This window comes from Helicoverpa zea, chromosome 17 (assembly GCF_022581195.2).
Source record: "Helicoverpa zea isolate HzStark_Cry1AcR chromosome 17, ilHelZeax1.1, whole genome shotgun sequence".
Taxonomy (NCBI): Eukaryota; Metazoa; Arthropoda; class Insecta; order Lepidoptera; family Noctuidae; genus Helicoverpa; species Helicoverpa zea.
Window position 1 is genome coordinate 235,970 of NC_061468.1, and position 259,894 is coordinate 495,863.

At 37.7% G+C, this 259,894-nt stretch overlaps 9 protein-coding genes and 1 long non-coding RNA gene across 15 annotated transcripts; 6 read left to right on the forward strand and 4 right to left on the reverse strand.

The window, feature by feature from the left end:
* Positions 1-3,540: 3,540 nt before the first annotated feature.
* LOC124638461 lies at positions 3,541-9,280 on the forward strand. The gene is made up of 6 exons (XM_047175432.1): positions 3,541-4,029; positions 4,317-4,497; positions 5,699-5,875; positions 7,668-7,846; positions 8,107-8,287; positions 8,699-9,280. Exons 1-6 carry the CDS (start codon positions 3,901-3,903, stop codon positions 8,881-8,883), a joined length of 1,032 nt encoding a protein of 343 aa, XP_047031388.1. The 5' UTR covers positions 3,541-3,900; the 3' UTR covers positions 8,884-9,280.
* A 539-nt stretch (positions 9,281-9,819) lies between these two features.
* On the forward strand, positions 9,820-11,031 carry LOC124637995 (pheromone-binding protein-like). Its single transcript, XM_047174763.1, has 3 exons — positions 9,820-9,939; positions 10,394-10,577; positions 10,721-11,031. The coding sequence occupies exons 1-3, from the start codon at positions 9,820-9,822 to the stop codon at positions 11,029-11,031; spliced, it is 615 nt and encodes a 204-aa protein (XP_047030719.1).
* A 284-nt stretch (positions 11,032-11,315) lies between these two features.
* LOC124637994 (general odorant-binding protein 1-like) lies at positions 11,316-12,121 on the forward strand. The gene is made up of 3 exons (XM_047174762.1): positions 11,316-11,459; positions 11,550-11,730; positions 11,940-12,121. Exons 1-3 carry the CDS (start codon positions 11,328-11,330, stop codon positions 12,119-12,121), a joined length of 495 nt encoding a protein of 164 aa, XP_047030718.1. The 5' UTR covers positions 11,316-11,327.
* Positions 12,122-15,407: 3,286 nt separating this feature from the next.
* LOC124637993 (general odorant-binding protein 1-like) lies at positions 15,408-16,758 on the reverse strand. Its single transcript, XM_047174761.1, has 3 exons — positions 16,612-16,758; positions 16,331-16,511; positions 15,408-16,097 (listed from the first exon to the last, which is right to left on the reverse strand). The coding sequence occupies exons 1-3, from the start codon at positions 16,744-16,746 to the stop codon at positions 15,916-15,918; spliced, it is 498 nt and encodes a 165-aa protein (XP_047030717.1). The 5' UTR covers positions 16,747-16,758; the 3' UTR covers positions 15,408-15,915.
* A 17,389-nt stretch (positions 16,759-34,147) lies between these two features.
* On the forward strand, positions 34,148-35,112 carry LOC124637992. Its single transcript, XM_047174759.1, has one exon. It carries the CDS (start codon positions 34,210-34,212, stop codon positions 34,723-34,725), a length of 516 nt encoding a protein of 171 aa, XP_047030715.1. The 5' UTR covers positions 34,148-34,209; the 3' UTR covers positions 34,726-35,112.
* A 3,421-nt stretch (positions 35,113-38,533) lies between these two features.
* LOC124637996 lies at positions 38,534-39,215 on the reverse strand. Its single transcript, XR_006985317.1, has 2 exons — positions 39,024-39,215; positions 38,534-38,761 (listed from the first exon to the last, which is right to left on the reverse strand). It is a non-coding gene; the product is annotated as an uncharacterized LOC124637996 (long non-coding RNA).
* Positions 39,216-61,009: 21,794 nt separating this feature from the next.
* On the forward strand, positions 61,010-67,354 carry LOC124638462 (glucose dehydrogenase [FAD, quinone]-like). The gene is made up of 5 exons (XM_047175433.1): positions 61,010-61,067; positions 62,642-63,527; positions 64,053-64,236; positions 64,615-64,927; positions 66,005-67,354. Exons 1-5 carry the CDS (start codon positions 61,010-61,012, stop codon positions 67,309-67,311), a joined length of 2,748 nt encoding a protein of 915 aa, XP_047031389.1. The 3' UTR covers positions 67,312-67,354.
* On the reverse strand, positions 67,341-70,112 carry LOC124637990 (glucose dehydrogenase [FAD, quinone]-like). Its single transcript, XM_047174757.1, has 3 exons — positions 69,351-70,112; positions 69,003-69,118; positions 67,341-68,777 (listed from the first exon to the last, which is right to left on the reverse strand). Exons 1-3 carry the CDS (start codon positions 69,699-69,701, stop codon positions 67,349-67,351), a joined length of 1,896 nt encoding a protein of 631 aa, XP_047030713.1. The 5' UTR covers positions 69,702-70,112; the 3' UTR covers positions 67,341-67,348.
* Positions 70,113-105,613: 35,501 nt separating this feature from the next.
* On the forward strand, positions 105,614-230,174 carry LOC124637988 (protein prickle-like). Of its 6 annotated transcripts, none has more exons than XM_047174749.1 (7): positions 105,614-105,972; positions 116,375-117,190; positions 166,268-166,772; positions 169,830-169,970; positions 170,442-170,570; positions 222,446-222,649; positions 227,841-230,174. In XM_047174749.1, the coding sequence occupies exons 1-7, from the start codon at positions 105,944-105,946 to the stop codon at positions 228,876-228,878; spliced, it is 2,862 nt and encodes a 953-aa protein (XP_047030705.1). In that variant the 5' UTR covers positions 105,614-105,943; the 3' UTR covers positions 228,879-230,174. The 6 variants fall into 6 exon arrangements, with proteins under 6 accessions (XP_047030705.1, XP_047030706.1, XP_047030708.1 ...); XM_047174750.1 differs by having other exon boundaries at positions 169,830-169,943; XM_047174752.1 differs by having other exon boundaries at positions 105,614-105,848.
* LOC124637989 lies at positions 207,155-210,182 on the reverse strand. The gene is made up of 2 exons (XM_047174756.1): positions 207,482-210,182; positions 207,155-207,335 (listed from the first exon to the last, which is right to left on the reverse strand). The coding sequence occupies exons 1-2, from the start codon at positions 209,944-209,946 to the stop codon at positions 207,155-207,157; spliced, it is 2,646 nt and encodes an 881-aa protein (XP_047030712.1). The 5' UTR covers positions 209,947-210,182.
* Positions 230,175-259,894: the final 29,720 nt, after the last annotated feature.

A 259,894-nucleotide genomic window follows, 5' to 3' on the forward strand; every position in this document is an offset into this window, starting at 1 on the left:
TGGCCTCCCCCTTTAGTTTATAGGCTGAATACTGTGATTGTTTTGTGTCTTTGTGGAGAAAGAAAACAATGTTTATCTTTTCTCCAATAAAAAAAGTTAAATAAAACAGATGTCTACAAAACAAACCTGGTTTGAAGTCATTCTACCCAAAACTATGTATGCTTTTCATTCATGTTATTGACTGAAATATTTTCATGCATGTTTACAATAATTTACTTTTACCCTCTTATCAAAACTTGCATCAATACCATTAATTTTCCAAATTACCATAAATAACGCAAGAAAAATCACCAGGTACGCAGCTTAACACCATTAGTGAAAGAAACACGAACATATTCTATCAGCGCGGCGGCCATTTTGCTTCTCCCCTTCAGAAGAGCTGTCAAAGTATACTCATTACTGCTGACAGATCGTTGCCTTGCTTACCTCGACACCTATGATGAATGGGTGGCCGTCAAGGTCTGCAGGGAAATTACTGGGATTAATGATACGAAACAATAATATTGTTTATTGTACCTATCATTACTGTCATCAAATAATGCGGGATTTTAAAGGTTAACGTGATCGATAAGGATTTAGACCCAGACCAATAAAACCAGAAAAATTAAAAGGAAAATCGTAGTTTACTAAACGAGGAGCTTAATTGTCTTATTCAAGGTATGTTCATTAAAACAAAGTAGCTACTAGCCATACCTTATCTTCACTTTTATTTGACGTTGGAATGCCTTTCTTCGTAGCAACAATCTTCAGCTCCTGAACATTTCAGTAAAACAGTGCTCCATGATTCACTCACAGTAGTTTCTAAGATAGTAAGTTTAGCGGTTCATGATAGGTACATGCTATATTCAATTGAGTTCAGTTGTCAGTAAAACGCACTAAAAGTGCAACCATATAATTTGATTTTAAACCTTACTCGGTGGAAAATTAAGGTAGGTTTGTACTGCTAAATGAAGATTAAGATTTATTTACATTCTTCTGCGTAAGAAACTTAGTTTAAGACTACTGTCGACATTTCAACTTATTTATTGTAAAACCTTACTCTTAATTATCAACTTCTGCATTTCTACACTGCACTAACTTAAGTTAATTATTGTCTACTGCGAAAATAAAATAATGTTTCTTACACTCCCCCATCGCAGAAAGAGTATTTTTAGGGTTCGATATTTGAGTTCAAAAATCATTTTTATCTTCTAGACTAGAGGGATAAAGTAAATTGAATTTAAACGCGGTTCTAAATAAACTTTGCACTCTTAATTAACAAAAAACCCAATGATGTAAATTACCTGTACATCACCAAAATCTTAAACCTGTATTAAACTTACCGATTCCATTTACCAAATTTTCCCTTAAATCGCGTATTACCGTCACCCGCTGCAATGCATCACGCTAGCACGTGAGAGGGTAGGCAGGCGTCACGTATGTACCCCGCAGCCAGTGGCGAGCAATGGCCCGTGCTATGGGAAACGTGGCCCGAATCCTGAACTAACGTGGAAACTGGCCAAACGCTATTGTAGAGGTGGTGAAAAATATACGTCTTTCTAAAAGGATTAATGGAGTTTTTTTGTAAGGGAAATAATGGTGCTTTTCGTATTTTGATTTTGGGTGCCCAGCTGGTTTATTTCACGGAAAGGAAAATTTTTAACCGACTTCCCAAAAAGATGTGCATTCTCAATTTAGCTGTCTGTAGGTTTTGTATGTTTGCTCGCTTTTACCAATTTTATTTTGTGACATTAAGTCATTATCGCTTCATTTTATGTTGATAATTTTTGATGAAATATGAAAATCTATAAGTATAATGTACTTTTATTTCAACTCTTAACCAAAGTCAGGTGTTATATATAATAGGGCACGCCACCATCGTGGCGGTAAGTCCCCTCTTTGAGGAGTGGCTCGGGAGGAGTCACGGCGCCCTCACGTACCGCATGACGCAGGTCCTCACCGGACACGGTTGTTTCGGGAGGTACCTGCACCGCATCGGTCGTGAGGAGGCGCCCGGGTGTCACCATTGTGCGGACAGCCCCGAGGACACGGTGGACCACACAGTCCAGGTGTGCCCCGCATGGGAGGGGCACCGCCGGGTCCTCGTCGAGGCTTTGGGCGGCGGCGACCTCTCGCGTCCGGCCCTGGTTCAGGCCATGGTCCGGGGCGAGAGGGAATGGGATGCCGTCGCCTCCTTCTGCGAAGCGGTCATGCTCGAGAAGGAGGAGGCGGAACGCCAGAGAGTTCGCACCTCTCATCCCGGCCGCCGCGCTGGACCAGGTAGACACCATGGGCGCCGGGTGTCGCGAGATGACTCCCGGCCACCGTAGGCGTGGGTCTGTGGGCGGTGAGTTCGGGTGGCTCATCGTCCCTCTGTCTTTCTAGACGACAGACCCGTGTCGACGGCGCGCGTTGTTCCACGCGCTCCTCAAAGAGATGTCAGCAACCCCAGCGTTAGGCCTTGGCCCTGCTGGGCCCCGGCAGGCCTTGGCCTGCCGGGGCTGCGGGTTGTTCGAAAGAGATACCGCGGCCCTGGTACATAAAAGGCCTATGACGGAACACGACGATTTTAGTCAGTAAGAGTCTGACACTCCCTCACCGCTGCTAACCCACAGCGGGAGGGGTCATTTGATGATTTTACGTCGCTAAAAAAAAAAAAAAAAAAAGGTGTTATATAATACATTTACTTGTGTTTGATGGTTCTCACCTGCTTTACTTTTAAGACTAACCTCCACAGGTGCAATATACGGGCTCGTACTAACAACAGATATCGTAAAATTGTATTGCGAGTTGAGGCTGTTATTTTGCACCTGTGAAGGGTTTGTATAACCCTCGAAATGTACAGACGATCGTTCGTGATTTGATAGCGTCTACGTGACTGATTTAATACATAAGTTTGAACGATTTCCTTACTGTAAGAAAATTGTCTTGATTGACAACAAGTTGACAAATATGGTAGGTAATTTTATGGTAGGTAGGTGATCTCTAATGGCGTCCACGGCCGATTTCGGCCACGGCGGCTGTTCTCATTTAAGGAGAACAGCCAGCTGCGCAGGACATATTATAGTGCACAAGCATTTGCGCAGACATAGGTGCACTCCCTATTCCTTCACTCTCATAACCCGATGGGACGGCAATCCGACACGACCGGAAAGAGATCAGGCGCAGGGCCGACATTTACGTGCTCTCCGATGCACGGGTGAATCAATCTCCAACTTCCAGACTACGGGCTGCTTTGTGAAAGTTTAAGAAAACCCACAAAGCGATTTCGGCCCGACCCGGGAATCGAACCCGAGACCTCGAGCACAGCAGTCGCGCTTGCGACCACTAGACCAACGAGGCAGTCATCTCTACGAAAGTACTATACAATAACTCTTCGTCGCAGTCGGGTGGAAAAGATTCACGTGAATAATTTACTACAGTTTCCTATACAGTGTTTATGCAAAATCGTTTAAGCAGGTAATCCACTTGACAGGCGAGACGCACCTAGGTGGTCCAAACGCGCCTGATCACAATTTATGATCCATCACTTATGCTGTATTGATTCTATTTAAACATACACTTGATTAATCGCTGTAGGATCGTACCTGCGGACCTAGCCTGTGGTGAATGATACGTGAGCAGTAACTACCAGTCATTAGGTAAACCACCAGGTTCGCTATGACTGGCAACATGCCATCACACCATCATTACACGTAGCATGCGTATTACCTATGTCTTTGGACAAAATCATCAGCTTGAGACCGACTTAGGTAACACTGTAGCTAAGCTAAACCAATCTAGACTTTATGCCTTTGAGATAGGGGTTGTTGAACCCGCAGATGTGTTTGTTTGATTAATAGTATACAATTGATAGAAGTAAAAAAAGTTAAGCTATGATATAAATGTGGTGTCCTGTGTGTGAGACTCACTCGATACAAGATGACGTCGAAGAGTTGTTTGTTGCTGGTTGCCATGGCGACGCTCACCGCCTCGGTGATGGGCACTGCCGAGGTGATGAGCCATGTCACTGCCCATTTTGGAAAGGCGCTTGAGGAGTGCAGGGAAGAGGTAAGATTAATTATTTACTACAGATAATTAATCGATTGGTTAAAAACTACCTTTAATGTTTTGCTATGTAAGCTAAAACGAAACGAAATAAAGTTAAAAGTTAAGTGCCGAGGACTGACCAACACGGCACAAGTTGACCATTAGTGTAACAATTTACGAGTGACCTATTTGAAGATTATCATGATACCTATATGGGCATCTACGTATGTATGTAACATTTTAAATGCTTAAATTAAATAAATGATTTGACTTTGACTTTGAAACTACTTATCCCCTTGCGCTTTCAGTCAGGGTTATCAGCGGAGGTGTTGGAGGAGTTCCAGCACTTCTGGCGCGAGGACTTCGAGGTGGTGCACCGGGAGCTGGGCTGCGCCATCATCTGCATGTCCAACAAGTTCTCGCTGCTGCAGGACGACTCCAGGATGCACCATGTCAACATGCATGACTACGTCAAGAGCTTCCCTAATGGTACGTTGCAGTTCATAAGATGAGAGACTCTTGGGTATTCAGTCAGGTGGAAATAGTGCCGCACCTTCAAATATGTGACTGGGTCCCGCCTGCGGTTTCGACCACGTGTCCTAGGAAGTACTTCGAGTGCATGGGGATAAACAGTAGCTTATAATATTGCTCGATAAATGGGCAATCGACATAGAAATAATTTTTCAAATAGGTCCAGTATTTGAGAGATTAGCTCTTTAAAACAAACAAACTTCAGCTTTATAATATTAGTACCTTACGACAATTCTGACAGTAGGAACCAGTCGGAATGTCAACAACTTCATTTCATAATTAATTATAGGTTCCAAGAATTAAGAAATTAGGACGAAACTACTACCGCGGACTGGTCTGCTTGTTACGAATAAGTAGACTGTAGCAGTTGTAGACTCTCAATTGCAAATTATTCTTTCTAGTTTCGAAAATGGCTATTTCCTTTATTCTGTCAGTGTATTTATTGTGCACTCGTGATTTACGGCTGTTCACATAATTCCTTCGGTTGCACATGCAACTGAAACAAAGGTCACGCGAGCGTTGCAATCTGTCAGCCATATTGTTTTACCTGGATTTAGTACTGCGACGACTGCAGAAGACCGTGTTCTGCAGTTACCTGCACGTTACGGGTTAAAGTAGTTAACTTGGGAATTTCTATATTCCTTGTCTTTGTTTTGATAGTACTGTTTGATATCGAAGTAAGTCTTTTTGTATCAAGAGAACATGATTAATTTGTAAAATCAAATAAGTGAATACTTACATAATATTAAGGATCATTAATAGACTTGTAGAATTGAATTGCATTCGCTATGCAGCGTACAAAATAAGTAGGTCTATCATTAGCCGCTACGAAAGGATTTAGCAATATCGTTGTGTAACACGATTGCAATAGACGTTTATTTATGTACCTACTTATGAATGTTGAATTCAGTCATATAATGTTAATGATACATTAGAAGTGTTTCTTAGAAACTGAATATGAATTAAGACATCCTCTACCTACATATATGTTTAACTTTGACATGACAGATTATATGATTCATCCATCCTGCAGCATAAGTCCTAATTTCATCTATTAGTGGTCGGCGCAGCATGATTTTTTTTATTGACCTTTAGGTATCTGACGTATTCTTATGTGTAGTACTTTATATTCATTCTATCCATATCGTCTTTCCCACAGGTCATGTCCTCTCCGAAAAGCTGGTGGAACTGATCCACAACTGTGAGAAGAAGTACGACACGATGACGGACGACTGTGACCGCGTGGTGAAGGTAGCTGCGTGCTTCAAGGTGGACGCCAAGGCGGCCGGTATCGCGCCCGAAGTCGCCATGATAGAAGCCGTCATGGAGAAGTACTGATGATGGAGAGGAACCTGATGATAATGGACCACTCACCGCTTTGAAACTGTTAGGTTAAATGCAATGGAAAAATGTAAAAAAAAGATTTGTTGTTATTATTATAATGTTTGTGATAAGTGAATGTTTGAAGTTTTTTTTATCTTAAATTCCTAAAGTCCTTATTAAAAAGTCACTATTCGTATCAACGGACCCGAAGTTATAATTTATACATATTTGCATTTTCAAATGTCTCTCTTAGAATTATAACTATTAATTAAAATTATTTATGTCTTCTTAAAATGTCCTTAATTATACACTGAACATCTGGAAAACGCTTCACAAATGACGAATTAGTTACGAACTGTTACAATGTTACGCAACTTGCACTGGCATTAGACAAATTATGTCTTGAAATCCTATTAAGTACTATCTTGAATGGAAATAATCAATTACGCACACGAGTCTTAGCAATGCAGATTTGTCACCCATCTCGGTTTTTTATCCATACATTCGTGATACCATCTGTTATAAAGGTCGTGGTGGACTAGTGAAAAAAATCATGGTAGCCAGTGGGTAGATAACCAACCTCTCGAGTATGAGGATGTAGGTTCGATTCCAGGTCAGTACCAATGCTGGCCAGTGGCCAGTGCATCTTTTCTAAGTTTGTACATACTTTTTATCTTGGACACCAATGACAGTGTTTCGGAGGGCACTTTATACTGTAGGTCTCGGCTATCATTGAACAGCTTTGGTTGTCGTGACGGGTAGTCAGACGGTGACACCCAGTCTTATCTAGGGATATTGGGTTGCTAGGGTAACTGGTTTGAGGAGGTCGGATAGTCAGTCGCTCCTTGTAAATCACTAACATATTTTAGAAAAGGCTCGGGAGGTGATGCGATTCGTAGTTACTGTAATATAAATCCCACCAAAAACATTAAATGTAAAAAAAGCCAATCCTCTACGCAATTCCTCCACCGTAAAAAGTTTTGAGATCGCATGGAAGCCAAGTCCTGTTCAACTTTATTTGTAATAATAAATCAATATTTTGTGACTATGTCAATAGTTTTGTTCACATAACAATGATATTGACTTGGCCATGACCACTATCTGTAAATAATTATGTATATACGCATGTAACGTTTGTTAGACAAATATATATGTATGCGTGTAATGTCTGTTAGACAAAGGAGAAACAAAATTAAATTATTTATTTGAAGCGATAAAGATTTTACGTGTATGTTTATAATAAATAAATATTGAATTAAATTTACACGACAGCAAGATGTTCTAACAGTGTGAAAGCGCAGTTACATCGTTTGTACACAGGATTTTCTGCTCGGTTTTACCGAGCGCCATACATATATACTTACATCGCAAATTGTCGTGTGAACACAATATGTACTTTAGAATCAATATCCTATCAAAAGCAACTCCAACCTGGTTCCTTCCTGGTCCTTAATAGCCTTAATTGAAGGAATACATAAAACCGCTTCAACCAACCAATGAATAGATAGCTGAACTCGTATCCTCTGCTAACATAATATTTACCCGAGATCCAATGACTTCAAGAGCTTAGACGGCGACCAATTCAATTAAAGGAATTCAACAAACTGACCTACGCCATGTTGACATGACAGCTGCTGACAGCCCAGCAATACCTGACCACAGTGTTTATCCCCAATCACATCCACACGTGATCATCATCAGAATTTCCATGAATGAAGCTACATTAATTAACTCACTCGTGTAATTAAGACGAGGGCTCATTGTCGCGTCGGCCTGACTTCTAATTAATGGCTAATTAGAGCTAGATATAAGCGAGGGCTGTCCATGTGGGGGCACAATGGAGTTCCATCGATCGACCATGATGTCGGTCAGGCTGGCGCTGGTGGTGGCTGCGTGGTTGTTCATCAGGGTGGACGCGTCGCAAGATGTTATTAAGAACCTGTCTATGAATTTCGCTAAGCCCCTAGAAGACTGTAAGAAAGAGGTGAGTTTGCCTATGGAATTTTGTAGAGAAGAAAGTTCTTTCAATTATATACCATTTCATTAAAATAAAATATTCTTAACGAACCGCTGAACAATGTACAAGAACGCTGTGCATTTAGACCAGAAAATTCTATGGTATAGCAAAATCTTTTAAAACCTTTATTGATGTGCTTATGGCTCGTTCTCTTGAATGATTTATGATCTTTCTCAACTCTTGTATTTATTTGCCCATAAAATAACTTGTGTTCCTTAAAATTGTAGATGGATCTCCCCGACTCGGTGACGACAGACTTCTACAACTTCTGGAAGGAAGGCTACGAGTTCACGAACAGACAGACAGGCTGCGCCATCCTCTGCCTCTCCTCCAAGCTGGAGCTGCTGGACCAGGAGCTCAAGCTGCATCACGGCAAGGCGCAGGAGTTCGCCAAGAAACACGGCGCTGGTTAGATACACATTTAGAGCTATGACAATTATAATAGTCCACAAGCAGGAGAGTAGGTATTACAGTCCCTAGTAAGAGCTGTAGAATTTCCAAGTTGTTCTCCATCTATTTATTCTTCGAAGCTATCTATCTATAAATATGTATTCCAAAGTGCGATAGTTCAGTTTATTCCAAAGGGAGTGCTTTACAAAATTAAATGTGACTCAACGAGTATTCCGAACGATTGAAGCGGAAAATTGATCGAGAAAGTGAAATGTCACGCATTTTCTATTGGAAAATATTTCGACAAGATTTCAGATTTAGATTGAGATTTAAGAAAGACTTCAAATATAGCTAGTTTTTGTTAATTTAAGCTAGTAAGTTCACTGAACACGGAAACCAAAAACCTATCAAAAATAATGATCCTTTCAGACGATGCTATGGCTAAGCAGCTGGTAGACCTGATCCATGGCTGCGCGCAGTCTACTCCTGACGTGGTAGATGACCCCTGCATGAAGACCCTCAACGTGGCCAAGTGCTTCAAGGCCAAGATACACGAGCTCAACTGGGCGCCCAGCATGGACCTCGTCGTCGGAGAAGTCTTGGCCGAAGTTTAGACTTGCCTGGAGATTTCTGATACCTTACCTCGATTTATTTTTATGTCTATATCTTTTTATTTCTCTTACATACCTTTAAAAGCAGGAAGCATAACTATACTTAACTGTTCCTTTGTGTTGTATTATTTGTCGCTTGCGAAAATTCTGTCTGCTTTCGACATTATGCCTACGCATACTTCGTTGCGGCCTTTTATACAATGCTGTGTATAATCTTTGTAGTATCTGATTATTTCTCTTATGTTATTTATTAGTTGATGTTCAAACAGCCTGGCATGTTCAACGGACCGCGGATAGAGTAAGTCGTGCAAGTGAATCTCCCGCCTCGCCAGCGCGTCAAGGGAAGGGTAGTCTTAAGCTGCAATACTTGATGTGATCTTATTAAAGCAAATCTACATCATCGTTTTCTTTTATTTTTCATTGTACCAACATAAAGAAACTAATAAAAATGAATTTCTGATTATTTTGAGTTTATTATGTAGATAACAGTGTTTGTAAATCTGTTTCTCCCCTTTCCCTTTTTACTTCAACGAATATGCTAAATATTACTAGATATATGATGTATTCAGGCTTTATTTAAATGGCATACAATTGGCTTTAATATAAGATATCCTAGTCTGCAAATGGGCGCTTGAGAAGTTACAGTACATTAAGATTTTAATTCGACTAGCTAGATTAAATAAAACAAAGATAATTTTCTGTCTGATCAGAACTACGAGCAGATTATCCCTTAATCAGAAACAGTTTAAGTAAGCCACGAGTATCTTGACCACGCTACACAATCTAATGCGATTATCTCAATACATCGAAAACACGAATTCAATTAACGAAGTAATTAATCCAACACGTTGTTCAATCACTTCAATTTATTCGCCGACGGTAACATTATACTTGCTCTCATTTAAATAAGAAACAGTAGAACTTTGAGTACTTTCAATCATGAAGGGGATTTTGGTGATAGCTGTGGTGTTACAACTGGTGCTGGGGAGGAATGAGGACTCGGTGATGAGGGCCATGAGCAGCAGCATCGGAGACATGGTGCTCGAGTGTCAGGAGGAGGTATTTTGTACGAATTTTATAAAGTTCTGTTGAAATGAATTGAGATAACGAAATTGTGAAATTATACGCTTTATGTAAAACCAATAAAAACTCATAGATATCTAATCGGTCGCCATATGAGTTTGGGATCGGATTAGAAATAATTACGAGACGAATGTTGAGTAAATACTAAACAATGATAACCTTACATTTAAATATTAAAAGCACACATAAAAGTTATATAAGTATGGGTATTTCCACACGACACCAATGATTTTATAAAAAAAAACATTCCACGACACTAATACATTTTTGGTATAAAAAGGCATTTTATATCAAAAATATTCTTTAAATGGCTCCGAAAAAGTGACGTGCACATGATGCTCCGCTAAGTACCAACTAACAACCTCTTGATGTTTCTTGAGCTTCTTTATTGATACCCTCTTATTTCTACTAACGTCGTCGACATCTCCAGATGGAGTTCGGTAAAGAGGTGATACAAGATTTCCTGAAATTCTGGGATGACACCGCTGAACTCAACAGTCAAAACATCGGCTGTGTTCTCGTCTGCGTCTTGGAGAAGAATGAACTCATCTCTAAAGATGGAAAATCTATAGTAGCCGCAAACGTGAAGGAATTCTACAAAGCAGCGGGGGCGGGTAAAATATTAGACTTCTTACAGTACCTACTTAACCAAACATGGCAGCCACTAAATAGACATTGTATCAGACGTATACTATGTATTCTATTCATTAGAATTACACTTAATAAAACTTTCATTTACATTTAATGAACTTTTCAGACGATATAATGGCAGACAGGTTAATAGAACTGCTGCTTCTTTGCAAGCGAGCTACGAATGCAATCACCAGTAAGTGTGAGGCCGCGTTTGAGCTGGCGCAGTGCTTCCGATACGGCATCGTGCAGCTCCGCTGGGCGCCGCAGAAGGACTACTGGAACCGCACGGAGCTGCCCCCAGGAGCCGAGCCCGAACAGGTGTCTGACGACCAAGTGGCCAGAGCGATAGAAGCCTCCAAACGACGCAGCAATGTCAAAGTGGAAACTTATAGCGGTCTACGACGGCTCTTTGATTACGTTTTCAAAAAGAGTTAATTTAAATGATTTATGTTTATTAATAAACTTCTGAATCATATCTGTTTTTTTTTGCTGTAAATTGGCAACACTCAAAGGCTTTAATTGTATCTCGTTTCCATGAAAACTAAAGACTAATGAAATTGGCAAACGCGTTAACTATTTAATGAGCGGTAATTAGCCGACACTTGTACCAAACGTCTCATCACCTGCTCACGATGACCTGCTGTCAGTAATTAGCCACGGTTGTAAAAAAGTGCTAATTCCTGGTATATAAGGAACAATGTAACATCACTCCGGTGGATACACTGTCAGAAATGGGATCGAGACACGTCTTTTTCGTGCTCGTGGTTTTGGCCGTAAGTGTGAGAAAGGCAGAACCTTCGAAAGATGCTATGCAGTATATTACTTCAGGATTCGTTAAGGTTTTGGAGGAGTGTAAGCACGAGGTGAGTTTTCAATATCATTTTGAGAGAAAAAAATTGGGAGAAACTTTCGAGAGTTAATCAAAATTGCAACAAGCCAATCAATTGTTCTAGCTGAACTTGAACGAGCAGATCTTGGCAGACTTGTTTCACTTCTGGAAGCTGGAGTACTCGCTGCTGGGCAGAGACACGGGCTGTGCCATCATCTGCATGAGCAAGAAGCTGGACCTGCTGGACGCCAACGGCAGGATGCACCACGGCAACGCCGCCGAGTTCGCCAAGAAACATGGCGCTGGTTTGTTACATATCCATGAGTTCTTTCACATTAAGTTCGGATTACGTGCAATTTGATAAAATCATTTAATTAACATTCATTTTGGTATTGCAATAAGAAGCCAGTCAGATCCGTTGGAGGGAAATTGAGGATCTATCTCCAAGTGTGCAATTCAATATTAAGGAGTGCTGTTTCTCGAAGGTTACAAAAATCTTGTTAAACATTTACAGGAGATGAAGTAGCGTCAAAGATAGTGACTATAATACATGAGTGCGAGAAGAAACACGAACAAGACGGTGACGAGTGTCTCCGGGTCCTGGAGGTGGCCAAGTGTTTCCGTACCGGCATCCACGACCTGGATTGGCAGCCCAAGGTCGAGGTCATTGTCAGCGAGGTCCTCACTGAGATATAGAAAATTTATGTGAATAATACACAGATTATAGAGATGGTGTATTATTTCATAGAATGATTCCTGTTTCCAACTTCACGTCAGTATCATATTTCCTTCAATTTCCTTTTGCCTATTTTTTTTGAGGCATACAAGTTTTGCCCGCTGCCTATACTAGATCGTCTCTAAATAATCAGAATTCACCAATGTATATTTTAGAGTGATTTTGATAAACATTCAAAAGCACAATGTAGTATTTTCTTGACTGACATGACATGCATGTATGTTTTTTGGTATATTTCCTCTTCGATCAATAAATTACCTGCTAAAATGTCCAGAATCAGTTTGTCCGTACTGCTGACTAGACTGTAGCGTCGCGATATACGACTACATCGTAACGTTTGTCGTGCATTACTCCGTAGAAGGCGCTGAACGTTACCTCTCTTACATCGGTGGCTACGCGTAATGGAAATGAATGCGTAAGACCGCCCATATTGTGTCCAGTCGGGAAAAGCGAAATATGATTTTACTTTCTTGACTAAATTGTTTGTCTGTTTTGCTTGTTAGTGTATGAGAAATACTTTTATGTTGTTTGTTTGTTACATTAATTTTAGTCGATCCAAATGCTGGGTTTCTTCGTTTTATAATTTTAAGATCAGTCTGTTTCGATATCGTCTAATCTGGCTGTTTAACAATCGCTTGCATTGATTATTAAAATGTAGTACACCCGATCGTCACCATTAGCTGTTCGTGAAACAATAACAAATGTCCCGTTCTTTAACTAACTGGACACTTAACCTTTAAGTTACCTTACACCACCAGGCTTTCTAACCCTCAATCACCGCGTTACAATAAACCAATCCCCGTGAATCGTTTCACACGGGTTAACCCTGCGCCACGTGAGACTTTGTGCCGTTAATTGCGCCATAACTCTGGACTATCGCCGCCATTACGCGACAGCACAATCGCGCCGTGCGCCTGCGCACACTGCCCTGCACCTACTATCCACTGCTAATACATGTGTACAGAAGGATTAGGAGAAAACTTATGATAAGTACGAATGTTACTTGCATCCTATGTAGGTATCCAAACTAATATTATAAATGCGAAAGTAACTCTGTCTGTCTGTCTGTCTGTCTGTCTTTTCTTCACGCCTAAACTACTGAACCGATTTGTGTGAAATTTGGTACAGACATAGTTTGAAACTTGAGAAAGGACATAGGATAGTTTTTATTACAAAAAATAAAAATAAAAAATAAAATTTATTACGGACATACAGTGCCATCTATTGGTCAAATGTCGAGCTGTTCCTATGCTCCGTAGATAGATGGCGTTACTCGCGCAATGGTGTCATTACACGTGTTCGGTTCATGTTATCAACCAGCCTGTGCCAGCGTGTCGTCGGACGAAGTCGCTGGCAAAACTACCCATGCTAAAAATGCGTTAATAACTCTGTCTATCTGTCTTTCCGTCACGCCTAAACTACTGAACCGATTTGGATGAAATTTGGTACAGACATAGTTTGGAACTTGAGAAAGGACATAGGATAGTTTTTATCCCAAAAATCCTGCGGGAGCGGGAACTTCTCAAAAATCCCGCGAGATCGGGAACTATGTGGGTAAAACCAAAAATCTGCCGGAAGTCACTATTCCACGCGAACGAAGTCGCGGGCAAAAGCTAGTTATTTATATGGCCGATCATTCATGAAACATAATTCATAGATTCTTTGGCTTCATCGTTAACCTTTTTGGCAACCATAACAAGTGTTGTCTTAAACACCTTAATTATTGAATCTCAGCTTCAATTGCAATATGTCGAAATGATTTCCAATTAAGGTGTTTGAGGTTTGCGTCGAGTGCGCCTTCTGTCAACTATTAAGCTCTGTGGTCGTTAAGCATGCAGCGTTAATCGAACTCTGATGTAGTGATAACGGCGCCAACAGATTTACTCAGTGCCGCCATACTATTGTCTCGACTACCACAGAGATGCTCTCTCTCAACCTGATACAGGTGGTTCAACCTCCTTGAGATGATCTCAAGTAGTCTTGAGGCGCGGTTCTGGCGTCTAAGTTATCTATTATTTAATTACTACTATCAAGGAAGTAACAGGCCACGCATTATTATTTTATTACATTTTATATCAGCGGCCATAAAGTGTTTGTAACATTCCATAAGGTTTCAGGAAATTAATTTTCTTCGAACACCCATGACAACAATACCTAGGCCATATTTAGTAACAGTTCAAAGTACACTATTATAGACAGCGCCATAAAATTAAATCTATCAAAACCTGTCGTTGGACAGCGTCTCCCATCTGAGCAAGACTTGCAGATAGACATACTAGTAATACATAAAATGCTTGGTGTAAGGGTCCACCAATCACGGCTGGAGACGCAAAATTCCGTTAGCGGGTTCCGTATAAACCAGCCAACAAACAATACGTGCTTGGCGCAGTTAAATCTATTTGAACGCCTCGCACCTGAGCCCCGCTGTTATTTACTTTTATTGCTGAACCCTAACTGTGCTCGCTGTAAACATATAGGCAGAAGTTGTACAATTTGACAATATGTTTGCATCAGTGTTAAAAATAATTCTACGCAATGTAAGGATATTGAGCTCCGCAATCAATGTTTTGTTTCATGAGATTCTGGCTTGTAAAAGAAAAATCGTAAAAAAGCTTCTTCTTGTTCTTGTTAATTATAAATATTGTCATTTAGTTAAGGAATCTAATACTCTAATTAGATCACAGAAAGTTAAATATTCTACTCGGAACAGCTTACAAGCATACAATACGAGGTTGTCTTGAAGTTGTTAAAACTGAACCTTCTGCTCGTTCCCTACATCTGAAGGGTGTGACTAGACTGCCATACTTTTTCCTTATTTATAATTTTATTTGTATTTGTCGGCGAAAATGTGCGTCGTATCAATACAAATACAATACAAGCGGAGCCGGGAGCAGGTGCGGGTTTATCGGCGATTCACAGGACGCGCTGGTTATTGAATCTTAAGTGTTATTCTTGTATAGCGGCCATTTACATAATCTGCCCCATAAACTTGCAGTGCGGTGCATTCAATCACGCTGAAGTATGAGCTTGGGAAAAATATCGTTGTATTGAAGTTAGTAATTGATTCGTATTGGAATGTATCGTCAGATACGTAAACCTGTAAACCATTTATACTTTGGTAAAGCAGAAAGTTTTAAATAAACTTTAGATAGGGAAACTGAATCAGACATCCAGTGATTGGTGTTAACTCGATTATTCCATTCGAAGTAAAAGCCATTGATGTACCAAAATAGTAAACACCACTAATTACAATAAAACAATTTCTAAAAACCTTTATTAAACACAATAAACGGAGAAAGAGAGAAACAGAGAAACTGACGATTTCAGGGAGATGTAATTATTGTTAGTCACAACTATACGTATGTATAACACATACCACCTATTAGTAAAACTTGCCGGAAATACCCTGAGGTTAGTATTGCAAAACACGATTATTTATTTTTAAGACTATAATTATTCTACTTACACATGCCTTTCGCGTTGTTTTTTACCAGTTAAAAACTACCTACACACCACAGCGACAACAAATTAATCCTACTAAAAAAAAGAATGACCCAAATCTTCCTCTCTCAATACTACCTACGTTATTAAATCTCAAGCTATGTAAAAAAATGTTCCAACGCATTTAAATTTAAAATCACCTAAAGCTTTTTTCCTATTCTTCCCTCTTTCCTTCTTTATATTTCTATCTTTTCCTCTCCTTCAGCTCTTTCCATTCCTCCAACTACATTCCCATTGCTATGTCCATTTCCATCTATGCGGCAGTCATGATCTCCTCCATGATGACCTCCATGCTGGGCGCCCACTTGAGCTCGTGGATCTTGGTGCGGAAGCACTTGGCTATCTCCAGGGCCCGGCTGCAGTGGTCTTCGACGGCCTGGTGCTGAGTCTCGCAGCCGTGGATCAAGCCCACCAGCTGCTTGGCTAGGGCATCGTCTGGGGAGAAAAGATTGATAGCTATTACAATTTCTATTAAATTCTAGAGTTACTTACACGAATAAACTAATCGTTTGGAAAAGGTGTAAATATATATAAACTAACTTTGAATTCTTTCTTCCTTTTCCCGGTGGACTAAGTTGTCAAATCCAGGCACATACCTAAACGTTAAGTTTCAAAGTAACTTGAACAACACCTAAAAATAGATCATGTACTTTGGCAAGTCAACCTACCAGCACCGTGGCTCTTGGCGAACTCCTCAGCCTTTCCATGGTGCATCTTCTGGTCGTCCCCGATGAGGTCAAGCTTGGCTGTCATGCACATGATCATGCAGCCCAGGTCCCGGTTCACTAACTGATACTCCTCGCGCCAGAAGTTGTACATGTCTTGCATTATGTGGTCGCCCACGCTCAACTATGGGACAAACGAGTTAGGAACCATGTAGCTTCATCATATACCTTAGGAATTCTGATTTGGTTTCGAGGGGCCAGAGGGGTCTAGTTTAAATATTTACCTCAGTCTTGCACGCATCCACGACCTTGGTGAACCCTCCAGTCATCTTCGTCAGCAGTTCCTTGGAGGACATCGCCGAGCCCATCATGAGTACGAGGCAGAAAGCGCGGGCAAACAGCCATCTTGAGTCCGCCATCTTGAAAACTGTTGCGATCTATCTCTTTGGCGCATTTTATATCAGCAGACTTAATTGTCACTTGTTTAATTAGTAGCCTGTTAGTTAATTGCCGAAGGTGTGTCCCATAGATGTGGTGTGTCATGGTGTTTTTGCTGTGAGTGGTCGTTGCTGGGAACAGTAATTATAATTAATTTGCTTACTCGTGGCTGTTTGTAACCTCGTAATGTAGCGGCGCCAAATGAAGTCAAGTTCATCAATGGAAACTGGTCAAGTGCGAGTTAGCAAAAACAATTTTAAACAGCTTGTTTTTTATGTAGTGTAATAATAACATGCGCAATAATATTGAAATGTCTACAACACATAGGTGATTATGTATGCGCATCAGGTGCGCGTGCAATATAACGGATGTGCAACGTCCTTGTGTCGTCGACCTGTACTTCTCGGAACTTTGTTCGTAAATAGCTGAGCAACTTGCGACGTAATGAGAACTATATGAGCTTTTCTTATGTTGATTGAAACTAAGAGATACTATGAGACTTTACTCGAAGTAAAATACAAAAAAAAACTCTATTATCTATTCCAGCAAGTTATATAAATAAAACATAATTTGTTATGATCAATTAAATTACCTTCTCTTAATTACCTTTAATTTAACTTTAAGTTATCACTAGTTTGAATCTTTTACTAATTAGAGACTTACTCAGACGCATCGCTGAACGTGCGCGCATAATAAAGCTTTTTCCCATTATGTTTACATAGTACTTGTTGTCTAGGCACAATCCACCATTAACAATTAATTACAATGTCTATCCAGAATACAACTATTTGTATCCACAACGTCTTAAAAGATATGCTTACTTAGTACAGTCACTAATTACTTCGTGTGAATTATGTATAGGTTGACCGTACCTACCATTACCATGTTATGAGAGCAACTAGACAATGTTCCTTCAAACTTTAAATAACCCTTTACTACGACATAACAGACTAAACAAACAAATCCTTTACTTAGCAGTATGTGTTCGTTAATAAAGCTTATTAATCCTGATTGTGATGACGGATGGGCTAATTACGTAGAGGGCGACACGGCTGTGTGTTCAGACGAACATTAGCTTGATAGCTGCTGGGTTCCTGAGTGTGTGGGTGCAATGATACACGGGATTTAGGGAGTACTTCAGCCTATAAAAAGAAGACTTGGTTGGTTTGTTGTTTAAATGCAGTAATCTCAAGTACGACCTACTGAATAAACCGATTTAAAAATATATCTATACTAATATTATAAAGATTTTAGGTAGGTACTGCTATTTACATAAGTATGTTAAACTTATTGTGTAGTATATCAGTGAAGACTTGTAATTGGCTGTATGTTGCAAATGCATGTATTTTTACTTATTGTACTAGCTGTTAGTCTTCCTTTATATCTATATATATACATATAATAAATCTGTAAAAAAACTGTGTCTGTACATTGAGTATATTAAAAAAATAATAATTGGGTGGGGTTTAGAAACAGTAGTGGAGCACAAATCCAAAAAAAAAATTCTGTCTGTTTGTCTGTATGTCTGTATGTCTGTATGTCTGTATGTCTGTTTGTTTGTACACGCTAATCTTCCGAACTACTGAACGGATTTCAATAATTTTTTCTTTGTTGTATCAGTATTAAGCCTGGTCAACATATAGGCTATAATTTATCTTCGAAACTTGAAGACCTGATGCAGAACTCCAACAGACCAACAAAACTATAAGAGATACAAAAATGGTGCCATGGCAAAAATTGTTTCTTGTGATGAGCATTTTCTGCTGAAATAATAAATTTGAAGATCTGGAGCACCTGATGTGAAACCCCAAGAGCCCAGCTTCTCTGTACCATATACAGGTATGACGTTTTAGCAAAAGTTATTCAATTTCATAAGCACTTTCTATTGACTTATACAAATTGAAGATCTAAAACACCTGATGTGGAAATCCAGGGGCCCAGCTAGACTATAGCATATAGAGGTATGACTTTTTAGCAAAAGTTGTTCAATCTGATAAGCACTCTCTGTTGACGTATAAAAATCGAAGATCTGGAACACCTGATGTGGAACTTCAAGAGCAATACTACACTTGAAATGTATAGAAATGAATGTTATGAAATAAGTATGGTGAATCAAAAAAAGTAATTGGTTCCTCTTTTAGATAACCCTAAAATAATGGACACGTAATTTTTTCTTTTCTCCTTCTCACAAACAAATAATAACGAAGATATAACACGCTTGAATTTTGTGTTAAATCACTGCTTAGTACAAATTTTACATACCTAGATGTGGCGTCACGAGCCCCCACTCTCCGAATTTGTTGCGTTTTATCTCATTATTATTTTTTACTTATGTCTCTTCCGGACCTCGGGACTACAGAGTTCCGAATTTTTGGGAGGCGAACATGGGGCCGAAGCCAAAACGCTGAAGCCCTTTTGAGACAACTTTAATGAAATGGTGACACAAAACCGACGATCGATCCCTTTATACAATATAGAAATGAACCCAAGGACAATCCCCGGTGAACGTCATTAAAAAAAAGACAATCCCCGGTTCTGTGCTATACTATTGCTAACTGTGGATGAAAACTACTTGGGCTATTGTGATGGGATGCTAATGGACTAGGAATGGGGAAACTACGGGAACTATGGCACCTGCCGATGACAATGTATTAGATACATGTAAAAATGGCAGGTGGAAACTCGCCAGCTCACTTACTGGGCCCCCGGGAATCAGTCACTGAATAGCAACATGGGGGACAGTATACTCTCCCTGGAGAACTCAGTATATACAGCCCCGCGGGGTCGCTACTTCCCGTCATCAGCCTCAGATGTCCTGCGGTGCTTATATTTCATTTTATTATTGTCGTTATTATCTCAAGAGCCTTTGTGACAATTATGTTAGGGTCGACTTCCAGTCACGATGCAAATGAGTACCAGTGTTTGACAAGGCGCGACTGCCTATCTGACCTCCACAACCCGGTTACCCGCTCAACCCAACACCCCTTGGTAAGACTTACTGGCTTCTGACTACCCATAACGACTGCCAAGAATGTTCAATGACAGCCGGAACCTACAGTTTAACATCCCCTCCAAATAACGGTCATTGGTATCCAAAATATACGTAGAAAGTAGGTGCATACGAACTTAGAAAAGTTGCATTGACAGGTAATTGCCAGACCTGGAATCAAAGACGCACGCTCATACTTGAGAGATTGGTTCTCTACCCACTAAACCACCACGACTTCCACTAAGTCACCACGACTTTGTCATCTCAGTAATATTTAATGTTTTTTTTACGTAATAATACGTGTAATATTTTTGCCACACACAACTTAGGTAAATGCGGACTAATTAGAATCACTACTTTTGTCCCTATGGTCACGTCTATTGCGGTTCAGTTCTCAGCGTTTTATTTAGTCTGCTGTGCTTTTGCCGTTGAAGTAAGTACAAAAATTAAATATATGGAACGTTTCTAATGATTATGCGTATTCCGTTGTTTTCAAGTCAACGGGCCCTTAAAATTCAATATCAGACGATTCAGATCTTTGATTTTGCTGATCCCGTAGTCGCTGGCATAAGGGACAGGATCCGCGTACGAAGTCGCGGGCAGAAGCTAGTAAATAAATAAATAAGAGGAAAACTTTGTTTGTTTGGCTGTAATGGATAAACTCAAAAACTACTGGACCGATTTTAAATATTCTTTCACCATAAGAAAGCTATATTATCTGCGAGTAACATAGGCTATATTTTATCCCGGTGCGGGCAGTAGCTCCCACGGGACGCGGGTCAAACCGCGGGAAAACGGCTAGTATTTTATAACTGGCTTCGGAAGATATTGTAAGTAAGATCTAAACTGAAAATAATGAAATTAGCTATATATCTACTGAAAATGTTGAACCTTTACCCCATTGAGATTTATCACAAGAACTGCTCAACATAAAAGTAAATGGTATGATGCATGGGTTAACTATCAAATGCCAGCAGACTGCTTATTTTCCATTTTATTGCGAAAACGTTTTTATTGGTCACCGTAATTTATTGTATCTGTCATAAAGTAAGAAGTCGCTGTCAATCTTAGCCAGTTACGGGATATTTTTTTATCTACAGTTGAATATGAAAAATGTCAACTTTGTATTTGTCCACATAAATACCTACTACTTTGTACTATTCTTCGTCCCAAACAGAAATACCTATATCATACTTAGGCGTCCGCTCACTCTTTACCTTACCTTTATGTGACTAGAAAATTGTCGTGCCGTATAACAATGTGAACACACCTCATTTGTGTGCACTAATCTGGAGAAATATAACTCTTCATTAAAGTGTATTCCACTGTATGGTATATAAGCAAATTATGTGTTTATATAATACAGGGCTTACTTCAGTAAGCTTATTTACAATGCCTAGCTTTAGGCATTGTAAGTTATTGTCGTTTTGCTGGTCCTAAGCTCAAGTGGGAGAGACATCTTAGTTTTAAACGGGTATGTTAATGTAATAATAGTCGGTAAGATCTTGTTTTATTGACAAATTGGTGTTAGACGACTTTGTACGAAATATTTTCTTCATCATTTACCGACTTCCCAAAAAGGAGAAGGTTCTTATTTCGAATGGGTTTTTATATTTGTCCACGATTTCTCAAAGAGGCCTGGACCAATTTGGGAAATTATTTTTTTATGTGAATATTTGCCGTTTTTGATTAATGCGGACCTTGCAAATTTTACTTGACGTTTATTTAATTATTGATTATATTACGAAATAACACGTTACCCCCCATATACTGCCGCATATCAGCCGGCCCGCAGACAGGCGACAGTAAAACCTCCCGCGCGATTGATTCCGCACATAGATTTATGCGTCGCGCTGGTTTTTGGCACAATGGCCGCGGTTACCGGCTCCAATAAATTGTGCTTAGCTGACGTATCTCGTAATTCCTGTCTACGAATATCTGACAGATTTATTTATCGAAATTTTCTTTTATTTTACGTTCGAAAAATTATAGTGTTTGCCTAATACGAGATTTTTGTCCGCAACATTCAGCACAATTAAATAATTGTACTCGAAATTAAATGAAACGTTACTTATATTTAGTTAATTAAGGTAAACGTACCAATACTCGTCGGATTTCGGAAATCACCGACTTTGAAGCGCCACTGTGTGTTAAATATTCAATAGAAAATGAAAATTTTTACATGACGTGATAGAGTATTTATTCGTTATTCTAAGTAATTAATGTTTTTTTAATAATTTTCATGGGTTTATGTAGTTATTAAGGCAAAAGTAAAAAAAGGGCGATTTGTACCAATAGTCGTCTGATTTGTACGGATACTCGTCAAATATTCCCAGTACTCGTCAACTTTTAATGCTAATGTAAACTCTCTGCTCTTGAACATAAGGTTCAAGTTATTTACATTTTTTTTTGTGCTTGAATTTGTTAAGCATACTTATGCCTTTTAAACATTAGGTAGATAGATAGAAAACCAAACCCCTATTTAGAATAGCAGGTCATAATCTGTTAGAAGAGCAGGTATTCAATAAAACAGATACATAGTTGCATTTTAATTAATATTCCTATCTATCAAACGCTTGGAATCACAAAATCAGTCTATAAATAAAACATATTTCGTAATCGTATCGTATATAACCATGCAGTCATGTGCATATGTAGCACGAGTAAAATTATTACTATTAAAATATTTAAGAAAGAGTTTACTTATACTGTCCCCCACCTCCGGCCGGCCCCGGAGTGAAGCATGACGGGGGATAGGTCTCCCGTCTCTTGGCTTGCCTTCATTGGCCGACCAGAGTGGAGTCGCTAGAGCAGGGTTAGCAGCCCTGCTCGGAGATTAGGTGCCTCGTGGTAAGTGGCGAGTGGGCCGGTGGTGCTGGACCCACTGGGAGCGCGTGATCTGCATTTAAAGTCCGCCGCGGTATCCTCACCCTTCAGCCGCTCATGTACCTGTTGCCCTCTTGTTGCGATTTAGCGACTGATTCCCGGGGGCCCAGTAAGTGAGGTGGCGAGTCTCCACCTGCCATTTTTACATGTATTTAATACATTGTCATCGGCAGGTGCCATAGTTCCCGTAGTTTCCCCATTCCTAGTCCATTATATTAGCATCCCATCACAATAAAGGGCTTCAGCGTGTTGGCTTCGGCCCCACGTTCGCATTCCAAAAATCCGGAACTCTGTAGTCCCGAGGTCTGGAAGAGATATCTAATAATAATCTTAATTAGCCCCGCAGGACATCTGAGGCGGATGACGGGGAGTAGCGACCCCGCGGGGCTATATATACCGAGTACTGTCCCTGTCCTGCTTCACTCCGGCTGGCCGGAGTGAAACAAGACGGGGGATAGGTCTTCCGCCTCTGGCTTGCCTTCATTGGCCGTCCAGAGTGGAGTCGCTAGAGCAGGGTTAGTAGCCCGGCTCGGAGGGTAGGTGCCTCGTGGTAAGTGACGATTGGGCCGGTGATGCTGGACCCGCAGGGAGCGCGTGATCTGCGTTTAAAGTCCGCCGAGGTATCCTCACCCTTCAGCCGCTCATGTATTGCCCTCTTGTTGCTATTCAGTGACTGATTCCCGGGGGCCCAGTAAGTGAGCTGGCGAGCCTCCACCTGCCTTTTAACATATATTTTATACATTGTCATCGGCAGGTGCCATAGTTCCTATAGTTTCCTATATCCTAATCCACTAACATCTCAATGCAATAGCCTTGTCCTTGGGTTCATTTCTATAGTATATGTATACAGGGATAATCATCGGTTCAAAATTACGATCATGCAATGACTAGGTACATACAATTTTAAATATAAAAATCTTACTTAAGATTACTCTTTACCCATCAATATCGAATACGACAAGCAAAGAAGTGACAGAGATGGAATCTATGTCTTAGTTTTAAAACTGATTTTAATATTTTTTGTGTCGAAACTAGTTGAATGACATAATTTTTATACAGTCGCTATTAAGGCACGTTAGGGAGACGCGGTACAATACGCGTGACGACATGCAGTTATTTCGAACGAAAAGCGTAGTGTAAGACAAGTCTATTTTTGCTTGCCACAAATTGTAATCCAAGCGTAGTAGAAACAAAGGCTAGTGGTAGTTGTACCCAAAGCGGTAGATGTGTATCGCGTGTCCTTAATCGAATGGCGGAGGCCTACAGCGGCCAATATATACCTAAAAAAAACACTCGTAGAAAGTGCATACTTATAGAAAACAGGGGATTTAGCCATTAAGAAACATATTAATTGAATCGAATAACATGACTGTGTACGTGCATCTAGAACCAGCAGAGTAAAATGTACCCCTAAAAAAAAGCTTAAAAGAAACGCAGTTTTATCAACAAATGTAGTCTAAACCTTAAATATGTTTGTTCTAGAGAGTTAACAATTTTGTAAAAGTCCCGATATTAGCTATTTATTCGCATTTTGTACTGTAAAACACAAAATATCCTCATTATGACGAGTTTAGGTGCAATTTTTGAGCACGTCCCAGTAGTCGTCATAATAATTCTAAAATTGACGGGTTTTGGGTCAAATGGGAGTTTTAAAGTACCAATAGTTGTCACATTAAAAAAATATATCTTCTATGTTAAAAGTATTCCAAATTGCATATTACATCGTTAGCAAATAAACTTAACTATCTAATTAAACAAAGAAACATACCACAGACCCCACTGGAGTTATGTAAATCAAAACACAAAACCACGTGCTGAGTTTCACTTTTGACAGCTGAACTTCACGAAAAAACTTTTTTGTTAGGGCACACACGTTTCGAATAACATATCTTGGACGCCATGACCGTTAAAACCCCGTATTGTCATTTCAATTGTGCAATATATTATCAACAATATGTTGACATATAAACCAGCCCATTTTAAGTTCAGTAGAAATAATAAATAAAAGTTTTTAGATTAATTGACGACTATTGGGGCATGACGACTTCACCCGCGTTTACCTTATGTACTTTTGCCATGCATTGCAATGTTCTAATGAGTTACTTTTCATTGTTTCAGGTACGTTTTGAATAAAATGACAACTGCGCATCACGTCAGAATTAAGTGTGCTCGGGTAAGTGGGCTATCTATGTGGTTTATTTTGCTGAAACTATGAAAGGCACTGCGAGTCGTGCAGTTGAATAAGCTGTTGAAGCCTAACAGAATAATTGTACGTACATAGGTACATGGAAGCTAATAGTGGTGGTTATTTCGTAACTTCATTCCACCTAAAGAAGCTACTTTGATACAATTGTACGTACCCTATGATCGTTAAAAGCTTGGCCGTAAGAATTATCAATGTTTATTTCTTACGTTCAGTTCCTCTGTTTATACACGTTAAATTAATCACATACAATGATCTCAATCACAGCAAATCCCCTTAAATCTCCATCAACATTTACTGGCGATAAATCCGCGGAATTAGCGACATAGCGCTGCACCTGCTGATGTCCCGGGGTTAATCCCGCGGGATCCCGGCGATCCCGGCTGAATGCCGGGATTGCGACAGCTGCGCGTTACGGCTACTCGCTGACTGATCGCCGGCGATTTGTCTGAATGACCCTTAAGAACGTGCGCTGTAGAATTAGGAATGGTAGAGACGTGGCAGACATGCCAGACGAAGTAAAGTTAGGTATTAGAAGGAAAGAAACACATATGACATTACATATGAAAGGTCATTAACGATATTTTACCACGTTCCCATTTTTCTTAAAGGTCAAAAATAATATTTAACCTCCAGGAGGCATAACTTGTATTCCTTTTTTCTTGCGAGGACTTCAATTGAAAATTTCGTAACTACTTTGATTCTTTATAACTAAGGAACCCCGCGATAACCAATTGACACGTTATTCATTTTACGTTAGGCCAAAGGTTAAATTAGTTCATTTGATTATCAATTGAAAAGACTTACATTTTACTACTAAAATGCAACGTTATCTCTACTCGGGTATTGCATAAACTTTATGTTAAGGGTGAACAGAGCAAACCAAATTATCCTCGAGAAAACCAAATGGCAAAGAGAAAAAGAAAATCTTGATAAAAAAAATATGAAAAGTTCAGTACCTGCTGAAAGGCAAGAAAGATAATCCCCAAAACACACAGAACGTTTCCCCTTTCTATCCGTTCCCCTGTCTGCTTCAATAAATAGTGCCTTAAACTTAGTAAACGTCTTGCGCTTATCGGTAATAGCTGGCCCGGACACCGGACACCGCCGGACACCCGGATTACTGGCCGGACCGGACATCTTGTACGTTGCAGATTAGGGGCATAAGATTACACTTGTAAGTCTGTAGAATGATAAAGGAAGACATTGATTTTAAAAGATTTGTACTCAGGAGTGGGGGAAACTATTGCATAGGTACTATTACCATTTTTAAGATTTTTACTGTTAGGTATTAAACGTTGAACCTCTCATAGTTTTTATCGTTTAATGAATGACCTTTTAAGGTATGAAAAGGTGGAGTCAACCTTAAAATAACTCTAAAAGCCTATCAAATGCTTAATGAGTACAGCTTTATATAAATTGAATGCCATTACCGTAGCTTTTAGTCCAACGTCACATCGGTATAAAGAGGTATCAATCAAAGCCGAAATACAAAAAGCATAGCCATTAGGCTAGGTTTAATGAAAAGCTTCGTCAGGATTCGCCATATTGCCTATTTGCCGTTTGTATCATTTCATCTTTACTCAATAGAATAATGATGTCGATGCTTCAACTCTGACGATTGACAGACATAAACTGAGCAAACGTGCGTGTGATTACAACACATGCACATTTTGATTACATCCATCTTAGAACAAGAGTTATATTATACATTATGCACATACGTCTATTGAGAAGCATAAATTCAGACAGACAGCTCTTGATTGCAAATCCCTGTGTAGAACCTTCCAGTCATTCTTCAGACCTGAGAATATACCATTGTAGAAGACTGTAAACTTTGAAACGATTAAGATATAATATACAAGATCCACAACACAACAAGATCTCATACCATGAATATAAAAGTACATAATTTATATATTATGTATTTGCAATACGCAGAAGGAACCTACATGATGCAAACCATAGCAAGGTTTAGCTGCTTAGCGAGACATATTTTCGACAAGCATAACCTATTGCTATAAGCTGCTATATCATATCATACAGTCCAGCTTCCACAGCCAGCGAGCCAGTACATCATCACCCCACTGGCCGGCGACAAAAACCGCGACTATCCGCGCAATAAATCGCACGACTCGCCGCGTGTCGGCGCGGTGCGGCGCGACAATTTATCGCGCGCCCATTATCGGTAAATGTCGCGCGAGTGCAGACCGTGTGCTGATGATTTTGCGCTCATTTCCGCGAGATTAAAAGTGTTATGGACGTTTTATTAATTGTGGTAGATCGTATCTTGTGTTAACAGATTATGGACAAAACTGATGTTATATTTAGTTATAGATATTAATTAGTTCTTTAAGGTATTGCTTAGCTTTGCTTGATTGTATCTTACTAAATCTAACGTCAATCTTACGTGCAACATTGTCATACACTTGAGAAAATTGCGGTGACAGAAAGACTAAAGTAAAGTTAATTCACATTTCAGTATCTTGGGGTAAATCTTAGGCATTGAATAGCGCTCATCCCATAAACAAACATTTCTGAAAAGCTAAATTCGTGCTTATTTATGTAATTACAGCTCACGATTTAATGCAAGCAACCTTTTAAAAACCTTTTCATTACTCATTGCAGATAACATCTGAAATTAACTGAAATGCTAATAGGAATGTTAAAAGGCAGACATGAATGTTTTCTGCTTTAGTTCAAGTCTTGTGTAATTTAATTTGTAAACTTATGGAACTACGCTATTAGGTTTCCAGACAGAAGTGGTTTTAGCTATGTAAATTAAATGCATAATTATCATTATGAATAAAATAGTGCCTACATGACTTTTATGGCATAATAAATGCCTATATACCCCTATCAGTTTCTCATGTACTTCCTTATGTACCCCCCCTACATACTCGCTTATATTCTCTCACAATGTACTTCTCTATGTACTACCTTAAAGTACTCCCTTATATACGAGGTTATAAAGAAATATATAAGAGATAATACCATCATAATATTAGGTTCTGAATCTTCACTGCGCAGTTCCCAGTTCCCTGCAAGCGGTTGCAATAGTTGGGTGCAATAAATTAGCTAAAATTAACGATAACCAGTGATTTATGCGCGAGCCAGTTAATTGTGAACTAAACGACGCTTCACTGCGGTTAGTGCCGCGGCCACTGTTTCAACTTTATCTACAAGTTTAACTCGGAAGTTGAAGTTGGATAACGGTCGACTAGACTGCTATTAATTAGATATTAGGTACCTACTGAGGACAATTAACAAAATGTTACTGTCTTTTGTGGTAAAATTGCTTACCGTTTTTACCGAATTAGACAACATACAACAACAAAGGTAGGTAAATAAACAATTTGCCAATCTTTGATTGAAATACCTAGGAAACTATGACGATTTAAATATCCATCGTTATGAAATTATACCTATTACACGAACAGGTACTTACTACTTCATTAATCACATGACTGACGTTACAAATGGACTGACCTATATCAAGTCTAGTATTAAGCTGTCGACGTCAGCCTGAACATAAATCTAGTTCTATTACTTAAGCTATCGATAAATAATAAATGACATTTCATATCACCGCCCCATGTAAGTGGTAGGTAATCATGTAGGTAGCGTGATTTGATCGACTATAAAATTCTAACGTCTTCGCTTATGTAACATTCCCTCTCAACTCTCACATAGACTGCGTCACTAAGGTATCACGTCACCGTATATCTAGGTACCTACCTATCACGATTTTTTTTCAGTTGTCAGTGAAAATATTCAACTGAATGATATAAGTTCTTATAGCATTTAACTGCAAATCAACCTCTAATAAGTTACGTTCAATCAATCTTCTTAGGTATTATAATAGTATTGGTAAAATTGTAGTGGTGATTTGGATGCAAATGTAAATTTTCTACTTGATAAAGTCGCTGTACCCTTCAGTAAGACCCCATTACACTCGTTCATTAATAAAGAGCCCCCATAATTAGGGCATGCAATACCGGTTAACCGGTTTCGTTTTTACCGGTAAATCGCCCATTTTTGCGAGTTTTAAATTACCGGTAAAAATAATATGAAACCGGTAATTTACCGGTTTTTACGTTTTTCTGATAAAATATAGCAATTGTTCATTTAACGTCAAATCTTTGTTATGTAGCCTTTTTTTTTTTTTAGCGACGTAAAATCATCAAATGACCCCTCCCGCTGTGGGTTAGCAGCGGTGAGGGAGTGTCAGACTCTTACTGACTAAAATCGTCGTGTTCCGTCATAGGCCTTTTATGTACCAGGGCCGCGGTATCTCTTTCGAACAACCCGCAGCCCCGGCAGGCCTTGGCCCTGCTGGGCCCCGCTGGGGTTGCTGACATCTCTTTGAGGAGCGCGTGGAACAACGCGCGCCGTCGACACGGGTCTGTCGTCTAGAAAGACAGAGGGACGATGAGCCACCCGAACTCACCGCCCACAGACCCACGCCTATGGTGGCCGGGAGTCATCTCGCGACACCCGGCGCCCATGGTGTCTACCTGGTCCAGCGCGGCGGCCGGGATGAGAGGTGCGAACTCTCTGGCGTTCCGCCTCCTCCTTCTCGAGCATGACCGCTTCGCAGAAGGAGGCGACGGCATCCCATTCCCTCTCGCCCCGGACCATGGCCTGAACCAGGGCCGGACGCGAGAGGTCGCCGCCGCCCAAAGCCTCGACGAGGACCCGGCGGTGCCCTACCCATGCGGGGCACACCTGGACTGTGTGGTCCACCGTGTCCTCGGGGCTGTCCGCACAATGGTGACACCCGGGCGCCTCCTCACGACCGATGCGGTGCAGGTACCTCCCGAAACAACCGTGTCCGGTGAGGACCTGCGTCATGCGGTACGTGAGGGCGCCGTGACTCCTCCCGAGCCACTCCTCAAAGAGGGGACTTACCGCCACGATGGTGGCGTGCCCTTTGTTATGTAGCCTGAATATAATGTAATGTTGCATACATTACGTATTGTAAGAGTGTTAAAGTTGCTGTTTTTTAGAAAAGTAAACTTGTGTGTCCTTAACTATCTCTAGGTTAGATACAAATCTTCTTTCTCATCTTAATTTATAAAATCTAAACAAATTGTATTCATTCGGTTATTCTGTTTTTCCTCATAGCTGTCAGCTCATACAAGGTACAAATGCTTATTGCTTATTTTACCTACTCTATGACCTTACTGAGCAAGGGCTTTTACTTCACCACCATGCGGACAGCTCTGAGGACACGGTGGAGCACACAGTCCAGGTGTGCACTGCCTGGGAAGGGTACCGCGGTGTTGTCGTCGAGGCAATAGGCAGCGGCGACCTTTCGCGTCCTTCCCTGGTTCAAGCTATGGTCCGGAGCTAGAGGGAATGGGAAGCCGTCGCCCCTTCTGCGAAGCAGTCAAGCTCGAGAAGGAGACGGCGGAGCGACTGCGAGTAGCACCTCTCATCCCAGCCGCTGTAGTGGACCAGGAAGACACCACGGGCGCCAAGGGTCGAGAGACGACTCCCGGCCACCGTAGGCGTCGGTCTGTGGGCGGTGAGTTCGGGTGGCTCATCGTTCCACCGTCTGCATAGACAACAGACCCGTGTCAGCAGCGTGCGTTGTTCCACAGGCTCCTCAGGGAGATGTCAGCAAACCCAGTGGGGCCCAGCAGGGCCAAGGCCTGCCGGGGCCGCGGGATTGTTCGAAAGAGTTACCGCTACCCTGGTCCATAAAACACCTACTAAAAAACATGGGTTTTAGACAGAAAGAGTCTGTCATTTGATGATTTACCATAAAAAAAGGGCTTTCCCTTCAATGAAAAATATATTTTTTACGGTAATTCTTAGCGTTTATCCCGTCTTGTGACGGGGTCGGCTTTCCGTATCTTCCTTCTTCCACTTCGCTCTATCCTCCTGAATAGATATCATCTTCCTCTTCGAGTTCGCAGATTTTCATGTCATTCATTACGACACTCAACCACCACGGTTTCGGCCTGCGTTTGCGCCTTTGACCGGGTATATTGAGATTGAGTATCACATTCACACTGCTGATGTCCTCAGGTGTCACTTCTTTTTACATGTCCGTACCATCGCAGCCGTTTTTCTTGCATTTTGTCGGCGACATCGCGTACGGATGGTACTGACATGTTTTTTGTCACGGCCCACGACACAAAAAACGTTTACCACCTTATACTTTGCACATTTATTTAGTTTTTGCTTTAAGACTACCCAATCTTATTGTTATAATATCACATTTTAAAAAAATTACAAAAATTACCGTTTTACCGGTTTACCGGTAAAAATATTTTTATTACCGAATTTTTACCGGTAATTTTTGTTTTACCGAAATTGCATGCCCTACCCATAATCTGCTGTTTAACACTCGAGCCGTTCAATGGTGGCGCCAGACGGCCTCTGACGTCACCCGTGACGTCACTACCGACCCTGTTTTCAGCGGTATTTGTTCAGCGTTCTCGGCCCATTTCATTTCTTTCCATAGTAATGGCAGAGTTGACCCTCAGCTGTTTTTATTACAACGCCATCTATTGATTAATTGAGGAAACTATAGCTGCGTTCGAACTAGTTTTTCTATTCAATACAAGGTGGCAGCACTTCAGATTTTAACCTGTAGTATTATAATACGGCCTATTCGTTTTCGCGGTTTCAGTATTGTATTACATGGCTAACTATTTTCGCTGTTTCACGCCCAGTTCAATTCAATTTCTGTTAGAGATAGATTAAATGAGTTAACCGAATCGAAGTAGGTGTATCTAAAATATAGGGGTGGTCTCCTAAATTATAAACTTCATGATGTAATCGAACACTGTCCACTACACACTACACCGACTTATGGGGGTTAGGACATAAACCATCGGTCGGTTTAATTTCCGGAGCGATAACCCATGAAGTTATGGCGTTACCCCATTTGCAGAAAGCACGTCTTACTCGGTCATAAACTAAAGTTATTATTCGCAAGGAATTTCAGTCAGTCTCTGAGGAACATCGGGAGAGGAAGCAGGCAACTATCAATTATATTGATTATTTATATTGTTTTCATTGATATGACAAATAGTTACAACCTAATAATAAAGCTACAACTCTGCCCAATCTATCAGAAGCAGCGAACGAAATTAACTAACTTCTGAAAGCAGCAATTACTTATTCATAATATAAACAATGTCATGTTTATACAACAAGGAATTAATAAATTGACCGCATAATGTAATAGCATTGATACGTACACGTATTACAAAGTGTTACTACGCCCCCTAGTCTACGTAAGTAATTAACATTGAACACATTATCTGAATCTGCGTGGGTACTATTTCGTGAGTGTTTTTGGTCTAATTCTACTTTTGTTTCAATTATTTTTGTTAGTCATAAGTTATCAACATTACATCTGTCACCAAGTTTTTAACATTAAAACGGAAAACGCGACAATAATGATTTCATAATACCGCGAATTAATTTGATTGAACAAATTGCACAGCAAGGACATTAAATAGCTTGTGAGTCAAATTAATATAAAATAGTGTGTAGTCCGAAAGATTTTGGATTACACATAAATCTTAGCAATCACTTGTGGAATGCTAAATTCAATGAGATTGACAAGCAAGGTGACAAAGTTGCCGTACAGTATAGAACATTTAATAATAGATGGAAACATTAAAACTTAGAGATTAATACATAATTATTTTCTATCATCATCATCATCATCTCAGCCATAGGACGTCCACTGCTGAACATAGGCCTCCCTTAGATCTCCACAGATACCTGTTGATTTATTTATTATTTTCTATATAAGAGCCAAAATGTATCATCATCATGATAATGCTCAGAGGTTAATGATAATCGGTCTGACTTTAATATTTGATAGCGTCATGTACAGTCATGCATTATATTCAGTTCGGCTTCCGGCCTGACTGTTATCACAAATGTTGAATTTTCGACCAGTTTTTTCCTGTAAAATTTAAACTGCATTTATCTTTTGATAGTTAAGCGATAGGAATACCTACTTTTTGCAAAAAAACACACCTGATCGATAAGACGAGCATTATGTAGAGTAAAGTAAATAGGCACTTAAACTTTTTTGCTACTTGGGCATTTTGACTATTCTGCTAGACTTACCTGCACGTAAAAGATGGATTTACGAAGTAAGGAGATTTATTTATAAGTATTATGCCCCAGAGGCTATCATTGGGAATTCCTAGAAATCTTACATAATTTAATTAAGGAAAATTTACTAATTACAAATTAATAATTTCATCCTTTTAGCCCACATTTTCAGCTGTGGGTTTTCCGACAGTCCTATCTTTGGTTTATAACTAGGTATATACAGATTTATTTAATGTTATGTAAGAGTTCATATTCTCTGCGATCAAGTACTTAAACAATATAATAAAGCTGAGCTCATCCGGGCTGGAATTTCATTACTCGTACTGGTTTGAAGTCTCTCTGGAGACGACTCGACTTAATGGAGCAGTCATTGCGTCACGGACGCGGCCATTTTCTTTTATGAAAACTGGATATGTGAGCAAACTGCTGCCTTTAACATCCTTTGTTCTCAAGTGTGCTGGTTTATTGAACATTTTGTTTTACAAGGTGACAATTTATAGGCAGTTTTAGTCCTACTGAAATCGAATATATTTTTTTCTTTCACGATATTTTGTGTCACGCCTTATTCTTGAGTCTCGAATTTCGGTGAAGTGTCCACAGATCAATGATTTCGGGGCTCGGCGACATACATAGTTCCCGTTTGAAGTCATTTAGGAAATTTACTCTCTATCGACCTCACCTGTTGTCGTATTGTGACTTACTCTGATCGATTGTCACCGGCCTGCTGAATGTGTATACTTCGTTTCCTTGATCATGTTCTGAAAACAATGCTATATCTACAGTTAGTATGTTTCACTTTCCCCGACACTCAAACATTTAATTGTATGACCTAGAATTTGGGAACTTTTGGCAATACACATATTGTTTTATGTAAAAATAAACAAATGCCTAGCAGCTGAAATAGCGGAGATTCCGTGTCTTGTATGCGGTATACGTCACTGCGGCACGTCACTATCTCCGCGCACGCACGCGTGCTTCCAACGACGAGCCACTTTGAGCTTTATTCAGTGGAGATAAAGATGACTCTCCAATCTGGAGCATAGTTTGAAAGAATACACGTTGAACTTGTCACATGGTCACGTCACTAGCAGTAAACGCGCCAACAACAGGGTATAAGCTACCTTATGTTGTTAGCTATTGAGTTGCTTTTCCGTCGTTGTTGGCATAAGGGTTGTAAACAAGTGGGACGCGCGGGGGTATCGACCGTGGCGGCCACAGAAGTGTCGGAGCGCGCGGCGATGGTTGACGCGCCGCACGCGGAAAAATGCCGGCGCGATGTGCTGGCGACAAGTTTCCAAGTTCCAAAAGACGTTGCTGGTGCTGTTCCTGTACCTGACGGTGTACCTGCTCGTGTCGTACGCGCTCGCGCCCGACGCCACCGTCAGCTTCGTCAGCGAAGAGCTGCGGGTCGGTAACAAGTACGTGCTGATGTTCCTGCTGGCGCCGCAGCAGCCGTTGTTTTCGGACGCCGAGGGCGCCGCGGTGTTCACGAGCCGGCGCTGCGGCCGCTGCTTCATCACCAACAACCGCGGGCTGCTGCCGCTGAGCGAGTTCGACGCGGTGCTGGTGGCGGGCGAGCGCGGCGTGATGGGGCAGGCCATGGCGCACATGGACCCCGGCAAGTGGTACCTGATGGAGGCGGTGGCGCGCTGCCTGCGGCGCCGGCTGGTGGGCTGCGCGCGGGAGCCGCGTATCACGGCGCTGGGCTCGCGCCAGGTGTTCGACCTGTGTGGTCTTTGCTCGACCCTGCTGCAGCAGCGCAACGCCAGTCTCTCACGTGGCCTTAACTAGTTGTAAGGAGGAAGCTCTCGTGCCTGCGCTCTGCCAAACACAATACTATAAGATGGTGCTTCGAAATCTCAGCTGTAGTCCAAGACCGCGAGTTATTGTTGTAGTGTTGATGTTTACCGAACTTTTGTTGTTAAGTGTGCCCAGAGTTTATTCGTGCCTGATTTATTATCTGTCACAATGTACGTTAATGTGTTACATAGTTATTTTGTGCTTTAAGTGACTTTTCGCGAAGTTACCAAATGTTGTTAAACGATCCCGTACACTGGGTGATTAAGTTTTGTGTTACCTATTTAGTGCCATACCGGAATAAACAAATCTCAGCAAAGTTCAAAGGATATTTTTAACATGTACCAAATGTTTGAAACAAATATAATATAATGAATGTTGCGCGTGTGTTTCTCTTTCATGCGATTGCTTTGTTTTGGTAACCGAGTCAGCTGTCGGCCGGAGCGGTACACGCCTGTAGTATATGTGTAGTAGGCACCTATTCGGCTCGTCTGTCAGTGCCTAGAATGGTACCTAATCAGTGCTTTATATGCAGTAGAGATACTATACTGTAGACATCAATAGGATTTCCTAAAAAATTGTCATTACCTAATAGAATCCTTATAAAAAATCCTGAGCGATGGATTGAACTTTTCCTGTATGAGTCAGATTGATTTTAAGAGGAATTAATAAAGAAAAATACAGACGAACATAAGTACTTAAGCTTTTATAATAATATAGGCGTCGCAAATATCAGCTGATATTAGAAGGAAAGATCAAAAAAGCTTTTTACAAAAAAATAAAACCGACTCCCAAAAACACTGAAAAGCAAAAAATAAAAAATCGGTAAAAAAAAAACTTTTAAGTTAAACGGTTTTACTTTATGTGCACTGAAAACTAGAAAATACTTAAAGTCCTTACCTATAAACCTACGTAGGTGGTCCCGGTCATATTAGACTAAAATAAAAACGTGGGGCCCATTACCTAACTATTGCTGTAGTACTTTCTTCTAGAGGTATAATAGGTGTGGATTGCATCGACTTACTATAATAGGGTATTTTAGTCTAGATGAGAAAAAAATTAAAAGTGTATTACAATGATTGTTTAGAGGAAAAGCAATCGGGAAATGTTAGTTTCACTTCGTAAGGTACATAAATATATTTTTTATTGCAGTTTAAAGTTTTTAGGTTTTTTTATCTGTCTTTGAACACTACGAAATGTCGCCGCCATGCTAATGACGTCATTACGGTAGTAAACAAAAGTGTATAACCTCTAAATATTATCCACATTTCCCAAAGTATTGATTCTTGAAGTAGTTAACCTATCATTAAAGAGTATATTTCATTAGATAGGTAATGTTAATACAGTTACTTACATCAAAGTGATCTTCACAAAAGTATAAACGAGATTTATCTGATAACAGTCCGGGATCTCGTCTCGCAACTTTTAACCAAGTGTTTCTCATATTTATATCCACTGGTACTTGAATCCATAATTTGTCTGGTGTTTTTACACTAGTGTTCTCACATTCAGAAACAACACACCAACGATACGGAGCATAATTACTCATTATTAAAATTTTCAATACATATCAAAATATGTATTACTGACAGCTGTAGTTTGTTTACTGACGTAATGACGTCATGACCAAAAAAAAATCATGGCGTCCGTTGTGTGCCGCGTTTTCGCGAAATTTGAAATTATGATAAAACAATTAATTTATATTCGTACATAACGTGAGAAAAAAAAATATTTTTAATTTTTTAGAGATATATTAAGACTAAAGAATTTATTTAAGATATATTTCAAAAATGCATGTAATACCCTATCGTAACTGGAGATTTTGACAATCAATAATCAGCCGTAGCGGCTTCACCAGTGCACGCCGAGCTCATGATCTACCAAAGTATAAAGATATGCTTTGCCATAGGTAGGATTTCAGAGGGCCCCACGTTTTTATTTTAGTCTAATATGACCGGGACCACCTACGTAGGTTTATAGGTAAGGACTTAACAGTTTTTTTTTATTTTCTAGTTTTCAGTGCACATAAAGTAAAACCGTTTAACTTAAAAGTTTTTTTTTACCGGTACCGTTTCTTTAAGAGGACGAATTGGAATTTTTGGCGCCAAGGATCTCAATTTTTCTCAGTAAATACAAAACGGATCAAAATACAACTTGGTTACCTGAAAGTTCATGATATAAACCGTATTTTGTTAGACGTAGAAACATGATTAGGTAACTTTTATAACAGAGAAAAATATATCAAACATACCTCTTTTTAAAAAGAGATTCACATATTATGGGCAAACGGGACCGATTTAAGCCTCTTAACTTTTTTAGTAGTTGAGTATATACATACTCTTTAAAATTGTAGAAGGAATTTTTATCAAATTATCATTTCTAAATAATAAAATTACAAAACCATTTTGTCGCTTACGACTTTTAGTTATAAGCTAGCGCGCGTATTTTTATCCTCGCCCCGCTCAGACGCTCCGACCCCTTTTGGCGCCTTAGATGCGCGTGCCGGTTATGGAATTATTGTTGACCAATTCGTCGCCTTAAGGTATCGAAATTTAAAGGTATGACGTCATACCGCTTACCGTTTTAACCAGGTTTTTTTCGGTTATTCAGTCCCTGTCCCAGACTGAATCAAATTATTACAAGGAAAAATATATATATACGTTTAAAAGTTAAGTAAAGCCAGCTGAAAATGATCTATGACTACCTATCTATTTGATTCATTTCATAAATTGTAAACTACATACCTACTTAATCTTTATTTTACAATACCGAGCCACTGAAATAGGTACCTATTTATACTGATATTTGTTTTCCTCAAAGGAAATCAAATAATTTTAGCACCGGGTTTTCCTCCTTTTAACTGAATATTTTAAAAATACCGAAAAGATTACACCAACTGTTTACCGGTAGTACTGCTATATATATGTCGCAGGGATATGATAAAAACGGGGATTTGATCAATTCCCTAAGGGATTTGATCAAATCACGGAAGATGTTAAAATAACAACACGATTTTATCTTTTCTCTAAACAAATCTAGTGAATTGAACAAATCCCTAAATTGGTTCAGTGAAATGACAAAAAACTTGTCTTGTGCCTGTAAGAAATTCCTTTATGTAATTCACGTTGTCACAAATCAGCTACATGTTTTAATAAGTGCTTATTACAAATAGGCATATCATACGCAACTAAAATATTTTTTATTTTTTAAAGAAATTTTTGTTCACTCTTAAAAAAAATTGTTCCGAGTACCTAATGGTGATTTTTTATATCAATATTTCCTTGTATTACACACACACCTGATTTTCATAATTATGTAGGTATATCTTACCAAATAAACCTTTAATATCTATGCAATCATAATATCTTAATAATTAATATCAAAGCAAAATTATTTTTGTCATTTCACTGAACCAATTTAGGGATTTGTTCAATTCACTAGATTTGTTTAGTGAAGAGATAAAATCGTGTTGTTATTTTAACATCTTCCGTGATTTGATCAAATCCCTTAGGGAATTGATCAAATCCCTGGTTTTATCATATCCCTGCGACATATATATAGGGTAGACTGGGTACAGTTGTGCCAATTTTCGTTTGATCACCAATAATTTTGATATTTGACTAATTAGCTCGCAGAAAAGGAACTTGTATCGCAATTTGTACATTTGTGTACGTAAAAACACTCATATATTGTTCCTTAATACAATGTATTACTCATAAGATCAATTTAAAAAAAAATGGGAAAGTGTCACAACCGGCCACATACCAAGGGCGGTTGTGACATGCATAAACATATATCAAAATGGTCTATAATATCTTTTATTGTAGAAATGTTTAACATAATAAGCTTACAAACATAGTTTTAACAATCAACAAAACAACATTTGCTCTGTTCAAACTTGTAGCTGTAGAAAGGCTTGTAGCTTGAGCTACACGTACGAAATCCCTTGTTTCACTTCTTCATCGGCATCTTTTTATTTTTTGATATCACACTGCGCTCTTTCGGTCTTCCGCAAACGTATCCTGGACATCTAAAAGCAAAAAACAATAATATGAGATTTATTATATGTAAAGATATTCGTCACAACCGTACCCAAAAAAATTGACACAACCGTACCCAACGCATCATTTTGAAAACAAAAAATCGCCATGATTTTGCCAAATACTTTACGTAAAAAGAAATCACTTGTAATTAAATATTAATATTCAACTTTTAAAGAAAAAAATAACAAGATAATCTATCTGTATAAAAATAACAGTAATTAGGAAACGAAATCGAACAAAAATACTTACTTTTGATTGTTGAAAAGCAATGTGGGCTCCTGCTTACGTCAACGTCGTGCGCCGGCTAACGCAATACTGGGGAACGTGTTTAGGCTTGTGAGCCACGTCTTTCTCCCTCACAACCTCCCCCGTTTTACGTATAGTTTCGTTACAACTGCGACTGTCACTACCGTACCCTGGCACAACCGTACCCAGTTTACCCTACTTCCCCTGCCGATTTCGGCTATGGTGACTGCTTTCAGTTATCATTAAGAGAAGAGCTAGGATGATCAGCTCTTCTATGCGCCCTTTGATGGCTGCAGTACCCTATTTTATGTGTAAACGTGCACGAGCATTGGCTGCACGTTAGGATACCGTCCACGTAGTTATAATGAATGGCTACTGGTGTTTTAGCCTTAAGAGCATCACGCTTCGCATCCAGTGCGGATTTCCTTTGCTCTTCGAAATCTTTGATCGCATTTTTTAGTAGGCCTCTCCATTCAGGGCGGCAAATGGCTTTTGTCTCCCAGTTCTGAGGATCAATGTTGCACCTTTTCATGTGTCTTTTCTGAACATCCTTGAAGCGTAAGAACTGGCCACCTTGTTTCCGTCTGCCGTTCTGGAGTTCAGAAAAGAAGATGCGTTTGGCCACCCTATCATCATCCATGCGTAGAACATGACCGCACCATCTGAGCTGTCGCCGCATCAGGTACGCTTCTATGCTGCAGACATTCGCGCGTCGTAGCACTTCGGTATTTCTAATCCGATCCGACCATTTGATTTTCAGAATGTCTCTTATGCACTTTAGATGAAATCGGTCCAGCGTCCGTATATGTTTCCGATAGAGGACCCATGTTTCAGCCGAGTATAAAAGATTTGGGAGGACTATGGCCTTGTAAACGGAGATTTTTGTCGAAAGCTTCAAATCATGTGTGTGTAAGACCTTGGCTCGTAATTTACCGAAAGCAGCTGATGCAGCGCCAATGCGATGGTTTATTTCGTTATCAAGGTCACACTTGGATGTAATTGTGCTGCCCAGATATTTGAAGGTATTCACTTGCTTCAGCTCAGTATCGCCAATGTTTACCTTGATAGGTTCTGTAGCTCCTTGAGAGTCGATTGCCATTACCTCAGTTTTCTTAACATTGATTTTTAGACCGAAACGACAACTGGCTTCCTGAAGGTTAGTCATCAGGTTCTGGAGCTCTTGTGCAGAGTTGGTAACAAAACACAGATCATCAGCGTACATGATCTCCGTTATAAGAGCATGAGATACTTTAGTACCTCATCTCTCCATGTGTGGCTTCCCTGGCAATTAAACGACTTTTCTTCTCCCTTTGCATTGTATAGATTTACAGTTTAACTTTCTTGCATTGTATAATTCTGTGAGCTTACTATTGTTATGTAATAGATTGTTTGTACTGTGACTATATTACTTTTTAAAAAGAGTGTCTATGGAGTTTCTTGCCGGCTCTTCTCCATGAGACCAACTTTTTGGAACCGTGCAACTAATGTGACGTTTCATAGGTGCCTGCAAAGGCCTATGTGTTGAAGGAGTTCTTATATCTAATCGTACTGGCTGTTACAGTATTTATTTTTTATATTTCAAATATTTTCATATGTCACTTGACTTGTCAAAATTTCACTCAATAAAAATTTTTCCCTTTACATAATATCGTATTTTTCAATTACAACTATTTTACAACAAATGGTTATGGGCCCAGCCCTACCAATGTTGTAATTGTAACGCATATGTGTTAAAATGTCGCACGGTGATACAAATGTAGTTCCCTCGGGATCCGGGGCATCCATTCTTTCTGTAAAAAGTTTATGCGAGAAAAGTGGCTATCCGGAATGGAAATTTAAGATGCGCATGTACTTAATGTACGAAGACCTTTGGTCTACCATAGAGGGATACGGTGCCGATGACAACACGTCGATCAGCGTGAAGAAGGCTAAAGAGATAAAAGCTTTCACGAAGATGTGTTTAACTTTACATGGCGGTGCTATCACACATGTCCGTTCTTGTAATACCGCAAAAGAGGTATGGGACACTTTAGCAAATGCGTATGAAGATAAAGGCATGGGAAGGAGACTTGCGCTAGAGCGAAAGCTTTATAGATACGAGTTGAAGCAGTTTGTTTCTATTGAGGAGTATATAAATGCCGTTACTGGCACTGTCCAAGACTTGGCAGGTATAGGTCGTAAAATTGACGATTTATCTATTGGTGCCATATTACTCGGTGGATTGCCAGAAGAATATGATCCCCTTGTGATGGCCCTAGAAAACTCTTGCGTGGACATAACGTCACAACTCGTGAAGCAGAAGTTGCTTAATGAAAGCGCAAAACGTGAGTCGAAGGAGTTAGTTTTTGCTTCTAAATTGTCGAGAGCGAAGAAGATTGTGTGCTACCGATGTAAGGAGCCTGGACATAAAAGTCCGAATTGTCCGCAAAAGAAAACAGGACAAAAGTCAAAGCAAGGATATGTCAAGGAATCGACATTAATGTCTTTTGGTGCTGGAGGAAGCATAAGTTCGTCGGATTGGTACGTGGACAGTGGCGCCTCCACACATATGTCATGCAAAAAGGAATGGCTTTCTAACTTCAATTCTAATGTTGAGAGTAAAGTAATAACTTTGGCCAATAATAAGAAGGTTTCTTCGACAGGCATTGGTGATGTACAGTTGTTAAAGAAAAATAACTTAGAATTAAGTAGTATTAAAAACGTTCTTTTTGTTCCAGAATTAAGCACAAATTTAATTTCTGTAAGTAAGGCAGTTGACAAAGACATTACTGTAGTTTTTGATAAAAGAGGATGTAATATGTACAACAATAACAACGTAAAGGTAGTTGGCAAGCCAGTAGGGCACGCAACACGCAATGTTGGTGGGTTGTACAGACTCGATCATATACCTATTTGCCCGGTAAGCGCAATGGTTGGCGATGTACATACTTCTTCGAGTTTGTGGCATCGCAGGCTAGGACATTTATGCCGCGCTGCGTTGGAACACCTGCGTCATGGTCAAGCAAAAGGTATTGAATATTCTTCTTTAGATAAAACCCTTGTGTAGCTTGTGTAGAAGGAAAACAGTGTAGAAAACCCTTCAAAACTATTGAGTATAAGAAAGGTACTAGAATGTTGGAGCTTATACATTCTGACGTTTGTGGTCCTTTTGATGTTTTTTCTTTAGAATCGAACAGATATTTACTCATTTTTGTAGACGATTTTTCTAGAATGATTTTTTCTTATTTTATACGCTCTAAAGCGGATGTTAAGAAAAAGTTTTTAGAGTTTGAAGCTCTTGTTGAGAGAGAAACTTCTCTTAAAATAAGAAACTTACGTACTGACAATGGCGGTGAGTACGTCAATGCTGAGTTCGAAGCTTATCTTGCTTCAAAAGGAATTAGGCATCAGACCACTGTTCCATACTGTCCTGAGTCTAATGGGGTTGCTGAGAGGACAAATAGATCCTTAGTTGAAAAAGCTAGGTGTATGCTGCAAGATAGTGGCCTACCCAAGACTTTCTGGCAAGAAGCGGTACGTACAGCTACTTATCTTAAAAATAGATGTCCACACAGAGCTTTAGAAAACCGTACTCCGTATGAGCTATGGTATAACAGGAAGCCAGATCTTGCTCATTTACGTGTTTTTGGTTGTCGTGCATACGTAAATGTACCCGCTTGCGATCGCCATAAGCTAGACCCGAAAGCAAAGCAGTATATATTCGTTGGGTATTGTGATGACAACAAATCGTATAGATTTCGAGATCCTATTAATGTTAGGAAATCCATTAAAGGACGGGATGTAGTATTTTTGGAGAATTGTTTTTCAGATACGGTTCCGAAAAAGAATGAGTCAACTGGTCGTGACATTATTCTCTCTTCTGATACCAATATTTTACAGGTCCAAGGCAGCTCAGCAATAGAGTCAGCCTTGAATGATGATTCTGTGGCAAGTACAAGTAGTGCTCCTGCTGTACCTACACCACCAGCTCTACCTATTTCTCCTCTTCCTGAAACTTCTATAGTTCCTGCTGAGGAAGAAGTAGTGCCTGTGGAAACTGGTATGAGGTACAATTTGAGGGATAGAAAACCTGTAAATTATCGCTGTACTGTCTGTTGTTCGACGATGCTAAGTGGTGAGTTAACAGACGAACCTTATTCTTATTCTGATGCTCTTTCAAGACCTGATAAAGCTAAATGGATAGCTGCTATGGAAGACGAATACAACTCCTTGATGACCAACGGTACTTGGACCTTAATAGAGAACAAGGGTCAGAAAGTTATACCGTGTAAATGGGTCTTCAAGTTAAAACGTGATTCCGAAGGTAACATTTGTAGATACAAGGCACGTTTGGTAGCTAAAGGCTTTCATCAGAGTTATGGTATTGACTATGAGGAAACCTTTTCACCGGTTGTTCGTTATTCGTCGCTGAGAGTTTTAATTGCGTTAGCAGTTGAACAGAATTTGAAAATGCATCATTTAGACATAGACACTGCTTTTTTGTACGGTAAACTTGAAGAGAATGTGTTCATGGTACAACCTGAAGGTTTTATTGTTGAAGGCGAAGAGACAAAAGTGTGTTATTTGAACAAATCGCTTTATGGTCTCAAACAGGCAGCTAGAACCTGGAATAAACGTCTTGATAAGGTACTTCTGGACTTAGGCTATAACAGATTACAGTCTGAGCCCTGTATTTATTTGAAAAGAGGTCCTGAAAATATTTCCATTCTAGCAGTATACGTAGATGACTTAATATGTATCTATGATAATGAGATTGAGCTATCTTACTTAAAGAACGGTTTGACAAAATATTTTGGTGTTAAGGATTTAGGTGAACTCAGCTATTACCTTGGTTTGCATATCGCTAGGGAAAACGGAACTAACGATGTGAAGGTAGACCAAAAATGGTATATTTTAGAGACTTTGAGTCGTTTTAATATGTCGGAGTGCAAGACTGTAACCACTCCTATGGATGTAAGCATTGACCTGCGTTCTCAAACTGAATCGGCTGGCAATGTTCCCTACCAAAACTTAATTGGTTGTCTTATGTTTTTAGCTATCAATACTAGGCCTGATATTTTGTTTGCTGTTAGTTTTCTTAGTCAATTTAATCAGAATCCTATGCAGGCACACTGGACTGCGGCTAAGCGTGTCTTGCAGTATCTGAAAGGTACGTTGGATTATGGACTAACTTTTAAAAGAACTGGTGAACCCTTACGCGGTTTTGTCGACGCTGACTGGGCCAACGGCAGTGACAGAAGGTCGTACACAGGTTACGTTTTTAAATTAGCTAATGCACCAGTGTCGTGGGAATGCAAAAAGCAGCCTACAGTAGCATTGTCATCGACTGAAGCCGAGTACATGGCATTAACTAGTGCTGCTAAGGAAGCTGTGCTTTTACAAGAAGCTGTGCTTTTACAACGCCTTATTGGAGAAATAACTGGTGAGTCTTATGTAGTTACACTTTGTAACGATAACCAAAGTGCTCAGAAGTTGGCGCAGAACCCGGTCCACCATAATCGGACCAAACATATTGATGTCCGATATCATTTTATTCGAGAATTGGTCGAAAATAATAAAATAAAACTATCATATTTGCCAACTGACAGGATGTTAGCGGATATTTTAACCAAAGGGTTGAGTCGTTGCAAACATCAGCGTTGCGTGTCAGATATAGGCTTAATGATATCTTAAGTTGTTTTTATTTTATTTAAGTAAGAATTGATTGTTTTGTTTTTAAGTTTTGACTAGGTACTCTCGTGTTGTTTTTATAATTTACTTTGTGAAAAGTACAGACAGGTAAATTTAAGTATGTTTATTGTAAGTACAGTCGAGGACATTTATAAGTTTACTTGTTTGTACAGTCATGCACGATTAAAGGGAGGATGTTGAAGGAGTTCTTATATCTAATCGTACTGGCTGTTACAGTATTTATTTTTTATATTTCAAATATTTTCATATGTCACTTGACTTGTCAAAATTTCACTCAATAAAAATTTTTCCCTTTACATAATATCGTATTTTTCAATTACAACTATTTTACAACACTATGTGAAATAAAAAGATTTTGATTTTGATTGATTTTGATATGCTTTTAATCTGGCCAGGTTGAAAAGTCCCCCATCAGTCCTGAAACGTATTTTGATTCCAGCAGAAGTTTGTTTGAGTGCTTCACTGACAACAACAGAAAAGTAGAGAGCAAACAGTGTTGGCGCAAGCACACAACCTTGTTTGACCCCACAGGTGACAGGAAAGAACTCTGACTGGTCACCATTATAGGTAACACAGCAGGTCATCTCGTCGTGCAGAAGGCGAATCATTCTCACTTTCTCAGGACAACCTAATTTTGCCAGTAAAGTCCAGAGGGCTTCCCTCAGCACGCAGTCAAAAGCTTTTTCTAAGTCCACGAAGCACATACACAAAGGTTGGCCTTGTTCTCGGCTTTTTTCCTGGAGTTGCCTGATGGAAAAGATGGCTTCGCCGGTGCCCCTGTTAGGTCGAAACCCAAACTGAGTTTCTGGCAATATGGCTTCGGAAACTGGTAAAAGCCGGTTGAGAAGAACTCTGGCAAATATCTTCCCAGGGATAGAGAGGAGCGATATACCCCAGTAGGAGTTGCAGTCGGAACGGTCTCCTTTGTTTTTATACAGTGTCTGTATACGGGATATTTTAAATTCAGGTGGTATTGTTTCCTCGTTCCAAATGCGATCAAAAATTTGCCAGATGTAAGTATGAAGTTACTCCCCTCCGTATTTCAGCAGTTCTCCGGCGATGTTATCAACGCCATCTGCTTTTTTATTTTTCTGCTCTTTGATGGCTTGAACAACTTCAGCAAAAGTTAGTGGTTCAGCAAGCGACTCATTCGGCGGCAGAGGATGAATACGCCTTATATGCTCAAGATCTGCTGATCGATCTACATTGAGCAGGTGGTTAAAGTGCTCTGCCCAACGATCAAGTATATCCTGCTTAGCAGCGAGCTTTTGGGAACCATCTAGGGATCTTAACGGAGTGCAGTTTTTTATGGAAACGCCAATCAACTTACGCATTTCTTCATAGAAAGCGCCTAGTTGATGGGTATCTGCAAGCCACTGTATCTTTTTTGCCTTTTCAAGCCACCATCCATCTTTCATCTTCCTCGTTAATTTCCTTAAGGAATCACCACTACTTCGGACTTCTTGACTGGATTTATGATTTCCTTCATTACGCTTTATGAGTACACGATGCTGTTTGAATGCTTCAGTTAGGACCCTATCATTCTGGTCAAACCAGTCCTCGTTGTTTCGTTTTTTGTATCCTATGGTTTCCGTAGCCACAGTAAGTACGGTGGATGAGATCTGTTTCCATTTTGATATTAAGTCACCTTGCTGGGCATCAAACACATCTAGCGCATCTGTTAGGCCTTTCTGGTATGTTTCTTGAAGATCTTTACAATCCAGTCGATCTGAGTTGAGAGATATTGGTTTAGCCCTGCATGGTCTTTGTGGTTCACGAAGGCGGAGTCTCAACTTAGTTACCAAAAGCCTGTGGTCTGTCCAGCAGTGCGCGCCGCGCATAACGCGTGTGATATGCACCTGGGAGATGTCCCTTCGTCGCATTATCGCGTAATCGAGGAGGTGCCAGTGTTTAGAACGCGGGTGCATCCAGGTGGTTTTGAATTTGTCGCGAAGCCTAAACAGAGTGTTTGTGATGGTGAGGTCGAATTGGGCACAGAGTGTGAGTAGTAATTGTCCGTTACTATTCATATTGCCCACACCATTATTTCCAATCACGCCCGGCCACGACTCAGAATCTCTGCCAACCCTCGCGTTGAAATCGCCTAGCAGCAGTATTTGTTCGTTTGAACCGTATGCTGGTAAGGCATTGGCAAAGTTCTTCATAAAACTGATCTTTGACACTGTCCTCGTTACTCATTGTTGGTGCGTATACGCTTATCACATTCAGGTAGTTGTCGTTTGGTAGGTGAAGGCGTAATGTGATAATGCGGTCCGAGATGTATTGTGGACATTCTGGCAGTTTTTTTACGATGGTGGATTTGATGGCAAACCCTACGCCAGCTAACCTCCGTTCACTTTGGGGTCTTCCTTTCCAGAAGAATGTATAACCACCGCCGATTTCCTCGAGTTCGCCTTGGTCAGCTAAGCGTGTTTCGCTTAAAGCTGCCACGTCTACATTGTATCGAGCAAGTTCACGTGATACGACAGCAGTTTTACGCTCCGGGCAAAGGTTTCCGTCATTATCGATTAATGTACGCACGTTCCATGCGCCAAATGTCATAAATGATGTTTTTATCTTATTTTTCTTGTTACGTCGACCGCGAGTAATGGGGTGCCTAAGCAGCCGCGGTTGCTATTCCCCCAATTTGACGGGACAAGCATTTTTTCTGGACACCTTTTCTAGCCCCCTCCCCGGCTGAGCGGGGGAAGCAGTGCCTCCCTAAATAGGGCTGCTTCATCACCTAAGGTGCTGCCCAATCCACACTGTTGTCCCAAGTGCAGTGCAGAAACGACCACTCTCCTCAGGCTGCCATACGTGCAGGCTTCAGACAAAGCCGGGTGTGCACCACAACCCAACCTCTCTATTTCAGCCCATCGCCGCAGGTCTTTTATCAGGATCCAGTAACCAGAAGCAGTCAGTTGCGCGTGAAATATTTAAGTGCGTAAGTGTTTGCGCAGACACAGACGCACTCTCTCGTCCTCCACCCTCTATTCCCAGTGGAACGGAGAGCCGCCACGACTGGAGAAGGTTTTGGATGCAGTGAATGGCCGACGAGCACTTTTGACCTCTGTCGTCGCCCTAAGCCTATCACAAGACTTCACTGCCCCGCCGAATCCGCCACTACCGGTTGCCTATCAGCGTTGGTGCTGATATATAACGCTATATATAACGACCAATTAAACTAGTGGGATAAACCACGTCAGTACTTCTAATCAATGATTGGGTCAACTAACAAAGTTAAGGTCAAAATAACTTTAATCAGTGTATTTTAAACCAGCGGCTTCACCCGCATTTAGTGCGAATTTAATACTGATAAAAAGTAGCCATATGCCTATATGGGCCTTCCTCGATATATGGATTTAACACAGAAAGATTTTTTCAAACCGAATCATTGCTTAGTTAAAAGCATTGGCGCGTTCAATCAAACAATGAAAACTCTTCCGTTTTATAATATGAGTATAAGGAAATAAATACATAAATATCGCGACACCTTCACACTTTAAGCTATTTTGTTTGGCTTATGTTATGGGTGCTAACACAACATAAATAACATATAAATACTTGTTTGACACCCATCCCACAAATGTTGACTGTACCGGGATTCAAACCCGGGACCAACAGTTTGGCAGTTCGGTATGGTGACCACTGCGCCAACGAGGTCGACAATTATAGTAGTATAGATAACTAGACCCGTAGTAAACATATAGGTACCTATTAATATGTATAGAGGTTTATGCATCAAAATAAATTGTCTAATACTTGAAGGGCCGCCTGGGAGTCTCGGCGGCTAGGCTGTCTAGACAGAGCTAATACATACATCACTATAAACTATATTATATTATCATAATTATGTTCAGCTATCTGTTCTCTTTTTTCTAGCCGTCACCTGACGACCTTTATGACTTATTTATTTTTTATTTATTTATTTGATGCTATCGATAGTTTGGTCTACAAGAAACTCGAAGCTCTATGGTTTCAGGATTAATAAAGATTGTTGGGCCGACGACGAAATTTTAAAGAAGAAAAAAGATGATGATTGAGATTTAGTACAGGGCACCAGTTGGCTGAGACAAAGCCTAAATGGCCTGCATACGACATTATTACCTACCCTATTTGTAGAAAAAACGAACACGTAAACCTACGATAACTTTATTGGTCCTCTGATTTAGCGCTTTTAATGAATGACGCTTTTAAAAAGTCGTGGTGGCCTAGTGGGTAAAGAACCAACCTCTCGAGTGTGAGGGTGTGGGTTCGATTCCAGGTCAGGCAAGTACCAATGCATCTTTTCTAAGTTTGTATGTACTTTCTAAGTATATCTTAGACACCAATGGCTGATAAAAAGGTGAAGGAAAACATCTTGAGGAAACCTGGACTGTAGTCTGAAATCACCAACTCGCATTGGGCAAGCGTGGTGATTAATGCTCAATCCTTCTCCGTGTGAGAGAAGGCCGCAGCCCAGCAGTGGGACGATAAAAAGGCTGTAACAGTAACAGTAACAGTAATGAATGACGATTTGTGTACAGAAATCCAAGTTATTCTCAAGAATACCTTTTATGTTTAAGAGCCATACTCTACAATCCATATCAACACATTAAATATCTACTGAACCCATAGGCCTATTAAAAATTACATATCGTAAACAGCGCGGCAGCGTCGATCCCGCCTCGTGCCTCGCCCTCTCAAAAATGCGAGCACTAAGTAGGGTCAATTATGGCGACACTTCCTAATTAATTGTTTTGTAGATAAGTGACACATACCTTCTACATACCGGGGATTTATTGGCATTTCACAATTATGTACCTAAGTATTTTTATGTGGTAACAACTGATAAGAATTAACATACCACTATAAAAAATGTACACAAAAAATAATTTGCAAAAAAAAACAAAGTCAAATTTCTGCATTCCGTTAGTTATCTACATACCTATAAATACTTGTGTTTGTATACAACTCACTATATGACTATACCTGTATATTGTATGTGTCCATGGTCTGACGTCATCAATCAATGGTTTCTCTAAGTGCGAACGTACCTACACTCACATGTACCTGCGTATCTTCGGAATATTCTTAGAGAGTTATTTTTAAATCAGTCTGGGTTTTTGAGTGTCCGGTGATTTGGTAATCCAGCTCGCATTGATTTCACACAGCGTAGTAAAAAGACAACAAAGAAGTGAGGCAATTAAAATATTATGATTTATCTGCTTATGTATTTACAGCAGGTAAACTTTTCTGTAAAATTCTAATGTTTCTTAATCTATTTTTTTCGAGGCTTCTGACTTTAGCCATACCAACACATCGATATCACTTTTCTTGGCCTGTTATCCATCTTAACTGAAAAAATCTAATTTAGGTGCTGCAATTGCACTGTAAGATTACATTCATAAAACCCGGTGTTCTGCTCTGAATACGTCAAATAACATACATTCATAAATAAAGGGATTGAAACATTATTGCAATATTCCTTTATGTCTTACAGATTGATAAGCAGTATTTTTATACTGAAACCTTGATATACTGTACCTATACTAAACCTTGATATACATATATATATGTTACCGTAAGATTACAAACATCGTTAGATTACAATCTATCTCGAGAGATTGTAAACTGTCGAATTATTGTGAACCGTAACATCTGATTGCAATTTAACGCATTATTTTTCGCTATATTATAATCTATCGATGAGAAATTGTCAAATTGTCAACTGTCCGAAAGCTCTCTCTGATTGGTCAGTCTTTTTGTAAGATCGACCAATCACGACCAGTCGTTCTGTTCCCATGGAGTTCCCGTAGAGTTAGGAATGAAATAGAGGTGTCAGTTAAATAAAATAAATGCTCTTCAATAATTCTTCAAGTATTAAATTTATATAAAAATAACTCTTATAAAAATACAGTTAGGTATTTTGTCTTCAAATACAAACTAATATTTAAAAATAAAATAAAAGGGGTGCTAATTAAACAGGCTTCTTTTTAATATCATTATTCGCCCCCAAAAATGTATGTTGCCTTCTAAATTACTAAGTCAGCCACAATTAATAAAGCGTCGAGCATCTAAATAATACTATCTTAGCCACGAGTTATCTTCCACTCTAAATACAACTCAGCATGATGGTTATTTTTTTGCATCTAAATTTGTAGCATGCATTCTAACAGTAAACTTCTTAAATACTATTAAATGACATCATAAAAATATTTACCTTCTATTTTTTTAACTCGTACCTACTGAGTTTTTTGTTTAAAATATAACACATCCCATATTAATTGACCCAGCATGGAAGTAAGCATGCAACATGCAGCAAGCATAACTTCTGTCACGGCTCCGGCGCTGCGGGGCTCCGGCGGTCCCATGCGAGCTTATCGTCGCAGATGGTTTTCACGCTCACCACCGCAGCTTCGGCTTGCTGGCCGGCAGAGCCGGCCAGCCTCAGCCGCGGCGGCGAGCGCTGAAACTACCTGCGCCTCAGCTCGCAGGCCGCCTCGCCCCTCCGCGCCTACGCGGTTTTGAATTGCACTCTAGGGGTAGGGCAGACAAGATTACGTGGAGTCGGTTTTGCAGCGATTCGTTTTCGTCACTAACTTCAATTTTTAATACAATTTTTAATTGTGTGTAATTTGAGTCTTAAAAATTAAGTACAATTTTTGATTTTATAAAAAATTAAACCGTCACTTATTTTTGCACGTCAAAGAGCTGTGACACCGGGAGTTGCAAAGAATATTGTCTTTTTTGACGTTCTACCAATCAGCGCGCAAGATGCATTCCGTTCTACGCCAGTTGACGATTTGACCGCTCTACATCGCTCTCGATCTTACAAAAAGACTGACCAATCAGGGAGAGCTTTCGGACAGTTGACAATTTGACAATTTCTCATCGATAGATTATAATATAGCGAAAAATAATGCGTTAAATTGCAATCAGGTGTTACGGTTTACAATAATTCGACAGTTTACAATCTCTCGAGATAGATTGTAATCTAACGATGTTTGTAATCTTACGGTGACATATATACTTTATCTCGTCAGACATATCGTAGCACTGTATGTTTGTTCGTAAAGTTTATTCAGCAGGACAGTGTGTGCAAACACTTAAAATTATCTCTCTTGTACACAAAAAAACTGAAGTTGCTACAGACAGTTGTAATCTGAGTTTACATGAATCGCAAGTATTTCATAAACGTTTTGTCATTATTTTTATTATTAAAAATACATAAGACAAGGCGAACACTAACGTTTATAACATTTACTAACTACAGAAACAAGGGCAACTTTCTATCAGAGTTTCTTTCAGTTTATAATTGGAACGTAAAATGTAACAGTCGACCGATAATTGATCCGATAGTTAACAATTTTTTTAAAGAAAATCTTGATTCCAATGTAAGTTTTCAATCGGACTGATACCGACTGAAATATCTGATCTTTGTAATGTGCATACTGCCATTCATTCATACCTACTCATGAGCCCAAAACGTCACGTGTGGGCACTTTAAAACGAATTGAAACTGTTATCCGATTATTAAACCAGTAATAAAAATGTACCAAAACCTGCTACGTATCACAGTTTAAACAAAAAGAATCGTTTTAAAAATACTCCATCGTAAAATTACTGGCTATTTAAAAATAGGAAATGTTGATGACATGACGCGACAGACATGACGCGCTTGTAGTTAGGCCAATTTTGACGAAACTTAAGCAATTAAATAAAAACTAAAAAGTAAGCACCATTCATCTATCAGGTACAATGAAAAGTACTCAGGCTGAAAGTAAATAATAATATGTGGAAAATTGCGTAAAAATATTTTTTTGTCTGAGAAGATGACACGATGAAACGCGCCATTGACCTATGTATAATATTACCACGTCTAAATCTCATCTAATTCTTAACTATGTAATATTACAATGAAATGAACGTCATAACAAAAGACAATCCACCCTTCACCACTGATTATATGTTTTTGGTGGGAAGAAGGGTATGGATTACATATCTGTTACTAGGTATATTGTGGTAAATAATGTACCTCTATAATTGTATGTACATATGTTATTTTGAAGTTTCCTAATAATACTGCTAAATGCGGTTGCTGAAATGAAACATTTCAACAAATGGTTACTTCCTATCATTATGAGTATTTACGTTATTTCTGTTTTTCCTAATTAAGTTTGTTCCCATTTGGCCTAATTATGTTTTTTATCATCCCTATACCAAGCATTGTTAACGATCTCTAATAGTTGGAATAATATGCTTTCCTGATACGCATTTACATTTATCCTTACTAATACTATGATCTAAAATTAGGTCTGTGTATCGGCTAAGCTGACTTGAATTACCTATGAAACAGAAATAAAATTATAAGTCGCTACTCTTAATGTTAATATCCCTACTAATGTTGTAAAATGTGTTTGCTACACTTGTATAGCGAAGGTGCCTAAAATGAACTGATTGAGATGGGAAAAATGGCATGAACATGACAATACATACCGTGCAAATTGGTATTATATATGTATTTGGCTACTTTTTATCCTAGTGCGAGATGCAGCTCCTTTGAAAACCAGACAAACTCGCAGGCAAAACCTGGTTTGAAATGAATAGATATCCACTAAGGTCTTGTTGCTAAGCGAAATTGCATCAAACTTACTATTTATATTCTTTATGGACCCAGTTTTTATGAAAGGCAATGTAATCGTCACGTCAAAGTTACCGCGCCCGTGTAAACGGCGATGGTTTAATTAGGTTAAAAGTGCCATCGCTTGTTTATATTATCAAGGAGCTGTGGTAACTGTAATATCAGTAGTTATTTGTTATAGTACGTTTGTATAGCGATTAGCTTGCTGTTATTTGCAATATCTTGGAGGACAAGTTCATCGACTGTTACCTAAGTACTTGAATAAACAATTGATTTCAAAATAATTGAACTTTTGCGAAAATGATTTTTAGGTGAAAATCTCTCTCTCTCTCTCTCAATGATGATCAATGAACTCAATAGTAATCAACCTTGATGACATAATAATGTTAGACTAATATTATCCTGTGACTTATTTATTGTTCTGTATGTTATATTCTCTTTTCATACATTAAGGAACTATACTATATTTACCGAAGTATACTAAATCATTTTAGTTTTATACGGACAACACTACCTCTACTGTGAGGACAACACTAAAAAAGAGATTTTGACAGTTAGAGCGCGCGCTTCCCATGCGCTTCCTTCGTGGACTGATAAACTATGTTTTCTTACGATTGATATTAAATTGTGTTTTAAAAGTGAATACAAGAAGTTATTGTGATACGAGTTGACGTTTTATTTCTGATTAAGGCTAGGAGATCATACCCTAGCTTATATCAGAAGCGGGAAGAACAGAAAACGCCTAATTACCAATGGGGCGCGAATGCTCCGAATACAATAAAATTAATGATCACGCCACACTATGCGAAACACTTAAACGAAGACGAGATGACCACAGCACTGATTGCTCAACCGCAATAATGTATCAAGGACTTATCTACTCAAGGAAAACAAAGCGACATGGTCAACAACTTGTGGAACCTATAATGACGACGACCAGACAAGATTCTTGTATGTAGATTACTGCTTGACACACACTACGCCTGATGGCGATTAGACACCTTCTCCGCCGCGATGCAACAGGTACCCGAGACATTGGATAATCAGGTATAAGCATTAATATTTTTTTTTCTCATTCCAATTAATCCATGGAATAGAAAACAATCATTTAATTGCCCAAACATGTATATACATGCATACACACGCAGGTGCATGCATGTAGGATAATACAATTATTAAAGGTATGTGCTTAAAACATGTTTGCCACTTGTCAATACAAATATAAAACCAGAAACATTTAGCTCTATATACTAAAAACTATTTGAGCTGACATTTCAGAGCTTCGGTACTGAGTTTTCTCTAGGTTATAGATATTTTGTTGTACATAATGGGTGCCATTCAAAATATAATTTAGCACATAAGTGCAGTTTTACATGGATGTGAACAGAGTTTGCTATTGATCCATTTGATGCATGCATTTTTAAGGTGAGTAAATGTACAACAATATATTTCATTAGACATCCATAGACCAGCTGGGAACATGACAGATACTCTGAGGTAAACATTTATATCCTGAGTAATTATGTATGGTGTTATTTTTGCTACACATTGAATACATAAAATATTCATGAGAAAAGAGTAAATAAAGCAAGTAAAGCTAATTGCATAGTTCATGGGGATGATGGCCAAACGATTTGGTGTTAATGCATTATTTACATACATTACTGAAATAGACAAAGGAAGTACCTATAAAAATAAGTAAATAGGATATAACAATAGGATATTCATGATATAAAGCCAATATTACAATAATTAAAATTGAAATAATCATAATCACTTACAAATAGAGGTAGAAAATAAAGTGGTTAATTGACAACCAACAAAAACCGTGCGACACAGCTCTTGACTATTCTATGTACATCCAAAGCGGTGATAACAGGTATTAATAATGGATAATCAAATACTTTAAAGTACTATAAACACTAAACTGGTTTTTATTAATAAAGTAACTATGAAACTAAATGCTTCAAGCCAGTATGTTTCAGACAGTAAGTATGTTTTACCAATATCTTGGTACTGCCAATAGCATACATCATTGTTAAGTAAAACCTCATTCCAAGCAAATATCATTGCTTGTTATTATTTTAAAGAGTATCTAAAGTAAAAATTATAAAAATGGTAATCTTTTTAAATGATCTTTTCCATATTATTAACTGTAAATTGCCTCACCTAGAAAAAGTTAAACTGCTTATTCTATCTGAATGTTGGATGATATTACAGCTAACAGGTACATTATAGGACTGTAACACATTAAGGATAGTTTAATCACAGTAAAGATGCAGCAATTGTAGTAAATATTATTTACTTAAAGGATTTTACAGACTGAAGCATAATAAATAAATATAAATCAGTAGTGTCAATTAATCAGAAGAAAATATAACTCAGTAGTGTCAGTAATCTGAGTAGCCAGATCAGATATGTTCTTTTTGAAAGATTTCATTTTAATTTGGAATCCACCACTTGATGCTGAGACCAGTTTTCTCAACCATTAAAAATAACCCGAAGTGCTTAAAGATATGTATACTAGAATCAAATAAATACAAAATAAAGAAATTTCGGCTTTGAAATCTGAATTGAAAGCAGTCTATATATTATTAACTTAATAAATGAATATGGCAATTGGGTCAATAAGAGATAGGTTTGAGTTGGAACAAAACAACATTAGTTATACATAAAATTGTCTGATACTACACAGGAGCTATACCATCAGAATACATTATACCATACTGAAAAGATGTATGTGAGACGGTTAAAGAATAAAAGACTAGGCAATTAATAAGTAATTTGTCCTAGCCCATTAAAAAGTTGAATGCATACCAGGGCACTCAGTAAAACATATAGATTATTATAAATAAACTGAACCTGAACTTTTATGGATGGTAACGATACGAGTTAACATTTCTCTCTATACTCTCTTTATGACAGGAAATCTTGTAATTTCCTGGGAGGTAAGACATTTTATTCTGAGACTAAATTTCAGCACATATTGTATGTTAGACCTTCTCTCACAGAAAATTACATGTACAGTTTATGATGATTTTCTTGATTGATGTTGTGAGTCTATTCTGACCACTTATAAAATAGGAACCAAGATTGTGGAGGATCAGAGGAGTGAATTCAGTGGGGTGTCAACAACATCTTTAACAAGTCAGTAAGTACAACCACAAGTGTTTTACAGTCAACAACTAAGAAAGAGCATTGCTTAGTATTTATTAGTTTTGAACCATTAATTGAATAAACTGACTGATAAAGAACAATTTATATGGTGATTGGAACTTATATTTAAAGATGATGACATCTGGTTATGTTTATATTCATATATATTTATTTGCATTCCATAATGTTACAATAGATGTTGAAGAGGCTTAAAACTAAGTAGGTACCATTATAGGCCCTGTTAGGGCACAGCTAAAGAAGGCAATACTTTAAGGCACCATAAATAAAGAACCATGAGTTAAACTAGGCTCAGGGGTACTTTGTTGTCACTTTGTTTGTATTAAAATTGTTTCTACGGCACCACCTTCAATTCTGCTTTCGTATCCCTCATCAGGGATATAGTTCCGAAGGAGCAGAAAGCTTTTCCACTCACGCTTTACAACTTGTAGAGTTATAATTTGATTAAATGGTATTAACTAAAAAGAAAAGCTTAAATTGAGAAGTGTAGTGATTTTAATGAATTGTTAATTAATAAAACAATACCAGATGAAGAAAATTGAATGAATAAATTAAAGATTTGTACAATTTTTACCTTGATTATCTGTTATTAATTCTTACGAGCCTCTGTATTGAGATGTGAAATGAATTGAAAGATTCATACTAATTCAGTTTGGTTGTATTGTTGAATTATTGAAATAAGACTACATAAATAAACTTTTGATAAGTTCATAGGTTGGAAGGTATGCACTATGTACTGTTTTAGCTGGTTCTATTGTTTGTTGCTGAAAACAAACGACTCGAGGAAGAAAATGGATATTATGTATTTATATATTTTAACCACTACAATAAGGGATTAACAGAAACAATTGTAATGTTGTAACAATTGTAACTTGTAGTGGTCTGATTGAGTTTGATTGTGTTGTTAAATAATAATAATAGAAGACATGTATTGATTTAGTTCAACCATAGGCATTGCTCTAATACAAATAAGAGATGGACAGAGAAAAATGTAATTACTTGTACATTTCTCGTTTTAATATGTTGTTAATTATTAAAGACTAGCGACTGGAATGCTAATAAAGAATTGAGTATTGAATAGACAAGATATATTGTACTAGTTGTGAGATAACGAATATAAATAAGAGATGGGCAGAGAAACTGACTAAAGAATTCGTATTAGCTACTTTGATCATATTGATGATTAATGGATACTAAACGAGATAAAATATGTATACATATATATTGTAGTCAGAGATAGAAGATGTAATAAATTGAGAGATTTGTATATTGTCCAGTTTGATGATATTGATAATTACGAGTCATTTATGATTCTGAATTTAATACACGGAAGGAATTGTGTAAGGACGGTTTTGTGTAAGGAGCCGCTTGTGATAATATTATTAATCAATATTTATAGAGATCTTCATTGACACATACCTACTGAAAAAGCTGTGTATATTTCTCATAGCTCTCAATTCTTCGAAACTAAGTCCTTAAAAAAAAAAAATTGTATATATTGTGCCAATAAAGTGTAATTGTGAAGTATATAAAATAAGACAGGATATTAAGCAATTGTATATTGTATTAAAGATCAATACAAGTGTAGTGACGCAGTTTATGAATCTAAGGCTGGATATTAAGAAATTGTATATTATATTGTTAATGTACAGTAGTCCAAGTACTGGATAGAAAGAAGTTGTTTACTGTAATGAGAAATTATATAAGCAGAAGCAATGTGTAAATACTGATTTGCACTTTGAATTATGATACTGATAAATTTTAATAGAAGTTTTCTATTGAAATGAGAAATGATATAAGTATTTTGATGCCAATATGGTGATGTTGACTTGTACTGCTTGAATTTGAATGAGGTACACAAATCCAGGGACGTGATACATAGGATTCTTTATTTAATGATTGATGATATAAGTATGTTGTCGTCGATATGTTCATATTGACTTGTAATATTGAAATTTGAATGTATTGATAAGGTATGTGTAAGATAAGAACGAGACGAGAGAGAGACGAGACTGGATATAAGGAATTGTTTATTTGATGGGGAACTATATAAATGAATTCATGTCAATATGTTGATTTTGACTTGTATTGCTTGAATTTGAATGTATTGGTAAGGTACCTACACAAGTCCGGAGACTGGATATAGAGAATTGTTTATTTAATGGGGAATGATAAAAGTATATTGATGACAAAATGTTGATGTTGACTTGTAATCGTTGAATTTGAATGTATTTATAAAGAAATAAATCCAGAGACTGGATATAAAACATGTCGACTATTGAAATAGGAAATGACATAAGTATATAGATGCCAATATGTTGATGTTTACTTGTAATGGTTGAATTTGAATGTATTTATAAAGAAATAAATCCAGAGACTGGATATAAAACAAGTCGATTATTGAAATAGGAAATTATATAAGTATATAGATATCAATATGTTGATGTTGGCTTGAAATGGTTGAATTGGAATGTATTTATAAAGAATATAAATCCAGAGACTGCATATAAAACAAGTCGATTATTCAAATAGGAAAATATATAAGTATATAGATGCCAATATGTTGATGTTGACTTGTCATGGTTAAATTTGAATGTATTGATAAGGTACATAAGTCGAGAGACTTGATAGAAGGATCTGGATGTCAAATTGTTAACATGACTAGAAGGCGTAGATAGCTCCAAATAGGAGTGAATTCCTCGTTGCAGTCACAGTGATAGTAAGATTAACTTACTCTGTTAAACTTGAATGTTTTGATAAAGTATACAAGTCCAAATACTAGACGTGAAGTTGTTTACCGTAGTAAGAATTTGTACAAGTATATGGTTGCCAATTTGTTAAAATGGCAATGTACACAAGTCACAGTTTGGATTCAAAATGAAATGAAATGAAAATATTTGCAGAAATTGTTTATCGTAGTGAGAGTTTATGCAATTATATTGTTGACGATTTGTTAGCATGGCTGGAAGGCGTGGATGGCTCCAGTTGGAGTGAAGGCCACGATGCAGTCATAGTTAGAGTTGGCTGGAAGGCGTGGATGGCTCCGGTTGGAGTGAAGGCCACGATGCAGTCATAGTTAGAGATGGCTGGAAGGCGTGGATGGCTCCAGTTGGAGTGAAGGCCACGATGCAGTCATAGTTAGAGATGGCTGGAAGGCGTGGATGGCTCCAGTTGGAGTGAAGGCCACGATGCAGTCCTAGTTAAAGATACGACTCTGGAAGGTTGGCACGATCGTGAAGCCTTGTTGGTGGACATCCTCTTGGCTTTGCGGTGAGGGGTCAAATGCAGATGTCGTGAGTTGAGATTGGCTGGAAGGCGTGGATGGCTCCAGTTGGAGTGAAGGCCACGATGCAGTCCGTCCTAGTTAAAGATACGACTCTGGAAGGTTGGCACGATCGTGAAGCCTTGTTGGTGGACATCCTCTTGGCTTTGCGGTGAGGGGTCAAATGCAGATGTCGTGAGTTGAGATTGGCTGGAAGGCGTGGATGGCTCCAGTTGGAGTGAAGGCCACGATGCAGTCCGTCCTAGTTAAAGATACGACTCTGGAAGGTTGGCACGATCGTGAAGCCTTGTTGGTGGACATCCTCTTGGCTTTGCGGTGAGGGGTCAAATGCAGATGTCGTGAGTTGAGATTGGCTGGAAGGCGTGGATGGCTCCAGTTGGAGTGAAGGCCACGATGCAGTCCGTCCTAGTTAAAGATACGACTCTGGAAGGTTGGCACGATCGTGAAGCCTTGTTGGTGGACATCCTCTTGGCTTTGCGGTGAGGGGTCAAATGCAGATGTCGTGAGTTGAGATTGGCTGGAAGGCGTGGATGGCTCCAGTTGGAGTGAAGGCCACGATGCAGTCCGTCCTAGTTAAAGATACGACTCTGGAAGGTTGGCACGATCGTGAAGCCTTGTTGGTGGACATCCTCTTGGCTTTGCGGTGAGGGGTCAAATGCAGATGTCGTGAGTTGAGATTGGCTGGAAGGCGTGGATGGCTCCAGTTGGAGTGAAGGCCACGATGCAGTCCGTCCTAGTTAAAGATACGACTCTGGAAGGTTGGCACGATCGTGAAGCCTTGTTGGTGGACATCCTCTTGGCTTTGCGGTGAGGGGTCAAATGCAGATGTGAGTTGAGATTGGCTGGAAGGCGTGGATGGCTCCAGTTGGAGTGAAGGCCACGATGCAGTCCGTCCTAGTTAAAGATACGACTCTGGAAGGTTGGCACGATCGTGAAGCCTTGTTGGTGGACATCCTCTTGGCTTTGCGGTGAGGGGTCAAATGCAGATGTCGTGAGTTGAGATTGGCTGGAAGGCGTGGATGGCTCCAGTTGGAGTGAAGGCCACGATGCAGTCCGTCCTAGTTAAAGATACGACTCTGGAAGGTTGGCACGATCGTGAAGCCTTATTGGTGGACATCCTTTTGGCTTTGCGGTGAGGGGTCAAATGCAGATGTCGTGAGTTGAGATTGGTTGAAAGGCGTGGATAGCTCCAGTTGGAGTGAAGGCCACGATACGGTCATGAGGCCAAATGCAAACGTCGCCAGTGAAGGCCGACTGGGTGGTGTAGATGGGTCCAGTAAGAGTGAAGGCCACGATACGGTCATGAGGCCAAATGCAAACGTCGCCAGTTAAGGCCGACTGGGTGGTGTAGATGGGTCCAGTAAGAGTGAAGGCCACGATACGGTCATGAGGCCAAATGCAAACGTCGCCAGTTAAGGCCGACTGGGTGGTGTAGATGGGTCCAGTAAGAGTGAAGGCCTCGAGGCAGTCCTAGGAACGCAGCTCTGTAAAGGTGGCACAGTCATGAATTCTTGCTGGCGAATAACCTCTTGACTTTGAGAAGTTTGAGGACAAACTTAGTGGTCAGAATGGCCGAATGTTAGACTAATATTATCCTGTGACTTATTTATTGTTCTGTATGTTATATTCTCTTTTCATACATTAAGGAACTATACTATATTTACCGAAGTATACTAAATCATTTTAGTTTTATACGGACAACACTACCTCTACTGTGAGGACAACACTAAAAAAGAGATTTTGACAGTTAGAGCGCGCGCTTCCCATGCGCTTCCTTCGTGGACTGATAAACTATGTTTTCTTACGATTGATATTAAATTGTGTTTTAAAAGTGAATACAAGAAGTTATTGTGATACGAGTTGACGTTTTATTTCTGATTAAGGCTAGGAGATCATACCCTAGCTTATAATAATAAGGGCGAATTTAAGGTGGCAAGGTGCTGCACGGTTGCAGCGACGCTTTTCACGAACTTATGGTTGATACGCGTAACTGAAAGGTAAAGGAAAGATGCTAGATATACCCAAAATTGGATACCAACAGAAAAAGTAAAGTAATACTTCAGCATTATTTGCTTTGAGTGAATACACTGATAACCCACAATTAAATAAATAAGAAACATTGAAAGCGAAAACAAGGAACGATCGATTGCTCAACACAGGAACCCAGTAACTATAGCATCCGAGTTTTACTTGTACATGATCTCAGTGTCGGGGGCTAGTTTCCCTACATCCAGGTGGCGCAAGTGAGGATGCGTGCGCCGGCGCAGCGATGCACTTCCACTCAGGAGTGTACACTGGAGCTGGTTGAACGCTGTGCAAGTAACTAGTGATAATATGAAGTTTTGCGATATTTTGAGGTGGGGTCTTAGAACATTAGTGATATCAATTTGTGTGATCCGTAAACTGTGCGTTTGTGTGTGTGTGTGTGTGTTTGTGAATGTCTCAATGAGTGATTTTGAGCTTATATGTTCTGAAGTATTTCTAGTAGTACCTACATATTATGTTCATGACACATGTTACGTGACTGGAGACTGACATAATTACATCACATTAGGACCCATTATTATATTTCTAAATATAGTTAATTATGCAAAACATGCGAACTAGTTAGTTGTACGCTACTTTGCATACGCTCTGTATTAGCATCATACATATTGAATGATCTACATATTGTTTTCATTTGCAAAATAATAGAAACTTGCCAATGACGATTCTATTCGACTCAATAAACTGTTGCTTAACACATAATTTAAATTAAATAATGAACGGGTTTGATGTACCTATTACAAAGTATTTAAAGTGAAGTTGATTTGTTAGGTTACCATGTTTTACTTGTAAGGTCATGCTCAGCTCAGTTACTGCTCATAATACAGGACATCATCTCCCTGCTGAAGAGGACGGATCCTGATGACGTGCCTGAATTCGTGGCGAAGGACTTACATAAGCTGCCCCCCGTCACGTTCGATCACGTCGACGTCACCAGGCTGTTGAAAGACATAACGTGTCTTAAGGCAAGCCTGGAGGATATGAAGTCCAAGATGGAAGCGTCACAGGTTACTATCAATGACCTGCGTCGTGAAGTAGCGTTGTTGCGCAACGCTGTTTCTATAAGTGGGTCATTGGATGTATTGAATGTGAACACTCGTCGCGGGGCGCAAAATGCGTCCGTCATCAGTTTTGAGTCGGCGAATTCGAGTGCGTCACCGGTCGCCGATGTCGCTGACGATGCACCCCGCCCCGCCGCCGCCGTTGTTGCCGTGTCAACACCTGCGGCCGAACCTCGCGTAGGAACATCGACCCCTAAACGCGCCTACGCGGCAGTAGCAGCCACCAACAAGCCCGCTGTGACGCAAACAAAGCGGGCCAAAGCAAAAGGGAGTAAACAAACCCGTGGCACATCACAGCCACAGACTGGTCCTAAGAAGGTCACGTGCGACAAGGATGGCTTCATAAAGGTAGAAAGGAGAAAAAAGAGGCCACCTTGTAGGAATCAGTGCGGCACCGCACAAACTGGACCCAACATCCTGCTGCGTCCTGCAGTACCTACGACGCAGTTGTACGTGTCCCGTCTACATCACACCACGACGGTGGAGCAGATCGTGGAGTATGTCCGATCCAAAACCAACTGGACCTTGAGAGTGGCGAAGTTGGAGTCGCGCCACAATACGAACTTCAATTCGTTCATGGTGCGAGTTCCAACTCATCACGTCGAGACATTCCTCAAGGAAGAGTTTTGGCCGAAGGGTGTCGTATATCGGAGGTTCCGAGGATGGCTACGCGACACCTCGCAGCGTAACACGACGCCGACACTTCGTGTGCATTAGTTTTAAGTAGTTTATATAAAATATGTATTATATAGTATATGATTTAATGTTATAATATTTATGTATAGTGTTTTCTATGGGCCTTGATGCCTGATTTAAATAAATAAATAAATAAAAAAATAAATAATAATTTATAGAGTTTCTAGTGCTAAATTATATCAATTTAAAATTAGAAGCCCTTCATTCTATACCAACAAACAGCTTTATATATTTGTTATGTTTTGCGATAAACTTTATTTGTAGGGACTATAAATATCATTGGAGTTCAGGGTTTTGTGTAAATCCGTTCAAATCTCTTAATTTACTCGGGAAAGTTTGCACTTTAAAATACTGAAACTTACCTTGAACTAGGTCAGTTAAATAAACTATTTGAGAGGATCAGTTTGGTTCAAAGTTTTGTTTTCAATACAAAAGTCTCTTAATACTACTGTCCACAGTAAAATTGTGCCAATCTCCCTCCTACTGCTATCATCTGCCGATGGCGACCTGTTCTCCAAGGCCACCAGGACCAAGGCTGATGAGAGGGATGTGAGGAACAGTGTGTTCGACTTCATCATCATCGGCGGAGGCACTGCGGGCTGTCTGCTCGCCAACCGACTGTCTGCCGTGTCTGATTGGAAGGTACCTTCTGATGCTGGCTTTAATTAACTAGTTATTAAGTAAGGTACTATCGTGGATCAGACATAGGCAGATTAATTTGAAATATTCAGGCAAGTGAGGCGTAATTAGCTTGAAGGCACTTATCTTTCTGTTTAGGTATTATAAAGCATATGTAACGTCAGTTATTCAATATTATTGAGGAAGTTGGTAGAGTTATTGTAAGGTCATATGTATACATACCATAATTGCTTAGCCGTGTAGTTATATAGAAAGTCGGCAGGAGAAAACTTAACAAGTAGGTACTGGCTATCCCGTCACTAACTCTCCCAAAATGTTATGTAAATATGGTTAAGAATACCAGATGTAGCTTGAGATCTCTGACCCTAACTACCCCATCAGGTTCTACTTCTCGAGGCTGGTATTGACGAGAACATAGACTATGACATCCCAGGAGTTCCTACCAAGGAGTACCGTCCCATCCTGTGGAACTACCGCACTGAACGTAACGGCTACTCCTGTCTCTCGCGCCCTGGAGGCAGCTGCGAGGTCAAGACTGGGAAGGTGTTGGGAGGGTCCAGCGTCACAAATGACATGAAGTACACGAGAGGATCCAAGGTGGATTATGATGGATGGCATAGCACGGGAGCTCTGGCCTCCTTGGACTGGAAGTTCGATGCGGTTTTAGAGCATTTTAAGAGTATTGAGGATAATGGTGAGTTTGTATGCTTTGGAGAGATTTTTGAACTGTCTTATCTATACTAATATTATAAAGCTGAAGAGTTTGTTTGTTTGTTTGTTTGAACGCGCTAATCTCAGGAACTACTGGTCCGATTTGAACAATTCTTTCAGTGTTAGATAGCCCATTTATCGAGGAAGGCTTTAGGCTACTTTTTATCCGGGTTCGTGCAGAGGTTCCCACGGGATGCGGGTGAAACCACTGGCAGAAGCTAGTGTTTGATAAAGTTCATTATGTTTTCATGTTTTAATTAATAGGCTTTCTTATACTCAAACTCAAACTCAAACTCAAACTCAAAATCGTTTATTCAAATTAGGCTGATAAATCAGCACTTTTCGAACGTCAAAAACAAAAGACAGCCCCCAAAACGCCCGCCCTTCACCACTTCCTATGTGTTTTTGCTAGGAAGAAGAAGTGGCGCAACAAACTCCCCAGCAACACATGTCTGTCTGTAAGGTTTGAATAATTTGATACTTGAACTACATGAATTTGATACTTTATAAGAAGACCGCTTAGATACTTATATGCCAGCCTACGCATAGTTAGTTATCCCTTTTGACGATGACTGTCAAATATGAAATCCAGGACTAGGTAAAAGTGTAATGTTTATCATAAATTACTGTACGTAACTAACTTCCCCGTAGCTAATGAGCATTTATTATACCACAATGTGTTTGTGGTTACATTGAAGCCAGCTGCAGTTTTCCTGTTTTTTCAGAATAATCCCAGTACTATACCTAACATTTTAATTGGTTAAGTCCCTTTCTTAAAATAGCAGCCTATATGGGAGTCAGGGAAAAAGTCCAGAGTCTTTGTAAATAAAGATTTTATTTTGGTTTGGAAGGATAATAATTACCAAGAAGTAGGTACTACTTCTCTGTCTTATTCATCTCTATTGTTAGTTTTTCGAAATAAAACCATGAAAGTAGTATTAAAATGCATCCAAAATAACCTCGATTAGGACGTTTTTAATGACTTTAATTTACCAAACTCAGTAATTTAGTTCACGACGTAATAACAATCCTTTATATTAATTATAGTTTACATTTCAAGGTGATTACGATGTCCTGATGAACTCTCACTACCACTCGCGAGGGGGAGACCTACATGTGCAACGATTCAAACATGTCGACAGATACATGGAGGTGTTCACTGCTGGCTTCACTGAGATGGGCCTGCGCACTGTAGACATTAACACCAATGTACAGGAGGCAGTCGTTAACAACCAGTTCACGATATTCAACAACACCAGGCTCAGTACCAACAGCGCTTTCCTAAAACCCGTGCGACACAGGAAGAATCTACAAGTGATCACCGGAGCATATGTGTCTAAAATAGTCATCGATAAACAAGAAAAGAATGTAGATGGCATAATTTACGAGGTGGAGAAGGGCAAAGAGCGACCGGCGTACGCGAAACGTGAAATTATACTCGCGGCAGGCGCTATTAATAACGTGAGGCTGTTACAGCTGTCCGGCATCGGCCCCAAGGCTGATCTCAAGAGACATAACATTACAATGATCGCCGATCTTCCTGTAGGACATAATTACCAAGATCAGGTAACCATCGGCGGCCTTGCGTTCGTATTGAGCGATGTCCCGGTCGTCACTGAAGCCGAAGTAATAAACGATTTCAAAACCTGGTTCCAAAATCGCAGCGGACCGCTAGCTTCTAGAGGTATTGGACAAGTTTCAGCTTTTATACAACTTTACGAGAACTTTAATGCCCCCGATGTGGAGCTGGCTTTAGAAGGTAATTTTATTAGAAGCGATAAATTTATGCTGACTAACGTAAGTGTCCACGCAGCAGAGGAAACGAATCTGCCTTTGCCTTACTATAATTTAGTTAATATAAATCCTGTCTTACTTAGACCTAAAAGTAGAGGAAAAGTCATGCTTAATAAAAGAAATCCGAAATACGGACGACCGGTAGTCCAAGCTAATTTTCTTAAGGAAACTGAAGATTTAGATACTCTTGTAGATAGTATTGACATAGCTTTACAGTTACTAGACACGAAAGAGTTTAAGAAAGCAGACATAAAGTTCGCACCGCTGGACCTATTTCCCTGCGATAGACTAAGTAACAGAGATCAATGGAATTGTATTGCCCGACATTACACAAAAGCCATGAGTAATCCTGTAGGAACATGTAGAATGGGTGAAAATAGTACCAATTCTGTGGTTGATTATCAACTGAGGGTACATGGGATCGAGGGGCTAAGGATTATAGATGCTTCAGTAATGCCAACACACGCCAGAGCCGGTATCTTTGCTCCAACGATGATGATAGCAGAAAAAGGAGCAAAGATGATCATTAAAGACTGGAAGGAAAATAATGGTCATTATTACAACAGACGGTGACATAATAATTAGGTTTTTAGATAAATAAAATATTTTATTAATACCAAGTAGTTTTTATTATATCACTGGCTTTTTCAGCTATCATTATAACAGGCGCCGCGGTAGATCCGCGGGTTATTTTCGGCATGATCGATGCATCCACGACTCTCAAATTGTTGATTCCATAAACTCTTAAGCTTTTATCTACCACTGAATCAGGATCCTTGGACGTCCCCATCTTGCAAGTCCCCGCGTAATTGTGCAGAGGAGTTGAGAAATGTTTGATAATACATAGCCAAAAGTCTTCCGATACTCGGTCGTGATCCTTGCAATCGTTATTCAATATAGGACGAGGATCAAATGCATACTCCGCACTCTTGAAAACTTCTGTGTCAAATAATTTCACGATCTCTTGAATACCTTCTAACAATTTCTTCTCATCGGAAGGATCTTTAAGAAAATTTGGGTAAATCAAAGGTTTTCCAAAGAGAGGATCTGTAGCATTCAGGACTACCTGTCCGCGACTTTTTGGTGTCAATAAAGATACACACATTTCAATTTTATCATAATACATGTTTGAGTCGTGACCTTTAAATCTCACTTCAATGTCAGGCGTCCCTAAAATGTCTGAAATTGTAGTTTCCAAGAATGCTACAACTTGAAAATTGGCTGATAGAGGACCAACGCCCTTGGAGTAGTAAGTAGTAATGTCTTTTAATTTCTCAGGAAACTTTGATGTTGTGGTTGTTTTCGTCAGTTTTATTACTGGCAGACACACTGACAAATGATCATGAAAGTTTCCTCCAACTGGTAAGTCATATATTACTTTCATGTCTAAATATTCTAAGTACTCTTTAGGTCCTATCCCCGATTGCATCAGAATCTTGGGGCTGTTAATAGCTCCGGCAGATAAAATAATTTCCTTCGCAGCTTTCGCACGAACTCTTGTACCATTTTTTATATATTCTACACCGAGAGCTCTTATTGTCTCTCTGTTATCGTCAAATAGTATTTTAGTAACTAAAGCTTCTGGCAGTATTTCTAAATTTGATCTTAACTTTCTAATAGGTTCGATGAAAGCTGTAAATGCACTGACTCTTTCGCCAAAGTATGATGTTGTCTGTATCCGCATGAACCCCAGCTGATGTCTACCATTTACATCTGTGTAGTTATATCCTAGTTCATTGAGTGCGCTCAGTAGTACATCCACGTTATCGTCGACGTAAGGATATCGCCCGACATCGAGCGGACCTTGTGTTGAATGAAAAAACTTGTTTTTTGAAATGTCCTTGTCGTAATTTCCTTCTGAATATTTAAAGTAAGGCAGGACCTCGCTGTAGGACCAACCGTCGTTACCATTGATAGCCCACTCATCGTAGTCCGCCGGACTGCCTCTCATGTATGCCATGTCATTAATAGAGGAGGTGCCTCCGAGTACTCTGCCCTGGACTACCTCACAGCCTCTATCACCTCGATTCTGACAGAACCTGTAACGTGATAGAACTATATGATTTATAAAAACTACAGTTGCTTCATCAGGATCTGTCAAGAGATTGATTTTTGGGAACTTCATCTGTAGAACTCGTTAAAAATAAAATTGCATTAGCTAGTCAATCTATGAAAATAGGCCTTGTTTCAAGAAGTTACTAACTAGTTTTCCTAAATCCAATCTCTTGACAGATCCCGACTCTAGAGCATGAACTGAATCTCACCCCTTCTTAGGGCGCATGGAGTACTGCCAGTCTATGTTAGAACCTTTGAACTCGCTCGTGAGACCTGGTATCAACGCCATCTTAGGTTCCTCGGGACCTGCTTCGATCATCAGCACCTGGAATCACATTGACACGGTGTAGGCATACTAGTATTTCGTCAAATTCATGTCATTTTTATACGAAAATATAATATATTTTAAAGATTTTGGGATTTATATTTGGACTAATAAGTTTAATAAGTTCACGAAATTAATAATACATCGGCTACATATGTATATAGTAGGTTGAAATATTAAAAAAAATAACATGTTTCCTGCAAACAATGACTATCTCAACTAAATAACTGACCTTCCATTTCCTATTCTCCGAGAGTCTGCTCGCCAGCACACAGCCGGCCGTGCCGCCGCCCACCACGATGAAGTCATAGTCACTATCCAGCTCGGCACCGGTGGCGCCGACTTTCCTCTTGCCGTGCTCCTCAGGGAACTGATTGAAGTATGTGAAGTGCTTGTAAGGAATCTTCGCATCTTCCTCGGTCTGTTTGAGGATTTGTCTCTTGTTCTTGCCGAAGTAGTCCGGCTCAGGCCCGATGTGGCCATACAGAGTGTGTACCAACGATATCAGGAGGATAGCCGTCGGCGCACACTCGATTCGTCCGTCACATATCTTGCATAATTCATCAGTAGTGTTAGCAGTCATTGCACCCTCATATTCTGGAAATTTGCCGGTTATCAATGCGGGAGAAACCGACGCATTATCTTGTATGGTCCTCGCCGGTACGTGGATGGGGTAGGGAGGAATTTTGAATGGTAGCTATTTGACAAGTTGAGAAAGTGTCACAGCCCGTTGTGAGGCTCAGTTCCATTAGTATCTTCATATGAATTCGTGTTCGACTGCAGCGTTACCACGTTGTCAACTTTTTAGTTCATTCACTCGATAGTAAGTTGGCTTTATACTATTATTTTCACTATCTTGTTATTGTTTTGTTATTTGTAGTTGTTCGTTTATCACAATAGCAATAGTTTTACATTATAACTGGTTTTAATATCGCGAGTGCACTGGGCACAGCCGACAGTCGGAAGCGGAGTGCAGCGTGGCACAGGGCGGGGTATGCGCGTGACGGACGGGCGCGCGACTGTCCGCGCCGGCCGCCGTCGAGTGCTATGTCGCCGACTCTAAGAATTTCTTGTTTACATCCTTTGTTTTTGCTTGTTTACAATTTGGTCATTGTTTTGAGTTCCAAGAGTTTTTTACTTAATAGGTTCCTTTTACGCCGGTGGGCTCAGGTCACTTTGTAAGGGAATATGATAATATCGCACATCATAATACCAACTAGCGCTACAACAACTGTTTATAATCGTCACAACGTTGCAAGGGAAACTCAAAACATTACAGAAACATTAACACATTCTGATTTATAGTAGGAAATATAAATGGCTAGTACCAGCTAGGTATCAATTACACATTTCTGTGTATTGTGCAAGGTGTACTTGGAGTGGAAGACGGTACTGCAGTGAAGAGCCGGTTACTGGAGCGAGACATTGCTCAAGGGGTCGCAGTAACCCTGAACACTGAACAAAATGAGGATACTGACTTTGATTGATGGTGAGAGGATACATTCTCTGATGAAAATAATGAAAAGCTTTATGAAAATAGAAAACTACATTCTAATTATAAAAGATGATTAACACGTTGAACGCCAGGTGTCCGATGAACAATAGTTTTTCAATTGTGTCTGGAACCAATGGCGTTCGAAGCCCATCATTCTTCTAAGTGCACACTGCAAACTTTTAGTCGGATGATAGTTGAGCTCAGAAATCAGTATGGAGATGAATACTCACATTACATAGATCAAGTATTTTGCCGATATCAGACCGATTGCAAAACATTGATTGGAATCAAGATTTTCTTTAAAAAATACGTCGATCGACTGTTTAGTCGGCAGTGCTACTCAGGATCAATTACTTTCGGCCTAATAACAAACTTATCTACAAAACTAGCGGCAATAAAAGCTAATCTCTAGACTCTTGATCTGCAACAGGTCTCAACTGTAAACTTAGGTGTTTAACAAATGTGTTAATTTTGTGCGAGCGTGCTAATCGCTCTACATTCATACAATACTGTTATTGTATAGACTCGTGATTGAAACTAACTATTCACAATAAATACTGTTTATTGTTTAAACTTTGTTATTATATAACTATTGTCTATTGTGTCTATGAACTTGCAGATACGATACTATCAACCTTGTTTCTAGAGAAGTAAAAAATTAACCTACAATGCCTTTTCTCTTCTTCTTCTTCTTCTCTCATGAAAAGTCAGACACTATTATAGTTGTATAAACTGTCGCAACATTGAGAGTTCCACCATTTAACCATAACATGTAGGGGTCTATCGGGCAGCACCTATGTACTATTATTTCACTTTATTACTTCTTCTGTCACGTCAAGTTGACTACTGAAAATCGTTCGGTTATCGTTAAAGTTCCAACCGACAACCTGTTTAAGTCAACATAAAATTACTTACTACTTACTTACTTAAATAATATAATCGTCATAATCATGACTTAATACAAACAATCGCTGTTACAACTTTATCAAAACTATCTGTCTCGTATTGTAGTCACGCCACCAGTGTACGATTTCGTGCGGCTAATCACAGCTGACGTGAACACTTACTACTCAATTACACATGACACCGTGTCATTACTACGATTGTTCTCTTACGCGTGTCAATAGATAACCATCTAATGAAGTTTGTTTTATTTGTTTCAGGTAAACTCACCCTTTAAGTTATGCTGAAGTTGAAGAATCTGTAAGTCAAAGAAAGTAGTTGTAAACAAAAATTACAGGCTGTTCCAAACAATGCTTCATCAACATGATTTTTAGTGAATTCAAGGAATCAAAATGGTTGTGTGGCGACATGATATTTAACAATATATTAAAGCTGTAATTACCATTGCCATAATTTATCTATTAGTAAGCTTAATACAGTAGTTTTTGCTAAATTCCAACACTTCTAATAACACTTCTAATACATCAATGAAAACTGTTCGAACCGACCTAGCGCCTGTCAGAAAACTCATAGCAACATATCTCCCAATCGCGTTTCACACAACTATCAGGCGCTGAACGTCACTCAGGAGAATGAATTCATACATAAGTAATTATTCTGTTCGTTATGTAGTTATGCAGGACTAAACTTGTACAATATATTATAAATTCATGAACTGCTTCGATTTTACGACATTCCAGTTGCTCAATGTTCGCAAGTTGCATGAATTTGTCCCTGATGGTGAATTAGTAATTATACTGCGAATTAATCTGTCGACGTGTTGCTGTGTGACTGGGGAAAGTTTTCAGCTGTGAAATAATGCAGTAAATACGTATATACTATACCCATAAAATGTTATATTTTGGAAGTGTCAGGAATGATTCAGTGCATAGTTTAGCATGACAGTAGGAAATAATTATTAACTTGCTCATAACTTAGAATGCTTTTTGTCTAAATAATTGTTTGCATAAATTAGTCTTTATAATAATTATTTTAAAACCAGTAAAGTATTACCTAGTTGTGGGAAGTCGTTAGAGTAAACATCCATTTAATTACCTTCACGATATAGGAATTTTCATCATAAAATATTACCTACCTATATAGTATTTTTTAATAAACTAATGGAAACCAGCGCATGTGTCCGTCAATCGATTAACTACTTACTTCATGAAGTTGACGTCGTGACCGTGAATGGCAGTGTTTACCCCACTTTCCTTTATTGGACAGCCAGCAATTATTCATTTCTGAAGGATAAGTAGTAGAGTCCTATCATCGACTAAACTCGTCACTAAAAAAACATATTTCATTGAGACATAAATATTTCACTTCAAAACTTTTTAGAGACCCTGAAGACTATGAAAAAGTTACAGGTAATAAAGCAAAAAACATACCTACTTATATAAAAATATAGTTTGGGAAAATAAGGAAGCAAGCTTTAAATTGGGCAAATAATCAAAATACACGCATTTTCCCAAATTCAATTTCTTACTCATAAAACATTATATCTTGGTTCTGGGCATTTATCAAAATATGAGGATGATGATACCGAGTTCAGTGACATCAATTATTGTAATTAACTTTGTGAAGAAGACATAAGGTTGGGATTCATTCAGCGCGAACACTATGATAGTCTCAGAAGATTGAATAATTTTCAGTGTCTGTCGTAATTATTATAATATCTATTTAGTTATTAGTGAGAAGAAAGGAAATGATTACGATGCTTACTTGGTGTAGTGGGAAAATGTGTATTCGTGTCACCAGTACTTATCTTTACTTATGTCATCATCACCACGCATTCCGTTTCAAAGTGAAATAATATCACCACAGGGCATCTGAGGCGGATGACGGGGAGTAGCGACCCCGCGGGGCTATATATCCGAGTGCTCCAGGGAGAGTATACTGTCCCCCATCTCTGGCCTGCCGGAGTGAAGCATGACGGGGGATAGGTCTCCCGCCTCTTGGCTTGCCTTCACCGGCCGGTCAGAGTGGAGTCGCTAGAGTAGGGTTAGCAGCCCGCTCGGAGGGTAGGTGCCTCGTGGTAAGTGGCGAGTGGGCCGGTGATGCTGGACCCACAGGGAGCGCGTGATCTGCGTTTAAAGTCCGCCGAGGTATCCTCACCCTTCAGCCGCTCATGTACCTGTTGCCCCCTTGTTGCGATTTAGCGACTGATTCCCGGGGGCCCAGTAAGTGAGTTGGCGAGTCTCCACCTGCCATTTTTACGTGTATTTATTACATTGTTATCGGCAGGTGCCATAGTTCCCGTAGTTTCCCCATTCCTAGTCCACTAGCATCCCATCACAATAAATAGCCCAAGTAGTTTTCATCCATAGTTAGCAATAGTTTAGCACAGAACCGGGGATTGTCCTTGGGTACATTTCTATAGTGTATACAGGGATAATTGTCGGTTTTGTGTCACCATTTCATTAAAGTTGTCTCAAAAGGGCTTCAGCGTGTTGGCTTCGGCCCCACGTTCGCCTCCCAAAAATCCGGGACTCTATAGTCCCGAGGTCTGGTAGAGATTAACAATAATAGTTTTGGTGTTTGTGTTTGTTGTAAAAAATAAACAAAAATGACAAAAAATTTCATTACGTGTTTATTAAAAGCCCGTTTTCATAAATTTCCTCGTGCACACCCAGACTATCGTAACGTAGGAATTTTCTATGTGTTTACATCATTTAAATAAATGCCTCATTTCCATACTTTAGTTATGACGAACGACTCATAACGGCACTCATTTTAATAATTGACAAATTAACAATAATCCCTGGCGGTTCGCTCATTGCATTTAACACGCTAACTCAAATTAAATGTACAATAACAATGGACTCTAATTATTATTGCTCACAAAATGGCCAGCTTCGCACTGTTATTGCGAAACCGAAGCGAGAAAGCAGCAAAAACGATAGTAAATGAAAATATGGACGGAACCCGACCACACCGCTATTACTTTTAATTCGATCCCGTTAAGGTGATCTTCACACTGCCCCGCATCACGCTGCATCTTGCGTGTCGACGCACCTACGCGCGTTCCTGCGGGAGTGCAGATCTGCATCATCGTGCGGGTTTTTCACGCACTCACGCGCGTAGGTGCGTTTTGTAAATTCACGCACAGCGAGTTCCATTTTCAAATATACACGTCACGCCCATTCAAAATCACGCGCGGCATTGCGGGATTCAGTGTGCCATACCTTGCGTCTCGCCCCGCACCTACGCGCGGGGGTGCGTGTTTCTCCGCATGTATGTGCGTGATCCGCATGAACGCGCGTGGATGCATTTTCAGTGTGTTGGACTATGCGTGTTTTCCATACAAACGGAGATATTTCCATACAACGGAAAAAAACGCATCCACGCACTACGCTGCATCATGCGGGGCAGTGTGATAATCGCCTAAGGGTTAGTGCAGTTATTTGAAATAGCGCCATCTGTGATCGGGAGATGAAGTTTTGTTCGTTTTAGTTCTGCTATCAGCCGCTGAGAGCGCTCGCATCGTTATAGGCTCGCTCATATCGAGGCTTAGTAGCATGCAAATTCGGATCGGATTTAAAATATCAGAAGGTTTTGCTCAACAAGAATAAATGCTCCTGTGCCTTTTGCATATTCAATAAGCTTAATATCTATTCCAACATAGGAATGTAAGAAAATGCGTGAGGTCGACTTAAATCCTAATTGCTAGCAAGAAATAAATTAATGCAAATTCTTTAAGAGCAATTGCGTTGGTCGGCTCTGATAAATAACAAAATACAAATGGTCAATATTTTATTTGCCCCGGATTATTCAGTTCAAAAAACAGTTGTTTATCATAGCAGAAAGACAGTGATACAAAAAAGCTTCCATTAAAGTAGTTGATAAGTAACCATTAAGTCAGTAACACAGTTAATCAATGAGAAATATAGGATTTTCGGTTCTTATTTAAATTGAGGCGTTTATCCGAGGAACAGGTTGTGCAAATGATTAGCAGTACCAAACATGGAAGTGGACTGGCTCCGGGCGATAGAAATCGATCTATTTTTTAAAGATTAATTACTTTGTATTTATGTTAATATTCTATTGGTTGTGTAGCTTAGAGGTACGCATGTTAAAATGAGTCATGTTATGTTTATCGATATAGGTACATACATCATCGTAACATCGTTTGCCTAGCGTTTTCGACCGCCAAAGATGTTCAAATGGCATACATAAATTCGCCCAATTTTTGCTTATTGCTATACAATGTTGGGGTCGGCTTCCAGTCTAACTTTATGTCTTGCGTCTGTTATTTTAGCCTCAAGTATCCTTTCGATTTGGATCACAGTTCCCAAATCATTCATTCTGACTTATACAGCGTACTTCTATTATCTATTTAGTATAGGTTTGATAACATTTCTCTAGTTCAGTGCCTACTGGTACCCACCTGTTAGGCTCTCTACCTATAGGAATCCCTAATTAAAAGCAAGACTCTTAGCAACCATGTTAGGTAACAATTAGGCAGCCTATGTACCACATAGCATAGGCAAATTAAATAATCTTTAATTACTGCGCTTCACCGTACAAGGATAAGCGAGATGTTTCTAGCTATCGATTGCATGAACTAGGGCTGAAAACTCTAGCTAGATTATTATGAAAATTATGAGTGTAGAAGACGACATATTCTAACTTAAATATGGATGACGCTTGTCTCTTTCAAGCCAAGGTCCTAAAATCTAATATAAGTAATCCAACTAACCCATCACAATCAGAGAAACAAAAGAAAAAAATTGTGTTTGATTTTCTTCCGAATGTGAAGTTGTCCTTCTAAATACATAACCTTTCTTGGTAGTCGGGTAAAAATACATCCTTCTGCACGCAGCAGCCCTGACCGGACGTATACCCTACTAATGTATGTATACGGCAAGTGAAACTCCTGCGCAGCTCGCGATTGGGTTTCGATCCGATACCGCGCATTGGGTAGCTTCTGAAGCACCGCCCGACAGTTAGCTGCATCTGCAACCAATTCCAATATTAATTCCTACAGTCACCGATTTGAAAGAGAAAACTGATCATATCTATGTATGCTATGACTTAGGCTTTAGTTGTAAGAGTTTACTGGACAGCGGGTTAACTAGTGAGGAGGAGGAATTTCTTCACTCACCCTATTGGGTTTATGTACGGATTTGTGAAAAGTATACCTAGCTTTTTTTGACAGGAAGCTTTTAAGATTCATGTAGGACATATCTTCAACCAATAGGGGATACAATTAATTGGTCAAGAATTAAGCAACCAATAGGTAGGGTGAAAAAAGAATCATACCACATCTAAATCTTACGCAAATACTAAATGCTTTCGCAGCTGCAGCAAGTTTTTGTAAGATGCCATAAGCGCGGGCATGCAGCTCCGACACTTCCCGACGCGCCAACCTTGCGCCGACGCGACGTCGCTGTCATTCAAACTTACCCACTTCGCAGTTGATGGGTAGCTACATAGCTTAAGAGTTTGATAGATGTGGTATGTGGTGGAAGCTGAGTTTTAGTAAATTCCATATCAGAAATGTTTTGATATTCGGAAAAGTACCTGTCAAAGATTGACATCTATGTGTGGTGGCCTTATCGTAAACTTGACCACTTCATGAAAAGATTTGACCATTTCATGAAATAGTCGCGTTTCATGAAATGACTCACTGTCTATTGGCCACATCATGATGTGGCTTGGGCAAATCAATGATAAGAAATCGTTTCTCGATATGTGCAACTGAAAACTCGGCTTCTTCGTGAAATGGTCAAAATTAATTGATCATATCGTAAAATAGTTATGTAAATGCGCCCCTAGGGGCGCTGCCAGCGCTTTGTTTATGTTTGAAGATGGCGGCCGTTGACTGCAATGACAATTCTCGCAGCGAAAAATTTTGAATAACATCATCATTTACTTGGTATATTAAAAAATCGAGTTTCCCCCAACCCAAAATATTTTGGATTTATATTAAATATTTTATGGATACCCTATTTTACCATAAGGCCAGACATGGATGACAAAATCGAGAAATGATGACGATTTAACGATCTGGTCAAATTAACATGAACGTTTCATGAAACGCAACCATTTCATGAAATGCTCAAGCTTTTCATGAAATGGTCAATTCTACGATATGGCTACGACATATGCATCTTTGATTGTCACAGTCTCTATTTAGGCAGCCGTATAGATTCTAAACTGTATGCGCTGCAATACCATTTTAATTGTAGTTTTCTTGACTTTTCACGTATTTTGAACCAAAAAGTTTACAGCTCGGAATACTGCTACATGAGCCGGTATGTCCTTTAATACAATCCATCATGACCATTAATGTTTCAAATTGTTTCAAATCAATAAATAATAATTCTGTTTTCATATAAAACTGCCTACTCTAGTTTTATATATTTTCCTACGTCACCGGTTCTATCGTAAACGAGGTGCGTCTTTAGGAAATAGCGTACATTTTTATGCAGCTATGTGGCACCCGCGCGCGCGCCGCGGCGTGGTGCACACATGCGCGCGCACATACACTTTCTACCTCAGATTCTCAGTGCACCACTTGTAATTGCATAGTGGGATCAATTCTATCGCTAAGAGAAAAAATATAAGAGCTGACGCAGGTTCTTATCATGCAATCAACCAACTAGGTATAAGTTTGGCATAGAGGTGGTAGTCTGAAAACGTTGACAAGGTGAAATCTATTGTCGAAACTATTGTTTTTCACCAGTATCTGAACTAAGTTTACTATCTACACATTCGTATATTAAGTATGTACTGTGTATACAATAAACTATACGAGACTTTCTTTCGTAAAAGAAAAACAAAAGTTTGACCACATATTCCCATTCGATGCGCGCGCGTAATCTCGTTTTATTAGAAGCCAATTTATATTTTGTCCAGCGTAGCCGCCCACTGGGCTGCTAATTACTGATATTAAACGCGCGTCTAACTGCAAAAACAACCAAACGAAAGCCAAGAAATACCGTCTTACGTACTTCTACATAACTAAGATTTTAGATAGGCTGAACACTAGGAATTGGTAAGTGCATCTTATATGCATTCTCGTTTCTTGGGTATTTAATTAATGTCGGTACGTGCAAATAGGGACTTAATTATTCCTAAGCTTGCTAATAAATTTAAACAATTTTTTGACATAATTCATTTTATTTTCTTAGTAGTCAATGTTGTCCGACTAAACTTGTTCGTTGTTTGACGGAAAAATATTTTCTTTGTTTGTTCCACTTACCAGGTTGTGTTTATCAACAATTCATACAAACTCGGCCCTTCAACTTCAATAAAAATACACGTCCGACTAGATCCGACAGATATTACAAACAATTATAAGATTCCATCCGGTGCCGAAACTAGCTGGGCCTCGTAAATCTCTGGGGGCCGTAATGGCCTCTAATGTCGGGGTACGAGGCCTCAGGGCACTAGTAGTCACAGGTAAACTGGACCGAAATTACATATGAATGGTGGACTTTTGAATATTTTAAGCTTGAGATGGTGTCGATGATAGAAATCGTTGGTACTACGGCTGTGGTCCATTGTGATGGTAAATTGCGCCTATGTAGGTTAGTTAGCCTGTTAGCTGTAGCTTGTAATTCAACCTTTTAAATTAAACTCTATTACATGGGAGTATAACTTGACTGGTAGTATAGGTATGACAGAAAATCAGACAAAACCAATCACAACTAGAAAGCTAACCTGTCAAACACTTCAAATCTGACTGCATGAAATCTATAATTGATGCTTCATACCTTTACTTGCAGCAACCACGATGCCACATAACGGCCAATAGATCTCACTATCGACTCTTAAATTAAATTGAAATTAATTTCCCGAACAAAAAGGCTGTTGGTTCCGTCAGCCCTCGCACGTAAATCACGCGGTGACAAGCGTTGCGCATTGGTAATCGATGGTAGTGGCCAGCTGGTGGTGGTATTACTGCACGCGGGAGATGTAATTGCGATATCAGTGAGATAGTGTTACGTAATTATGAAAAAAATGTTGATGGTGATCATGATCCACAGCATTGTTCATGGTCTTGTAATGGGATACGGTGTTCAGATCTTGAGTGTTCTATTTAAAAAAGTTGTGACATGATTTGAAAATTCTTCCTAAGTTTAGCGCTACTGGGACATATCCTTTTGCTATACAGGATGGATTCAGAACTGACAGTGTAACACGTAGTCTCACCTAATTTTCCCACTAAAATAATTTCCGATCACCGTTTTACACCGCCACAAATACCAAAGCGCTACCATCAAAATAGCTTTATATTTTTGTCATTTCAATAACACAAGGAAATGTCCCAGTTTGATGAATAATAGGAAGGTTACATTGAATAGGTGTGTGCCACTGCAGGTAACCGCGACTAATGGATCCGGCCCGTAATTAACTCACTAATGCCGTATTGGCAACGGGAACTTTTCCGTCAACCTCCAGCTTAATACCTGGTGTTTAATGGTAACGTTAAACTGGGCTATGGAAAGGGCTATGCTCGGCATTTCTCTGAGGGATCGCATCAGTAATGAGGTAATCCGTCAGAGAACCAAGGTCATCGACATAGCCCACCGAATCAGCAAGCTGAAGTGGCAGTGGGCTGGCCATATTAGCCGAAGAACCGATAACCGTTGGGGTAAACGAGTTCTAGAGTGGAGACCACGCCTCGGCAAACGTAGTGTAGGACGTCCTCAGGCACGGTGGAGTGATGACTTGCGCAAGACGGCTGGCAGGAGCTGGATGCGAGAAGCCGAAAATCGATCTCAGTGGCGTGTACTTGGAGAGGCGTATGTCCAGCAGTGGACTGCGATAGGCTGATGATGATGATGAAACTGTACTGTGAATTAACCTGTATCAAAAAATGTAATATTTCATTTAACCCTTAACAACCCACAAGTGTCTCGCGGACACATTTTTGCGTTTATGTTTTCATAAAAACGAAAGTATTTATTTTTACGAATCGGCCTTTTATCTAATTTATCTCCAATGTTTTACGAATCTAGATGTGTAATGAAAATATTTGTTTCATGAATAGTTTATTATTTTTGGTTAATAAACGAAAATAGTACTTCATCAACCCACAAGTGTCCAACAGACACAGTAATATTTTGTTTGATTCGAGTGTAAAGGTAGATTGTTTTTTATTTACATTTACTTATAATAATCTTATGGTGTCGAGTGCCATGCAAGATGTGGCAGGGTAAAATCGGGAGGCTACTCAATCATCTGTACTGGGATTCTATAAAACTCGATCAACAACTCGCATTTCACTTCGATTCGTAATGTCATTTCATACTTTAGGGGAGGTAGGGGAGGGATGGGCACTTTTTCACAATTTATTGCATAAAAAATCAGATTTTACAGATCATTATCAACTTTTATTGCCATTTCTTATATTCGGCTAGATATAATGAAAGAGCTTTCCTAAAAATTACAATCAGTTTCAACATTACGAGATACCAATTGCACATTTCTTGCATGGTAGCCTTTGCGGCAGTAAAACCGTTCTTCGTTCTCTGCTGGTCTCTTCATTGCCACCAGAGTGCCATCAATACAGCCTATGGTGGCTGGAAACCCAAACCTTTTGTAGAACCTGTAATTTACAATAATCACTAACATGATCAACTGTAAAAATAAAAGGGTCAGTTTAATTATAATAATATTAAAATTATATTATATCTAGGTACTAACCTTTCTTTTAAAATTTGCCTTTCTTGCTGATTTTGAGGAAACCTTATATATTTTTTTACTACGGCCGGATTGTTCAGAGCTTCCACTACTTCATTTATGCAACGAGATGCAGACGGTTGCGATAAATAAGTTCTGATGCCCTCTTTAATAACCTTCTGGTAACTGCCACTAGCCAAGAATGATAAAGTACATAGTATCTGTGAAACAATAAATCAATAAAAAATGTAATACCTACTTTATCTGGATTTAGTGAAAACAAAATTGAGACCAATTTGGTTATTTTCATGCTTAAGAGAATACCAATATTATAACTGAAGTACAGAGGCTTTTGAAAACATATCAGCTGGCGGGGAAACCACATAAAGGGAATACTCCTTATTAAGAACTAAGTGTTTTTCTTATTATTGTGTGCTTGATTACAATTTTTCAACTATAAACTGTGTCAATACTTACTTTTACACGAGTTGTAAGTCCTTTGCCTCGACGTTTTGTGGGCTTTATCAGGGGCAGTAAATCAGACTCCAGTTGGTCAATTAGCTCCTTTGACAATCTATATATGCTCACATAGTCATCATCGCGAGTTAATAAAGGTAAACTACGAATTCTAGCAGATTGTTGACGCTTTTCTAAATTATCTAAAGCATGAGCTTCTTCTAATAAAGATTTAAGCAAAAACATTCTAGCCATCGTTAAATGTAGGCACTTAATCACTTTAAAACACTTAGAACTTTATTTAAACACTATTTTAAATATAATAGTCTCTAGATCAAGTTGGCAACGGTACCTGAAACAAGATTCTATAAAGGATTTTTCGCGCAGATTTATAACCTCACAAATTTTCACTGACGAAGAAAAGCCTCCCTACCATAGAGAGCATTGGACACTTTTGACTTAGTTTATGAAAAAAAAATCGGTAAAAAAACTTTTAAGTTAAACGGTTTTATCTTATGTGCACTGAAAACTAGAAAATAAAAAATAGTTACTTACCTGTCAACCTACGTAGGTGGTCCCGGTCATATTAGACTAAAATAAAAACGTGGGGCCCATTAACTATTGCTGTAGTACTCTCTTCTAAAGGTATAATAGGTGTGGATTGCATCGACTTACTATAATTGTAACTGGAGATTTTGACAATCAATAATTAATAATAGAAAATACACATACCTTTCATTAGTTTTCTCTTTATAACGATCCGAAACCGCAACAAAATATTTAAGTACTTTTACGAGTGTTTGTTCTTGACAACTCACAGAAATGACAGATAGTCTATGTGTGGTGGCCTTATCGTTGACTTGACCACTTCATGAAATGACTCGACCATTTCATGAAATGGTCCCGTTTCATGAAATGTTTCACTGTTTATTGGCCACATCATGATGTGACTTGGGCAAATCAATGATGAGAAATCGTTTCTCGATATGTGCAACTAAAAGCTCGGCTTCTTCATGAAATGATCAAAATTAATTGATCACATCGTAAAATAGTTATGTAAATTGCCCCTAGGGGCGCTGCCAGCGCTTTATTTACGTTTGAAGATGGCGGCCGTTGACTGCATTGAAAATTCTTGCAGCGAAAAATTGAATAATTCGTTTGAGGAAAAAGTGACAAAAGAGTGTATACGACGAAAATAATAATAATATAAAATAATTCTACGTTGGTGAATTATAACAACGTTTTTAATTATAAGGTTATAAAACAAATCAAGAACAGTAGGGTGACCACGCCAAAGACGTCCATGGACTATTACTGGCTGTCAAAATATAACGTTATGGAAACTGCAGATGAGGAATATCTTATATTTAAGAAAAAATGCGTCGACTATCCTACTATGCGTATAATTCCGATGGAGAAGTATTTTAAAATATTAAAGGAACTTCATAAAACTGTTGGATAAGGTGGACGACTAAAAATGATTCAATACATTAAAAATAGGTTAATATCCCAAAGAAACCCATTGAACTATTTATTGACTATTATTGTGTTATTAATAATAATATATATGACAGGAACATACTTTGCTGTTTAATTTGCTTACTCCAAACCCCATGGAATTATTTACCAGCGATGTAACCCTTATAACTTCTTGCGAGTAGTAGCGAGTGTAACATCCACCAGATACAAGAACCCACCGCTCTCAGAACGCATCCCAAACGAGCCAGCTGAGCGCAGACCTAGGTAAGGTGGGGAAACTCGTCTACCCCTATAGTCTGCAACATAGTATGCAACAATAATGTCCTCTTAGCCAATTATCGGCTACGGCGGCTGTTCTCATGTAAGGAGATTAGCCAACTGCGCGAGACATATTATAGTGCACAAGAATTTGCGAGGTGACACACAGACACAGCTGCACTCACTATTCCTTCCTTCCATAGCCCGATGGGACGGCAATCCAACACGATCGGAGAGAGATCAGGCGCAGGACCGACATTTACGTGCTCTCTGATGCACAAATACCAACTTCCAAGCTGCGGGCTGTTTCGTGAAAGTCTCTAAAACCCACAAAGCGATTTCGGCTCGACCCGGGAATCAAGACCTCGTGCTCGACAGCTGCGCTTGTGTCGCAAGCTAGACCAACAAGGCAGTGAACCTACAGGTTACGTCATTTTAGATTAAGTGTGTTCTATTTTAAGATTCCTAAAATGTTACTAAAGTTCCTATTTTATTTAAATTATTATGTATGTCGGACTTAAAGGACAATGAACAAGTTCTTACTCTTTATATTTGCAATCGAAGTTATGAAAAAAACCTAAGTGTTTTTGCCTCCTGACAATTTTGAGCTGTGAAAAATTTCACAACTACCAGATTTTATGAAATTAAACTCCAATGGGTCGACCCAAAATATTGTGGATTTATATTAAATATTTTATGGATACCCTATTATACCATACGGCCAGACGTGGATGACAAAATCGAGAAATGTTGACGATTTAACGATCTGGTCAAATTAACATGAACATTTCATGAAACGCAACCATTTCATGAAATGCTCAAGCTTTTCATGAAGTGGTCAATTCTACGATATGGCTACGACATATGGATGAACACCGTTACCAGTCGGTAACGTAAACTACCCAATTAAAAAAAACAAAACTATGATCAGAAATCAGAATAAAAGGACCCCCCTTTTATTCTGATTTGATCATGTCTCCCAACTGCCCATCTCTCCCCTACCTCCCCTATAGATAGACAGATTTTGACAAATCTGTCAAAATCTCGACTTTGATTTAGTTCAACTTGTCAACACGCTCGATAGTGAAGCGCTAGTGTAGTTTGACAATGTCAATCACGAAACTTTAAGGTAGAATTCCGTGGGTCGCGATTGTCGCAGCCGCGCGCGACAAAAGTCAACCTATGAAAATGTATGGCACCGCTGCCGAGGGCTGCGACAGTCGCGCGCGGACGACGAATTTCGTGAGCCGCTCGCGGCCGTACGCTTCTCAACATGGTCTAGCGCTTAATAACATCTATAGAATTTTAGTAAAACCAGAATTAAATTTTTGACAATGCCGCGAGCAGCTTACGAAATTCGTCGGCCGCGCGCGACTGTCACGGGCCTCGACAACGGTGCCATACATTTTCAAAGGTTGACTATTGTCGCGTCCACGGAATTCTACCTTTAGATCGAAGTCGAAGTGAGAGTGATGTCGAAGTGAGTTGTGATATTTTATAGAATCGACATGCTGAACCTGCTGCGAAAAGAAAGAAGCGTTGTGTTATTTGCCCTTCGAAATTATCAAGGGCTTCTAAACAGTGTTGTGACAAATACAATCAAAATGTATGCTCTGAAAATTCTGAAAAAAAAAACTAATTGAAATAGCTGTAAATGAATAAGTGTAACAAAACATTACTGAAATACATTATACTGTCTTTTTAATTCAAAATAACTTTCTTTTGCTTTGTCATACTTTACCTACATTTATAAAGTGTCTGTTGGACACTACTGGTCAGTTACGTCACAAAAGCATTCTGGATAGTTAAGGGTTAAGGATGTATTATTCACGTAAGGATTGTATTGCATCCTAGGTAAATCAACTGAAATCAGATATAACTTTATTCTCTAGTTGTTGCAAGGGTTTATACGTCGATTCCATGAAGACAAATCACAAAGCTACACTTTAAAATAACTCACAGCCTCAATCAGACCACAAGATATAAAAAAGAAAACCAGCGTATAATTCTATAGGCTCGCATTAGACTACTACTTTGAATTCAATTCGATGGGCAACAGGCTAAACACGCAAAAGGAGCAAAACGGGCGAAGTTGCAGGCAATCGGCGCGCACGCAAGTACGATACGATCGGGTCCGTTCGGGGCGCTTCGGAGCTGATCGGCTAATTAGCGGCACGGCTGCTGCGCCCTCGGGCTCCGCTACCTGGACGATTCGCTTTACGCCTTCATTATGTTCAAAATCGATAGGCTTTTGCAAAATTATAAAAAGTTTACATTTCAAATCTGCTCCTTGTATTCTAAGATGAGTCATCCTAAGACTCATCACTACTTTTGAGAAATGATTATGATATTTCCTGATGTTATCTAAACTCGATATTTCTGTATAATTTATGCTAAGTTTTCTCGTCCAATTTTGCGAGACGGTCATAATTTAATCTAACTGCCAAACCTTGTAATATTTTAGTAGCTATTTTTAGACTTTAATTTTAATACCAGTGCATTAGATTAAAAAAGGCTGTAACTGCATTAGCCCAATATGCAACTATGTCAATAAGTAGAACGAGTTACAATCAGAGTTCGATAGACTAACAGCCACAGTTAATGTCAACAAGAATAACAAACTTAACAACTACGAAAAAATATAGATTTGCATCCTTTTCAAATAAAATATATCCACTGACACATTCGCGCTTACGAATTGGAAAGCTATCTAGTTAGTTATTTATCAACCAATAAATGGATTTAAATATGTTTATTTGACATTGACAAACTCCTTGAACTGATGACCTTCAAATTCAGCTGTTCGTCATCGTTGACAGACAGGCTGGGCAGTGGTCAGCATTATAATTATTTGGAAATAAACGCGATGTAATTGAGCTCATGTTTTTGTCCGACTCCTGCGCAATTTGTAACAACGTGCCCGCGGCTTCGGCTCCGGTTTAATGCTATTCGTAAGTTTTGAAGACACGCGAGCTTTTATATTTTTGGTCATTGACTGCTTATATGATTCAAAATAATATCAACGTAAAAATTCTGATTTCAGTTTTTGAATGAATTGTTGGGCACAACTTTGTGTGAAGAAGTAAGCTTTTTGGTAAATACATTCTTACATTTTATTTTTTTCAAATCGAACTTGTCAAAAGAGCGTCATTTTGTAATCACCTTCTATATCACCTCTATTTTATACTTATGTATCAAGAAACTTAAATTTCAAATCAGAACCAGTGAATCACTTCTTTCCAAAGCCTGCTAAATAATTCCCACCTTCCAGCTAACCGCCCACCGTCTTCAGTCAGTATTTCCAGTCATTAGTCAAGTTTACGTGGGTCGATCGATGGCTGCAGTAATAATGGCTAAATAATAAACATATATTATAGGAACAGCCTCTGCAATCAGTTGTTGAGGACATCATGATAAGGTCCAGCATAAATCATGTGGGCACTATAATGTGTACCCTTGGCGGCATATCGGAGTTTATAGATCTACATGTAAGCTTGATGAACTTGGTGATTGCAAAAAACTACGTTAGGACTGCTGAAATCAAGGTCTTTTCATTAAAAATGTAGGTAGTGAAGGATAAGTTGGCTACTAGCTATTAGGAATTCCTGTTGACTGTTATTTTGGAATTCGGGATCATATTCCAATTAATATGACAACCATTTAGACACAAATCTAAGTTTGGATACATAAAATTCATAAAAATAAAGGGTCCCCCCTTTATGGCAGAACTTTTTATGGCATAATCTTATTTTGCATACCAACAGTTGGCATAACCTTCATTTCGCAGAAAATCGTGTGGCATACACTCATTTCGCATAATTTAAAAACGCATAATTTTGGCAAGCAGAATCATCTTTAGGCATAAAGGATGATGGGCAATTTTGTATGAACCCTGGCCTGATAACCAATAAAGTTCTAATGAATATTATATTATTGCTTATACCCTATAGTTACTGAAATAAAACGGTTCATGTCAAGAATCTACCGGAAATAAGTACAGTCGGGCACAAAAGAGTTATACTTTTTGCACCGATTTTTTTTTGTTTAAAATAAAATCCATACTAGAAAAATTCATTGTATAATGTATTTTCGTCAACTTATCACTTTTTTAAATAAGCCTAGGGTAGACTATCAATAAAAATCGGTCTTAACTACGCATAATTGTTTTAATAGCAAAACAAAACATAAAAACTTTTACTTCTACCACCGTATACTATGTCCATTATTGGAGATAGCATTTCCTCGTTCTGCGGCACCAGGATAGTCGGCCTTGGGTTGTCGAGTTATTAGAAAAGTAGCGACCCACCCCAGCTTCGCACGGGAAAACAGAATTTACTCACTATTTAACGGATGTTATTACACATACAAACCTACCTCTTCAATCACTCTATCTTTGAATATAATAATATATTAAAAAAACCGCACGGGTGGTCAGGTCCGCAAAGATAAATGAGGGGTTTAATCAGTATTCTTAGACTAAAGTTATTTAAGTTGTTTATCAGCTTTCACAGAGTTCTCATCATATGGCACATCAGGCTTGTTAGCCAGGACAGTCGACAGTCATTGATGATGATAGCTTGATGCCAGCACACCTCCAATTCCATAGGATTATATTTCAAAGCAAGATGTATTATCCTGGCCATTAGATGATGTCATGCAAGTACTCACGACAAGTATTTGCATGAAATGGGCTACGGACTTGACTGAACTGATTTGAAAAATCTTTCAGTGGTGGAAAAGCTACGTTATTTATAATAAGAAGATAGGTAGGTTTTCTTTATATACCATACGTGCCAAAGTGGTTTAATTCCATAGGCAGTCGTAGGCTTACAGGACTGATATATTCCTTCCCCAGTGGTTAACAATGTTCCACCCATAACAAAAAAAGAAGTTTAGGGTATAAGCTATCATTTGATGTGCAAATGGATATTATTGGTTATGCCGGTTAGACTCACTGAAACGGCGGAATACGTACACCTTATGTTGTGAATGCTGCCTGTATTTTTTTTAATATGGACACATGCACCTTCTGTGATACGTCCTGACTGATATTGGCAATAATAATGGCACTTACAATTACAATTATGGACGAAGTTATCCTTACGAATAACTACCGGAGATATATCGTGAAAGACGGGACGGTTGACATATGTCGGGCATGTCACCATCCGGGTGAGTCTATCAGACATATTATATCTGGTTGTTCTCGTTTGGCTAATGGTGAATATTTGCACAGACATAACCAAGTGGCCAAGATTATCCACCAGCAGCTTGCTCTGCAATACAACCTTGTAGACCTTGAGGTACCGTACTACAAGTATACGCCCGACCCAGTTCTCGAAAAGGACCATATCACGTTGTACTGGGATCGATCTATCATCACTGACAGGACTATTGTAGCCAATAAGCCTGATATTGTGGTGATAGATCGATCAGCGCGCCGCGCGATGATAGTCGATGTCGCCGTTCCGCATGACGAGAACCTTGTGAAAGCTGAGAAAGAGAAACAAATAAAGTATCTCGACTTAGCGCACGAGGTTGTCGCCATGTGGAGTGTCGACACGGCTGTTGTTGTGCCGATTGTCGTTACGGCCAATGGTTTAATAGCCAAGAGCCTCGACGAACACCTCAGGAGGCTCTCGTTGGGCGGCTGGATCAAGGGACTGATTCAGAAGGCAGTACTCCTTGATACGGCACGTATTGTGAGGAGGTTTCTGTCTCTGGGACCCTAACCACCGGTACCTTGGACCCTGTGCCCGATATCGGTGGCAACCTATTTTTATATTTTTAAATGTTTTTTATTTTTATATTTAATATTTAAAAATGTAAATTATATGCTTGAAAATAAATAAAAAAATAAAAAAAAATGGCACTTAAACATCTCTCCCATACAAAATGAAGTGTTTCAAGTCCATACGCTGTGCCACGCTACCAAGTGTCATATCTTCGTTCTCCGGTGGTTCACAATGTTTTGCCCATAATAAAAAATGAAGCTTAGGATATGCTATCATTTAGCTATCATTTGATATAATCTTTTTTTTTTCAATAAACTTGAAAAATATGGGCACAGACACCTTCTGCGACTCGTTCTGACAATTATTGACAATAATATAATGCACTTAAACATCCCTCCCATACAAAATGAAGTGGTTCAAGTCCTTAGGCTGTCCTATGCTATCAAGTGTCATATCTTCGTTCTCCGGTGGTTTACAATGTTTTGCCCATAATAAAAAATAAAACTTAGGGTATCAGCTATCATTTGATATGCGAATTGTTTTTATTGGTTATGCCGGTTAGAGCCACCAGAACGGTGGAGTACGTACACCATACGTTGTAAATAGGTAATACCTGCTAAATAATCTTTTTTATAACCTTGGAAAATATGGGCACAGACACCTTGTGTGATACGCCCTGACTAATATGGACAATAATAATGGCACTTAAACATCTCTCCCATACAAAATGAAGGGTTTCAAGTCCATACGCTGTCCTACGCTACCAAGTGTCATATCATCGTTCTCCGGTGGTTCACAATGTTTTGCCCATAATAAAAAATGAAGCTTAGGATATGAGCTATCATTTGATATGCAAATGGTTTTCATTGGTTATGCCGGTTAGACTCACCAGAACGGCGGAATACGTACACCATACGTTGTAAATACTAAATGCTAAATAATCTTTTTTTTTTCAATAAACTTGGAAAATATGGGCACAGACACCTTCTGCGACTCGTTCTGACAATTATTGACAATAATAATGTACTTAAACATCCCTCCCATACAAAATGAAGTGGTTCAAGTCCTTAGGCTGTCCTATGCTATCAAGTGTCATATCTTCGTTCTCCGGTGGTTTACAATGTTTTGCCCATAATAAAAAATGAAGCTTAGGGTATAAGCTATCATTTGATATGCGAATCGTTTTTATTGGATATACCGGCCAATTTTACCCATCATCCTTTCATATTCATAATACTTAAATAGTAGAAACATCATTTAGCAGAAAGTTGTCAGTCAGAATTTCAAGCATGCAGAATGCAAGCAGGCATGCAGTATGGAAGTAAGCATGCAACATGGAGCAAGCATGGCTTCTGTCACGGCTCCGGCGCTGCGGGGCTCCGGCGGTACCATGCGAGCTTATCGTCGCAGATGGTTTTCACGCTCACCACCGCAGCTTCGCCTCGCCCCTCCGCGCCTACGCGGTTTTGAATTGCACTCTAGGGGTAGGGCAGACAAGACTACGTGGTGTCGGTTTTGCAGCGATTCGTTTTCGTTACTAGCTTCAATTTTTAATACAATGTTTTTAATTGAAGGTTATAAATGACAATTTGCTAAATAAATTGAATCTAAATTAAATTCTTCCATCTTCATAGTACGCCAAATGAGATTATACCAAATAATTGTTTCTCAAAATATACATTATGCGAAACGAAATAATGCGAAACTCTAACTATGCCAAAAGCAATTATGCGAAATAAAATTCTGCCATCTTAAAAGTATGCAACTGTAAATTCGGGCATATAAATATTCGGTGAAACAATAATTATGCTAAATATTTTTATGCCTTAAAAACATTCGTTGAAAAAAATTATGCCAAGTGTGTTATGCCAAATAAAATTCGGCCAAATAAAATTCTGCCAGATAGAAGGAACCCAAAAATAAATTGTATGCTGTAATTCATCGAAAATGTAGCAGCCATATAACCCAAATCAGCAATTGCCGAAAACGCATAGAAACACGACAATTAACACGAACAATCATTACGACAGATCGTGGCAGTACCTACACCACGTGTGGTCTCATTGTGATGCAGCTCGTGATGGCCACACCACATCGAATATATCATCATGCTATTGACATGCACATTGATAATTAGCTTTCTATTATTGGTATTAGTTGTCACTATGGACATACTTAAAACATTCATATATGCCTGCCAGTATTTACAGGAACAGTCCTAGCAAATACGGATTTCTCATTTTTTTTTTCCATTTCTATAAAATCTCTGTTTCAAAAACCTATTTGAAATATAAGACACGAAGTTGAAATACGAGCATTTACATTTTTTTTTATTAACTTAATTTCCTAATTAACATTTCTTGACTTATTTAGTGCTGCAAAAGTCTTTACTTTTTTGTTTATGTATATCAAATAAATCACAAGACAAGTACTTGTGTTATAATTCAAAGCTTCAGTTAATTAGCACAGTCACGGTCTTTTAACACCTCGGGCGACCTCTTGAACCGCCTCAAAAGGTACGGACTAATGAATAGAAACAGATGCTTATCACACTCTGTCCCAATATGGTGGTGATTTATGATATTCAGTTGATCAACAGATTAGTCACGTTGGGAACTTTATTTACAAGTTATCGGAGAAATGATCGCGATGAGCCGATTGCTCCATTAGTCACAGATCGTTTATATAAGGAACAAATTAACAACTATTCGGTTTATTCTCGGACATTTTTTGAACTAACGGTGGCAAAAAGACTATAACATTAAATCACAGATGTTACATATCAAGCCTATTAATTTAATTAATTTTAATAGACCTACCACAGACATTAAAAAACTTGCTCATTTTACAAGACAATAAGAAAAATAGCACAAAATGGCCGATAAATCATTGCGTGTTGACGCGCATAGTATGCTATATATGTATGAATAATAATAAGAATGACTGATTGACTTGTAGATGGGACTGTGTCAAATTATGCGCGAGAGGGAAAAACGTTGAGTGAGATCTATGAGTATGGGATGAGACATCGCGCCTTCTGGCGTGTGGGGAAAAAGTCGCCTGGTTGTGTGTACGTGTGATAAATTGAAATCTTACGTTTGCAAGACATGATTGGATGAAAAATTAGTTTCCATCATATTTCTTTAAATTTATGATTTAACAGAATATGAAAGGGAATACTCTCTACTTCATCGGTACATACTCTGTACTTCTGTAAAAGATATAGCAACAAAATAAGCTTTCATATAAAATGTTCCTTTGGGTAAATTAATCACCATTATCACCTCATTATCTAAAGCGTCTTCATTCTCCACAGTAACATTAACAACTTTATTCTTAACGATAAACACCCCAGCAATGGAATCCTCACAATAATTCTTAATCACCAATGAATTAATAAGGCTTATTAAAACCTCCTCGCTCAAATTATCGTGCCCTGGCGTATCTCTAGTATTATCACCAGCGAGATACATCGCCTTCCACAATGGACAATATTAATCTCCGCACCATTTACGCCGCAGCTTATAAATTAACACTGACACTTCGACACAGCCAGCAAATTTACACTAACTAGTTTTTATATTGTACCACTTCAAAAACTATCTATAAGTACACGGTACATTGCTGCTTTTATTAATCATCATATAATTTTGATGCGTTGTAATCAGTAATGGATAATGCATCTTCGAGCAGCTACATACATTTTTTGTTTCTAGTCATTTTGTTGAAAACCGGATTTAGCGGAATGCAACTACATAATAGTTGGATGCAGTTTTTAATTATAGTTCGGCCATTCAGAGAATGCGTTCCTGACACGTCGCGATTGAACTGACGACGTAATAACATTCATTGATTATTGATATAATAATGTTGTTTTAATGCTCCTCAATTGTTAAAACGGTAAACAACCAGCAAAAATATTTTTATCGTAACTGCAACGCCATTGCAAAGTTACGTCGTCAGTTCAATCGCGACGTGTCAGGAACGCATTCTCTGAATGGCCGAACTATAGGATTTTTATCGAGTGTGTTGGTGGGATGAAATCTTGCGAGTTAATAATGGGTTATGGTTTAAGACAAGCTTAGGTTTACAGTTCCAGTTATGAGTTTGTTCTGGGGAGCATTTTATTGGTATTTTAAGAGGTAGCAAGGACTATGGGAGTTGTGTTTATAACCTGCACTTATGTTGCTGTAGGTACTTTATATTTGTAGCTCCTGTTAATGTCTTGTCTGAGTCTGTATGTTATTGGAATAGATATAGCGATTACTAATAAACATACTTTCTCAATCGAAGGTTTTATTTACGTTGTTAAAGGATGATGGGTAAAATTGGCCGGTATATCCAATAAAAACGATTCGCATATCAAATGATAGCTTATACCCTAAGCTTCATTTTTTATTATGGGCAAAACATTGTAAACCACCGGAGAACGAAGATATGACACTTGATAGCATAGGACAGCCTAAGGACTTGAACCACTTCATTTTGTATGGGAGGGATGTTTAAGTACATTATTATTGTCAATAATTGTCAGAACGAGTCGCAGAAGGTGTCTGTGCCCATATTTTCCAAGTTTATTGAAAAAAAAAAGATTATTTAGCATTTAGTATTTACAACGTATGGTGTACGTATTCCGCCGTTCTGGTGAGTCTAACCGGCATAACCAATGAAAACCATTTGCATATCAAATGATAGCTCATATCCTAAGCTTCATTTTTTATTATGGGCAAAACATTGTGAACCACCGGAGAACGATGATATGACACTTGGTAGCGTAGGACAGCGTATGGACTTGAAACCCTTCATTTTGTATGGGAGAGATGTTTAAGTGCCATTATTATTGTCCATATTAGTCAGGGCGTATCACACAAGGTGTCTGTGCCCATATTTTCCAAGGTTATAAAAAAGATTATTTAGCAGGTATTACCTATTTACAACGTATGGTGTACGTACTCCACCGTTCTGGTGGCTCTAACCGGCATAACCAATAAAAACAATTCGCATATCAAATGATAGCTGATACCCTAAGTTTTATTTTTTATTATGGGCAAAACATTGTAAACCACCGGAGAACGAAGATATGACACTTGATAGCATAGGACAGCCTAAGGACTTGAACCACTTCATTTTGTATGGGAGGGATGTTTAAGTGCATTATATTATTGTCAATAATTGTCAGAACGAGTCGCAGAAGGTGTCTGTGCCCATATTTTTCAAGTTTATTGAAAAAAAAAAGATTATATCAAATGATAGCTAAATGATAGCATATCCTAAGCTTCATTTTTTATTATGGGCAAAACATTGTGAACCACCGGAGAACGAAGATATGACACTTGGTAGCGTGGCACAGCGTATGGACTTGAAACACTTCATTTTGTATGGGAGAGATGTTTAAGTGCCATTTTTTTTTATTTTTTTATTTATTTTCAAGCATATAATTTACATTTTTAAATATTAAATATAAAAATAAAAAACATTTAAAAATATAAAAATAGGTTGCCACCGATATCGGGCACAGGGTCCAAGGTACCGGTGGTTAGGGTCCCAGAGACAGAAACCTCCTCACAATACGTGCCGTATCAAGGAGTACTGCCTTCTGAATCAGTCCCTTGATCCAGCCGCCCAACGAGAGCCTCCTGAGGTGTTCGTCGAGGCTCTTGGCTATTAAACCATTGGCCGTAACGACAATCGGCACAACAACAGCCGTGTCGACACTCCACATGGCGACAACCTCGTGCGCTAAGTCGAGATACTTTATTTGTTTCTCTTTCTCAGCTTTCACAAGGTTCTCGTCATGCGGAACGGCGACATCGACTATCATCGCGCGGCGCGCTGATCGATCTATCACCACAATATCAGGCTTATTGGCTACAATAGTCCTGTCAGTGATGATAGATCGATCCCAGTACAACGTGATATGGTCCTTTTCGAGAACTGGGTCGGGCGTATACTTGTAGTACGGTACCTCAAGGTCTACAAGGTTGTATTGCAGAGCAAGCTGCTGGTGGATAATCTTGGCCACTTGGTTATGTCTGTGCAAATATTCACCATTAGCCAAACGAGAACAACCAGATATAATATGTCTGATAGACTCACCCGGATGGTGACATGCCCGACATATGTCAACCGTCCCGTCTTTCACGATATATCTCCGGTAGTTATTCGTAAGGATAACTTCGTCCATAATTGTAATTGTAAGTGCCATTATTATTGCCAATATCAGTCAGGACGTATCACAGAAGGTGCATGTGTCCATATTAAAAAAAATACAGGCAGCATTCACAACATAAGGTGTACGTATTCCGCCGTTTCAGTGAGTCTAACCGGCATAACCAATAATATCCATTTGCACATCAAATGATAGCTTATACCCTAAACTTCTTTTTTTGTTATGGGTGGAACATTGTTAACCACTGGGGAAGGAATATATCAGTCCTGTAAGCCTACGACTGCCTATGGAATTAAACCACTTTGGCACGTATGGTATATAAAGAAAACCTACCTATCTTCTTATTATAAATAACGTAGCTTTTCCACCACTGAAAGATTTTTCAAATCAGTTCAGTCAAGTCCGTAGCCCATTTCATGCAAATACTTGTCGTGAGTACTTGCATGACATCATCTAATGGCCAGGATAATACATCTTGCTTTGAAATATAATCCTATGGAATTGGAGGTGTGCTGGCATCAAGCTATCATCATCAATGACTGTCGACTGTCCTGGCTAACAAGCCTGATGTGCCATATGATGAGAACTCTGTGAAAGCTGATAAACAACTTAAATAACTTTAGTCTAAGAATACTGATTAAACCCCTCATTTATCTTTGCGGACCTGACCACCCGTGCGGTTTTTTTAATATATTATTATATTCAAAGATAGAGTGATTGAAGAGGTAGGTTTGTATGTGTAATAACATCCGTTAAATAGTGAGTAAATTCTGTTTTCCCGTGCGAAGCTGGGGTGGGTCGCTACTTTTCTAATAACTCGACAACCCAAGGCCGACTATCCTGGTGCCGCAGAACGAGGAAATGCTATCTCCAATAATGGACATAGTATACGGTGGTAGAAGTAAAAGTTTTTATGTTTTGTTTTGCTATTAAAACAATTATGCGTAGTTAAGACCGATTTTTATTGATAGTCTACCCTAGGCTTATTTAAAAAAGTGATAAGTTGACGAAAATACATTATACAATGAATTTTTCTAGTATGGATTTTATTTTAAACAAAAAAAAATCGGTGCAAAAAGTATAACTCTTTTGTGCCCGACTGTACTTATTTCCGGTAGATTCTTGACATGAACCGTTTTATTTCAGTAACTATAGGGTATAAGCAATAATATAATATTCATTAGAACTTTATTGGTTATCAGGCCAGGGTTCATACAAAATTGCCCATCATCCTTTAATCGCAGCTTTTTATGTGTCTGCGTATTTTACTCTGTATTTATAGCATGATTTTAACATAGACATTATTTTTGTTGCAGGTAATACTCTCAGCCTGTTTTGTTTACTAAACATCATCTATCGTAAGTACTAGTTACTCAGTCTTTGATACCTACAATAATAAACTGATCTCAAAGAACGGTAAAGTTCAAATCAATATAGTTCAAGTAAAAATATCCCGGTTCTGCTCGCAGTCTACACAATCACAAATCCGTATTAATTTCAGATTTACAGCAGTTTTGTATTGTATTGTATTAATAGCTTACTTGTAATTGCTAGTGCAACTTTTGAATCGTGTGTGGCCATAGACGTAGCGGTATTTAATTAAAAACGTTTGTGGGTGTAATACGATATTTTGTACTGAAAGCGGTACGCTGTCCGTTGTATGGCCGAAGGCCTGTGTTGCCAGATTAACGAGTTGGGCCTATTATTGTCCAGGGCTTTGAATCGTTTTAACAATGATGTTTCATGTCATAATGACGTTTCATAGAATAACTGTTTCTGTAACTGAGATCAGTATAATGTCTTCCCGTTCCCGGATCACATACAGCCTTTGTATCGAGAATAGTACAGCTTAGAGAAGGTACCCGCATACTACAAACTTTTGTTGCCGATAGCTTGTTTGGGCTCATAAATCAGTACGAAGATGAAATTTTTGACTTCAAGATTTTCTTGAAACAAAAATGAGTGACCTCTCGCATAGGTTTCCGTGCTCCTCGATGCGCGGGCGGCGACCCGTGTCATGATGTTAATAGATGCCAAACATCTCGCCGTAGCTGTCATTACTAGGCATCTTGTCGGCATCAGGGCTGTCACTTTTGACACTACTCGTGACAATGATTGGGATGACATTCGCATTGTCATCACATATTGTTAAATACAGTCTATCTTTTGAAATTCGAATGACAATATCAAGAGGCGTTGTTGTAAATATTACATAAGCAGCTAGCCTATAAGAATAACATTATGAGAAGAGTGCTTTATTAATCCAACTGCCACGAACCAAAAACGATGCACCTTCTAACTATGTTTATGTTGTAAAATTTTATAGTAACAGACTTATAATATGTATCGATGACATGAATATGTAAGGTGATGCTGTTAGGATGACAGCTGATAGAAAGGAATGGAAGTAGAAAATATATTGCACCAACCACATATAACTTAGGAAGAGGGCAGGTAGAAGAGGAAAAATAAATTATAATAATTGCGATTCATTCTCTAAATGAAATATTACTTTTAGGGTTCCGTACCTCGAAATAAAAAAACGGAACCCTTATAGGATCACTTTGTTGTCCGTCTGTCTGTCTGTCTGTCTGTCTGTCTGTCTGTCTGTCTGTCTGTCTGTCAAGACCCTTTATCTCAAGAACACGTGGACGCATCAAGCTGAAATTCACATGAAATACTCAGGTCTGTTGTCCCTTTAAGCTGTGAAAATATCAAACTTCTAAGCCAAGCCAATCAAAAGATACAGCCGATTATGTCGATATTTTCAGCAAATTTTCGACACTCGCAAAGGAATCAAAACCTACAGGATACTTCCCGTAAACTCAGAGCCTTGAAATTTGGCATGAAGCATTGTCATATAATGCAAATATAGGAAAAATTTCGAAAATCTCATTTTTTTAGTTATATAATATAAAAAAAAATATTTTAATAAAATGTAACTTACTACCTTATTTCTCACGAACGAATAAAGGTATCAAATTGAAATTTATACCAAATACCTAAGTCTATTGTCTCTTTAGGCAGTGAAAAAATCAAACTTCTAAGTTAACGCGATCAAAAGATACAGCGGTTATACCGACACCTTAGACGAATTTCCGTCACACGCTAGGGAATCAAAACCTACAAGGTACTTCCCGTGAACTCAGAATCTTGAAATTCGCCAAGAAGCAACGTTATATAGTACAGATAAAGGAAAAATTGCGAAAATGATAAATTTGAAGTTACATAAAATATTACAAACTCTAAACTGTAAAAAATTTTAAATCATTCAAAGGTCATTGGGCACCTTAGTATGGAAACCATACCCACGGCGGATACGAACGAAATATAGCGCAGTGTCGTGATAAAGGCTCTGATTTACTATGGCATTAGTCGCATCAATGTGAACCATGGGAATCTAGAGAAAATCAGGTGTAAACATCAAATATTTTCCTCATTTCAATGGGGAATTTAAACAACCAAGTTTGACGGATTTGAGAAATCATTTCTTTGTAGTGAAAGAGTATACTCGCCGTTTATTTCCAATGTCATCAGGTCAGGATCTGATGACGGAAATCCTGAGAAATCGAGGGCAACTATCAGAAATTGTAGGCCCATAGGATTAAAACTTGATTCTCAGATGTATGTCTGGTGACTATCAAAGAGTGAAGGTTAGGAAGTTAGAGCTTACCTGATGATGGAGACGTGAGAAAGTCGAGAGAACTCCTCAACGGTATGTTTTAGTTACGTCGTGTTTGGGCTTATATTATTCGTATTGACGAGGACTTTTCACAAAAGTTAAAAATAAAAACTTTTTACAAAAAAAAAAACAACTTCTAAAAACAACAAGAAAACTGTTTATATGCATCGGTCTAGATCTCGGTGGTTAAATAAATATAGATGCATCCTCTAGACACCGACTTCTAGACCGATGCACCTAACATCTTTTTAATTTTTTTCTTGCTTTTGTTTTCTTGTTGCTTTTTTATATGTTTGAAGTTGGATTTGTTTGTAAAATGCTACAAAATAAAATAAAGCCGACTTTATAAAACAAAGAAAGGGACAGAATTACACTTTTGTCAAGGCTCCAGAAACGTAAAGCCAGCAGCCCTGAATCCTACTCTCTAGCAGTCGTAGTTACAATTCGACAGTTATAAGTCGTCAGGCAGTTTCGAAAAAAACCTGAAACTGATGCTCGTTAGGTGATTAATCCCTCAAAAATAAAAGATCCCATTAGTAGTGAATTATCATCACCTTAAATAAAATAAGCTCCAACACAAGGTTACGTTATAAATTGTAAAGGAATTCCCGTAACTATATCTGATCTTTGCTATCGATCCCACAATGGCAGTCAAACCTGTCTATGTGGAAAGTCTTCGCCAATACAAATAAAATAAGCCCAAACACGTGGTAGTTGCAACATACCGTTCAGGAGTTCCCTCGACTCTCTGTAGTCTCCATAATCAAATCAGCTCCAAACCTTCACTGTTTACCAGTACCCTCAAAAATACACTCACATGTCTGGTTTTGACTCGATGCGTGCCTACAATATTCAAGAGTTGCCCTCGATTTCTCAGGGTTTCCAGATCCTCATCAGATCCTGGTCATCCGAATTAGCATCTTCCTTCTTTATGAAAAGTCTTTAACAAAAAAAACTAGCATTGCAACCTGTACAATCCTCTGAAACTGCTTTTTTTATATTTTTCAAACGATCCTGGACATTCGTCTCCATGGAATTTTAATTTGGATGCATGGATTTGTACGGAACCCTCGGTGCGCGAGTCCGACTCGCACTTGGCCGGTTTATTTTATTTATACATCCTCGCAACCCTAGCAGAGGCTCTGGTGTAAGTTATTCCATAACAAAAATTACTTGTAATTTGAATGATTTCGGGTGTCCGGAGATTACTATTCTGATGACAGTAGGCTCACAGATATTATGAGTTTCCTCTAAAACATGTCATTACGTTTAGTTCGTTGATGGAAAATATTTTGTACCGTTTAGAGAAAGTATGGTACTATTCTGTTGTTACGTTCTTGGAACAATACATACAAGTAATTGAAATATAAATTTATCTTCACTTTTTATGAGAATGAAAACACGATGGCCCTTTGAAAACATTTTTGTTGAGTAAAAGTGATTCAGAATCACAATCAAACTTCAACGCGGCGAATTACATCCGAAACGCCATTCTTTTGTTTTCCAATTGAATCCAAATTACTAGTTTTGTATTGAAATCAAATGTCTGGCATCAAGGCAACTTGAGACAATTTGGATGTTATTTCTGACCACAAATGGATCGTTCAGTTGGATCGAATATTTCCACGTACAAAAGAATATTACCTGTTTGATTTCTGTGGATTATGGCACCCATGACTCATAGAAATGATAGTGTTTGAGCAATAATGTTGGTAATGTTCCTATTGTTTGGTTTTGTTAGGAAACTAATTCGAAAGTTTATCGTCAGTACATTTGCATGCCTTTGTATCCGGATTCTTGACGCAAAACATTAGCACTTTGACCTTTTATAAAATTCTTTAGCTACTACACCAATATTATAATGTTGAAGAGGCTGTTTATTTGAACGCGTTTATCTCTTATTGGGGTGCGTGAACTAGAAGCTTGTATTGTAGATATAGTTATTAAGCCAAAAGCGGTAATCTATGACACAACAGATCAGAAAAGCTCTTTTTCAGTGTCTGTACTAATAAGAGAGATGATAAAGGCTGTTCAATATTCAGTAGAGCTAATATGTCATTATATTAAAATGACCAACATGATAATCAATCGAAGAACTTTAATTACTTCGATATATTAATGCGATGCCTCGTAATGTGTTTTTGCTAAAAGCTCATGTTCTTTGTATCTTATGTTGATATCATTATCTTAATTAATGTTAATTATTAATATTGGATTACAAGTACTAATTCCAGGTCTCGCATTGAGAACCTGTTCGTCGTTTGTACAGCTTCATTACTGGAACATTACCATTAAGTAAGTAAGTATATTACTTAGCTTTTTGATCTGTGCATCTACGCATAATGGTACTGTGTTGCATCACTTGTAATGAAAGTAGCTAAAGTGCACTTTAATTTTGAAGTAGAAGAATGTTGAACTTCTCATTAACATGACCTTATTCAGAAAGTTTAATTATTTTGTGAACCCCAATAGTCGTCATTTAAATAGGTATGTGATCAAGAGAAACGGAATTACCTGAATCTACGTTCCTACTTTGTTAGAGAAATCTTTCACCATATAATCTCCCAATCTTAATATTTCATTCATCGATAGCAACAAACCTTGTGCCTCAACAAACCGTTTTTCTGAACCCGATCCCAAAATACCACTGACCCTCACATCCCCTACCCATTTACCACCCTGTTCTTTTCACATTAAGGTTCAATTTCCTTTGGCAGGTTCAGCTAATTGCGTCCCTGCCTTAGGGCATAAAGAATCGTACTTGGAATGGGCGTGGCCATGTTTGGGTGTTAACGGCTGAGCAACAAGTGCTACGATTTTATTTATTAATTGCTCGCCTTGTCTAGGAAATATGGAAATATATGAGATTATCAACCTCAGTGAGTCAAACAGGCGACTGTTTGATTTAATTGAGCTTATTCGAGAATAAATCTTTGTAATTATAATTTCAACACACACGCTTTGTTTTAAATAGACTGAATAATGATGATGACTTACATCAGTCAATCAGATGTAATAAAAAATCACAGATTTTACTTTTATTTTGGAACAGCCTGGCATCTATCAAATACTAAGTTCGTCAGTTGGAATCAAAATACTAACGTCAGTACAAAAAATGTGACTGAACCTAGTCTTACAAAGTAGGTAACTACCAACCAGCTTCCAATAGCAAAATTAATATGCAAGGAACTCAGCAGCTCATCAATGTTAATCTACATTCTCTTATTGCAACGCATCAAGTGCGATCTAAGCACAACGTGTTTCGCTAAACATGCGCCCGAGTTGATCACGTTAATCCTATTAGCGATCCCAACGCGAGATGCCATCCCGGCTAGTTTTCAAAACGTGTGACAATTTGCACCATCATCAAGTTCTGGATTGATCGACAGATGATGGTGAATTTGAAAATAGTGATTTCGATGTACGTGAAGATGATTATGGTGGACGTGTGATTCTGGTTGTGCGTGAAGAATTTTCTGGAACTCAATTTGTAGAAACTAAAGTTGAATAACCAGGTGACGATGTTATTGGTAATATTATTGGAGAGGATACTTTTATAGCTAATCATAATCCATTAAATGCTTCACTAACTATTAAAGAGACGATTTATAAGCTTTAAAACTATTCGAACTTAAATTTTACGGCATTACAAAAGCGACATAAAAAGACACAAAGAAAGGCGGGATTTATCTATCATTGAAAACATGCTGATGTGTTGTAACTTTCTCATTTGACAAAGACAATCTGTCACCAAACACTTAGACAGTCGTGTAAAAGTGCCGACGTCAGTTTACAAGCGATTGTTGCGAACACAATGCCAATGTGCCGTGTTCGCGTGTCTGTCGGTAACGGGTCCTGCATAGCACACCATGCTTTATGGGTTTATGGGGACTTTAACTCCTGCTTCAGGACTTCAGATTGGAATAAGGAAACGTAATTTTCCTATATTTTGCACGTCCAATTTTAGCTTATACAGGATCTGAAATTCAATGTCCAGTCAATGTTATGCTCTGAAGATTTTAAAAGCGTCAGTTTTTTTACTTTTAAGTAAAGCTTTTATCTTTCTTAGCTTTTTTAACACCAATATCGTGTGATGGAAGGTCTTTTTGTTTAGACATAATTTCTTCCGAATTCCTTCATCTTCCTAGCGAAATCTTCTATCAATTTAGCAAAGCCTTTACCATTTCCATCAAAATGTTGTAATGATATTATGTCGACATAATTCCTTACCAAGACATGTTCCAAACCTCAAGGATCCGTGCCTTTAGGAAGCTATGGGGCATTCCTGCAGCAAATTGTGCGCCGCGCGGGCGGTATCATTTGCTACCGCAATCAGCGTAATCACTACAGGGTGATTCGACCCGCCGCGGTATCGCCGCAACTCGTGCGCATGTCGCCAACTTCTCTTGTTCTTATTTTAAAAGCTGCCAGGCTGATAGATGGTGCATATAATTTATATCATGATAAAATGAATTAAGAGTTTGGTGCCATGGATTTATTTCGTGAAACTAGTTTACTTAATGTTTTCTGTGGCTGTCTTTAAAATTGAATTGAATTTCTCTTCAAACGTGTGGAGTGTTAAAAGTGCATCCTGTTTTATTACCTATTGTATGAAAGAATGTTAAATAATTAATTGATTTATTACGACGCCTGAAGGCTTCTTTGCCACATAACTTTAAAGTTGCGTGACGGTAATCGCTAAATATGGCAGCTACAACTGGCTTGAAAAGTAATTTCTTACTGACATTTCGAATGAAATGTCTTGAACTCACCCCAAGACAAGTTTTCAGCTTTTCAATTCTCATGTCAATTTTCTCGAAACTAAAATCCCATCAAGCTACAACAATAGTAACTCTGCCTGGCGCACGCGCTTCCATTCCGTTACGATTTACAATTTCGCAAATATCAGACTTAGCGCAAAGATTGAAAGCTCTTTTTAGCTCACAACCCAAGAAGTTCAAGAAAACATCAATAACATCATAACTCGCGAATTATCTCCACGCTATATTGAATACTTCGTTCCAGTTGTTAAGGTATATTTTCGTGTGGAGTGTGAAATCGATCGGAATGAACCGTTTGGCAGGTGGTTGTTGCGTTTAACATTGTTGTTTTCAATAGCCAGGCTTGATGTTGAAGACCTTTGCTATTTATGAAGTAACGTGCTCTCGGGGAAACTAATTTCTTGTGCACAGCTGACTGTCATAATGTTATCGCTACTTTATAAACTGTTGCAGTTCTTTTTATTTATTTATTGCTCTGTAATCTGATCGAGAGTGTTGACATAATAAATGTTGCAGTAAGATTAATAAAAACTAAAGCGGTTTAACCTGATGTGCTGGCAGAAAAAAATAGGGATGACTCATTATTTGTTGTAGACCTTGCCGAGTAGATAATTCCGAACAGTTAGCACAAGTTTCTGATTACCTGTTGTAAGCTCCAATAATCCCTTACAGGTTTCCGAAAGAAGTGGTCCTATTTGTAAAACTAAATAAGGCGCGCGAACTGGCAATCACTTGCATAGTATCGTATCTACATATAGACAAGCTCACACGTCCGATACAAAATTACCATATTAATGTAGTCGCATTCAAATGCAGCTTCATAAAGCCGAAGTCGGTAAATTGTGAGATAAACTGCGACTTGTCTCATAAATAATATCTCGGAGGTTTCCAGCGTTTCTCTTCATTACCGGGCCTTATTAATTAGAAGTGGCGAGATTAGTCAGTTTATCGGATGACACACATCGGGACGGGTTCCAGGCGGGGGTCCAGCTTCGTCGAGAGTCGCCGAGAGTTTCGAAACTATCAGGCAGTTAAGATTGATTGGTTCCTATAGTCTATCCTAGCGGAGGAGTGGAGGCTAGCTTAGTCACGGACTGATTTACTGCTGAACTTGTTGCAAGTTCATTAACTGTTTTGGATATTTTTAAAAAGTTACTCGTAGCTTGTTTTGCGAAGTTTAGTGATTTTATAACCGGAACCCTTTTATGTTTAACTGATGTTGTATTGAGTGGCTGATATTCAAATCGGACTAAAAAAACTCTTCCAGTTTCAAAAGCTATAACAAATATTACTGACGCACATAATGTAGGTATAGCCGAGGCGGTCGTGCTCACCAGCCACTACGAACAGACAGATATACAAGCTCGGAATGTCGGAAGCTTGTTACAATCAGATGATTCGTGATTATGATGTAATAGCTTCTCTGATCAGCCTCAACTAGCGGTACTTAACTAAGATTGATGATGCCAACCAAACAATTTTCATTCGTAATTAATTCTGCACTATCGGAAGCATATTTAATTAAAGAAATTTAATTGAATATAATAAGTGTAACGATTACAACTTTAATAATATTCTTGTTCATAAATTCAAGAGCATAGCGCCGTCGTGTCGGACTGACTTCCCAATCAGGCTGACGATAAAACAGTCAAGTATTTTAATATCGCTCGTAATAATAACATGATATATTTTACTATGCAACCCGTTTCAATTAATGAAATAATAAATAAAAGAGATATTACTAGCCGGCTAAAGGGATGGTTTCGTGTATACCCAGCTCTGTCTACTATTAGTAAAATTTCGCTTCCTATCTCGTTCTCGGAGGCATCGCGCGCCACGGTTGGCTGGCTCTATGTCACTCAGTTGCGCACACGCACTCGTGGGAAGCGATCGCGTTTGAAAATCGAATGTTTTTCGCGCGAACTATCATTGGCCAGTGATTTTTCGTTTTGAATTTGGAAGTTTTTGGATGACGTGAAGTGTAGAAAAGGTGTGTTTTGTTACGGATTTGTGATCACATGCGTTTGGTCGCCATGATTAGTGTTGTGTAGAAAGTGAATCTGCGACAAAGGATTACAGTGTTATTGTTGGATACACGTGAGAACTATTGGCTAATTACTGTTTGCGTGCGGAAGGGAATGAGAATGGGTTATGACGTAAACTGGCAGTAGACGTACTCAGGGGGGGAGGTAATGATATGGGCAGCGTCAGGTGTGATGCGGTATCACCTGCCGGGTCCGTTTCTAATGAAGGGCAAAAACCAACGTTCTCAGATACGTTGGAACGTGTTCTAATGACACAAGACGAACGTTTGGAGGATAACTGAAGATATACTGCTTAGAAATACTTAATGATCTCATGAATGTTGATAAGCAACTGTCCTCTTTTGGATAAAGTAGTGCCATGTTTTTTAGATTAAGTCGTTACAAGTGCCATCGTAGGTATTAAGTTTCATTAATCTGATGAAAGATAAGGAATTATCATAATTAGACAGGTATGAGATATAATTCTTCTTACATTATAATAATGAGTGGCTCCTGTGCATCAGGTTCTGGTTGTCAATGTTGCACCCAGCCTGCTGTCCAGACTGTAAAGTACATGTTTACGACATTATACCGCTCTGTTTTACGCAAATATGCTTCTATTTTATGTTTTAAATGCTACTTCACCTACGTACGTAAGGCAAGCCTACATCCATGAAAGGGGATCATTAAAACGATGTTATATCGTTTTTATCGCTAATAATTATTAATTTGTGAGCCTACCTAACAATTTTGTCTATAATATTAGTGATTCATAGTATAGAATTAAAACCACACACGCATGATCTCACCATTCCTGAACTATCATAGAGAGCTCGGAGTATTTTCCAACAAGATTAAAAATTATTCAATTCAATCTTTAAGGCCACATTTGCCACACAATCTCAAAAAGAAACATACAATAAAACCGTAAACCATCACCATCAAATGACTCACAAGAACATTCGATAGCTACTCCAACTGCAAATGCACTTGTCCTTTCAGAAGCACTTATTAATATTAAAATTCAGCGACTTTTAATAGAGGCTTAAAAGGCTAACAAAAAGGATCTGTTATCTAAAGTTAAACGGAATAATATCGCGGGAGATAACATCTCGGATGATCATAGTTCTTTGCAATAAAAATGCGCCGCACATTCTACTGCAAGCAAGACGTGGGAATATTTGCAATATTTACTTGCAACTTGCTCATCTATACTAATATTGTAATGCTGAACAGTCTGTTCGTTTGCTTGAACCTGCCTCAGGAACTACTGGTTCGATTTGATAGATAGCCCTTTTATTAATGAAGTTTTCTTGGTATGGTATTACCCCAGGAAATCGAGAATAGTTATATAGTATTTATACAATCAAAGATATTTTAAGAGTAATGTTATGTAATTATTAACTATAACCTTAACATTAAATTTCAAAGACTATTAAGATTGTCCATTAAATGGTAGTAAAACAGTTTATGTTGTAATTATAACTGATTTTAATGTTTTAGATCTTAGAAAAGTAATAACAGATGTTAGACAGTTATATGTTACTTTGGAAATTAATTCTTTGTCATTTCTATCGATGATAAAGATCTTTATTAGAAACTAGCTTCTGCCAGCGGTTTCACCCGCATCCCGTGGGAACTACTTCCCGTACCGGGATAAAAAGTAGCCTATAGCCTTCCTCGATAAATGGGCTATCTAACACTGAAAGAAATTTTCAAATCGGACCAGTAGTACCTGAGATTAGCGCGTTCAAACAAACAAACTCTTCAGCTTTATAATATTAGTATAGAAGAGTAGAAATAACTCTATAATGAATAGTTGTTCCTCAGTTTCGCCGATAAGCTAAGCTAAGAAGACCCACTGACCAGCTTATTCATCATCCTCCGAGCATTTTCTCAACTATGTTGGGGTCGGCTTCCCGTCTAACCGGATTCAGCTGAGTACCAATGTGCCACAAGAAGCGACTGCCTATCTGACCACCTCAACCCAGTTACCCGGGCAACCCAATACCCCGAAAATCTCAATCAGTTACTGTAAAAAAGGCCGGATATGACACTTCTTACATGGCTACATTTACGCTAAAACGAAGAATAGAATCCAGTTATCCAAAGTAAATCAGTATCAAATAACAACAGCAAAGTTCAGATCAGCGAAAATATTTTGTCACATAATCTAAACAAAGAGAACAAAGCTTAGTTAGACCTACAAGTGGGTCAGAACATAACACACCGTAGTTCTGAAGCACAGCCAATTATCCGTTATGACATATTCAGACGAGAGAAACCTCACGTTGTGTGAACTCACCCATTGTCGCTGCCGGTAGTAAACTGCGCGTGTGAATGAGCTTTATGCCGACTAAATTATTTGGTGCAGTTTTCATTAGAAGGCTTTTAATTTTAAAGCGTGTAACTGCATAATTTTTAACCGACTTCCCAAAAAGGAGGAGGTTATCAATTCGGCCGGTATGTTTTTTTTTTTTTTTTTCTATGTATGTACATCGATTACTCCGAGGTTTATAGACCGATTTACGTGATTCTTTTTTTGTTCGACTCGGAATAGCTGCCAGTTGGTAGCCTAGAAGTCGGTGGCAAAATTAACTTAGTAACATCCATTAGACACCGACTTCTAGGCCGATGCACCTAAAAATAGTTTTTTTTTTTGCTTTTTAGTGTTTTGGGAAGTCGGTTTAATTTTTTTGTAAAAAAGTTTTTTATTTAAAGCTTTTCAGTGATACGAATAGTTGCCACTATCCATACAAGTGAGAAGTTCTCATCAATACAAAGAATATAAGTCCAAATACGAGGTATTTTACATATTCAGTTGTTGACTTTAATATTCTAATTTTTTCAAAGGTTAATCATCATAATAGCGACAGCTATCTGAAAGTTAGCTGTCGTGAAGATGTAGGTGAAAATCAGAGTTTCATATACAGCCTATTCATAGAGGAATTTATATGTATTTGCATTCGCGAAGTATATGAAATAGCTCCTTCGAGGCGCAGATAAAACCGCTGGCGGAAGACAGTTCTTTAAAGTAGACACTAAGCCAAAGTGACGACGACACGAGGACCCAAAAATGTTTCCAAGATAGTTATAATCTGACCCGAGGTCGACCTAGATGCAACAGAATAAAATTAACATAAACCAAGTTGTGTTTGTTTAATTGACATGTCTTTATAATTTAAATGGAAATAACGTGTTGATGTATGTGTTATTTTGAATACTTCTGGAAATAGGAAGTTCTAACACCCACTGTCGGTTTCATAAGCAGGTTATACACATTTGAAAAGGCACAGAACGATGTAAGGTGGTTGCTTAAATAAAGAAAAATGGCTGCTACATCTAGGTATTAGTGCCACATTCTAGAATGTTATAAATGAAGTAGTAAGGTAAGAGTTAGTTCTTGATAATAATCAATCAAACTACTTATCTATCTTTCTCCAGCTTCGCACGCCCCTATGTCACTAACAGATGAACTCCGATCAAAAAACCAGTTTCTATATCATGTTTTGAATACAATCTCTGATTGAAAATAAAGCAAATTATGTTCAATATTATAAATTGCCATAAACAAATCGAGAGATGGAATTCCTTCTTAATAGAATCACGCGCAGCCCAATGATCGCGACTAACGGATCGTTGATTATAAATCAAAATCATATCGACACGGTTCTACTAATTAAAATACGACCATCCAACTTAATAGTAAATGTGAAAGTTTGTATGTTACTCAATCACACAGAAGCTGGTGGATTGATTTTGATGAAAATTGGTGTACAGATAGGTTAACTTCTTAAATATTTTTTTTTTTTTTATTCTATTCCGGTGCTACAGACCAACTCTGAGGTGAACACGCAAGAAAGTGACAGTTCTCAATAAATCTCTCGATATAAAGCTGTTTGTCAGTCTGCTGCTATTTCATAGGAAACTGTTCCGCTGATTTTAATTGATTTTTCGTATTGGAAAGTTTCCCGGATGGAAGCAGTAAACTTGTAAAAGATGCAAGGGATATCGCTAACTGGTGAAAGTGACCGCAGTCATATCTAATTGGGTAATTTCTACGTCATTTCTACTCAGTTTTCTAAGACGATTTCAGTAAATTAGTTTAGAAACCAATGAAAAATTAAACGAGCATAAAAGAGCAAAATATTTTTTTAATAAATGCAATAATCGAAGTCAGCGATTGCGAACTCAAACAAAAACCATTAGTCAATAGAAACACAATAATGCAAGCACTGAGACTATCCTTTTCTATAAAAAACCTAAGAATGACCAGATTTGCACCGTTTACAAAAACCCACACCAATTTCTATTCAGTCTTCAGCTAAACTTTTTACTAATATACCATAAGCAATAACTTTACCTTATACAGGCTGTTCAATAAATCAGAGCCAATAAAATGGTGTAAAAACAGTCGGCGAGCGACTGTATATGGCAATATATGGGGACAGGGGGTATATGGTACATGGCTCTATTGCGGACCACGAACACGGCTTACGAAGGACCCGTATTTTGTGGTCTACGGGACTGTCGGCTTGTACATTCCCTTTGGAAATAAACTTCTTGTTCGAACATGGTTATCGTGGCTCCGATTTTGCTACAGAGCAATTCGAAGATGTTATTTTCTCTCCGAAAATATTTCTGATATCTTGATATTAATTTTCCATTACTGGTACTGTTAAAGGTTGCAAATTCAGACCAATAAGTCAAGAATTCCGACCGCAGCCTTGCTAAACCTTTGCAGTGCCAACTTAACGAACCAATACATAAGAGAGGAACAATTAAGGAACAAATAGGTCCCATTCATCGTGTTGCTCCAACAATTAACCCTGAGCATGCAGACAATCCCCGCCGACCAATCAGCTTCGATAATTAGCTCCTTAAATCTATCCGCGGCTAACGATGTCCTACGCGCCTGCCGCCATCTTAACAAATTACAAATAAATGCTCAAGTTAATATACAGCAAGATTCGTAATTGTTGATATACAGCAGACAGTGTAAATTCTTAAAATTATTTGACCATATGTGCCATTGGTAGACACTGAGGAGGTTTTAATATCTAATCTAATCTAATCTTTCTTAAATTCAAAATTCATTACCAAAGAAGTTACAACGTTCATGTACTACAATTTAGTCTTATGTTAGTGCTACTGTTCTTACTATGTTTTTATTAGATTGAACAGCTTTGCCTTTTATGTTTATTTTGATTATTGATTCCGTCTCTTTTTACAATAATTGGTCTAATACGATACCTCAATTCCTATATAGTATTTAAACCCCCAAGTGCCGTTGTTACCGTATCCCCTTTACTTCCATCATCCAGCTCGTGGCACGTCCACGTCCGCCATTTTTTACAGCAATCACTATTAGTTTCTACGATGGCATGCGGTTGATTGACTGAAACTATAATCTTGTTTTATAATTTGTTTTCCAAGATGGTATGACGTTGTGATTAAACTGCGATCGCGGGTACTGTTATGTTTCAATTAAATACAATATTGTTGTCAGTTACTTGTTGACTTAATGAATACATCTCGTACAAAAATGGAACTTGTTGGTGTATTCTACCAGCTACTAGGAAACTTCAAAATCTAAAATAATTTCTGATTGATAGCGATCAGAGGTTCTTATGTATTTTGTTCATAGTTAATTATGCCTCATCTGCTGACCTTCCATTTCTTAATATCGTGACGGCATCAAACAACGTAAAAAGACAAAAGGCTCTTAACGATAATATTTACACAGTAGTTATGAGGTAAGCAGCAACTAGCAAAGAACGAATACAAAACGCACCCTAGAGATACAAAAGTTCTACTTTGAACGAAATAGGACAGTAAATATGATTGCCATACTTATTCTTGGAGTTTGATTTCAAAAATGATCTTTACGATTTCCTTCGTTTAAAAAGCGTCTCCTCCGTTACTATTTCAGTTTTTTCACCCGTCAAGGAAAATATATCATCGTTTTTGATCCACAAATCCCTGTTGTATAGCAGTAGTCTTACTATACATAGATAGCATGAATGCACCTTCTGTAGTACTTGCCTCATGGCAGTGGTCAGTTTCCCTCCGCCCCACGAGCACGGAGTCTTGACACACGCCGTTATTACCGACTTTTTACCATTGCCATTAGCTGTTGAATACAAAGTGCATCTGTCAAGTGGCTCCATGTTCCAACACAATAATACAGCCTTCATTTGGAACGGGTGTTGGTCCACTGTAATTTAAACAGGACCTAACCCGGGGCAGTCATTTCTTGCTCACTTACTGCACCCTTATCTGAAAGTCATAAGGTCAATTTCTGAGTAGCAGTACAAGAAAGAACAGTCATTTTCAGGTTCGGGACCAAGACCTTATTCAAACGTATTAAAGTTGGTAATGGGTTGGCAAATTCTTGGCCTGATTGGTCCAGCCCGTTGGCCGCGGGCCACCTAAGACTACTGCTTATTGTGGTACCCTTGTTTTTTTCTGTAATTGATTTTTAATGGCTTTTTAGAGTTGTTAAGGTGGTGCTTGAAATTCGGATCAAAATTATTTTGTTGAGTATTTTAAATGTTATGTAGACAATAAAACATTATAGGCAGGAAAAATTCCAGGTCTTACAAAATGCTATGCAAAGATTTTCACAAAGCATATGATGGTTTTTCTGAAATGCAACAGCAAGATGCAAACAATAGCATTTCCATACTTCCTTATGAACGAGTCATGTTGTGAAATAAATAAAGAACTGTTCATTCACAAACAATATAAAATAACAATAATCACATAATTCGTAGCATACATTATCCAACAGAGTGCCTAGTGCGAGTTTTGCAAGTTAACTTTTTCGATGCGAAGAGTATCATACCATTGAATCACGTAGCACTTATCTTAGAATTGTTTATTTAATAAAGACTGTCATCAGAACTTGGTCGTATTACACTTGAGCTCACTTTTGCGAGTGTAATCATTATTAACCGTCAAAATGAATGAAGATGTCATATCTAAATAATGTGACGTAGCATACGACTCTTTATTTCAATAGACTTATAATTACGTATCGAGTTGCGAAAGCTGTCAAAACTCGGAATCAGCACTCTGGTTGGTCTTACGTATGAACACAAAAACTCCATTCACGTTCTGACGTAAACATTAAACATCTGAAGAGATTATCATCATTTAGTTAATCATCATCACCAAGCAAAATGCTCTGACTGATTGCTTACATTTGTCGATAATTGTATATTTAATCCAACGATAGGAAACTAATGGACTTCACTTCATTTCGTTTTATTATATTTCGTTCGTACTTCTCCAAGGTTTTATGTATTAGCTGCCCAAACTTGTGTTATTACGATTATTACGAAGTCATATCTCGGGTCTTGATTTGCTTCTTCGACAACAAAAACTTTATCACTCAATCGTATATTGTGGGAACTGGCTTAAGGCACTAAAAACTGTGGGTCACTTGCCATAAAAAAAAGTATTTTCACCAAATTAAGGGCTCCCAAAAATTCGCTTCGGTAGCGGCCGAAAACAAAATCTGATATTACCATAATCACCGACGCTCAACCAATTTCGTGGACAGAGCTTGGGAGCATAGATCTGTCCTTCTTTTTCGTGCTCGTGGGATGTGCGTGAGAGCGAGATGAATTTATATTTAGTTGTTTTTGTGATGTTGTTCGGCTCATTTGCATGCACACGCGACGCAAGCGCAGCTCTCCGTGTTCGGGTTAATAAGAAGATGTATAAGTACGATAAGCCGCAGCAGCCTGTTGGGCTCCTATTGACATTTAGTTAATACGTTTGTTAATGTGTCACCATTATACGCTTGTAAAACAAACCTCGAGTTATCGAGCTGCTTTACAATTTAAGATAAATGTATTTTCAGATAGTGTGTTCATTCGTTTATTTATGGGTGTATCGAAATTACGGCTAGATCATCAATTACATACAGCGAACTGGAATAATACTTAAGTTTTTAGAATCGCCAAGATAAAAATGTATACAAAAAGCAATCCCAATAACGGAAACGATCTGTAATTTCTTCTAAACATGAGTTATAGCAGAATATCTTGAAGTTAAATCCAACCGTTTGTTATTCCGATTCCACGGAAGCGTCCGATCAACAAATAAATTATTGTATTGTATTAATATGTGCTAAACAAACAACAAATAGCATAGCTAGAGCTGCCCGAGGTACAATGAGCTACAAATCAAGCCAGTCTACAATAGAGCTGCGCCTCGCATCGACTCGATACTATCGATAATTGCGAGATACCCCCGAGACTATAATTAGAGGTGCTCTGCAAATATGTGTTATCGACGATGGAAATAATTGTGTAGCACTTACGTTTACAAAATTTTGTGTGTGGGACCTATCTGTACTAACTTATCTATTGCCTTATAAGCAAACATATGTAATGGTTTCTAAGCGACACTACATTTGAAAGTATCGATAGTTATCCCACTTAATACTTTTTTCATCAATCATCTTCTTTTTAATTGAATTTTAATTACATACTGAGATACTCTGGCCACTTAACAGATTAAATCCGTACAATGATTAATATGTATGCTAAATAAACTTCCGCAAGTTTGCCTAGTTTGCCATTTCAATAATTCAAATTCTGTTTTTGTAATTTATAATAAATAAACCGGTTTCAATTATATTAATTAATAAATATAGAAATTGTACGTCTGATTCGAAAATCACACGCTCTGATATTCCTTTTGATACATGACACATGGCCATTAAATATTAATTCAAAGATAGTAAACCTGTTAATTTCTCACCTTTTTGCTCTCGCCATAACAGTGAAACAAAAGTCACACCCACGCTAGAAATAGAAAGTGCGATAGAATCTGGAGCACTATTGCACCATGCACAAAGAGTATAGGCAGAGACAATAGTTCACGTAATGGCAGATTGAGACTCGACGGTAATGATCCACGTAGGACGGAAAATAATGGAATCATTCGTCAAAATAAACCACAGTCACTTGGAGGCCCTGATAAATGTTGTGAAATTATAGAGCTGGTTGGAAAGGCATTTGAAGCTCTGTTCTTGAGTTAACTGATTAAGTAGAATGAAAAATGTATACAGAGAAATGAGAGTAACTATCTAAGTTCTGATAACAGAAAATACAAAAAAGAATAGTCAGGACAAATACCAATTTGCGATTTTAGATAATACAAAATGTTAAAAGAATAAAAAAGTAGAGTTATCAGATAAATCACGGCGACTGCAACCGGTACAGAGCGATCATAATCTCGCAGATTCCGGACCGGGTAACGATGGCCGAGAGAATAATGACTCAAGGGTAGCTCGCCAATAAGTGAGGCTGCATTATGGGCACATAACCCAATGAATTATTATTTAAAATTAACATATTGATTTGAAAACTAGCGTATTAGTTCCCAAATATCTTACTATTATAATAACTCATGCTACTATTACTTACTGTAACTTTAAAAGATTATGATAAAAAAGCATGTACCTAATAAATTTAGCCTTATATGATAAGAATTATAAAATATGCCTAAGGAAGTTCATAAATATTTACATGAATTCTTTTCAACATCTACAACTGCCCATTATAAATCACAGTCTGGTCTTAGATTTATGAATGATCACTGCAGAAGATACCATTATGAATATTGATACTGTAGATGGTATTAATTTTGCCTTCACACGCAACTTATATGCTGCATTCGCGCACGATCACGATGCACGATGAAAGCCAATTGATGGATTCTTATATTTACACAGTACATCGTCCAAGTTAAAACGACCTACAGGTGACTATAAAGACAAAATACTTTTAAACTTGTTTCCAGATAGGTTTGATAATCTAAGCACGTATTTGTGAACAGGTTCAAGTGCAATTCTAGTCACACAACGAATAAATTTACCGTTTTGTGTTGCTCCAAGTATGGCGTAATCTGAAACAAGGAGAATATAAAGCTTGATATAAGTGAAAAATATTTAAGATTCCTCTATTTTTTTGCAGTTTACTTTTCATGCAAATGACAATTAAAAAGTAGAAAGCCTAGACCAGTCTGAAGACAATTGAGCGTATAAATCACTGGCAAAATGCGAGCGCACAATAGCTCGCAGTGAGGTAACCGCATGGATTGAGTCGGCTGCGCTGCGGAGTAATGACAGGCCCGTGAGTGATGGCGCAGGCCAGGCGACGTGTAGCAGGGCAGGGCTTGAAGGCTGCTTTATTTTATGTAGTGCTGTGTAGCTTAGCAACTGTCATCGAAAATTTTGAACTATGAAGACGTTTAAATATTGGTTAGTTTGAAGGTAAACGAGTATGCAGAAATAGTTTACATTGAGGGTTCTGTTTATTGCCGGGGCTGCCGGTTGTTCGAAAGAGTTACCGCGGCCCTGGTACATAAAAGGCCCACAACGCGACGGTTTTTAGTCAGTAAAAGTCTGACACTCCCTCATCGCTGCTAACCCACAGCGGGAGGAGTCATTTGATGATTTTTGACGTCGTTAAAAAAAGAAAGGTTCTATTTATTTTTATAGTAGCGCGTATGTAACATTGTCATGCCAGTTTATGTCATAACATTCTCATGAACACTCCTAAATAGTGGAATATTCCATAGTAGCAAGATGTCGGCGACAGCAACACGACATGTAAAGTCGTCAAATTCGGCGAACATACTTATGTGCAAACAATGGTGGAAAGTGTGCTGGATGTACGGCGATCAAGAGAAATACTACAGACAGTTATATGGCAAAAGAAAACTCAATAATTTAAATAGCAGCTTTTTAAATTTTGATGACACGGATACCAAAAGGCCTGGCGCGCAAATAACAGAACTCACAGATGATTTCTTTGAAGATAATTGTTCTCAAATTGAGCCAGCACCAGACGAAGTAGATGCACCAAAAGATGCACCTTTTGGAAGTGTGGAGCCCGATGCTTTATATGGCTTCGATTACCAAACCACGTGGCAGAAAGACCAAAGAAGACAACCCATACAACAAAGTTACGAGGAGTACATGAACACAACAGATCTAGACAAAATATTAAATACAAATCTCAACGCAGATAGTATTAAGAGTATGTTAGAAAACGGTCTACCTCAAAGATCTAAAATTATTGATGCGAAGGAAGAAGTAGTGAGAAATGGTAATACTGTGGGGAAAAGTTCTAGAACAGTTTGTAGGACTAAACGGGGGGCTTTGGTGACTGAGGAAACTGAGATATCTACTGATGGGAGGACGTTGGCTAACTTAAAGTTTCAAAGGTCTACGGTAAAGACTGGTCCTAACAAAGTGAAGGAAGTGCTTCAGCCTCTGAGGGAGGACAAGGTGTTGGACGAGTGCTCGAGGAAGAAGTGCATCGGAGACAAACTGACCACCACCACCACCACGCTGGTGACGGTCACGCAGACCTCCGTCACGTCGTGCAATGAGTGAGTACTTCTCTGTTATTGTCACCTTATTTTGTAAAGCACACGGTACACAATATAATGTCCATGAATGTGTAATGTACGTACATGTAATTGTATTGTTTGCCAAATGATAATAGAGATTATGTTAAATTGATTCCTTCAATCTGAAAAGCAATCTCGGACGTCTAGGAAGTACAGTGGAATTTAATTTACCGGCAAATACAATATGCAGAGATTCGATATAAGTCATAATAAACACAGTTATGTCAAATCAATCCACACGTGTGAAAATAACTGAACCCAATTCCCTTTATTGTCAATTTATTACAATAGTTTCATGCTTAGCAATTTTGCTTCAAGGTCCTTAATAATAGAGTTCAATTTCACCTGCACTGTTGTTGGCCACAAAGCCCCGTACGGCACTGTTGGCGGCGCGGGCGCAGCCGCACCGCAGTTCCGGTAATGACGTTATTTGAATCCGCCATGATTGCGGTCTCGTGGTTTTGGAACATGGCAGGGAACTGCTCAGTTTTGTGGAAATAATTATGGCCAGATACAATTCAAAATGTCACTGTTTTTATTATCTGAGTGGTTTTATCCAACTCTTTATTATTTCCATTTAGCCTCACCGGTTGATGGAGAGAGCTTTTTGTTTGAGTTTTCTTATCTACACCAATTAACATAAAAATGGACACGGCAGCTCATCAAAATATACGATATCTTTCCCATGCCACAAAGTAAAAGCCAATAAAAACACCGCCATCTTGAAATTGACAGCCCGCTATAAAATGAATTGCCAAGTAAAAAAAGATAATTCCATTCAATAAAACAGTAGATTGATATCGTACGATTTAGTGCTGAGCGGGAGTGTTTTAAAATGAACAATGTAATCCGATGCTCCTTAATGCGTACGATTAAACGCTTTTACCGCTGTTGGCCTGTAATCGACGTACGGTATGCTTCTTGAAATCAAATTTCAGAAAGTGTCTTTGTGATATTAAATTAAACAACACTGAACTTCTAAAATAGTGGAATATATAAATTACTTACTATAAATCTACAAGGCTGAACCTTAAAGTTCTATTACGTTCTGGAATTTCAGGATAAGCGTTTTTAGATTATTCCTATCAGTTTCGGAAATCTACAATAAACCGGCATGGCCGTTTTGTAGTTAAATATCATACGAAACCCCAGATACAAAAATCCCTGAAATCCTCAGAAAAAAGCGCTGAAAAGAAATATTAACAGCTTTTTAAACTATCTTAAAAATGCTACTTAATCTGGCGATCCAGCCATCCGACATCGCCTTTTTCTTCGCGCCAAAAAAACAACAAAAAAGTAAGATGGCGGGCCGCGATGCTATCTGCAGCTACCGTACAGCCTGGGAGCCTTGTAGTCTTGTACCGACGACACACGCTGATCGATGGCTCTCTTGCAACCGTTTTTATTAAACGTTGTCACCTGATCCTGTAGTTTATTTGTTCAAACACATTTGATAACGTAATTGGTGAGTTTTGTAAAACAAGATAAACTTGACTAAGTGACTAATTTATTTTATCAGTCCGCTAAAAAGGGTTGATTCCGTTATCTTATTTATGTTTCACGGTGTTGTAGTTAATCAAGAGAATAAAACTGAAATGTTCGAGACAAAGTATGGAATGAGGAAGTGAAGCCGGTGAGCACTTCTTACGGGGCTGAAGGTAGTGTTTACTGAACTACAAAGTGTGGCTGCCGCGCTATTTTCTCCACACCGTGGCGGAAAATAACTTGTCATTATTATAGTTTTGCAGAAAACAAAACTGCGTTTAAAAGCGCTCGGTGATCTTTATCTAAAAATGCTAATTATGGAACAGGTTATAACCTCTTTCATAAAATTTCTGATAAAACAGCGTTCCGATACATAAGGCTTCTTTTAACATACTTCCTTAATGAATCACGTTGGTGTTCAACTTCATGAACTTGCAAAATCGCTCTAACCACTAATTACTTAAGATTGCACATAAATTGTCATGTAAGAAATCAGGTTTCCAAGCAAATGTAGGAAAATCATACAGTATACAGGTACTTATCGTAGGAACATACTTTAGATGTTAGTTAGGAGCTAAAATAAGTGGTAATTTCTCATGAAGACATGTAGCAACAGATTGAAGCTCAAAGTGACACTTGCTCTGACAGACGGAGGATTAAGTAGTAGAAACTGCAAGATATAGTGACAGGATGTCAATAGTAGGCCGTCATCAATCTAGAACTAGTTAATTCTAGTGACAAGTACCGCGCTAGTACCGTTTGTCTACCCGACTTTAGTTGCCTAGTTTAACATGAAATATACTGGGTTTACAATTAATTATACCAGTGTATATTGTTATAATCTAGCTTTGATTTCAATTTTATAAAAATAATGGGTATTTGCTAGAAGCCGTGCATCGTGTCAAGATATACAAGTTTTACATAAAATGATGCTGTCATAAGATTTGCAGTTATTATTTTGGATGATGGCAAGTAGGTACATTGTAAATGTAGTGTAAATAAGCTAGCAAGTAAAGTTCTTTACTTTATGGCCCATCGCGACTATAAACCGTTACCGTTGTGCAGTTCGACACTACCAGCGCAGCGAATATTTATACACTGCAATAAATAGCAAAATATAATAACTGTCACTAAAGTACCTACCACTGAGTCAGATTCAGTCGCAAATTATTATTCTTGGTTCAAATATAGCAACTTTAATTTACTAATACTCATGCTATCAAAATTCCATTCGCACGTTCAGTTTTCACATGTTAAGAAGATTTAAAAGGTAATAAAATAAAACTTTCTAAGAAGCACCTTCCAATAATTTGTCACCCAAGATTGGCTTTTAGAATCACAATTAAAGAGATAGATTTATAATACTCCTAAATCAATAATAACATCTACATTTACATTATGCATGGAATTTCTGAATGTAATAAACATTGAAAAGTTAATAATTGTGTATAAATCATGTGTTTGTGAGTGCACCGGCGGGGGGCGAGTGACGCCGCGGTATTCGTGAATAGTAATAGCTCGGATGATGCAGTGCCTGCACTGGTGCTGTAGGCGATGTGACTGAGAAACTCCGAGCTCTTGATGAACATGTCTTTGTTGATTTATTAACAGGAAGAATTCATGATAAATGAGATCAATTTATTAACTGTATATTGCTTGGTATTGTACTAAGTGTGGGTCCAAGTTAAATGAACACTTTTGTTCAATAGTCTAGGAGTATATTCGTAGATTTTTGGCTGGAAAGAAATAGAATCTCAATAAACGTCAACGTATACTCCATCTATTGGTGTAAACAAGGCTATAAATCAATTGAAGTCCAATTTCAATAAACTTAGTTAATCTCTTTGCTAACTGTATCATAATCATTCTCGACCGACAATAACATCTTTAGTAATGGTTCATCAAAGATCTTACTTTCCGAACTCAATAAAACAGTTAACTACTACTCCACCGTCCGTTTTAATTGTAACTGCCATAATAACAATTATTCTAATGAACTTACTGGCTTTACTAACTGTAATATCAGCTTTCTTATCGAGTGGGTTAGTTTTGAATGGAGCCGCTATCAATCAGAGTTAATCAGACTTAAGTACTGGTTAATTATTTGACTGAGCTTACCTAATGGTTGACTTGTATTAATGAATATTGAATACCGCTATGATTTACTGGGTCAAGATATATCTCCTGAATTAAGGTTTGTTATTCCGTATTTATCATCATAATTTCGAAGAAAAGTGGTACTATATCTAAAAACTTTCGATTACATACTAGGTATAGTTGCTGTTTTCAAACACGATCTAGATAATACAAAATCAATTACTAGAACCGCATTCTAGACATGCAATATTCTATCTTCAGAGTCAAGATCCTTCGCTAAGGCAATGAACTCACCAATTTTCAGCACAATCCGTATCTGAATATCTGAACAATATATCGTTCGTGCTGCACCGCAATAAATCGGCGCCCGCGCATGATATACTGCGCGCGCAGCTCCAAGAAAATTGGAAATCAGCCACGCAATGCCCATTAATTGATACGCATAGATATTATAATAACAGTCATATTAACACGTGGGGTTTAATTGATTCCCAATTTAGATTTATGGTCGCCTATGGTTATTTTGATGTGCATTCGATTTTAAAGGTCGTTGACTGAAACCATTTTGTTAGCTGGAATGTAACTAGTACGACGGTCCTATCTCTCGAATATTCTCGTAGTAAACAATTGTGATATATAAAAGTGTAATTTTAAAAGGCGATATAAAAGCACTAAGTATCGGTAATACCTACAGGTCTTATTAGCATCTCCTATGCAAAAATAACTTTCTAAGCTACTAATGAACTAAAATGCAGGCTGTTAAGTGCAACTTGCACGATTTTACTAAAGGAATGTGAGCTTTTAGTAGCCGCGAAGTAATGCTGCATATATTTATAATGCAGGTGTGGAGAGATCCTCAATCAATTAGCCGACTGCAGTAGAAACGCAGGATGCAGCGAAAGCGCATTGGAGCTTGACAATGTGTGGTCTGGAATGTTTAGTACGAAATAGCTAATTGTGGAAAGCTTTAGAACGTGAACCAAGTTTCTTGAGACATATTTAAGGGTGCTTCTACACCTTTTTAGAAAAAATGGTAGATTTGCTTATTTACGCGTATATCTTGGGAACTAGTCCGATTTAAAAAGTTCTCTCAATGTTACATAGCTCATTTATTAAGGAAATCCTTAAGCTATACTGTTTATCCGGGTGTGCGCTGGCATAAGCTGGTTCGTAACTTAAATGTGTGTACATACATTCATTCGTGCGTTTTACTTGCTTATGGCTTGCTCTAATCCACTTTATCAGTTTGTGCATTGTAATGTTTATCTACGGCCACATACGAACAGTCATCGTATCATCGTGGATTTCACATCTAGTTTATTTGTTCAATGATTCTAAGATAGCCACACAGTGATATCACAAATCTGACCAGTGGCTACAACTATGGAGATTCCTCTCATGAATTGACTTCAAAGTTAGTCTTCGCTAGGTACATCTTTTGTCACCATTAATGTTCTATGACACAATAATAACTTAACACCATGTATCTCGATTTCACAACAACTCACGAAGCAGCCTCAGCTTCCAATGTTTATTCACACATTTTTCTCATCCGTCCCTCTCACACTTGGCACATCAGAGAGGGATAGAGATGTAAAATTTCTCGGTAGCTCGATATGTTTGTGATGCTCTTGTCAAGACGTTGGCTTTACTAATTATTGAGGGACAGGTGCAAGCAGGAATGGTAAGTAAGACTTGTTACCATAATATGATGTAACGATATTACTCGTAGTCGCGTGGCCACTTGTTTCTGATCCGTTTAGATAAAACGCAGGTGTCGATTGAATTGAGACCTTTGATGATATGTAAAAAGGGGCATCAATTATACTATCGTAAAATAAGGAGTTTATTGTATACTTGCTACCTGATATGGTTTCGAAAGGACAGATCAATTTACGAAATGTCGTCAGACTCTGAAAGCATGACACTATAAGTAACTTTCGAATAATAATTAACACCATTGCCCCTTGAAGTCTAGCATCGTATCTCTGCCCGCATCTATTCCAGATTCCGAATCTATAAATAGACATAGATAATTAGGAGCCCTGTAAGGCCGGGAACACGGTCCGTGGTGCCAGGCTACGCTCATTATAACCTGCGCTAATGAGTACATAGGCTTGTGGATGTACCCACTTATTGTAAAGCTACGGAGAAAGTTAGCTAGAGGTGCTCAAAGTTAAGTAACAGCAAATTGGATGATCGTAAAATTATAGGGCACGTTGTTAAGGTTCGTGTTTATGATACCATGTCTTTATTAACCGACAACGAAAAAAACAAAGATGTTCGTGTAACTGAATAATTGTTATTGAGAAGGAAAATTTGACAGCAATTAGAATAGACACTTTAAATCTTCTGCATTGGGATTCGCTATTATAGGAAACATGAACTGAAACTGTCCATACCACTTTGTTCAAGACGCAGCAAGTTGCTTTAATTGACTTTCTTAGTCTACCAAGTTTACTTAAATCTGATTAAGCACTTTGGAACTACCAGGTCTATGTATAAAAGGACTAACACAAAGTTGAGATCCACAATCACTTGCAACTATACCAACGTCTACAACACTTTCTACACTATATGTGTCTATATCGATGTTTCTTACACTCCTGTAATAAATTATTGTATGTATAAAAGGACCAACATAAAGTTGAGATCCGCAAACACTTACAACTATACCAACGTCTATAATAGCTTCTACGAAATGAACTATAGAGTTAGATATGCTTTTACCCCCGTAATAATTTACTATACATTCGATTACCAGGTAGTTGTAATGAATAACTGGAGTGTTCAACAGGCTACCAGTTACTATACAATTGGCTGGAGTCGGGTCAGCAACTGCTCGATAATTAGTCGAAGCGAGCTTTAGTTTATAACGCACCTGTGGAGAAAGATACGGGTGTATTGTGAGGGACGACCTGTTAGAATTTAAAGCATTGATGGAGGATTTTGATGATTAATGCTCCTTTTGCATACTTCTAAGCCAAGCACTTCTGTCTTATGGTGTTTATAAAAGCAATGCTTAACGTTGGGTATTTTGGTATCAATAATGGTGTCCTATCCGATTGTTGGCCACGGTGGCTATTCTCATATAAGGAGGTCAGCCTGCTGCGCAGAACATATTATAGTGCACGAGCTTTTGCTATTATACTAGTAAAAACCTATCACAGTATGTAATCATATCATTAATGTGTGTGTCATATCATTAAACATGCACCAGAAGTAAAAGATAGAAGCAACTTTACCACATTGACATTGATCTTCATAGAGAAATTCACTTGCAGTCCCGCTCACAATTCCGCTCCGTATGTTTCCCCCCAATTTGGTAAGCACGCTACCCCCGGGCTATAACTGGCTCCCTATAGCATACGGGTCAGTTTGAGCACTCCTATATTATATTTGTAACGTTGTTTAATAATAGTTTACTGACCACAGTGGAAGCGGTTTGGTTCCAAATAGTAGACCTCTAGCAGCTCTAATGTTTCCTAAGGGGACCGTGGTTTTGCTTTAAATATGTAAATTAGACGTCATTCAATCACTATCGTTGATTAAAGTGACGCAGTCTTTATCAACCTACCAGATAGACTACTATTTTCCTCGATATTGTTTTCTATGATTTATCCTGTAATTAATGGATATTTTCCCTTATTACCAGTAACTTCTACATTGTCATAAAATTGTTACACAAAAAGTGTTTCATAAGACGTAGGTACCGTTACAATCCATACGATTTTTCTTACCTGATGCTTGGTCAGTACTAAGCTTTTTTGCTCCTTCAATCCTTAGCGAAAAAATCACACATTATACCTCATTTCCTTTGAAATCTGTCTATTACGTTTGTCACGACATGTGACAGGCTGGTTACACACATGCGCACTAATTACCTTCAAATGAACGCGCCTTTACGAGCTAGTAGATCTAAGGGCAGTTGTCCAACTAATTGACGTGCGACTACAGCTGTACTTGTGCACACAGCCTAATAAGCCATTGAATCAAACCTAGATTATGTAGCATTCTCATGGTAAGGTTGTAAGGAATTGCTAGGAAGAAGCCGATGAAAGGGAACTAAATTTTCATAAATAGGTGCATAATTCTAAAGGGTTATGGTGTGTTTAGAGGCTCTGAGATTACATTCCAATTTAATAAAAGTTTCAGAAATCTAATTTGATAGTTAAGGTACTCCAAAAGCTAAGGATATTTGAATATCGCTGGATATAAGAGTTGGTAAAAATCCCTTACTAATATTATAAAGCTCAAAATTCCTTGTTTGAAAGCTCTAGGCTCCGGAACCACTGGATTGATTTGCAATATTCTTTCAGTGTTAAATAGACCCTCGTATCGAAGAAAGTTATAGGATTGTTTTTATCTGGGTGCACGGATGGTGAAACCAATGGCGGAAGTTAGTTAAATAAAAGCGGTAGGGCCACACAATTAACCAAATAAAGCAAAACAAAAACAATCTGATATCTCCCTTTATCAAATCTAATCAGCTCAGATAGATGAGTTCAATCAATCTCCACAATAAGAGTTAAGATAACCAGTATCAGCTGTTGTGCGGTGATTGAGTGACGTCATTAATCACCGCCACTGGTGATTAAGTTAAATCGGTTATTAAGATCACTATCAATGGGGAATTAAAATGGAGCACGTGGTCGCGATGGCATATTGAATGGGTGATGTATGGAGAACATGGCCAAGTGAATGTTTAATTATGAACGTGCTTTGAATTCGTTGGTTTGTGTGCGTTCTCAAACTACCTAAATATTTTACTTTTGTCAAGTAGTGTAGTAACTATGTACTTTAATGATATATTTGTATAAATTCGATCTAAAGACCTTTTTTACCAAATTTTAGACATAGGTAAATGACATGTTAAAATAACGTAAAATATATTACGTTAACTTTTAATTTTGCTGAAACCCTTATGAAATAATATTCCAGATTTACAGCTAATTATGCAAAACATGCCATTAGGAAGTTCCTTTCATAATAAAATGTTTATTACTCACTTATTACTAATGAGAAATGGACCCACAAAGCAATATACCGCCAAAGTCATTTAGTACCTAGACCCTTACATTACTCTTAAGACAACCAATTATATTAAAAGTCTTTAAAAATATGATCAAAATGTAAAACTAAGACATTTCATATTAGTAATGTCATCTGAATTTATAATTATAATTTGTTTAGGCCAGGTCTTTAATATTATGTAAGATTACACAACATTTATTTTCTGTCCCGTACATATGTATTCACACAAATATTACAAAGCTGAAGAGTTTGTTTGTTTGAAAGCCCAATGATCGAGAAAGACTATAGTCTTATTTTTGTCTGGGTACGTGAAGTAATTCCCACGGGACGTGAACGACACCGCTGGCAAAAGCTTGTAAAAACTATAAGATTTAGCAAACAAAACAGGATACGCAAAAATTCTTCATATTCCAATCTCCATGAATCTAGCTTAGCAACAGGCTGTCATTTCATTTTCAAGAAACATTAAGATTTACTATGAGTGATAGCCACAACATAACTTGTTCTACTAAATTGTCCACCAGTTTATACTTAACAACAAAAAGCTCCTGTGAACCAGAACACAGATATTTTAAAGAAGAAATACAAGAATATATAACGGTAAACAAAGTTAGACCGAATTTAAATGATTATTTATGAGCAGAGAAATAAATACGACTATTAACGGAGATTGTGAAATTGTAATCGTAAATTCAAGTGGAGGATTTTTTTGTTCTTGTATCGATATCCGGTATTTTATGACGACCAGTTGAAAGGTAATAAAAATTAGTTTGTTTGACAAATTCATTTTTGATATTTTATCTTTTCTTTATAGATATGACCGAATCTAAGTCAATTTAGATGCGAATATGTAACAAATGACTCGACAGATTTGATTTTGTTTAAAATGCGCACAGTCCGTATAAAGCAGAATTAAGACAGAAATACCTATATTTTTCGTGACGATCTTATTTTGTGACAAATCTTTGTATTATTTTTTGTCTTTTTTATAGTATATGTGTATTTTTTTGTTTTTATGTATAATATGATAAATCTCTCAGTAAATTAAACATGGAAGAGAAATTTCTTTACTAGTTTTTCTTAGAAAATTAACATAAGGACATAGCTAATTTAAGAAAGAAAATTATTTAAAGAAAATTAACATATATGTTAGTCTAGTTGACCGTGTCAGGTCAACTAGACTAACATATAAAGTGACGGCGTCTGTATGTACAATTTATTTAAATGCTGATGTGCGGAGAGAGCTGCGAGTACGACTTTCTATTATATACTTAGATCGAGATACGTAACGCAGCATCTGTAGCCCTGATCTTGAATGCGATAATACCTTAAAAGGGCCTAATGATAGATCTGACGAGTAAATAAGCAATTTAAGGAATCATTAGGTACTAGCCAGTTTCTTGAAAGCACTAGTATGTATATAAAGCCTATTAGAATTTCCTATACATATGTATTAAGTGGAATAAATATTTTATAACATAAATTGAGCCGAATTAGGTGCGACGTGCGTAGTTAAGTAGGCGTACAGTTTACATAACTTGATATAATCTTAACATAAATCTTACCTTCGGGAAATTGTAAATGTCTTGGTCGTTGAGACACTTAACTTTTTTACACTAAACTACTTTTTTTTTTCACTAAACTATAATTTACGGTTTATAAAAATACGGTTTGCCAAAAATAATTCAAAATTTTCATTAAAAATATTTTTTTACGATTGTATACCTACGTGTGCCTCCATTTAGCTCACTCGTCATCATCTTTCTAATATATTATGGTTAGACATTAAAATTATTTTAAAATTCAGATTTAAGTCATTGAAGTTCTAAAAAATCCTAAACATGCGAGACCTATCTCCCGGAACCCACTTTTCATGTTACTGGTGACCCCCTTGACCCCGCCTGTCCAAACTAGTCGTAGTTAGTAGAACAACCTCTTTTGTTTCACTGTAGGTTTACATATCTCGTGCTTGGCTGACGAGAGACTCATATTAAACTAACCTTCGTCCGCCGTTTCACCTGCGTTCCACAGATGAAAAGTAGCCTGTATGATATTCTGATATAAACCTGTAATATGTCCTACTGGCAAGTTTTGTGAAAATAAGAGAAATTGCAACCATTCGATAGCTAGATGGAGATAGAGCATTAAAAGATTTTTCACAATTTAGAATAAGCCATTCTTGTATCTCGAAAAGGACTTATAATATTTTCGATTGTATTAATTTTAGACGAGCTTTTGCTTTTTCAATTTGTTAAAAATGCTAAGTCTCAGCGGCCAACGTCACAATTACAATAAATTATATCCTTATTTATTCAAAAAACATTAATTTGATATGCAAAACCATATTTTTGACAACTTTAAGACCTAATAGTACCTCTTAAATTCCAACATTTTAGGACAATCTAGCTTGTACGACTTTCTAAGATTACTTTAGCAGATTATCCATTTAAATATGGCATACATTATGTTAAACAGATATTAATAGTACGTAAACGACGAAGTTTATTATGATATCTTTATAAATGTTTAGTCAGTTGAGCGGAAAGTTATAGATTTAAGAGGTCAAAAAGTTACTGTTATCCGGTGTTAAAATGACTTACGAGGCCGCGATCACTGGTATCTCTTAAATAAATTAATAATATGCCTCAGATACATAAACTCCTTTAACAAGTTACTAAGACATAAAGACTGGTGCCGGCTGATAAAGCCATAAACGACCGATGTCAATAAAAACGGCAATAAACAGACCAAATATCGGGCGAACGGTAAACGTCGCATCTGACTAATAAACACATTTACATGATAACAAATATATTGTGGACAGTTGATACTCTTCATATAAAACGAGAATCAAGCTGTCCGTTTATCTCTACATTCAATTATATGTAAGGATATAATTATACCTATATGAAGATTTTTCTCTGCCTAAGTTTCTAAATGCAAAAACAATTAGACGGTTTTTCAAGGCGTTGAGGCAGAACATGAAACATTATTTTAGGATATAATGAAAATCTGACAAACCCAAGCAATAACGCGGTTTATTGCTAGTTGTATAATATTTCAAAATATTAGGTTGACATCGCCAAGTATGGCCGATCACAATCGCCTAACGATGTCTCTCTTAAGTTGAGAAGTCGATAAATTCCTGACAAATAATACAAATTACTATAAATTATTATAAATTGGCAGCTTATCAATTTACAGCCGGTCGAAGGCCACTTCTCATCTCCAGAAGTATTTTGAATTAATTTTTAGGGATCGTAGATGTTCTGGCTTATAAGGATATTTTGTGATTTTAAACCAAACTAGTCAAGAATCAGTTTTAAGCACTACCACGTAGGTAGTAACTTTTAAGGCAATCTGTGGTACTACACAAAGAGAAAATGTGGATTCTAAAACAACGTTAACCTTACTATTACAATCTTAGCATGGACAACACAAGTTTTCCCGAAGGAACTGCTTCCCACACATGGATAAAAAGCTTGTTTTTCTTTTACGTAAAAACTACAGAATAAATGACGATACTAAAAAGTATCACAATACCTAATACATATATGTATACTTTCATACTTTCATCAGGATAGTTGATCTACTAACAAATAAATAAGAAACAAAGTAGTCGCATAATCCTCCTGTTGGCAAGTCGTTATGTTAGTAACAGTGGTTGGCATTGATAGACACGTACTCCTCAACGTGCGGCCGACGTGCGGGGTCGCGGGTCGCGCTCGTAACCACGGCATACCACGGGGTCGTCCGCGCCTCGCGGCTGAGGGTAACCGTGAAATGACCGCTAATTTCTACTATTGCATAGTATTGTAGTATAAGTATTGCGATTCTGCGTGTCAGATCTACTAGGTGGTTTGTTTAGTTAATAAATGAGCTAACGTAGATACTTTAGACATGGAGATGAGAGTTTTTTCACTTCTCTCTAACACGTCTAAAGAATTACTACTACAGTTTTTTTAACTGTTGCCCTACGCTAGGAGAGGATATACATATATTCGGTAACAGTACTGCGTTTACAAACATTCAACCAAACGCACACACCGCCCAAAATAATTTTTATTTTTATTTTCATCAATTTTATTTATCCTTTACTTATATCGATGATGTTTTCGGCCATTATGTCATAGCATGGGTATACATAACATGGGTACCATGTAGGATACGAGCAAAAGCTTACCACCTCCACACATAATATTTTCAAAAACAAAGTACAACTTGCCCCTTGATTCCCCTCGCTCCTACAAGCGGAAGTCACCTTCCTACCCAAATTTTCGTCAATAAAAACAGTCCACCATGACAACTGACTCGCCCCATCCCGCCCCACCTTCTCAGTTCAATGGAGACCACCAGGTTTCCGGGGGCAGCCACGCGTGGAGTTCTGAGGTTGGGCTCCCGGATGCAACGAAGGTCTTAGAAATGTTATCTACTTATACAATCTGTTTATGAAAGTGACCCAATTTGTTTTATAAGATATTAGCTTCTGTCAGCGGTTTTAACCGCATCCCGTGGGAACTTCATCCTGTACCCGGAAAAATAAACAGGCTGTCTATATTTGAGTCGACTGTCTAATGTTCTTAACGAAACTCTCTGTTGAAACTAGAAGATTATTATAAGTAATAGGTTTTGAATCACAGCAACTTTTGAATTCTACCTAAGCTTATGTCATTCCTATACATTTAAAAATAACCAAATTCAAAAATAATATTCGTGTGCCAGAATGTTAATGTTACCATATTTTACGGTATTTATTACAACAGGATACAAGTATCGAATAACCCAAATTACATGCAGTTAAGTATAATTATAGCGAGAGGCCTCTTGGACCCCGGGGGTCTCACCCCCAACTGACAACAGACCCCGTATAAGTTCCAAGCAATGTTTAATATATCAATTATTGTTATATTAATGTTCTGACAAATGTTAAGTATAAATTAATAATGTATGTTAATGGTAAAATTAATTCGAATTATTGTGGTACATGGTCGTATCTTGTAAAAATTCCAAAATGAGATATTTGTGTTCGTTATTAAATATGTTAATTTCATAGTGTTAATTTATCACCAAAACTGACGCTGACGTCTGATACTGATAGTATTTTGTTAAATAATGGTTATTCTATTCGAAGATTATTTTTTCCAATAAGTTATTGATTTATGTTTTGAGTTGCTACTTTAAGGAGCTCTTTACGTGACAAAAAACAAATATAGCTTAAGGTTCTTGATGCTATTAAGAGGACGAATTGGAATTTTTGGCGCCAAGGATGTCAATTTTTCTCAGTAAATACAAAACGGATCAAAATACAACTTGGTTACCTGAAAGTTCATGATATAAGCCTTATTTTGTTAGTTGTAGAAACATGATTAGGTAACTTTTATAACAGAGAAAAATATATCAAACATACCTCTTTTTAAAAAGAGATTCACATATTATGGGCAAACGGGACCGATTTAAGCCTCTTAACTTTTTTAGTAGTTGAGTATATACATACTCTTTAAAATGGTAGTAGGAATTTTTATTAAATTATCATTTCTAAATATTAAAATTACAAAACCATTTTGTCGCTTACGACTTTTAGTTATAAGCTAGCGCGCGTATTGTTATCCTCGCCCCGCTCAGACGCTCCGACCCCTTTTGGCGCCTTAGATGCGCGTGCCGGTTATGGAATTATTGTTGACCACTTCCTCGCCTTAATGGTTTATTTTATTTGTTCAAAAATGATACCATATCAATTTAGCAGACTTTACAAGGATATTTTTGTGCCTCCTATTGGCTTAAGGTTACAATTTAAATACATATATGCTTATGTTATTTTGTCTAAACCCGTTAGAAAGTTCATGTATTAATGTATCTTTATCTATTTGTTTCAGGTGAGTAATCGCGAATCCATGCTGCTATTTGTACTACAATTCCGTAAGTTTATTCAACAAGAATAGTGATACGCATGTTCAACAACGGGCGCTGTTACCTAAGTATAAAATCCAAACTAAAACATGTTTCCACCAACTGTTATTAACCATTTTCTCTTAAGAACTCACTAACTAGTAGCTAATGCATAATTCCATGATAATTTAAATAAACAAATAACTTAATAAATAAACTTAACCCAAGCTTGACAGAATATAATTGTGTGCGTTACATAAAATAAACGACTTTAACATAACTTCAATTAAAATTAACATATTCAGTAGTAAATCGTAAAGTCAAGAAAACATAATTATTTTGTGAATACTTCTGCACGTATGAATTTCAATAGTTATGTATAACCTCGGGGAAATTACGAGCTGTTTATACATAAATAAACATAAACTAGTAGTATTTATGTTGCAAGACAAGAAGTTCTTCAAATGAGGAGACGATGAAAATACAACATGCCTTCCAAAAATCTTATAACAAGGTGGCTTTTTAGCTGAGCCCTTTTAAATTACTGAGTACGAGACAAAACTGTGCAATACCAACGCATTATAATCTGGTTTCATCTCAAGTCAAACCATCTTGTCTCTATACCTGCAGCTACAAATACTTAAGTACTTACCAATATCGTTTAGTTAAAAAACGCCGATAATTCACGAAAAAGTTCTATAAAACATGACCTACCTTTCCCCACTTAACAGCTAAAACAAGTTCTATAACTTTAATTAAATATTATGTAGAGATGAGCCGCATTATTGATTAGTACAGAGTCAGAAATGAAATAAGTTGGTCGTCGTCCACTCCGACCATCCGAGTATGATTGATGTTCGTGGATGCAGCCTGTTTCCATTGATGCACGGCATATGACGGAACTCGCGACGATATCCAATATGATTTATGTGACGTTAGACGAGAATAAGGATGGTACTTATAGTGGGTAATGCTTTGAGAGCAATATCTGTGGTTTTTATCTTGTCAGATAATGTAGATCATGAAGCAATGCATGAAATCGCATTCCCAATTAATTTAATTTTAAAGACTACATTTTGGAAAAACTTGATGGAAGCAATTACCTTTCTGAAAAAATGCTGTTTGGTGTTGATCTTATTATAAATATTCAACTAATGTTAATTTATATCATGATTATAGAATGATGCTCATTGTTTCTACTTGTGTAAACATACATATTTAGTTTATATTTCTCACCGTTTCCTCCATTGATCAGAAATTTTCAATAACCAAGGTATGGCAAACACATGACGTAACATAAAATATCAATGGAAATACTCACAGATGAATCGAATACATGCATACCTACATAGATATTATTAAAATTGAACACATTTTTTGTTGTAGCGTCTCAAATCAATTTAGTTTTGTAATTAGAGGAAATGAGATGTAATGAGTATTTTCGAATCATGCGTGGTTATTAGGACACAAGATCACACTCCATTGATTTGATTTTGAATCAATTTGAATTGAATAACTTGATCTTTGGCAGTAATTTCTAATTTAATTAAAATAATTTGGTATATCATTAGATAGACATCATTAGATGTTACAAGTAAAACATCTTAAAAAAAAAACTAAAGTATTTATTAATCTAATTCAATTTTAAACTTTATTGAAAGTTATCTTCCTATCAAAGAAATTTTATCTTCTTGCAGACCCTTAAGAACACAATATATGCTAACATAAGACAACACGCAGGAAATCCTTCGAAAAAAAGAAGATATTTTGCTCACCACATACCTTACTCCACTGGTCCTTACGTAGTCTCACGAATAAGGGAGCAACGGATGCGCGCACGCACGCAGCGACCACGCGATCGCGGACTCCCTGCAATTATATCATACTTGCCGTAATTGAAGGATTATCATTTCTCATTTACTTTTATAATTGTTAACGACAAGTCAAGTGGGTTTATCTATGTTTAGGGCAGCTCAAGGGTGGGTGGAGCTATTGCCCGCGGTTATAATTATGTGTCATCGTAAATTATGTCAGTTTTTAAGTTGCAAAGACTCTGGGCACAGTTTTTTTCTGAAACAACAAAAAAACAGTTGGTTATAGTCTTATGACATGCGTTGGGTAAGTTTATTTTCAGCTTGGTGTTATTTCTCAAACGCTTCATTATTTTATAGAGTTTCTTACCTGACGTCGCTAACGAAAAATTTCATATTGGAATCTATATTAATGTCCTTTACCCCATAATTTTCCAAACAATAAATCCTTCACCACTACCAGCATGAAACTAAACTATTTTAATCCCACCAGAACTACATAAACTTGTAAGCTTTACAAAGTGAAACATCTTGACAGAAACACACCAAAACGGTGCGCGGTGCGAGTAATCGCTTATTACGGCGAGCAGTGAGTGCGGCGCCCGCGCACCTCTCAATTATGCCGGCCAGCGCCCAGGGGTGCGGGAGATAAGATATTTTGATACTGGAAATGTTTTGACGGGATCTGTAAATTTGGTGCTGGGAAATGTTGAATATTATCTTAAGTTTTTGATTTTTTAAATGGTTAGACACGTTTGTATGTAAGAAGGCCTTAACTCCAGGACAACCAGTCTCGATTAAATTCTATGTGGGCTTTATTTTTTTTTAATACAATATTTTGGCTGGTCATAGAGTTACCTAATAGAAAATAGTGACATATGTGTTCTTAAGTAATTTTTTGTCAGAACTTGATTGAGTCCCGAATTTCAGATGGCGACATAACATTATTTGGTATCCATACGACACGATAGTTTTTAATAGCGTTTGAAGGCGTTTACAGTTAACTTCACGGTGTGCCATAGGTGCCACTGCACACAAACACTCAGACTTGGAACAAACAGTAGTGTCCCATACAAATATTGACTCCCACTTAGAAACCTGACCCGTGATGCGTAGACCAGAAAAAAGCCACCCTGACCTGTTAGAATGGTTGGTGAAAATACGAATAAGAGCTTTTAAGGCAGAACAAGTTAGGGTTGTTGCATCACTAAACATAAAAAATTGCCATTTCTTTTTTTAAGTCGGTTAAAGTAATATTCAGCAGAACATCAGCATCTACTTACCTACTACTGATATGTGCCTACATTCTTATTAATATTAGAAATAGAAATAGAAATCGTTTATTTGCTGAAAATGTATGTTACAGATATGGTGGTAAATTAATTTATATTGTCTCAATACATTTCGCCTTACGGCATGCAAAGTATTTGTTGACGTTGACAATTTAACTTAATTATATTAAAAACTTATAATATTACACATTTTTAAGTTAAAATTCTACCCAAACTCTAAATAAAAATCGAAAAAACTAAAATACAAAAAATTCTAAATAGAAAAAAAAAAACTTAATGAATACAAAATAAAAAACTAAATAAGACTTACTTATTCATTATCATTATCATTATTCATTATCATATACTTATTCATTTAGGTATTTCAAAAGCTTCGATTGGCTCTTACCTAACTAACCACATGAATCATCGCAAGATCTACAATACAAATCATGAATTCATCGATCAAGAGTAAGTTGACATATTAACGTTTTTAAAAATTGGATATAATAGCGTATTTACCACATAATGCCACCAAAGGGTGCCTTTTTTTTTTAACGACGTCAAAAATCATCAAATGACCCCTCCCGCTGTGGGTTAGCAGCGGTGAGGGAGTGTCAGACTCTTACTGACTAAAAACCGTCGTGTTCCGTCATAGGCCTTTTATGTACCAGGGCCGCGGTATCTCTTTCGAACAACCCGCAGCCCCACCAAAGGGTGCCTCAAGTAGCGACAGGCATCAGCCAGTGATCATGACGTCGCCGTCTGCGCGGGCACACGCAAGCGCGTCACTAGCACCTCTCAATTATAAGATACCATCGCAGGGGTGGGGCATGAAATGAAATGAAATGAAATGAAATGAAATGAAATGAAATGAAATGAAATGAAATGAAATGAAATGAAATGAAATGAAATGAAATGAAATGAAATGAAATGAAATGAAATGAAATGAAATGAAATGAAATGAAATGAAATGAAATGAAATGAAATGAAATGAAATGAAATGAAATGAAATGAAATGAAATGAAATGAAATGAAATGAAATTGTTTATTTTGCAAGTTGGACATTACATCACTTTTACACGTCATTTTAAGAACGCTGAGGCCGGCATTTCCTAACTGACTGATCCCTGAGAAGAAACGCCGAAACAAACTCTACTCTCTGGGCGCTAGGGTGCACCTAGTTTATGGTCTAAACATAAATCTTTGGACTACGTAGGATGCGGCTTGATCGTTACCTAAATCTTTAGAAAATAAATAATAGAACTAAGTTGCTGTCTTAGAACAGTATTATCCTCGCTTTGAAGCGAAGAAACTTGCAACTAATGTGCATAAATATTGACGTTTATGTTAATGAAACTTTTTCCAACCTATGGTTAATTTATTTCACTATGAACATAAAGACTAGGTATGGTGATCCTAATTGTCTTCTTTTCATTCTAGTTACTTAAAAGACCGTTATGGTAATAAAAAATTATGCAGCCCTTTAACAGCCCCGATAATTTAACAATAATTCACATGAACCGCTTTACTATTTCATTATGAAGGGAGATTAATTATTAATCACATATATTTGTCGGGCAGCCCTGTGCCGCGGGCTTCACGACATCCGAGCATTACGCCATTTTTTCTTTTTTACTTTTTTTTTTAAGCAGCGGCGTTTTGTACACTGCCTTATCTCGAAGGAGGCTGCGTAAAAGTTTGTTATTTCTTTTAATATTTTTAATAGCCGATCAGATATTGCATGAAATAGGTATGAAGTTGTTAAGTTACTTTTTTTAATTTGAAGGATTGCACGCTTGGGAGCAGTAAGACAGGAGATTATAAGAAATAATTACATTTTATAGGCGATGAATCATTGAATGGTAATATAATATAGATTGTCTCTGATGTAATGGCCGACAGAGCTTGATACATTATTTTACTTTGAGCAAAATGAGATGTTAGATACCTCTTTAGTTATTTATTCTTTACATTAAAAACATTTTCAAGTTATACCACTTTAGACAATTGCTCTTAAAAATCAGAATAATAACCGGATAAGTTGTCAGGTAGCTGTCAACCGTTGCCTTTCCTAAGTGGTTCTAATTATACGTTCAGGTTTGACAGACAAATCCTTTAATGGTCTGCCACGAGCCCCCGAAACTGTGACGGTAAGGTACAGTAACACGTTGACTGCCATTATTGTGAGCTGTCAGATTTTGACAGCTTAAGCACAGATTGCTTAATAGCTACGCTCAAATATCTCAAAAATAAAATAATTTAAGCCAAACCGCTTTTTTATACTTATTTTTTCATGGCAAACTGCTTCAGCTTTGTTACATATTCTATATAGTGCTTTATATTTTAACCCTAGTAGAAGTTCGATTGGTAACATAATTGAGAAATTAAACTTACTTAACTTAATTTACTTCCATGGAATACACCATTAAAATCTAAAATACACATAAATATAACCTCACTCAATCTACTATAAATCAGTTAAAATAACCTCAATCCTTTGACCCCAACAACTTAAGCCAGCAATTACACACTACCAACCTCACGACGCAAATAAAATAAGTAAACTTTATGGAAATCACCGTGAAGTGATCCAGGCTATAAAAGTTGAATGTTGGCAGCGCCGGCCTGCATAAAACCGTTGACGCGAAGCCGCTATTGCATTTATTGCTAAATTGATATTGTGTGCTAGTGAAAAGTAGGGCTGATACTAAACAGTAAATGATAAACCTGAACTATATTTACCCACTGGTTTTCTGTATAAATGCGTCTTTCATGTACCTAGACTTGTTTAGTATCCAGAGTATTTTTTTTATATTCGCTAACACACATATTCACCGTGTTATAATATCTAAGCCTTGAATGCCTGGAAAACAAAGTTAAGTAAGACCAATTCTTTTGGTGTTTTTGTGAGCTCGTTTTCCCGAAGAAACCGAGTTGTCACTCAAATTCCCTTTTAAGTTGAAGTTTCCAAAAATTATAATCGAGTTATACTTTAAAAATGCCATATACTTTCTGTCACACCTCACACCCTCTGTAAGGGTGCGTCCACATCTGGCGAATGCGCCGCGAATGCGCAGCACGCGAGCCGATCGCGAGCTGTCCGCGAGCTGCGCGCGTGCATTTTTGTTCGTGCGCCGCTTCTGCTTGGCCCGCGCGCAGCTCGCGCGCGACCTAAGCGCCGCACGCGAGCGGCGCGCAGGCGGCGCGCGACGTCTGACATCTTCGATAGTACTGAGCCAATATACGGAACTGTAAGGGCGTGAACTGATTGCGCGCAGATCGCGCGCCGCTCGCGCGCTCTATACGAGCCTTGCGTGAGTTGCGCTAAAGAGGCGCACCGAACTATTGCAGTGACTGCACGCGCGCAGCTCGCGGACAGCTCGCGATCGGCTCGCGTGCTGCGCATTCGCGGCGCATTCGCCAGATGTGGACGCACCCTAACCTGACATATATACGCTGATGCTTAATCCGCGTCATTACGCGAGTTGACGCAGGCGACGACAGACGCGATCCGACGCGAATACTCACTGCAACATAATGCGATCACTTCGAAGTGCAATAAAAGTATTACGATTGTTTAAGCTGATGCGATGTTTGACGAGCAGTTGAACAGCGATTATCTTGTTCTTATACAAGTTAAGAAAGAAACTCTACTTTCAGAGTTTTCTCAAATTCTCGAGACAGGCTCTGGCATGGGATTGCGACTTGAAAATAGCTGACAATTTAGTTATACATATTATTAAATATTACCCTGTTTAAGATCAAAAAGTATTATTAACCTTAAATCCTGCGAACCTTAGATATTGTATTCGTAGACATTCTAGCTAATACTAGCCGGACAAGCAAATTTTTTTATTTACAAAAAAAAAACACAATTTATTATAGCAACGAGTAATGCCAAGTGACACATAACACGCAGAGTCCACAGTAACACGTGTTATATTAACATATGTAGACACACAATTAACAAAAGAGTGCAGTCCGGTGTGACGCTGTGACGGCGCGGTGCAACAGGCGGCCGCGCGAAATGGGTCAGTGGTTATACGCGGCTTACATGAGTAGACAGATCATATGGGAGCAGAACTAGGATTACTATTATTGGATTATGTGTAAATTATTTTAATTGGATAATTACTTCAAATTGGTTTCATTTATTGTGCAAATATGCAAAAGTGTTCACTTCTTCACATTCCAAGAAATAGAGCTGTAGCGATAGAGTTGTAATTTGCTTACTGATTCTCTGGGGACTAGCTTATAGTACCATCTCTTTATCCCTGTGTAGGAGAGGATTTTCTTTGACGCCGGTGTAAATGCTTCCAAATGTACAAAACAAATACGTCATTAAAACATTCTTATAGAAGACACAACCTTATTTTTCAATTAAAATACTTCGAAACATTTTTCCTAACCTCACATTTCCCTGAGAACCAACAGTACAGCCGACAACAGTAGCGTGTAAGCGTTACGAATACCTCAATCAATTAGATAACATCTCACAATGTCCATCAACAGAATAAAAGTCACACTATACAATATCTTCATATCACATCACACAGAATTAGGCCATCCACACACATCGCGACTGACAGCCGCGATGCCCGACTGATAATCGCAGCCGTGTAACTAGCTTACGATTAAGCGGGAACGCATACTACAGACAAAACAGTCGCCCAACAGTTGACCCGATGATGGTTAACAAAAAAATATTTTTTAAGAAAATCTTGATTTCAACGAAAAGCACTGGGTAAACACCTACAGCCTTACTTATAAACGCGAATTAAATAATAAGTAATACTTAAGGGTTCTTTGAGAAAAATATTACTTATAAACGTTGCTTAAGCATGTCTTAACTAACATTTAATCACTATTCAAGGCTTTAAGTAGTAATAAGTTAAAATGTTGCTTATAAGGTGATTAGAGATTTTTATAAGTAAGGCTGCTAATCTTTGTAATTTACGTATTACCATTAATCTTCATGAATACTAATTATTATGAACGAAAACAAACTATCGGCCGACTAAAAGTCTGCAGTGTGACGCTAACTCGACTAGGGACGCTTCAAGTGTAATCGGATGGAACGATTATATCGATTTGACGATACCGATGAGCTTTTTAATGACAACTTTATTCGGTTAGGAACTGTGATGTGTATTCACGCGTCAAGTATTTTGATCAACATTATAGATACCGTGATACCCATCAGTGTGGCTTCTAAGCATTTTTGTTACTTCCTTCATTTGCTGTGATTGAGCCCCTATTTTTCTGTTAATCGAATTCCTTTTCTATACCATTAGAAGCGTCTATTTACCAACGCAATTATAAACGATTGAATCCAAAATAGGGATATTAATTTGAAACGATTAAAAATAAAAGTACTTACATCTTATAACGTCGTATATTACCATTATTAGCTAAAACCATTAAAGTTTCAAGGCAAATATGCTTCGTATGCTCAGCCCGGCCATTACAGGGGTTGCCCACCGCTGGACATTTATAGCCTAGATATATTACGAGCCAATTAATAATTTTATAGCCAATTAATATAAGAATTAAGAAAATAATTTCCTAAGCTTAGTGCTGAAAAGGTTTACCTAATGGTTTGTAACTTAAGTTATATTTGTTGACAATGGTTAATGGCTACTTGTGTACGTTCAATCGTTGGCAGAACTAAACCAGACTAACCTTTTCATCTGCCTTCTACGAAAATAAACCTAACGTACGCCTTTCTGGGCTTGTTAAAGTGATATGCTTGAAGTATTTATTTCGAAGTTAGGCCATCAAATTCACATTCAATAGAAGAATGCTATGAAGAAACACTTCAATTTTATTCGCACATATTTTAATGAAATGAGCTGTACACCTATTTGTCTTTTGTTCTCTTCGTTGTTAAGCGTCACAATAACATTAATTCAGCCCTTTAGAGAATTACTCACAATCGCAAAACTCTACGCAAATAATATTAAAACTTGAAGTGCATAATTTGTTTACTTCTCAAAACGCCACGTTAAATCTCCGCCCACGTTGCGTAGGCGCACTGCGCACGTTGCGACTATCTGTCGCACGGAATCGCGACACGACTGCGACTCACTTGATGTATGCGCACGATTCGACCACCACTCTCCGGGGGTGGAAGACGGAAGATTACTCTGAATTTATTATAATTACCCTTTCGTCTAGAAATGTTTATATTTGTTGGTGGTGTTTCAATCGGTCTTCGAGGTCATAGAACACGAGAATAAGTGATTGAAGATAAACTTTAGTCTTAAATAGCAACACGTCATATAATACCTATTAGTTTGAATATCATGCTATAATAAAGCAACCAGCAAGCATCAGTGTTATGAAGAAGTGTAAAGCTCTTCAGTCAAAAAGCATTTCAGCACTTACACAACAGATGATTAATTTCCAAACGCACAAATCAATACACGAACAACATACCCACGTAAATTGAAACGTTGGTAATATTTCATTGAATTAAAGTAATTAGTGGCTGAAGCCAGCCATCAGCGTCCATCAGTTCGTAATGAAGTGGCTAATGGACTTCACGCAACGTTTGTAAATCATTTAAGCTTTATTGCCACGAGTTTTAACATTAACACGTCATTTTAGCTGACGGTTTTCGAGATTAGCATTTGTACGAGTAAATTAAGAAGTTTGAGAAATGATGTGAGCACCCAGGAGATCATTCAGAGTTACACAGGGCAGAATTTGAGGATAAGAAAAAACTATATGTTTCTACTACGCATTTTTTCATTAGGTTATCAACTATGTTAAAATCTACCCATAAGAACACATCACTTATAGAATTGAAAAAATACGTTAACGTGATGTTATTTTTCAATAAAATAAACGCCCCTAAACAAACGAAGACGCACCCACCAATTTCCTAATAGCTTCGTCGTACAAACATATATCCTGTAAGACAATCCCATTCACTTATCGACAGGACAGTCCGCAATCCTAATCAATACACACTACAGTACACGGTCGCATATGTCGCGCGACGGTATCGCACGGTCGTGTCGCGCGTATCTCGTGTGGAGTACATCAAAGTGAATGTTCGCTGTATCTGTACTGTATTTGTCTGGGAGGAAGGTTGCCAAAGTTTTGGCTAACGGTTTTGGCTGAGAGCTACAATGGTTACGCTGTCTCATTCGTAGATCCTAGAGCTTCAATTACTGTGCTGTTTCATTCGAATATTTCAGGAGAGACGTCAAAAGTGTAGAAGTTAGTTAAGTTATAAAGAATTCAATTGAAAATCTTTGTAATTATAACAGGACCTGAAAATGCATTGAAATAACAATTTGTTAGATCGCAATTTGCTGAAACAAACTTTCCTGCGGTATTAGACATGAATTCCAAGAGAAAAGTCGTTGATTCGTTTTGCATTTGTAACAGAAAATTTCTTATTCACCCATCCAATTAACACTCACTACAATTATCTTCCACTAATTCGCACAACTTTGAGCACCGCATGACATCTAAGTCTGTGCATGCAGCAGACGATGGCGCGATAGCGGCTTGGCTAGTCGCAACTAATGTGACACTCGGCGCGTAATGAATGGCCCTCTTTAGATCGCCGATAACCACGGGATCGACGACAAATGCTTACAATATGTGACGCTGTATACTTGTGCTGTGTTTACTTGCTGGACATTTTGTCTTCACTGAGAAGCGTAGAAGATATGGCTGGCAGGTTATAGTTTCTGGTTAGAGAATTAGTTTTGATTTTAATGGCTCGTGAACTGTTTAAGACGTAGTTATTGTAGCTAGTCGGATACGGATAAGACTGCTAAAATCTTTTATTTGAAAACCACAACTTTGTAGGAAAGGCCACAAGGACACATGAGCTATGTGGTAGATAGGTCACAGGCATGGGGTCAGCTGTATATTGCGTTGTAGGTTTTGTTTTACATGATATTATTTTGAATCTGACGGTTTAGGAAAGTTCACCTGCTCCACATAAACATATAGCATAAACAGCATAAACTTTTTCTGAGAAACAAACAAATCACATAAAAATATTGCGTGCGACGAGAGCCAGCTGATTTTATGTTGATTTCATTAAAATTGTTTCCTTCCTCAAAGTGGCTAACTGTATTCGACAATCAAGGTTTTTTCACAACATTCTTACGATATTATTAATGGTTTCGGTCGTAAAATAAAAATAAACAGCCACTGATTACGAACTGTGCCATAACTCGATATCTTTGCGCAAAAACTTTAGGAGTATCCGATATCAAGCGAAGAAGAGAGACAAAAAACATAATTTCTAATGAGAAAAAGGGACACAAAATAAATCAGCAGTGCATTAAGTGAGTGCAATTCTATTTGCATGTTGATAGTTCTTATGGTGCGACAATAAGGGTTGTTTTTCGTTGTTATTGTGTAAAGTTAAAATTGCATTATTGTAAGGATGGGGTCGCAGAGATAACGGGAAGCGATTTTGGTAAAATAAAAATAATCCTCGATCTCTTAAAGGGCCAAATCAGTCATGAATATGTAAAAAAATCTGGGTTTAGAAATGTATCCAACTTAACATATTACTTCCATATTTCCATAGCTTTTCTCTCAAATTAAACAAAGCATGTGGCCAAAAAATTCAAAGAATGTCTGGAACGTCCAAACTTGTTTACATATCCAACTAATGACTTAATTTAATCGAACGAAATCGAACTCTAACATAATAAACTCCAATGAATGAAGATATTGCGTTAATTATTCGGAATCATGTTAATTAGCGGCAAGTTGACGACGCCTTTCTAAATTATTAACCTAATTCTTTATGTATATAGGGTTCATTACTACGGTATATCAGTAGCTATGCCGGAGATACATATTTTTAATTATCACTGGTATCTAATTGTTTTACACTTCTTACTACATAAAGATACGTTTATTTCTACATAGACTGTCTACAAAGAGATTTAAGGTACAAGTATATGTTTAATGGCAGAAATGATACTGCCCTTAAAAATACTGCGAAAAAAGTTATTGGATGATATCTCTGTATCATTTCCGCAGAAATAACACAACTAGACCAACCGCGTTTTCAAACTCGCTCCCCGCTCGCAAACTAACTCCACCTCAAGCAGATCCATAAAGCGATACATTATTTTTTCCGTACGGAGGCCTGTATTAAGGCCTTCTTAAGAGCCTTATTAAGCGGTATCTGCTAACAGCAGTAACAGAACAGTACATCTTCTTTATCGACACAAACATCGGCGGCTATAAATTGTGGAAACATATTTATAAACTGCAGATAGGCAGCCATTTGACGACATTTTTACTTGACGGATGGTCAGCCCGTAATCGTGTCTGCAACTGTAATAAATAGAGATCGGATTGAAGATGTCTAAATTATTTGCAGCCTTTTTAGGGTTTAGTCTAAGAATGACTGATTCGCGAAATGACTACATGGTCTATAATTGACCAATTCTTGAAATGACTGATTCTACAAATGACTGATTCTATAAAAGACCGATTCTATAAACGACCGATTCTTCAAATGACTGATTTTTCAATTCTATGAATGTGTGTGAATATCGTAAATAAAATGCTATGTAAGGGTTTGCAAATCATATATTTCAACAAGTTTAAAAAATAACTTGTGTAATGCCACGCCGTAATGCCAAGTATACACTTATTCGTTTTCTTTAAAAAAAATCAACAGTTATCAAAAAGTCCAATCAAGTAAAAAATGGTTCATATTCAACTACATATTCCTATGTGATTTATTTCTTATTTTATATAATTATTGATTCTTTGATAATTTATTTTATGACTTTTTGATAACTGCATTTGTTTTTTTTTTGTGAAATTATAAGCACATTTTTGACTTTTTGATAACTGTTGATTTTTTGAAAAGAAACCGAATAAATGTTTACTTTTGCGCTACAAAATGTAGTACGTGGCATTATACAAGTTATATTTTTTAAACTAGTTGAAATATATGATTTGCAAACCCTTACATAGCATTTTATTTACGATATTCACACACATTCATAGAATTGAAAAATCAGTCATTTGAAGAATCGGTCATTTATAGAATCGGTCTTTTATAGAATCAGTCATTTGTAGAATCAGTCATTTCAAGAATTGGTCAATTATAGACCATGTAGTCATTTCGCGAATCAGTCATTCTTAGACTAAACCCTTTTTAGAACGTTATGCTTTTATTTCTATGTAATTCGAATTTAGAAGCTGTAACTAAGATATGCCTGGCTGGAAAAAGTAGGTTATATGTTATTTTATTAATGTTCAGCCACTAATAGCACTCATGGCTATTAAAATAATAAGACAGGTTTATCAGATTACTTATAATATTGTTCAACTAGTATTAGAGCGTGTCTAAATTAGGTACCTTTAGTACCGTACTTAAATAATGGCTACCGTAGCAATAGCAAGCTCTCAATAATCCTTAAGTTAATATCAATAGCCCACATTTACATATACTAGCTCTTCCATTAAACGCAGCTAATCTTACAATGTTCTATATTAATCCTATGTTTTCCACTTTACGGTTATAACATGCTAAGCTAATTTAAACTCTATGTTCCAAGTAGTAAGGTTCAGTTGTTTTGTTGTTACGGGAATTGGTTTCTCCATAAATGGTTATGTTAATGGGTAGGCAATGTTCAGCGGTGTGGTCTTCTTATCCATGCTTATATTAATGCAAAAGGAGGTATGTCTGTTTGTTACGCGTGCACGGTCAATTTGCTTAATCGATTTCAACTGAACTTTTGGTTGGGAATCAGACGTTAATAGGTAACCTTTCTAGGTATTAGAGTGGTGCTAAATAATGTATAAGTGTTTGTACCTTTTCCCTAAGTGGTTTATTTAAGTTCGTCGTCGAGATTCCACCGATGTGCGGCATCATCATCCTCCGAGCCTTTTTCCCAATCATGTTGGGGTCGGCTTCCAGTCTAACCGGATTCAGCTGAGTACCAGTGCTTTACAAGAAGCGACTGCCTATCTGACCTCCTCAACCCACCGGGCAACCCGATACCCCTTGGTTAGACTGGTGTCAGACTTACTGGCTTCTGACTACCCGTAACGACTGCCAAGGATGCGGCAATTTTGTCGAAATATCATCATTAACTTAACAGATTCTTCTAAAATGAAGCCTCATCTTTTAGTATGCCATGAAGGAGTTTTTGTAGAGCAGCAGGCCGAAGCTAATCTAATTTCCTCCTTATAAAATTACCTATATTATAACAACTTCCTCCAATTATTTGTTCCCCATATCCAAGTGAACCAGTACAATTACCTCGTTAATAGCTTCATTCGGTTTCGTCCGCCTGTATATAGAGTTTATGATACAGTCGACTCTCGTTAATTCGAAACTCAAGGGACTCTTAAAATATTACGAATTATCGAGTTTTTGAAATATTAAATGGTTCGAGATACGTGAGAGAAAATAAATAACACTTCGAATTATTAAGTGTTGATCAATTATTATTTGTTAACTGCTATTTTATAATAATGCAAAAGTTTAAAACACATTTGTGTGCATGTATTCATAATGTGAATTAATTAATCTTTCGAAACAGCTCCGTCATACTATTTCAAAACAGATTGCTGCTACTCAGACTGCTCTCTGACTCTGACTTACAATCTTTCCGCCTCTTTCCCTCTGCAACTTTAAATTCTCGAGTGTTGGACGACTAAGAATTCGAATTAACGCGTTGTTTTGTTATATAGCAATGTTTTTTTCGTTCGAATTACCAAGTGCATGAAAATGTATTGATTTAGTTCGAAATATAAAGAGATTTTGTAGGGAACTCGTGATGACTTTGAATTAACGAGAGGTTCGAAATATCGCAGGTTTGAATTAACAAGAGTCGACTGTACTGTACTTATTATCAAGATTTTAATGTATGTGCTGATATTGAAGTAAACATAAGTATTTATATAATTTTTTGGAGTTTTCATTTTGTCTCTTAACAGTGCTAGATTAAGTTCAAAACTCATACTTATTATCTCATATTCAAATTAAAATTGTGTTAATTAGCAAACGTTATAGCGGCAGTTTTTTAACGAGAATTTTATTTATACATATATTTTATACCGAGTGTATACTGTTGTAGTCCATTAACCAAGTCATTCTTACCTATTTCTTTATCTCGGTAGCCCACGCAATTTGTCAATTTTCCCAAATCCATAATGAATTAACTGTCTAAACCCGTGGGCGTTCATTATCTTTTAAGCAACCAGTTCTTAATTTCTTTCGGCATGCCATAAAAATACTATAGATAGAAGGTACCTGGTAGCCAACAGTATATTTTGGCTCTCCATCGAAGAATGAGATCCAACGATAATGATTTAAATTACGAATCTCTATCTCTCCAGGACTACATATAACTAGAATTACTTATATTCCCTTTACCATATTTAATCTAAATCGGGTTAGCCGCTTTAGCATCAGAGCGTATCTACTTAACTCACTTTCGGATGATTTGATTAGATTGGTTCTCAGAGAATCTCCAAATGGACAAAGATTTTACAATTACTCTTCAAAACACAGAATTTAGTTTGTGCTCTTAGATGATACACAATAAGTAAAAATTGCAATTGCAATAGTGTATTACCTAACTAAGCCTGACTTATTTAACCCTGTAGAGTTTATTTTACTTACATATTTCTATGTGCCTGCCTATTGGTGTCTACAGTCATAATGCTCAGAGGCTGTTCGCTAAGTCGCCATTTTTATTGCGTGTTATCTATAATAACTACGGACTAAATAGTTTATCTACAGCTTTGTATAATTAAAAGGGAACTAGTTTGTCAGAGCTCTCTCCAATTAAACTCGTGTAGATAATAAAAGTTTTTATGGCTCGGCTAATGAAGAAGGAAGCTTGTTTTTCGCGTTACATGTGTGTATAATCATAAATGCTGCTTGATTAATTAAACGCAATAACGGGAAGCTAATACATTACTATCGTATGACATAATTCTAAGATGCGAAGTAACTAAGTACGTAGGTTAAAACAAAATATAAAATACTAGCTTCCGCCCGCGGCTTCGCCCGCGTAGAGTTCGGTTATATCGCGTTTCCAAGGGAATTCTTCAAAAGTCAGGGATAAAAACTATCCCATGTTCTTTCTCAAGTTCAACTTTATCTCTGTTCCTTTATTAAAATCAGTTCAGTGGTTTAGACGTGAAAGCGTAACAGACAGACAGACAAACAGACAGAGTTACTTTCACATTTATAATATTAGTAGGGATGAATGCCAATAAAAAACTGCTTACACATTTTCAAGCAAACGTCATAATATTTTGTTTTTCTATTTTACAAGTTAGATGAGTGCAACCGGATACTAACAATTAATTAAACAAGAATTAAAGCTAATCAATACTCATAATTTAGCATACTGATAACCGTCTTAAGAAACCTCATACCACAATCCTAATTATGCTAATCAAACTTATCCAGGGCATCCGTTCCACACACACCACACACATATAATTCGTAGTACCATAACAACCTTTAAATCCAAGAACAATGATTAGTTAAATGTACAACAGTACCACATTCGAACATATCGTACAAACACAAGGTTGCTCAATTACCTACGCAGATGTTATCACAAACAGACAGACAGACAGTATCGGAACTTAATGTTATCTACCTCCGACGATCATCTACGACTAATGGAGGCACCAGCCGGTAATCAAACCTGTGACAGCCGATGTGAGCCGCGTATGACTGCCTGCGATTAGCTAAACAATGAAACAGGGCGAAAAATATTGTGAAGGTTATGTCAGAAGTTCCACTTTCAATAGAAAAATATTTGAGAAACAAAATGGCTCACATTGTCACAGATCGAAAAAGTCAAAACGTAGTGATAAAGATTATAGAGTTTTCAATAACAATAGATACGTGAGGAAAGTTTTGGTGTAGGTTTAATTCACCTGTGCAAAGTAGGGGATGTTGTTCACTAGTGAGCTATATATTACGTAGTCAAATAAATCTACCTTCTACATCGTCGATAGCCAAATTACATTGCACAGAATGCAACATAAGTAGCAATCTCCTTAGTTCTAAAGTTCTGCATGAATTGTGTATTCTGTCATTTTTCTGTCGTTGTCTCTAAAGTTCTGCTTGGATTGGGTATACCGCCATTAATCTGTCGTTGTGTAAACTGCAACTTGATACGGCGACATGAAGGCGACTAGTGTGAAAACTAGCGTGTCGGGCTGTATGCCCCAGTGACGTCATAGCAAGGGTTACAGCCATTGTTGTCATGATTCAATATAAGGATGAACTAGGGCTTGGGAAAATACTCTTGACAAAGAGCTGTAATCTGTTATGCATAATGCATAGTTATACTTAATGGTAACATTGCTTATGGGACAACTTTTATTTTCACTGGACTCTTTAGTTTATTTTCAAAATAGAAGATTTTGGAAATAACCAGTCCAAAGAAAAACAAACCTACTGAAAGGCGAAATGGATCCTCAAATAAACGAGAAACAAAACACCGTTTAACAAAACAAAACAGTCATAACGTAAGCACATCTAAACGCACCACGTAACACGAGACAGACAGACGGACAGACAAACAGACAGACAGACGGACAAGCGTGAAGCGTGAAAGTTCCCGTCTCAGCTTACAGAGACGCGCGCCCCGTGACGGCTTGTGTGTCACTATTGTTTCTAAACTAAAGAGCTAAATGCTTCCCATTGTTTTGGAAAATTAGCTTATATTACGGAGCTCAAATAATGTCCTATAATATGTTAAGCTTCAGGCTGAATGCCGCAGAATTCAACAGAGATTAACCAAGTATCTACGTAGGACCTAATATGGTACAAAATTACACACTTTACTACTTCAGTTGGGAAAAAGACTCGAGAGATGATGACTACCTCAGTTTCACACACTAGACATTTTCTAATGGACAACTCGATACATTTGAAGTGGTCAGGCGCAGGACCGAGAGCATTTCATACCATCGGAAAATAAAGAGTCTTGCTAGGTAAGTGATTAAGATAGAATTTACAGATAAACGCTTACAGTTTGTTTAGAGTGTGGGAGTGTCAGACTCTTACTGACTGAAACCCATCATGTTGTTTCTTAAACCCTTTGTGTACTAGGGTAACTTTCGAACAATTCCGCAGCCCAAAGTCGACGCCCTAGGTTACTGATTTTGTTTGAAACCGAAATGCCTTCAAATATGTAGTATGTAGCTTCCGTAGATCATAAAAATACTTTCGCAGCCCTCAGGCAGTCGACACTATCTGGCCGCCATCTTGGAATGACGTCACATAATTTATGGCGCCATCCATCAAAAACTTCATTTTCGCGGTCACACCTGTTGTGTCGTGCTTTATAGCAAAAACAGTGGTCAACAAAGAGGATTCTTGTAGGTATATAAAATTAAATGGGTGTTATTCTTTTTATGTAAATGTTTAGATAATAGAAATAATTATCTAACTAAATTATGAATGAAGATACATAGGTATGTACTAGAAGTTTGACAACAAGCGGGGTCGAAGAATGTTGGCAAAGCTTCATTGTTTTGTGTAGCTCAATACTGGATCTCAATTTTACAGTGTTTTCAGTATAAAACATTGCAAAATTCTTGGAGTTTGGAAAACAAATTATTATCGTTGCAATAGTAGATACCTGCAGAAAACAATGGTAGTTCTTAGACGCGTATGACAGTTAACAGAAAGGTAAATATTTTCCATTCACTCATTCCTAGTAGTTGCGTTAAACGTTGTTATTAACGCCATAGATGGCGCTGCGGTAACTAAACAAACCTTAATGATTACTAATCTCCCATTTCCTTTTAACTGTACCGATGTTTTCTGCGACTGTACTATACCACGATAACTTTGCACTTGACACCTACCTTATTCGTTACGTCATAGGATTGAAGTTCGCATAATTTGCTCTGATTTTGTTTTGGTATTTCCCACATGTGTGGTGCAGTTGATGTGATCTCTATTGCTTAGGAAATAATAGTGATATTGCTTTGTGAAGTAGGTTTGTTGGTTTGTTGGTAATAAATAAGTGATTAGGCGTTATTACCTTAGTTAATGTTTCCCAGCGCTGTCAATAGTCGCGTGAGGCTGCATGACAGACTCACTTTCTACTGATCATGTGTTACTGTTATGTACTAGACTAGCTTTTCTCCATATACATCTCTATAAACTCTAAATAAAAAAACCACTGTTGTGTATTTATGATTTATGTTGTTTTCGGATATTACCCATAAGTATAATATAAGTACTTACCTGTAAGGTACAACAGATACTAATGAACTATTTAAGTAGAATATCAAAACGATTAGGCTATATAAGGTACACGGGATGTATCAAAGCCAATAATTTACCATTCAGATGTTGAGATGATTTTACCAAACCGTCCATCGGAGACTCCTCCTTCTCAGGGAGAAGCGTTATATTAATAAGATAAGATAAGATAAGATAAGATTCCTTTATTTATAAACATGAGTAAACATACATTAGCATGCAAGATCTTATAATATTAGGGTAGGTAACAGTCATGTTTGGCCTTTTAGGCATATAAATTTAGTAATTATACAATGGTAATGTCAGGTACAAGCAGTCAATTTTACTAGAAATGTGTGAGTAGTCATAATATGTCAGCTAAAGAATACAGTCAATAAAAATATAGATGAGTGGTTAGTTACAAATTGTCAGTTAGAAAATTATTAATGTCGTAGTAACACTTATCCGCTAATAAATCTCGCAATTTTATTTTAAACAGTTTAATATTTAAATCTTTATATGCCTGAGGTATTTTATTGTAAATAATTGGTGCCATACAGAAAATGCTTTTTCTCATTAAACTAGTTTTTGATGTGTGAAGGCGAAGTCTGTCTTTATCTCGTCTGTTACGCACTACGGTATCAGATAATCGTGGAAACAGCTCAGGATTTAATTTAACAAAAATGGCGGTTTCAAGAATATATAGACATGGTAACGTAAGTATTTTAAATCTTTTAAAGAAAGGCATACAGCTATCTGTTGTTTTTAAATTAAACATTGCTCGAATGCATCGCTTTTGTGCTTTAAATGCTACGTCCTTGTGTGATGAGTTTCCCCAAAACATAATTCCGTAGCGTAGTAGCGATGCCACTATCCCATGATAGGCAGTTATTAATGCATCTGAGTTGAGCACTGGGGATAGTCTGTATAATGCGTATGCGGAAGAACTTAATCTTTTACAGAGTTTCTCAATATGTGTCTGCCAGTTTAGCTTTGAGTCTATTATGATTCCTAAGAACTTTGTTGATGCAGACTCACAAATTACTGTATTATCGTATACAACATTAATGTCAGGTGTAACTTTGGTCCGTTGTTGAAAATGAATAATATTAGTCTTGTTTAAATTAATGTTTAGGTTGTTGCGATCTAGCCATGATATTATTGATGTCAAAGTTTTATTAATGTCATAATTATAAATGTCTTTATTATTGCATGATATAGTAACAGTACTATCGTCGGCAAAGAGAGTAATTGGGTGGTCAACTGTTCTAGGTAGGTCATTTATGTACAAAATGAATAGTAAGGGCCCGAGAACGCTGCCTTGGGGGACACCAAAGAGAGGCGTCCGTTCCTTTGAGAGGTACTTTTCTTCTGATTTTTTGTCAAAATTTATTTTTGTAACTTCTGTGTACTGTTTTCTATTGCTGAGATATGATTTAATTAGATCAGAGATGTTGCCTCTAATACCGTAGGCCTCCAGTTTCCGTATTAAAACTTTATGATCAACACAGTCAAATGCCTGTGTCATGTCGCAGAAGATAGAGCAGACTGGGACTCGTGCATCCACATTATTTGTTACCCTATGCAGAAACTCATATATAGCCTGATTAATTGACCTTTTTTCCCTGAAACCCTTCTGTTCGTCGTTCAATATACATTTCTTCTCAATATATGCATATAGCTCTTGATATATATATTTCTCGAAAATTTTTGAGAACACGGGGATAAGCGATATTGGTCTGTAGTTATTAATTTCTTCCTTACAGTTTTTTTTATACAATGGTTTTATTATTGAAGTTTTTAAAGCATCAGGAAAAATACCTGCACAAATACATGAATTTATAATAAAACTAAGAGGCGCACTGATATATTCTGACACATATTTTATGACCCTTGTAGCAATTCCGTCGTAGCCTACGCTGTTTGTATTTTTTAAGGATTTTATAATTTTATTTATATCTGTTTCTGTGCAGGGTGCAACAAATATTGAGTCTCTACGGCTAGAGATAAGCTCTGTAGGATTAGATCCAGACCCTGGAATGGGTTGAATTTTATCTACAAAGTAATCATTAAAAGTATTGGCTATATCTTGAGGGTGACTAATAATTGTACCGTCTACTTTAATATTGTTGATAGGTTCTTTGGGGAGATTTGGTTTTGTGCTATTGATGATGTTCCATGTTGTTTTTGGTTTATTAGTGGACATTTTTATGTTATAATTATTTTGTGCTTTTCTTGTTAGTTTTATGATTTTTTTAAGTCGTTTCGAGTAATTTAGAAGTCTAGTCTTGTTTGTCAAATTGGGTTGTGACCTGTAGCGCCATAACATATCACGTTTTTTTTTACTGCATAATTTTATGCCTTTTGAAATCCAATTGGATGTTTTAATAACTTTAACAGTTACTAATTTGAAAGGAAAACAGAGGTCATAGAAAAGTTTAAACGTTTCAATAAAATTATCATATGCAGCATTCGGATCATTAATTTCATATAAGTCAGAAAAAGTTAATTCTTTAATGGTATTCTTAAATTTAGTCATGTTATCTTTATTGTAATCTCGTCTTTTTACACGCCAGTATTTTAAAATATTTAATTTATCTACAGGACATTTTAACACTTGTGCTGTATGGTCAGACAAGGCAAATTCAAAAACTTTTCCTTCACACTTAACTTTATAATTATGTGCAAAATTGTCAATACATGTTTGAGATTGAATTCTGGTTGGCACCTTTAACGTCAATTTTAAATCGAAACTTAATAATAAACATTCAAAATCTAATGTAACGTTGTTATTTTTAAGAACATCAATGTTATAATCTCCTGCCATTACAATTTTTTTTGATGTTTTTTTACATAAATTGTGAAATATTCTTTGTAATGTTTCGTAGAATGTATTTAGATTATTAAACTTTGGGACTCTGTACATACATACAATAATAATATTATGCTGTACTAGCTCCACACCACAACATTCAACTACTCCCGTCACTGAAAGTTCTGCTATTTGAGGTAAGTCTTTCCACTCATGGCCACGTCTAACCAGAATGCAAACTCCGCCTCGTTTACTTTTTTGTCGACAGAAAAATGAAGCTAAATCGTAGTTAGGGATCGTAAAGTGGGTTTCATAGCCTGTCATCATGAAGTGTTCAGTGATACATAGGACGTCAATAGTTATATTTTTATCTGTCAATTCGTGGAGGCAAACATTTAAAGCATCGGTTTTATTTAGGAGTCCAGCAATGTTCTGGTGCATCACATGTACATAACTCTTACAGAAAAAACTGTTTTTCAGTTTTTGAAAAATTTGTGGGTTCGTGAGTAGTTAACGTAACAAGATTATTATTTACAGAAGTATTATTATAATTTTGTATGTCCATAATAAATGAAAATAGAGCAAGAAAATTTTTTTGTAAACCAAAATTATTCAACTGGCCAGATATTCTATAGAATGTGTTATAACAATAAGATACATAAGCATTTGAGTCGAAAACATATGCATAATTATACAGGCTTATATCTTGACAAAGAATGTGATTAAAATTCATAACCCGTGAGTTGTACATATTGCAGTTTATACTATACTTATATGTAGGCAGGCATAAGATGATATTGGTATGCATTATTTCGCTAAGATATTTTCTTATATCTAGAACAAGGTTGGAATAATTTTTACTTATTTTAAAATCTTCTTCACCAATGAAAATTACACAATAATCACTCATTGTGAATTCCTTAAGTTTTGTGTCGATCCCCTTTAAAAGTTGAGTTATATTCCCATCAGGTATCATGTAGTGGCAATAGTTGTATAAATAGTTGTTTGTTTCCTCAGCAATCGACAAAAGTTTGTTGTGTTTATTGGCACTTAGAATGCACAGTTTGTTTTTTCTGTGCGCTGATGTAGCATTTTGTTTGGGTTCTATATTTGCTGCGTCTGTATTAGTCTGTGGGTACTCTGATGGTAAAAAATTCTGTATTTCATTACTTGTGTTGGTTGTTTGGGTTTCTTTATCGTGTTTGCTATCAGCCCTTTCGAAGATGTCTATACTAATTTCACGGTTAAGATTCAAATTTTTTTGTTTGCGAGTTGGCGTTATACATTTTTTGCTAGGCGTCGAGCATATCTTCTTATATGTGTTTGATTTTTTTATCATCTCTTGAAGGTCACTTTTTAGTCGAAAGTTTTCATTATTTAAATTTTCAATTTCTTGATGTGCGCTTAACAATTCATTAGTAAGTTTTTTATTCTGTTCAATCAAGTTATTTATAGTGTCACTGTCGTCATTTAAACTATCTGGTATACTCATCATAGTCGTGTCAAATATACTTTTTTCGTTCATAAGCGAAGATAAATCAGTTAATGAGTTCACTTTAATTGGTTTACGTTGAGTTATATTATTACTGGAGCTATTAGAATCCATTTCTATAAGTATTATTTATTTATGTTATTATAAATTACAAAATGTTTTTACATAAGTCCAGGTTGTCTTTCGATTTGATAAAAATGATACAACCAGCGCCCTCTATACTGGTCCGCCGAAACGAAGCTCTTTATCGATCGCTAGATCTATCAGCCAGATGACCACAGCGCTGTAGTTAAGGAGTTGATACCGTAGGTCTTGGATATGTTGATTAATTCAAGTATTTTCTAAACTATTAATCAATATTTCAATAAATCAGCGCTTTGAAGTAAAAACAGATATAATTTTTAAGTATACAATTACAATAAAATAGTCAGGTACCTATAACTACACCTGTGCGTTCCCTAGACCCTTTAGAAGTCAAACAGTCGGCACATCAAAGCGAGCCGGCGCTATCGGAAACATAAATGTTGGAGGTGAAGAGATTGTCTGTTTACGAGTTCATCGTTAACCTATTAAAACTAATTGAGGTAACTGTGTTCTAAGAAACGTTTACTTTTATAGTTACATTTTTAAGAGGTCGATTTTTTTGGTGTCCTATAGATTTTCCTCGTCTCCTTTTAGGTATATGAAAGTTAAGCAAATTGTGTAATGATGATAAATGATAATTAAGTCAATAAAAATCTAACACATGAAAAACACAAGTATCTATAGAGATACAAAATATATATATAAATCTACTAACATGCATAAATTGCATACACAGTGCATAAGGCGTAGCCGTAGCACGTGCTACGCCGTAGTCATCGCGTAGCAAGATAAAGTTACGCATTGCGAAAATAGTGCCGAACAAGAACGAAAGAATATGTTTAAGCTTTTGAAAGTACCTCTAAACTTATTTATTGTAATTTCCATAAATCATATCATAACAGACACTTTTCTTAAAGTACTTAAGATTTATACTCAACTTCTAACTAACTTTAAACTGGCCACAACTGCACAATATCTTCGTGAGACCTATTCTACTAACATTTGTAAAAGCCATTAAAGTCAGAGCCGCATTCCAATATCAATAAACGCTGATGGCAGCTCAACATAAATCGGAATTGTTAACAATCCAATATTACCAGACCCCTGTTACGGAACAAGTATCTCACAGCCATAGGTCAACTTAGACTGGCTATGCATATAATGCGCTCGTATAGAATTGGCTTCGTTACCGCCCTTCATTTGAGTACAAAACTCTTACCAATAAACGTCCAATTTACAACGTGGGCACTATAAATAGTTGATTCGTAATCGTGCGTTATAATGCAGGTCATATTTTAAATGTTTTATTAGTGTAATTCAGTTTTAATTACGTAGAAAAAGAAGTGTGTTGATTGCTGTGCGGGAGTATTCTCTTAAGAGATAAATTATGTGATTTACTTAGCTTTATATAAGCGTGCTCTTAAATTGCACGATGTTATTTTCTTTTAAGCTTTTTTTAGCGATTATAAAATGTACTGAACATCTGACTAATATCAGGTAGAACGTACTGTCAATATAAAGTTTTAGAGTATTTATTCATACTGCCTGAAAATCTTTTTTTTCCAAAAGTTTTGATATTTAGTCCCTCGAAAACTTAATGGCCAACTATCTAGAATAATTCGTGATGAAATATTTCCTGCACACATAATAAACAGGAACACAGTTAGATATAATTAGGAAGTAATTACAAAGCCACGTGACGAATGCACCGGCTTCGGTGAAGTGCTGCAGCTAATTGCAGCAGCACGTAGCTGCATAACTGCACCAGACTGACTTACTGTCTTTTGGGTTCGAGTCGAGATTTTGCCAAGACTAAAATTTTACTTAAGCTATTTCGACATTGGAACAATTTTCTAATATGTAAAACATAATCAAAAAGCTTCATTTGATAGATTTGGATATTTTACCAAAATAACTTATTTTCTGCGTAGGTACCTATTTAAAATGTTATGCAGAAACTCTTGACCAGTTATAATTTAAGTCTGTACAATAATGAGATCACAAAATGGTACGTGGAGGAGACAAAAACAAAATGTGAAACAACACGAAAGTGAAAATAAGATCCAATCATATCTCTTAAACATAATTCCATACAAGTAACTACAACTCTTATGTTGTAGAACACAATCAACTGTTTTGTTATAATTAAACAAAGTACCGCAATTGTCTTAGTTAATATACAGTTACGTAAATAATACGTTACACCATGTTATTAGAATTAAACTTTCTCCCGCGGCGCCGCTCGTGTGAAGCTAAGACAAACCATCGTTTTTCTATACATTGTAATGAAGCTACTATTTTGTTCCCCAAAGTAAAACAATAGAATTAAAAGGTTGGTAACAACAGTTTGCTTATCAAAGAGTTGCGCCATTTGTGACCTAGAATATTAAATTAGCCCTAAAAACGACTGCAGATAAAGCTGTCTAGAGCTAAGTTTTTGTCACGTTTTAACATTATGTAAGTCTGTTTTTGTAGCTAGATACTAGATAGTGCTTTTGTCATTCAAGGCCTTAGAAATATTCTTATACCAAGGCCTTGAATTATGTAATCTATTTATTTACCACAATCGCAAATGAAAAGCTTTTTGGGAGAAACTAAGTGTTAATATCTCCAATTGGCCAAAAGAGCAAGATAAAATAAAAATGGACAATATCCTCCTTTTTGAAAATCTATTAAAAAGACTTTTAATTGTTTTCGCCAATAGTCAACAACAAAACAAACAACTATTCACACAGAATAAAGCTTCACACATTTCAGACTTGGTCCGTATGAGGAAATAACAGTTTAATAACAGTTGATAATTATATAATTCGCGCAATAATGGCGGCGACCGGTCCTCGTGCGCGTGCGCAATCACTCTCGGAACTTGGAAACTGTTAGCTATGGAACATCATTCACTGTCTTACTGTTGTGTAGGTAATAGAAATTACATGGAATGTTTATTAAATTTTATAGATGTGATGATAGGTATGAGAAATTGGCCACAAATATGTCAATTTGCTGTAAGTTTGGTGATGAATAGCCCATTTTTCCTAGCCAAAACAGTACCTAATAATTTTCGTTAAGCCGCAAATGAACCGTTTTCCAATTGGTCTTTTCTGCCTTTTGGGAGTTCAGAACTGGTGTTTGACACTACCTAAAATTACCTGCTGTCAATTCTGTATAAGATCCCGATTTTGAAAAGACCATAAAATGGCCAAGTTACCTATTTTTTTTTAATCTAGCCAGCCGACTAGAAACCAGCAGATTTCTGTTCATAAAATCTCAAATCCTCATTTTATTTCTCATTAAATCAATTTTCCAATCAAAACCAACTTTAATATAATAAAATTACACATTGAATAAACCAAGCAATCAGATCGCTACCGACTCTCCATCAATAGTTGACAGTGTTATATTAGTTCCAACGCGTCACTTACAAACCAACGATTAAGAAATCTCTAATATCGATCTAAGGCTAGACTATTAATCTTAATCCGACGCTATCGGAGTCCCGACTGTTGCTCAATTAAACAAATGTACCACTGGAATTACTTAAATCTTATTTGCAGTAGCTTTCGTAATATTGTAAAGTTAATGACGAAAACATGATGGTTTATAAATTATTAAATACCAATGGGAATGTTATTTATACAAGAAAAATTACCAACAGATTATTATAATCGTATTAAAAACCAGAATATATCTCTTTGAAAACTATGCCTAGGTATGTGTAGAGCTTGAATAAATAAATTATTTACTTACTTAATAAATTCATAATAAATTATTGAGTTATAAACTGCCCAAAATGAAAAGCACTTAAAAACATCGCGTGTTAACTTCAATCCATAACAATAATTACACGGCAATTATCAGCATTCCGCGAATTTCGACATCAATACGAAACATTAAAAACTGACAGAAAACATTTTTTTTTGTACAATCTTCCCAGATTGGTACGGTTGTAAACAAAAGACCATTACCACAATCAAAATGTCCATTATGTCATTGTCAATACCACAGAACAAAATAGACTTTACTTCAGATTATTACTGAAGTCGCTCAATAGCTTTTCAAGATATTTGACAGTGACTAACTATAGCCAGACCATTTTGAACCGAAAAAGAAGGTTCTCAGTTTGACCTGTATGTATGTTTGTGAACGATGATCTCAAGTATGACTGAAGCGATTGTCAGCATAGTATTCATCAGATTTTTGAGAAGGTTTAAGGTTGTCAATTGACAAACAGTCGAATTGACTAGGACGGCAAGTACAAGTCTGGTTATGGTTATAGTTGAATGGTGCTACTAAACCTTAGTGTTATTTTAATTTACTTTTGTAACCGTCTGTACAATGAAGGTCGGTCACAGCATCAGAAGGTTCCAGTCTGATGCACAGGGCATCGGATTCGAAGCTTAATTAGTAGGAAGCCGAACATTACCGATGATTGCCGATGACGCCCGAAGTTAATCAAAATGTTACGGATTAACCCGTGAACATTGAACTCTTGAGACGGCCTGATGAGAAATACTGAATTGTACTATTAAAATCTTATTTAAATTAATTGGAAAATGTAACTATGATGAAGATTAGATTAAAGCTATCAAGATAGGCAGAACATAGCTACTCGTATGTTCTATACTATCTTTTTCAAATTCTATAGTAGGTACCTACTGACACGAAGAATAATTTGCCCAACATAAGTCTAAATTCCCTAAAACAAGAATGTTTTAGTTAAAAACAATAACACATAAGCCAGTTAAAAAGACCAAAACAAGCACAAACTTACCTATGTTTTTTTAATTATCAAACATCCTAAGGGTCAAAAAACAAAGACCAGTACCATAATTATCAGTAAATTGAATACAGACCGACTTTTATGATCACCACTAATGACTGGCGCCCTAACATCAAAAAACTTATTACCTTGATTACACACTACATCCGTAAATTAAAAAACATTGCTACGGAAGCCAAAACTATACAATATTTCATTTAAAAACTAGCTTTTGCCCGCGACTTCGTTCGCGTGGAATAGTGACTTCCGGCAGAATTTTGTTTTTACCCACGTAGTTCCCGATCTCGCGGGAAAGATGGCGCTGCATGAACGGAATAAATTTTATTTTTTGTAATAATATCCTATGTCCTTCCTCAAGTTCCAAACTATATCTGTACCAAATTTCACACAAATCGGTTCAGTAATTTAGGCGTGAAGAAAAGACAGACAGAAAGACAGAGTTACTTTCGCATTTATGATATTAGTTTGGATAACTTGAAACTAGTTTGCGTTAACCTGTTACACAACAGAATTAAAAGAAGTTATTTTTCAAAAGGCGAGTAACGTTATTAATAACGGTTATTAACGTTATATGCAGTAACTGTGTCACTGCAATTATGTGCTATTATGTGGAAAGTGATACGCATTAGGGCTGGGATATTATTAATGCTAGTATTGTTTATTATTTCGGTTATGACGGGTAAGAGGGCGTTATGAAATTAAACTTTGTAATGGTACTTTTAATAGGAATCCATGGCATAATGCTGTTCCGTGAAAACTAGTACGCACACCTATCTATAGACTTCCACGATAAATAGGCTTTCTAACATTTTCAAATCAGTGCAGCAGTTCCTGAAATTATCACGTTCAAACAAACTCTTAAGGTTTATCACATTTACTCATAGTGACGTTGACCGGGCAGGTGAGTCACTGGTATTCCTAGAAAATGTAGCATCTGGTATTACCTATCTACTCTAGCTAGATACCGTGTTGTACCTAGTCTGTCTAACACGAGCACTAGATTACTTCCCCATGTCTATTCTAACGAGAACCGATAGGATAATAGGATATATCTGAATTCTAGGAACACCTAAGTGTATGTTTTACAAAAGCTCTTGTAGTTTTAATATTACTTGGTGGTTCTACTTAACATGATTACTCTCGTGCTTTTGAACTGTCATGGTCAAAAGCACGTCAGTTCAAAAAAGTTTTGAACTGTCGTGAGGAGGTCAGATAGGCAGTCGCTTCTTGTAAAGCACTGGTACTCTGTGCTCTGCTGAATCCGGTTACACTGGAAGCCGACCCCAACGTAGTTGGGAAAAAGGCTCGGAGGATAATGATGATTTTGAACTGTCGTGGTCATTTTCATAAGCCAATTTCAATCCACTGCTGAACGCAGAACCAACGAAATTTTTTAAACTTTGGCATACAGTAATCACGATATTTTCTCTGTACATATAAGGGATGTTCCAATTGCTTTGAGAAATATTAGCCACCCAGATCCCACAGTATACGCCTATTATTCTTAACACAAAAAACTTATGTAAAAGTAATGTCGTTAAGTGTCGACACACAACAATCTAAAAATAAAGCAATCATTTGTATGAAATCCGACACGTTTCGTCCTGTACTGAACGTTATAACATACATACATTTACATAAAATTGTGTGTATGTTTGTATGCACGTCACTCGCGACGTGGGAATATCTGTCTGTCCCTACCTAACTGCTAAACTTGGGAGACTTTACTGTTGTCTGTCACTTGATAGTTTTTCAAAAGAATAAGGTCGAATTTTGTCGGTTTCATATTTTATACGCTGTAATGGTATTTAGCCGGATCTGTGACCTAGGAATAAAGCAAGAAATTATCCATTATATGTCACTTGACTATGCACAGAAAGAGGATTTTTGTTAATAATCGCAATTAGGAATAAAATGCATGAATTTTACGCATAAACAGAAAACAAGCACTCATAAACTGAAAACAAGGAATATGTAAATCACTCGTAATAGTCGTAATTATTTTCTAGAATACCTAAATAGCACTTTCACCATAACCTGATAATTATCTGCGCAACAAGTACCAAATTAGTTCTATAATAAGTATAGTTTATGACAAATTTTGCATCAATTCATATAAAAATACCTTTGACTAAAACAAAAAACTATCACTTACCTGGATCTACCAGGATTTGCTTCATACAAGTTTTTCCACCAGTTTCACTTAAAATCTGCTCACACCTAAACCACTCATTCATACATACATAATTCAACACATAATATCTTGTAGTAACACAGAGTGTCCACGTAACACAGATGTCCTAACAGATAATATCTTGTAGTAACACAGAGTGTCCACGTAACACAGATGTCCTAACACATAATATCTTGTAGTAACACAGAGTGTCCACGTAACACAGATGTCCTAACAGATAATATCTTGTAGTAACACAGAGTGTCCACGTAACACAGATGTCCTAACAGATAATATCTTGTAGTAACACAGAGTGTCCACGTAACACAGATGTCCTAACAGATAACTATGGACAATACCCGTGAAATTATGTGTTAACACGAACCTAACGCGAGTTTACGTTGTTAACTCCGATAACCGTGAATGTGCTGACTATAGTCTTAATGTAAAGCTTGTAAACATAAGTATATTGATGTAATGACAAGCTTACTAATGTTAACAGAGACTATTGTCCCAATCAACAGTTATTTTAGCGGTATGCTATTATTTGGGTCTCAATTAATGGCGACTTTGTCTTAACATTACAACGGCGATGAAGTAGGCCTTTGTATTCCTAATACTTCTATAAGCGATTTAATTGGCTATATGTATGAATTGTTATTGCTATCTATGGGCATTTCTTTATTGGACAAAAATTAAAAAAAAAACAGGGTGTTTGGCTTCTAAATAGTATAGAAGTCAGGTATAACATGCACTTCAAAAACGAACAAATAACAAGACAGCTAAAAAAAATGATGAAATAATGATCCCGCACCCGCTCGACAACGTTAATCATTAGCCGCTATCCCTCTCATTTAAATATAATATGAAGCAAAACGGAACATAAGAACCCGTCTAATAAATACGTGTCGAAAGTCCCAACCGTCCGGCGGCGCGCGGGTCGTAAATACCCAGCGCTTTGTACGTCCGCCCAATTTGTTTTATTTCAAACACGACAGCGCATAAATCCTACACCAACATGTTTAACTCATTATGAACATTTCTACACTTCACATAAAGGTGATAATCGCATGCAACACTCATGCAAAATAGCCCCTTTAATGGGTTCGTGACGTTTGACCTTATGTTGATGGGTGCGAATGTGAAAATAGAATTAGCATGGGATTGTTTGCGTTTCCTGGATGCGAGTGTATATTCATTTCATTGAATAAAGTGCATTTATCTTCGGTGACAACCTCATTTAACATCCATGTTTACTATCTTTGGAAGTTGTTATAACATTTGCACATAAATTTGAATTACAATAAAAATGCTATTCGCGTAATACAACAGGACAAATGACACTGCTGCTACAAAACCAGAAGCAAAAAGGTATCAATGGACACAGCTACCGGCAGCTACCTATCTATTTATGACCTGCACCTCACCTCTTAACAAAGCAAAACATTTATATTCACAACACTTACACAAACTTGTAGAAAAACCTCAGTTTCTATAGTTCGTCTATAAAATTATATGAGGCAATCAATCGCATAGATCTCGGTTAGCGCTTTTTATGAATATCATGGCATCTACTGAGCAATTACTGGCAGGCGAGTGATGTATCGATAGTAGTAGATTCTCGATTGTATCGGCGGGTCGTGAGATCCGTGGTCGATAGCGGTCGGGAAGACCGACGCGGCAGTCGCGGGGTTGCCTCAAAGGGTTTGACGGATGACAGTGGCATTTTCGCTCAGTAGCGGGTCTTGACATGACAAATGACAGCGACTATGATGGTTTAACATGGATTTAACGCAGTTTTACATGTGATGAAGTTTATGATCTTTCGAGGGAATATTCAATTTAAGAAATCCTCCTTTCCCACTATCAACGAGGCATATTATAGTCTGAGACCACCGTTTTACTCAATGAATGAGAAATTTTCCCTTCATCAACCAATTCCTATAGAATTATAAGCCAGTCAAGACGACATAGAGAAAGGTCTATCCAAGCAGGTCCCTCCAGTCGAACCCTGTGTGACGAGCGAGTGTCCACCCCATAAAGTTTGTTTACAACCGCCTGTGCCCGCGCATATCTAACTGCAAATTATCATCTAAACCTAACTTTACATACCTACCAATATACTACCAACCTACAGGGCTGTCAGACCAGGCCAAAAAACAAAATGGCGACCAACCAGTGTCGTCCCACAATTAACTTACATTTTTATTTTAAAACTGCACTATTTGAAAACGAAAAGCTAGGAATTGTCTACGTGGCTGGGCATGAATATTTAATTATTATGTAGATTTTAATAGGCTGGGAATCGCCGGCAAGGTGCCATAATTTCTCCTGTGAATTGCGTTTTATCGTGAAACTACAATATGTATACCAAATACTGCAGCTTTGGTGTTAGTAGTTAAAGATAGCTTGAAAATATGTTTTATTCATATGAAAATTAAGTGACTTACCTCCCCACTCAGAGACATTTACTTAAGTCACTCCTTAGTGACGGAATGTCATACAAATCCTTCACTAAGGAATGGCTTAAGCTTAAGTAACCATTAAATGTCTCTGAGTGGGGAGGTTAGGATTTTAATATTTGGGGTAAGATATGTATGATGAAATATGTATTATCAGGTAACCCTGATGATCATCGGTTGTAACTTTCAATCAAATAATTTTTCATGAACACAATGTGGCGCATAAAACCGCGGTATGAAACTAGTTGCATTGCGTACAACGGAACAAACCACACGAAGGTATTCAAACTAACGTGACTTGGAAAACGATTACAGATTTCATCTAATGTCTTCATTGTTTATAGACATTATTTATATAGGCCTTTATTGCGCTTTTTGAAAGTTCATTTAATTTACATTCACTAGTGTGAGACTATTATTTTAATGGAGTTTTCACGCACGAATTTTAACTTACTGTTACAGCCTTTTTATCGTCCCACTGCTGGGCTGCGGCCTCCTCTCACATGGAGAAGGATTGAGCATTAATCACCACGCTTGCTCAATGCGGGTTGGTGATTTCAGACTTTATAGTCCAGGTTTCCTCAAGATGTTTTCCTTCACCTTTTTATCAGCCATTGGTGTCTAAGTATACTTAGAAAGTACATACAAACTTAGAAAAGTTGCATTGGTACTTGCCTGACCCTGGAATCGAACCCACACCCTCATACTCGAAAGGTTGGTTCTTTACCCACTAGGCCACCACGACTTTTTGAATTTTAACTTATAAACTTAAAAAAAAACACTAGGCCCAAAGGAAAACAAGGTATAGACTTAACAAGGTATATATTTCAGCGTGATCTAAAATAAGATCTTGTATTAGCAGATAATAATTTTGAGATCACCAACAGGTCTTTAATATTAATCTTATATAGGACTAGCAATGTTACAGAATATTTACATTCAAATCGAAACACTAGAATACTAGGTAAATACTTACTGTTATCAGATCTACATTTAGAACATAACAGCACCTCGATACAGAGATTAGCAACTCTAGCAATGTAGAACAATTAATTAACGTCCAGCTACAAGATATTTATCTGCAAGACTAATGATTATTATTACAATGATACAGATCAATCAAGGACCATACTGCCTACCTACCTAGATATACTGTATGGTCACGATATTATTTGTTGTATTAATGGAATCGAACCTGTGATGTGACAGTCATCTGTTTCACACATAAGCTTTTCTAACAAATGAGTTTGTTGTATGTATGACATCAAAGATACAGCTACATTATAATAATTTGACTTGCCTTTTGGGTCTGACTTGTAATAACCCAAATAGAAAAAGTTGACACTTTCAACTTGTCAAAACCCATTTCACAAACAAGTTGTCCCCTTGTCATTCACATAAATATTAATTTACGTATTTCTGTTTCCAGGCCCGTCTGCCGCAACTGCGTGGTGTCCCCCACGGGGTCATCACCACCACCACTGCAAGAGCAAGCATCCTCACCGCCCCCACCAGCGCCGGCCTCACCCCCCACCTCCCCGCGCCTCTTACCCTCACTCCCATCCCCTCAGCCGTCACACAGCGGCTCATCAGCTCCCAGCCAATCAAATTCTCCCCATCCTTACTCCTACCCAAACTTCAGAAGGAGCCAACCAGTCCAGAATCAAAGTTACCCAGAGTTTGGGTTGCTGCACAGCCACAGCGTGTCGCAACTGAGCCAACCTGGCCAGAGTTACCAGTCGCCGCAGTCTCCGCAGTCAGCCATGTCTCTGTCTCCTCACCCGGTGCCGCAGGGCAAGTTCCGAGGGCTGCTGGAACATGCCGAGAGGCTGATGAAGCCCGGAGACCCTCACCGGCACTCGCAGAGTGATGATGATTCGGGATGCGCATTAGAAGAGTACACGTGGGTGCCGCCTGGCCTGAGGCCTGAGCAGGTAATTTGATGTCCTTTATTACATTTGGTTTTAATATGTAAAGAAACTAGTGGATAACCGTTAAGAGAGCCTTCAGTATTCGATTTAACATCGACTTGAGCAAACCTAGAGGAAATCCATCGTATGTATAAAATTACCATTCAGTCTCAAAACGACAAAAGATTGTTGTATTCGTCACAGGAGTACACCACAATATTGTATCTAAAACCAAAGCCTACACGCTTCTCAGCCCCCCACAAACAGAGCGTAATATTCCGCATTAGCATACAGCAGACGCACAACAGACAGACGGACAAAGTGGCCAGCAACTCTAACCACCGCCACAATGGCCCCTTTGTCCTTCCGAGCTATTGTTTAGCCACAGGTTGCTCTTTTTTGAACCTCCCTGCGGCTTTGTCAATGAAACTGTTTTTAGGGAAATGGCCAGTTTCAATGGTTCTATTTTTAAATTTCGAAAATGGAAGTGCTGTCTAAAAGCTTGAATTCTTTTTTTTTTTCGCTTTTTCGTCTTTCGTTACCATAAACACGCAGATCCGAATATTCTTAATAAAAAAAAACGCGAATAAATCTCGTATCATGTTAATTTATTCATAATGACTACTTGCTCAGAGGAAATGGACCGTACAATCTTTAATGTCAGTCATGGTTATACATTTAATTCACATAAACGAATGAGACATTTCCATGTCACCGTGAACTTAGTATGTAATGTAAGCTGATGATAATCGCAGTTGTCATTACTTCAGTCGTCGTGTCATTAGGGTATCATGGCTGGGCATCTACACTTAATATGTCGTCAGGTAATCTCGGATGGTTTATTTTAAGAACCTGCCGAAAGGTTGAGTTATGAAGGAACGACATTGATACCGCAATTTATCTGCTGATGACTTCAAAAATGTCATGGTGTCTTTCGCGTAGGGAACAAGATTTACAAACCTATATATTTTACAGATACCTAGATACATCCCACCTATATCAGATTTTTTACGACTATCCCTCTAACAAAAAGTTAAGTAATAGTATGAGGTTTAGTTTTTTTTTTTTTTTTATTGCAGAATATTTTGCCAAATTATGCGCAAACCACCAATAACAGCAGTACCAGAAATCCTAAGAATAACTTAAAAACACAAGCTCATACCCCGGAGGGGACCGCCCGCGGCCGACAGTAATGACACCGCACTTTGAATGCCAAGATATCTTCGGTATTTATAATTATAGTAAAAATAAAGCTTCCAGTCGAAGGCAACGGAGCAAAAAATTAAAATGTCTCTCCCGGGCTGGTGCCCCTTCGGTAATAAACCTCGGTTTTACAGACGAAGGAAGCAGGAATCTTAAGTTTGGGAATGACTTTATTTCAGTTTATGGCTCTCGTCATTAAGTGATCTAGGGACAAGGAAATTCGAATCCTTTTTGGGGATACTTTCTCTTGAATAGAAATGGTTATAATCTTTTCTCAAAACATTGCTTACGTCTCCTGATATTGCTCACAAAACGTTAAATATTCCACTCGCGTCGTGTTTCCATCTATCACTTATTTCATTACCACCCTATGAGGTAACGTCAATAACTACCAAAGCCTTAACAAGGATAACTTTTATTAGAATGTTATTTCTTGCTTCTAGTTAAATTATAAAACTACTCTTAATTTTAAAACAAAAAAATACTGCTCGAAAGTACCTAAGTAAGGTTCCCACTTGTTCTCGTATTTTTATTGAACGTTCCCTTTTCTTAACAAAATTCGTCAGGCATCTCAATGTGACTTCTTCAAGTCGTGGTGGCCTAGTGGGTAAAGGACCAATCTCTCAAGTATGAGGGCGCGGGTTCGATCCCAGGTCAGGCAAGTACCAATGCAACTTTTCTAAGTCTGTATGTACTTTCTAAGTATATCTTAGACACCATTGGCTGTGTTTCGGATGGCACGTTAAACTGTAGGTCCCGGCTGTCATTGAACATCCTTGGCAGTCGTTACGGGTAGTCAGAAGCCAGTAAGTCTGACACCAGTCTAACCAAGGGGTATCGGGTTGCCCGGGTAACTGGGTTGAGGTCAGATAGGCAGTCGCTTCTTGTAAAGCACTGGTACTCAGCTGAATCCGGTTAGACTGGAAGCCGACCCCAACATGATTGGGAAAAAGGCTCGGAGGATGATGATCTCAATGTGACTTCTTACCGTATTCGCTTCATTGGTTATTCCGTTTTGTAAATCCCCCAGAGTGGCCAGTCGTATCGATCTTTCTAAAGTGACAGTACTTTTGCAACAAGGCAATCGTTTTAAGTATAACTTAGAAAAAATACAATCATCAATATTGAGAACCTCATCCTTTTTAGGAAATGGGTTAAAAATAGAAATACTACTGTGGGTACGGCAAGTGTTATGCAAAGCCAGGTTTTCTTTTTCGATAGACACAAAAGAGCCAAAGTACATATTTAGTTGGTATATGTGGTATAAACTGATAAATTAGAAATTGAAAAAGTAATATCAAAAAGAAAACTAATTATTTCTCTTTGCTGACCAGAATACTAAAGACGTAATTATAAGACCCTATATTAGAGACATTTTCCTCCCATATCCTAAATCAATTACCCCCTGTCTCCCGTAATATTTCATACACTAATCTTATAACCCCACTATCAGGGTCTGACACTGGTCAGCCGATATTTCTTCTCTCTAATACCTTAATGCTTTGTATTAGTGCAAGAAATATTAATAAGAATATTATTTTTCCCTTGTAACTAATTTAGATTTTATTAAAGTACACTTTACTAGGAGATTTTTTCAAGTTTTATGGTTCAGCAGTTTAACTATGAAAGCGTAACCGACGGAAAAAAACTACTTTCACATAGTTTATAATAAGTATTATTTTGTAAATACAATACCACGCTTACTTACGCTTAATGGAAAATATATCTCTTTCTACCCAACTTCGCCAGGATGACGTAGTTATATTTTTAAGTCCGAAATATGAATTTGATGCTGATCACCTTGTAGACAATTCATTTAACTGTTCTAAGGTACTCAACTAATATTTCTCTTCTAACCAATCTTCCCATAACTTCCAGGTGCACCTGTACTTCTCAGCGCTTCCAGAAGACAAGGTGCCGTACGTGAACAGCGTGGGGGAGAGGTACCGGCTGAAGCAACTCCTGCAGCAGCTGCCGCCCCAGGACAACGAGGTAACTACCACTCAGCACCAGTACCAGGTAACTGTAAACATGGATAGTGCATGGAGCATGGGGGCGGGTCTTGGGAGCACTCATTTCTGGAACGCACGACTTTTTGAAAGCACACTTCTTGGAAAATAAGTTTTGTAAGGCTTCAAAAGCTGTTTAAAAATAAGACTACCATTTCAAACCACCTATTCTAGAAATCTATTTTTTTTTAAGTTCGTATATTGGTCAAAATTATTTATTCAACAATCATTTATGAAAGAATAATTTTTTTTTAAATATAACGTGCATGAATATTTTTTATTCCTATCGAGCACGAAGAAAAACGGAATGTTTTCAAAATTGTTTACATGGACATGAAAAATGAATATCCCCAATTAGGCCGAAAAGGTCAAATTCAGTTCATTTCCAATACCAAAACCAAGCTCCCCATCATAAACACTGAATTTTTGGCTGTAGATTTCTCAACCCCTAAATGCTGACGTGCTCCTACTCTGATTCCAGGTGCGCTACTGCCACGCGCTGTCGGACGAGGAGCGGAAGGAATTGAGGCTGTTCAGCGCGCAGAGGAAGCGGGAGGCGCTGGGGAGGGGGCAGGCACGGCAGCTTCACGCGCCGTCTCCCTGCGATAGGGTATGTACCTAGATGTAGTGCTGGGTTAAGGGGGAGCTGCCATGCTGACTGCTAGAAAAGACATACATCCATCATTGTCAAGCCTAGTCAGAGAACATTAAAATTCTCGTAGGTATTTATAGCTGCGGTTCCTAATAGACAGTAGAATCGATCATCTGGTCTGGACGATAAAGATAGCGCTGTTGAAAATATTATTCAAAGCAAAAAAAAAATTGATACAAGGTACCTTCTTAACATTCTTATAACTTTCATTCCTCGATCCAGGCCAATCAATCCCAATTTTGAAACGATACTTAATAGCCAAATATTACCCATACTGTTTACTCTAACTTTCCAAGAACCTCATAAACAGACCCACAAACTTCATCATAGCTTCCCTACAAATTAAGCCCCGTACGTGTCCTAAGATATTGAATAGCAAATATCTAATTAAGAGCTGGTGTAAGCCCAAGACGCAGTTGAATCAATTACGTTCCTCCGTGTTGATTGGCTGGCTTCTTGGCACCCGGAGCACGTCCAAGTTTATACCTTCATACCGTACCCTCGGGATGTCTTGGGTGTCCACGGGACGAGATGGAAATATGAAATACTTTTATTAAGTTGTGGGTGGTTTTGTTTGTGTTATTGTGTCGGGGTAAATTAATTGTGAGATGTGTAACATTGTTTGTTTCGGTGTTTTTAATTGCTTTCGTATGGATATGCTGATAGAATCACAACGATACCTTAGATTCTATCTACTCGCGTAGTCTTTTATGGTTAAGCTCCTTAAACTAAGACAAGGGAAGGAGTAATTTCATCATAATCTATACTAATATTATAAAGAGGAAAACTTTGTTTGTTTGTTTGTTTGGTTGTAATGAATAGGCTCAAAAACTACTGGACCGTTTTTTAAAATTCTTTCACCATTCGAAAGCTACATTATCCACGAGTAACATAGGCTATATTTTATCCCGGTACGGGCAGTAGTTACCACGGGACGCGGATGACACTGCGGGAAAAGGCTAGTCTAGAATAAATATGCTGAATGCTACATACAAATACGTTACATTATTGCCCAACTAACTGGCAATACATTCACAAAGACACGCATGAAGTTAACCAGAATATTCACCTAATAAACTCAAACCAAATAAACCTACCAAACACTTTTTAAAAAGCAATCCAAAGCTTTACTTATCCCACATTTTTCTACAATCCTCGGCAAGCGGTTCATTATCCCTCGTGCGGAATTAACGGACCGGTATCGTAATCCCGACAATTTATTCAAGCGCCCTGTATTAGCACGCGCTTCATCCCTGCACCCAGTGTGTCTGAGGGTGATACTGCAGGGAGAAACTTTGCTCTTTTTATGTCAGACCTGAGCCTTTTTACGTCAGATTTGCAGTAAGAAGGGGATTTTGCTTTTGGACATTCATTATCTTTGCATCCACTTCATAGAATTAGGTTTTCACTTTATATCCGTCCGGGATATTTTCGCAGTAGGTAACTTCTCTAAAAATGTAAATATGAATCTTAGATTAAATAAGTATAGCAAATGGAATTAACCTACTAACAATGTTAAGTTCCCATCATCTTGTTTCGGTAAATCAAAATCTTACCGTGCCCGGGCTATTATTTTTCATCATTATTTTTAGTCATTTTCATATTTTCTTATCAGTTTTACCTCGCTTATTACATTATCAGTTATATTTCCAATGGTCACTTACCCACCACAGTTATAATATCTACTTCTAAATACAACAGACTCCTTCGGACCATGATCTCCACACAAAAATTAACACCATCCTCCCCCTATCTTCACCCCTCGCCGCAACATTTTAATCCCAGTTCCCATAAATCATAGGTTTCTCCCCGTTACAATTGATTCACGTATTTTTTGCCCTCCGCCCTCCGACCCCGTGTAGCCAGTTGTTTGCCAGTATATTGAGATAACACAATGTTTTTGTTGAGTAACAATCTGCACTTGACTGTGACGGATTAGCACAGGGTTAGCTGAAATGAAACAAATATTTAAAATGTAGAAAATGGAAAGGGTAGCAATATTCTATTGCCCCACGAAATCCACATTTTATAAAGAACATTGCTACTGGCAATTTTATTTGGTGCTTCAATCGGTCTTTCAATATTAAAATTAAATAATTAATCTATATATCAAAATAATGTCAAATCATTGGGAAGATATTAATTAGCTAGGAAACCCCACACATCATAAAGAGCAGAAAAAAGCACCTACACTTTTCTCTCTGGATGCAACATTTTTCACTACAGTAACATTCCCCTAAGTACGGTAAATTAAATTACTTTTCATTAATTGCGAGACGTTCCCGCTCAAATATGCAAAGTTATCTTCTAAAAATTTGTTAAGACTAACTGCAGTTTTAATTTCGCGAGCCGTTAAATTAAAAGATGCAATTAAACTGTGCAGTAACAATTACCGGTAGGCGATGTCCCGGGTTCGACTCCCAGACGGTTCAAATCCTTAATCACTGGACTTTTAAATTGCTTTAAGCTGATGACTAAATTTTTCCTCGTTTTAATTTTGAAACTCGTTAAGTCTCATTGTGAAAAGTTGATCTTAAGTTCTGGTTGTTAAAAAATAACTGTTTTTTTTGCTTATTTGCAATAATTGTAAAAGGGATTCAAATGACAGCAATTCAGAATTTTCGCTAATTATATTTCACTATATGTAAGTATACATCTTCCTTAATGGTAAGGACATGCGTATGTAACTAATGTGATTTGTAATAAGGCTATACATATAGGCTAGATCTATGACAATAATACATACATCTTGTCTGGATCGATTGTCGGAAACCGTGTTTAGTCTGAAACCTGTCTTGGGTGTAAAGTCGTATCGTAAGTATATAGGAATATGATGTACAAGGGTAGGTATTTAAATTGTTGAATATCTAAATAAGACAAAATTTAAATTGTTGGTATCTGATGAAAAATCGAATCTAACTTTTTTTCATTTGAGATATTTTTATCTCTCTAATACTCTCTAAAACTCAAAAAGAAAATATCGACATAAGTATCTAGCTTATTCTGAGATGCACACCCCTTCACTTCTCCTGTCTACCAGCAGACGGTCGGGGGTGAGCACAACAAATAAAATCAAAAAACCAACAGACAACCACCCCTGTGACGTCACAGCTAATTCCCGGTTCTTAGGAAAACTCTGCACTGGCTAGCTCTTTTATTTCTATTTGTTTGTTTTCTTATGGAGCATCTGGTAAAAAAAAACATAAAGCATTCAGTTTGGTCGACATTTTTAAAGAGTGGTTTTCAATAAATGAGAAAAAATCATGAACAGGAAAAATTACTTTTAAGTCTACCAACTTTATGTTTATAGTGCAATAGCTCAATTTAGGTATTTACTTTCATTTGTTAAATGATGCTATGCAGTAGACACAACCTTTTAATTCAAACTTATCCTACGATAACTTCAAACACAAAATGACAAAATCCCAAACCAAAAAAACTCAATCAAACTTTCACCAAAGCCTTCCATAGCAAGCAATTCAAACATTGAGGAAACTTTTGAAACATCCATTCGTTTAAGTTTTGACATCGCAACGGTGCGCAGTGGTGCATCAAATCAGTATAATTATGAAAACCATTGCAATATGGCTTGTGCCCGACTCCGTGAAATCATCCCCCTCCCCCCGCGGAGCCGGTGCTTCACCCCCGCGGACAATTAGCGGTTAATGTGCTGGAAACACTTTCCACAAACGAAAAGCAGTCTTTCATTTTCTTGTGTTTGTGCGTTTTCGTTGGTATACGATATTCGACGTTTGGGGACAGTACTTGCGTGATTGAGAACATAAAATTGAAGAATATAGATCTGTTGATGTAGAGAATATCGAGAAGTGCTGAAGTACATTTCTATTACGTTTAGAAAACTACGGCCCAAGTAAACAGTAAATAATATTTCGTTAATCTTACAAACATCTAATCAAATAATAAAACTGTAGCAAAATGTCATATCAAAATAAAATATTTAGTTCAAAAATTAGTAAGTAAATACATGAATATTAGGTATGTAATTAGCAAGTTAAATATCATTCTTATTTTCCTCATAATGGAAACGCGCTCCACTGGTTTTTACGACACCACTAGCGACATCGGCAAGTGATACTAAATTCTTTGGTTTTATATTCATCATTAAATACGTCTGTCCTTTATTTGAAGGGTAGGCTTGCTTCAGTAGTCAATGCGTAGTTGGGTTACCTTTTACCTTTTTTTTTTTTTTAACGACGTCAAAAATCATCAAATGACCCCTCACGCTGTGGGTTGGCAGCGGTGAGGGAGTGTCAGTCTTACTGACTAAAAACCGTCGTGTTCCGTCATAGGCCTTTTATGTACCAGGGCCGCGGTATCTCTTTCGAACAACCCGCAGCTAGTTGGGTTACCTTAGCACAATTTTATGAATTTTAGATACCTATACAGAAATTTTTAGTTCCAACTGACTATCTAGTAATACTGAAATTATAAGCAAGATAGCAATGCAGCATATTACATACCCACCGTAATACATTAAGCATTTATTTACAAACTCATAATTCCCCCAGCTATTCACCCTATAATGGGAGAAACACATGAATGAAATAGCGCCCATTCATTCAGGTGATATGAAACGACATACCAAACATTATCATATATTGCGAACAGCGCCATCTGTCGTTGAGTAGTTTAATCATGTTTTTATTGCATTATTTGTTTATGTTAATATTTTTGTGCCATTCTTTGTATAGTAGAATATTATTTTTATAAAAAAGAAATACCTAGTAAATACACGATATAAAGTCTAAAACGACTCCATAAGAAGACCTCACCGTTCTTCGAAATTATACTCAATACTCAATTCTTTATTAGCATCATTATGTTGTACAGGTTATCCAAGACACTGTCACAGAAAATGTCGGCAGAACGACTTGAAAGACAATTTTCACCTTCGCACAACTTCAGCAGCCAATAACCTAATTACCAAAGAAACTAAAACATCCTCAAGTGAGTCTAGACAGATCCTGTCACTATAAATCTCGTCTCTCAACCGCAATCTTGCCGCCACCTCATTCATTACGCGCTACAAAGGCGCGCTTCACGTGTGGTTGCTAAATGGCCCATTAAGGCGATTATCACACTGCCCCGCATGATGCAGCGTAGTGCGTGGATGCGTTTTTTTCCGTTGTATGGAAATATCTCCGTTTGTATGGAAAACACGCATAGTCCAACACACTGAAAATGCATCCACGCGCGTTCATGCGGATCACGCACATACATGCGGAGAAACACGCACCCCCGCGCGTAGGTGCGGGGCGAGACGCAAGGTATGGCACACTGAATCCCGCAATGCCGCGCGTGATTTTGAATGGGCGTGACGTGTATATTTGAAAATGGAACTCGCTGTGCGTGAATTTACAAAACGCACCTACGCGCGTGAGTGCGTGAAAAACCCGCACGATGATGCAGATCTGCACTCCCGCAGGAACGCGCGTAGGTGCGTCGACACGCAAGATGCAGCGTGATGCGGGGCAGTGTGAAGATCACCTAAGTGACGATGTACAATGCGGGCCTATCACTGTTGGAGACTGAGCACTGGATTTGGGGTGGTTTAATTGCTTTAGGACAAGGTATTGTTAAGCTCAGTGTATGTCTCGATTTTGTGTGAGTTATTGCTGTTCCGATACCAAAAAGGTGAGAATCTAACTACACACGTGAGTTTCTAACAGACTCCTACATGAATTAAGTAAGTAGCTACTTGTAATAAATGGGAAGTTCTTTCATAGATCTTAGATTCCTTAGAGTGTGTGTATTCTTAAAAATATGGAAACTTTTAGCCATCAAGAAATCACTTTGCAAAACGTCTCGAAACTTCTCATAACTTTTCTAGCACACCTGCACCATCGTTCGCAGTTACACTCATAAACACAATCTTTCCCTGCTTCTCAACTTTTCACAAGATATATTGCGCAACTTGCAGCTCCCTCTGTTATGATTCTCGTGATTTATCGCCGCAAGTAATGAGCACGTGTCGCCGACAGATGGCGCCACTGAGTTGTTTATTGGACTCCCACCGATTTATGGCAAAGGGGCTGTAAACTTGTTGAACAAGGGTAACGACTTATTAACAAACATTTTATCGTTTTCCCTGAGTGCAAATGTGTGTTGGATTATGTTTGATGCATGATTTTAGATTTTGTTGAGGCTTTAACAATAATTGGTGCTTGAAATAACTTTGGGATGCAATTAAGAAATGAGTAAGGTTTAAGATACTCCATGAGAGTATTGGAGTAACTCTCAACTGCTGAAGATAACGTAAGCGTCGTCCTTATTAAATACTTTACTTATCCGCATTAACTTTCTTGAAAATTAATTGCCTATGTTTATAACTTTAAGAACCAGTTGTCAGTTTGTGACACGAAACTCACCTATTTAGTTGAATAGATGTACTTATGAGGTTTTCTGATTAATAACAACAAATAATAATACGTGGCTCAAGTACAACAAATTAACATTTATTTAATCTGAAATTGAAATACTGCACGCCACTGAAAACAATGATCAATGCTAGGGAAAGTTTAAAGCTATGAATGCTTAGGTATCACAGGCATGAAAGTTTCACTTTCTGTTATATTACTTTCCTAACAATTCGCTATAACCACATTATTAGATATTAAGGTAATAAATTATTTATAACCGCATAAAACAAGTTATAAGCTTTTATTTAACCGAAACTGTAGAATAATTTGTCATTCGTCGCTGTGAAACCGAAGAGGCAGGTTCTGGTTACACGTGTATAGGTATAAAACATGAGTCGCAAGTGTTGGCATTAGAAATTTTATTCAGGTAAGTGTAAATATGTAAAATTCCTGAAATATTAAGGTATAAAAGATCACCTATCGCCTTAGAACTGTGCGTTTTACAATTCAGAAACATTAAACAAAGCGCCATCTATTTCTTATTTCACAAACCTCTCTCAAGCTAAAGTGTGCGCAGTTCGTCCACTCACCGCTAGGGTTCCCATAGATGCTGTTTTAGAAATATGTCAAAAGATGGCGCTGCTTTAAATGCTACTACAAAATTGAGCTAGATGTCGCTACAACCCACTTTCTCAAAACTTTTGTAAGTTAAAGAAAGTTATGCATCCATTATTTTACATTCATAATAAAACAGTCTTAAAACGTTTCCGCGAAGGTGTGAAAATGATTTTTGTTCTTCTTATTTTTTTTATACCGCGGCGTGGGAACGTCGGTCAGGTAGTGGGTATCACAGATTATAAAGCGTCGTAAAACCGATGGCATAGCGTTATTGTTGTTTATTGTGTTTAGAAGTTGTTGCATCACGTTCCCTGGTTACTACGTGGCATTTCGGATCATCTCAGCCGTGCCTCCGTACAGATAGTCGCGCGAGGACAAAGGAGCCGGACTACAGTTGATTGTCTCGAAGGAAACTAGAACTAGTGCAAGCCTTTTAAGTACGTTTGCGTAATACGAGTTGGAGCTTTGTTACTATACGCAATAAAGTAGCGTATCGATACCAAAGGAATATTATTAAGCTTGCTCACGGAGGAGAAATTCTCCTTCGTGAGCTTGCTAAAAGAATGAACGTAAAACCAATGCTTTGTTGGATAATCTATTTAATTGAGTAGATATTAAGTACTTATGTACCTACTTGACATTTAAATCCGTTTGCAGATCTAGAACAGTTAGGTATTACGACCGGAGCCGTGGGAACATTTTATAAAACTTAAGACTGCTAACTTTGCTTTAAGTTTTAACACTGCAGAGACTAAAATAATCTATGAATAGGTAAGTAGGTAGGTACTTGTCCTAAATAACCGAAACTGTAACAAAACGTTATGATTACCTAACCCACTTATACGAACTATCGTCTAGTAAAACAAAGCTTTTATCTAAAAATATTTCATTCAATTGAGCATCCGTCAACTTTTGACAGCAATTTGAAGCTTATCCCATTGTAATAAGGCGTGAAAGTTGTAACTGTACAGGAGATACAGTTGAATGGGATGATTTCATAGAAAACATAAAGAAGGTACATTTGGTGAATATTAGGGCAAGTGTGAATGAAAAATATGTTCCATTTCAATAATATTTCTCAGAAACTTGCCTCCTGTTTACTTGTCTATAGATAAAAAATATTAATAAATGAAATTTTTTGTTCCCCTGAATTTCAGTGGCAGTGTCGAGCTATAAATAGTACACGAAGTTACGTTTCTATTACTTACAAAATCAAAGACACCACATAAGTAACTCATTACTAATAGCTCCCAAACAAGATCATAAGTCAATCAACGACCATATCACAAACATTGGCCAAACATCACCACCAACATATATGAATGACATTAGACAATAGTCCATTGAGGGGGCCAACGTTTGCTCAAACCTCGTTATGAATGAACTTACCGCGGCTATATATAGCCTGGGCGCACTCGACGCTGTAAATAAAGTCCGGTTAAGCAGTACACGGCCTCCTAGGCTGAACTGCGAGATGCCATACCAAAAAAAACGACGCTGTAAAGTCAGGAATTCGCTGACCATTCATACGATGCTGGTAACGTGCTGAAGCTAAAATTGAATTTAACTGCACTCGTTACTGAACTACTTAGCAGGTAATGTCAGAAAATGTACCTAGGAATGGATGACCGTTGTTACTTACTAAGTTTACTAAGCTTAGCTTAAACGCCATTGGATGTTGCAAACTTTAAGTTCCATGCTTTGCTTTGACTGTGATATGTACTAAAAGTTACTTAACAATCAAAGTTTTTCCCTTGTTCTTGTTGTTTCTCAATTTTATCGACGTGTTTTGAGTTTTCGCTACTCCTCATCACACTAATTTCGAATCAAAAAGAAAACGTTAATACTGTTTATTTCTACGATTTCTGTATTAACTTAAATCGACATTGACTTGACTATTGACTTGTATCGACTTTCAATGGTTACTAACGGACAAAGATTAATTAACATAATAGGACAGTAATAAAACGCTTGTACCACAAAAAACAATGATGTTATAGTTCGGCCATTCAGAGAATGCGTTCCTGACACGTCGCGATTGAACTGACGACGTAACTACATTCATTGATTATTGATATAATAATGTTGTTTTAATGCTCCTCAATTGTTAAAACGGTAAACAACCAGCAAAAATATTTTTATCGTAACTGCAACGCAAGTAAATCGCTGTTAGTATCGTTCAATCGCGACGTGTCAGGAACGCATTCTCTGAATGGCCGAACTATAATAAAATTTCTATAAAGGCGAACACACAACGTTTTATAAAAACGACCGATGGCGCTTGACGTTTTCTGTGAAAAAAAATCGTATTCAAATTCTGAGGGAGGGTTTTTGTCCTCCGTCCCACCTGCCACCTAGCGGCTGTCGGGCACAACATATCAGAAGGCTTTATTTACTAAATAAGCTCTCTGGATAAGTTTTGGGGTCTTGAAAAAATTGACGTCAATGAATAAATTAGGGTCAAAAAGTCATTGCGTATAGAAAGCTTGACGACCAGTGTTACCAAGGGGAGAGATGATAAAACACTGGTACACAACTGCACCAGACTGAGAGCCGACCATTTAGCTATAGATATATCTACGGAACCCTTTTCCATTAACCAAGACCAATCAATCATCTGTGCAGTTTATAAAACAAAAGCTGATCGATCTTCGCCAAAACAACGTCGGTATGTACCTAATGGGCACTAAAAACAACAATTTCTTCTCAACGTCGGCAGTTTTTACTGAACCTTTGAGATCAAAGCGTCAACGCCGCCGGGAGGAATTAGACATCGTTTTGTGTAAGTAGATCAACCGAACAGGTTTTTGCGCATACCATTGATCGATAATCATGGCGGTTTTTATAGTTAACTCGATCAAAAAGAGGATTTTTATGTACAAATTGTAGCTACAACTTGATTCTTTTATGACCAGCCAGTTTTGGACTTGATCGGCAATCCTTTTTATGCCGAAAGAATTCCCTATCATCAATTTACATCACCAAACTGCAAACTAGACACCATAGATATAAATATAGACTTTTTTGGCCTACATAACCTAACATAGATAGAAGTAAAAAGCTTATCTTTTGCCCCACAAAGTTAACGAGCGTGCAAATGATTGTAGCCAGTATTATTTATGTCAAATCTAATAAAATAATGTACAATACAACAATATACGATCGCAATCCGCGAGTGACGCGCGATCGCGACAGATGCGCTGCGCTTGCGCATGCTATGATCATAGGGCTGACAAGTGGCGTAGATCATTATGTATTTGATTTTCTTTGCGAAGGAAACCCCTTATTGCATTTTCAGATTTATAAATATTATTAATTCTAATGAGGTTTAAGAGTTTTCGCTAGAGTGACCAGCAAGAAAATTTTAATTATTTGACAGTAAATAAGTAATAACGTTACATGCATATTACAATAAGTGCGTAGTTACTTCGAGCATATTTAACTGTGGGTAGGATCAATACAGAGTTCATAGCAGTTCATAACAGTATATATACCTAGATACGATACAGAGACAGCGGTTCTATTGTTCGGGGCGCGAGCACCCCTGACTCCGAACCTCCCGTAACATCCTCTTTTTAACCTCAAACTGACAGTTTTTGCTCCACTTTTTCTGCGTCTAACATTATGCTTATGTAACTATTTTTTCTATTACTTATCTGTGTTTGATGACTAAAAAAAACTTTTTTCTTCTCCCGGCATATGGCGCGCGGCGCGTGCGCCAGCACATTGCGTCCGTTTTTTTCGCATCCGATTCGAAATTCAAAATTCAAATATGGCGCATGTGTGCAGACGAATATTGTTGTGGGTTTTGTTTATTTTTTTTTTTCGTATTATTTCTTGTCGATAGACTCCCGTCTGGTCTTTAGAAAAAATTAAAAAGTAATAAACAAATAAAGTGGTATTATGCGCGTGCGCCAGGTGGACAGACGACCTGGACGGGGGTGGGGGCTTATAAGGGACTATGTAATTGCTGTATTGCAATGATCTTATTTTTCTTCTGATCTCCAATAAGACATTTAGGGTAACCTGTTTTTATTTTGCAGAATTTATGTTTCGAATTTCCTCTCATTTTCCTCTCGGACATCACCTTTTCTAAACCTTTTACATTTTGATTGGAAATCTGTACCTCTCGTACTGAATCTACGAATTATTTACCTATCTCCGTCCCCTGGCATACCGGTACATCAACAGGGTATCCACGACTAGTACACTCACAGTTTTTGCAGCATTTTTTCACATACCGCCTGTTGCTTTTTTGAGTCATTACGGCGGCTGTTTAAGCATACTTTATGGCGAGCACAGTCGGGGGTTACTATTATATTTTTAAAATACTTTTTTAAGACTGTCTTGAGTCCTTTAGGGTGGTTTTTTAATTAATGCGTGTGTGGGATTAGCACTTCTTAATTTGCTTTCTTGTTTTTGAATTATAACCCGTTAACGTGTTGAAAAGGGTTTTTTGTTTATTGATTTTAGTTAAGTGACGCTGTGCTTTTTTTGTAACGGGTTAGCCTTGAGCTGCTGGTGTTTTTGTAAAAAACACAGTTCAGTTTTAACATAACATCACATATTTATCTGCTGTCTTCCTTAGACTTAAAACCTCCTGTACATTTTTTGTCTTTGCAATCGAGTAAGCATCTGTATTTCTATCATCATTCCAACTAATTCTTCATTATTCTTCAATCTAAGTAAAAGAACTCGACCGTAAATTTTCGCTTTACCTAGTTAAGATTCCTCCAATCTGGCAAAAAGCGTGTATTTCCGTCAGTTGTGCCTAATGTGCGACAGTTTATGACTCGATAAATCTGCGCGACGCGACAATCAAACGATAGGAACATCGATAAAAAGTTATGTCCAACATTTTATTAGCGCCCCTCCCTATTTCCGCGACCGAAATAATGTTAGTTTCGATAAGATTTGTTTTCTATTTTCATTCGAGAAGCGTTTAGTGTGTTAGAACTGAGCCGTTAGTAGGTAAACTTTCAGCAACCTGTAGGCAGACAGATGTTGCTTTTCTGGGTATTTTTAAAGTGACAAATCGTGAACTGCTTATTGATAATCACAGGCTACACTTCCTAGACAGAAACGCTATTTCTACTATATAGACAAGTTTTCAGGAGATCGACATAGAGTAGATGCTAATATCGTTTTGTAGTTTTGAGTAGAATCAGACAGTTAACAATATTTCTACAAAACATCAATGATTAGTTCATTGATGTTTTGTAGAAATATTGTCAATGAATATAAATCACAATGATTGTTTTGCGTCAGCGCCGTCGGTATGGTGCGCAGACGCAGCGGGCTCGCGCATGCGCCTTACGCGTCGCCCACTGACGACCATCGACCTCACGCTTATGGGGAGATGAGAACGTGTCAGATTGACAACCTGGTATAAAAATTTGAGGGTCAGTCTTGACATTTAACTTTGTTGTCCTGAAGCTATCCATTTGGCAACTCACGTATGTGCACTATATGCAGTGATCACTAGCAGCCAACTTCTGATAAGCACCAATGCAGTAATTATTCAAGCTTGTGATATGTTCAAATAGATGATCACATACAATATACAGTTGGTGCCCTGAAACTCCGCCTAGTTACTGGAACTTGAGTTCTGGCTGAAGGTAGCCTTATTGATGCTTCAACTGCATCCAGTTGATTTAAGCTAATCAAGCGGTCTCACCTAAAACTTTATGATGACTAATGATTGTTAGAGAGCAAATTGCTTCTCAGTGAACAAATTACTCTGATGTATATGAAAAGTAGACGTTCGGGCACAAAACCTGCTCAAAACTTTGAGAAGACATAAAGTTGGAAGATAAATGCAAACATGGAGCTTTTCAAAGTTGTAGATAGTATTTGAGCTTTTGAAGCTAGAGAGAGTATGCCAGTGCCGCTAAGCTCGTTTTTGCTTTACGCGTTTAATTTAGGACATTTGAATATTGCAAAAGTTAGCAAAAATAATGAATTTTCCGATACAACAATGAGCAGACAGTGACGTAAGTTAACCGTATGAATGCGGGCGGCGGGTCACTGACCTTTATCTCGCTATCTCATTGTTAGTGATGCTGTAACGTATGTGTTTTGGCAAGCGCGATGCTTGGTTACAGTGACTCTATTCTTTAGCCTCCTGCCCTTATATTATTTTTGTAGGCGGTTTTAGACGATAGGAATAGTATTTTTCGATAACCATACATCGATAAACTTGTCGAAGGATCTGATAACCATGAGCATAGCTAGGTTTTTAATCCGTAAATAATTGACACAACGTTTATGCAGTTCGAAAAACAAAACATCACCTTTGGGTGAAGGTTTTCAAAAGGCATCACATTCAGCCTGGCTGGCACCACTTAATTATGGCGCTTCCGAAAATGATTATTTAAGAATGGGACTACTCATTAATATTTTATACAAAAATGGTGTGTGTTAAATACATCTATCGACAATATCCCACCACTACCCTCTAACTTAGCATAGACTGCAGTGTCCTTGGCAGCCGGGGCGCGCTGGCCATCCATTTGGCAAGGGGCTCAGTCACTCCCACGCCTTGGGAACTTAGCTAGCCAGATTTATGGGAACACCCCAATCTATTGTTATCTCGAGGATACATTACTTCCGCAGATTTTTGGCAGATGCGAATAATTTTGTCAATTGTCTAGAAGAATTATTTTAGGAAATATTGAGAGACAAGACAGGACAAGGCAATTTAACCTGTAGCCTGTCACATTGAGCTAAGTAATTTTCCTACATTAACTACATAACAGCTTCTGCTAACATAGGTACGAGACGGAATCGTCCTTTTAAATTAGGTACGTAGGTACTTAAGGACTTAGTACACAAAGTGGATAAAACCAAAAGCATTTGATAAACGAGCTTGAATACAAATGGATGACAGCTGACCAGAGAATGCTTTTTATATGATGATTTTCATGTCAATTGTTCCGGAAATAGATGAACGATGTCCTAATTTAGCAACCCCTACGTCATCCTGACAACCATATTTCCAAAGCCCATTCTTAAAGCAACATTTGGCAAACACAATCCCAGTCACGGTACGTTATCATTCATATCTCCCATGATAAGCCAATTGCTTCGCTCCACTTCCCCAGCTCAATCAGTATGGAGATGGTAAGCACAGCTGATTAATTCCTTAGCCCACATCCTCGCATGATGGGCATACATTACAATGATAATGGGATGATGGCTGACGTCAGGGTGGGGGATAGGAGAATATATCATGGAGCTAATCAGCGATATGATATGACATAGTGGCCTGAATATTGGTTGTATATTGGCTATTGTATCTGCCATGATTCTGCGAATTTCTTTGGGGGTTTAGCAATGTACGGCTTACAGTAACGTTTGACCAAGTTGACTTCTCTTAACACGATATTAATGAAATCAAATCTTCTTTTGGTTAATGACACTGAAATCTTACGCCTAAATACAGCCTTTCAAGTTGACCTCAAACGGAACTACTAAGTAACTACCAGGTCGTAAAGACACCCCCACGGACGCAAGACAGCGTACAATTATAATTAATGAAAGCATCTCAACAATTCGTCACAATCCACATTAACGTCCTATCAAGAACTTAGCGCACTAAAATTAAATCGCACTTTATTCTAAGTATAGAGCTCGTCTAAATAAGGAATTCGCGTATATTTGCGCCATGTGCTGTCCCGGTATATTTGCGCCATGTGCTGTCCCGGTATATTTGCGAACGTCTAGACAACTCAGTCACAATAAATATGTAATGAATGCCGACACATTAAAAGGGAGACGAGAACATTTCCCGTCTGATCGAAAAAGTCGTTAGTCGTAGGCTAGCAGTTCTCCAGGATTAGCAGCTGTGGCTGAGTGAACTGATAAAGTTGGGATAGTCATTATGGTCTGCAAGCCAATGAATATAAGCTACTTTTTTTTGCAAACAAAAATATAATCTACAAACAGTACTTCTGAGCATATGTTAGAACTTTCTCATAAGTTTATTCATCTTTGCTTACATTTCGACCTTTTAATGGTGCGGAACTGAGCTAGTGAGTATGTCGTATCCATTGAATATGTGCGCTTCACTAATGAGTGTTTCGACACTAGAGTTAATTGTTGCCGAGCGGTCGCCGTCTTTTTGTCTCGCAGAGGATGTAATGAACACACTATGCGTCACCAGCGACGTCCCAAACGCATTGCTACATCAAGTATTGAAGTATTTATAACCACGCTACAAAGAAAGCAAAAACATTAATACAAATTAAATAACAAAAACTCGATCAAACGTATCGTAAAAATCATCAAACAAGCTCAAAATGACAGCGCACAGTGTTCCGCGTCGGTACGTTCACAGAAAAAATATTCACTTTGCAAATGGCGACATTTTCATTACCCTTTTTATTTTACGAGCGAGGTTCGTCGATTGCGATCAGTTCACACAATTAAACTTAAAATGATTGCTATTTAAACGCCCAACTTTCAATAACACGACAGAGAAATGTCGTTGTTCCATATCTTCATTATTATATCTTTGTCGCCGACTTTAATTACCTTTCCTTGATTGAAAATAAATGACAGCGCTTAGCTTTTATATTATTTCGCATTTCATGCATATGACAAAGTTCTGAGTGCCTTTTGATATTGCGAGTGAGGAGTGTCACGCTAGTTCGCATGTATTGAGCTTGTGCTAAATAGTCCTAATTCCTTAATGATGTTCAATCACTTATTTTCACGCAAGTAATTACAACGAAAATTAATTGTTTAGATAGTTTGATTGGTGCATTTATACTTCCTCCGGCTAGCGAAGCCATTAGAAGATCAAATGAAGACGTGATAGAAGTCACAAACAATGCCACGCACCGGTCAATATTTACAAACGCCTGTAAATTCAGGGAAACACACAGGAATTCAGTTTCAGCCGGGCATCAAGTGCGATCAGTCACAATGCTCCGATCATATGGGCGATGTTTCTCGTCTAAGATTGCGCGAAATTATTTCTATTTCAGTCTGTCTGTGACTGTTTTGATAGCATTTAACTGAACGTAGCTTTTAGCTCGGTGCAAATAAACGGCGCAAGCGCACTGGCCCCCTACAGACTGATGGCACACAGAGTTACAAATTGACAATATGTGGCCAAAAATGTTTGATAATCGAAATTAAATTGAAAAAAATCTTTGACGTAAATGTCAATATAATGTAAAAGGAACTACAGGGGGTTGAAGTGGCATGAAATAAAATTGTTATCACACAAAAATAAAGCATGTATAACGTTGAAAAACGTCTCGCTTTCTAAAAGAGTATGCAATTTTAATGTATTCCAAATATTTTACGACATGCTGAAACGTGTTGTAGCAAACAGTTAACGACCTATCAACACCTGAAAGCACATTCAAAAAAATGATGAAAATTCTTCTTGAATGTTATGTCTACGGCGTCGCAGCGCTAGTCGTGCGCAGATCAAAGCGGCCACGCGACGGGATGCGCAGACGACGTCTCGACGCATCCCGCCCCCGCCCCGCGCGCCCCGCGCCCCTCCCCTCTGTCGCCATGGCGCCTGCTGCGGATATTTGCATGCACCGCGCAGCTATTGAATACCATTAACATTGTCAATGATTGACTTCATAATGTGGGAGTATCGATGACCAATTTATGGGTTAATGTTGGATGCAAATTCATTTTTAATGAGTGACTCTGTAATCTGTATTGATATTTGTAAACATATTGAGGGACAAGCTTGCATATTTTACAAGGGAATTGAAGGAAAGGAGAATGTTAATGTTGGGCTATAAATATCTGGTTGTATATTCTGATGTCCGGTGTAATTAAACTTGTCTGTTCCCAGACAGCAATGTCCGCCTCGATATTTGTACTTTTCTCGATGAACTCAATAGAATAGACCAGACGGAACATTGAATAGACTTCGTACGGCCTACGCCAGCGCATATTTGGCTGGCGACAGGCTAAGAATACGTCGGTATTTTGACACTAATTATAGAATCACTTGCATATCATAGTCATTTACATTCCCTTATTTAGGTATTGCAATTGATACCATCTGATGGAAGAAATTGCAGTATTCTTTTTTAGAGACAAACCATTTGTTAAACACAATTTGATTGTCAATCACTGGGATTTTGTCTGGTTTCCTAACGTTACTCGTTAGGAAACCAGACAAAATACTTTAGAAATTAGACATAATTTACTGCTTGACGGACAGAAAATAGAACATACAAAACAAAATATTCGTAGAAACTGCGCAATACTTCGCAATAACTTGTGAGATTATTTCTCATATTGCGATATATGACCGAATTAGATGTAGCAAGTTTCTGTGTCCCATCTTTTTATGTGTTTTCATCATTTTCCCGACATTTTCCGTTCTTTGACCCAAAGTCAAGGTCCAATTTAATTAAGGAAATTGCTTGGTCGCTATCTTACTGAATGATTACCAGATAATTTGTAGGATTATCTCTGAGGAAAGATTCTTGGTAAAAGATGTCCGTGACCGAAAGACTGGTGTCAAAAAGGGTCATTTGGATCTAGGCAGCATTTTGAAAATGATTTCCCAAAAAATCGACCAAACTTAGACTGTTTGACTGTTTTTGTGGTTCTTTGATATTCTTTGCTAAGCCCTGCATAAATCTTGAGTTTATTTTGGTTACAAAAGAATTTAAAGACCTTGCTGATAATTTTGGACGCCAAAGAATGACTAATAGTTTCCTTTGCATTAGCATGAAAATATCACATGAATAGAAAGCTTTTTGGTAATAAGTTTGGATATATTTAGAATAGCCAAGTCATCTGTAATAATAGGTAAAATCCCTGAAATAAACTACTTGAAAATTACTTGAACCAGTTTAGCTCGCATATCTATTAAATAGAACCGGCAAAAATAGATTATAAGCTATAGTTCTATAAGCGCTTAGTTTTTTTAAATAACCTAATTCAACCTAAAAGGAGGGCCTTAACCGGACTATATTGATGATGACTGAATGACAATAAATATACATTCTTCTGCTATATCCATATATAAAGTTTTGGGCTTTCTGTTAGTCGTCCCCAGACTACTTAATCAATTCGCGTGCCAGATCACAGCGAGTTGGCAAGGCTCCGAGAAAAATCCCTTTATTCATATTTTCTACGCTCTTTACGTTTTTGTTTTGTTTCCATGAAAGGCTTTGTCAAGTACTGGGCCGTTAAGGAAAATTCGTATTTTTGGCACTTATCTACAACTATGTGGCCTTTAAGAGTGCGTTGAACTTTTGGAAAACGGTTTTTCCCCACGGCGTTAAAACTTATCGTCCTCGAGGGATGGCGTCCTGACATTCAAGGTTAGCTGGTTTATAAGTGTTCTTACTTCCTCATAATTTATTTATCTCCATGTCTGCTTTAAGTAAAAGTCCAGCTTTTAAGTCACAAACCGATTTTTCAAAATCGCTGTGTTCCACATATGCATTTACACAAGTTGAACATTTTTATTAAGCATTGCAGGAAATAATCTGAAAATCCCACGGAATTGAGCGCAAGCACCTAGATACGGAGCTAATAAATTAGAATGTTAATCTTTTGTTCGCAACATATGCGAAATATTAGTCTGACACGAAGACCGGTCAGGTGCTTTATTTACGTCACATGCGAGACAATGAACCAGACTATATCAATCAACTAATTCTTATATTTCACTCGCTCTATTTTCATTTTAGAACTTTCCTAATTATAGTAAAGTCTAGTCATACTAAGTTCTATAAAAAAGTGTCTGAAAATATACTACAGGTTTAGATCACAACTAGAATAGATAATTCTTTTTTAATGGCTATCACGCGTTTCGCATTGTTCTTTTTATAAAATAATCGTGTAACAACAAGTGACATTTCTATTTTTATATCGGTCGCCAGACATTAGTTTTTTGTGTAATTTAGTTACGGACGGAAATCAGCGTGAGGAGCCGCGGTGACATACACAAAGCTTACACTATCGTTTATGGAATACAAATTATCAATAATTGTTGGTACAGTTATGTTCGCCTACACGCCATATCGCCGCCGTCGTATCAAATGTGTGCCATTGAATAACAAATCGCATCTAGATAATATAATTCATTGGTTTGTCGGAGCTTACGTCTGCACATTATCTTCTTACACTAGTAAGAATATATGAGTAATTGAGTACTATCTTTTTCGGTGATTTAATCTGGTGTAAAATATGGTTTATTAAGGCTAGACAGTAGACCAGTCTTACCTAAAAGTGAGGTGGCCAAAATTGACAAATGTTTTTGTGGGAGCATTTATTTGAACAATACAATCGTACAACAATATTTATGGACATGAATATTGTAGCTATTTAATCATAGATGTCTGACTTTTAAGGAATTCCAGTAAAAGATAACATCTATCAGATATTGTAAAAAGCACTGTTTGTTCGGAGTCTTATAAACACAAATCATAGCGATTTATGTAAGGATTTCAATTTTTAAAGCCCATCACTTGAAGTTAATTCATTAACAGTGACACTTACAAGCCTCGAGCCTCCTCAAGTGTAGACAGCTGATGCGCATGCTTTCACGAGCGATACATTTCACAGATAAACAAATGATTACTGTCTCAACAAATTGCCAGCATAAACTTTATATTTACAGGCATTATATTAACAGAAATGTGTTTTTTACGCTTTTACGACTCAAACATGATATGAATCGAAACTTTTTCCTACAAAACTTGACCCACATAATTTACAAACATTATTATTTTTAACAAAGCATTGCTCTAACAGGATCAGATAAACCGCTACACATTGTGATGAACTTGGGGAAAAAAAGCCGCAGCTTCTAGACGACATCTCGAAAACTAGGCGCGACATCTGGCGGCCCGCGCGAAATATACACACATGTCTTTTTGTCCAGATGACTTCGCGAGAGGCGCACTGTGCAAGCTCGCTTGTCTTGAACAACATAGAGTCCAATTTAGATTAACAGTTTTATTTGAAGAATATGATTGTTTATAAAAAAAAACCTGCTTTATTGGTAGGGAATAAAGTTGGTTTTGCTATAGCAGTTTTTTTGTATATTTTTTTCGGAAGTAGCATAATTCATATGGTAAGGAGCGTGTCGGGTTTCGCGGCAGATGCGCGTTTTAATTTCTGCGCACGCGTCTCTCGGGTTGTGACGACACAATTTTAAGCTCCGTTTAGTTTTCCAGTTGTTGGGATTTTTTCTGTGAAACCTTTAACTTTTACTAATAAGTTATTGTTCGGACAATTTGTTGTTTTGGGCACATTTTTTTAGATAAGTTAAGTAGGAACTCTTGAAACGTTTGTAAACATACCACCAACTGTGAAATAAATCTCTGCTAAATTTTATACCACCCCATATTTATTGCAGAGAGAAAAGAAGATACCTATCGTCGTCTTAGAATGAAAACCTCGGAAATGCATTTTTTCTCAATATTTTTTTATTGCATTTCTTGGAAGATAATCGTAAAAAATATGGAATACTAATCCTTATCCTGAAAAATGCATTTTTTCTCAATATTTTTTATTGCATTTCTTGGAAGATAATCGTAAAAAATATCGAATACCAATCCTTATCCTGAAAAGTTATCTCTTGCACTTACGAGGTTTTCACTCTAAGGCGTCGCTATGTAAATGTATATTATTTTGTTGTAATTGTACTTATTGCATGTGCACTGATAAGGCACCAAGACAATATCCCATATTATTTTATACCACAAAGTTCAACATAACAGCACACTGTTTCTATCTACTCTATATCAGTAACAGTAGCTTCCGAATCTTTCGCGTACCTTTACCACTAAAACCATACAACTTTTCATAACTTAACACCAAATACATACCCAGACATCCAAGACCCTCCCCCACCTAGGCTATACTTTCCACATGCAAATCGCGTGAACTTGTCGGCACGTGCGGTATACCTGCGCGCGCGCACAAAAACCGCCCCAGCTGCGCGCGCAGCTGCTGCTAACTGTACCCAAGATGCCAGCTGGACCAGCCGAGTGCCTATTTATAGTGCTAGCTATAGGATGAAGGACTAGGATCTTATTTTGGGGTAGTCTTTGGTGGATGGTTTTGGATGTTCGGTTTAAAAGGCAAGAAAAGTGTAAATCTCCAGTGTTTTGCGATAAACTAAAGCAATGAACTGAACAGTGTCTATACATATGTCATGAAGTAATTGAATGATTTATTAAGGATTCCAGAATGGCGAGGTTGGTAGAAAGTCATGGATGCTTCAATAGATCTCTGCGTCAGTCAATAACTACTATAATAGAGATGAAACAATAGCCTTTATTATCCTTAGAATCTCCCAAACCAAAATACCTAATTCAGAATTCACAACAATTCCCTATAAACATTTAGATTTCTTCCTGATTCGCATCTCCACACAAACCTACCGCTTATTACGTAAAGGTTATTCCAAATGATGAATAATTCAGTATAAACATGGAAAATGCCGAATTGCCTGGTCTTCCCCGAGGAGGCTGTAACGACTTGATTGCCGCCGACCACCATACTACTGATTATTTCCAAGAAAATTCGCTACAATTTGCCCTCAAGCCATCTTTTCGATGTTTAGAATTTGATAATAATCGTTATCAGGAATAATCATTTAGATTATTCGGATATTCGTCACGATACGATAGCTATTGGAATGTTTTAAGGATACGATCAAAACAAACCTTGGAATTGTGCCCGAGGCTTGGATAATTTACTTTTAATCATGTTTTAGTTTATTTAATTGCGTTTAGCTACTACATACATCAATTATGCTTTAGGAATGCTAAATAGTTGAAACAAATTAATAGTTTGTTTTCTTATTGCGTTATTTTTATAGCCGTTTCGTCCTTTGCTACTAACCTTGAAAGTACAGACGTTTAGCTTCATCGCTAATTATTAATTTAACAAGTTAACATGCAAAAAGATGATGGTTCGCGTGTTGGCAACCGCTGCAGGTGAGCCGCCATTGCTGTACCGTGCAATTACACTCGGACGCGTATCCGAACGCACGCGCGCATTCTATTTTTGAAATTTGAACTTTTCGCTCCATAATCATTGCTTGATTTTTTTTTAATTTATTTTTTAGTTGTGCTTTGCGGTATCGACACGAGAAAAAGGTTTTGTTTTATGGACTGCTACCTATAATTCTTCGTTTCTTCATCTCGATTACAGACATGAAATGTCAAAGATGAAAAGCCTACAAGTAAATATTTTTATTAACAAGTTTGGCTTCACGCATTTCCGTCGGCAAACATAGGCACCATGTTTGACGACACCACTTTCAGACTCGCTGTCTGCCTGCGTCTGGGTGCTTCATGCTGCACTCCTCACCGCTGCCACTGCGGGGAAGCTGTCAACAGCCTCGGTCACCACGGCCTGTCGTGCAGCCGGAGTGTGGGCCGCATACCACGACATGCGAATATCAACGACGTGATCCGTCGGGCTCTTGTTGCCGTCGGCGTGCCAGCCGTACTTGAACCAAATGGTTTGGCACGCGACGATGGCAAGAGACCAGACGGCATGTCGCTATTTCCGTGGAAGATGGGTAGGACTTTAGTGTGGGACGCGACCTGCGTCGACACTCTTGCGCCATCCCATCTTCCTAGAACTGCGTGTTGTGTCGGCTCCGCCGCTTCACAAGCAGAAGACCTCAAACGGCGCAAATATAGTAGCCTTATCGGGAATTACATGTTTGAGCCGTTTGGGGTTGAAACTCTCGGGCCGTGGGGTCCGAGTGCTCACGCGCTTGCAAAGGAAATTTCTAAGCGCCTTGTTGACACTTCTCGTGACCCAAGGGCTGGCTTTTATTTCGCACAGAGGTTGAGCATTGCCATCCAACGTGGCAATGCTGCCAGCCTTCTGGGTACATTACCCGGTGACAGCGATGAGGAGCAATTTTTTGATGCTATGTATTAGTTTTAAGTTGTATATATAAGTTTATTTTTAATTTTTAAAATTAATGTAAATATTATGTAAATATTTGAACAAGTCCGTATATTTTGTTTGTTCAACACTGACGATACAAATAATAAAACCGTATTCTAACACTAAATTACCTGTCATCTGTAACCAGGCATGATCCTGTCTGTACACTGTACCCCAATAATTCAAAATACGCTAAACGAATATAATCGTAACCACACAACCACAACTTAGTCCAAATTAAACCTGGTCCTCATAATACTTTAACCGCACTTAGGGGTTGCGATTTCTGAACGAAAAAACATATTTAAGAAGTCAATGCCCCCACTACGCCATCTGGCGTGCGCGCGCGCCGGTAAGGGTTAGAACCCACTGGAGTGTAACAGCGAGCAATTGAGCCGTGTTCAATTTTACATGATGAAAGTTATTTTGGCAGGTTGCTACTCAATTTACATCGTCACATTAATGATAGAAAGTTAATGATCCATTATTAATGAAACATCGATATGCATATTATTAGTTTACTTTTTTATATGTAATAAATAGGTACGCAATGTAAAGGTTTCATGATTCAGTTATACGCAGTAAATTACAATTGCTTCCAACTGTTAAGCAATTCGCAATACTTAAGTTCTCAGTTACACATATTTAACGCTGTTAGAATCACGAACATATTGGAATAATTATTGTAGTTATTTAATATTCACTGTAACATCTCTTATATTTTGATGTTAAGAATTACGAAGATGGGCTCACGTGAATCCATCTAGTGGATGCACACCCTAACGTCTTGAAACCACGTTTTACTAAATACACCCCTTAATAGCCGTACAAACTTAATTCTAAGTTTCTTAAACCATCCCCATTTAATCTTAAACCTTATTCTTTTACCATAAGATTGCTATTATCTTAAATCCCCGTTTTAAAGTAAGGGGTAGCAGAATTTTGGTAGCCCGATGATTTCTTAATCGCAATGAAATAAAGTTTAAAATAAAACATGTATTATTATGAACGTAGGGTTTTTTAAAAGATTATAAATGATAATTGCTATCATTAAATAATCGTTTAGTTGGCAATATATTGCGATAAATATCGCTTACGTTTTGTAGGGTGAACTACAAGAGGGTTCATTGTTTTCTTTATTGTACTATTTAGAAGCCCTTAGTTAATGTAAGCAGATTTAAAAAGTTATATTTTATTTAATAATTCTACATTGTGGCCCTCCTATTAATAATCAAAGAAAAAGTTAATCCAAGTTTAAACCTATGAAAATACATGTCTTTGTACTATTTTATTCCTGGTGTAACTTTAATCCGTAATTTAAGATAAGGCCTATTAGGCTGTAATCTATTTTGATTCATAGTAACTTATGAAGTAATAAAGGCTCTACTTAATAAAATCTAGTATTTAAACAATGTACTAAATCACGCAATAGCATAGAAACTTCAATTTATTTCCAATAGTAGAAAATTCAATGTCAAAGTTGTTACTAACATAGAATTCTATTGTTATCTATTATTTCCATGATCTACCTTCAGTAAATGTCTATGACTTTGACCTTATTTTCCTTGATCATTTAATATCATGGCTGAATTATCTGAAAGTTTTTTTAAATTATTACCTATTTCCGTTTCTTTTTAGTTTTTCTTAAAATGCAGGTTTATAGATACTTTCTGAACTAAAATCAAAAATCTCATTAGACACGGGATTGGTTTCGGCAATGTTAAAATAATTCTCGTATCCCACAGCTACAGTTCAAAGCTTTACATTATTTAAGAGACTTTAACATACCGAAACAATTTAAAAGCTATATAAGCGTTACAAATTCCAAGCCAACGGTAATGGAGTTCGCTCACATACTATTCCCAATTTTTGGATAGGTTTTCCGTAATCTGGTTGGAAAACGCTGAGTTTTCCCCCTCCGTGGATGTGTAGGCACGACATGTAGCGTGAGCCACGGCCTCCATTTGTCAATCTGCTCGATTAAATCTGCGCCGGATTGCCCCGACGTATTGGTAGATTGAGGAAAAATGGCCTAAACTTGGTAAAAAAATTACCGAATAATATTTTTCCCCCCAATTAACTTGTTATTTTAAAAAAATACCAGGTAATTTAATGGAATGTTAAATAAATAAAAGAACAGTTAACTATATTTACCTAATTAGAAACAAATAAGTGCCTGAATGGCGTGTTAAGTCGTTAAGTTTATAACAACCTTTCAACACATTTGCAAACATTCAACATTGAAATTAGTTTTCCCAATAAAGAAATGCCTCTTTGTAAATGCTGCATAATTATTGCATGCTATCAAACACTTAACTGTGCATAATTTACACTTTTTTAAGTGTTCACTACAGAATGTTTCGTGGAATTAATAATGCATAAACGAATTTCCAAATTCCTGCTAAATTACTTTTAACAGAAAACAAGGTCATCATACCATCAATATTTTTTGCACTAACAACCGATTTTAGAATAATGGTTAGCGAATTAATAATATACCTACCCATAGAATAAAAATTAGGTAAATCAAATTAAACACGAATCCGAAAACACAATAACTAAAAAAACTTTACTACGCCATTACTCAATGGACTCACTATACAGATCGTTGCCATCAAAAAATCTGACTAGGTGAATCATAAATCCCTACAAGGTATACTCCTGTAAGTACTATAAACCATAGTCTCCCCCCCCCCTTCCATATCCTCACGCGACCAGCAGTTCCATTAAACGGTGAAATTTGGAGATTACAATCTCCAAGACTTTTAGTACATGGTGGAAAGCTGTCGCCCTAAATTAGCCGTGCGTGCCATAAGTTAAGCTGTAAAATTTTCATTTTTATGGTAATTTTCTAAAGACTGTTCGTACCGGCCATTGACATAATTTTGAATTAGCTTTTGTAAGAAGTACTCAAAATATAAAGCTGTCGTTTAACTAAGTACGAAACAGCAATATAAAATGTAACAGTACAGAGTGTTCGAATGGATTCGTCTGGTAACGGGTTAGACACCTTTCGTCATTAATTTTACTTCAGTGTTAATGATTAGGCATAAACCCTGGAACCTGCACCGAGCAGCTGTCTATAACCACTAACCTACTTCGCACAGAAATAACAAAGTGCTCTAATGAACTGTTGGAAGTAACTGATCCTATTGAGATAACAGCATCTCCACTCATTGATAACAACTTTACGATAATGATGTTTGACTTCTGCTTAAAATTATCATCGCCTTATTTAGTGAATTGCTTATTTTTCATATCTAAGTTGGCAAGTTTAAAGACCCTTACATATAAGGCGTTTAAGTAAAGCTGTATCTACAATAGTGACAGCAACATAACATGAGTTTGAACCACCCACAGTCCAAAACAGCCATTATTCACTCGAATTAGCCTCTTACTGACCCCAAGCATCCCACATTGACCCACTCGACGCCCAAATACCACTCGAAAACTTCCAAATCAGCAAACACTTACACCGGAAAAACATCATAGACATTATTTGTGTTTGCTAGTTACGGAAGTAAAGATGTGATGGTTTTTCTGCGAGCTACGCCCCTCGCCACGTGGCAAAAGATGCTGAATATCTTCTAAAAGCGGGCCTAGTATAGACCCTTGCGGCACACCTGCCTGTCTGTACGAACTTAAGGAGTTTTGAGTCAAGGGAAAACAACCCCTATGACTTTGTCATAAGGATGAATGAAGCTGTGCTGTATTGTGGTAAGTGGCAAGCGTATATTTGGCAGGAAGAGGGTGTACATTGAATTATATTTAGTCGTAAGCTCCCTACGGTTATGATTGAACAAACGATACGTCGACAAGGTGTGCAAGACATGCTCCGCTTTCATAATATTCTCCAAATGAACTTCTTACTTATTATATGTAGGATTTATATTAGGTACAAACATCAAATTATTTCTTTTTCGGCGAAAGTGTACAATTTGGCGGCAGCTATTTGTTCTGAATTATGAGCCTTACCGTATTATTTGGGGCAATATCTTTATTGATATTACAATGTTGTTAGTTTTCTATGCGATGCTAGCACGCGAAAACAGCCTTACTGTTTATAGCCACCTTGACTGTTACCATTTTTGCACCTTCTCATTTTCGGTGCATATTGTTCATGGGCTAAAGTTTTTTCTTCGCAGACTGTTATACAGATACCACCAGGTATGTATTAAATGGCGACACGTGTACAACCTTTATCCATTTAACAATCTGTATCACTATTATTACCGTTAACTGCAAGTTTATCGTGCAGCTCAGGTACATTGTTGCTGACACATGTTTCTTGGCCAACAAGATCTATATTTCCACGTCATTCACGTTCATCATCTGTTAGTTTACTTTGGTAATCGAGTTACACAGTTGCCATTTCCCTTTCTGCCGATTTTTGCACCTTTCGTCAATTTATATCGGAAACCAATTTTATTGATCCACCATCTGTTGCGAGGTGGGCGACCTTTTCTAAAGACCCCATAGAATTTATATCTAATGTGTTTTTTTCTTTTCAGGTAAGTGTTTGCAAGTTCAAGCAAAAAATGGTGGCATTTGGCGCAGCACGTGAGTAGTGCGGTATTGTTGTGGATTAACATGGTGAATTTGTGAAATATTTGCCATTAAAATCTGAAAAGCCTTCATATCACATAAGGCGTCACTAGAAAATTACTTAAGCTTTTAAAATTCTGCAAATACTGACGATTTGTAACCCCACACATGAATCCAGACAGATTTTATGTATCGAATCGTATGTTCCAATAAGAATCTCACTTTCAAAATTTAATATTATATATTTTTCTCAATTTAAAAACTACCACGAAAGTTCAAAAATTTCTACATAATCACATTTCCAAAGCTACTCGGCCTAGTCTACAACTAACGGTACAATAACAGAAAGTGATATTTCAATTCAAAGCTTTAAATTCGATAGAAATCAATTACCGTCCACCACGGCAGCAAACACCAGGCGAAGACAGGTGTGAAGCTAGTGCAATCACGGGGATGAACTCAACTGTGAAATTACAAGGGATGGACAAAGGGCAAGGAACTGGTGATGATCGAAATAAACTCTATGAGGAAGGTTATAAACAAATGAATATCGATAAAAGGCTGAAGACTGGAGTAAACCTTTATGTAATTTTGATATTCATGATGAAATCTTTGTCAAATTCAATGTGTCATTAAATTATGGCAAGGCTAGAATGTGATTGGCTATTCTATAAGAGATTCTAATCTTTGTGTTAGTTTCGGTGTTTCTCATATAGAAAACCCGGTCTCAAATATGGCTCAAATATTGACGAGTTGTGGTATAATATAAAACATATTATAATGGATATTTATGATTAACCTCTTTATGAAGCTCTTTAGGTATATACCTACTAACTACTAGTGATTTTATCTAGGTTACCCAATTACAACAAATACCAATTGATTGCCAATAAACATGTTGACATCGTTAATTTTCCTAAACTTTTACCAAATTGCCCGATTATAATTTAGTTTGTAAAGCTTCTTGTTTTTTGTAAGACTCCAAAACTTCTGGGCAGGTCATTCCATAAATTAAATAATAAAAACAAATAAATTTTTTCACCATCTTGTCTATGATTGCGTGCTGATAACAGACATTGTAGGACCGTGAAGTTGACCTTCATTTTCATGGAAATAAATATCATTAGTTCAATTAACAGTTGTAGTGCACATCGCTTACATTTTCCGATCACCATTAATTTAAAGTCAGTCTGTATTTACTATGAAATGTCACATCTGGCGTTTTAAATTGTAAAACTGTGGTAAATATTCGCCTGTGGCTTGATTCTTGAGTTTAATTGTGAAGGAACATATCCTGTCTGTACCTACTTATGTTTTTTTCTAATTAATTGCTTTAAATAATTCATTATTTAAAATATTGTATTTTTATAAAGATAATAAATTGATCCCCCTGTGCGATTTTCATAACCAAATTGGATTTAAATTGGGTCCCCTCTAAACTGATCCATTTGACTTGTATAGCTTTTATAATAGAGATTACTTAGCCTTTCGTTCAAAAATTTGCTAGGGGACGAAAGCATACCCCTAATATTAAGATTTTTACCACAATACCTGCAACATAAACATATGTAGGCCGAAAGGGCAGACTAAGGTCAGGCACACATAAGCCGACAATTTATATTATAGTGATGGTTTATCTGAAACAAAATAATATATTATGAGCGACATAATTTGGGGCGAATTTGGTGAAACGCGAAGGTCGACTGGTCTCCGAGTAATTACTAGTGCCTAGGCTAGGCACGCCATCGCACCACGCCTAGCGAAAATTAGATGGAATTAAATTAGGAGACCTGCACACACTTGCAACTTTTTGGCAAGGCATTCTGTTCATTAATTTAACGAAACTCTACTTTTTTTGCTACTACCGTATCATGGAAAACTTCAAACATGAAACTTAAATTGAAAACGATTGAACAAAACGTGACCGTGACACAAAAGTGCGTCCACTACATAATGGACCAGACAATCTACATCTCCCATGTTCCCTATTGACACAGGGCTGTTGTCTCGTACGTGACACTCGTTGTGAGAATCCTCGGTTGGCGCTAACCACGCCATTGTCCACTCCTCGAGACACACAGACACACAGACAGAACAAACAACTCATTGAGGGAACATCGATGAATGAACACACAATGATTGATCACCTCTTTCTTTGCTTTCCCTCCAAATGTTCGATTTGTGTTATGTAAGACTTTCTTGTGAATGTGGAAAAGTGTATTTCTTGTGAAGGAAAATATTTCTTCTGTATTGGTTAAGTAAAATTTTGGGATTGCCGAATCTAAACTTTATTAGACTGATATAAATTACCTACTATTGCTATATAGTCAACAAATATTTTCCTCGTTAAAATGAAACATCAACGACTTTATTGAACAATAGTAAAACACTAACTTTGCATTTACAATTAAAATAAATCGTGTCCAGACGCACGACTTCAATAAAATAAGTTATCAATCAAAATAATAATAAAGTCGCGCGATTGTGTCGTTCGTTCGTAAACAGCCTTAGTGTCACGCATTTATTTTTATGATCCCCAGACGATGTTAGATATCTAATATCCGAAGCCTAATATTTAATAGCATTACGTTTTAGGACCAACCTAATAACAATTCATTTATGAGCAATAAGATTTCTTCAATCAGCACTCAAGTCTACAATTCTGTTTTAACTTCTAAATACTCGCATATAGAAAGGTAGGTAAACTGAAAATTAGTGACTATTCAATGGACGCCGAGATTAACTGATCAACTGTTAAAGTGTATTTAGGTACTGTGATATTCTAGAGGATAGCTTAAATTAGGTTAAAACCCTTCAAGCAAAAAGCAAATGACTTTTTAATAAAATACAATTACAATATAATTGTACTTGTAGTCATCGCGTGAGGTCTAGTTTTATAGTACCTAAGCACTATACAATAAGCTATAATAGCTTCGGCCCTAGATCCACAATCTCCTGATACAATCATACCTTTTCAGCCACAATTACACAAGTGTAAGGAAAATTACCACGAATTGTAGCCTTCATCGAAAACAGCTTATTATTTGTTCTATCAAATAATTATTAGGCTTAAGGTTTTTTCTAAGAAATATTGTCCTAAATTGTGTTTTATGTGATTGTAAGAGCACACTGCAAACTTTTAGTCGGCCGATAATTTGTTTGGGCTCATAAATCAGTATGAAGATGAATCAAACCGACTGAAAACTTTGGAATCAAGAGTTTATTTTTTATAAATCTCTACCATCGGGCTACTAAATATTGCCCTAAATAATGTTTTAGGTGATTGTAACTCAGATGTCTATCTCGATTCTTATAAGATAAAAGGAGGACGATGTTAAAGTGATTCCAGCTAACATTGGCATTACTCCTCAACTCCATTTACGGAAAAAGGTATCTAAACAAGATCAGATTTATATTTTTTATATTAAAATCGGCTCAGTTTTGTTAACTTAAATGTGTTATACGCAACACTTCGCCACAACTTAGCGAGAACTTGGCTCATCCGAATATATCACGGCTCTCAAACTGCCAATACACAAGAATATTGTTAATTTATTATTATTGCCGATCATTTACGTCTTATTATCAAAACAAACACTCGGATCAGAGTTAAAATCGAAAATCTGACGACAAAGTTATCTTTGCGGTTGTGAAACTAAATATTGCCTTGGAAATGTTCTGTAAAGCAAGTTTGGTAATATAAAACATAAGTTGGTCGGGTTGCACTGAATGATTCACACACTAAATGGGTCAATTCATTATCTGTGTCCTGATCTGATAAAGGATCGTTATATATTTATTTCGTTTTTTATTTTGTATTGGACGGTACATTCCAGGCACTCTTGATCGGAGTTACGAAATGAGTTCACTTTTTGGATGCGGCACTCTTTTGCTGCCAAATATTTCTTTTAGGGAATCTAAATGTATTAATCACTTTATGCAACAATGATATATATTATGAAAACTGCAATAATTGATCTTCTGACAACACTTCCCCGAACAATTCTTATATTCTTCTAAAACCTCATGCCTCTTGTAATCATGTACCTCCCCAAAACTATCTCTTCACCACTTCACCATTGCATCTTAAAAACCACTACCTCATCCAAATATTCTGAGCTCCCCAGCGTCCCTGTTCTCGGAACACAATACATTGAATCTCGCTTAGCACCGCACCGCGCACCGCTGCGCCGAAAACGATAAAAACACTCGTGAACCATCGCACCTATATGCGCAGGCGCCGACGAACAATGAGTTAGAGGGTCTAGATATGCCAAGGATGAAGTGCGCTCTGGATTAGAAATTTTGAGCGTAGTTCTCAAAGAATTTAAATACACAGTAGCAAATATTTTCTATTCAAGGAAATTATGTAGAAGAATGTAAAAATATGCTAGGTCATTTATTTTATTAATGTTTAAGAAAAAAGTATCATAAAATACAACATAGTTCTATGAAACGTATTTAACCATGCTTCTATTAGTCCCATTGTGGATAGCTGCCCCTAATAATTCTGCTTTGGATACTTTGCAATCTACTATTTGCGCTGGAGTCATCAGTTCATGTTAACAAAAACGCATTTTTTTCAGACCAACTTTAAATCCCATAGAATTGTATGCAATCATTTCTAGAACACATACAACTTCAATAGTCAGTTCCAGCTTCATTAATTCAGTGTGGGATTCCACAGGGCGCCAGAGGCCTTATCTGTGCGCCACGGTCCGGCCGGTGGTCACCCAGATCCCCAGATATAACTGCCAGATAGCGCTAAACGATCGCGATACCCTTATCCGAGGGTATTAATGATTTCATTAGATACCCACTTTATACACGCAATCTTAGAATTTGGAATCTAGATATAGGATGTTTTGAGGTCTGTTCTTGGTGGTATAGTAAATGAGCATGTTAGATATGTATTCTTCTAGTTTTACAAAACGTTTTTTTTATTATATTATAAAAATATACTGAAGTTATCGCGATTGACGGTTGTTCGGAAAATTCTAACCAGATTGAGCTATTTTTTAAATAAGAAATTAGTTATTATAATAAGTAAAAGAACTGCCTGCTTGTTGGCTGTAGGATATCTATAACAGATCAATTTCGATCGTGGTCAATATCTACCTAAATATTCCACAAACTTAAGTCTTTCAATTAATTAATAATTCAGCTACTATCCTGAACTTTCAAATTACAACCGAAACACAATATAGCATAAATTATTAAAAGAGTCAAGCACGTGATGTGTAAACAATGTATTAAGCTCACAATAGGCACAATAATCGGCCATTGTTTGGACAGGATTCATCAAAACTGTGGCGTTTCTGACTGCATTTCTATGATCCTTAAATCGATATTACATCTCATTGCCATGTTTACGATGGAATAATAAATAATCTTTCCTCCTTCCTTTTCTTAACAATAGTGCTAGCCTACGTAATGATACTTGGGACATATGTATTAATACCTACCATCTGTAAGAGCTTTTATAACTCCCTAGTCTTCCCAAATGCTAGTCAGTTACAATCTTATTCTTTGTATACACGAAAGCAACTCCATGTCGTTAGATATCATTTATTACTTGAAGTACTACACCGATTAAGATGCTATTTCCTATTTAGACCACCTCTGCTTTATTAAGACACAAGACCAAAATTATCCTCAAAGCGTCAATTAAAAATAAAAAAACCCTTTATTTATACTATTCCAAGACGTCAATTCAACTGCCCTAAACATCAAACAAACCCTAGAACCCACTAAAACTCAATCCTAACTCGATCAGCTTCGTCACAATAGTTGGTCATGCACCGCACACGCCGCTACGTGCCCGCCCTGGCTGCGTAAGGGCATTTGCATCGATTTCCGCCACCACAAACACACCGACACTCACCGACACTAACTATGAGGATATGGAGCTGGACTGAGGAATGGGAATATCACGAGCTTAAACTTTGACCTAGAAGATGGTATGAGTCATTGGTTGATGATATGTGCAGTTTCCTTTAAGACCTATGTATGTTCGGTTGTATCATCGATGTGCATATCATGTGTAGTTTAGGTGCCAAACTTATCACCATTATAATTGAAACCTTTGTCAAAACTGAGGCAAATCAGATCAAATCATGCCTGGCACGTGTATCACATCGTATACGTGTATCATATCGTATTTGCTCACCAATTTGACACCCAAAGCTTTACATCTATCTTAAGTTCTTCACCAAAAAACGCCATCAATATTATAATGAGTAGGTACCCATTGAATCATCAAAGACAATACTAACATAGTGAGACGGTACATAATCAAGTAAACGTTATTCGTACGATATTGATCGCATCCTCTGCATCTGATTCATGCTCATGCTGCACAGGAAGCCTCCCGACTTTACTGCCTTCACATAGGATGTTGTAATGGACGTAATACGCATTATTATACTCGTTTCCGTATTGATAGAGTATAATGTTTGTCTGGTTATTTGGACAGGTGTACAGCTCAATATAGTCACACACTGAACTTTATTAATGGTGTCTTAATCATAATAATGCTGCATTAATGACTTTTACACATTGATAGGATTAAGAGACCCTAGTAAATAAAAGGCTCTAGAAAGAACAAAGGTAGGTTTTAGTCAGATCTTTTCTGCACAAGATAGAAGAATGACACATTCACGCTTATGCTTGAACGAATATGTATAAGGGAGTTTGAAATTAGCTGTGTTGACTGTACAATAATAAGATCTTCGTACACCACTCTTATCACGCTACGATTTAAATCACAAACACAAAAGCCCATCAAACAGAAAATTGACCTCCAAAAAAGATATAGAGTTTTTAAAATAAAATGCATTGAGCCCCATAAGGTGCTTACAACACAATCGTACAAAAACGACTCAAATGGCGCTCAAAAATAAAATTAAGATATTCAAAAGTAACCCTTTGCCTGACAGCGCGTCATAATCCGCTTTATCAAGATCCATCTTAAATAAACCTTGAAGTAATTTAAACTCTACGCCTTCGATATAAAGTTTATTATAACTTTTTGAAAGGGTTGATATAAAATAAACAATCATTGAAATGCCCTCACAAAGTGGCCTCAACAATTTTCGTATACAAATGATATTAAAGGCGTTACCTTATTAGTTGTTTTCGGATATAAAAACTCACACCTTTTTATAGATTTTTTATGAAAAAATAATAATGGTAGGTACATTGCCACCCTGGTGGGTACAATCGAAAGAATACATGTGCACTGAGAGAATCATATCTAAACTGCTTAGGTGTCGAAATAGTAATACTTCTGTTATTAGAATCCCCAGTGGTCTATAACGATTTTTTTCTAAACACAAACTAAACATAATTCGCCATCAAACCATTTTTTTTTAGTTTAACAACGAAGCTACACAAGTCTATGAAGTGTAGTTTATTTGTCAAATAATTGATAAGATTGCTACCACGTGCCGAGGGTGGTGATTAGATAAACCAATATTAGCTTCTCAATAATAAACATATTTTTTCTTGTTGTATCAAGGCAGGTGCTCCTTTATGTTAAGGTTTTCTGTTTTTATTATGTGTCACTTCCTTGGATTAATCTTATCGTGCCTAGACTTTGTTGTACCCTGTATTTTTTAAGGTATTTTTTATCAACATGACCACCGGTAGTTCTAGACATCGATGTTTTATACAGCATAAACTTACGATAAGCGATAACTTTTGATTAGCAAAGTACACATATTGTAGCACGTTGCGGTTACACTTAGTGTCCGACAAATCAACAAGACCCTAGAACGACAAAGTCCACCATATCAACGACAGCTAATTAACATCGCTATCAAACATTAAGCGGCGCAGTAAAAGAGAAACTGCACAATTTCTCAGAAATCAATTGAAACGTAAGATATTTTTTATGGCCACTTCCTTCCCACGTCCATTCGCAACAATACTTACAATTTCACCTAAACAAACAGTCAGACATGATCTTACGGAGCCGTGGCAAATATTTAACGGTAGATAAATTAGTAGACTCGCAGCTCCCAGACGCCCCGGTGGGCCGAGCGTCCACCACCACAAAAACCTATTGTATTTTTACCTTATTATTGAATTTACACCTCGGCTGTGGGACAACAGTGCTGATTCTAACTGCCATGTCCGAATGCGCGAAAAAAATCTTTAAAGAGATAATCGAAAACTGTCACAAGGAGTTTTATTGTTACCATCCGGTGTTTAGGAAGTACACTGTAGCCAGAGTGTTTGGAAATTGTTTCTTTAGATAACTGCGGTTTCTATTTTTTTTGTTTTTCCTATATCCCATGTATTGCTTGCCTTATTGCCAGAAATAGCATACTTTGTTCTTATTTAACCTTGGTCTGATTATCCTAAAAACTATAAAACTTCGTATATTTTTTTCAATCATTCAATCAAATTCATGACCCAACAATACAATGGACATTTATTGTCATTTTACTACATCTTTACTTAAACGCTATATTATCTCGACAATGGGCGAATCGTTCGCAACTATAATATCATTATAACGCTTCACCTCAAACCTGACATAATTACATATAATGTTGCTTTCCTCCATTGTGATGCATCGACGGAATTTTATGCCCATTTCACTATAATGGGTGTCCCTAAGGGCCGTACAAACAAGCATGATGGATGCGCTGCGGCACACACAAAAGACCCATTGACAGCATTCACGTAGCCCTACGTCCAATTATAACGAAAACGTAAAGTCTGTGTCCACCCGCGCCGATATCGACCCACTGTGCCAGAAAAAATCTACCCAACTCGCCGGTTTGATTGTCAATAAAATACACAGTGGAAAACACATATAATTTATTTTAGTCAGACAAACATCAAATAAATTCCGTAATTGCTTGCAAATTGTTTCGGATACTGAAATATTGACAATATTATGTGACATTGGAATACAAATTAATTCGACCATCTCAATTGTTGCAAAAGTTTTGAATCTATTTTCACAAAAAGCATGCTAACACCATTAACAAAGCATACTTTTTAATTTTAAAGTTTATGATAACTTCTATATGTCTACGAGCAAGATAGCCAGCGACTGGCAGGACTAGTCTACCGGAGCAGCACGTTCCCGGAGGGGACGTCTCGCGGCATGCCCTGCTGCTTGGCACAGCTCTGCTGGTGCAGCTCGCAGCAGTAGGCCCTGGTGAACCTCTGGCCGCAGCACTGGCACGTGAACAGACCGGGCCGCGCGTGCCGCAGGTCCAGCGTGTGGCGGCATACACAACAATCCCTGACAAAAAGAAAATTGTAATATTATCAGAATAAGAAACTTTATCTTGGGAAGTAACTCCTAATTATCACTGACTATAATGTCGGTTATGGCAACTAGACATCAACATTGTACATGGGGTTAGAAAAAAAACAGGATACAATTACTTTGTCTTTCCCAAATTATGTTTTTCAATGTGGTCACTGAGCTCCGAGGGGCGGCCGAACGCGGCGCCGCAGATGTTGCAGATGTAGTGCGACACGCCCTGCGCCGCCGGCAGCGGCAGCAGCGACTGGTACGAGATGCTGTTCAGGTGCGGCACGTACGACAGCAGCTGCTTCACCGTCTCCGTGGACACCCTCAGCAGAGCCAGAAAGCCCAGAGGATCAGTATTCACAGCTATAGTCATCTGCTGGTGCTCCTGATTCATTCTACTACTCAGTGGTATATCTGTAATTACAGTCGCGCTTACAGATTTGAATTTAGCTTTAGACAGAGAATTTGTTACTTCGGTCGATCGATCTCTAGTTGGAATATCAAATGTTATATTCACTGAGCAATCGTGTCTCTCGTTACGAAGCTTCAGCAATTCTTCAATGTCTCTCTTAACTTTATCACTCTTTTTCATTTCTTCTAATAATATTCTGGAAGTACTGGAGTCTCTGTGTCTTCTCAGATCACTCGGTCCAACTTCAGTAATTGCTACACTCCTGGAACTGCTGTGTACCACTCCAACTAAATGTTCTTCATTTTTGATAAACCCGTATGGGTCACTTCGATGACGGTTTAAATCATTTCCGCTATTGGTAACCGTTGTGGTACAACGAGATACTGCAGTAGTTTTTCTGGCCGAAAGTATTTTATTTTTCTTCACTTTAATTTCCGACATTATCGAGTTGATAGATTTCATTATACCATCAATTTTTGCTTCAATTGTAGTTAAAGTTCTAAGTTTTGTATCTTCGTCGTTTTGTCGCATTTTTTCTTTTAACCTTGAAATGTTATCAGTGACTTTTTTAAATTTTTCTTTAAATGATTCAGATTGTTTAAGTTCATATTCGTTGCTAGGTTCTTTTTGTTTATTACGAAATTTTTCGACCATTTTATTTTTGAAATCTTCTAGCTTTTTGGAACCCTCGTCCTTATCAAATTTAGGAGGATTGACTTTCTTTTTATCTTTAGAAGGTGTCGGTTTCTCCAGTTGTTTTTGTTGCAATGGTGTTGCTACATCCCTGTCCATTGTATTTGTACCTTTATTAAATGGATAATATATTCCATCTTCATCTGGGGATGGTTCTGGCTTAATCTCGGTTGTAAACTCTAATTCTTCCTTAACATCCGGTAGAAGGTTTTCATTTTCGTATCGAGCAGACGGAGTGGGGTTCCCTGATTTTATAGTTTCATCTGTTTGACTTTGCGTCATTGAATTACTTGGTGGTGATGGCGTTCTTATTGTTGGGCTCAAAGGGTGAATAGGATACGGTCTTGTAGTTCCTTGTAATTTATCAAACGAATATTTTTGATCATTCTCGATAACTATAGTATTTCCACGATAATATCTAGGTCTAGAGCCAAATTCATATGAATAACCCTGGCTTAATCTTTCTTTATTCCATTTAAGCATACAAGCCTGGGAAGATGTAGGGTAACAAATGCGGTTATTTTCGTAAGCAAACATTCTGACATCAGGTACACTAGAGTCGTAATCGCATAAATACCCCCTTAATGCACTTGTTGGTGTATAACCCCCGTATAGATCATCGAGCAAATGTTGACAGGGGTTTGACTGAGGCCAGTGGCTTCTCACATTATAAAAATCGTCTATCGTCGCCGGAGGGTTGTAATCTCCTGGTACATACTGAGGTGATATTGTATTTGGTTCGTTACTGTAATACCTGTGCTTATTCTTCAAATCATTGATGTAGTTGTTCCATGCCTCTCTACGTTTTTCTCTTTCCCGCGCAATCACTAATTTCCTAACCAGTGTCTGTAACCTAGCATTTCTTTGCATAGTTTTATATATGAATTGTTGGTTATACATATTTAGTAATGGACGGCAGTATGTAGTTTTCTCACAACGTTTGTTTCCATCTGGTCGTGGCTCCGTCATAATCTCATCGTTAGACAAGGCTCTTTGGTTGTTATTTTGCTGATCATATTCACCAAACCTAACTTTATGATCATATTGTGATGTTTTCTTCACATCTCTTGAACAACTCACATATTCAGTATTAAATACATTTGTCGACATGCTAACCATTGGCTGTGAGACTGTTCTCGGATGTCCAGCTAAAAAAGCTTCGTGTATCTCATTGTATTCGTCATTCACAATAACATTTCCGTTGAACGGATAATTTTTCAGAATATCATTTACGATTTCCCTAGACGGCGAAGCAGTGAGTTCTTGAGTTTGTCTATTATCGTGATAATCAAATTGTCTATTATCGTGATAATCAAATTCTTCATTTTTCCGTTTACTGTTAGTCTGTTCTTTTGCGTCACCGGTTTGACCTCCGACTGTATGGAAAGGGTTTACGTTGTTAACAAAAAGATGTCCTGCATGAGATTCGTAATATCGGCTGGCAATGTGTTCACGATAATTCAAAGGTTTCCTCTTATCTTTCGAATCCATTATTCATGTCACAGAAAATTTATGATGGCCGAGTTATGACATTTTTATTTTGAGAGAAGAAATAATTGCTGTCAATTTGAGGTTTAGACAATGAGTACTTTACTTCGAACCTTTTTGGTCATAAAAGAAGTTTATTGTCTGAATTAAAATTGTTGACAACAAACCTCGTCACAAGATCATTCAAGGAAAACCTCAAAGTGTAGACTCACGCATGAAACATTCAAATCTGTACAAAAACGCGAGGAATCAGCTATAAACTTATGAATTTAAAGTCTCAAAAATAAAGAGGTTTTAGTAGAAGTGAATACCGCTCACAATACTGTACCGAGCGAGTGTGTGGCCGGGCGACAACCCGCAATCAGGACCACCCAAATATAAGCGCAATATTCTTTACTTATACACTTTATACTTATGATTTCATTAAGTAAAGTGTCGTTAATGATGTCAATAAAATCTCTGTAAAATAATTACTTTAATTCGTTTGAAACGAAGTAAATTGTGGCATTAAGAAGCTCATGTTCGGAAAAAAGCTGTTACATTTGTAATTATTTATTTAATAGCTTCTGCCAACAGCAACTTGAGGGAACTGCTTTCCGCACCTGGATAAAAAGGCTGCATGATGTAGAGGTACAATCATACACAGTTAACATTAGAGTTAAAATTTTAATTACAGTTAGATAGATTCAATGACTACAGTATAAATAAATCGGAACTCTTCAATGTTCAGCAAGAAACATGATTATGATACTGACCCCTAAAACTCTGCAGCCTGAACCTCACAATTCCACGTAAATTACTACAATATTTATTAAAAGATCTTAAACTATAATACAAATATCACTAAACCAACAAAAAGTTATTGAAAACGATTAAAAAGCAATAAAGAATCAATTACGAAGTATCCAGACAGCGAGGGTAGAATGTAAAAAACTGAAGATTATCGAAAGCAGTAGGTACAGCATTATACAATCTATTTAGATAACGCATCGACACGAGACAATTTTTTACATACTTCGCTTTTTTATCAATTTACAAAGTTATGACCGCTTTTTTAGGGTTACGTGAAAACTCCTGAATTGCTTAAAAAGGTTTCTTCATACCATTTCAAATATAGATAAACAACATTTCGTATGTTATGGAAACTGGACCTAGATCTTTATCTACTTAGTACCCAGACTTTATTGAACTCATGTGTCAATTAATTGTTTCATTTGCTAGCAAAATAAATCTACTAAGTATTTCATAACTGCTGCAAAATAAGTATGCATGCATGCTAAAACGGTTTTCCGATTTCTATTTTAGGTTCGTTAAAAATTTTTTTTTTTTCCTTGAATCAAAATAAAACCTACAGAACTCCTGCCCAACTTTTGCATTTTTATTAGTTTCTTTACAAGTGTGACACGCCCGCTCTGGTTCGCAGCTTGTCCCGCGATTATGTTAATCATCACTTAGAATATTCATTGAAAAAAACACACCCTTATACTTTATCTTATATTGTTGCTTTTACTGTTCTATTTGACATGTCCGAGCCTTCGTGTCTGCCTGTCATCTGTCGGTGACTCGGGTTTTTTATACCAATTGTTATTGTGTAATGAATATTTAAATGGGGCACGTTTCGGCTAAAGAATAGGACCTTAAGTATGTTATCCTTATTCTCCATCAACTTTTAAACTTCCATTGATATGATTGCCTTTCTAAGCAAATAAAATACGCTTTTATATTACGTCACTCTCCATGCTAAATAAACGAAACGGAAAAACCACAGAGCAATACTATTCACCCTTTATCGAATTAAGGGCATATCTTTAGTACCTAAAACTTAAACAAATCCCCTACACTTAATTCCAATTGTGTTTATTGAATTGCCCAATTTTCTGCGAACACCGCAGAATAAACAAATCAAATCATAAAGAGCGTCCTTCGGAGGGGTCACCTTAGCGCGACGGGCTTAATAGCCCACCCTGGAGTACTCCTTACTGGTAACCCTTGGAAAAAAACACTTCCTTGACTACAAGAATTTTATTATTTGTTTCCTATACAAAGAGTTTTGCCGTCCGTCGGAAGCATAGAGATCCCGAACAAAAACTGCGATGTAGTAGCTGTGAAGTAGGTTCGTGACTTTGTCGAAAGCTTTTGGTAGGAAATCGTTCAGTCTAGACGACTGTATAGCTAGCAAGGTGAAGGTCGCAGCCTGCTGCGCCGTCTCTATGGGGATGAATACAAAGTGAGATGATTGTAAATTAACTCATGTATTCAAATAAGTAATTTCATTTTCATTAGAAACTATTTGTCTTGTAGGATTCTTACAAAAATCTGACCTAGAAAATACCTGATATTAACATTCTATAAGATATTTACAAATTGTGATTCGAATATTTCAATATTTATTAAGTACAATGTAAATAAATGTACAATTCCAGTTAGAACTAACAAAACAATAAATAACACAAGCCATTAAATTCAAAGAAAGAAGAAGAGCTACCAAACATTCAAAAAATTTTAACGAGTTGCATCCAAAATTGAGTCATAAAAATGGTCAACCTGCATGGTTGACCAATTAAGCCATCTAGTGGGCCCTGGAACAACACAGCCGGCCATACAGAGCTATCGCCGATAAGATAGCAATAACGGGCCGCAGTTCCCACGGCGACGAACAATGTGTACGGATAGATAAAGAATTACTTCAGCAAAATAAAGGAGTTGTGTTTGCTTGTGTCATAAATGGCGATATGTTGAAAGGTGGTGTTTCTTTCGCTTGTAACCTAATTTTGCTTTAGTTTTCAGACGCGGTTTTTACTGCCTTAGATGCAATGGATACTAGAGTCCTAACATCTGCCCTTTAACTGACAGCAAAATCAATTGTATCTGCTTTTTATATGCTAAAGTTTGGAAAACATAAAAATATTTTGTTAGCTCTCTTTATCAATACACCGCCTAAATATTGACAAAGTTTCGAAGCTTGTGGCGGAATGTTCCACATTGATGGTGACGAGCCAACAATAGTGTACCTCTGTTCGTCGACTTTGTTCCGCCGACGAGCATAATCTCCGAAACTTCACATTCCTCACATAAAATCGTGGTGCGAACAAAAAATCTTTGTGATTCCGATTTTACTGAGAAGGGATCTGTACCCGCGACGGTTTATTGATAGATTCTGTTCAATGTGGTTACTTTCAAATTCTATGATTTAATGTGGATGTCTGAGTTTTATATCTCGCTTAAGCACTGTTTATTAATTTATTTTAACTAACACTTGTAGCAGTTGACCTTTCAGCAACATATTTGCCTTCATCTATCGGTATATACAGATTGGATAGGAATTCCGGATTCAAAATTTTCCAAAACCCTACATCATTCGTGCCTTAATTGGCCCTAACGTGAGAGCATCTAGTTAATTCAACCGCCATCCAAAGAACCCTAATTCCTAAGCAGCCGGTGCGAGAATCTCTGCCGCGACACAATAATGCTTACCTATGAATAATAACATCAAATAAAAAAACACTCGGGACTGAAGCACAATCGTACACGCTTGTAGACAAACCATTATATAAATACAATGACATGTTGTTGTCCCTCTCTGGCGCCAGTATTTGAAGGCACTCGTTTTATTTTCCATCTCATTCATCTGAATTAGCTTTATGCTTAATTTATAATGTTAAATCTGGTGATTATGTTTATTTAGTTCAAAAAAGAAAGGTATAATACTTCTTTAGTCACAAGGCAGTTCGATTTACGGAATGCATAATAAATATCAAAATGTTATCAGGCCAATTAATTCAAATTCCCACCTTCGAAATTCACATCGAAAAACAATTAAAATTCCTTTGAGACCTCAACAAGGTCACATGCCCCGCATACCCTGAGGACCAGGTCCCGATTGAAATGGAACATATTCTCAACATGGCTGCCGACAAAAACCATTTATTTCAATATAATTTAAATAGGGTTCGGTGTGACCACGCCCACTGTGAATTAGAATACCGATGTTGAAGATGCAATACAAAAATTCCACTTCAAAAAAGCGGGCTGGCTTAATTTCGACATTCCTGAGAGTCTGAGCACCTCTGAGATTTTAGGAACCTAAGTTATAAGGTGGAATGCAGAAAAAGCATTTTGATCCTCACTTGAAATGTGTGTTAATAATTTTGCTCTGGTTTGAATACGTGACTCTAGTCACCAACGCATCGGCATGTTTACTGGCATGGAGAGTTTATTTATCATTTCTTGCTACAAATCATATATTTTGTTAATTGGATATCTACTAATTGAGCAATATGGCAAAATGATTCTGTTAATACACTTTTTACCCGACCTAAGCCTTACTCATGTGTGGAATGCAAAACTTTCGAGTTCGTTAATTGAGTTTCGTTTCGTTCGCTTACTCGACGTTCCATTGCTATTTCAATCATTATTTGCCCAAGTCTTATGCTCGTAGGAGTACGACACTTTTATTAGTTTTATAAATATATAACTTTTATTGCTACTTAGAACCCTAACTCTTTTGCTAATAATAAAAAAGCAAAACTTTTTGAACTCATTTTTCTAAAGTAGTGGACCACGCACAGTTTCCCCGAAGCAAAAGATTCAAAATAAATCAACACTATCTTCCCCACAGATAACAAAAATAAACACCAAACCAATCAATTAGTCAGTCCGTAAAGTCAATTGGATTAGATTCCACAGCCACAGCCCAAAAAAAGAAAAAAAAACTTAGGAAAGGCGCTATGGCCTCCACTTTTAATTATCGTTTACCGACGCATTGTTTAGCGTGAAAAAAAAGATAAAGAAACAAAAAAGTTAAAAGAATATAAAGTTGTCGAAGATAGAAGTGATCCATTTGGTGTTGGGACGTAAATCTACCCCGGGCTATCAGTTACACCGACTGCTGCAGATAAAAATAATTATTGCCCATCTCTGTTTCTTGATAATTAGAAAATTATCTTCTAATTGTGTTTTATTGATATTTTTATTACGAATAAACTGAAGTTTTAGCTGATAAAACAACAATTTCGTTTTGTTTTCTTTTCTGCAGTTAAATAATCTTTGAATCGTATCGTGGCCGTGTCGCTGTAATTTAAATAGCTTGTCTAATAAGATGTGAAGAGAAATTCAAAGAAATGTATTGAAAATAATAAAGAAACAACAGCTATGAGTGACGAAGTTAAACCGTAACAAGATCGCTGTGTACCGTAATGGATTTAAACGAACATAAAGTTGTGGCACCAGAAAAGTTAATAAAATAAATAGAGTATTCAAGTGCACTTGTACTCAGTTCATACTCATAGTTCAATTGTTACTCTTCAAGAATTTCTTCCTTTTTAAGACGTCATGTATCTGGTTTTCTTAGACTAGGCTTAAGCCATGAAAGCAGAACCAAGCCTTGTACTTCTAGATCTATTCCAACACACAACCTAATTACCGGTGCCTCAAAAGCTCAAGACCTAAACCGGTCGGCCCGTCCCCGTCCCGCGTCCTCTAAACCTGTGGATTTCGACAGTTTTTTAGTTTTTAGTGAGGTCGACGTAGTGACGATTTCACGGCCGAGGCGATTCTCACACGCGCCTCGGACCGCCCGCGCCGACCATCCATTTTTTACTAGAGACTGGATTGTGATGTCTGTTTTACGATGACAGAAATGGCTTTCATGATGGGCTCTTGATTTCGGTGATGGAGTTGATTTTTGATGATGAGAGGTGATGATGCTGGGGGATTAGCTGTTTTTGTTGTTGATATTTGATAGGTTCACTGATTGCTGTCTATGAAAACACCTTCGAATTTGAACCATACTAAACCAAACAACGATATTTAAACTCAACGTAGCCTCAATGGCGTACAAGGAGTCTCAAAACCTGGGAGACGTGTCTACAAGGACCAAGAATGGACGATACCACAAACAAAGTGAGAGCAAACCTCTCAGAAACTCGCCCATACTACTACACACACAAACACTCAACTGTGTTACGAAAACAATCTATTAAGTGATGCCTCTTTATCTACACTAATATTGTAAAGGGGGCGTTGGTTTCTGTAATGTACCAAATCATACTTTTGATGATCACAAGAATTAAATTGATAAGTAGGTATACCTACCATCCTAATCTCCTGCTGCTGGTTTGGAGAAATATTTTAAATTAATCCGTAAGTCACACTGCCTTACTATAGAAACAATCTTGCAGTCTCCCTTGCTTCGTCTTTGGTACACGAACACTTAAATAACGTTATGCGTGCACGAGACTTGAAATTGCTCAATTTGACGGTAACTTGGTGTTCTACTGACCCCATGCTTTATGGCGTGAAAATACATTTACTAACTTTATTTTATAATACTGCATGACGTACCGTCTGTAGCGAATTCAGACTTTAATGTTAGTTGCCGAATACTTGATAGTGTTTCCTTAAGACTTGTTATTTCTTTTCTTTTAATAAGCATTTAAGGCAGCTTAACTTTGAGTAATCTACTGCACTAATCCAACTTTCTAAGTACATCTTAGACACCACGGACTGTGTTTCGGATGCCACGTTAAACTGTAGGTCTCGGCTGTCATTGAACATCCTTGGCAGTCGTTACGGGTAGTCAGAAGCCAGTAAGTCTGACACCAGTCTAACCAAGGGGTATCGGGTTGCCCGGGTAACTTGGTTGAGGAGGTCAGATAGGCAGTCGCTTCTTGTAAAGCACTGGTACTCAGCTGAATCCGATTAGACTGGAAGCCGACCCCAACATGATTGGGAAAAAGGCTCGGAGGATGAGGATGACTAATCCAACTTTCGCCATATTTCATAAACCACTATGATCAGAACTTACCGTTCTAGTTCAATGTGTATAAATATTGGGCCACATATATAAAAGTCCTTCCCTCTCTTCTGCTGACTTCACAAGGGTGTAAACGTCTCCGTACATGAATCTAAACAACATGGCAGCGCATTGTTTGTCAATTTGTTTGTCGAACAATAGTATCGTTTCGCTAACGCTTTCCCGGAACGCGAGTATACGTGATCTCGGTTCGATCCGCCCGATATTACGCGACCACCACGCATTTCCTTAAAAAACTATACTAAACTACGCCTTTGTACCACAACCATTGCTAGCACAACAAGCAATGTTCCAACTAAAGAGTGCAACAAAAGCAGCGATGTATTGAAAGCAATCGATGCAGCGGCTTTAGTTTGTTACGCCGTCAAAGCGTTTAACTGTCCGGGGGCACGCTGCAGGTATCTTCGGTTAAAAAAAGAAAATTAAAAAATAAGACAAGTGTAGGGCCTTACGCGTGACGTACACTACTGTGGGAATTGTAGGCACTGGGATTTGGGAAGATGGGATTTCGTGGGAGGAGATGTAAGTAGGTAAATGAAGCTTCATTCTGTGAAGGTATAGTCGAAAGAGACTATTAATACAAGCTCTTATGTCAATTAACGTTTGAAATCAGGAACAAGTTGCAATTCGCAAAATGTTACTTTCCAATCAGCAATTTTAATAACTTTCCAATCAAACACAAACCACAAATAATCCAAAACGGAATGAATATATAAATCAATCCTCTTCATACAATAAATTGTTAAAATAATTTCACAATGTATTCTGTCTCTGTGATTACTAAGAACTACAACAATTAGTGACGCTCTATTAACAGATCCGATTGCTGCAATAAAAATAAGAACAGTATTATATTTAATGTCTTGTTCATAATCGGTTGTCACAATCCGTTAGTCTGAATCAATCCTTGATCCGAAATGGCGAGTTTACTAAATGATAGAAGATGATTGCTGTCAAAATTATCTCTCAAAGGTACCGCCGCGAATCTTTTGCCACTTAATCTTTCTACACCCTTAAAATTATAAAACCATTATACAAACACGTTATTTCGACTGATATCTTCCAATATATCTAAAAACAAAGTATCCGAAGCAGATCATCAGTTTTTTCGCCGCCTATTAACATCATAGTAGGTGGTCCGTCAGCCAACACCAATATTTGCAATATATTTTACAAATCGTCAGTACATCGCATGTTGTAATTAGCTTGCCGAAAATTAGCCCAAGTTTTTGCTAGCGGCCCAAAAACTTTAATTTTGTGGCAGCTGAAAATGTAGATCTTCTTAACGCTAGAGAAAATAAGGTTGCTTTTCGGGTGAAAGAGCACTTCGAGCACAAAATTCATATTCATAATTAGGAGTGATCTACGTCGGCGTCTTTTCAAGTCCAAATCGTTTCTGTTGGTGGACGGGGCGGGTCTTTCGGACCTCTGTTTGATTTGGTCCACGCCGCTTGTGTTTTTTAACAAATTAGCGCCGATTTGTTCCCGACGGGGGTCTATTACACCCGTGATGACTTTTTTGATGATGATTGGCCGTTTTTCATATCATTTGTGTGGTCCTCCCGTATTTATTTGTTTTCGGAGATTCCAAATTATTAGCCAGTGTGTGATTATATTTTTATTGCTGAAATAGTTATGAAAGCTCAATCCAAGTCGAAAACAGATGCGGAAGCCGATAAACCGCAGTTCTCGCTTACATATCAATTAAATCTCAGCCTGCATTGCGGTGTAGCACTACTAATATGCGGGCCGCGGCGCAGCACGCGTGCAGACTGCATCATTAGATAAATAGCCAACAAACACTCGCCCCGCTTAGCATTCACACTAAGATGACTGGTGACTACCCAGGGAAGTCGCAATTTCCTCAGGCCGACATCTAAATCACTGCCGGCCTCATCACCACCGGTTGCTGTAAGCTCCAAGAATCGTAGGTGAACAATGGTTGCTGGTGACGTCACCTCCGTTTCCGCTCAGCTGACCGTCCGTCCGTCTGTCACGTAGCAGTGAAAGTCAAAGTATTACTCATGGCACATACGATGCGTTTGATCGGCTGCTATGAATGGGGAGCGAGTGCTGGAGTTCAACAGGACCTGATTGTTATGCGGACTTTGATTACTTACGACTGATATGATTATGCACATAATTTTTTGAGAGCAGGCTAATGACTTGAGCTAACTGATGTCATGATGATTGAAAAACTTAATAGGAAAGCGTCAACTGTGACATCAAAACCTTCAAACAAAAATAGCACAAATAGAATTCCCGTGAGCCAAAGCACATGTTGATATCAATTCATAGAAGGTGATTGATTGCGGTAGAAATAGGTATAATAAATCAATCGTGGAGTGCAAGGTTGTTCCGAGGAATTTCGCCACATTGCGGGCGTTTGGGCCGACGATAAGCTAAAGGTCAAGTAGGCAAGTTTACCTCACTGCCACTGCAATGCATGAAATTGTCGAGGCTACGTACTGTTATGAAGAAAGAATATTTATCTTTAGTGTAAGTTGCACAAAGTATAGGCAATTTGCATCCTTCTGAGCACAATTCTGAAGGATGAATGTGTGATGCAGTAGTAATTTCAACTCCATCTATTCTCTAACTCGGTTTATTGATCTCTCAGGCCATAACTTGATCATACATAACAATCCTATACAATAGTGGTTGTCAACACGACGAACCATACAGATTTCACATAATCAGTACTTTCACCAACAAATTACTCGAGACGTTCATATAGGTTCAGCAAACGAGAATTGGGTCAAACTGCGTGGGATCACAGTTTACTTGTGTGAGGACCTCAGCTAATTAAGTAAAGCCCTGAAACGTTGCAATATACTGGAGACGCCAGGTCTCACTATAGTGGTTATCTTTTAAACCCAGGGCTATCCCAAAAAGGAGAAAATTGCCTCTTAGTTTGACCCTTGCAATTCGTTGTCCAATAGAGAAAATTGTAAACTATCATAAGAAAAACGACATTAAGCGGAAAAGGTACTCAAAAATCCAAAAGTTGTGATCAAACTTTCATTTTCAATAAACTGTCTGTCAAGTATCTAACATGTTCAGAAGAGAACAGTTCTACCAGCTTTCGGTTGTTGTCATTTACGATTATCCCAATTAAATGAGTACAAAAGTCCTATTTTATTTGACTGTAGTCATGACAAACTTAGGACTACCTAGGACACCGCAAATTAATGAGTAGAGACTCATTATGTACCTATCTAGGTCACTGTTCCAGATATTTACACATTATCAACCGATGTAATTATCGTCACAGTTAAACCATTTACCTTTAGAAGCTTCCATTTATGTTGCTCATACTTAACTCTTATAATTTTTAATTGTTTTATTAAACAAATGCTTTAACTATCCGCTATCACTTATGACTTGCGCAGTACCAGCGTGGCGGAATAGTGAGTCATGCGCGAGAGCGTCTGGCTGCGCAGACGCATCGCCCGGGCATAGCACGCCAGTACTCTATAGTAATCGTGCCTTGAATCCGAGGCAACACATTCCTTACGAAATGTAGCCATCGCTCCTCAATGAACGCTATACCCTAGCTATATGAAGCGTTGAACTTCATGTCTCCTTATGTATGGTACTTTAAAAACCTAAATATGACTTGAGCTTTTGCTTCAAATATAAAAAAAAAATGTACAAACAACTGAATTGAGGAAATACTAAGGTCCTTTTTGGGAAGTGGGAAGTCGGTTAAAAATTAAGATTTTTTAAGAAATATCACATATTTGACTTCAATTCGTAAGTACCGGCCACATCTTTTACTAATACCGCAGTTTCCAAATAGAGGTCCAATAAACCGTCTGAAGAGCCGAACACAAAGGGCGCCGGTGGACCAGCATAATGACATTATATGCTCGTTCCCCGAAGATCCCTCGTACGTGCCTAGGTCCCTATCAGAGCGTACCTCAACGCGAATTTGTGCCCTTCAAGGTACAATGGGGAATGTAGCAAAGGGTTCTTTGTTTAACGATGAGAATTTATTAGAAGTAACTGCCAATGAAGTTTTTGCGGTCGTATTCATTTAGACTTACATGAATAATTCTGTTAACGTTCGTTTTATTTAGGACTATCAACTCAACGATTTTTAATCAGGTTTGAGCTTTGTGAGTACATTTAAGTACATTTTTTGTACATAAATGATTCCTTGATTGACCACAAACGGCGAAGCAGCAGCGAAGATGATTTCGAAAATTTCACCTCAAAGTTCAATAGCTATTGACATATATACAGAGTTAGGGTTTGGTAAAATTAATAACAGCATATCATTTATCATGATCATAACACAGCTAGACTGAGTACATTTCCATACCCAAAGAAGGCAAAACATAAAACCAGCATCACCTTTACTTACTCTAGCAAGCCACACGCGTGAATCAGTGCTCTGCTCAGGCGCAGCTAAACGCGAACACAAGGGATGCCGCGCCGATGACTTGACCGGCTACTATTGTTGCCAGCGCCATTTTAGGAACAACCCGAGCACTTCCTACATGAGAGGTTCATTCATTATGATAGGCTAGCTATAAATGACGCGTGACTGTGTAAGTGTTGCACAAAAACTATTGACGCAAGATGAAGATAAACATAGACTATGTGAAGTCAAATATGGTCACAGATTACTTACATAGTTCAAGAGTTTTCACACTGATAATAATTAAAGCACCTAAAAATATATCGTTCCTTTTGAGTCTGCTTTAAAGGTTCATGCAAAGGACTTTACATAAAGCGAACCCTAACATGTCTTACCGGCCTGACAATCTGCTACAGTTGCATCAAACAAGGATAATTTATGACACAATTTGGGATCAATTTTGGAATATTTTGGTCCTTATAAGCATGGCCGTTGGTCTTTCCATACGTAGAACAATGGTCGTCCTTCTGGTCGAGGTGGCCACAAGGTCGCCGCTTATGGCCAATCATTATAAGTGGAATACATTAAGTGGTCGGAAGTTAGGCCGTTTTCTAATCTTCGCGAATTAGTATGCAGAGGCAATCGGTTAGCGCGTGCCGATATTGTAACAGTAGATATTTTGTTAGTCATAGCTGCCTAAATAGATACTGTAGTGAGCTGCTCTTACAAATTATTCTAAGAACTTTAGGAACTGTAGTTTATAATATTCTTTATTCAGGATGTCTCAATCGCCAATTTGCGTACTTGCAGAGAATGACGAATATTTTAATATCCTCTAGTAACGTTCATCCGGAACACAATAGACATTTATATTAATAATTTCGGACAGAGATACGGTAGACTCGATCAATACCTTGCCTGATTAATAGAAAACATCCCAATAATACGTGAAATGTATTTAAAAAATATTTAATTAGTTAATGTATGAATTGTTTTCTAAAGATTATAATTAAAGTGTCGATGTCCATAACCGCATTCCATTTGATTCTTATTTAGAGCGATACCCTATATACTCCTTTATGTACTTCCCTCATGGACCTGAACTTAAGAATGTGATCGTATGTTCATCTATAACGGATGGATGTGCCCAAAACCTTTTTTAAGGGCGGGATCCTCTCCTATAAGTGAAACACACCACAGCCCACGAACAAACCCTTATCCTTTGAAATATGCGCTTAATACCTTACATTATGCCTGATATAACACTAAGAACTATATTCCCTTAAATATCGTTATTAATTTGTTTTATTTCCTCCCCCCAGTGCGAGGAGTCGATGTCAGCAGGCGACATGTGCGTGTCCGCGGCACGCGCCGGACCGTCCGCGCGGTGGCACCCCGCCTGCTTCGTGTGCTCCTCCTGCCAGGAGCTGCTGGTGGACCTGGTGTACTTCTGGAAGGATGGACGGCTGTACTGCGGGAGGCATCACGCTGAGACCTTGAAGCCACGGTGTTCCGCCTGTGATGAGGTGAGTGAAGGATTTTTGTTATTTTTTTTTCAAAAGGGATTGGATGAGTGTAGTGAATTGGAGCTGAACGGTATGTAATGAAAGATGCCTGCTATAGCATCAACAGCATCTAAACCAAGAGCTTATGTATGGCTATTGACTGTTTCAGAGCCGCAATTAATACACTACTAAATTAAATTAACCAAAACTGATAAAACGAACAAATCACAACAATTACATTATCAGGGACAATTAATATGCCAAACCGATTGCACGATGTTGTTATCTTTAATTTAGTACAAAACGGCCATTACCTCAACCTGCAACATTATCATAAAATCGCGGGGCTGCGCGGGCGCCGGTGACGCAATTGCGCGTGCAGTTGGCAATATCCGCCCAACGGACCGGAAGTAGATAGCATCGGGGGGTGGGGGGTGCATCCCCCTATTATTCAGACATTACACAAGCGGACGCCTCCGTGGCGGAATTTATGCTGATCAGCCATATGGTTGTAATACATTGTCCGCTAAAAATTATGCGCACATTTAAATATTATATCAGAAATTCTCTGGCAACAGACACGTCACCTACACTTTGTTTTCCTTTGACTTTGCATAATCCAACATCTAGCCATGTCAGATATATCCAGTAAAAAAATCCTCTGCTTTCATTACATATCTGTTAGTTAGGATCCCTTTTGCACATGGCCAGATATACCCCCCACAACTTCACAGACCACCGCAGGCAATCCTGTAATTTCTAGATGAAGATAACAAACGAGGCGGCACGTATATAATCTACTGTCGAACACAAACGACTTGGTATTCGGTCGCCCTCGAAACTTCGTCAGCTGAAGGGAGCAATGACCTTTTGGGGTGACACGGTCAATTAATCTTTTTAGAAATATTATATTCGCAATATTAAAACTATTTGAGGTTTGACTTTTAAATATGACATTATGTAATTACTTCAGAGACCTACCACTAACATTATCTTTTTGAAAATGACAATTAAGGTATGCTGCTGCCAGAAAAAAAAACAACTGAAATGTAGCCGCCAGTTTTTTCTTCTAGCTCTGGTCGCAGCTTTTGCTTTTCAAAGTTGAGAAAATCAACCAGAGTGTTTTTCAGAAATAAGGTAGCTTCTATCCTAGATAAATTCCTAGATAGACTAAGAAGGTATTATACCATAAGTAGCCCTTACGAATACTTGGTCAAACCAACGCTCTCCGGACTACGGCACATAGGGCCTCCCAGACGCACCACGCGATATCAAATCTAGGTCGAGGGGAAACGCCAGGGGAAACATTAGGGGCAAACGGCCAAATCTCTCGATCTTCCGCCGATAAACACGGCTTTAAGCCCCTGATAACTGAAGTAGCCCTTTCAGTTATTGAGTGTAAGTAGGTCGTTTCTGTTGGCGTTCCGACTTTTTGACCAATTGGTTGTCATGGAGACGCGAGGCTAGGGAATTATTTTTTAGATAAGAAGCATTTACTAATAGTTAATAAGTACCTACTAGACTTTATTGAAAACATAATTACTTACACAATATCAAAGTTAACTTAGCAAGAACAACACTTTTCTATAATATAGATCTCACATTCACACCCTGCCTTTTGACTGTGGAATAATGGCTCAATTAAAAGTTAAAATAATCATGGGATTTTTCAAAACATCTATCATCATCATCATCATCAGCCTATCGCAGTCCACTGCTGGACTATGAAAAATAATAAATCATAAACCACAAAAATATAAAATCATCAAAGTAAAAAGCAAATGGTTGCATGTTCGATAATAACTGTCGTCGGAAGGCCATGGGAGAGCTGATGTCTTCATAGCTCTTGCCAGTAATTAGCGCAAATTATGCGCGCCGTAATTAATGCACACCGGGTCCAAAGCAGATTGCCTCGTCAAACTGATTAGAAGATCGTAATATGATTATAGGAAAATTCCAACAATATAATTTAAAGCAGAAAAAAAATAATTTTAAGCTGAAGAACCAAGTCGGTCTAAAAGAGGTTTTTTTTTGTAATTTTAAATGTTTCAAGCTTATTTAATTACTTGACATTTCATGGGTGAACCAACTCAACGCTTGTTGTTAATGAGCTCTAAATACCATGGCAATAAACCCCATGAAACGGCAATGATTAATGCCCTCCGACATCACCCCATGGAGAAAACCTCATAATTATTCGCTGATCAAACACTAAGATAATTATAATCTAGGAATAATTTCCAACGATTAATATTGGTCGTGTTGCTTAGCCGCGCTGACTACTATAATTTACTTATTAAAATGCCTGCGTGTGCCCTTATCGGAATCAGTTAAAACTTTTATTTATTTTACTCCCCAAAATAATCGTGATATTTTGATATAAAAAGTACCATGACTATTTTTCTATTTGATAACATTTTTGGGTTGAGAAGCGTGATTTTTAACGTCAAACATAAAAAAGAAAAAATATATTCCTTATTTTTTTTTAGAAGCACTAGAATGATTGTTCGTCACGTATGCTTGAGCAAAATGGTGAAAATTTCAAATTCTTTTGTTTTGTACCTGGTCATTTGAGGGATCTATTTGTGTTATGATTTACATAAATACCATTGAGTAATGGGTTTGCATGTTGGGTATTTAATCAGTTATGGCTTGATCTAAGTGTATGGGGTCTGGTATGTGAGTTGAGATGTAGATAGCCTGGTGAGTAACGATGGGTTGAACCCGCGGGTGCACTGGTTTATACAGCGGCGTCACGCGACCCACTGCGACTGTCTGAGGTAGCCGGACGGAGGTGACACTGTCGTGGTGTGAGCATCGCTTTATTGTCAGCTAGATTAGTTAAATTTGCTGCATCGCATGACAAGTATAATTAGAATTCTTGATAAAGATATTCTTCAAAGAAAATGTCTTGCCAAACAAATGTCAGCATGTTCATAAAGGTGCCTCAGAATTGTTCATTTATACATTAAATCTACCTAGTCATAGAATCGACTTAAAAAAAGGTTTAAATAATCTTCTCATGTCAAAAAATTAAAAGCTTAAAAATTCCATCGAAACTTCAAACATTTCATAGCCATTGCTTTAACTTAACCAAACTTATTCCGTCCACAATATAAATCCCAAAACCCAATAAAACTATTTCACCGACCCAGTTCTGTAAAAGTCACCATACATTACGACTGCATTTCGTTGCACCGCACCGCGCAGGAAGGTCGTGCTACGCTAAAAGTTAATACATTTAGCTGCAATGTCAAGAGTGCAGCAATGCAGATCAGCTCCAATTTATGTGCACTTTGCAGGCGATAAGCGTTGCTTTTGGCCCTGACTTTGCCTGCATAATATTATATTAAAATAGGTGCTAAGTTTTTATAAGCTGCCTTGTGGTGGTATTTTTTGTGTTGATTAGTAATTAAGTTTATCAAGTTTTATAAATAATGCATAATCAAAATAATAGCTGAAACATTGATAATATTAAGCGATCTCATTAAATCTCATAGACTGATTAAGTACTTGATAACTGATAAACGAATAATTATTCACCTACATTATGCATAGCTGTAAATATTCTTTTGCGAAAACCAAAGCTTATTGATCAATATAAAGGCTCTATATTATAGGTCAAATTGTAAACACATTGTGCACAACAACATTATTTAAATCCTTGTGATGTAACAATTTTTATCAACTGAAAAAACAAAGCTACAACATACTCTAAACACTATCTACTTAAGTGATGTCGATGAATCATAGCCAGATGTCGATACACGTTAGTCATGTCGACACATGTTATATCGATAACAATGCACAACACTAGTCATAACACGTTATCGGTTCCCATAACATTTGTGTCCCTTCTCTATGTGTAATTATAAAAACAGTGTTAACAAAGTCATCATACGAAGTTGGCGAAATGACAAAAATATATACTTACGTTTAATCCAGTTTACTTTTACATTCAAAATGTTTTCATTTTCATGTTTTCATCTCTCACAACTAAAAAACCTACAACAAATACTTAACTGGATTTCAAAAATACAGCAAACCGTGCTTTAAAACAATAAAAAATTACCGCTTAACTAAAAATATAAACTTAATCCCCTGAACCACACAGAACTATAGTTCCGGCCTAATTGTTAGAGCATTTCACAATAAAACGGTAGCTGATAACGAGTGTGATAGCCACGCTCCCATGGTGGGAGTGGTGGTGGGAGCCCCATGACCTGCCTCCTGAGGCCATGGCGATTGTCCCACGGGCACGGGAATTAGGCTATACATATACCCTAATTGTTGCTAAGCATGGCAAATATAATATAGTCATACTTTATACTAGGAAAACTGATGTAAATTTTCATATCTTACTTAATTTTGTCGGTGTAAATGTACGATTAATTGGGCCCATTTTAAAAGTCTGTAAATAATGTAATGAATAGACACTAAAAAGCTGTTTATTTTTAATGTGTAGTACAAAATGTTGTAGAAGTAAGTTCGATGTCTTGATTATGATCTGATGTTATACGTCAGAACTGTATACACAATCATTAAAATATGTAAATTCTTGTTACTCTGCTAAAAATGACGTAGGTAGGTTTTTGCAGAAAAACATGGAAATATTATTTCCTGGATTCTGACTTCCTGGCATGTCACAGTGACACTCTTGAGGCTCTGAAAGGTCGGCTGAGCTTGTCTCTTTAAACAATAGATTGGTTGTTACATCAGAATACAACAATAGCCCAATTCACGGACAATTGCAGCGCGTTGAAGAAACACGGAACACATCGGAACACAAACAATCGTCCGGCGTGCATCCACGACACAGAATACCGTTTCTGAAATATTAATAATGAGTGAATAGTCCACTAATGAACATGAACAAAATATTACTCGCCGGCCGTGGGAGCCGTTCCCATGGCATTGTCGCGAACCAACTTTCTTGGGGTCGACAGCACCGGCTAACACTATGAATAATAATGCCTAATTAACCCCATGCTTATCCAGATAATTAATTAAATTGAACCGGTTTTAAAATATGGTGTAATTGAATATTTGTCTTTGAAGATGACAGCTTAGCAGCTACTGCGTCACGTTTTATTCTTATTGAAGTTGCTTATCTGCAGCTTCAATTACGGGTCTAAATAACGTACTTACTCTGATGTTTTCTTTGAAGATAAGTAGCGAATAAAGTTTTAACCATGTATATGTTTGTCACCAGATCATCCTGGCGGACGAGTGCACGGAGGCCGAGGGCCGCGCGTGGCACATGAAGCACTTCGCGTGCGCGGAATGCGCGCGGCAGCTGGGCGGGCAGCGGTACATCATGCGCGAGGCGCGGCCCTACTGCCTGCCCTGCTTCGACACCTGCTTCGCCGAGTACTGCGACGCCTGCGGGGAGCCCATCGGCGTCGACCAGGGCCAGATGTCGCACGAGGGCCAGCACTGGCACGCCACCGAACGCTGCTTCGCCTGCCACACCTGCCGCGCCAGTCTGCTGGGCAGGCCATTCCTACCGCGAAAAGGAGCGATATTCTGCTCCATTGCTTGTTCCAAAGGTGAGCCACCGACGCCGTCTGACTCCTCAGGGCCAGGACCCAGACCGCCGCGTGTACCAAAGCCGAGAAGAATGCCATCGCCTAAGTCGCCGCCTAGATCTCCGCAAAGAGAACCCTCGCCGCACATGGATGCAGATTCAGAGCCGAGTGAGTCGTTAATACGGGAGTCTCCGCCTCCTCACCCGCCCCCACCGCCGCACGCTTGCCTCAGCCTGGACAGAGCGCTAGCAGACTTACGACTAGAGCAGTCGATGACGGAGCATCAAATACAGCCCACACTGACGTCAGACGATCACAAGGACGAGTCGCCTGATGACTGGAAGCCACCTCATCCTGTGGAAGCACAGGCAGTCGTCACTCCAGGACACTCGTCTTCGATGCCTGAACTAACATTAGTGGACGGCAAGAAGTCGCCGAGGAAACCGAGAGGGGGACGGACGGTGAGGTTTTGCGGAGACGACAATGAAGCGTTCGAGCCGGACGAACCGCCGCGGAGAGAGAAGGTGCGGGACGAGGACGCCAGCAGCTACTGCAGCACGTGTTCGTCGTCGTCGTCGTCGGCGGAGTCGTACACGCTGCCGACGCGGCGCGCGTACGGCGGCGTGCGCATCTCGTACGTGCCCAACGACGCGCTCGCGTGCGCCAAGCGTGAGCGTGCACGCAAGAACGCGCAGCACGACAAGAACTGCATCATCTCGTGATCCTGGCTGTTCGTGGTGCCTCCTCCCTCCTAGTGAACACACCTCCGATGTAAAAGACTGACTTTTTGATAGATTGTTGTAGCCCCCACGCCATAGTATTGTTAGATAGATTACAAAAAGTCTTCCTTAGCTGCTTTGAAATCTTGCCACGAGGCCTGCTGCACACGAGCGTAAGTCGCGGATAATGGGAGCCAGGTGCGGTGCGCGTGCGCTGATCGTGTTGTGACGCGCATAATGTCGCCGGTATCTATATAAAAGGCTTAAACTGGAAGGGTTTGGACAAATTTATGTTCGAACGAGTAATTTGGGATTAATCGGTTTAAAATGTGACGTTTTCCATTCATTTGTAACACCTTTGCTGGCTTTATTTGTAATGGATCGTTTTGCCGCGAGATAATGTTAGATTGTGAATGAGAGTGATGCGCAAACTCTGTATTATTGTGAAGGGGCCTAAAGTTAAGTTGATATAACGACGTCAGCTTTAAATTATTTCTGATTTTAATATATAACGTGCGTAGACATATCGAATGCTTTCTGTAGTTTATTCTTGTTCATGAAATGATTAATTTAAGACATATCCCACTTTGCCACTTAGCTCCTAACTTGCTGTAAGTGTAATCTAAGCTAGAATTAAGAGATTATTGTAAAGTACAAATAAACATGTTATTTTGTATTACAATTTTATACTTTTGGAATGTGTTCAGTGTAAATAAAAGCAATGTAGGCGCTAGGAGTTGTAAGGAACTTGTTAAATGCCGATACTCTTGACAAAGTCAATGCGAAGTAAATATTGTGAGGATACCAGTCGATATAGGAACACTATGATGCCTAGATATCCATCATCACTATTATCTACGTTTATATTCATCACTCATATTTATTATCTGAAGCTAAAACTACTCTGGAACCACTTTAAATGTAATGAAAATAAATTGTTTAATCGTCATTTTTCATTTCATACATAAACTGAGTGTCTGCCGAAGTCAAGGACCTAAGGCTATCTAGAATTTCTCACACACACACATACATAATTCATATTATTTATCTCTTAGATAGATTATGATCTTAATTCAATATTCTTTCCTATTAACATAATACTCAGATTCAAAGAGAATGCTCATAAACATGCATTTGTTCCAAAAATGTGTATTTAACATAAAATTAGGAATAGTTTTTTTACGAGAACCACAAATATTGTACAAATATATCGAAATGTAACAATAAATTAATGATGTACGTAATTTTGTAAGTTATTTGTAATAAGAGAAAACGAATAAAATAAAATGATTTGGAATACGTTTAGTTTTTGATTGTGGCAACCCCTTCCGCAATGGGAATACGATTATTATCGACCGCACGGAGTCTGGCAATCGGCCAGGAATAACTTAACTAGCGGAAAGGCAGAAAGCCTTTTCCATAATACTTCAACTATCAGACTGTATATAAATTAGCAAATAAAGTGGCGCACTTTACAATTTATCGCTACTAAACGAGGCTTATATTGAAGGAACGGTTTTTGTAGATTTGTGAAAGCACACAAAAGTCCCGTGTGGAGCGCTATACTTCAAATCGTCTCCATACCAAAACTCATTGACGTGGATTAAATATCCTAAAAGCCAGAATAACATGTCAGAATTTTCTCTAATAAACCTGAGACCTTTGATTCCTATATACAAGAAAATTGTCACTAAGTAATTATTTTATTGCCAAGGTCCCTAGCTCCCAATATCTAAAGCTGGGCACCCTGGAGCAATCAGTGAAAGTGTGCGCCAACAATATCGACGATGTGGGAACATTCACGGAGCACGTGACGACGCCAACCGCATTGTCTAAGAAAAAGTTATCTCACATCTATCTGAGAATACTTAGATTTGATGTCTGATTGAGTACTGTTACATTCTTATGGAAATATTATAACTTCCACCTCTAGGGGACTACAAATGGTCGTTAAAGAGAATTCGTGTCAGCTTTCTGAGGTCCGACATAATTATCTGAGTAAATTAACAATGTGTCGGTCTTTGGAAAGGCAAAAATCTCTTCTCTGTACAATTTTTAAGAAGAAATGAGGAAAACTGATCAGCAAATTACTTTCTTCATCTTTATATTACTTAGTGCCACCGTGGGAGGCAACAAGAAACTTGAACATACAACCGCATCCATCAACATTCAAGTATTTTCATAAACCGTCGACACACAACACTCCATATTTATAAGGACCTTACTGCCAAAAACGGCCATCCATAGAATGCTTTACTTCATTACAAGCATAATTTTACTACAATTCAAAGCTAAATATCAGTACCTACATAAGCCAGCAATAAGCATAGCGGTCTACACAGGTGCGGCCGTTTCTTCAACTTTCCCGGCTGGGAAAGAAAGAAAGAAATGTTGATATCAGATGGCAAAGAGTTTCTATGTGCTCAGATTAATAGATAGTGACATGTCGCCGCGAATGATTTATTTAATGAGTTGTACACGCTGTGAATGAATGTGGATGGTGCTTTGAGTTTACTGATATTGATGATTTCAATACGCAATAAAAAGGGATATAGACTTGATAGGATTTGAAGTTTAAGACACTACATAAGTATAGAGAGAACGGACGACTCTACATTAAAAGTTTGGTTATGGTCATCTTTAACATTAAATCCATCTAAAATTAGCAAATACAAATAAGTAGTGATACTGGTCGAGAAATATCCATGGCTGGTCTGTCTATACTCAATATAAACTTGTCTGCTCAAAAGGCGAACAATCATAACAAATTCCCAATTCAGCCAAACTGCTCGAGAGCTAAACAACGCTCAAGAGGAACTATAAAAAGTTTAGCAACTAAACACAGCGAATATAAACCGCAAACAGGAATCAAACCTACAACTTCGGTAACTGCCTGTGTACAACGCTTCGCCGAAACTTTGGCCGACAGTCGCCGACTCGACGCGTTTGGCAGACAGACATGGCCGACACTTTTTGCCGGGATGTTATTGTGCTTAAAGCTGGTACAGGCTGTGTTTGTTAATCTAGATTTACCTACTTATATGTGAAGGGTAAGTTAATATTAGAGTAAGCGATCGGACACTTGATAAAAATTGGACGACGAAAAGCAAAGAACGTCTACGTATAGGTACGGTAGGTAAGTACCTATAACGTTCCAAAATTACAAGAAAGTAAGTGAAACCCAGCCCAAATTATTTAATGTCTTGAAAGAAGCTCTAATTCTAAGCACATCTTGCTGAACTAACTTTTTACCATTAAACGAGTTCATACATTACATCTTATTACCATTCCCAGTCAAGCCTTACCAGACATTATACTTCGGCCGTTCAGAGAATGCGTTCCTGACACCTATCAGTTAGTCACGACTAGTGATGGGCACAACATAACACTGAGTTCGTTACTGTTCCTTCAAAATGAACCGCCGCATTATTTTAAGATTATTTTCGTTTTAAATTGGCGGAATCATTTGTTTTATATTTTAGTTATTTAAGTGGAAACCAAAAAAAGGTAATATTCATATAACAAAATTGTTTTATTTATTCTTTGTTACAAGTACATTGAATTGAATGTGCGAACAGAATATTAATCAGACTCCGATTTGCTTGAGGAGGTGGTGTCTTCATCATCATCTTCGCCTACATGTATAATTATATTATTATCAATAACAGAATCAATCCTGATATCTCGGTCTAACAAAAGCCGGGTAATCAAATAAAAACAGATCGAAAACACTTGAAAAACGTGGTCTATGCGCACGAAACGACAACGGACGACTGTTTTAGCGTCACAAAATGGCGGCCCATAACGCCATTTGGGGTTACCATTTTTAATCTAAGTATAAAAATGCGGTTTGGTCATAGTTTTATTTTTATATTTCATAAAAGTTATAATTAAGTCTTATAGTCCATTATTTTCCAATTCTTAAAAAGAAAATCAAAACGTATTATTTTATATTATAACTGTATAAGAACAGATTACGATACTTGCCTGTTATTTTTAGCACAGCACTACAAAATATAAACCGCTGACATAACCTTGTAATAGCGCAGTATAGATTTAGAAAAATATTGTTTACCAAGTTATTTGACACTCAGTTTGGCACAAAATTATAACATTCATTGATTATTGATATAATAATGTTGTTTTAATGCTCCTCAATTGTTAAAACGGTAAACAACCAGCAAAAATATTTTTATCGTAACTGCAACGCCATTGCAAAGTTACGTCGTCAGTTCAATCGCGACGTGTCAGGAACGCATTCTCTGAATGGCCGAACTATAGCATAAACAATTTCTTCCAAACAATTTAGTCACCCTGTATTTGCTATAATCCAGACTTTTTATTCCACAATCAGTAGGCAGACACTCGGCTGCAGCAGACAGCCAGCCTTGCCAAACTTGTGGATATTAAGACGGCTAGACAGACTAAACGACTCATCATTCTAGATCCTCACGGATTTCATTACGCGGGAACATTTGCTGTCAAGGTTTTAGCATAATTGTAAGTAGTTTAGAGTTTATGGGTAGGCTAGACTGAGCCGGTAATAGCCTGTAATTTATTAAAATCATTTTTTCCGCCCAAAGAAGATGACGAAATATTTGAGGCTCTTTCTACTTCAACTGACACATATCCTCATAGTTTCCCAGGGTCATGGGCATTCAATAATTATCAAAGTCACAGGTATTGGTTCCACTACAATAAACATCAATGAAAACCAATTGACCCCTAGTTTAAAACCGCCAATTCATGTCTAATAACCTACCATTTAGCAACAGTCACACCCTTGCCGTAACAGCCTTAAAATTGCCCCCAAGCGCAAATATCAATTAAACATATTTAACCCTGCCCGTTGCTCTGTCTCGGTCATTACGACCATTTGGGGTGAACTACAACTTGATTAATGAACTTCAGCAGGGAAGGGTTGACAAAGAGTAAAAACTTGTTCGTTTTTTCTTGATAATGGTAATTTGTCGCGAAGGGGCGGTTGCCTTGTAATGCGATGACAAATGGCTGCCGGTTATCCGGGAATTTCTTAACCCTTCACAGTAATTTTCGTAAGTATGTTTGATGGTGACATGTTTAATGTTTGTGCCTTAAAGGATGGCTTGGTGGAGCTGTGATGAAAGGGCAAATTCAGCCTAAACATATATGTAGAGATGTGAGATGACATAGCGTAATGTATTGTTATTGATATCGATAACATTATGTAAATATTCTTTCGCGATGTTTGCCCAGCATTAACTTAAAAGTTGTGATACGAAACTCCTTCTACTATACTTAGTTACTTACATTTCTAGACACACGGCAGTGTGTCCGCCAAGTTCGAGTAAAAAAAGCGACACACCGGCCGTGGGTTATATTACACGAACCATTTCGGGCCAAATTCGAACCCCCTATAACTCAAAATCTATTTTATTTACGCATATCAAATTTCTAATACCTGTTGAGACCTCCTCACTTATCTAAAATACAAAATTTCATTAATATACCTATTGTAGGTCTTGAGATATTGACGTCAGAAAATCGCTATTTTTACTATACACTCACTGACTGACTGACTGACTGACTCACTCATCAAAAACCTAGACCACTTCCAATGGTCGTATTGACTTGAAATTTGGCATGGAGGTAGGTCTTTATGTCAAGGTAAAGGGAAAAATCTGAAAATGACCAAGTGTGAGTCGATTTCAAAAAAATGAAGGTGTAAAGAAGATGGATCAAAATTGCCCCACGTCCTATAACAATGTGACGTATCTCAAAAAAAAGATAAAAATGTTTAAAAAAATATGGCATACTCTCTAATTCATTTTTTTTACACCTTCATACGAAAAAAATGCTTTAAAAATTGTTCAGGCGCTGTTATGAAAACGTCGTTCATAGAACTATTAATGGACTATTTTATTAAATTGTTTTTTTGTTTGATAGAGTATACCTCACAGGTGGTCCCATAATCATCAGGTCAGGATCTGATGATGGAAACCCTGAGAAATTCAGGGCAACTTTTGAAAGTTGTAGGCATGCGAAGAATAAAAACTTGACTATAAGGTGTATGTCTTATAACAATATGCAACAGTGAAGATTTGGAGCTGACCTGATGATGGAAACGAAAGAAGGTCGAGGGAACTCGACAACTGAATATGTGAACTACCTCGTGTTTGGGCTTGTATTATTTGTATTGAATAGACCTTTGCAACAGTGAAGGTTTGGATCTGATCTGATGATGGAGACCAGAGAAGAGCGAGGGAACTCGACAACTGAATATGTGAACTACCTCGTGTTTGGGCTTATATTATTCGTATTGATGAGAACTTTCCACTTATGCGGATAGTGACAACTGTGCTTGTCACTGAAAAGCCAAAAATAGGAAGAAGTCGGTGGGGATATAAACTTAGGTACATCCATTAGACACCGACTTCTGTCGAGTCCCCCCGACCTTCTCTGGTCTTCATCATCGGATCAGCTCCAAACCTTCACTGTTGCAAAGGTCTATTCAATACAAATAATACAAGCCCAAACACGAGGTAGTTTACATATTCAGTTGTCGAGTTCCCTCGACCTTCTTTCGTCTCCATCATCAGGTTAGCTCCGAATTTTCACTGTTGCATAGTGTTATAAGACATACATCTTATAGTCAAGTTTTTATCCTGCGCATGCCTACAACTTTCAAAAGTTGCCCTGAATTTCTCAGGGTTTCCATCATCAGATCCTGACCTGATGATTATGGGACCACCTGTGAGGTATACCCTATCAAACAAAAAAATAATTTAATAAAATAGTCCATTCATAGTTCTATGAACGATGTTTTCATAACAGCGCCTGAACAATTTTTAAAGCATTTTTTTCGTATGAAGGTGTAAAAAAAATGAATTAGAGAGTATGCCATATTTTTTTAAACATTTTTATCTTTTTTTTGAGATACGTCACATTGTTATAGGACGTGGGGCAATTTTGTATGGATTGTGATCCGTCTTCTTTATACCCGGTGTAAATTTATACCCCTAAGGAACTAAAACGAACTAAATTTATCTATATTTATATAATACATCTTCGAATGATCGTATCGATCTGAAATTCGTTACAAAGGTTTGTATTTAGTCAAAGTAAAGTAAAAATCTGAAAACGGCTAAGTGTGAGTCACTTTCGAAAATAACGAATGTGTAACTTTGATCCACGAACATAATATATGATAACATGTCATGTCAGTCAGTTGGTAAATCTAGTCCATTTAGTTAATCTAGTTCATTTCTTTGTAAGAAGCATAGTTCATATTCAAAAATCTGAAAGATAGTATAAATGACACTTTTCCTTAACTAACTTAATCATAAGAAAAAAATAAAATAAACAACCTTACAAAAATAAATGAAATCCCACCCAAAACAAAAATGTGAAAGACTGCCAAGTTCGATAATATGGGAATGCTTCGCCTGTAAAGGAAGTGAGATCTGAATAAGTACCAAGTTCCATACACATACCTCAGTTAAAAATAGTTACTTTTTAATGATGTTACTTGGCAAGTTTTAATAGAAAATTAAATACTTGATTCATTGCGTCCAGTAGGTTTATAACAAGGTGTGTGAAAACTTGCCAAGTAACATCTTTAAAAAGTAACTATTTTTAACTGAGGTATGTGTATGGATTGGGCGGCGGCGACCTCTCGCGTCCGGCCCTGGTTCAGGCCATGGTCCGGGGCGAGAGGGAATGGGATGCCGTCGCCTCCTTCTGCGAAGCGGTCATGCTCGAGAAGGAGGAGGCGGAACGCCAGAGAGTTCGCACCTCTCATCCCGGCCGCCGCGCTGGACCAGGTAGACACCATGGGCGCCGGGTGTCGCGAGATGACTCCCGGCCACCGTAGGCGTGGGTCTGTGGGCGGTGAGTTCGGGTGGCTCATCGTCCCTCTGTCTACTTAGACGACAGACCCGTGTCGACGGCGCGCGTTGTTCCACGCGCTCCTCAAAGAGATGTCAGCAACCCCAGCGGGGCCCAGCAGGGCCAAGGCCTGCCGGGGCTGCGGGTTGTTCGAAAGAGATACCGCGGCCCTGGTACATAAAAGGCCTATGACGGAACACGACGGTTTTTAGTCAGTAAGAGTCTGACACTCCCTCTCCGCTGCTAACCCACAGCGGGAGGGGTCATTTGATGATTTTTGACGTCGGAAAAAAAAAAAAGGTATGTGTATGGAACTTGGTACTTATTCAGATCTCACTTCTTTTATAGGCGAAGCATTCCCATATTATCGAACTTGGCAGCCTTTCACATTTTTGTTTTGGGTGGGGTTATGTATTACATTATTCAATTAATGGACCAAATGTGACTAAATTCCTTCATCTGGTATTACCTATGTAGATGATATGCCTCCAGCCTGCCAGGTGATACCAACAGTCTGCTCACTATTCGAGACACGACAAACATGTGCAATTTAGATCAGCGATAATTCCCTTTGATGTCACTTACTGCATCGAAGCTTACTACTAATAAGAGCTGGTAAATAAATTAATAGTAATTAATTAAATCGTACGTGCGTTGAGTAAGTACCTAAAGATATAGAGTTACAATGTAGATTCTGCGTCTGTAATCGATTGACTTGTTTTTGGATTATTTTATAAGTAGTATCCCATAATTCTTGAAAATATCTGAAGCTGACTGCTGCTTGCAGATTCTTCTGCGTTCTATAGCAATGCCCCTTTTTTTACTTTTTTCATTATGACGAGTTCATATATCATGTACTTAATTAAGCTGCAAAGTGAAACGCTTTTATTTTCAAAGTTACTAACTTTTCTAACTGAATCTGACTGTCTACTTATCAACCGTGTTTGGACATCGTACAGTTTTCTTTTGAAGTGTTTTATGATGAATAGTCAAGGAAGGCAAAAATATAGTTACATACCAAAATTCTATAAATACTTTCTCTACTCGAGTCGCTATTCCTTCGATCTAGAAGTCATCAGTGTATATCATCATGTGCGTTGCCACTTCCCAGCTTTATTGGGGACAGCTGTTAGTCTAACTGAATACAGCTTTACATGTAACGACCGTCTATCACTGAGCAACTTGACCTGGGCAACTTCACACTCCTTAATAAGACTGCATGTCGGATATTCTGGTTTCTAACTACCAACGGCGGATCCAGGGGGTAGGTCACAAGGTCATGACCCCCCCCTGGGCCAGGTCCAGGACCTAGGTGGACCACTAATTGAAATAGTTAAACACGATGTTTTATGTTTTTATTCCATTGGGTATACATTTATTATTTAGTATTATAAGATAATTTTTATTCCGAGATAATACCTAGGTAGATAGATAGATAGATAGAGGGAGAGTAGTTTTGCTGAAAAATTCGTGCTCGCAGCGCTCGCTCACTATTCTTTATTTACTCTTTATCCGTACCCAAAAGGAGGAAACAGGACCATGTTATAAAGAATCCGCTGTCCGGGTTGTCTACATGCTGTAGAACTCTCATGAACCCTTACCCATAGTAAGACAATAGAAATTTTCACAGAAAATGTTTTACTGTTGCCGCAATAAAAAAATACAAATTACGCGCTCTTTTCTACGTACACAATACTTTTCAAAAGTTTACTTGTTATATAACAAGAAAGTGCTTTCATCTACTTTAAGTCCTCGAACTGAATAAAAATTTTCGCGCTCGCTTCGCTCGCGCTTTTTTGAATTTCGCAACAGTAAATATGTCCCAGAAATCGCGTTCGCTCAGCTCGGGCCATTTTCTACATAAAAATATTTTTTTACCTTAGTCCTTGACCTGGATACAAATTTTCGCGCTCGCTTCGCTTGTGCTTTTTTGTTTGTCACATGTGTCTAGTATTAATGAAAGAAATTGCGCTCACTCTGCTCGGGCCATTTTCTACATGAAGACACTTTTCGTAACTTTCGTAAAAATTTCGCGCTCGCTGCGCTCGCGCTTTTTATATTTGTTATACTGTGTCTCCTTTTTTATTATAACAAGTGTACGCTATTATATAATATTATTTATATAAAACCAAATGTCGTCAACTTTAGCTCTATAATTAATATTTAGAAATCAATAATTAATATTTTTTGTGACTTGATCACGACTGTGTGACCCCCCCCTGGCGCCGAAGCTGGATCCGCCCTTGCTAACTACCCATAACATCATTGAAGCATTTACGCTATTCCAGCCCAACTCTTGTTCCCCTCCAATCAGTGCATAGAGTAATGACAGCAGGAATCAATACGCCTGCACCGCTCAGGTGCGCGCGCGCCGCGTGACGACACCTGTGCTTCACGCTCGCCGCGCCGGGGGTAGGCAGAGCCCACAAATTGCACTGTAATCATTGTGGGGTTTAGGGGTCGGTATGAGGAAATGTTGAAGATTAACCCTTCAAAAAGTCTTAGCATTGAATGAACAGACCAGAAATATATTTACTTTACCAATAGGTGCCAGATTTGCTGAGTTTGAAACTCGTGAAATCTACACACAGATATAAAAATCCAGTCCAGTCACTGAAACAGAATTATTTAAGTAAATGATATTCATAAAAATCCTTTATCTGTGGCACCTGCCTACCTACTACCTATGTCTATCAATCAGAGGTACTAAACAGCCAGGCAATCCGGTTATACCAAAAGTGTTGTGTTTCAGCAATGTCAGTAAAGAATACTGAATAATTCAGCACATACCATTTGACAGGCTGCCAAGTGCTAGCATTATAACTACACTGCCTTCGCCAACAAATGTCTACTTACGAATTGGACTACAATGTCCCCTTATTTTCTTGAACCAAACCACTTCTCTTGAGCCTAAATGATCACTATATTATACGGAACCACGAGGCTCGATAAATAACCAGTTGATCTGTTTACTCGTAATTAATTACCAGCGTGAAATTAATATTTGGCCGACATTTTAATAAACGTTAACTAATTGATTCGTTATTATGAATTACTATTATTTTAAGTTCTTACAAAAGCTTTAATATTGAAAGAACTTGTTCTCTTTTGGAGTAATATTTTGTCTAAACTTTCAAGTTACAACAACGCCAATTGACACCAATCAGTATTCAAACAATGAAACCAGTGATAATTGCACAATTATCGTACAACTGTCGAATGTGATACAATTTACGTAATTGAGCTAGTTCTTAACTAGATAGGTATGTAGAAAGAAAAGAAACTTCGCATTCGTTTGTAGCAAACCGATATAGCACATTGATACACGTCTCGACGAATATACACCGACTCAAAAGATTGAAATGTTAAGGAGGTAAATCCACGAACGATTAAAATGAAAAAGCTGATACAAGAATACTTATTTCATGAAATGAGAAAAAAAATGATAAAATTGCAGATTTCCACCTTAAAAAATGTATCACATCCCCAAAGCTTGCTCCACTTTTATGCTCATCAATCTATCGAAGACTCGCGTCCACCGGGTCGATAGTCACAGCAATAAAGATGTAACAACCACCGCTATAAAGCAACTGCTTTACGACTACGATACGATTCAGTTACATGGTAACACACGTCACCAACCTTCGGGAACCGACGTTTTATTTTATGATCACGATACTGAATATGTTCATTTGTTTTTCATGACAGATTAGTGCCGATAAAAATGTTATGGGTATTGCTGAATAATTTTTAACGTAACTCCCCTAAATACGTACTTGATATTATAGTCGACTTCAATACTGGGGTAAACATTGGAGTACCTATAACTATATAATACACTAATAAACTATAAACTACAAACTATATAAACTATAAACTATATAATAACCTCACCATCTCAAACTTCCTGCTTTATTTCAGATAGTGACTGTGACTTACATTGTGGAATTCTAAATTCATCTCATAGCAGGTCTTTTAGCACCCTTATCGGCAGTATACTGTTCATTTTCACCTAAAAGTGAATTCACAAGCCACCGACAAGGTGGCTAGAACTCAGCCACTAGAAAACTTACATACAAATCGTAAAAAGTTGCATCAGTCAGTTATTAAGTTACTTCTATTTTAAGTTAAGTTCGCATTTCTCGACGAAATTAAGCTCCTTTGACCAATTATGTCATCAACATCGCTGATATCAATAATCCTAATCAAAATAAAGTGTCGGCCCGTGATAATGAGCGTATAATCGTAAAGGCAACGAGTGCGTTTGTTTACAATCGATACGCAGGCGTTACCCTGACGCAACCCGACACCCTGTGGGCACAGCCGGGTGTAACGGGTTTACGAACCACTTACTACGACTGCTTACTTATATTATTGTACTTACAGCTAAATTAACAGTAACACAACCACTCATATTTGACCAAATCAAAAAAAAATGGCTAAGTACATTTCTTCGCGCCATTTATCTCAATCTGTTAAAGACAATGTTATACTTTTTGTACAAAGTAGTATTTGAACGAGAAGTTTTTATGAGTTGAATGGACATGAGACAGCTGACCACGCTTACTAACTTATTCATTGATAACTTGTAAGCAATGATTCCACCACGTTTAATTTCTTTATAGCTAATGAAATGTAGAGATATGAATCTGAAAAACCTTTCAGTGATTTTGTTTCTTATTCAGCTCTACAATAAATTATCTACCACCCACACAACATTGGTGTTCGTTCACTAAGTTTTCTTTTTGCATTATGTTTTTCTACACATCCTATTGTAACATTCCATAAAATTACAATAAACATTAATAGGTAATATGTAAACGACAATGTGAAAATTTTACCATAGACATTTTCAATCCCATTGTAAGACAAGACGTCACAAGAGAATTTGTCTCAGATTCCAAAACAAGTTGCATCTTATGCAACTAGGTACTAAGTACAGCAAATAGCTTCGTGGTGATTCATAATAGATAATATAAAACATAGTTCCTTCTGCGTGTGATTGTAAACAGTGGGAGCCCTGACACAGTGCGCAAGGACGCGCGTTGCTCACACGAGCAAACATTCAACAACTTTACAACTGTTTGTAGTTTGTTGTAGTTTAATACAGGCCTTGTAGTCAACCCTTTATCTGGCGGCAATGACTATTTATTTATCACTGATCTACAAAGAATGCCATATTATCCTACTTATAAGCCGGTTAGCGTTTTCCGGAGCTAAATGTAACCGATTTAGCTTAGCACGAATATCATTTCAAGATTGTGTGGAGTGTGATTAATAAAAACGGAATGTTGGAATTGGCCTTTATATTTTTACCTAATCCTTAATACACCTGAAAGATTCCTAGTGTAAAATCAAGGGTGTCCCAAAATAACTTTTCCAAACTTTCATTCTTATAAAGAACAAAATAATTCAAAAGCAAATAAGGCGCATGATAATTAATAAAATTATAATAACCTTTGATCTGTGAATGGGAGCAACAAACCCACACATTGTGTGTGGTGCGTCAGTTCGCGGGAAAGGCCGCGGATTACCGCGAAAACTGCGACATTGAGTCAAGTGAATCATTTCATTCAACGAAATGAACGAACCGAACTTGGTATGCGGACTTTTTCAACTGTGCGTAATTTTTTTTCTTCTTTTTTCAACTTGAAAACGTTATGTGGTTTGTGATTCACTGTCTGACTATTTTTATTTAAAAACCTACATTTGTAAGCTGCTCCTGTCGAAGCCCTTTTAGGTATTTTCTGCCTTGACCCTCACTTTACTACTGAACTCTCTTGGTTTTATTATTTTTTTCCTATTTATTGAGAAAATAAATACATAGTGTGTATCATACACAGCAAGAATCAGCACATCTCAGCTTCAAGAATGATGGGAATTAACAAATTATACTAAGGTCACATGCAGGTGAAATTGACGTCTCCATAAGCTGAATACATTTGCTTAAAATAAGTAAATTAAGCACCGCAGTTTGCCACATAACTGTTGTTGTACAGTCGAGTGGTGTGGAAAGTGGCTGTTTCCTCAGATAGCTAATTAGTATTGTGCTGAAATGGCAAATATAATGAGTGGTTGGTCTGTCTTGAGGCGCCTGCGACAGCACGCGTCCCACATCTGCAGACATCTGTAATTGTTGCTTCCAGCGCCACGAGTGAACGAGAATGAAGTATTGAACTGGAAAATTGATCTCTTTGTCTATGGCACGACCAAAATAGCGGGAAGCGATAAACGGAGTAATAAATGTGCTTAATGCAAATTATTTGCAATTGCAAGGCAAATGATATGTAATGTTCGTAAATTGAACAGATGTTATAGTCTATAAAATTCTTAACAGCAAAAAGATCTGCCTAGGAAATCTCTTAATAATGGTGGAGGTTTTATTTACTTAACTTTGGCTAGTCAAAACTTTCAGGGAGAACAGAATATTCAAATGACAAGAGGTTCATCCAATAGATCACCACCACCACCACCTATATCGTTAACAGAAGGTTTCGTAGGTGCAATGTAAAAGGTGATGATTAAACCTATCTGAGTAACAGCATATAAAAAAAACTGCAGTTCTTAACAACTACAGGTCCGTCATTCCTGCATATTAAAGAACTATTTCCTACCACGTTCGATCGTGATGCATCTTAAACTTAGCCATGCACTTACTGACTATGTATTAGTTCTTACGCAAATCCCTTAGCTTGGGATTTTTGTTGACGCAAATCATCTTAGCATTGTGAGTAATCAATTTTGAGAAATTGAAAATGGAGGAACTCAGTGTCATAAGTACACCTAGGCACTATTATGTACCTACTTAGAACAAGATTGGTCCATCTTCGGACCATTTAGGTCCATCTTGTTTTTGGTCCTAAGTTTGTCAAGATTGAGTTTGGTCCTAAGTTTGATTCCTAATTCGGGCAGTATACCTACTCTCTCTATCAAATACTTCACTAGTAGGGATCACCTAATGAGCAGCAATTATTTTAAAGCTCTAACTTACTTAATTTATCTAAAATCTTTCCACACTTTCGTTACCTCACACCTTCACTTCAAGTATAATTCATCCCCACCACTTACTTACAAGGAAAATGGAAAATTCCCGGTGAGTCACACGTCTGATAAGGATGTCACGGCACGGGCCAATCATGCAATCATGCGCAATCATCCAATAGCAGCAGGTACTGCGCGCGCGCCGCCCGGTGCGTGGCGCCAATTCACGCTAATTCGCTTTTTGTCAGCCATATTATACTTGTTCTGCAAGTCATATAACGCGACAATTGCCTAATGTACGGTAATTGTGAGGTCTTAATGTCAGGGAATAAGATACCTGTTAGCTCTCCGATGCTGGTCATACCTTATAATTAAAGTGAGTATTACTTGAGGAGCATCTTTTATTTATTGAAGTATCTACTTATTGACATAGCGATACCTAGGTATACCTACCTATGGTTTATCAATAAAAACACTAGTAAGTACAAAACTATCAGGAATTTACATATATGTATATTAGGAGTGCAGGGAAGTCTCATGTTTGTTGGTGTCAAAACGTAACAATAACTTTTACAGCTACAGTCTACAGTCAAATTGATTTATAGACAGTTACCGAAAAGCTCTCGGGGGATACCCCGAACTGTTTGATTTGTAACGTCTAGTTTGTCACACTGAAACATTCATGCTATGACGAAAGTACCACTTCAGTATTATCTAGATACCTAGTACTTTCCCGTCGCTTGCAAATCTTTTGCGCACTTACAACAGGGATGACAGAGTATCCCATATATTTTCCTAGTAACAAATCTATAAGTTTATTGCAAACAATTCGTTTAACATTTTAGCCCGGTCAAAATAGACATTTGAAATAACAAAAATTCCCACAAAGCTGATTTTTGGTGGAGAGCTAGATTTGATCATTATAAATAAAATACTAAAAGTCCCTATCGATCCCATGTGTGCGTCAAAAGTTATTCGAGGTCAAATGTCAAAATTTTTGTTTTTTTGTGTTTTTTTCGTAAACGGTAAGTTTTATCAAAAAAATACATCAGACCAAAATTGTAGATTATAAAATTTTATACAAAAATGGCATTAACAGTTTTCTCCTAAATGTTACCATTCCTGAGATATCGCGCTTCAAAGTATATTCCATACATGACATGCACACATTTCCACGCCACCTGTGAGGTAGTACACTCGGCGCGTTTTTTTTATCGTGGTTTCCCCTGTAGACCTACTCCACTTACTGTCATGACAATTTTAGGATAGTTTAAGGGAATAATTGCCGTCAAGTTCTAATATGATGTCATTATTGATATTAACTATTGGGTTAACTATTATTGTGATTGTTTTAGATTTATCAGATTCATACAAAAACTCGTGGTGGCCTAGTGGGTAAAGAACCAACCTCTCTAGTATGAGTGGGTTCGATTCCAGGTCAGACAAGTACCAATGCAACTTTTCTAAGTTTGTATGTACTTTCTAAGCATATCTTGGACACCAATGACTGTGTTTCTGATGGCACGTTAAACTGTAGGTTCTGGCTGTCATTGAACATCCTTGCAGTCGTTACGGGTAGTTAGAAGCCAGTAAGTCTGACACCAGTCTAACCAAGGGGTATTGGGTTGCCCGAGTAACTGGGTTAAGGGGGTCAGATAGGGCAGTCGCTCCTTGTAAAGGACTGGTACTTAGCTACATCCGGTTAAACTGGAAGCCGACCTCAACATAGTTGGGAAAAGGGCTCGGAGGATGATTTGATACTACAATCATTTTTGCAATTGCAAAAAATAATGTCAGGAGTTTTTCTGGAGCAGGTGGGAGTAAAGTTTTAATAGGGTCCAGATATTATGTATCAAAAAAAGTCTTCTGGATAAAAATGGAAATGTCGAAGGAAAATTAGCATGCGATAATTTTTTACACTTTAAAAGCGGATTGTGCGCGACTTCAGCGGTTGAAAAAATTTTGTTCTGTGTTTAGTAATGCAGAACCATGCCTTAGGACTGCAGTACGCTGATATTTAGGATTTAAAAGTGGGCAATCTAGCCTTAGCGACAAGCCACGTGAAGGTAATTCAAAACCCCATATGACCCAAGATAATATCGAGGCTATGCGGCAGTTAACTGTCGCAGACCAACATGTAACATACCGTGACATGGATCCGTGGGCATTACGATTGTTTTACATTCCCCAAAATTAAGTAAAGTCTTCGTGGTAAACGTTTCAGCACACCTGAAAAAGCTGTTGACTCATACAAATCGGCCAATTTGACTACCCCCACTTCAGAATGGAATAAATATTTCAAGAACTGGGTTTAATGCATGCAAAAGTGCATTAAATATTGCGGAGAATTCTCTGAAAAACAATAAATGGTATTAACCTATTAGATTGTCTATACTTATTTCAAACGACAAAACTTAAAGGCAGCCGTCGTACATACGTGGCTTGTATGTGCATATCATGTGTAGTGTGACTCTTTGAATCGCTATATCTCAGGAATGGTAAGATTTAGGAGAAAACTGTTAATGCCATTCTTGTAGAAAATTTAAAGATCTACAACTTTGGTCTGGTGTCTTTTTTTGATAAAACTTACCGTTTTCGAAAAAAACACAAAAAAACAAAAATTTTGACATTTGACCTCGAATAACTTTTGACGCACACATGGGATCGATGGGGACTTTTAGTATTTTATTTGTAATGATCAAATCTAGCTCTCCACCAAAAATCAGCTCTGTGGGAATTTTTGTTATTTGACCACTACTTTTATGTCTATTTTGACCGGGCTATTTTCTATATACTAGTAGGTACAAAATATTAATGAGAGACACGAGGCAGAGGGCAGTCTGGCGAAACTCCAACGATCGGCTGTTGAGTACCGGCGCTGGCGCCGCTCGCGTACAAGACTTAAAAGTTTCTAGTTATTAATGAACAGTCACAGTCATTGACACTGTTTTTAGGTCCAGTGAAATCATCAAATGATCCCGTGTGGGGAAACGGGAGGAAAAATGAGACTTAGATACCTAACAAACCTTTACCTAACGATAAAAGCCCAACCTCATTTTCTTTTGAAGGACATGTATTAGAGTAACATCTAGATTAGAACATTGTTGACCCATTCTGACCCATTTTGACCCACCAACACCTGAAATTCAAGATAGCTTAATTCTTCATTTTAAAATCCTAGAAAAATCTTTTCAGCTGTGCCCATTTTCCACGTGTAGAAGCGACTAAAATGTTTTACAGGGCTATCCTACCAATCAACTAACAGCAATAAAAGTTATCGGCCATTACTGAAAGCCGTTGACGTAAATACCTCGTCCATCATTTCCTGTAACGTGACGCACACTTACGTCAACTATATAATGAGTTTTTCACATTTTTCCTAACATGGTCGGATATCTGTGAATGCCATATTTTGCTTGCACAATAGTCGATTTTCAGGAATTTACAGTACATACGTAACAATATACTTTGTATATACCAATTTATTTCATTAGTCAAAAAGTTTCTCTGTGCCATCTTATTTGATTCTAAAATTTGGTGTTATTTTAAACTTGTTTTTTTTAATCGTGAATCTTAGCTACTCTAATCAGTAGACTGTAATTTATTATAATTTCAATTAGAATTGAAGAATATTTAATATGGACTCCTAAAAGCCTTAAACAATATTGTAGTTAATAAGTTAATGCAATAGTAATTAAACATGTTGCACATGCTAATATATTGCTTATTCTTGCAAGTCCAAGGCGTAATCTACAAGTCTTTACGACGCATAAAACCGATGACGCTGGGTAATAAATCTGACGGCCTTTATTAGGTATTTATTTATTTTTATTGCGTAGAACAAAGTAAACAGTGATTACTGGCACTAACTGGGTAATTTACAAGACTTTATTATAAAAGAAACCTATAGGAGTACGAAAGAGTTGCGTAGTCTTGTCACTGACGCATCGCTGGTGAGTACGCGGCTTATCTCCGAGGTTGGTCACATTTTACCGCATTTTCCCATACTTGGACATTGTACTAATGATTAATTCGTATAAACTTTTAAATGACCATTAATCAGAACTGAAAATTAGGTGGAATTAGGGCTCTCATGATAGGACAGGTGAAGAAGTGATGTAGCGAGACTATGAGGGGGATTTCAGGAAATTCTTCGTTCAATAAATAAATGCAATAAGTTCCAGGGGATTTTCATTTTAATAATAGTTTGCAAAACAGAATAATATTATATAATGATTCACAGCTTATAATATGAAAAACCACAAATGTAAATAGGTATACCTACCAACCCAATTAATCGGATAAAGTACCTACCCACTTACGTCGTTTTACGTAAACATACATATCAATATAATTAATATTGCGGTCTGTGCGAAAATATTCATTCATAAACTCTGAGAGGAAAACAAATAAATCAGTTTTATAAATCATATATGTATTTTACAATTACCAGTTAGAAGTTATAATAAAACTGCCATATATGCAGTAAAGTACGTAATATATATATTGAACCACATACTCATTTACCTTAATTTGATATTCAAAATTCACCTAATACCTACCTACCAAGGTCCTACTACCTAGCCTTAGTAACAGCCTGCTAAATTATCTTATCCGTTTATAACACTTTTGCATGGATGTAAGGGGTTAGCGATTGCGTATACAATTCTGGAACAGATACAATACTTTCAACAAACAGGTAGAAAAGTAATTTTGCAGTGGGTACCATCTCATGTTGGCCTTGTGGGTAATGAGGAGGCTGACAAATTAGCCAAAGATGCCATTCTGTCAGGCAAACAAACACCTAACATTTTACCTAGTTACTCGGAAATATTAAGTAAATATAAAAAAATAAACTATTTGTCTTGGAAGGAACATTTTAATGAAAGATCGAAATGGAAAGGAATCTGGTATAAAAGTATACAATGTGAGCCTCCTCATATACCTTGGTTCGCCGAGGCGCACCTAAATCGTAGACAAGTTGTCGTGGCACATCGAATGCGATCAGGACATGTTCCACTAAACAATTTTGCGTACTTGATGCGAAAATTAAACTCTCCTAACTGTGAGGTTTGTGGCAAGAAAGAGGACATACCTACAGCATGTGTTGGTGGAATGTGTCCGATACGCGGATAAAAGAAATGCACTTCTCAAATGGATGAAGTTGTCTGCAATGGATGTTGGTGTGTTCCATGGCATTTTGGCTAACCCTGCATCAAAAGCAGCAAAATTGCTGTATACTTTTTTACTATAGTAATTTAGTTAACAAATAGTTGGAGCTTAAATTTTTGTGTTATTTAGGTTTCTTATTAGTTTAGAAAGTAAGTCCATATGTTTATAGAAGTACGATGGGATTGACATCGTCGCTTATTGTGTACAAAAATCCCTTAAATAAAGAAGATTAAAAAAAAAAAAAAAACACTTTTGCAGCAAACATTATTTCATAATTCAACGAAGTCAAAGCTTTCTTGGAAAACAAAATAAAATAATCCATTCCAGATGTTGCACTACCTTGTCTATGACTTAGCTCAGTGTTATTCTTTGCATCGTAATTGTAGCACAGAACAAAAACGCATACAGCATTTACCTTAAGCCTACAAAGGATCCATAAAATTATTTAGAATAAATACACCAATTTCTTTAACTTAATTACAAACACGTGCGAAAATCCGTTATCAGTTAAACAAGGATTAAAATAAGCTACAGGTAATTACCGAATGACAGAAAAAATGGCGGCAAAACTTACAACGGATTACCTTTGCCTTTCTTTGATTTACGCACAGATGTTGATCTTTGTTATCCTTGGTATCCGTTTGGCCCAATAATATTATTGTTTTGTTTATTATCTGTAATTTGGAAGCAGTTTTGTTCCGTATATAAGCGCATTTCTTTGTGGGGTCCTTACTTACATTGTGTCAGATTATGAGTTCTAACAACACCCAATTCCGATCCCAGTTTCTTTATGCTAACTTTTAAGGCCCACAAAATCTTATATTTTTCCGTAACTAGACTGCAATACGTCATGTTAGTTTAAACCAATTATTGCCCACTTTACTTATTGTATTTGGAGTCGGCTCAGCATGTTTTCTTCTTCCATGCTCTTCTATCTGCCGTCATCTCACAAGTAACATTCTTTCATTTGCTTGTGTCATGTGTACCAAATGTCACGGAATAATTACGTTAACATAAAAGTATTTAGGTGTGACGATGTCTAGATTAGCTGCTTTTGTTTGACAATGCGGGACTGGCCCGAGATAAGGTTGAGTCGTACCGTGGGAAAAGCATTACCACTCGGAAAACTGACCAGGAATGTATGGCTCCGTAATACCTGCGTTAATCACTTTTCTATTGCATAAAATAAATAAGTATTCCACTCCTAAAATCAAAATTCTTTAAATGACAAACCAAGATCTACGTTTCATGAACATACAAGATGTTGATTTGCATTTGTGCCATACTTCAGGAGGAGGACATAAAATACGTAAATATCGATTGGAATTACAGTAGACGGGAAATAGCTAATATGCACTGCTATTTTTGTCATTGTAATGTCGTAGTATTTCAGAAGTAATCCAATTTTATGAATGTTTATGAATAATCGTTGCGTATGCTTTGTGTTTGCGTTTCTGTGAGGGCGCAGCACGGTTTTAAGGCCAGTAACACACGCACCAAGTTTAAATACGGGTAGATGACACTAACGGAATTCCGATTTTTTTTTTTTTTTATCTTACGTACCAATTTTTTTGTTGATTTGGGTCGAGAATCATTAGCATAAATCCGTTCTTGAATATGGCACAGATGCAAATCAACAGCTTGTATTGTTTAGCTTCTAGTCGGCTGAACAGAATAAAGACATAAATTGCAATCAAAATGAATTGCTATGTGTTTAATCTCAATTAAGCATTGATTAATCACCAAATGACTGTAACGTGTTAATTCACAGATGTATTACTAAACAGATAATCTTCTATTTTCAGCAGTACGGTAATCCATTCTTGACGAACCAAGCCAATGTTTGCGATACCTCATAGTTTGGCTAATGAATTTATTTTCGTGAATGAGTCGACGAAAGTATCATCTCTATTGAGTAGCCTTTAATCTTCGACATTTCATAATCTGCATGATTCACGGATCTCGGATCAAGAGCTTTAACATGAATCAAAATAATCAAATCACCGAATGAATGATTCGCTAATTAAAAATACGCGGGCGTCAGTCACTGATGTAAGAATGAATAGAATTTTAAATGTAGAACTGGGTCATGTTCTTGGAAGAAAATTCGGTCCCGCCATTTTACCTTGAAATCGTATTATTCAGATGTAATTTTCCCATGCAATACTTACAATAAAATTCAATAAATACCAATTGCATTTTAATTTTCTGGTCAGCAGGACAACTATTCAAATAGGTACCTAACCACAACTTTACTTCACCTCCTTAAAGGTAATAAAAGATATTAACATGAATGAATTCCGTTCCACAGATTATAGCACAAAGTTATTCAAAGGATCGAAATAGTTTCTTGCAAACATATCGATTGTTTTATTTATGAATGAAGCTTTATGAAATTATGAATGAAGGTGCGTCCTGCGAAACAACTAGACCTTTTTTTGTAAAAAAAGGATTTTATTTTGTGACAAAGGTATTGACACCTGTAGAGGTTTACAACCTATTTACAGCCTAGTTGGGTAATGTGCATTGTTCATTAAGGAATCTGTGAGAATGTTTCTGAGGTGAAACAGAAATGGTTTGCGAAAAAAAATGTTGTCATTCCCGTGAGAAAATCCAGTTTTTGTTAGTAATCTTCTTCATTTTAATAAAATACGTTCATTCAACTTAACGTTTGTCATTTTAAGAAAACCGCCAAAGAGACATTTATTTTTATTATGATAAAAAAAATACAATTTTTATTCTAATTAAGTAGCTACTGTGCAATTAAAAATCTTTTCAAGAAGCTGTACCTACAATAATTTTAATTTACAAACGCATCATTAAGTTTTCATACAGCTTTAAAAAAAACTTCTTCGTCTCTATGCATAACACGATAATTTATTTGTCCATGGGACCAACGTACTCTGTCGCTCTGGGGCCCACTTGACCCAAATCGCGTAGGCAATACAAGCCAGGTCACATAATCTAGTCTAGACTAGACACGTGCTGAATACGGGACACTAGGGAATAATGTTTTAACTTAATTACTTCAATTCACGCACCTTTGCCCTCGCCAGACCACAGATTACTAAATACCTCTTGTTACTATGGCCAAACTATTTAATGCAAGCTGTAAATCAGTTTATTTTTTTTAGACTGTAAATGTATGGTAATAATGGTATTTTCCTCGAATAATTTCGTAGGTATGTATTTGGTTTGTTTTCGTTGTATTACTTGCACTAGGTAACCACAAATGTATGGTATGGTAGTAATGTAAAAGTTATTTAGACATGAACTTTTTGGTTGCACAATCACACAATGATAAACTGTTACACACATATTTACTTCGCCATATAATAACTTTATACATTTTTATATAGATCACTTTAAACTAATCGTTTCAAAGGACCAACACGTACCTAATCACCGGATTGTGTAATCACGTTATGGCTCACCTTGTTACAAAGTATTGCAACATTATTACAAAAATCATACAGGTATCTATGACTTATCAACACTATATAGAAAAGGCGTAGGAGAGAATTCTTTAAAGAAAAGAGTCATTTGTTTCTAGTATTTAACCCTATTGTGACATCTATATTAGTCAACTGAACTGTGTTAAAGCTTTCCTTATAAGACTCAAGAAAAGAAAATCCCTTTTGACCAACAAATGACTCAGACACTCGTAAGTACAAGCAATCATACATCAGTTGACATAACACGTCATCTTTAACTAAATGATAACACATTTCCTTGCCCGTAACACGTTCTAAGAATATAGGAAGATACTACTTTACTAGACTACTTTACGAGTCGTAAACTTCAACTGGATTTCCACCAAAAGACCTTGGAACCCGTCATACAGCACATTTTGACCGACGCACGATTGATGGATGAGATATTAAATCATCCTCTTAAGCCTTAGGTCTTTCGTCCTGATACAAAAACATTCAGAGTAACATCCTCTAGCCTCTTCCATCAAAATCCATGAAATTGTCATTTAAAAAGGAAGACGAAACACAAATTTATCTAATAGTTCTAGAAGGGTTACTCCAGCCCTGACGCACTCACTAAATGATGATGATTTTAACTGCCTCGTTGGTCTAGCTGTCGCAAGTGCGGCTGCTGAGCACGAGGTCTCGGGTTCGATTCCCGAGTCGGGCCGAAATCGCTTTGTGGGTTTTAGAAGACTTTCACAAAGCAGCCCGGAGCCTGGAAGTTGGTGATTGATACACCCGTGCATCGGAGAGCACGTAAATGTCGGTCCTGCGCCTGATCTCTCTCCGGTCGTGTCGGATTACCGTCCCATCGGGCTATGAGAGTTAAGGAATAGTGAGTGCACCTGTGTCTGCGCAAATGCTCGTGCACTATAATATGTCCTGCGTAGTTGGCTAATCTCCTTACGTGAGAACAGCCGTCGTAGCCGATAATCGGCTAGGAGGACATCACAATCACAAATGATAAGCAAAGGAGCCATTTTTCTTCTACCAGACAAAACCAAAAGTTATTCTAAGAAAAGAAGATCAGAAAAACAGATGACAACAGCAACACTCGTATATCATGTGTTATTCCTGTTCCAGTGGAGGCTAGTTAATTCGCTAGTATCCGGATAGTACGGCTGGTGGACATCCTAGCGCAGGAGTCGCCCACTCCTTCCGCTGGCGTGAAGTCATCAGGCCACTTGCGAAACTTAGCGCCGAATACCCATCCTGTGACTCTCTGGTTATTTAGGCCTTAGGTAAAAAGTAGACTCAAAATTGCCAAAGGCCATCCTAAAAATTAATAAAAAATCCATTCTTTAAGAGGTACCTAAAGCAAGATCGAGATCAGCTCTGCTACAGAGTTTCAAAAGGTAAGAAGTCCTAAGAACTTAACCAGACCCGTGAAATGAATTCTCCTGATGAACAGTCGACAATAACTAAAGTCCGGAAGAATGAAGCTTATCGGTATGTGCGGTGTAAATATCTGCCGCCTCCAATCTAATTAAACGATCACAACACGGAACAATGCAACTGAAGATATCATTAAAGAGGCAATAGCCACATTACGTGTTACGAAATTGATCGCATTACATCAGACGGCGAACATTACACTGGTCCGCCGATGTCCCCATCAATCCACAGCTAAATATTTAATGTGACCACATGACAGCTTTAATTAATCTATCGCGTTAGTGGTCGCCGCGCGCCGCCGGCGGCCATCACTCACCACGCGTCACTTTTACGCGGGAAACGCAGCTATTACCAATTGCTTTAAGCAGGAAGTGACTGATTTGCCTACTACTGCCACTTATCACTGAATCACGATTAAATTTTTGGCACGACAAAATTGGGGAAACAGTAATTGGACGATTTAAATTCGCGGATAAAAGGACCACTTTTTACGCCAAACTGACCAATGAGATGTGCTGTTGATGATGTTACGTGAATACTGATTGGTGCAATGTGCATGACGAGAGGTCTAACAATGTATTGTTGAATGCACTGTTCGGCCGACATATCACACGGAGGGATCAGATGGCCTGGTTTTATCCTCCATTATTACTTATTGGGCAACAAGTAATATCTATATGATAGCAGGTTGTACTTAACTTAATGTTTCGTTTTTTCTCTGACGCACGTCAGTCCAAGGTAAGATTTAAACAATCCTGCGAAGTTTAAATGAATCTGCAAATGACGTACATCGATCATATCTAAAATACACAATCACCGAAAGTTCCTGACACCTAGTCTAGCAGACAAGTTGGCAATCTATGTAAGGCAAATAAAAGCGTTAGTAGGTGTGTAAAATGTTAAAATTACACAATGCCATGGAAAAGAGTTGATTTTTAGGCCATAAAAGCAATGTACACACGTCACAGACGTCATTCGGGCCTGATATTGCCAAGTGGGCTGGTAGTGACGTCACCATACCTTCTGGGGACGAGCCCACGCTCCACGCGGCTCGTAGGTATTAATAATACTGAGTTAATACTGATACCACCATTCATGCGATTGAGACATTCACAGATGTCAGGTTACGTACGATACACTCACTAGTTGTAAAAATTCTGGAGATGTTCCAGCAACAGTAAGAGTTACTAGAAATAGCGGGGTTACTGTTTCATACAGACTGTGTAGTTATGACACATGTGCCGCGGTCCATTGAGAAAGAAAATTTGTTGCAACAAATACGGCAACACTCGGTCACCGAGATAAATTTGGCTAAAGTTATAACCTAAATCTACTTTCTAAGCGAATGATTTCATTCTTCAGCTGCACTTGTGTCGTTTCTCCAAAAAAGTCACAAAAATAGGCTGACGCAATTCAAGAAAATTTCAATGACACGTTAAAGAAATTAGGGACCAGTCGTATGAAAGGACCAAAAATGATATCAGAAAAATCTTTCCTCAAACATCAAACTATGTAGGATCAAGTCACATGACAGATAAGATGTCATCACTCAAAGAATTCAAAGACTTTAGAGACACCAATTATAAATGATTCGTTTTAGGCATTAAAGTGTGGTGGGCGAAAATTAAAACAATAGACAAGCGAATAAAGATGAGGTACCCAAAACGGGAAGACCATGTAGATCTGATATTTATATAGGTTGTCTATGAGCTAAGCAACTAATTAAGAGCTAGCAGACTGCCTGACCCCAGACATTATCAGTTTGTAAAACCGGAATGGGTGGACATGTCCTCGAGACTGAATGTCCCCAAATGTGTTTAAAAATAATAATTGCAGTGGGCTTTGAGATCACATCTGGCGTGCTATAGTTCGGCCATTCAGAGAATGCGTTCCTGACACGTCGCGATTGAACTGACTGAATTATAACATTCATTGATTATTGATATAATAATGTTGTTTTAATGCTCCTCAATTGTTAAAACGGTAAACAACCAGCAAAAATATTTTTATCGTAACTGCAACGCCATTGCAAAGTTACGTCGTCAGTTCAATCGCGACGTGTCAGGAACGCATTCTCTGAATGGCCGAACTATAATGAGTTTGATAAGCATTATTGTTTTCAATTTGGTATTAAGCTTTACATGTATTAGATAGCTGTGTTTCGTTAAGGTAGTATCTGATTTGAATTAATTTCCACACCAAGTTTCCAGATTTAGATTTTAACTTTTGTTTACTAAATTTAATTGCTATTATTAACCGGGTCTCCACGCCCTATTTTCGCACTTAAATGAGATTCTAAAGAATCTCATTATGTGTCAAGGTTGTCCAAAATTCCACGCTATTGCTCATTCATTGGAACAGTCAATTCATTCATAGCACATGTCACATTCCCAAACATGTTCAAACTTGTACGAAAAGTAAGATCGATGTTGGCTTATGAGTTACGCATCATGTTTTCCTTCACTAATGGGATTTCCAGATAACATATTAACAGGGCTATTTTGAGGACTAAACTAATTTGTCGTGACATTATGTTAATGAAGAAAGTCCAATTATTACATGCCAAAAAAAAATCCCTTCTTCATTTACTGTAACAGATTTTCAAAATCCTGAAATATCTACGGTTTCAAAAATTGTGGCAAAGTCCCTTGCACTGGCAACAACGTCCGGAATACATTAGAACAGATCTAGATTAGGACAAACCCGTTGGCGGCAGTTAGCATAATAAGTACATTAAGAAAAATAGCCGCGCTCGTATATCAATATAACGACTCACATTTGCTGAATCTATCTAGAATTCTTGAGATCTGAGGTATTGTGTTACTATACCAATCAAATTACTATGTATAAGAATTGTTTTATCTCATCAGAAACATGTTTCAACAATGCTGGACTACATAATATGTGAGTCAAAAGTAGAGGTAGTCGTAACATCATATTTTCCCATCCCCGTTTGTTCTAGGTCAGTGGATTTCTTTCTTTATTTCTTCAGATTGCAATTATCAATCAACGGTCTATCAGCTAGCCATCAACTCAGTATTCTCCTCATTTCTAGATTTGCAATCTTTCACAATCTATCCATGGATTTCTTTGTCTACTGACCTTATAGCAACCCGATGCAAAACTGTATATGGATCAACTATGCGATGATCGGTAAGACCTATAATGTTGGAAGGCGCGGCCCCGGCTAGTTCACAAACATGTTTACGTTACGCTAGACAATAGTGAATGATTGTAAACTTTCAAACAAACGCTCGTGCTTGCCGGCTCGGTCATGCATTGTGACGCATGGGTCAATTGCTATTGTTTGGACATATGTCAAATATTCTCGCATTCGGATGCAAGTATTGACACGTGAATAATCGTGTTTATCATTAGGACACCGATCTATAGGTCTATGTTGCATAGCTGCGGTCACGGTTCTATTGTTTTGGCGAAAAAAAATTCGTCGGAATTTATGAATTCATCGATTTGAAAAACGCTAAAAGGCTTATTGTTTTTGAGAGCCACAATAGCTATCAATATTTGATTATGATCCCTTTCTTTATTCAAAACCCATCAAATACCAATACAGGTTTTGGCCTCTGAGCTGGTGGTCCTGAATTGCTCATTATTATTCAGATCAGGTTAAGCACTAACCAAACACACGCAATACTTTACTATCAATCAAACATAGAATACGCGACATAATGTATGTCCAGCAAGTCTCCGTTACATTAGAACGTTAGCTAATACTAGAGGTTGATTTCCTCCATAATTACAGTATCTATGAAATCTGAAACTTGCGAGGCTAGTCAGCAGTATGATTGGCCATAGATCAGAGTGTAGTCGGTGGTGAAAGCAACACGGCCGGAGAACCATCCGGGCTTATAATTGACACTGTGATGGGTATCGGCAGAGATGCGCCGATACTGGTGGTCACGCGACCGTCTGACGTTACCAAGTTATAAACAGCAGGTTCAAACTTAGAACAACTAAAGATAAATTAGTAGGTAGATCTGTTAATGATCAGGTAGGTTTGTATGAATGTTGTTTGTATGTGCTTGAAACAGATGACATTTTAATTGTCACATACATGTTCAATATCACAGAAATCCATGCCAGGGTCGCAATCAAAGACACAACATGCTGGCGAAGTTCAACTTTAGGCAGGTACGAGGATCTTTGTACAACATTTAGAAGAAAGAGAAGATTCTTTTTGGTAGGAAATATGGCGCTAAAACTAATTTAAGCCTCCAGCTGAGAGAAATCATTAGAATTAAGAGTGCACATTCTGCATTTACCTGCAATGTGGTGCAGTGTAGCGTCGTATGTTCAATTAAACAGATAACACTCGGATTATCTGGGAATTAAGCAAATATGTCGGATGAATATATTCCCGCGGCTTAACGACCAGCTCGCGTATTACACGATAAACTAGGAATTTCTTCATTAGTGCAGACTGAAGCGTGACCTTTGACAGGATGTCGGTAATTACCTTAATTAATGTCCAATCATAACGTGAACTTGTAAACTCAGTCGGTTATTGACCAAAATTAATTACTGCCAAGTCTTGCTTAGCGTGTAGGGTACGAAAAATATCAAAGGCGTTTGACCCTATGCAGAGAGATTCTAGCAGATGTCTCCTAGCTCCTAGCTCTATTTTGAGCACATAAACAAATTCATTGCTTCGCAATTAATTCGAATTAGGTACAAAAAACATTTACGATTAGGATTATAAATAGTAATACTTCATTCTACCACTACTTAGCTACAATCAATTGTCCCAAAAATATGCACATAGAAGAATCCCCAAAAGTCCCATCTAGAAGACAGTACAAAATACTTTATCAAGTGATACTAGTCACCAACACTGTACCCATTTACCTACAGGTTGAATCGGAAACGACAGATAATACAAAAGCCAGTAACAATCAATAGCAGTAACAGGCAGACATATAAGTCAGTCCTCAGCACAAATTGTACCCGAGGCGCCTTCCTTCCGCGACGACAATGCTTCCCACGATCCTGCTTGCTTAACTACGTAGCACAAGTTAGGTAAAAAGGCCTATACTGCATTTATGGAAACTTTTAAAACATTCATCAAAAAGAAAGTTCGTATCGTTGATGAAAACGCGTAGAGAAAAATATTATGATTGTGTAGATACTTATTCCATTTTTCGTCCGAATTTGGTATGAGTCACGATAGTTTTAGCAGCTTCAGTGTACCTAAAAACAAAATACTCTTCGTCAAATATTGGTCAACTTTAGAGCTATCAGATTCGAAGCTTTTGACTTGATAAACAAACTGATAAGTTCAATAAAATTGCGCAATATAATGTTATTGAAAATGGAAACTTATTGACTGTATAGAGTTAATATTGCGCAACGATTTTTACTGACATATTTTTTATTGCACAATATTATTTAAGGTCTAGGGGGCCACCTAATATATTACCACTATTATTGCTATGTTAAATTCGCGGACTGCATAAAGTGCACCTATTGTTTAAACTGCACTGTGATATCTGGTGCACCGCTGTGCGCAACCGTTTTGTAAGCGATCGGAAGATAATGCTGATGTGATGTAGATTTTAAAGAAAACTCACATATCCCGCGGTGGGTGAGATGAGAGCTCAAGCAAGGGGCTTGATAGTTCGAGGACCTAAAAAGGAATGAAAAATCATAAATATTAACACCTAAGAGATTTTAACTAAGACATGGAACTAAGTACAATTAATCTTCCTAAAATACTTACGTCCTAAAAATCCTCGTGGCAGGAATCACCTTTCAAAATATCGACATCATCATCGATTGCAAATTACATGTAGAAACAGTGAATAAACTGAATAAAGTTTGATAAGCCGATAGAACTTAAATCTCAAATCGCTTATCCCCACACCCTTTACCGCCTATCAAGCACTTAACATCAAATTCACGCTTCAAACAAAAGACCATACTATCATAAATAGCATAAAAAACATTACCTCTCCATTACCCTCTTCAGGCAATCGGGTAAAAAGATACAAGCTATTTCGAACTCTAGTGTCAAAAAAAATGAGGTTAAAATTTTTTTTTTTGTGTCATTTTTGAAGTACAGAGATCTCGTTATAGGGCCAATCAAGATGTCGTCTTAGGCCCTGGATACAA

Excerpts from the sequence above, each read along its gene's own strand:
- LOC124638461 (XM_047175432.1), top strand. The coding sequence starts at position 3,901 with ATGACGTCGAAGAGTTGTTTGTTGCTGGTTGCCATGGCGACGCTCACC. Across the intron at positions 4,498-5,698 it reads CGTCAAGAGCTTCCCTAATG|GTCATGTCCTCTCCGAAAAG; the intron begins GTACGTTGCAGT and ends TCTTTCCCACAG. Across the intron at positions 7,847-8,106 it reads TAGAAGACTGTAAGAAAGAG|ATGGATCTCCCCGACTCGGT; the intron begins GTGAGTTTGCCT and ends TTAAAATTGTAG.
- LOC124637995 (XM_047174763.1), top strand. The coding sequence starts at position 9,820 with ATGAAGGGGATTTTGGTGATAGCTGTGGTGTTACAACTGGTGCTGGGG. Across the intron at positions 9,940-10,393 it reads TGCTCGAGTGTCAGGAGGAG|ATGGAGTTCGGTAAAGAGGT; the intron begins GTATTTTGTACG and ends CGACATCTCCAG. Across the intron at positions 10,578-10,720 it reads CTACAAAGCAGCGGGGGCGG|ACGATATAATGGCAGACAGG; the intron begins GTAAAATATTAG and ends TGAACTTTTCAG.
- LOC124637994 (XM_047174762.1), top strand. The coding sequence starts at position 11,328 with ATGGGATCGAGACACGTCTTTTTCGTGCTCGTGGTTTTGGCCGTAAGT. Across the intron at positions 11,460-11,549 it reads TGGAGGAGTGTAAGCACGAG|CTGAACTTGAACGAGCAGAT; the intron begins GTGAGTTTTCAA and ends CAATTGTTCTAG. Across the intron at positions 11,731-11,939 it reads CGCCAAGAAACATGGCGCTG|GAGATGAAGTAGCGTCAAAG; the intron begins GTTTGTTACATA and ends AAACATTTACAG.
- LOC124637993 (XM_047174761.1), bottom strand. The coding sequence starts at position 16,746 with ATGGCGGACTCAAGATGGCTGTTTGCCCGCGCTTTCTGCCTCGTACTC. Across the intron at positions 16,512-16,611 it reads TGGATGCGTGCAAGACTGAG|TTGAGCGTGGGCGACCACAT; the intron begins GTAAATATTTAA and ends TTTGTCCCATAG. Across the intron at positions 16,098-16,330 it reads CGCCAAGAGCCACGGTGCTG|ACGATGCCCTAGCCAAGCAG; the intron begins GTAGGTTGACTT and ends TTTTCTCCCCAG.
- LOC124637992 (XM_047174759.1), top strand. The coding sequence starts at position 34,210 with ATGTGCTGGCGACAAGTTTCCAAGTTCCAAAAGACGTTGCTGGTGCTG.
- LOC124638462 (XM_047175433.1), top strand. The coding sequence starts at position 61,010 with ATGAGGCCAAATGCAAACGTCGCCAGTGAAGGCCGACTGGGTGGTGTA. Across the intron at positions 61,068-62,641 it reads GGGTGGTGTAGATGGGTCCA|CTCAGTTACTGCTCATAATA; the intron begins GTAAGAGTGAAG and ends GGTCATGCTCAG. Across the intron at positions 64,237-64,614 it reads CTGCCGTGTCTGATTGGAAG|GTTCTACTTCTCGAGGCTGG; the intron begins GTACCTTCTGAT and ends CTACCCCATCAG.
- LOC124637990 (XM_047174757.1), bottom strand. The coding sequence starts at position 69,701 with ATGACTGCTAACACTACTGATGAATTATGCAAGATATGTGACGGACGA. Across the intron at positions 69,119-69,350 it reads CGGAGAATAGGAAATGGAAG|GTGCTGATGATCGAAGCAGG; the intron begins GTCAGTTATTTA and ends ATGTGATTCCAG. Across the intron at positions 68,778-69,002 it reads TCCATGCGCCCTAAGAAGGG|GTTCTGTCAGAATCGAGGTG; the intron begins GTGAGATTCAGT and ends ATCACGTTACAG.
- LOC124637988 (XM_047174749.1), top strand. The coding sequence starts at position 105,944 with ATGATATGGGCAGCGTCAGGTGTGATGCG. Across the intron at positions 166,773-169,829 it reads CTGGCCTGAGGCCTGAGCAG|GTGCACCTGTACTTCTCAGC; the intron begins GTAATTTGATGT and ends CATAACTTCCAG. Across the intron at positions 222,650-227,840 it reads GGTGTTCCGCCTGTGATGAG|ATCATCCTGGCGGACGAGTG; the intron begins GTGAGTGAAGGA and ends GTTTGTCACCAG.
- LOC124637989 (XM_047174756.1), bottom strand. The coding sequence starts at position 209,946 with ATGGATTCGAAAGATAAGAGGAAACCTTTGAATTATCGTGAACACATT. Across the intron at positions 207,336-207,481 it reads CATAATTTGGGAAAGACAAA|GGATTGTTGTGTATGCCGCC; the intron begins GTAATTGTATCC and ends TCTTTTTGTCAG.